This window comes from Engystomops pustulosus, chromosome 2, assembly GCF_040894005.1.
Source record: "Engystomops pustulosus chromosome 2, aEngPut4.maternal, whole genome shotgun sequence".
NCBI classification, from domain to species: domain Eukaryota; kingdom Metazoa; phylum Chordata; class Amphibia; order Anura; family Leptodactylidae; genus Engystomops; species Engystomops pustulosus.
Window position 1 is genome coordinate 58,733,835 of NC_092412.1, and position 253,307 is coordinate 58,987,141.

The following is a 253,307-nucleotide window of genomic DNA, read 5'->3' on the forward strand; positions in this document are numbered from 1 at the left end:
CAAGAAGGGTCCCTTTATCATGGACCGTAGCCCGCGTACCACAGGTTGTCTTCACTACCATGAGTTAGACCAACCTTCATGTTCTTTCACTCAACCCAGGAACTATTTACAGTAATAGTTCACAGGCGAAACCATTGTGTTCGTACCCTTATACACAAACAAATCAATTCTTCCAACACAACATCACACATACATCATTCAGAGTACGACTCATGGGTAGGTTTCTCATACACTCCTCCCTTTGTGTCTGATCTCATAAGAATTCCCAGAGTCAGGGGCCGTGTGGCACCTCGGACAAGCCATTTGGAAACCTCCCGGTATTTACACTGAGATTAATTCTTGTGCTTGAGTTCAGAACACAAAAGAATTTGCATAACAGATAAAAACATAACTTACTGACATAACTACAGTTCACCCATGAGGTGCTAAAGCACAGATTCCACTCCAGGTCCAGGTTGAGGAAGATTTTCCTGCTAACCCCCTGTACAATAAGTAGTGGAGTCCAAACTGCCTCAGCATCACAGGGAGGCCCATTCTAATGAAGACAATGTCCTCCACCCGTTTCTATAACATTGAGGGGCCACTCAATTGAAAGGAGCAGTCGGACCAAAGCCACAGACGGTTGTCTTCATCCTGTAATTCAGTCATCATAGCAATTCCAACATCTCAATGTTTTCAAGTAGAATATTTACCATTAGATCTAAGTGCTAAGTATTAGTATACAGCATGCCACCATATAGTATAAAATTCATACAGCATGCCGCCATATGGTATAAAATACATACAGCGTGACACCATATAGTATAAAATACATACAGCATATCACAATATAGTATAAAATACATACAGCATACCACGATACAGTATATAATACATACAGAATACCGCCATATTGTATGAAATACATACAGTATGCCACCCTATAGTATAAAATACATACAGTATGCCACCATATAGTATAAAATACATACAGCATGCTGCCATATAGTATTAAATACATACAGCATACTGCCATATAGTTTAAAATACATACGGTGTGCAGCGCTATAGTACAAAATGCATACAGCGCGCCACCATATACTATGTAATACATACAACATGCCACCTTATAGTATAAAATACATACAGTGTGCCACCATATAGTATGTAATACATACAGCATGCCACCATATAGCATAAAATACATACAGCATACCATTATATAGTATAAAATACATACAGGGTGCCACCATATAGTATAAAATACACCATATAGTATAAAATACATACAGCATGCCGCCATATGGTATAAAATACAATCAGCATGCCTTCTTATAGTATAAAATACATACAGCATGCCACCATATAGTATAAAATACATTTAGCATGCCCCCATATAGTATAAAATACATACAGCATACCCCCTTATAGTATAAAATACCTACAGCGTGCCACCATATAGTATAAAATACAAACAGCATTCCGCCATATAGTATAAAATACAAACAGCATGCCGCCAAATGGTATAAAATACATACAACATGCGGAAAAATAGTATAAAATACATACAGCATGCCGCCATATAGTATAAAATACATACAGCATACCATTATATAGTATAAAATACATACAGTTTGCCACCATATAGTATTAAATACATACAGTTTGCTGCCCTATTGTATAAAATACATACAGCGTGCCACCATATAGTATAAAATACATACAGCGTGCCGCCATAAAGTATAACATACATACATCATATCACCATATAGTACAAAATACATACAGCATGCCGCCATATAGTATAAAATACATAGAGCATACCATTATATAGTATAAAATACATACAGTATGCCACCATAAAGTATAAAATACACATAGCATGCTGCCCTATTGTATAAAATACATACAGCATATCACCATATAGTATAAAATACATACAACGTGCTGCCATATAGTATAAAATACATACAGTGTGCTGCCATATAGTATTAAAAAAAATCAGGTTTTTATTTTGGACCATGTCTTTAACTTTAATTGTCTGAATTTTGCCTGAATCTCCAGTTCCGTACCTTACAAAATCACAAGTCTGGTAAAATTACTTTCTTTATTATGATGCCAAAAGCAAAATCTGAAGATACCTTCCACTTCAACCTCTAAAACTGACTAAAATCAGTGTAATCCTCAGCACTTTTCACCTCAATTGCACATGAGTTTGGAGGTGATTTTTAATAGATATTTTGGTGAGATTTATCATAAAAGAGGGAATTCTACAAAGCAAATTTCATATCCTTCTTGAGGCGACTAATAGTTTATTGGGGTAAAACAGTGTCCCTTTCAGCATAAAAAAGTACAGTATAAAAAAGAAAATAAAGTTATAAATATAACATATATATATAATTATAACATTTTAGACATTTATATAAAATTCCTATACATTTCTGGGAGAAATGAGGTTACAGGAATTTATTCCCCCATAGGTAACCTCGCTATGCCAGGCAGTGTCAGATAGGGATAGGCAGGCAGTGTACAATTAGTAATATCACTTTAGCTAGTAGATAGGTAGGTACTTGCACTTATCACAAGGTCTGGGCTTGCTGAGGGTTGAAACTTCAAACTTCTGGTATTTGACACGGGTGTAGAAGGTCCCTCTCTGTGCACTGTACGGGGGTCACACTCATGGATAAGGTCTTGTTTGTGTTTTCCTTGACTCGTCCTCTTCAATCTCTAAGACTCTAGAACTTAGATTTAGAATGTTCCAGGCTCTGGACCCATTGTGATGTCATAGAGTCTTATGTGATGTCATAGAATCTTATGTGATGTGTATAATGTCATCTAATGTGTGCAATGTCATGTGATGTGTATAATGCCATGTAATGTGTATAATGTCATGCATATCATTATGGCTGCTACTGCTGTAGTTTAGTACCACAAATAAGAGGAAACAAAAACCAAATGTAGAAAGTATAAAATAACACTTTATTAGATGAACTAAAACAAATCCATTTACAAAGACAAAATACACTGAAAAGGTCCACCAATGGTCAAATAACTAAATATACATAACACATAGATCCCTGCAGCCTGTATAGAGGTATAGAAGGTCTAGTCCTCAGAGCAAGTCAAGGGATTTGCTTACTAACTATTGCACATTACCCACAGGAATAACAGAGGACAGGTGGACACCACCAGACATGTGTTTCTCCTTGCTTCATCAGACCCCTGACCCCTGTATGTATATACAGGGGTCAGGGTGTATGTGTCCCTTGTCCTCTGTTATTCCTCTTGGTAATGTGCAATACCTGTAGTATATAGACTGCCACCCCCTGTAGTGTATAGCCATCCAGCACCTCTAGTATATAGCCGGCCAGCTCCCTGTAGCATATAGCCTGCCAGCCCCCACTAGTATATAGCCTTGGTATATAGCCTTGCAGCCCCCTTTAGTATATAGCCTGCCAGCCACTGAAGTATATAGCCTGCCCATAAAAAAAAAAATACACTCCTTACTAAGCATTCCGACGGCAGCTCCTCTTTTATCTTCATGTTCGCGGCAGTTCCACGACAGCTCCGTAGGCAGAGTCTCTTCTTTCTTTATGCCGTTGCCAGGTCTGTGACAGCTCCGTGCGCACAGCCTGGCCGGCGCATAACTGTGATGTCAGCCGCTGCTATTAAGATAGAATAGGAGCTGCCCGGGCCATCAGAATGGTGAGTACTCTGTTTATTTTTTTTTATATACCCGAGTATTGTGTTCAAAAATTCAGCTTATATTTGAGTATATACAGTACTTAGGCCATATATAGTCAGATGTACATTATGAGGAACAGAGAACAGCAAATCATTTTACTACTCAGTCCATGGACTGTAAGCAGGGATATATACAGGGAAACCACATTGGTGGCTCAGGAGTCAGGGCATGGCACGCACAATATAGAAGAGCTATAAATCTTACTACAGGAAGTTATCCCACCATAGGTAACCCCGTTATGCCTGGCTGTATCAGATAGGGATAGGCAGGCAGTGTACAATTAGTAAACCAACCTTTGCTAGTAGCATACCTCCCAACATTTCTGAAAAAGGGACAAAATCGCGGTAATCCCCCCTAAGCTTTACCCCCAATCACGTCCACAAATTTTTACCATAATATCATAATAATAATCATCTTCTCAAAAATATTAAATAAATTTATACACAGGCTGAGATTTGAACCCAGATCCTGCACACTCCACCTGCCATAGAGACACAGCACAGAGACTCTATCCACTAGTACAGTGGTGGCGAACCTATGGCACTGGTGCCAGAGTCGGCACTCAGAGCCCTCTCTGTGGGCACCCAGGACATCACCCCAGAATAAAGTTCACCAGACAGAACTCAAAGAATCTTCCTACAGAATCTTCCTACAATGATAGATGAATTTGCCCTCCTCCTTTCAACTGCGTCGGTGTCCTTGGGAGGCTAAAGGATTGAAAGTTGTCAATGAACAAGGAGAAATGCATTACTTCTTAAATTGCTGCGCAGGCACCTTGCAATAAATAAGTGGCTTTTGGTTGAGGTTTGGGCACTGAGGCTCAAAAAGGTTCGCCATCATTGCACTAGGATATGAGCTTAGTGGTTTTCTATCAGTGGATTTTTTGTAACTAAGAGCTGTTAACCATAAGTGTTACACTGAGACAGACTTAATGCATTGGTATATAGAGAGGGATCTTCTCAGAGATTATTATTGTAATTATTGAGAGTATATACTAGGCAGGACCTGGAAGGAATATCCGGGACAATCTCCCAGTTGCCCGTGACGGCGGGACAGAGGTGAAAAATCGGGACTGTCCTGTCAAATCTGGGACGGTTGGGAGCTTTGTGTAACTATAATCCTGGGAGTTCACGTCCCTACCATGTACAATCCAGGAGGGTCTTATGGTCTACATTTAACAGAATAATTACATACAGTGGGTATGGAAAGTGTTCACACCTGTTTAAATTGTTCAATCTATGTTTAATTGCAACCAATCGGTAAGATCCAGTTATTCTGACAGAAAAAATCTGTTAAACAAGAAAAGCTGATATTATAAGTAATCGATGTCATAAGTATTCAGCCCCTCTGTATTGAGTAGAAGCACATTTTGAGCTAGTACAGCCATGAGTCTTCATGGGAATGATCACACCTGGATTTGGGGATCCTCTGATTCTTCCTTGCAGATATTCTCCACTTCCCTCAGGTTGAAAAGTGAACATTGGTGGACATCCATTTTCAAGTCTCTTCTGAGATGCTCAATTGGGGTAAGGTCCGGCCTCCGGCAGGGCCAGTCAGGAATGGTGACAGAGATGTTCTGAAGCCACTGTTTTGTTATTTTTGCTGTGTGCTTAGGGTCATTGTCTTGTTGGAAGTTGAATCTTCGTCCCATTCTGAGGTCCAACACACTCTGGAAGAGGTTTTCATCCAGGATATCTCTGTACTTGGCCGCATTTATCTTTCCTTCAATTACAACCAGTAACCCTGTCCCTGCAGCTGAAAAAACACCCCCATAGCATGATGCGCCCACCACCATGTCTCACTGTATTTGGCAGGTGATGAGCAGTGCCTTGTTTTCTCCACACATATTGCTTTAGATTTAAGACCAAAAATTCAATCTTCAGCTCATCATACCAGATAATTATATTTCTCATAGTCTGGGAGTCCTTTGTGAGTTTTTTTGTATGCAGTTTTTTTATATGCATCACCTTGACTGGTGGAGGGCTGCAGTAATAATTGACTTTGTGGAACTTTCTCCCATCCCCGTACTTCATCCCTGGAGCTCATCCATAGTGATCTTGGGGTTCTTCTTTACCTCTCTCACCAAGGTTCTTCTCCCATGATTGCTTAGTTTGGCTGGAGGGCAAGGTTGAGGAAGAGTTGTGGTCTTCCCAAACTTCCTCCAATTAAGGATTATGGAGGCCACTGTGCTCTTAGTAAATTTGAATACAGCAGAAATTCTTTTGTAACCTCAGCCAGATCTGTGCCTTGCCGCAATTCTGTCTCTGAGTTCTTTGTGCAGTTCCTTAGTCCTCATGATTCTCTGTGCTCTGACATGTGCAACACCCTCGCCGATGCAATGGCGAGTGGGTGCTTGCGAATAAGCCCCATAACATGTCACCACATCACACAGCGGAAATTGCAGTGGTTAATCCTGCCTGGCAAGGCAGAAGTTAATTTGTGATGTAATAATGTCAACCAATGTCTGTGTTACATCCTGTCTCTGTGAACTGAGAGGTAATTGGAGGAGCAGCCACCACCTGACCAAAGGGAGGTAATAAAACCCCCTGGCCAGGAATGTTCTGGGTTCTTAGAGAGAAATCTCTCTCAGGAGAGAGACCGGTCCTAGTCAGGCCCTCTGGGTCTGCAGGACACAAGCAGTGAGTAGTTCGCTGAGCAGTAGCTTAGAGTCTCTAGCATACCAGACCAGTGCAGGAAGAGCCTAGCCCCTGCCTGAAGTGGAGCAATAAGACTAGAGTTAGTGTAGCGAGGAAAGGGGTATCATCCTACCTTCAAGGGTGATACCTGAAGAGATCCAGGACCGAGCTGAAGCATCCTCTAGGACACAGCTGCCTCCCAGCCTGCTCTTACATCCAGGCTGGTGATCTACATCCTGTGGCTCCCTCCAAATACCTCTCCAGTACTCCACCTGTTAAAGGCACGTTTTCTGCAGTTCCTGCCGGTTGCAATAAACGAACTGTAAGTTGTTTCCTTCAACTTCTGCCTCCGTCTGGTCCCTGCTACTACCCCTGCCTGCATCACCGGGCACCCTGTCCATCACCCAGAGACTCACACTCGGGACATTAAGGGGTTGCCCCAGGGAGATCCGCTATAGCAGCCTCTCCCTCATCTTTTCTTGTCAACACCACCCTGCTAGAGACCTGCCAGGCTGTAGGACAGCCCTCCGGTTACCCCGTACCAAGCACCGTGACCATAGCGTGCTTAGGCCGCAACCGCCAGCCACTCCGGTACAGCGGGCCCCGGCTGTCTCCAGGCCTCACCTCAAGGGCTAGGCCCCGGTGGGGGATGTTGCAAGTGGCATCACGAACAGGATTGATACTTCTGTGCCTTATTACGGCATTAAAGACTTTCCTTTATTAAAAAGACTGTGCTGCCTAACCCTGCTGCCATCCGGGTTTAGGCCCAAGGACTTGTGTGTTTCTGGAATGAACTGTGTTATACTGCTGCCACGTGCTGTCGAGCGCCGCTCCCGCACTCCAGAGGTTAATCCTGGCAAGAACTGTACCAGCTCTGCTACATCCGGCGCTGCCGCGCCTGAAGATTTTTACCTCCGAAACTGTGGCGCAGCAAATAATTCAAGCCCGCCAAAACCTTCACTGGCGGGAAACCCAGATGACGCATCAAGCTCCACCCACGCGCGAAGGGCGCGAACCCCGCCTCCTGTGGCGCAGGAAAAATTAGAGCCCGCCACAGCTCTTGGCGGGAAGGACTTGGACTCCTCCCACTGGCTAGGGGCGGACTTCCTGCCCTGCCTCAGAGAAGGGCCAGAACTTGAGTGGACTTTGGACAGCGAGGACAACGCCATGTGGGGTCCTCCGCCTTTCCCTCCTGTGGAGCGTCCGGAGTTTTATGAGGTCCTAGAGACTATGGTGGTGGTCTCTGCGCAGCCCGTCCGAAGACCCTCCGCTGGACATCGGCTGCACCGAGGATTGACTCGGGCCTTCGTCACCAGGACATGTTACCAAACGGTGACGCAATACCAAATCCCACCCGGGCGGTTCCTCGTCCCTATCCCGGCTACCATCCCGGTACCGCGGGTCCACGTGGAGGCGCCACGTGGGGAGGCCCGGACTCCTGCTGAGCCAACGCCTGGGCCTAGTGTTGCCGCTCCACCTGCTTCGAGGCCTACTACTCCTGCTGCGCGGCCTGCTAGCCCCGCTGTGGTGGTTCCTGACCCTCCGGTGGTTCCTGCTCCTGTTCCGGCACCTACCTGTCGTCCAAGGAGATCCGAGCCTGAACCGGAACCACGAGCCCCAGCACCGAAACCTCCGCAGCCTCAAGGCCGAGGTGAGGCCGCCCGCCGGCGACTCCGAGACGCTGTCTCGGACCAGCGACGCCGAGAGAAGGAGGCCCAGCGGTATATGGCCGGCCGATCTACAGCTGGAGCTTGGGTCGAGAAGAACCGCACCACCGGCATGGTCCGGTTCTTCGACAAGCGGAAGGGCTATGGCTTCGCCACCCAGGACTACACCGGACGGGAAGTATTTATACCCCGCCGGTCCGTCAAGAGGCCTGATCTGCCAGAGAGCCTGCACAACCTGAAGCCGGGAGAGTGCATCGAGTTCTCCCTGCAGGAAGGACCTCGAGGACCCTGGGCGGCTGGCGTGATCCGGATCCCCGACTCCGACGAGGACCGTTACTTCCCGCAGGACGACTGGTATGAGGACGACAAGTGGCCGGAGTCTCCGAACACCTCTTCCTCCTCGGCTGCAAGTCCCCGGGCGGTGACCCACGTGAATGCCCCATCCACAGTAATTGTGAGTACGGGTCCCATTGCTATCCATGGGCCGGGCATGATACAGGGCGCCACCCCCACCGGCTCCCCTGCCGGGAGCATTGCCAGGTCCCGCGGCTCTTCGGTGGGAGAAGACATCCCGGCTAGCGAACCTTGTCCGGAGGTTCCGTCTAGTCCCGCATCTCCCCTTGCCGGTTACCAGTGGGGTGACAACCCGGCCCCGGAAGAACCGGAGCTGGAAGGAGCCGCGGCTCGGCCGCTGGGCTCTGTTTATTTCTTCTTGGACCCCTCCGTGGTCCCTGGCTCAGTTGAGCCCCCCGGCTGGAACAGCCGACACCCCGGGCGACAGCGCTCCTCCCCCTGAAGGTCCGGAGGATGTTGCTGCACCTGCAGTACCCACTGCTGCCACCGGGTGTCCCCAGCCGGCACCTATTCCCGCTGAGGATGCACAGGATTCCCTGCAGGAGCTGGACCCTGTCTTTGCTGAACCCAGCGATACTGACTAATCCTTGAAGGGCTGTAGCCCTCTCCAGGTACTATGTCCTTTGTACATATTGTGTGTATTTATCCCCATATCCCTATAGAGCCAGAGACGTTCCTGAGACTCTTACCCTTATTTATCTCAGTCAAGAGACTCTCCTTGAACTGCCTACTGTCATGTGCTATGATAGCACCCTTCCTCTGCCACAGCAGGGATTTCTTTGAAGGACTCTGTCCCTCTCCAAAGAGAGGAGACCCTTTGTTTCTTCAGTGCACTTTTCCCCACCTCAAGGGCTGTACCCAGAAGATGGACTTTGTCAGTAGAGACCTTCTGAGAGACTTTTGCCAATCTCCAGGAAAAGTTGCTATGGCTATTGACTATTATTTTGCACTTAATGCCTTCCTTTCTAGGTATGGACATTCTGCTTGCACTTCTTTATGCCTTTTCTTTTCAGGAAAAGAGACATTTATTCTGCTACCCTGAGTAGCCTATCTATCTGTAACGTTATGTTATAAGATGTGTACCCATTGGGCTCCTAAGCCAATGTGATTTTGCCAAATATTTGCACACTGTCATATCTGCCAGTAGTCTGCATTAACCCTTTCATAGGCTTTTCAGGTTGTAGTGTGGCTGTGTCGGACCGTCTTTTTGTGTAAAACACTGACCGCTACCTGATCCCTCAAACTGAGGTTTGCACATGGGGGTAGTCCGTAAACTGCGGGTCTTTAGGGGACCGGGGGTGTTACACAGCTAGCACCTGGATGCCACTCATACATGGGTAAGGTTGTCAGTCAGGAGGTACTCGTGTCGCATATGCTCATGCAATGCAGATAGACACCATATAATTGCCGCCAGGGAAGAAGCGTTGATCAAACAAATATACAGGCCTTGGTGCAAGGAGTGGATTACAGGACATGACACCACACCTTTCCTACTGTACAGTTCGGTTTAATGGCGTCAGCGACCAACTGTCATACAGCTACATGTTTTTGTCTTAGTCCGACACCAACCCAGGTGCCTGTCTCCAGGACCATGGGCGGTTTGTCCCTACACCTCACATAGCCTGCACTTCCCAGAAGTGCCCTTAGCCCCCTCTGTGCCCAAACCATCGGTAGTCGAGCCGAGGGCGGCTCTTTCAATTGCCCCCGGGGTATGCAACACCCTCGCCGATGCAATGGCGAGTGGGTGCTTGCGAATAAGCCCCATAACATGTCACCACATCACACAGCGGAAATTGCAGTGGTTAATCCTGCCTGGCAAGGCAGAAGTTAATTTGTGATGTAATAATGTCAACCAATGTCTGTGTTACATCCTGTCTCTGTGAACTGAGAGGTAATTGGAGGAGCAGCCACCACCTGACCAAAGGGAGGTAATAAAACCCCCTGGCCAGGAATGTTCTGGGTTCTTAGAGAGAAATCTCTCTCAGGAGAGAGACCGGTCCTAGTCAGGCCCTCTGGGTCTGCAGGACACAAGCAGTGAGTAGTTCGCTGAGCAGTAGCTTAGAGTCTCTAGCATACCAGACCAGTGCAGGAAGAGCCTAGCCCCTGCCTGAAGTGGAGCAATAAGACTAGAGTTAGTGTAGCGAGGAAAGGGGTATCATCCTACCTTCAAGGGTGATACCTGAAGAGATCCAGGACCGAGCTGAAGCATCCTCTAGGACACAGCTGCCTCCCAGCCTGCTCTTACATCCAGGCTGGTGATCTACATCCTGTGGCTCCCTCCAAATACCTCTCCAGTACTCCACCTGTTAAAGGCACGTTTTCTGCAGTTCCTGCCGGTTGCAATAAACGAACTGTAAGTTGTTTCCTTCAACTTCTGCCTCCGTCTGGTCCCTGCTACTACCCCTGCCTGCATCACCGGGCACCCTGTCCATCACCCAGAGACTCACACTCGGGACATTAAGGGGTTGCCCCAGGGAGATCCGCTATAGCAGCCTCTCCCTCATCTTTTCTTGTCAACACCACCCTGCTAGAGACCTGCCAGGCTGTAGGACAGCCCTCCGGTTACCCCGTACCAAGCACCGTGACCATAGCGTGCTTAGGCCGCAACCGCCAGCCACTCCGGTACAGCGGGCCCCGGCTGTCTCCAGGCCTCACCTCAAGGGCTAGGCCCCGGTGGGGGATGTTGCACATGCAGTATGAGCTGTGAGGTCTTATATAGATGTGCGGTCTTATGTAGACAGGTGTGTGCCTTTCCTAATTAAGTTCACTCAGTTTAATTATACACAGTTGTACTCCATAGAAGGTGTAGAATCATCTCAAGGAGGATTAGAAAGAAATGGACAACATGAGTTGATTTGGAAAACTTTGGAACATTTATAATTGTATATATAATTTGTATATTCCAGTCTTAAAGGGGTTGACTATTCATAAGAAACTATACCAGAGTAAGTACAAGATCCTATTAGGGTCGCCCAAATCCTACCCTGGTAAAGTTTCTTTCTAGCCAGTAGTAGCTACAGGTCACGGGACCCAATGGCAGCATGACTTGGGACTTCTTGTGATACACCTTGTCCTGGTGGCTTCTGGCAGATGAAAGGGGCTGAGCAGTCATTACAGCCATGCCCTGAGTCTTGCTACCAGCGGATCATGTAACATGTGTTTCCCATCTGCGAGAGAGAAATTTTACCAAGGTAAGTGCAATATGAGTGTCCCTATTAGGGTCTTATACAGTGGTAAACTTTCTTAAAGGGACCAACCCTACAGGGACCAATTTGTGGTTTATGTTGACTTAGTTTTTCAGTGTTACTTAAGCTAGTTTTCTGTGATTAACTGGCACAATTTTGGCACATTACTGGTAAGCTCAAAAAACTAGCCTTTAATGTTGACGGTGGACTGTAGCTTTTATAAGTAAAACCGTGAAAGGAATATGAAAACCAGCAGGACATGGTACATCACAGTGAGCTTCAAGTCGTGACCCGTGACTACCATTGGCAAGAGAGAGACTTTATCAGGAGAAGTACAATATGGATGACCCTATTAGGTTCTTGTACTTACTCTGGTACAGTTTCTTATTAGTAGCCAACCTCTTTAAGACAAGAATATAAAATTATAAATGTTCCCTAAAGTATTAAAATTCAGCTTTTACAACCGGAGATAATGAAGAGACATTGCATATGTGCAAACTGTACATCCACAAACCTATATATCGGTCTGCTACGCTTCTCCTGCTCTATAACATGCTGGCTGAAGAGTGGACTGTATTTTCATGGTACAGTCCCCTCCTGGAGTGGTCTTACCTAGAGCTTAGTTTGTGCAGTGTTAATCCATTTTCCAGAACTGTACACTGCCAGGACCTGAACTCCCAGTGTCTTACAGTAGGTTAGCAGTGGAAGCCAATCATTTTATGTTTTATACTATTCTGAAGCTCAGGTAGAGGCAAGTATAAAATTCTGTATAGAAAAGGTTCCTTGAAAATCCAAAGGCCAGACAGTAACTGATATGGAAAATCAAAATGTGTCAATATTACCAGCATCTAAAGCCGATAATTTGCTTTCAACGGCCAATGATGTTATTTACTATAGATTAGCAGATTGCTCATCCAGTCTCCCACTTACTGTACATCCAGCATTATCTGCTGCATTTCCTGACAGTCTATCTGACTAGAATCCAACGCTTCCATAAATCAAAAATGAACTTTACATTGACACTAAGTCCAGGAAAAGATTTGATGTATCAAAGTCAACTCTTAAGTGCTGACTGGAGACTCGGAGCCTTGAATACCATGAAAAATGTGTAGTAGACAGAATAAATAGAATGGATTTCTTGAAACTTTTTGAGAACACAAAAGATCATTTGCTTAGCAGAAACAGAGCAAAAGTTGTTCCTTGTAAAACTTTTCCACATACATTAAATTATCTGAGGTTGAAAATCTTTTATTTCTTCAAAGTGAGGAAATATATTTGTTGTCTTACCCTTTGTAGATTATCATCAGGTCATTTATCACATTTTGCTTTTGTTTTGTTGCGATTTGCGGCCTTTTCTTGCCTCTTATTTTGTGCCCTATTTTTCTTTATAGTCTCAGATCTTTGTCACATGCAGGTTATTTTGGAGACGTTTTAGGTGCAAATTTAAAAAAATGGCTAAATTTTTTGTGCAACTCATACCATTGTCTTTCTTATGCATGATCGGGACTGGAGTGTTTTTCTGCAATTATTTTGGCCCTTTTAGTTGCAAACATTAGGAACCAGGAGAAATACAAAGACAAATTAGGCGCAATCCAGGATTACTGCTGTCATGGGTGTCTTCTGCGGCCCCCAGCTCCCCCCGCATGTCCTTTCCTCACCAGGCTCCTGCTACTCCCAGAGCCGGATCATCATTGGCGCTATTGGAGCGCTAGCGCCGGGCCCCCGGATCCGGATTTGTTGTTTGGGGGCCCCCGGCCTGGCGCTCCAATAGCGCCAATGTTCAGTCTCCTGCTGGGCCTACCGACGGGCCCCGACCCTGTATTCGGCAGTCGGGCAGGGGCCTCCGTCCGTCCGGACAGGAAGCTCCTGCCCATCCCTGTATAGTGCTCGATGCGGCCGTTTCCGGCCGCTCGAGCACTATTACTGGAGCGATGTGGCCGGAAGAACAACCCCGGCGCACATCGCTCCATGAACTAGGCTGCGCGGCCGCGTGATGACGTCATCACGCGGCCGCGCACACCTTCCTGCCCGGACGCGGCAAGAAGATAGAAGCTGCGGAGCCAGAGGTGAGTATAAGTTTTTTGTTTTGTTTTTTAAATCAAACAGCAGTAAAAACATGGTGGGGGCTTATCGTATAAAAGCATTCATTTGGGGTTTGGTGGTCGGTGGGAAGAACATGAAATCATTTATTGTGGGAGGGCAGCATATCATATAATTCATTGGGGGGGGAGCATATCATATAATTCATTGGGGGGGAGCATATCATATAATTCATTGTGTGGGGGGCAGCATAGTATATAATTCATTGTGTGGGGCAGCATATTATATAATTCATTGTGTGTGGGGGGGCAGCATATCATATAATTCATTGTGGGGGGGGAGCATATCATTTAATTCATTGTGTGGGGGGGCAGCATATCATATAATTCATTGTGTGGGGGGCAGCATATCATATAATTCATTGTGGGGGGGCAGCATATCATATAATTCATTGTGGGGGGGGAGCATATCATTTAATTCATTGTGTGGGGGGGCAGCATATCATATAATTCATTGTGTGGGGGGCAGCATATCATATAATTCATTGTGGGGGGGCAGCATATCATATAATTCATTGTGTGGGGGGGGGGGGAGCATATCATATAATTCATTGTGGGGGGCAGCATATCATATAATTCATTGGGGGGGGCAGCATATCATATAATTCATTGTGTGGGGTGGCAGCATATCATATAATTCATTGTGGGGGGGCAGCATATCATATAATTCATTGTGGGGGGGCAGCATATCATATAAATCATTGTGGGGGGGCAGCATATCATATAATTCATTGTGGGGGGGCAGCATATCATATAATTCATTGTGGGGGGCAGCATATCATATAATTCATTGTGGGGGGGCAGCATATCATATAATTCATTGTGGGGGGGCAGCATATCATATAATTCATTGTGGGGGGGAAGCATATCATATAATTCATTGTGGGGGGCAGTATATCATATAATTCATTGTGGGGGGGCAGCATATCATATAATTCATTGTGGGGGGCAGTATATCATATAATTCATTGTGGGGGGGCAGCATATCATATAATTCATTGTGGGGGGGAGCATATCATAATTTATTGTGGGGGGGCAGCATATCATATAATTCATTGTGGGGGGGCAGCATATCATATAATTTATTGTGGGGGGGGCAGCATATCATATAATTCATTGTGGGGGGCAGCATATCATATAATTCATTGTGGGGGGCAGTATATCATATAATTCATTGTGGGGGGGCAGCATATCATATAATTCATTGTGGGGGGCAGTATATCATATAATTCATTGTGGGGGGGCAGCATATCATATAATTCATTGTGGGGGGGAGCATATCATAATTTATTGTGGGGGGGCAGCATATCATATAATTCATTGTGGGGGGGCAGCATATCATATAATTTATTGTGGGGGGGGGCAGCATATCATATAATTCATTGTGGGGGGGGACATATCAAATAATTTAGTATTATTATTCCAGTATTCATTCTAGTATATTAGATTCTTAGCGCTCCGTGCTGTACCATTACGGCATGGAGCTGTTAAGCATTTATCAAGAGGGATCACAAATAGTTCACAAGGCGAGGGGGGGGGCAGTATATTAGATAATTCATTGATGGGGGCAGTACATTAAGTAAATGTATTTTAAATAATTACTTGAGGTGACCAGCATCTAAAAATCATGGGGCACCACTGTATAATAGAGAGGGCTATAAATAGGTAAATTAATTAATTAAAGGGGGCAATAAAAATTAAGTCATTAATTGGGGGGGCAACATATATACCGTATATACTCATGTATAAGCCGAGTTTTTCCAGCACAAAAAAATGTGCTGAAAAACCTCACCTCGGCTTATACACAAGTCAATTAAAAGAAATAAACGTAATACTCACCTTCCAGCGCCCAGATCCTTGGCGCAGCTCCTGATCCTCAGCGCGGCTCCTCTTCTTTCTTCTGTATCCATCAGAGTCGCGACCATGCGACCTGCCGGCTGGCGCAAACTATGATGCGGCAGTGTCGCTGCATCATAGTGTGCACCGGCCAGCAGATCGCATGGACACGACTCTGACGACTGTTACAGCAAATAGAAGAAAAAAGAGGAGCCGCACCAAGGATTGGGAGTGAGTGAGTATCGCCGGATGGTGAGAATTAAGTTTTTTTTAATGTGCTTGGCATACAGGGGGCTGGCTGTATACTATATGGGGCTTGCTGGCTGTATACTACATGGGGCTGGCTGTATACTACATGGCGCAGGCTGTATACTACAGGGGGCTGGCTGGCTGTATACTACAGGGGGCTGGCTGTATACTACAGGGGGCTGGCTGTATACTACAGGGGGCTGGCTGGATGTATACTACTGGGGGCTGGCTGTATACTATATACTGTATATATGATATATGTGGGGGGCACAGTGTGGTCAGTTGTGATGTGAGGGTTATATATGATATATGTGGGGGGCACAGTGTGATCAGTTGTGGTGTGAGGGGTATATATGATATATGTGGGGGTACAGTGTGATCAGTTGTGGTGTGAGGGGTATATATGATATATGTGGGGGTACAGTGTGATCAGTTGTGGTGTGAGGGGTATATATGATATATGTGGGGGTACAGTGTGGTCAGTTGTGGTGTGAGGGGTATATATGATATATGTGGGGGTACAGTGTGATCAGTTGTGGTGTGAGGGGTATATATGATATATGTGGGGGCACAGTGTGGTCAGTTGTGGTGTGAGGCGTATATATGATATAGGTAGGGGCACAGTGTGGTCAGTTATGATGTGAGGGGTATATATGATATATGTGGGGGTACAGTGTGATCAGTTGTGGTGTGAGGGGTATATATGATATATGTGGGGGCACAGTGTGGTCAGTTGTGATGTGAGGGGTATATATGATATATGTGGGGGCACAGTGTGGTCAGTTGTGATGTGAGGGGTATGATTTATGTGGGGGTACAGTGTGGTCAGTTGTGATGTGAGGGGTATATATGATATATGTGGGGGCACAGTGTGGTCAGTTGTGGTGTGAGGGGTATATATGATATATGTAGGGGCACAGTGTGGTCAGTTGTGATGTGAGGGGTATATATGATATATATGTGAGGGCACAGTGTGGTCAGTTGTGATGTGAGGGGTATGATTTATGTGGGGGTACATTGTGGTCAGTTGTGATGTGAGGGGTATATATGATATATGTGGGAGCACAGTGTGGTCAGTTGTGGTGTGAGGGGTATATATGATATATGTGGGGGTACAGTGTGGTCAGTTGTGGTGTGAGGGGTATATATGATATATGTGGGGGTACAGTGTGGTCAGTTGTGGTGTGAGGGGTATATATGATATATGTGGGGGTACAGTGTGGTCAGTTGTGGTGTGAGGGGTTTATATGATATATGTGGGGGCACAGTGTGGTCAGTTGTGGTGTGAGGGGTATATATGATATATGTGAGGGTACAGTGTGATCAGTTGTGGTGTGAGGGGTATATATGATATATGTGGGGCACAGTGTGATCAGTTGTGGTGTGAGGGGTATATATGATATATGTGAGGGCACAGTGTGGTCAGTTGTGGTGTGAGGGGTATATATGATATATATGGCAGCACAGTGTGGTCAGTTGTAGTATGAGGGGTATATATGATATATGTGGGGGTACAGTGTGGTCAGTTGTGGTGTGAGGGGTATATATGATATATGTGGGGGCACAGTGTGGTCAGTTGTGGTGTGAGGGGTATATATGATATATGTGGGGGCACAGTGTGGTCAGTTGTGGTGTGAGGGACATATATGATATATGTGAGGGCACAGTGTGGTCAGTTGTGGTGTGAGGGGTATATATGATATATGTGGGGGCACAGTGTGGTCAGTTGTGGTGTGAGGGGTATATATGATATATGTGGGGGTACAGTGTGGTCATTTTTGTATTTGAGGGTCAGGTGTAAGGAGTATATAGGATGATGCCAACCATGTCTGTTTTATAAACCTGCAGAGATGAGTCATGGATGGAAGAAGTCTCCTGGAAGATCAGAAAGAAGGGAAGAGACAACATGAGGGACGTCACCTGTAAGTCATTGGATGACACTGCGGCCTCTGTACAGGACTGGTATATCCTACTATATGGTCACTATATGCTGGTAGATACTGGTCTGTGTGTGTAGGTTACTATATATTATTGCAGTATTATTCGGTTATTATGTAGTGGTGATAATCAGGATGTAATGTTATTATTTGGGCTTGTACAAAGGTGTCATTAGTGATATTGTTCTCTGCTCAGTGGTGTTTGTATAATAACAATATGGCTGCAAAGATCATCAGTAAATGGAGTTTCTATGTGGTAAATTATTGGTAATACCGGTCTGTGTATAGAGTCTTGTGCTCATTATCAGGATGTTGGTATTTTCTTTATGTTGTGGTGATGCTGTGGGTCGCAGTTTGGAGCGATTATTTGGATATTGTAGCGCTATTGTTTGGAATACTGGTCTTATGGTACTTTTAATTGGTAACAGTATGGTGGTATCATTATTTTATAATAGTATTTTTTGGTTTCTAATATCTCTAGAGCTTTGAAACAGTATAACTATGTGGTATCTTTTTACTTATATCGTTGTGGTAGGGGGCCCCACGTCGGCTGCAGAGCTGGGGGGGCCCCATCCTAAATGAGGTGCTCCATACCACTGAGACCCTTAATCTGGCCCTGGCTACTCCTGCCACCCAGGGCATGCCTGTGCCGGCGCTTGAAGATTTAAAGGTCCAGCGCACCGCTTATTGGTTCTGGCCATGTCCAGGAATTACCAGCCGGATCTTTGTGCTTCGTGCCTCAGAGAAAGCTTGTTTCATTGCCTTGTGCCTGATTTCCCGTTGTGACCCCAGTTACGTTCGTGACTTTGACTCCTTGCTGGCTGCCTTGACCGCCTGCTTTGTTCCTGATGTTGATCCGGTGCTGCCTGACTTGACCTCTTGCCTGTCCCCGACCACGATTCTGCCTCATGACTGTACCACGCCTTGGTTGCCACCGCCTGTGGAGCGATCTGGTGGTACCCTGCCGCATCAAGTCCATCCCGCTTTGCGGCGGGCTCTGGTGAAAACCAGGTGCCACTTAGACTCCACTCCCAGGTGTCGGCATACGCCTTCACATGCGGTGGTACAGAGGATCCACTACCTCAGATCCTGACAACTGCTACACGGTGAACTCCAGCACACTGCTTGAAAAGGTGCAAAAATTTGAGCAAACAACCCAATGGGGGTCATTTACTAAGGGCCAGATTTGCGTTTTCCCGACGTGTTACCCGAATATTTCTGATTTGCGCCGATTTTTCCCTGTATTGCCCCGGGATTTTGGCGCACGTGATCGGATTTTGGCGCATCGGCGCTGGCATGCACGCGACGGAAATCGGGAGGCGTGGCTGAGCGAAAACCCGACGGATTCGGAAAAACCGCCGCATTTAAAACAAAAAAAGTGTCGCTTGGGACGCGCTTACCTTCACTTGGTCCGGCCCGGTGAATTCCAGTGCGGAACGATGCTTTTCAGCGCAGCAGCGCAACCTGGTGAACGGCGGAGGAACTACCTTAGTGAATCCCGGCCGGACCCGAATCCACCGCAGAGAACGCGCCGCTGGATCGCGAACAGAACGGGTAAGTAAATCTGCCCCAATGTGTCCATAAAGTCAGTAAAATACAGCCAAAAAAATGCATCAGACTAATATAAGATGGGGTCACTGATGCAAGTAGTGGGGAGAGCCTGGACACTTCTTCATCTGCGACTGTGTCAAAGGAAGAGAGCGAACAGGGTGAGGTACAGGAGGGTCGGGGATGAATGGAGTTAGTGGATTAGGAAATTATTTCCCGGCAAATGCGGTCAATTTTGTCTTTAAAGTAGGTGGCCAGATCTTCATCCCCAAGGTCCGTGACGGATGGCTGCACCTTTGGTGTTAGTAAGGAATGAAAAGTATCGATGATCCTTTAAGGATTATAAGAGAAAGAGGATATTAGTTAAGGGAAATAGACATGTTTTGCGAGAAGGCATAAATTTGAAGTGCAGAAAGTCTGCACATGTGTACGATTTGTTGCACAGATGTGTGTGTGTGTCAATGCTGGCGATGTCTGTGTTGAAATGTTCCATAGCCTCCTTCCTTCTAAAATTTATGCCAATGAGCCAGAAGAGCTCCACCACAGCGATAGCTTTACAGGTTGTTACAATGTTCTCCCTTGCTCCCTCAGCACCTGCCTCCACCCCCACCTACTGTAGTTACACACAGTGGAAGGGGAAAGTGCTATTGTACATTGTAAAAGCCTGTGAAGCTACAGTTTTTCTGGCTTGAAAGCATCATTTTAAAAGTTGATTTTAGAAGGAAGAAGGTCATGAATAACAAATCCAAAAAGATAAAAACAGTGTCTGGATCTATAATAAGTGTCCCTGGATTATCACGCTAGCTTTTGATGGTAGATTTTTTTTAACAAACTATACGTAGGTACCTTGTTGGATTTGCATCAGAGGTTTGTGTTGGTGGCTTTGCTTTAGGAGCCTGGAAGCTTTGTGTAATTGTTTATTAGGGCATTCCTGCCCTGTGAAACTCTCAGATAATATTCCATCAATGTAGAGCTTGTGTTTTATTCTCCCATATTGGTCACAGGAGATTTGATAGCTTTCAGTAATGAGTTATTATGGATGTTGATGCTGATGGTGGCTACTCTGACGTCTTTGTATGATTACTTTGTATGTAATCGTTTCCAGCTCTAAATGTTGGCCCTTATGTATATATCAACATTTGGCTTATTCCCAAGCTTCTATCACTTCAGTAACAATTCTACGTTACACATATACGTCAGCAGCCATACATTTCTGAGATCGGGCATTTATCAACATCTGCTTGTTCTCAAGGCATAACCATTTCCAGATATAAGTATTGGTGATTTTGCATACATCAATATGTATTTATTCTCAAGCCTATATAACGTTAGAAGCCGTCCTCTCACAGGGGGATGCGCTTCATATGCATCATTACTATTGTCCGCTCTAACATATTTCCAGTTTTCCATAGTATGTAAAACTCTTTGAAACTGTGTAAAAAACAATAAATTAAGGGGCAAAAGTGTAGAAAACATCCCTGGAACATCCAAGAATTGCTAATACGCAATAGGCAAGTGTTTAGTTTATTGAGAACTACTTACAGAATAGTTCATAGGATGAGTGTAGCATCTTTACCCACGGATCACGAGGAAATGGGTCCATTATACATCTGTTGTACCCGCATGATCAAAAAATTGATAGAGAAGTCAGTCACCCATGCTCCCTGCCATATAATGCAGCCCCTGGAATAAAATGCCCCTTTTCCTGCAGGAAAATGGAGGCTGATAGTGCCCCTTTTTCTGTTGGCTTTATAAGAAGGGGGCTATAACCCCATACACCTGAAATGTCCCTCTGTCTTTGGCCTTTTCACTATGAGGAAAACATTTACATATCGTATATCCCTGAGTATAAGCAAAGACATCTCATTATACCACAAAAAAACCTGGGAAAATGTATTGACTAGTGTATAAGCCTTGGGTGGGAAATGCAGCCGCTACCTTTTAAAATGTAATACCCACAGCAGATCCCACCTTCAATAAAATATCAACAGCAGAGCCCCCTAATGTCCACAGCAGATGGTGTCACGGGCGCGTGACAACATAGTGAGCGCGCAGGCTGTGAAGAAGATGGTGCGGCGGTGAGAAGAAGCCGCAGGTAAGTAAAGAATTGTTTTTTAAAAACTTTAAATTCTTTGGCCGTAGCTTGGGAACCGGTGTTCCACAGTCCATTCTTGGGTCACGGCCAGTCTGAGTTTTATCAATGAGGCCCCAAGATGCCGCTCCATGTAATCCAGTAGGGAGTGCCGCTATTGGGTGGTGGGTCCTGTGAACCCCAAATGAACAGAGCAGCTGGTCACACATGTGTCCTCTCTATAGCACTAAAGAGGTTGGGAGATATGATTCAAGGCCATATCTCTGGTAAATCTGAATGTAAGGCATATTATTAGGAAGGGGTGAACCTCTACTGTACGCAGATGCTTAAAGGGTGTTATCCATGGCACATGCAGCCTACCCCTAGTCTTGAGAATCTGAGTACAGTTAGACTGGTGGTAATGGGTAATTGATTGAATTGATGGACTCTTCTGCTAACAGGAAATTAATTCATGATCCCTTTAATGTATATCTAAATTGTATTTTTTATAGAGATTAATTAGAGGGGCAATGCTCAATGTGTATTTAAGGCTAATATGTGTTACTAATACGATTTTCTGGCAGATACAGCTCAGTGTTTTTCTGTTTGTACACTGTTGGCACTAGTTCCACAGAAGTGTAGCTACAAATTAAGGAGACTAATGATCTGTTGTGCAGGCTACAGCGATCATCCCAGGATATGCCACCAAGCTGCTAATTCCACAACTGCTTGTTCTAACAGTTCTGCAACGATAATCATTCACATTTCATCGAAATAATTGTCTTGTGGTTGTGTCTTATTTATTGTCATATTTATTATACAACAACAATAACAACAAAAGTTTTCCTATATGTGCTGTTAAAAAAAATGAAAAAAATCGCTTATGCTTAGAAATAGGATCAATATTCACTGGTGCCTCTGGGTAAACACATAGGGGCTTCTTATTTACTAAAGGTCTGCAGACGCTCTTTTGTTGGACTTTCCGGTGTTTTGGGGTTTTGCGCAACTGTGATAGGTATTTAAAAGGGGATTGTGTCGCACGCAATTTGATTGTAGCGACTGCGCTGGCTTTCATGCGACAGAAGTCTTTGGGCCGTCGAACGATCTGACTGGTTCAAACTGAGTGCGGGATTTAACGTCGAAATTGTGTCACAAGACAATGCACTTACATGCACCAGGAAGAAGAAGGTGAACTCTGTCGGACCTGAGCGGGGAAGCGACACATGCAGGATAACGTGTGCACAATCTTAGCGAATCGTGGCACAGTGCATGATTGTCGCACAATGCACTTTCTGTGAACTCCTCCGGACAGGTAACTAAATGTGCCCCATTGTCAGTAAATCTGTGACAGTACATCTTGGTATTAATGTAAGAATGTCAGTGGTCCAGTGCTCAGTGAAGATGGTATTATGTACTTTCTGTGAACTGGGTATGAACTGCAAGCATTCATCATTGTACATTCATCATGGCACCTGCTGTGCCAAACACCAGGGTTCCCAATGATCAGATAGTGGGGCTTATTTACTAAGGGTCATGCGGACCTCACTTTAGTCAGATATTCTGACGTTTTCGGATTTGCGCCGCTAGGACAGGCATTTAGAAGGGGATTTTGGCGCACGCGATCAGATTTTGGCACAGCGGCACCGTCTTTCAGGTGACAGGAATGGGGGGGGTGGGCCATCAAACGATCGGACTTATTCGGACAAACCGCGGGATTTAACTTTAAATTGTGTCGCAAGACATGCACTTACATACACCGGGAGGAAGATGGTGAACTCCGGTGGGCCTGAGCGGGGAAGGGACACCTACAGGATATTGGGTGCACAATCTTAGTGAATCGCGGCACAGTACATTATCGTCTGACAATGCACTTTCGGGATCTCCTCCAGACCGGGTAAGTAAATGTGCCCCATTGTTTCCCAAAGCTGGGGAGCTTTGGGCAAGGAATGCTTATCTTTTGTACTACAACTCCTCTAAGATAAATTGTCTGAAAATGTTGCTGCTGTGAGCAACCCAAAACCAACCTTCTAACAGAAAAGATCCACCTCATATTGGGTGCAGAAAATCATGTGAAAGGCAGAGGTTTAAGAAAAATATGGCAATCACTCCAGAATCAGAAGAAAGTGACACCTATTTAATGATGTGATGAGTTGGTGGGTCCTCTTTAAAGTGTACTTCAACAAACTTCAGAAATCAGTCTGAAAGTGAGCAATAACGCCGTTTCTAGCATTACATAATGTGTAATCTTTCTTCTCTGCAGTCATTTGAAGATGGGTAGTAGTGACCTAGCTGTTGTAACTCACCGTTCACCCTTCCATTGATTTATTATATAATCTGATAGGTCAATGAGCTTCTGTACTCTGAAAATCAGCATAAGAGATACAGGAAAATCATTCTCTCATTATATATGGTATTGCCACATTTAAGAAGCTACTGAAGTTGCCATAGTGATAAAGCAATTATAAGTGACTGAGATGTACTTTACACAAAACCTGAGAAAACATAACTGGAGATTATATTGAATGAGATAATGGTGATTGTGTTTGTCAATGTGGCACTGTGTTATGCAGTGTATAGTTATAATGAGATCACACTTGTATGTCTCTTAGTTGCAGAAGGATGGTAAACAAGGCAAAGTAAATGACCCTTTCTATGTAACCTAATGGGGCACTGTTTATTGTAGAACTCCAAATTAATACTGAGGTATATGAGAGGTTACCTGCTATTACTGCTATCATGCAATTGTCCAAATTTCTATTTTGCGAGTCACTAGATATTATTATTTATCTATAAAGCACCATTAATTCCATGGTACTGAACAATCAGTAAGGGTTTCACATACATTACATTAAGACAAGAACAACTGCAAATACTAAACTACAGTGATCAGGAGACAAGTAGAAGAAGGACCCTGCATGTGAGGGCTCACAATCTATACAGGAGAGTAGATGGAGACATAAGGTGAGGGAGCAGAGCAGTTACTGTGTATTGTGATCCTAAAAAGGTGGGTTTTCAGATTATGTTTGGAGAGTGGGGGACAGTCTGACACATTTTGGTAGAGAGTTCCAGAGTATGGAGATGCACGGGAGAAGTCAGTGAGAGAGCAGATGGTAAAAGAGTGGAGATGAATGTGACAGGTTGTGGACGGCTTTGTAAGTCATGGTTAGTATTTTAAATTGAATTCGCTGTACAATGGGAAAGCAGTGGAGAGACTGGGGAGAGGAGAGGCAGAGGAGAAGCGAGGAGATAGATGGATTAGCCGGAAGAGTTTAGGATAGAATGGAGGGGCGTTAAAGCTGGGAGAACACAGAGAAGAAGGTTGCAGTAGTCCCAGTGGGAGATGATGAGAGCATGGACTAGTAATTTTTAGATCCTGGATTGAGAAATGGTTAAATGCAAGATAAGTTCTTGAGATGGAGCCGGCAGGTTGTAGTAAGGACCTGTATTTGAGGCATGAAGGTTAGGGCAAAGACAAAGATGATTCCAAGGCAGCGTACTTATACTGAACTGATGACTTCCCTGATTGAAATATCTGCCCTGCACAATAACTGGAATTGAAAATAGGAAATTTTAAATAAACAATGGGGCACATACACTTACCCGGTCCTGTCGTGATCCAGCGCCGCGTTCTCCGTTCAGGATTTGGGTCTTCCAGCGATTCACTAAGGTAGTGCGCCCGATGTCCACCAGGTGTCGCTGCTGCGCAGAGGTCAGCCGGAGTTCACCATCCTATCCTGGGTGCATGTAAGTGTGTGTCAAGCGACACATTTTTTTAAAAAAAATACCTCGTTTTTCAAAATCCTTCGGGTTTTCCGACGGCCACGCTCCCGGTTTCTGTCGCATGCATGCGCCACAATCCGATCGCGTGCGCCAAAAACCCGGGGCAATTCACCGCAAACCGGTAATTTTCGGGAAACCCGACGAAAAAGAGCGATTTGGGCCCTTAGTAAATAACCCCCAATTTGTTTGGTCTAATGCCAGAAAATCTGCGCATACTGCATGTGAAATATGTTTGTGTCAATTATATTATAATAAAATAAAATAGTATATATAACTTACATTATGGTTAGTACATTAAGCTTTAATGTCAATTCGTAAGAGTGTTTTTCCATTTTCTGATGAAGATGTCGTTTTTGGAATGGCATGACTGTAGTTTTTGATATGACTATTGTTTTCTTCATGGCATGATTGTTCTTGTGTACATTAAATGGACAGAAGCATATCCGCCCGTATACTCATCCACACGTTCAGCTCCTCCTCTCTGAAAGTGGGAGGAGTGAACATAGGCAGCAGCCAGAGTTTTACTGTCGCCAATGTTCAGGATGTCTCCCCAGTGATATAACTGTCCTTATATAAACAGCTACTTCACCAGGGAAACGCTCACAGCATTTGCTCAACAGAGGCCATGGATGGATGCCATACAGTGGTATCCATCTAGTTTCTTATTGCCTCCACTGAGGATACACTGGATTTTCCAACAGGAAACAGGATGGAAAAGTGCAGATTGCTGTGGATTTTTATCCCCGCCTTAGGAGACAGAGGCAAAAGTATACCTGTCTACCAGTATAAGCCTATACACTTGTACAGTGTATATACACATTTGACATCAAAATTAAAGAACATTGTACGATCAATTGATTTTTTCCAAAAATAATGTAATCTAAATTGATCAACATTCAATGGATTTTTTGAAAGTACACCATGCCCCTAGAACAGTGTTTTACAAAATAACTAAAGTAAATCAACATAAAACCTTTGTTTTGCAAAACATGTGATGAACATAATTAGACAACATCAATGACTGTAGCACAGAGAATGCAGGGTACCCCCGACTGAATATGGAGGGTGCCCTCTGACTGGGGGTGTCCAGGAGTTGCACTCAAGTGTTTAGTGTGTGTTTGCACTTTAAGGGGGTGTAGGGCTCAATTGTTGGGATTCTCCTCCCCCTCCCTGTGGTTGCCCCTCCCCTTGGGTTTATAAGCTGGTGCCTGGGGCGTGCTGCTTCCTCTTGCCCGCGCCACCGGTGAAGCTGTCCCTCCCTCCCTCCCTCCCTACTGTTATTGTTTGGTGTTTTTGATGTCTCTTTTGTGTTCCATACGGTGAAGTCACAGCTGGCGGAAAAATGGAAGAGATTGGTGGAGATTTGAGATTTGGAACGAGATTTGCCCGGAAGACGCAGTGTTGGCCGGGAGTCCGGCCGAGCAAACCGCTTCGGGCAGCTGCGGTTTTTTGGCACAAAGAAGGAACATCATAATAGTGCCGTTTAATTTTGGAGTTTTGTTAAATTGTTAATAAATAGCTGTGACCTTTTTTACACCCAACAGGAAGCCTCATTGCCTTTATTTGGTGGGGATGTTTGTTAGAGTTTATAACTCTGTTTAATATTACGGGTCTGTTTTAAAGTGCCTTATTGGGGAAAAAAATTGGTGTTTAAGTTTACTACCTCCCAGTCAGATTATAACAAAATTTTCTCAAGGTTATAACAGTCATCAATTAGTAGGAAGTGTACAGGCCTTTGCTATGAATGACCTCAGTGCATGTGTGACCACAGGACATCACTAGTCTCTGGCACCGCTCTGCTGTGATTTTGATCCGTTCTTACAATCTCTTCCACAGTTCAGTGACTGTTGTAGGTTTAGTCACCTTTGTCACCAAGGATATTCAAGAGTTTTTTTTACTAGATTAGGACTCTGGGCTGGACATTTCATTGTTTCAATGTTTTCTGTTTCAAAGAACTACTTTACCTGTTTTGCTGTGAACAAGGGGTATTGTCCTGCATGAAAATTGCTAGCTGATTGAGTGAAGAATACAAGGGAGAAAGCACATATCTTTCAAGAATGTTTTGATACACACTTGCATTCACTTTGCAATATAGCCCATCACAGCACTAAAGCCCATCACACCTGCAGTGCACATCTGCCTAAGTGCTTTCTCTAAGCCGTTTGCATTACTATATAATAGTGTGACTCATCTATGCTGCAGACTCCTCAGCTCTCAACCCCCACCTTTGTGCTCCTGTACAGCTCCTCCCTCTCCCACTGATGTCAACTCACCAGGCTGTGAACTCTGTGAAGGAGCAGGAGAGAGGAGCTGTACAGGAGCACAAAGGTGGGGGCTGAGGGCTGATGAGTCTACAGCACAGACAAGTCTCGTGTTGTTTTTTGAAATGCATCCAAACCAAAGCCCAACCCCTGTAACTACACAGAGGATTCTGTCAATGTGCAAGGTAAGTTATGACACACAATTGTATTGTAATGCAAAGGCTTAGAGAAAGCAGAAAGACATATTTACACTGCAGATGTGATGGGCTTCTGCAACCTGTCTTTTGTGAAAATGAGGTTACTGGTGACAGGTTCCCTTTAAATAAACTAGTACCATCTGCCAGAGTAACACCTATAATTTACACCAATAAAATAACTAATTTTGATCAGTATTCTTTTTCATCTATCTCATTTACATTTTTAAATAAGCTTAAAATACTATATTTTACTATGTAAGCATATATTTACATTGACCTTGACATTTAAGAAATTGTCTCTTCTATAATTATAATCTCCAGTGTACAGTGCCCGGGTTTGTAATGGCCCCAATGCTATGCTGGATCCTCCTAGACATTGTTGAGGTGTCGCCACGTCTTGCTGCTCTCCAGAAGGGAGGGTAAGGTGAGGTACACCCCAATGGGAAATAAGTCCAGAGAGTCATGCAACACAAACAATAACAAAACAATCTCCTATAGAGTTATATTGAGTCTCCATAATATTCTATGACAATGACACAGAAAATTTCTAAAGAGGCAAACAAGTTTCCAGGCAGCACCTGTCAATATCAAGGTCAGGTTGTCTGGCCTTGTAGTAAACAAGTCAGCTTTCTCAAAAACATGTTCTGCTATAACCTTAACCATTTAATTACCGGGCAATTTTCCAGTTTTGCAATTCTTTTTTTTTACTTCCCTCTTTCCACAAGCCATATCTTTTTTATTTTCCATTTACAGAGACATAGGAGGGCTTGTATTTTTAGTGGCATCATTTTTTATTTTGTTCATTGTACAGGGAAGCTAGAAAAAAAACCCAAATGTGGTAGAATTGCCAAAAAAACACATGTGTACCATATTCCTATAGGCTTATTTTTACATCTTTTCCTGTGCGGTCCAAATAACACCTCACCTTTATTTGTTGGGTTGGTATGATCACAGTGATACCAAATTTATATAGGTTTTATTATGTTTTAATAATAAAAAAAAATGTAAATCTTTTGTGAAAAAAAAAATTCTTAGTTTTGTCATATTCGGACAGCAATAACTTTTTCATACTATGATGTACAGTCTTGTGTAAGGTGTCATTTTTTGCGGAAAAAGCCGGCGTTTTCATTAATACTATTTGGGGACTGTACAACCTTTTGATCACTTTTAACTAAAATTTTTACGTGTTGCAAAATGGCAAAAAAGGGTAAATTTAGGTATTTGGAAGCCATTTTCCGGTAAGTGGTTCACCGTCAGGAATAATTGTTTTTATATTATGATAGATTGGAGATTTTGGGACACGGCGATACCGATTATATTGCAGTATATAGTGAATATACTGCTTCTGTATTAGAGTCTGTCTCTGACAGACTGTAATACAGGTCAATGAATGACAGCTATGGAAGCCTTAAACAGGCTCATGGCAACCAATCGGCAATCCAAGATGGCAGTGCCCATTGGAAGAACTTTTAGGTGTTGCTTTATCTATCCCGCTGCAGTTACTCGCTGAACAATACAGTGGACACTGGTGCGTACGGAGAGGAATCAGCCCGTGAGACCTCTGCATACTCCCCTTATATATATAGTCGCACAGCCATAAGCAACTAGTTTAGGGGTCTTTCACATTGGCATTGTTTTTCACACCCATGGTTCATGGTTTCCACAGATGCCACACTGAGTCATCCATTTCTCTGTGTGTTATCACATGGGCTTTTTTTTTAATGCTCTGTGGCCCGTGGAAATTTTTTTTAAACCAGTTCATTATTTATCACTAAAGGCAATAGAAATCCATGTTAGAAATAATAATAATAATAATAATAATAATAATATAAATCTATAAAAATTGTTGACAGGTCAGTGTTTTTGCAAATGGGCATTTTTGGTACATCATGGGCTAAATCATATGGTCCTGTGCACCCTCTCATGCCAGATTTCATTGCCCATTTCTTGGTTGGCAGTGCCCCACTCCTTGTATTTAAGTGGGTAAGAGGGAGTGCATCGGACCTGGGGGGCATACAATATATGGAGTCATTTCTAAGCATGCAGTAGGATGCTTCTAGTGCTGAGCTACATCTTTGAGCATGCATGTTCAGGCAAATAGATAATATATCTCTGCATAAAACATTTTGTTTGCATTTCTGCTTGTATTTAATATTATGACATTTCAGCTGTGACAGATGAGGAAACTCATTTCGATTTGTCACACTGTCACCAGCAATGGCAATCACATCCCTCCGAGGAGTTTCTATTTCAACCTAGAATTCATAATTTCAAGGACAGTAAACCTTGTCCTGGGGAAATAAATGTATGTGTTGCTGCTTCTACCGGAGTCATTATTCATGTAGAAAAGCTCATTTAGCTCCGGTATGTGTTACAGATATACCCTACATTTGTTTAATGAAAAATGAAACCAATGGAAGTGTGGCTGATGGATTCATTTTGGCAGAAATTAGGATAGTTATTTGTCCAGTAGTGCAGACTCTGATAATTCCTAATTCATTCATTGTACAGAAGTAGTCAGGTAGATGAATTCTAAAAGGGAATGACAAAGTCCTGACACAATCTAAAATATTATACTCGAATTCAGACAACCATTGGTTGTATATAGGATATACAACCCCATAGATGATTATTGGCTCGAGGCAGCAGTATCATACTTTTCCACGTACCATGCACAGGGAAAAGATACAGCATGCTCAATATTCCTCAGTGTTTAAGGCCATGCGGCGCCATTTTCCTTCTCCTCCCCAACGCGCTGCTGTGTGCTAGCGCGGGCTACGGAAGGGCGAGCACTTATCAGTGTGAAAGGAGCCTTAGGAAGAGCCAGCCTTTGTCCATGAGCCAGTTTGATCCATGAAATTAGCTCTGCGCACTTGTGGGATTTACTGGACTTAACCTAGAATCGCTGAACTGAGTGGATATTTTGAGTTCAGTTCAGTGATTCTAGGTTCAGTCCAGTTTCTCGGAACAAATTAGGTTGTGGACAATGGGCATAAAGGGACCCCTTAAGTAAATTTAACATGATGTAGGGCATATCATATCACATGAAATCACATGGTCAGATATGTGCATGGGGTACAGTTTGCTAATATTAAGAGGCTAAATGACCTGTGATGATGTCACCCATGTCACATGACATAAGGCCATGCTTCCGTCGATCCCTAGATACCAGGCAAGTTTATAACTATGATTTTATGTAGATGTAAGGATATCCATTTTTACCTAAAAGAAGGGTGTCAGGGAGTTACTAGGGGTCTAAAGGAACCTGCCACTAGCTGTATTTGTAAAAAATGTGGTGACAGGTTCCCTTTCAGAATTAGTTCTACAAAAGTTTATAAATGAGAGCTCATTCCAGGGTTCTGGGTCAGTTCATCTCAGTGTCCTCCTACCTTTGTGTCTGCATCTCTGTGTACTAATACCATGGAGACTGCCATCTTGCTGCCCAAGCAGCAGAACTAATCCAGGCTTAACCAGACTAGGGTTAAGGAACTTGACTAAACTATGGATCCACAGCCCACCAATCCACCACCTTGTGTGCCTGCAGGAAGAAAAGTTTACACCCTGTTACCTGCTGCTTCTTTGGACTTTTTTTCATTTAAAAGACTGTACTCTATTGTTTCTATGTTCAATTGTGATTTGTGATGTGTAGCTTACACCACTGGCCTCCTCTTCATCATTTGGTCAGGGATCTATTACCCCACACATTATCCCTTCACTATACCAAAACCTCCCTCTCTTCTTGCATCTCCCTGCTCACCCTGCCGGGCGTGGTCGAGGCCTGTTCTAATGGACCAAGCCACCTATGACAGATTTCTGATACTAGGCCGCAACTACAGCCAGCCACTCTGGTCCCAGGGAATTCAGCGGTGGTAACCTTGTACTATCAATGCCTACCCTGTGCCTTCCCTCCTACATCTATGTATTTCTTCTACTAGCTGAAATCAAGCTGCACATGTTGCCGAGTCAGTTCGTCATGAACAAACCTACTGGTTACGTGCCAGCTGAAAGGCTTCTTGCAGGATTACAACAGGGAAGCCATGCACTTCAGCTTCATTTGCATATTTAGTCAATTGAAATTTATGGAAGGAAAGAGCTAGCAGTTAAAGAAAACAAGGTATTTGCGGACTGTGTGCAATGAGCCCTACCTTTGAATACTTTGAATACTTCCATAGATTTCCTTCAAAGTGTTCCTCCAATAAACTTTTTATTACCGAGATCTGTAGGGCACATATATGATTCATGTAATTCATGAGTAAGAACATTTGATGCATTTGAAACATGCTGAATTTGTGTTGTGCTGTATTATGGACGACTAAATAAAAAAGCTGGAACATTTGCAACCTATTTTTCGCCACTACCACCTGGAGGTTAGATCTGTACACTTGAAAATAGGATTTCCACGTGGGTGAGCTGGCTTTCACTTTAAGCCTACAGGTGTATATTCTTGGGCATTAAAAAGCATTCAGCTCATACACAGTTTTTACTAGTCATCTTTTGCTATTCCGTGCCCTTTTGGCCCTGAGAGGTGTTCGTCACCTAGGGCACTGCATACCATATTTTTCGGACTATAAATCAAAAGGTGCGCCTTATATATAAACCGTACTTACAGACAACAGCTGCCTTGTACTGTGCACAGGTCAATCATTCATCCTTATAATCAGGTGCGCCTTATATATGAACCTAGATGTTTTAGCAGGCATTTATTAATGGTGCGCCTTATAATCCAGTGTGCCTTATAGTCTGAAAAACACGGTACTTACTATAATACATTAAATTTGCAGGTATAAACTGAAGTAGATTTGGCTTATTTGCCACCACCCAGATATGGAGAGGGCTCACGGCTGTAGCCCTCTCCAAACAGGGTGGGTGTTTGCTGCATAAAACACTTGCAGATGGTGTAAACTATTTAAATGCCCCTGCTAACACATCTGGAATTGGATCGTCGTGCCCCTCCCATTCCTTCCCCCGTGTGAGTTCATTGAAGGGGGGCAATCAGTTGCTATTACAGCTGGTAGTCAGGGCCGATTCTAGCATTTTTGCTGCCTGAAAATGCTGCCCCCTGCATGTTAGATTATGCTACCTCACACATTAGTAGTCAGTCAATGACACAGACATTAGTGACATCTAGTATCTAGTACCTTGCAGGCAACAATCTACTCTATCAGGAAGAGGACTTCTTTACGATTTCTCCCGGCCATGGTGTATCTCTACTGAATTCACAGTCAAATGTCTTCAGCTCCGTGCAGCACAACTCCACACGATGCCCCTAAAAAAGCCACAGTCACTTACAATATAATGTAGTGTGTTTTTAAATAGAAAACATGACTGAACACACTATTCCCACATAAAACATCCTTTATAAAGTCCCCCAAATTATTTATTGTATCTACAGCACCCACAATTATATTATTATTATATCTGCCAGACCCCCTGAACTACAGCACCCAACTAATTTATATACACAATCATTTTATTTATATTATTTATAACAGCCCATTTATACATACTCCCAAATTAAATGATATACAGTACTCCATATATGGCCACCCATTTTAATTAAAATCCAGCCTCTGTAGTAGTACACAGCCTCTCCCAGTAGAACACAGCCCCCCCACCCAGGTAGCACACAGCCTCCCCCTGTAATGCACAGCCTCCCCTAGTATACTCAACCTCCCCCAATATAAACAGCCCCCCTGTAATACACAGCCCCCCCAGTATACACAGCCTGCCTAGTAATACACAGCCTCCACCAGTATATACAACCCCCAGTATACACAGCCTTCCCATAATACACAGCCCCCCAGTAGTACACAGCCTCCCCGCAGTATACACAGCCCTCCCCAGTATAAATACCCTCCCTCCAATTTAAACAGCCTCCCCCCATTTGTAGTAAATACAGCTATAACACCCACAAAAGTAATAAACCTTCTACTTACCTCCAGCCTCAGTGCTCCCCACGCCTTTAAAGCGCCGATGTAATTGATTTTTCGTGTAGTATGGACTTGCCAGCGTTTGGCGAGTCTGTACTACTGACGGTGATCTTCCACCCCAAAAAGGTCCGCAATCTGCCACCTGAGGAGGGATAAAGCTGATGGGCCCTGCTGGGAGACCTGAGTGAAGTTGGCCCCCCCACCTTGTTCAAATCAAACAAAATTGGTGTCAAGCGTTTGTGCTATGTTTGTGCTGGTTTGTGCAGCAGAAATTTTTGTTTGTGCCGCCATAGTTTTCGAGATTTTAATGAAAGTTTCCAGAGGTCATCAGAGGTCAGCCACCCCCCCCCACCCCACATTGCCCAAATCCAACAAAACTGGTGCCGAACAATTCTGCTACATTTGTGCTGGTTTGTGCTGCGCAAATTTTTGTTTGTGCTGCTTTTGTTTTGAATATATGAACAAAAAAATAAAGTTCAAAAGTTCAAGCAGCCCCCCCACATTAACCGAATCAAACAAAACTGGTGTCAAACGTTTGTGCCGCTATAATTTTTAAGGTATGTTCAGGTGTTTGAGGTGTTTAGGATGTACTGGTAAAAAACAAACCTTGTGACAATTCCCTGGTTTGATCACCAGGGGGAGCTAGCAAACACATTGGGGGTCATTTACTAAGGGCCCGATTCACGTTTTCCCGACGTGTTACCCGAATATTTCCGATTTGCGCCTATTGCACCTGAATTGCCCCGGGATTTTGGCGCACGCGATCGGATTGTGGTGCATCAGCGCTAGCATGCACGCGACGGAAATCGGGGGGCGTGACAGAACGAAAACCCGACAGATTCGGAAAAAAACGCTGCATTTAAGACAAAAAATGTGTCGCGAAAATGACACTTACCTTCACCAGGTATAGGCCGGTGAATTTCAGGGCATTCCAGCGCGCCTCCGGGAAACTTCAGCGCAGCAGCGCCACCTGGTGGACGGCGGAGGAACTACCTTAGTGAATCCCGGCCGGACCCGAATCCAGAGCAGAGAACGCGCTGCTGGATCACGAACGGACCGGGTAAGTAAATCTGCCCCATTGTACTTTGGAAGAAATGAACTCTGATGACCTCTGCAAAAAAGTATGAATATATTAAAAATGATAGCGGCACAAACGAAAATTTTTGCTGCACAAACCAGCACAAACGTAGCACTAGTAGTTCAAAATTTTGTTTGATTTGAACAAAGTGGGGAGGCCAACTTCACTCAGGTTGCTGGGAGTCTATGCTACCCACCCAGGTCTGTCATTCAACCTAAAAGTGATAAAATAAACAAAAAATAATCATGAACATGTTAGGTTTCCCTGTGTCTCAAAAAGTCCAGATCTATCAAAATATAAAAACGGTTATTCCCGGCAGTGAACCCCGCAACTGAATATAACGCCCAAGTGTCTGAACAATACAGTCCGAAAAACACACATTCTGTTGATTCAACTCTCTGAAGCAGGGAAGACGCAAGGGTCTGTATGTGGGCTGCTGCTGTTGGCTGCAATCTTCTTTGGGTCAGTCTGAGCAAGGAGTTTTGCATAATATTTTACATTAAAATATTGCACATATTATTGCTGTGAATACATTTTGTCATTCCATCCGGGACCTTTCCAATGGCCAGCGTCCACGTACACCATCAACTATTTCCTACATCAAAGAACCCCATTGTTAGTCCCTGGATTCTGCCGACAAGGAGCGGCATCCATATTCATCCCGGTAATTTAACCCTGTGTGCTGGGTAATGTTCCTGCTTCTTCCTAAATGAGGTCAGTGCACGATTAGGAGTTCTTCTCCATCCTTACACAAGACATTGTAGAGCTCCATAGCAAAGCTCTGTGCAAAAAAGGGTAAAGGCTCTTGCGGAGCTCAATGGAAACTGCAGACATCTGTGTGCAGTGCCCCCTGGTGACAGCGAGAAAGGAACACACTCTTATACTGCCACTGAATGACACTGTGAACGGAAGACGCTAAAATAGATGAGTGCTGGGTCCTCTTTTAATTTCTTCAGAGATCAGCCCAATATACCGTATATCACAGATCAGAAGCCAAACCAGTTCCCTACACTGTACTGAAGAGATGCAAGCAGGTCCAAACAGTGCTGTCTACAGTTGGGAATCTGCTCCTTCTGTAATAGATGTTGTGTTTTGGTTTTAATCCGGCATAATGTCATTAGGATTTTTGAAATTCATATATCATGTTAAAAGGGTTGCCTTTACACACATGCATTTCAGATCCATCAGAGTCTGATCAGGGTGCGATCAGGGTTTGGTCAGTGAAAAACTGACATTTTTAAACAAACTTCAATCAATTTTCAGTGAGAGTTTGTTCAGTGTCTCAGTTTTTCATGCGTGTTTTCAGTGCAATTTCAATGCGTTTTTCACAATGCGTTGTTTCTGTTGGAATAGATATACTGGTTTGGCTTAATCCCACACCATATCTTTAGACCTCTTGTAGGTCATACTTGGTGCTAAGGGGGCGGCCTTTCAAGGTAGCAAAAGGAGGCATTGTTTTCCATTTAACACCTTGGAAAACTTATTTGCATACTTCACAGTCATAGCTGAGCAGATAAATCGTGGCAAATGATGAAATAATAATTTATTAACAAAGTCCAGTGGAGATTTTCATCAATATGCACAAAGAGATAGTGGTCAGACCTGAGAAGCATCTACCACCGAAAGCAGGAATGAGTAGGAATTTTAATTAAAAATAAGATTTATTGAATTGATAAAACTCACTTTACATAAGTCTGTACAGTTTCCTTCTCTATACTAAGAAGGCTGCTGACAGGTTCTCATTACAGGGAATATGCCAGCAAAGCTGCAGAAAGTGTTCTGTATTAGCCTGAAGATCGGTGTAACCACATGTATGTTGTTCATAATAGCAAACAGTGGCCTCATGTTTCTGTAGAAAAGTTATTTTAGTGCAGAGTTACACAATGTAAAATGTGTGGCAAGATTCGGACAGTGAATTGTTTAAAATTTTAAAGGAAATCTGCCATCATGATCTACCAGCATATTAAAACAGAGGCACTTAATTATAGATCTAGGCACTGTCACTGTGGCAATCCTGTTATATATCTTGTTATCCATGGCCTCCTTTTTTCTAAAATCAACGTTTACAATTATGTTAATGAGCCAGAAGGGCTCTGGGGGGTGTTTCCAGAGCCCATACATGCTGCAACTTCTGCTCTCTCAGTTCTCCCCCTCTCCCTGCTTGATAAAAATCTCACAGCAGAAGAAAAAGTTTTAGGACATTGGAAGGGGGAAGTGCTCAGTAAAGCCTCAGTTTACTCGATGTGCCCAGCAAGATGTCCAAGAAATTCCCCCTCAGTTGCTGCTCCCGCTGGAAATACTGCTTGGCAAAAGTCACATATTTGAGAGGTCAGTGCAACATCTGAGTTGACATCAAAGCGTTGGCCGAATGGACAGTCTTCTGACAGACAGCCTGGACTCCATGAAGACTGAAAAGAAAGGATTGACATAAATGTTAGAGATCTATAAGCATGTTATAGATAACCAAGATAGATATGAGATGGGCAGACATGTTTTATGTATGTATATATATACTACTCAAATAAAAGGAACACTAAAATACCACAACTTTCTTTCTCAATTCTTTATTAATTACATATTGGAGTGCGTTGATAGCAATAAAACATAAAACTGTTTTAAATGAATATCACATGGAGGTCTGGATTTGGAAATGTTACTCAAAATCAAAGTGAAAAATCACATTTCAGACTGATCCAACTTCAGTGGAAATGCCTAAAGACAAGAAAATGAGGTCCAGTAGTGTGTGGCCTCCAGGTGCCTGTATGACCTCCCTACACTACCTGGGCATGCACCTGATGAGGGATGTTCTCCTGAGGGATCTCCTCCCAGACCTGGATTAAAACATCAGTCAACTCCTGGACAGTCTGTGGATGGTAAAAGACATGGGGGCGGCTCACTTTTGTCAGACTTTGCACCGTTTTCGCGGTTGGACGGCTTTCACAGGTATTTAACCCCATAGCGCAATAAGACGTACCCTTACGTCTTACTGCGCATGGGGGAGTATGAAGAGGGCTCACGGGCTGAGCCCTCTTCATACTCACCGGGCATTTGCTTCATAATGAAGCAAACGCCCGTCGCTAATCCTTTATGCCGGCGGCATTAAAGAGCCGGCGGCGCGTGGGCGCCGCCATCTTGGCTCCGATCGTCACTCCCCGTGACGTCACCGGGGAGCGGCGATCCATTGCCATGACAGCGTGGGATCACACAAAGATCCGAGGCTGTCATGAACGAGGCTATCTATTACAATGTGCGATGTACACATTGTAATAGATGGTATGCAAAATCCCCATATACTGCCATACTGTAGTATGGCAGTATATGGTAGGATCAATCAGACAACCTAGGGTTAAAGTACCCTAGGGAGTCTGAAAAATAGTAAAAAAAATAAATAAAAAAAAGTAAAAAAAAAAAAATGATATTAAAAAAACATAAAAATTCAAATCACCCCCCTTTCCCTAGAACTGATATAAATATAAATAAACCGTAAAAATCATAAACACATTAGGTATCGCCGCGTCCGAAAATGCCCGATCTATCAAAATATAATAACCGTTTTTCACTGCGTTTAACCCCCTAGCGGAAAATAGCGCCCGAAGTCGCAAATGGCATTTTTTTACCATTTTGAAAAATAGAAAAAATTCTATAAAAAGTGATCAAAAGGTCGCACAGTCCTAAAAATAGAAGCATTGAAAACGTCATCAGAAGTCGCAAAAAATGACACCACTCACAGCTCCATACACCAAAGTATGAAAAAGTTATTAGCGCAAGAACACGGCAAAATGAAGAATTTTTTTTCTGTACAGGAGGTTTTAATTTTTGTAAATGTATGAAAACATTATAAAACCTATACAAATTTGGTATCCCCGTGATCGTATTGACCCAATGAATGAAATAGACCTGTCATTTGGGGCGCACAGTGAAAGCTGTAAAAACCAAGCCCACAAGAAATGGCGCAAATGTGTTTTTTCATCATTTTCACTGCATTTAGAATTTTTTTCCCACTTCCCAGTACACGGCATGGAATATTTAATACCATCACTATGAAGTGCAATTTGTTACGCAGAAAATAAGCCATCACAAAGCTCTGTACACGGAAAAATAAAAAAGTTATAAATTTTTGAAGGTGGGGAGTGAAAAATAAAAACGCAAAAACGAAAAAGGGCCTGGTCCTTAAGGGGTTAACAGGAGTTTGCGCTCACCTCCTCCTCCTCTCCCCGTACACTGCCGTTGCCCGCTACGGTACGGTACGGGCGGGCAACGGCAGTGTGAATATAGCCTTACATGCACCACGAAGAAGGTGAACTCCGGCGGACCTGAGTGGGGAAGCGACACATGCAGAATATCGGGCGCACGATCTTAGTGACAGCGGCATAGTGCATTATCGGCGGACAATGCACTTTCTGTGAACTCCAAGAAACAGATAAGTAAATGTGCCCCATGATGTTCCAGATGTGCAGGATTGGATTCAGGCCTGGGGCGGGTCAGGCGGGTTAGTCCATAGCAGGGGCGTTGCTAGGGTGGTAAAAGATCCGGGGCACGGGCCCCAATGCATGTGTATTGCACTTTCAGTAATGCCCCTCCTGCACATAACCCCCTCACATGTGGCTGTGCCAATAACAAGGTTACTTCTAGTATATACAGCTACAGACAACACAGGAGAAATCCCCATCACCACATCTTATGTTCCTCATTGTCCCTACATCTTTGTTCCCGGGCAGTGTTATCCTGCTGCCGCCCCTAACAATCTCCCCAAATACTGAAAGGCTGCGTCACACGTTTGTCTTGCATTTAAACAAAACCAGGAGCGTGTTACCCATCACATGTGTATTACTGGAAAATATATGTGATCAAACCAAGACCTGTGCTAGTGCCATGTGTGAACACGCCCCAAGAAATGTCCCCCACACAGCCCCCCAGTAAGTAATGTGCCTCACACAGCCCCCCAGTAAGTAATGTGCCTCACACAGCCCCCCAGTAAATAATGTGCCTCACACAGCCCCCCAGTAAGTAATGTGCCCACACAGACCCCCAGTAAGTAATGTGCCTCACACAGACCCCCAGTAAGTAATGTGCCTCACACACAGCCCCCCACTAAGTAATGTGCCTCACACAGCCCCCCAGTAAGTAATGAGCCTCACACAGTCCCCCAGTAAGTAATGTGCCTCACACACAGCCCCCAGTAAGTAATGTGCCTCACACACAGCCCCCCAGTAAGTAATGTGCCTCACACAGCCCCCCAGTAAGTAATGTGCCTCACACAGTCCCCCAGTAAGTAATGTGCCTCACACACAGCCCCCCAGTAAGTAATGTGTCCCACACAGCCCCCCAGTAAGTAATGTGCCTCACACAGTCCCCCAGTAAGTAATGTGTCCCACACAGCCCCCCCAGTAAGTAATGTGCCTCACAAAGCCCCCCAGTAAGTAATGTGCCTCACACAGCTCCCCAGTAAGTAATGTGCCTCACACACAGCCCCCCAATAAGTAATGTGCCCCCACACAGCCCCCCCAGTAAGTAATGTGCCTCACAAAGCCCCCCAGTAAGTAATGTGCCTCACACAGCTCCCCAGTAAGTAATGTGCCCACACAGCCCCCCAGTAAGTAATGTGCCTCACACAGCCCCCAGTAAGTAATGTGCCTCACAAAGCCCCCCAGTAAGTAATGTGCCTCACACAGCTCCCCAGTAAGTAATGTGCCTCACACACAGCCCCCCAATAAGTAATGTGCCCCCACACAGCCCCCCCAGTATGTAATGTGCCTCACAAAGCCCCCCAGTAAGTAATGTGCCTCACACAGCTCCCCAGTAAGTAATGTGCCCACACAGCCCCCCAGTAAGTAATGTGCCCACACAGTCCCCCAGTAAATAATGTGCCTCACACAGTCCCCCCAGTAAATAATGTGCCTCACACAGCCCCCCAGTAAATAATGTGCCTCACACAGTCCTCCCAGTAAATAATGTGCCTCACACAGCCCCCCAGTAAATAATGTGCCTCACACAGCCCCCAATAAGTAATGTGCCCCACACAGCCCCCAGGAAATAATGTGCCTCACACAGACCCCCAGTAAATAATGTGCCTCACACAGTCCCCCCAGTAAATAATGTGCCTCACACAGCCCCCCAGTAAATAATGTGCCTCACACAGCCCCCAATAAGTAATGTGCCCCACACAGCCCCCAGTAAATAATGTGCCTCACACAGTCCCCCCAGTAAATAATGTGCCTCACACAGTCCCCCAGTAAATAATGTGCCTCACACAGTCCCCAATAAGTAATGTGCCCCACACAGCCCCCAGGAAATAATGTGCCTCACACAGCCCCCCAGTAAATAATGTGCCTCACACAGTCCCCAATAAGTAATGTGCCCCACACAGCCCCCAGGAAATAATGTGCCTCACACAGCCCCCCAGTAAATAATGTGCCTCACACTGCCCTCCAATAAGTAATGTGCCTCACACAGCCCCCCAATAAGTAATGTGCCTCACACAACCCCCAGGAAATAATGTGCCTCACACAGCCCCCCAGTAATGTGCCTACACAGCCCCCCAGTAAATAATGTGCCTCACACAGCCAACCAGTAAATAATGTGCCTCACACAGTCCCCCCAGTTAATAATGTGCCTCACACAGCCCCCCAGGAAATAATGTGCCTCACACAGCCCCCCAGTAATGTGCCCACACAGCCCCCCAGTAAATAATGTGCCTCACATAGCCACCCAATAAATAATGTGCCTCACACAGCCCCCAGTAAATAATGTGCCTCACACAGTCCCCCCAGTAAATAATGTGCCTCACACAGCCCCCCAGTAAATAATGTGCCTCACACAGCCCCCTAGTAAAAATGTGCCTCACACAGTCCCACCAGTAAGTAATGTGCCTCACACAGCCCCCCCAGTAAATAATGTGCCTCACACAGTCCCCCCAGGAAATAATGTGCCTCACACAGCCCCCCAGTAAATAATGTGCCTCACACAGTCCCCCCAGTAAATAATGTGCCTCACACAGTCCCCCCCAGTAAATAATGTGCCTCACACAGCCCCCCAGGAAATAATGTGCCTCACACAGTCCCCCCAGTAAATAATGTGCCTCACACAGCCCCCCCAGTAAATAATGTGCCTCACACAGCCCCTCAGTAAATAATGTGCCTCACACAGCCCCCCAGGAAATAATGTGCCTCACACAGTCCCCCCAGTAAATAATGTGCCTCACACAGTCCCCCCAGTAAATAATGTGCCTCACACAGTCCCCCCAGTAAATAATGTGCCTCACACAGCCCCCCAGTAAATAATGTGCCTCACACAGCCCCCCCATAAGTAATGTCCTCACACAGCTTCCCAGTAAGTAATGTGCCTCTCACAGTCCCCCAGTAAATAATGTGCCTCACACAGCCCCCCAGTAAATAATGTGCCTCACACAGTCCCCCCAGTAAGTAATGTGCCCCACACAGCCCCCAGTAAGTAATGTGCCTCACACAGTCCCCCCAGTAAATAATGTGCCTCTCACAGTCCCCCAGTAAATAATGTGCCTCACACAGCCCCCCAGTAAATAATGTGCCTCACACAGTCCCCCCAGTAAGTAATGTGCCCCACACAGCCCCCAGTAAGTAATGTGCCTCACACAGTCCCCCCAGTAAATAATGTGCCTCACACAGTCCCCCAGTAAATAATGTGCCCCACACAGTCCCCCCAGTAAATAATGTGCCTCACACAGTCCCCCCAGTAAATAATGTGCCTCACACAGCCCCCCCAGTAAATAATGTGCCTCACACAGCCCCTCAGTAAATAATGTGCCTCACACAGCCCCCCAGGAAATAATGTGCCTCACACAGTCCCCCCAGTAAATAATGTGCCTCACACAGTCCCCCCAGTAAATAATGTGCCTCACACAGTCCCCCCAGTAAATAATGTGCCTCACACAGCCCCCCAGTAAATAATGTGCCTCACACAGCCCCCCCATAAGTAATGTCCTCACACAGCTTCCCAGTAAGTAATGTGCCTCTCACAGTCCCCCAGTAAATAATGTGCCTCACACAGCCCCCCAGTAAATAATGTGCCTCAAACAGTCCCCCCAGTAAGTAATGTGCCCCACACAGCCCCCAGTAAGTAATGTGCCTCACACAGTCCCCCCAGTAAATAATGTGCCTCACACAGTCCCCAGTAAATAATGTGCCCCACACAGTCCCCCCAGTAAATAATGTGCCTCACACAGTCCCCCCAGTAAATAATGTGCCTCACACAGCCCCCCAGTAAATAATGTGCCTCACACAGCCCCCAATAAGTAATGTGCCCCACACAGCCCCCAGGAAATAATGTGCCTCACACAGCCCCCCAGTAAATAATGTGCCTCACACTGCCCTCCAATAAGTAATGTGCCTCACACACAGCCCCCCACTAAGTAATGTGCCTCACACAGCCCCCCAGTAAGTAATGTGCCTCACACAGCCCCCCAGTAAATAATGTGCCTCACACAGCCCCCCAGTAAGTAATGTGCCTCACACAGTCCCCCCAGTAAATAATGTGCCTCACACAGCCCCCCAGTAAGTAATGTGCCTCACACAGTCCCCCCAGGAAATAATGTGCCTCACACAGCCCCCCTAGTAAATAATGTGCCTCACACAGCCCCCCTAGTAAATAATGTGCCTCACACAGCCCCCCAGTAAGTAATGTGCCTCACACAGCCCCCAGTAAATAATGTGCCTCACACAGCTCCCCAGGAAATAATGTGCCCACACAGCCCCCCCAGTAAGTAATGTGCCCACACACAGCCCCCCAGTAAATAATGTGCCTCACACAGTCCCCCCAGTAAATAATGTGTCCACACAGACCCCCCCAGTAAATTATGTGCCTCACACAGCCCCCCAGGAAATAATGTGCCTCACACAGTCCCCCCAGTAAATAATGTGCCTCACACAGTCCCCCCAGTAAATAATGTGCCTCACACAGCCCCCCAGTAAATAATGTGCCTCACACAGCCCCCCCATAAGTAATGTCCTCACACAGCTTCCCAGTAAGTAATGTGCCTCACACAGTCCCCCAGTAAATAATGTGCCTCAAACAGCCCCCCAGTAAATAATGTGCCTCACACAGTCCCCCCAGTAAGTAATGTGCTCCACACAGCCCCCAGTAAGTAATGTGCCTCACACAGTCCCCTCAGTAAATAATGTGCCTCACACAGTCCCCCAGTAAATAATGTGCCCCACACAGTCCCCCCAGTAAATAATGTGCCTCACACAGTCCCCCCAGTAAATAATGTGCCTCACACAGCCCCCCAGTAAATAATGTGCCTCACACAACCCCCCAGGAAATAATGTGCCTCACACAGTCCCCCCAGGAAATAATGTGCCTCACACAGCCCCCCAGGAAATAATGTGCCTCACACAGCCCCCAATAAGTAATGTGCCCCACACAGCCCCCAGGAAATAATGTTCCTCACACAGCCCCCAATAAGTAATGTGCCCCACACAGCCCCCAGGAAATAATGTGCCTCACACAGCCCCCCAGTAAATAATGTGCCTCACACTGCCCTCCAATAAGTAATGTGCCTCACACACAGCCCCCCACTAAGTAATGTGCCTCACACAGCCCCCCAGTAAGTAATGTGCCTCACACAGCCCCCCAGTAAATAATGTGCCTCACGCAGCCCCCCAGTAAGTAATGTGCCTCACACAGTCCCCCCAGTAAATAATGTGCCTCACACAGCCGCCCAGGAAATAATGTGCCTCACACAGTCCCCCCAGTAAATAATGTGCCTCACACAGCCCCCCTAGTAAATAATGTGCCTCACACAGCCCCCCAGTAAATAATGTGCCTCACACAGCTCCCCAGGAAATAATGTGCCCACACAGCCCCCCCAGTAAGTAATGTGCCCACACACAGCCCCCCAGTAAATAATGCGCCTCACACAGTCCCCCCAGTAATGTGCCCACACAGCCCCCCAGTAAATAATGTGCCTCACACAGCCCCCCTAGTAAATAATGTGCCTCACACAGCCCCCCAGTAAATAATGTGCCTCACACAGCTCCCCAGGAAATAATGTGCCCACACAGCCCCCCCAGTAAGTAATGTGCCCACACACAGCCCCCCAGCAAATAATGTGCCTCACACAGTCCCCCCAGTAATGTGCCCACACAGCCCCCCAGTAAATAATGCGCCTCACACAGTCCCCCCAGTAATGTGCCCACACAGCCCCCCAGTAAATAATGTGCCCACACAGCCCCCCAGTAAATAATGTGCCTTACACAGTCCCCCCAATAAATAATGTGCCTTACACAGTCCCCCCAGGAAATAATGTGCCTCACACAGTCCCCCCAGGAAATAATGTGCCTCACACAGCCCCCCAGGAAATAATGTGCCCCACAATGTTCTCCCTCTTCCCTAGTCCCTATCATGTTTCTCACCTCACAGATGCAGCTCTCTCTCTCTCTTTCTGTGCGCTGCTTTCCCCTGCAGGTCATGTGATCATGACATCATCACAGGTCCTTCAGCCTCTGGAACTCCCGGAGGTAAGGTCCTTGCAGGGGAAAGCAGCTGAGGACACAGATCGTGATGAGAACGAGAGGGAAGGAATCTCCCGGGCAGCGGGGCAGATGATCTGCTGACCCGAGGAGATTCGGGGCACTGGCCAAAAGATCCGGGGCACGAGCCCCGGATCTTTTGACCTAGCGACGCCCCTGGTCCATAGTCAATACCTTCCTCATACAGGAACTGCTGAGGCACTAGAGCCACATGAGGCCTAGCATTGTCATGCTTCAGAAGTAATCTAGGGACTACTGCAGCTGTATGTGGTCTCAATGGGGCACATTTACTTACCCCGGTCCCTGCGCAATCCCCCATCCGGAATGTCCGACTAGGATGAACTCTGCCGCGATTCACTAAGATCGTGCGCCTGATATCCTGCATGTGTCGCTCCCCGTTCAGGTCTGACGGAGTTCACCTTCTTCTTCTCGTGTATGTAAGTGCTTGGCTTGCCACACAATTCAAATGTTAAATCCTGCGCTCAGTCCGAATCCGTTGGATAGTCCGACGGCCACCCCCAATTTGTGTCTCATGAAACCTGGCACTAATGCGCCAAAATCCGATCACATGCGTCACAATACCCTTTTAAATGCGCCGCAAATTGGTAATCGTTGGAATATCTGATGTTTGTGCGGTCTGCGGACCCTTAGTAAAGGAACCCCAAGGTGTCCCATCCTGGGTGTGTAACCCTTCATAGAAATGCCTTCCCACACAGATAGACAGGTTGTGCTCAGACGACTCGATTTTCATCGCAAACCCTAGTTGACGCTGTTTAAAGGGAACCCGTCACCACTATTTTCACAAATACAGGTAGTGGCAGGTTCCTATAGAGCTCTAATAACTATCTGACACCCTGCTTGTAGCTAAAAATTATGCCCCTGAGATTCCCATATATTCAACTTTATAGTTTTATCTGGTAACTAAGCATGGCTACATGTAGTCCAGGTGGGCGTGGCCTCCTCGGGCTGAATCCAGCAGCTCCTCCCCATCCCTATCTCTGTATGCTGCTATAATGTCATGTGACCAGGGTGACATCATCGCAGGTCCTATAGCTTTTGTAGCATTAGGAACTGTACACTAAGCATATATGTCATGAAATCACAGCATATTTTATCACATGAAATCACAGCAGCCTGCATGGAGAGGAGTGGAAGTCCATGGAGGCTGCTGTGATGGTTTTATGTGGTCAGATATGTACATGGGGTATAGTTTTCATATTAAGTAGCTCAAGGACCTTTGATGATGTCACCCTGGTCACATGACATTAGGCAACGCCCCCGTGGACTCGCTCCAAAGCTGCATAGTTACCAGGCAAGATTATAACTCTGATTTTATGGGGATCTGAGGGGAACAATTTTTAGCTAAAAGCAGGGTGTCAGATAGTTACTAGAGCTCTATAGGAACCTGCCACTACCTGTATTTGTGAAAATAGTGGTGACGGGTTCCCTTTAAGGAACATCTGTCCAGTGAACCTTATCTTCATACTGAGGTAAGCACCTCCCTCTTTTTTCATATGGTCCAGTATATGTCACATGATAATGAGTATTTGATACATTTAAATTAACCTAACAGCGATACTGACCAATTGACCTGTTTTGTAACTGTGGCCATTCTTTATATTGATGGTTTGCATTTTTCATCATAAGATAATTTATTTTTCTTTTTTGACTTTGTACTAGTTTAGAATTATAGGAGGTTGATTTATCATAGACCAGTGCATTGTGTGCCAGAATATGATGTAAACCACCTCTCCTCTTGCTTTGCTGGATCTATTGGGAGGCCCCGAAGGCTGCTTTGCCAGACATTTCTACGGATGGTCATCAGGCCTGGACAGAATTGAGCAGCAATACAGCTAGTGTGCAGGAGCGGGGCAAGATGCCTTTCACATCCCCCTTTATGCCTCTCCACACCCACTTAGTGTAGAGGTGGCATGAGGCAGAAAATAATCTAAATTTTTGGCAGGCACAAAGAATTGCGATTATTAAAAGGCCAGGGAACAGGAGTACGAGCTTTGATAAATGTCCTCCATTTAGACCGTGCCCAGATTGCTTACACCCCTGGGTACTGCTTGAACTATGCACTGTGATAGACAGACCATTATTTTTAATAAATTCCTTGAGGGCTGTTTCTGTTCCACACAACTGGTACATAGCAAATGTGGATCAAAAAAAACGATCCTGGAAACTACAGACCTGTGAATCTAACTTCTGTTGTGGGGAAAATATTTGAGGAGTTTGTTAGATATGCTATCCTGGCTTATCTCATAATATTTCCTTTCCAATCCTGGCTATTATTTCAAGACAGTGGCAGGGTAAGCAGCTGTGGTGGTGCTTAAAATCCGGCAAAGTATCAGTGCAAACAAAAAATAACCCCTGAAGTTGGATGGCACTCGCCCATCTATAGCTAATTGGTTCAAATATAAGTTGCTTTATTTGTCTTCTGAAGGATACATTTCAGGGGAGAGTGAAAGAAACACACGCAACCGGTGATTCTTCCGGCTTATTTCACAAGCCAGATGAGAACGGCCATTGTTTTGTTTGTGTATTCTTGCGAAGACAAACAAAGCAACTTATATTTGAATCAAACAGCTATGGATGGGCGAGTGCCTTCCTACTTTAATGGTTACTTATAGCCATAGAGATGTGGCCTGGTGGAAAGAGCTGCCTAAAAAATAAACATGTACTTACCTCCTCGGCCCCTCCCGGTTTCCCACGTTGAGATCTCTCTTTGCCATGCCCATGTTTACAAGGGCATGGAATCTCCACCCAGACAGGCATGCCCACCTATCCACTGTCCAAGTGCTCTATTCAGTGCTGGGATATGGTGAGGGGTGGTCGTGCCATCTGGAAGCTGTACAGAGGTGGAAAGTACAAGTTTGTTTTTTTTGCAGTCCCCCCCCCCCCACTCAGCCACAATCCCTTTAAAGCATTAGACTGAGTTCACACATAGAAGTTGCTTGTCATATGACCAATCACCATGTATCAAGATCAGCTCAGTTTTGGGATGCATCCACTTTAGCAGCAATTCATACTAAAAAGTGTTTTATCATGTAGTTACTGGCCATGAATCTCACTAAACCCAGGATAAAATCACACAATGTCAATCAAGGTCAACAAGGTGTCAAAGAAGGTCAATCACATTTTTTTATATTTAACATTAACTGTGAGAATATGGATTTCTTTTTATTCTAGAAGAACCTTAATGGACCTAGAGCTTATAGCTAAAATCATGATGCTCCTATTTAATCCTTCAAATAAACCTAAATCCCAGATGTTAGTCATACTGGATACTGTATAGTGTGTGGATGAGTGTTTGGAGAATAGGCAAAGGATCATAATCACATCCATTTATCCTCTGTGAAGGGCCATGGTGTCCACCGGTTCAAAGAGGATCACTGACTTTAAGCTGCATTTTGACCCTTGAGTCACAAATATTAATAATCCAACAGATGTTGACTTGTGTCCCATATGTTAGTACTGACTATATAATGTAAACATAAGGGGGGGGATTCATCATTACAATGATTCTTTGATTTGGTTGTCTGCCTTCAATTCCATTTGTGTTTTATCTGTTTTCATTAAGTGAGTCTATGAATGTTGTTGTATTTGTTTTTTTTTCTTTTGGGTTGTCTTATAATATTGTTTTTTTTTTTGCTTTTTGTTGCAAAATGTTGTTTTTTTTACGCACATGTCCCTTGATGTCTTGATAAATTTGGTAGTGTTTTTTCTCCTATTTCTACACCGGGGAGGGGGGGTGACTAGAGTCATTTTGTGCCAAAACTTGTCCCTAAACTTTGAGCCAAATCGCAAATCATGAATTCAGCTCAGTTTTGTGAAAAACAGCCTATGCAATTAATGAATTTTAAAGGGACACTGCACCGTCCTATGTTCATTTGGCGCAATGGAGTTGCAAAACAGCATTTGTACCACAACTGCGCCAAAACAACGACAGACATAAAATATACATAAAAAAGACAATGATGAATTCCCCCCATGGAATATATATCAGGCAGAATATTCATTTTAAATATAGGATTATGTAACTTGTATAGTAGAGCTGTAGCAAAAAACATATCACAATTGAAGAACATGACTCTTTATATATCATGGGAAGGGACAACATATGCAGCACATAATAGCAAACCAATCCAGAGCAGCGCAGTGACTGTATTCAGGGTCATGAAAATGTGGAATAGGATACATACAACTTTACTGATCCCTGGGGGGAAATCCTTTTATACACAGTGCTCAGGCATATTGTTACAAACTGATAGGGATACAGATCCAGTTACATATACGTTACAAGACAACAAACTATGATTCATTTACTTGTTTCTTGATTAAATGTTCTTGGTTACAAAGTTACTTACACATAAAATAGACATAAACAATAGTAAGACAATATGTACAACTTGCTTTGCAGCGTTCTAAGGTACCGTAGGAGGGGACACTGTCCATTGCTGCTGGGGCGATAGCTGCCTGGCTGACAACTCTGAATTCTGGATAGTGTATCCCCTCACGTCTAGCGCTGGTGCACCGAGGGTGGAAGTGTTACAGGGCTTTTGGGGGGTGGGGGTGGGGTGTAGGTTAGATGGTTAGATGTTTATCATTAATTGCCCTAGTAACTGTAGCTGTAAGCCACATAGGTGTAATCTACCATGTCTATATTCGTTACCTATTGGAATAAATTTAGAAGTATAAAAACCCAGGATAGATTTGAATTTCTCCCATTTAACATTAGTATCATCATGTGACAGAATCTGATCCCAGTCTATATCCTGTAGTGCAGCCCTTAATTTCGGGAAATTAGCCTTCTTGAAATTCAATGTTTTTGATTTTCCCACCAGTTTCTGCTTTTTACAGGAAAATAATTATGTTATGATCGCTGTTCCCAAGAGTTTCCCGGACTCTGACATTTTGGAGAATCACAAGGTCCAACAATGCGTCACCTCTTGTGGGATCTTCTACAAGCTGCACCATAAAATTATCCTGAAGAGTGTTCATAAAATGTCTCCCCTTCACAGATGAAGAGGAGTCTTGAGCCCAATTTATATTTGGAAAGTTAAAGTCTCCCATTATCACTACGGTCCCCTCCTGTGCAGCCCGCTCCATCTGTTTATTTAGGTGACCCTCTATTTCCTCAGGGATGTTAGGGGGTCTATAAATTAGACCAAAAATAATTTTCTCAAAGCTCCCCTGGTTATGAATTTCAACCCACAAAGTTCCATCCTACTCACATTCTTCATTGACCACAGTCTCATTCACACTCGCTTTTAAGTCTCTTCTGACATACAGACATACACCACCTCCCCTCCTATTTGCCCTATCTTTCCAAAAGAGTGTAAAACCTTGAATATTAACACCCCAATTATGTGCGGCATCGAGCCATGTCTCCACTACAACTATTCTGGCATATGTTCCAATATGGACACGACATCTGGGTCATCCCCAGCCCCTCCCAGTAATTTATCCACCCTTTCCACCCCATGCCGAACCCTGGCACCAGGGAGACAGTAAACCATTCAGTTAGGGCGGTCTTGGCCACAAATTATTCTATCCGCTTTCCTGATTATAGAGACCCCTACAACCACTAGCTGCATCCCATCCACCCTACTACTAGCTGGTCTGCTACCCTGGCTGTTAAGGAAGGGCAGGTTCCGCTAGGGCTGCCATTTCTGACACTGACGTCCTTACATCATTGCACAAATTAGCAATTTTGCTCAGATGTTCAGAGTCAGAACATCTGACCCCTTTCTACCCCCTCTACCTACCTGGTCCTCTTGACTTTGACTTCCTGCCATTGACATTCATCTCATATGAATCTGCCTTTACATACCCTCCACCATCTACACATTTGTGAAATTGTAATCCTGAATCAAATCTTTTAAAAACCAGATTGGACATGAATCATTGATCATGGAGAGGAATTGTGTTGTAGGGCTGTCAGAGCTAGAGATTACTACTCTTCACGAACAGAGATAGAATGACTTACAAAAAATACAGGTTCAAAATGTCACATCAGAGTACCAGTGGATCTTTTGGTAGACCCCTATTTAACTAGTGCCCCAGAGGTTTTCCAGAGGATAACCTTAGTGGTTTAGGATGTAAAGTCTATTTCTCATAGATTGCTTCAAAACTAGCGATTATATGTGTCTACATGTTCTCAATACAGGCAGTCTCCAGGTTACGTACAAGATAGGGTCTGTAGGTTTATTCTTAAGTTATTTGTATGTAAGTTGGAACTGTATATTTTATAATTGTAGCCCCAGACAATTTTTTTTGGTCTCTGTGACAATTGGATTTTAAAAATGTTGGGTTGTCATAAGAATCAGGATTAACAATAAAGCTTCATTACAGACACCTTTGAAAACGGATACAGCTGATCATCGTAGCCTAAGGCTAAAGTACAGTATACCAACATCCAGAGGTCTGTTTGTAACCAGGGGTGGTCTGTAAGTGCGCTGTTCTTAAGTAGGGGACCGCTTGTAGTTGTAAGGATTGACCCCAGAGATATTTCCTCTGATTTTCAAAGAAGCACCAGTTTTATGCTGTCTAAGGATACAACATGAATAGAAAAAAAATGATTTCCTTACCTTAGCCGGTCCCCTTACTCCATTAGAAACCTTTTGTGGTTCCAAAAATGCTTCAAACGATATGTCATAAGACTGCAGGAAGCTTATATCTTCTTCATACACGTTCAATAATCTTACACTACCATCAATATTCAAAGGAGTCAAAAAGTCACTATAGAATTTTTCGGAGCTTTTTTTATCTTCAACGTTGTCCATATCCAAAAATTTTGAAGAGTAGTCTTTGATAAGCATAGCAAAGTTAGCGTTTACTCCTGCTGGGGGGATGTCTGCACATGACATACCTACGGCAGCCTCTTCTTTGTCAGTCACAGTGGTCGGGATATTGTATGGTGGGAACTGTACAGCTAAATCAGATAACCGACTACAGTTTTCTTTGGATTCTGCAGGTACTAGCAGGTTATCGGCCATTGTCTTAGAAGTTTCGATACATTGATCTTCTTTACCTTTCAACCTGAAGAATGGACTTTCGGAGCACACATCTCCTTTGTCAGTGCACTGGATTGGTTTCGAAACAGGCATCTCTGCAATATGAGACAATATGTTACCAGCATCCAACCCTATAATGACTTATAATGTCTATTTTGGGGTTTTCTGTACTAAAAATATTAATAAATTATTGTATCCTTAGACTGGGTACTAAACAACAGATTGCTAGGGGTCCAACACCCATCTCCTCAACAAATCAGCTCCCCTGTTGTGATAAACTGAGGATGAGATAGCAAGTAGAGAGCTCCAGTCTTTATGTAGTGGTCCGAATAGGTTATTACCGCTATCAGCTCACATTAGCCATTTCACAGGAGCCGTTTGCTTCCTGTTCCATTCCTAAAATCAATCTATTTTAATTTGTGTCAATTATTAGCCTTGAAAACCTGTTAACTCTTTCACTGAAGTTTATCATAGACATATGTAGATTATGTAGACGTAACATTAAATATTTATCTTTAAAAGGTATGTATCAAATCACATGTGAAAAACAGTAAAAATCGTAAAATACGAACAATCCTGGATGATTATTTTAGTCTACACCCAGATGTGCCTCAAGTTGCTTGGTATCTTTTTCCACTCTATTGCCAAAATGAGTGCATGCTGCCACCTGGTGGTTGCATCTGAGTGCTACAGACCACTGCCCCACATATTGTTCCTGCCTATAGTAACCTTCTCATATAGTCTACATTCACATGGCTTGACCTATGTTCAGTTACCAGGAGATACAGTGTCATTACTCTCTACCTAAGTAACACCTTCTGTAACTTGGCCCTTTGAAGGTATCCGTTTGGGGACAGGGACTCTTCGCAAGCTCTGTGCAGCGCTGTATAAATAAAAGAATTATTATTCATGTATCCATACAGGTGAACTGCTGACTACCTGACTATACATTATAGCTACAGGAATCACATCTGAGGCTAAAGCTGCTTGTTTGAACACAACCCTATGCAGCGTTGCATCTAATTCTGAGACTCATTAGAGTCTGATGATATTCCTAGGTCCATGCATCGGCTTTGAACCATTGTTAACACATTATTGGGGCAGATTTACTTACCCGGTCCATTCGCGATCCAGCGGCGCGTTCTCTGCGGTGAATTCTGGTCTGGCTGGGATTCATTAAGGTAGTTCCTCCGCCGTCCACCAGGTGGCACTGCTGCACTGAAGAGCATCGGAACGCACTAAAGTACACCGGCCTATTCCTAGTGAAGGTAAGTGCAAGCTCCGCGGCAAATTTTTTTATTTTAAATGCGGCGGTTTTTCTGAATCCGTCGGGTTTTCGTTCGGCCACGCCCCCCGATTTCCGTTGTGTGCATTCCAGCGCCAATGCGCCACAATCCGATCGCGAGCGCCAAAATCCCGGGGCAATTCAGGGAGAATCGGCGCAAATCGGAAATATTCGGGTAACACGTCGGGAAAACGAGAATCGGGCCCTTAGTAAATGACCCCCATTGTATGTGACGTGCTTCTAGCATTGATATTAGCCATGATGGCTATTATAATAATAATTTTTAATTTTTATAGCGCACACAGATTACACAGCGCTGCACAGCGCTTGTCAAATTGGTCCCTGTCCCCCTGAGGCTCACAATCTAATCAACCTACCAGTATGTTTTGGAGTGTGGGAGGAAACCGGAGGAACCGGAGGAAACCTACACAAACATGGAGAGAACATTCAAACCTACACAAACATGGAGAGAACTCAGCCATATCAAACTAATTGCTGAAAAACAGGAAAGATGAACTTGAGTGCTCTACACACGCTCTTACTTGTACAGTCTTTAGACTCCCTTTAATTCTCATGTAGCACTACTTATTTATAAGAAATAAAGAATAAAAATAACAAAATATCATTATCTCTTACCGCTAGCACATTCTTTTTTAGAGAGCAGCTTGTGCAGAAGTTCGCCCTGTTTTGAGCAGATCATTTGCAACTTTTTAAATTCTTTGTACAGATCCAGAAAAGCATCTTCCATCTTCCATTACCTACCAAAGGAGATAAGGCAACATAACAAGTAGCTATATGTCCTTTTGTATTGTCTTCTACAAAACACTGATGAGCATGTTTCTGTTATGTACCGAAAATAGGACAGTGGGGCACATATACTAAGGGCGTGTGCCAGTTTTCTGGCAAACTTTGTACATTCTTTCATGTGCAAACTGCTTGCTCAGGTATTTCATAAGTGTGTGCCCCTTTTGTGGTACGACTTCACTATTCATCATGCAACACAAATTTCTGCACTGAAGGGTCGTTCCAGTGCTCAGTTGGACCATGCACCAGAGTTATCATGCAAAGTTTCACAGAAGTGTGTTGCATGTCCCATGTTAAAGGTGAACCAAAAACAGAGTGGCGCCCTCCATCAGGGCAGTGCAGGGAGCACCGTATTCATGAAGAACGTGCATCAGAAATCCTTAATCTGGCGCACACTACACAGGCAGTGGTACAATTAACAATCCCAGTATTTATGATCAAAAAGCAACATTTTTATTTAAAGACCAGACTCTGAATTTCATTTCTCTTAGAACTATTGGACCCAATCTCTCATGTTTAGCCCTTTGCTTATATGAGCACTTCTTGTAGAACTGTAGAACTGCCACTAGGTCTTATTTTCAGGGGATGTCTTCTCTCTGAGCTTGAAAAAAATTTCACTAGGCCTTATTATTATAATTTATAGAATGATTTTTTCTATATGTGCAGTAGATAAAACACAGAAATGTTTCATTGCCAACTACAATTGGAAGATGCGCTCTGGGTCCACTTCCAATCTGGTAGACCTATGATGAACAACATCTTTTTTCAACCAAAGATGAATACTTTCACATTATGCAGTTGAATATATTGAAAATCTCGCCTCAGGCGGCAGATTGTGGAGCCCCTTGGAGAGCGGCAAAATTTGCAGCTCTAAAGTGGGTGATTTGGGCGCTCGTTGTCATCTGAATCACCCAACAGATAAATAAATCGCACCTGTCTCTATAAAACACAAGTGCGATTTACATGCAGAGAGACGCAGCGCCTTTCCGGCTGCTAGGATCGATCCGTACTATGCAGTGACACAGGCGGTGGATGATGACGTCGCGCAGCCGGTGTCTCTGAGCAGAGCCATGGCTCACAGAAGAGCCACAAGAAGACGGTAGCCGCACGGCATGGGAGCACCCTGCCTGCTGGTAAGTAGCTGTTTTTTTTTATTTTTCATGGACAAGGGGCCTAATACTGATATAAGGGATAGGGGGTGTGGGCTTCTATATATCTATATGGCCTTTTTACGCCGGGGAGGGTCTATATATATTTAAATGGGGATGGATACTGTATATACTAGGGGGGTCTGCATATATTTATATGGGGCTGGATTCTGTATATACTGAGGGGGGTCTATATACATTTATATTGGGCCAGATATTGTTTATACAGGGAAGGGGGGGGGGGGCTCTCTATATATATTTATATGGGGCTGCATTCTGTTTATACTGGGACCGGGGTGGCGTCTATATGCATTTATATGGGGCCAGATACGGTTTATACTGTGGTGGTGGTGGTGGTGGGGTGTCTGTATATATTCATATGGGGCCGGATACTGATCTACTAGGGGTGTCTGTGTATATTCATATTGGGCCAGATACTTTTTATTCTGTGGAGGAGGGGGGACTGTATGTAACTAACCTAAACATATATAGCTATATATAGTATAAATAAACTGGAGTGGTTATATGTGAGGCTGTATATAAATGAACTTGAGGGCTTCTTAATATAATAGAATGGGAGGGATCTACCATATATATGGGATAAGTTAATGCTGTTAAGGCTGTATATAGTCAAACTGAGGTGGATCTAAATATGGGAGAACCTATATAAGTAGCATGTATATGTAGCATTTTAATATACGCCTCATGCACCAAACATGATAGAATCAGCTGCCCCTAAAAGGAGAAAATAACAGAGGAGTCAAAGCACAGAGGAGATGCTCCCGAATTGTGAGCTCATGGGTAATACCAGAACTTACTGTAAATCTGGTTTCTAACAGTTGATATTTTTTATTGGAAGATTGCTCTTTTATTTTCTTTTTTCTATCTGGCTGCAACCTCATCTTCTTCCAGCCATAACTCATTTCTGCAGATTAATACAAACTTACTATTACTATTATACCCCCACAGTATCCAACATAGTAACTTTTCCCCTAGAGTAGCCAATATATTAAGTGTCTCCCCACACACTAGCCAATTGACACAGTGCACCCATAGTAGCCAGTAGTCACATTGCTCCCCAGTATCCAAGCCAGAGTGTCCCCCATGTGGTCACAGTAGCGGGGTCACAGCACCCACATCGTAGCCAGGTCACAGCGCCCCCAAAGTAGCCAGGTCACAGTGTTCCCACAGAAGCTAAATCACACTGCCCGGGACAGATGGACTGAGTCCATAAAGGTTAGGAGATATGTATTACCAGTACAATAATTGTTAAGCGGGGATGTAATAACAGGAATCTGGGGCCAGGTTTCCACTACTTGCCAGGCTGTGATTCAAAAAATTCTAAATTGCTTTAAAGGTTTAGTTATGCGTTGATATGGGTCCTTTCCATGTACTTTGCTATGGCTGAAGAATTAACTAATTAGTATCAACGTATTTCATGATATTACATCATCTTACTCCTAATGGTTTAATAAGCTTGTACAGTGAGACAATACATGCTTTGTGTGTGCATGTTAGGAAGTGCATTTGTATACTTTGTGTTCTAAAGTCAACATCAGTACGGCACAAGATGTAAATTGCTATGTAAATAGCTCACAGCCACGTATTGCACTTTGTTCCTGGAGGATAATTACTGTGAGAGAGTCAAATAAAACTGGGTGTTACGTAGAAGTCTAATGGTTCTCTCGAAACAGTATTCCTAGGTTTTCCATAAGCAGCACATATATGCCCTAAAATAAGGCCTCCCCTGAAAATAAGACCTAGCGGCAGCCATTGCGGCGGCTACCCCCAGACCATACAACAGTACTAGTAAATCTTTTAGATGCTGCAGAAGGTTGTGACATGGGGAACAATTCATGGAATTAAATCACTGACTGTTGTGCTGCAAATGTGATACCAGCAGCTGCCAGGATAAGAAGGGTCATTAATGGGAAGTGCTTTTACTAAACATGAAATTATTCTAATAGAAATGGAGTCACAAGAAATACAGCATGAAATTCGGAGTTTAGAGAGTCATAAGGATGTTAGAGAAGTAGATTTTTTGTTCAATAATAAATGTTCATGGAAAAATAAGACATCCCCTGAAAATAAGACACCTAGACCTCTTTAGGATAAGACACTGGGGCACATTTACTAAGGGTCCGCCGGACGCATTTCCATCGGGTTTAGTGATTTTTTCAGATTTTTTGCCCAGAATTGCACCAGGTTTTTGGCGCACGCAATCGGATTGTGGCACATCGGCACAGGCTTGCATGCGACACAAATCGGGGGAAGTGGACGTCAGACAACCCGACTGCTTCGGACAAACCGCGGAATTTAAAAACCAAATTGTGTCGCAAAATCTGCACTCACATGCACCGGGAAGAAGAAGGTGAACTCCGGCGGACACATGCAGGAATTTGGACCCACGATCTTAGTGAATCGCGGCAGTTCCAAATCCTCGTCAGACGTTACGCATTGGCGGTGTCAGTGGAACGGGTCTTATTTTTGGGGAAACAGGGTAGTATGCACCTTGGGCTGTGTTTTAACCCGTTCATCAGTTTCTAGTTGAGAACAGCTGCAGGGCCATCGAGCACCGACATATGATAAATAACCCCCACTGGCCGCAAAAATGGACAGAAGATCTATGATTTGTGGGCAGAGAAACATTAGTATGCAAGGTACCACAGTTTCTGATCCAAAATTCCTCTGCTCAAAGGAAAGTTAAAGGGGTTGTAAAATCTGCTTAAAGCCATCAATGTGTCAATGTAAGTAAAAGCCATAAACCTACATGACCCTTCCATTCCAGCACCAGCCATCCAATTGTAGCTGCTCCAACTGGTCAATTCTGAAGCCAATCCTAGTCTTTCCAGAGACCTCTACACATTGAGAGGTCACCGTTCAAGCCAGTGATTGGTTGGAGTGGTGACCTGGACTTGAGCACTACATGAGCTGACAAGTCTAGAACAGGAGATGCAGCAGCTCAAAATAAGCACACAGTGCTGAAAGGGAGGGGTCTTGTATGTTTTCCACTGTTTTCATTAAGTATTTTTGCAATCACATCTATAGGGCTCATTTACTAAGGGTCAACGGAGGGCATTTTTAACAGGGGTTTTTGGCGCATGCTATCGGAGTTTGGCACATCAGCGCCGTCTTTCACGCGACACAAATCGGGGGACAATCCGACGGATTCGGCAACGCGCAGGATTTAACATCATAAATTGTATCGCAAGACACACACTTACAAGCGCCGGGAAGAAGAAGGTCAACTCCGGCGGACCTCGGCGGGGAAGCGACAGATGCAGCATCTCGGGCACACGATTTTGGCATGTAGACATGGTCAAGACAATCTCCTGCAGTTCAAACCGAGCATCAGTATGGGGAAGAAAGGTGATTTGAGTGCCTTTGTACGTGGCATGGTTGTTGGTGCCAGAAGGGCTGGTCTGAGTATTTCAGAAACTGCTGATCTACTGGGATTTTCACGCACAACCATCTCTAGGGTTTACAGAGAATGGTCCGAAAAAGAAAAAACATCCAGTGAGTGGCAGTTCTGTGGGCGGAAATGCCTTGTTGATGCCAGAGGTCAGAGCAGAATGGGCAGACTGGTTCGAGCTGATAGAAAGGCAACAGTGACTCAAATCTCCACCCCTTACAACCAAGTTGGCAGAAGAGCATCTCTGAACGCACAGTACTTCGAACTTTGAGGCAGATGGGCTACAGCAGCAGAAGACCACACCGGGTGCCACTCCTTTCAGCTAAGAACAGGAAACTGAGGCTACAATTTGCACAAGCTAATCGAAATTGGACAGTAGAAGATTGGAAAAACGTTGCCTGGTCTGATGAGTCTCGATTTCTGCTGCGACATTCAGATGGTAGGGTCAGAATTTGGCGTCAACAACATGAAAGCATGGATCCATTCTGCCTTGTATCAACGGTTCAGGCTGGTGGTGGTGGTGTCATGGTGTGGGGAATATTTTCTTGGCACTCTTTGGGCCCCTTGGTACCAATTGAGCATCGTTGCAACGCCACAGCCTACCTGAGTATTGGTGCTGACCATGTCCATCCCTTTATGACCACAATGTACCCAACATCTGATGGCTACTTTCAGCAGGATAATGCGCCATGTCATAAAGCTGGAATTATCTCAGACTGGTTTCTTGAACATGACAGTGAGTTCACTGTACTCAAATGGCCTCCACAGTCACCAGATCTCAATCCAATAGAGCATCTTTGGGATGTGGTGGAACGGGAGATTCGCATCATGGATGTGCAGCCGACAAATCTGCAGCAACTGTGTGATGCCATCATGTCAATATGGACCAAAATCTCTGAGGAATGCTTCCAGCACCTTGTTGAATCTATGCCACGAAGAATTGAGGCAGTTCTGAAGGCAAAAGGGGGCCAACCCGTTACTAGCATGGTGTACCTAATAAAGTGGCCGGTGAGTGTATAAGCTCTTGATCGGGTATAAGGGCCCGATTCGCGTTTTCCCGACATGTTACCCGAATATTTCCGATTTGCGCCGATTTTCCCTGTATTGCCCCGGGATTTTGGCACACGCGATCGGCGCCGGCATGCACGTGACGGAAATCGGGGGGCGTGGCTGAACGAAAACCCGACGGATTCGGAAAAAACACCGCATTTTTTTAAAAAAATGTGTCGTGAAAATTGCACCTTCACCAATTATAGGCCGGTGAATTTCAGGGCGTTGGAGCGGACCTCGGTGGACTTCAGCGCAGCAGCGACATCTGGTGGACGACGGAGGAACTGCCTTAGTGAATCCCGGCCGGACCCGAATCCAACGCAGAGAACACGCCGCTGGATCGCGAATGGGCCGGGTAAGTAAATCTGCCCCACTGAGTGTTGTTCTGATGCTGTATTAATATATATGATTCTAGTCCTTTGTATACCACGAGACTGGTCCTGGTGCTGTATTTGTGTGCAGAGCTTCATTCTGTTGCTGAATTTATGTACTGAGCTCAATTTTAGACCTTTATTTATATACTGAGCTTGATTTTGGTGCTTTGTTTATTTACTGAATATGGTTCTGGTATTAATATTTATGTACTGACCATGGTTCTTAACCCCTAGGCGCACCAGGACGTTATAGTACGTCCCCGGGGCTAGATTCTTAGCGCACAGGGACGTTCTATAACGTCCTGCTTCTGGCACCGGCTCACGAATGGAGCCGGCACCAGAAGCAGCGGCTGTCAGCTGTCTATCACAGCTGACAGCCTGCGCTAACACCCGCGATCGGCTGGCTCCGATCGTGGGTGTTAACCCCTTACACGCCGCGGTCAAGCATGACCGCGGCGTGTAAGGGTGTTTGCGCTGCGCTGTGGATCGGATCCCCCGTGCCGCTTACCGGAGGATCCGATCCACTTCTGGGCAGCTCCGAGGACTGGCATGTGCCCCGGAGCTGCCCGGTCTCCCTGGCAGTCAGACCCCTTCCGGGTCTGACTGCAAACTGTCTGAGCATGCGCAAGCATGCCAGACAGATTACACTGCTCTACAATAAAATAGTATTGTAGAGCAGTGTATTGGACTTAAACCAGTGATCAGAGCATCACTGGTTTAAGTTCAAGTATGTATAAAAATATGCAAAAACAGTACACATTATGATAAATAAAAAATACATAAAAATATAAGCCCCTAACATGTCACTTTCCTATAAAAACACTTAATAAAGTATAAAAAACACAAAAACACAAAAAAACCCGCATATTTGGTATTGCCGCGTCTGTAACAATCTGTATAATAAAACAGAATCGTTACTGGACCCGCACGGTACACGCCGTAGAAAAAAAATGCAAAAACGTTCCGAAAAAATATAATTTTTAATTAATACCCTATAAAAAATGCTCTAAAAAGTGATTTAAAAAATGTTATGCACTCTAAAATAAGACCACTAAAAACAACAATCCTTCTCGCAAAAAATAAGCCCTTAAACAGATTTTTATTCAGTAAAAATGGGAAAAAATAAAAAATCTATATAAATGAGGTCTTTTTGTAATCGTGGCGACCCATAGAATAAAAATAATATACTATTTTTATGGTATGGTAAACGGCCAAGAAAAAAAACAACATAAAAATCTTCCTAAAAAGTGATGATTTTCATTTCCTCCACCAACAAAGAGTTAATAAAATCTCACCAATTAGCCTATAGATTCCCCAAAATTACGTACCAGAAAAGTGCATCTCATGTGGCAAAAGAAATAAGCCCCTATAGGTCCACATTAAAAGAAGAAAAAAATTATAGCCTGTACAATATGACATAGCAAATCTGATCCGGATGGCGCCTCCTTCCCTCCTATGCCCGGCCGTGCGCCCATACAGCAGGTTACCACCACATATGGGGTATCCGTGTACTCAGGAGAGATTGGGTAACAAACTTTGTGGAGCCTTTTTTCATTTAATTCATTGTATCCGGGTACTCCGGTTTCCTCCCACACTCCAAAACATACTGTTAGGTTGTTTAGATTGTGAGCCCCATGGGGACAGTTTGACATGCTTGTGCAGCGCTGCGTAATCTGTGTGCGCTATATAAATAAAGAATTATTATTATTATTATTATTATTTGTAAATGTTTAATTTTCCACCCAAAATGAATATATTGTGAAAAAATATTACAATTTGCAGACTGCACCTCCATTTTGTTTTAACCCCTATAAAACACCTAAAGGGTTAACAAACTTCTTAAAAGTGGTTTTTCTTACATTGAGGGGTGTAGTTTCCATAATGGGGTAATTTATGAGTCTCGATATTATTTAGGCCTCTCAGTGTCAATTAGAATTTGAGCAGGTCCATCTAAATACAGGTTTTGGTGATTTTACAAAAAATTTGAAAAATGATACCTAAATTCTGAGCCTTCTAACATTCTAGTAAAATATGTGGAATCTTAAAAAACCTTTCCAACATAAAGCAGACATTTGGGAAATGTAAGTTATGAATTTATTTGGGTGCTATGACTATCTGCATCAAAGGTAGAGAATTTAGAATGTTGAGAATAAAGAATTTTTCCAAATTTTGGTTTTTTTCATAACTAAACGCAAAAGATTTCATCCAAAATTTGAAGTACAATGTGTCACGAGAAAACAATCTCAAAATCCACTGGATATCTCATAGCGTTCCAAAGCTATAACCACTTATAGTGACACAGGTCAGATTTGAAAAATGGGGCCGCGTCCTTAAGGCCAAAAGAGTCCCATAGGGGTTAATGTATCTATGTACAACATGATAGCGGCCATATCTTTATAAACAAAATAAAACCTTGGTTGGAGATTCTAGAATAAGGGGCTGTGTTTTCTTTGTAAGAATCAATTCCCTTCAAACAATGGAAACATTTTTAGAGGATGAGCCACTCAAGCTCTACTAAAGTGCTCAGACGAAATGTAGCCATAGGATCCCAACAGTGGACAAAATAGTTTCTACATTTCAGGTATACACCAGTATAGGAAACCACTTTTGGCCACCACAAAATATATATGCTGTGCTGTCTACTTTTTTGTTTTCCTTTAACATTGTGGACCTTGATTGCTATTTGTTCTTTAGTGTGCTTGTTGTTCTTTTATTATTGCCTGTATACTAACTACATAAAACATGGGGAATGTCTTATCTATGTAACTGAGAGACAATTTACTGTAAAACTGTTCATTGTGCAGTTTCAGTTCCTTTTCAATCACATGAGGGATGGTGGATTAAGTGTAGGAGACTGTAGTTTTTAGCACAGAAAGACAAAGAGGAAGCAATGTGAAATATTCTATAATTGCTTCAGTGCAATATTATAACTCTGAAGAATGCAAACAGGTCTATAGGAGTGAAAACTCCAAACGACAGCCGACTATGGAAGAGAAAATATTCTTTATAACCTTGGTGCAGAATACAATTTTTTCAACTATTATAGTAAAACTTCTCTACATTAAATTTTCTTGAATGCTTTGACCATTAGTGACTGTATAGTTAATTCTGAGAGCTATAAACCCAGATGTAGAACACATTTCATTTACTAAGGGTCCGCAGACCGCACTGTCGTCGGATATTCCGACGATTTCCAATTTGCGCCGCATTTAGAAGAGTTTTTTGTTGCACCCGATCAGATTTTGGCGCCAGCTTTCATGTGACACAAATCAGGGGGGGGGGGGGGGGGGCGGAGGGTCGGCGGCCCGCCTGATTCGTACTAAGCGCAGGATTTAACAATTAAATTGTGTCGCAAGAAATGCACTTACAAGCACCAGGAAGAAGAAGGTGAACTCCGGCGGAACTGAGCAGGGAAGCAACACATGCAGGATATCGGGCGCATCGGATCGGGGATAGCGCTCAGGACGGGTAAGTAAATGTGCCCCATAGAGGCCAGTCAGCCATAAAGACGGGGCAGGGAATGACAATATCATACTTTAGGTGAAATTTACCAATACAATGGCCCCAAAGGTTGGCCACTTTACCTCATGTTTTTGTAATGCATGTGTAAGTGTGGGGGGCAGGATATTAGGTAATTTAAAAATATACATCTATTAAAAGGTTTTGCTCCACTTTCTTGATATGTGAAGTGAGAAGAATGGGCAAGCGGTGGAAGGCCAAGGTCATCAGTTTATGAGTAAAGACTTGTTAACGTTCAACTGACTTACCAACTATTCTAGGACTAAAGGAAGCAATAATGGAAAGCAATGTGTATAAACCATAATACAGCTATAAAGATGTGTTACTGCAGTACTAAAATGATGTAGCGGCGCTTCTCGACTTAAGAATATCCCACTTACAGGCGACCCCTAGTTACAAACAGCCCTCTGGCTATTGGTAATTTACTGCACTTTAGCCTTAGGTACAATGATCAACTATAACAGTTATCACAGGTGTCTGCTATTAAGCTTCATTTTTAATCCTGGGTCTGACATTCCAAAAGTTTTAAAATCCAATTGTCACAGAGACCAAAAAATTTTTGGCTGGGGCTACAATTATAAAATATACATTTCTGACTTGCATACAAATTCAATTTAAGAACAAACCTACAGAACCTCTTCTTTTACCTTGCAGTTACACAAAAAGATGAATAAAAGATTTATCCCACAAAATATAAGCCCTCATTTGAATATATTGATAAGTAAAACAAGTTATAGTGTGTTTAATCATTTTTAATTAAAAAAATCTTGAATTACCCCAAAATTAGCTACAGTAAACTGATCAACCTTTTCTTATTCCCCAAAAATGACCAATGATTTTGCACCTGATAGGGACCCCATAACATATGGGCCCCATGGGAGCGGCTATGGCTGCTACAACTATACTTACGGCATACTAGGTGTACACAGGGTTACAGGTTGAGACAAGATGAGAACCCATGGATCTATAGAACTTTGATAATTAAATCACACTTACCTCAAAGATCACCCAATGTCAGAAATGTTAGTTTCTTACATGTCTTGCAAAAATTTTGAAAGAAGAAATTGAGGGGAAATTCTCTGTGAAGATGTCACCAGGAGCAGCTGGGCGATAAAAAGATTTGCATTAATTCATATAGGCAGAGTGTTACGTGCAGTGCAGCTCTGTCTGTAAACCTGCTGTAAATCTGCTGCTTCTCTAGAATCTGTTCAGTGATCAGTCCACGGCACCCGGGGAAATTCCCAGCTTCTTTACACTGAACATGAAACCTGCAACCCCCACAAAAACAGGAAACTTGAACATATTCTTGATAACATTACTAGTAAAATGGATTCACTCGAGTCTTCATAAGAACAGTGGGAAAGTGGACATAAGAAAAACATTGAAAAAATCCATTCTAATAAATTGACCAAATAGGCAATTAAAGGGGAACTCCACTGGCAAGAAAGAGATTTATGATTGTGACAATTAAATGTTACCAGTCCGTTTCTGCATTTCAGTGAACGGCCAAAAATACAGAAGGTTTCTGTAATATCTAAGTTCAGTACATATACACTGGAAGGAATTCTTTTGCTGAAGACTGTTGTGTTTACAACACCTGTGCCATTTTAATACACCTGAGTAGAGATTAGCGAATCATTCAAGATTCAAGCTTTGCCAATTTTTTTTTAAATATTAAATAAAATCTACCATTTGATTTGATGCATTATGAACCAAACATACCTTGAGAATGATGTAGCTACACTGATGCAGAAACATATCTTGTTTAATCCCCAAGCTTAGTGGTTGTGCTCGAAAAACGATTATAAAATGTTGATTTGATGCATTATGAACCAAACATACCTTGAGAATGATGTAGCTACACTGATGCAGAAACATATCTTGTTTAATCCCCAAGCTGAGTGGTTGTGCTCGAAAAACGATTATAAAATGATGATAATGAGGCTCTGTTGCTCCTTTGCGTGGCCTGACACTTTTCCCCTTACATTAAGTATGCAATGCTCCAGAGAATGACGTAATCACTTTGTTATGCCTGACAGACAGAAGTAATCAATTGCTGCATCATCCCACAGCTGCTGTGTATGAGTCCAGCTCAGGTTGATTAGTCCTGTCTGGACAGTTTAGGAAACTCCGTTTTAATATGCAGGCTGAAGGCAATCCAGCTTTACCAAGATCCTGAATGTTATAATTGTTTTTTCAGCAAAACCCCTCAGCTCAGGGATTAAACAAGATATGTTTTTGCATCAATGTAGCTACAGCATTTTCAAGGTATGTTTGGGTCATAATGCATTAAATCAAATGGTAGATTTTCTTTAAGTTTGAATCAAATTGCTCCAGTTGTTCTAGAGATTGGCATATAACCCCTTCTAGACTTCTAAAACACAGATTTTTTTTTTGTATGAAAAGGTCATATCGCGTTTCGTTAATTTTTACTATTTTTTGGGTTGACATTAAACCTATCCCTTATGATATAATTTGTAGAAAATGAATGAATTGAGATAGGACTTTTTTTATAAAAAAAAAAATTTAAATCTGTATTTTGGGAGACCAGAGGGGGTTATATACCAATTTCCACAACAATTGAAGCAACATTGGTTGGTCCAAAGCGAATACGAAAAGATTTTCATTCTATTTGGTGCTAGAAAAATTAACAAATTGATCTGCCTGTCTACAGTCCTCTACAGGGGTGAGATTGTGATGGTTTTTGCGGATCTCAGTTTATAAATCTAAATTAAGAATCTAACCACGACCACTTCCATACCAACATTTTTAAAACTCTTGGTGTAAAGATTAAAAAAGTTTTTGTTTAGAGCAGATGAGCCCAAAATATCACAAATGCCTTTCTTCATACAGAATTCTGGAGGGATGAAATAAAACACCCCCTGCCCCATATGTTTGCTGTAGACATCATTAAAGGGTTCGTGACCACCTTTTGAGCTCCTTAACTATGGACAGGTTCTCATAGCAAACTAATACTCATCCTTTTTTTTTACCAAAAAATCTATAATTTCTATAAGTATTAAATAACTTTTATTCTTACTTTATCTTAACAACCAGAAGGAGAAGAGAGTCATAGAGAGTGGTTCTTTTTCCTCCGAATCAAAGCACCCCTCCCATTCTCACTCCTAGCTTCTCCTCCCCTACTCCACTGTCATCCAGGTCTCCTGCTGAATTCTCGCACCCACGCAAAAAACTTACCGCATCTGTCATGCAAAGGATGCGATGCTCACTGACAATTTATGTGCAGGTATGAGAAGTTAGGAGAAGACCTGGATCACTGAGCATGGGAGGAGTAGCTAAGATGGGAGGGACACTTTGACTTGGAGAAAAAGGAACCCCTCCTCCTGACTTGCTGCTCGTTCTGGCAAGCTGCCAGGTAAGATTAAAAAGTGATTTAATGTGTAAAGGTAGGACACAGCCCTGGTACTGAGACCCCCAATCTGTCCCTACCTACTCATTGGTTACCCCCCTGGGTAACAATACAGACAAACAAACACAATAAAGCGAGGTATACAATCCGAGGCGGCAACAGCGGGGAATAACAATAACCAAATCACAATGCAAATAGAGAAGTCGAGACACAGGCAAGAGATCAGAAACCATAAATCAGAGAATGCAAGAGAAGCTAGTGACACAGCAAGATAGCAGTTTCACCAGCAAGGAGTCAAAGCTAAACTGGACACTTATAGGGAACCTAGGCCCTGCCACAGGTGGAAGGAGCAAGCAATTACAGGTCCACAGTGTTAACTCTTGCAAGACAGAATTAGAGAAGGGTGTGGCAGACATCGAGTCAGACAGCCATGGAACCTAGTTCAGACTGTCTGCAGGATGACGAAAAACTCAGTGTCTCCTAATCCTACCAGCATGGATACAGGAGACAGCAGGCGCAGGCGTGACATACTGTTTATAGAAAGAGCTGATTTTTTTTAGGTAAGAAAATGGTGGACATAAGTTTATACAGTGCTATGGGAACCTATTAGTACAGTAAAAAGCTCAAAAGATGGGGATATGTTCCCTTTAAGGATAATACAGTTGTCTGGAATAAAAATGGAATCATAAACCGCACTATTGGGTTTTTGGCCACATACACATCTTCTCCATTCCATGGGACTTGCCATGAGAGAAGTGATTTGCAGAACTGATGTTGTGCTGATGACTGGTGCAAACAATAATTGATATAGAGCAGTTTTATGTAAGATTAAATGCTTTATATACAAGTTATAAAGAAATTCATATGATGTGGCTATTTTTAGTAAAGGGGTTGGCTGTGAATTATTAGGTTTCTGCTGTGTGCAAGTGCCTAACCCCAAAAAGCATATATAGGTTATACTGTACTAATACTACTTCCCCTGCATTATCCTTATGACAACCAAGCAGCTCATGGCACTTTTTCACTTTCAGATATGAGCAGTTCCAACATATCGCCAAACTCCCCAGAGAAATCTAAAAAATGCAGAAACCTATTTGCAAACTGGAAAATCACAGTAATTAATTGATAAGATATACCAGACAGTCCCCGGGTTACATACAAGATAGGGTCTGTAGGTTTGTTCCTAAGTTGAGTTTGTATGTAAGTCGGAACTGTATATTTTATCATTGTAACCCCAGCCAGAACTTTTTTGGTCTCTGTGACAATTGGATTTTAAAAATGTTGGGTTGTCATAAGAATCAGGATTAACACTAAAGCTTCATTACAGACACCTGTGATAACTGTTATAGCTGTTTATTGTAGCCTAAGGCTAAAGTACAGTAAATTACCAATATCCAGAGGTCCGTTTGTAACTAGGGGTCATATGTAAGTCGAGTGTTCTTAAGTAGGGGACCGCCTGTATATATGTACTGTACATATACTGTGTATATACAGGAAGTCCCCAGGTTTTGTACAAGAAAGGGTCTGTAGATTTGTTCTTAAGTTGAATTTGTATGTAAGTCAGAACTGTGTATTTTATAATTGTAGCCCCAGACAGAATTTTTTTGGTCTCTGTAACATTTGGATTTTAAAATTGTTGGGTTGTCATAAGAATCAGGATTAACAATAAAGCTTCATTACAGATACCTGTGATAACTGTTACAGCTGATCATTGTAGCCTAGGGCTAAAGTACAATAAATTACCAATATCCAGAGGTCCGTTTGTAACTAGGGGTTGTCTGTAAGTCGGGTGTTCTTAAGTAGGGGACTGCCTGTATATTATATATATGAATTATATATAAATATATAATATTAGCAGCAGACAGATTGCTGACATTACTACTTATCACCACCAGAGGGAAATATTAAGCCGTCTTGAGGCACAACATGTAGCATAATACATTCTATTAAACTAAAATAGAAAGGTTCACTCAGGGGGGAAATGTTTTTTGTCTTTTTTGGATTCTTTTTAGCATATGCTCTAGCGGCCTTTAGTGTTTGCACACCTGATGGGTATGGTTGGGAGTGCTAAATGGAAAGCCTGTTTCATACCAAAATCACATGAAATAATACTGTAGGCTAGGATGGTGCAGGATGCTGTTCTGTAGTCCAGCTCAAGTAGCAGAGAGGACGGGTTCATCTCAGAGAAAATAAAATAAATGAAAGTAAGTACACGTCTTGTTTTGTCCCTTTGCATACAAACACATGCATATCAGGGGCCTCAAACAGTGCTCTTTGGGGCCACCATGTGTGTCATCAGCCTGGGAGGTCCTCTCATGCACCATTGATAATAGAAATAGACTGCCCAACCCAAAATGTGTTGAGGTATAAGGCTAACCCTGAGTTTTCTGTCTCATGAAAAAGTTTTCTGAGGCATGAATCCATAGAAATAGTTGAGGGTGTGTTCTTGCTACTGAAAAATGTCTAGCACATGCCAAAAACAGAGGGGTATTTATCAGGGCTCAAATACAAAGACAAATGCACCACGGGCACAGCCAGAATGGCCGTCGGACAGCCAGCGGTAAGCAGGAGCAATGGATGGGTAGATGCGGAGGTATGTGCTGTCTCACTGTGGTTGTGCTCTAACTCCCGAAAAATGACAAGTCTTGGGAATGACACTGCCTTGAGAAAGCGCCGGCTGGCGCGAAACGGCCCATCAGCTCAGCGGCACTGCGTGCCCCCCTGTGTACTCGCTGTATGAACACATGAATAAAGAAGACTGCTTTCATGACTGGTGAGTGCCACTCCGCCTCTTCATTCATTTTTGCATTTATCAGGACTTATGTGCCAGTGAGCGTATAAGCCCTGTAATAAATGCAACTTCTGGTTTATAGATAGCACTTGCAATTATTCTCCCCTTTCCATCACCTCCACGCCAGGCCGCCGACCTATGATAAATAAACCCCTGCACCTCCCTCTCCGATGCTCCTAGGGAGGTGGCTAGGGCATGCATAATTAGCAGCCCAGAACGCCAGACATCTTTTCCCTGTGCTCCGTGCTAATTACAAGTCTTTGTGTCAACTCTAAAGAAGACCAGCGCCAGGATCGGAATGTAGAGGAGCGCAGGTGAGTATGTCTGGTTTGTTTTGTGTTATTCTTAAAGCTTGTTTTCCTTTCAGCATAGAAGAGAGTTGCTTCTGGCAACCCTGTACTGTCATGAATATTAAACTTGAGGCTAGGACTTGCATCCCCTTGGTCTGGTAATTTTGGAGCTTTGAAGCAGTCTGACCACTGCACAGACCCGTCCCCCCCCCCCCTCCCTCCTCTCAATAAAAGATTTCATTCCTATCCTTATTAAAAAATAAAACCCCTTTAAGGCTGAAGTCAAGAAAGCAGAAGGCTTTGGAAGAACATCAGTTATCACATGTTCTAGTCATGTTAACTTTGTTAGGCCACATTATAAAAAGCGAAACCCCATCTTGTCCATTGTTTAAAGATTCTAGTAGTAAATTGCATAATGAACAATGTGATAACCGTAATAATTACCTTTACAAGCAGGAGTAATGTGCAGGAGCTGTCAGCAGTACACAGGCTCTATATGTGACAGCTGACGCTCTGTTTATAGCCGGTAAATGAGGCTGTCATGATGAGCATTAGCTCTTAATTACTTTGTGCCATTGACGGTTTATAACCAATTATTCCCATGAACCCGGCTGCCCTTCCCTTCACTCACTGGTTTGATAGAAATGTTGCAAAACTGGTTTCACAGTCTATTAAAGCTAATGTAATTCATATCCTAATCTAGATTACGGTGTCGGAAATAGGCTACATCATTCTACGTGTCTCAGTAGACAGGTTTTGTGTCGTACCCTGTTCTGCCTGCAGGGAATGGGAAAGGTTCTCGAGCTGAATCATCAGAGGTTGTGGCAGTCATGACTGTTCGAGAAGTCTTAAGAAATAAAAATGGAATAAATACACTTGGCTAGAATACAGGTTACATTTAGAGATGAGCGAACACTAAAATGCTCGGGTACTCGTTATTCGAGACGAACTTTTCCCGATGCTCGAGTGCTCGTCTCGAATAACGAACCCCATTGAAGTCAATGGGAGACTCGAGCATTTTTCAAGGGGACCAAGGCTCTGCACAGGGAAGCTTGGCCAAACACCTGGGAACCTCAGAAAAGGATGGAAACACCACGGAAATGGACAGGAAACAGCAGGGGCAGCATGCATGGATGCCTCTGAGGCTGCTTAATCGCACCATTATGCTGAAATTATGGGCAACAGCATGGCCATGACAGAGTGACAGAATGAAGCTAGATAGCATGTAAAACATCCAATAATTGACCCTGACACTATAGGGGACGGCATGCAGAGGCAGAGGCAGCGGCAGCAGGCTAGAGAGTGGCATGGCGACATACCCTAATTGGACTCAGGCTTCAAACCAATGGGTGTCAGAGAGGAACCAAAGGAGGTGAGCAAGAAGCGCTCAAATAATATCGGTACATGATAAAAGTTTGCCAGTATATTTTGTGGATTACACAGCAGGGTGGCGACAAAGTTAACATGGAAGCCATGAAAACAACCCAAAATTCTGCCTGACACAGCTCGTTTGATAAGGGGACCATGTATGCTTACAGTTCATGCCAGTCGCTGCACTGGCTGCCAGTCTCCTTTCGAATACAGTTTAAAATAATAATAACCCTCATCCATAAAGCTCTGTATAATGCTGCACCCCCCTACCTCTCCTCTCTTATCTCAGTCTATCGCCCAACCCGTGCTCTTAGATCCGCCAGTGATCTTAGATTAACCTCTACCCTAGTGCGGACCTCCCACTCGCGTCTCCAAGACTTCTCTAGAGCTGCACCAATTCTATGGAATGCTCTGCCCTGGACTATCAGACTAATACCTAACCTCCAAAGTTTCAAACGTGCTCTTAAAACCCATTTCTTTAGGCAAGCCTATAACACTCATTAACTGCATGAAGTTTTAACTCTTCTACTAACCCGTCCTGTGTCGTCCTCCCATCTGTTATCCAGCAACCAACAGGCACCAGACTTCTCTGCAGTCCCATTCACCCTGGACCTGGTATATAAGATGACGGCTGAGTGGTTCAAGCGACAGCAATTCCATTTATTATATTTTGTTCTATTCCCTAAGAAGAATGGCTTGACCGTTAAATATTCTTTTACCTCGTGTTACCCCATCATCTTCATAAACCGTAAGCTCTGGCGAGCAGGGACCTCACTCCTGTTGTTCCATACAAATGTTGTGCTCTGTTACAATACATTTGTATTTGTTTCCTATGATTTGTAAAGCGCTACGGAATATGATGGCGCTACATAAATAAAGATTATTATTATTATTATTATGGAGGCAGTGAACTAGTAGTAGATTAAAGGTGCTGCAACTATGTTAGTTGGATCTTGGGATGGAGCTGGCGCTCTGCAGCCAGGCGAGCTTTTGCCAATCCAAGCCCCTGTCTCTAGGCTACTCCCCAAACAGCACTTCTAAGAACCTTTTGTATAAGATCAAGTGTAGTAGCGTTCTTATAAGTTTAGGATATGGCGGGTGAGGGGAATGTAAACAGATGCGCAAGAAGCGCTGAAATAATATCCCTAAATGGTAAAAGTTTGCAAGTATATTTTGTGGATTACACAGCAGGGTGGCGACAAAGTTAACAACTTTGATGTGGAATGCCCTGTAATAGCTCTTGGGCGGTGTGCCTTTTATCGCCTAGGCTCAGCAGTTTCAGCACCGCCTGCTGTCGCTTAGCGACGGCACTGCTGCTGTGCCTAGAGCTACCGACTGATGGCGCCATGCCCACGGATGGTAATTCGGAGGAGGAGGAGGTGGAGGAGGGGTGGGAGGAGGTATAGTAGGCCTTTGAGACCTGGACCGAGGTAGGCCCCGCAATTCTCTGCGTCGGCAGTATATGACCAGCCCCAGGGTCAGACTCGGTCCCAGCCTGCACCAAGTTAAGTGTAGTAGCGTTCTTATAAGTTTGGGATATGGCGGGTGAGGGGAATGTAAACAGATGCGCAAGAAGCGCATGATGCGCATGGAGCTGGCGCTCCACTGCCAGGCGAGCTTTCGCCAATTCAAGCCCCTGTCTCTAGGCTACTCCCCAAACAGCACTTCTAAGAACCTTTTGTATAAGATCAAGTGTAGTAGCGTTCTTATAAGTTTAGGATATGGTGGGTGAGGGGAATGTAAACAGATGCGCAAGAAGCGCATGATGCGCATGGAGCTGGCGCTCCGCTGCCAGGCGAGCTTTCGCCAATTCAAGCCCCTGTCTCTAGGCTACTCCCCAAACAGCACTTCTAAGAACCTTTTGTATAAGATCAAGTGTAGTAGCGTTCTTATAAGTTTAGGATATGCCGGGTGAGGGGAATGTAAACAGATGCGCAAGAAGCGCATGATGCGCATGGAGCTGGCGCTCCGCTGCCAGGCGAGCTTTCGCCAATTCAAGCCCCTGTCTCTAGGCTACTCCCCAAACAGCACTTCTAAGAACCTTTTGTATAAGATCAAGTGTAGTAGCGTTCTTATAAGTTTAGGATATGCCGGGTGAGGGGAATGTAAACAGATGCGCAAGAAGCGCTGAAATAATATCCCTAAATGGTAAAAGTTTGCCAGTATATTTTGTGGATAACACAGCAGGGTGGCGACAAAGTTAACAACTTTGATGTGGAATCCATGAAAACAACCCAAATTTCTGCCTGACACACCTCGTTTGATAAAGGGACGATGTATGGAGGCAGCTATATGGACGACTTTTGGAGGTAGCAATGGAGACAACGTGTGGAGGCTGCTATGGAGACAATTTAATTTGGATAGTGCCTGTATGTGGCAGTCCCAAACATTTTTCAAACCAGAGGAGCAGGTAGGTGGCCCTCCAGTAAAATGGAATAGATTGAGTGCCTGTATGTGGCAGTCCCAAAAATGTTTCAAACCAGAGGAGCAGGTAGGTGGCCCTGCAGTAAAATGGAATAGATTGAGTGCCTGTATGTGGCACTCACAAAAATTGTTTCAAACAGAGGACCGGGTAGGTGGCCCTCCAGAAAAATTAAATGCATGAAGTACTATAGCAAGAGCCAGTGGGCCCTGTCAAAAAATAGCCATTTTCCTCTGCTTTACTGTACAAAGAGGAGGAGAAGGAGGAAAATGAGGAGGAGGAGGAGTGGATCAATTATTCAGGTTGAGCTTCCTTCACCTGGTGGAGATTGGAAATTCTGAGAAATCCAGCCTTTATTCATTTTAATAAGCGTCAGCCTGTCAGCGCTGTCAGTCGACAGGCGTGTACGCTTATCGGTGATGATGCCACCAGCTGCACTGAAAACCCGCTCGGACAAGACGCTAGCGGCAGGGCAGGCAAGAACCTCCAAGGCGTACAGCGCCAGTTCGTGCCACATGTCCAGCTTTGAAACCCAGTAGTTGTAGGGAGCTGTGTGATCATTTAGGACGATGGTATGGTCAGCTACGTACTCCCTCACCATCTTTCTGTAAAGATCAGCCCTACTCTGCCGAGACTGGGGACAGGTGACAGTGTCTTGCTGGGGTGACATAAAGCTGGCAAAAGCCTTGTAAAGCGTACCCTTGCCAGTGCTGGACAAGCTGCCTGCTCGCCTACTCTCCCTCGCTACTTGTCCCGCAGAACTACGCACTCTGCCGCTAGCGCTGTCAGAAGGGAAATACTGTTTCAGCTTGTGCACCAGGGCCTGCTGGTATTCATGCATTCTCACACTCCTTTCCTCTGCAGGGATGAGAGTGGAAAGATTTTGCTTGTACCGTGGGTCCAGGAGAGTGAACACCCAGTAATCGGTGCTGGAATAAATTCTTTGAACGCGAGGGTCACGGGATAGGCAGCCTAGCATGAAATCTGCCATATGCGCCAGAGTACCAACGCGTAAGAATTCACTCCCCTCACTGGCCTGACTGTCCATTTCCTCCTCCTCCAACTCCTCCAACTCCTCTTCTTCTGCCCATACACGCTGAACAGTAAAGGACTCAACAATGGTCCCCTCTTGTGTCTCACCAACATTCTCCTCCTCTTCCTCCTCATCCTCCTCCACCTCCACCTCCTCCGATATGCGCTGAGAAACAGACCTGAGGGTGCTTTGGCTATCAACAAGGGAATATTCTTCCCCTGTCTCTTGTGACGAGCGCAAAGCTTCCGACTTCATGCTGACCAGAGAGTTTTTCAACAGGCCAAGCAGCGGGATGGTGAGGCTGATGATGGCGGCATCGCCACTGACCATCTGTGTTGACTCCTCAAAGTTACTCAGCACCTGACAGATATCAGACATCCACGTCCACTCCTCATTGTAGACTTGAGGAAGCTGACTGACCTGACTACCAGTTCTGGTGGAAGTTGACATCTGGCAGTCTACAATCGCTCTGCGCTGCTGGTAAACTCTGGATAACATGGTCAGTGTTGAATTCCACCTCGTGGGCACGTCGCACAACAGTCGGTGAGCGGGCAGTTGGAGGCGGCGCTGCGCTGCCCTGAGAGTGGCAGCATCTGGGCTGGACTTCCTGAAATGCGCACAGATGCGGCGCACCTTCGTGAGCAAATCAGACAGATTGGGGTATGTCTTGAGGAAACGCTGAACTATCAGATTTAACACATGGGCCAGGCATGGCACATGTGTCAGTCTGCCGAGTTGCAGAGCCGCCACCAGGTTACGGCCGTTGTCACACACAACCATTCCCGGCTTGAGGTTCAGCGGTGCCAGCCACAGATCAGTCTGCGCCGTGATGCCCTGTAATAGCTCTTGGGCGGTGTGCCTTTTGTCGCCTAGGCTCAGCAGTTTGAGCACCGCCTGCTGTCGCTTAGCGACGGCACTGCTGCTGTGCCTAGAGCTACCGACTGATGGCGCCGTGCCCACGGATGGTAGTTCGGAGGAGGAGGTGGAGGAGGGGTGGGAGGAGGAGGAGGCATAGTAGGCCTGAAACACCTGGACCGAGGTAGGCCCCGCAATCCTCGGCGTCGGCAGTATATGAGCAGCCCCAGTGTCAGACTCGGTCCCAGCCTCCACCAAGTTAACCCAATGTGCCGTCAGCGATATATAGTGGCCCTGCCCGGCAGCACTCGTCCACGTGTCCGTGGTCAGGTGGACCTTGTCAGAAACGGCGTTGGTCAGGGCACGGATGATGTTGTCTGACACGTGCTGGTGCAGGGCTGGGACGGCACATCGGGAAAAGTAGTGGCGGCTGGGGACCGAATACCGAGGGGCGGCCGCCGCCATGAGGTTGCGAAAGGCCTCGGTCTCTACTAGCCTATAGGGCAGCATCTCCAGGCTAAGCAATCTGGAGATGTGCACATTAAGGGCTTGGGCGTGCGGGTGGGTTGCACTATATTTGCGTTTCCGCTCCAGCGTCTGGGGTATGGAGAGCTGAACGCTGGTGGATGCTGTGGAGGATCGTGGAGGCGACGATGGGGTTTTTGTGGCAGGGTCCTGGGCAGGGGGCTGACTAGCAGCTGACACAGGGGAAGGAGCAGTGGTGTGCACGGCCGGAGGTGAACGGGCTTGTTGCCACTGAGTGGGGTGTTTAGCATTCATATGCCTGCGCATACTGGTGGTAGTTAAGCTAGTAGTGGTGGAACCCCTGCTGAGCCTGGTTTGGCAAATGTTGCACACCACAGTCCGTCGGTCATCCGGTGTTTCCTTAAAGAACCTCCAGACTTCTGAAGATCTAGCCCTCGCCGCAGGAGCCCTCGCCACGGGAGCTTCACTAGTTGACACATTTGGCGCTGATGCACCAGCTCTGGCCCTGCCTCTCCGTCTGGCCCCACCACTGCCTCTTCCAACCTGTTCTGGTCGAGGACTCTCCTCCGTCTCAGAAGCACTGTGTTCACCCGGCCTCTCAACCCAGCTTGGGTCTGTCACCTCATCATCCTCCGATCCCTCAGTCTGCTCCCCCCTCGGACTTCCTGCCCTGACAACAACTTCCCCACTGTCTGACAACCGTGTCTCCTCATCGTCGGACACCTCTTTACACACTTCTTCCACTACGTCAACAAGGTCATCATCACCCACAGACTGTGACTGTTGGAAAACCTGGGCATCGGAAAATTGCTCAGCAGCAACCGGACAAGTGGTTTGTGACTGTGGGAAGGGTCCAGAAAACAGTTCCTCAGAGTATGCCGGTTCAAATGCCAAATTTTCCTGGGAGGGGGAAGACTGGGGGGGAGGAGGCTGAGGTGCAGGAGCTGGAGGAGTGGCGATTTCGGTGACATGGGTGGACTGCGTGGAAGACTGACTGGTGGTGGACAAATTGCTCGAAGCATTGTCAGCAATCCACGACATCACCTGTTCGCACTGTTCTGGCCTCAACAGTGCTCTACCACGAGTCCCAGTAACTTCAGACATGAACCTAGGGAGTGTAGCTCTGCGGCGTTCCCCTGCTCCCTCATCAGCAGGTGGTGTCTCACCCCGCCCAGGACCACGGCCTCTGACCCCTGCAGTAGTTGGACGCCCACGTCCCCGCCCTCGTCCTCTACCCCTAGCCCTCGGGTTAAACATTTTTAAAATGAGAGTTATAACTTTATTTTTTTTTTTACTTTTTTTTGTTTTTTTTTGTGTTTTTTGTTTTTTTTTGTGTTTTTTGTTTTTTTTTTAGTTTTTAAAACCAAACAATGCTATCCTATTGCTATGGCTATTTTCTAGCCAAGTATCAAAGCACACTACTATGCCAGATGAGATGACACTGAGTTAGTGCCTAATTGAAATCCAACCCCTACTAAATTTTCCCACTTCGGTCTTTGCTATGGATATGTGCGTCACTAAGCGCAGAACACAGCGGTCGCAAGTCTCACTACAAATTGCTCAGAATTGGCTAGTACATGCACTGCAGAAAGTACAGCCACCAGCAGATCAACCAGAAATCAAATATATAGAACGCTACTGTATGCGTAAGTAAGCTCTTTGTATTCTCCTATGGCTATTTTCTAGCCAAGTATCAAAGCACACTACTATGCCAGATGAGATGACACTGAGTTAGTGCCTAATTGAAATCCAACCCCTACTAAATTTTCCCACTTCGGTCTTTGCTATGGATATGTGCGTCACTAAGCGCAGAACACAGCGGTCGCAAGTCTCACTACAAATTGCTCAGAATTGGCTAGTACATGCACTGCAGAAAGTACAGCCACCAGCAGATCAACCAGAAATCAAATATATAGAACGCTACTGTATGCGTAAGTAAGCTCTTTATATTCTCCTATGGCTATTTTCTAGCCAAGTATCAAAGCACACTACTATGCCAGATGAGATGACACTGAGTTAGTGCCTAATTGAAATCCAACCCCTACTAAATTTTCCCACTTTGGTCTTTGCTATGGATATGTGCGTCACTAAGCGCAGAACACAGCGGTCGCAAGTCTCACTACAAATTGCTCAGAATTGGCTAGTACATGCACTGCAGAAAGTACAGCCACCAGCAGATCAACCAGAAATCAAATATATAGAACGCTACTGTATGCGTAAGTAAGCTCTTTGTATTCTCCTATGGCTATTTTCTAGCCAAGTATCAAAGCACACTACTATGCCAGATGAGATGACACTGAGTTAGTGCCTAATTGAAATCCAACCCCTACTAAATTTTCCCACTTCGGTCTTTGCTATGGATATGTGTGCCACTAAGAGCTAAACACAACGGTAGCAAGTCCCCCTGCTAATTCCTCACAAAATGGTACTAGATGCAAATTAAAATAAAAAAAGTAGAACGTTATTGTAGCCCTAAGAAGGGCTGTTGGGTTCTTTGAGAATCACTCCTGCCTAACAGTAAGCTAATAGAACACCCTAACGCTTTCCCTGACCAGCAGCAGCTCTCTCCCTAGCGGCATCCAGACACAGAATGATCCGAGCAGCGCGGGCAGCGGCTAGTCTATCCCAGGGTCACCTGATCTGGCCAGCCAACCACTGCTATCGACGTGTAAGGGTACCACGTCATGCTGGGTGGAGTGCAGAGTCTCCTGGCTTGTGATTGGCTCTGTTTCTGGCCGCCAAATAGCAAAACGGCGGGAGCTGCCATTTTCTCGAGCGGGCGAAGTATTCGTCCGAGCAACGAGCAGTTTCGAGTACCCTAATGCTCGACCGAGCATCAAGCTCGGACGAGCATGTTCGCTCATCTCTAGTTACATTGTATTTTACGTGACTCACAACTAAAATATTTTCTGTATTTAGAAACCTAATGGGAGCGTTCACAAGGACCAAGCCAGGTGCCACCAGTTTTTTTTTAATATATGAAACCCCATTTCCTTCCATTTAGGGTTAAAAAAAACCTGTTATCATAACTAAGTACAGAGTGATATTTGTCTCATTTTTGGTTTCCAACCAATCAATCAATCAATCAATCAATCTTGAAAAGAGAGCTGAATGGTGAATGGTTAAAAGGTATGAAGTTTACATGCCTGACCAAGGCTCCATTACATCTGTGGGATTTTTAGACTGCTTTCTCCCACAGTGATAGAAATGCTGGACTCTGTAACACCACCTGGCCATGACTGCTGTGCCATGCACCTGCCTCTGTCTCTGCCCACTGCACTAGTCTGCATTTTTTGGGCACTGCGCTTTAGCCCTTGCTTTTGCCTGCCCTTTAACCTATTCTGCAGCTTATCCTGCGCCTATTTAAAGCAGCCTCTCCCACAGAAGGCTTCCAGAACAACAAGTTTCCGATCTTGTCTAGTCTAGACTTCTCTAGTCCTAACATTTCACTCCTTCACTACATTTCTATTTCTATATTCCTACTCTGCCTGCCCTGACCATGAACTGTCCCTGACCATTCTCTTGCCTCTGTAGCAGGTCAGAATAACCCCGTCCCAGCATACAACATACTGGTTATGGTTAATTAGGTCAATTTCTGATGACAGGTTCCCTAACTTCACCCTTAACCCAACCCACCTGTGATTCCACACAATATAATAACTGCCACATGTACCCCCATACCATGTAATCCGCCCTTAGTGGAGAAACACAGTTTAAAGCCCCACGATTAGTCCCCCCCCCCTCCCTTAGTACACCTAAAAGATATAATGACACCTTGTAACCCCTACACTACATAATGCTCCTTCTTCTGTCCTGCTCTAATACTCTAACCACATCTTCATTACATGGGCACATAAAGTGTCATTCCAACAAGTTTGAGAAATTTTTTGGGCAATGTGTGTTTTTGCACAGTCACCACTAGGCAGAGCAGACGCTCTCTAAGTGACTGATGTTTACCACTGTGGGACACACGCTGTGGAATTACTGACACTCAGAATTACAAGTGAGTGGAGTTCCTGCCAGACGTGTCATAATACTTATAAAAACAGAATAAATGATAGCTCTCGCAGGGATGACGGTAATATTAGTCTGGTAGTGAGGAGTTTCCGCAGACCTTCACCTCAGTATCCATGTTACAAAGCTTCATACAAGGACACTGCTAGGTTATAGATGAACAGCTACTGCCTTTAAAATCCTCTTGTATCTGCAGGGCAAAAAAAGGACATCTGTAACCATGAAAATACTGTGTAATCTGCAGACGGTATGTTATACATAGTGTCATATCTGCATCAGTATGTAATGGAGAAGGAAAAGCTGGGCACATTGTATGTAGGGTCATATCTACAGATAGCATATTATAGAGCAGAAGTAGATTGTACAAAATTTCCTATCTGTGGCCAGCGTGTTATAGAACAGAGGGAGCTGAGCAGATTGTATATAGGGTCCTATCTACAGATAGCATATTATAGAACAGAAGGAGCTGGGTAGATTGTATAAAGTGTCCTATCTGCGGGCAGCGTGTTATAGAACAGAGGGAGCTGAGCAGATTGTATATAGGGTCCAATCTACAGATAGCATATTATAGAACAGAAGGAGCTGGGTAGATTGTATAAAGTGTTTTATCTACAGGCAGCGTGTTATAGAACAGGAGGAGCTGAGCATATTATACTTAGTTCTCTTATCTGCAGGCAGCTTGTTACAGAGCAGGTGGAGCTAGGCAGGTTGTATATACTTTAGTATGGCAGTATATGGCAGGATCAATCAGACAACCTAGGTTTAAAGTACCCCAGGGTCTGAAAAAAAGTAAAATAAATAAAAGTTAAAAATATATATAAAATTTCAATCACCCCCCTTTCACTGGAAGTTATATAAATAAACCAAAAAAATCATAAACTAGATAGGTATCGCTGCATCCCAAAATGCCCAATCTATCAAAATATAATGGTTTTTCACTGCGTAATGGAAAATAGCCCCCAAAGTCGGCAAAAATTGGCAAAAAAGAACACATTGCAGATGTTTCCATACATCTGCTAACTTATCAGAAGACATTAGTGCAGAAAGGTGTCACTGTTCTTCACTGTGTTTTCTTGAGTAAAAGCTCGATCTTGAGCAGGCGAAATATTCGTCCAAACAACGAGCCATTTCGAGTACGCTAATACTTGAAGCTCAGACGAGTATGCTCGCTCATCTCTAATAGAGATTCACAGATAGGGGAGATTTATCAGAAATGTCTGAAGTAAAACTGTTCCAGTTGCCCATGGAAACCAATCAGAGATCAGCTGTAATTTTATAAACAGCTGTGGGAAAATGAAACTTGAGCCCTCATTGGTTGCCATGGGCAACCAAACAGTTCTGCTCTCAGACACTTCTGATAAATCCCTTTAAACAAAGTGACAGAGAGAGACAAACATTCAGAGACAAATACAGAGATGTTCATAGACAGAAAGACAGAGACAGACAGACAGAGAAAACTGTAGTCAGAGACAGTCAGAGATAGAAACAGAGACAGTCAGATACATAGGCAGTCAGAGAAAGCCAGAGACAGAGACAGTCAGAGACAGAAAGACACAGACAGAGACCATCAGAGACCGTCGGATACAGAAATGGTCAGAGACAGAGACACAATCAGGGACTGTCAGAGAGAGAGAGAGAGAGAGAGAGACAGTCAGAGAGAGAGAGAGATACATCTAAAATATTTTTTGTTTACCCATTCTTTTTTGTTATAGCTAAGGCTATATTCACACTGCCGTTGCCCGCCCGTACAGTACCGTAGCGGGCAACGGCAGTGTACGGGGAGAGGAGGAGGAGGTGAGCGCAGCTCACCACGCTCCTCTCTATAGGAAGTAATGGCGCACGGCGCCGTATTACGGAAAAAGATAGGACAGGTCCTATCTTTTTCCGGGTACGGAGCGGTACGGTGCCGCACGTTTTCTGCACCGTACCGCTCCCATAGGGCGCGGTGCGCCCATTGCCGTCTATGGAAGACGTATATAGGCCGTATATACGTCCTCCATACGGCAGTGTGAATGTAGCCTAAGAGCAGTTTTAAAAATATATATGTATATTACACATGAAAAATGTGTATTTGCCTACGTTTTTGACTTTCAGATACACCATAAGTTAAAATCTATGATGAGTTTGCCCAGACACTCATTAATATGAAACTTCACACAAGTTCTGTTGTAGGGGTATGTGCAACAGTTACCAATTAACTACAGACAATAGGCAATTGTTTGTATTGATTTATATCTGTAGAAGAAACTACCTGCATGTCTTGTGTGGTAAAGCTGTTACGTACAATGTTACACACTCATTTTTGCCCCTACTGATACTAATAGATTAGTAATATTCTGTTAATATTCCATACTGTTATTTATAAGGGGACACCTTTCCTGGAATGTCTGTGTAAGTATATAAAGTATATGTATTCCATATGAAATAACAATTCATTATTATGATGTCCACATAGTATAATGTTATGATGTTACATGATAAAATACACAGTTATGGGGTTTCTTCTTCTGCCAGAGATAAAACTATGTATAATGTAGGCAGTGTATACCGTGTTAGCCAACTTCCATGGTTATAATCACATGACATAACTTTTTTTTTATGAATAAAGTTATATGGAGAACAGATATACATAAAGGAGTCATCTACTTCTCATCCCTTAAACAAATCCCATACACAAGGAATATCTATAATGTCATAAATCCGGGTGCAGAACAATGAATAGGGACCCATATGATGGTCGGATCCCAGAGACTGAACACATTGCATAGGATAGGAGTCTTTGCATCATACAGAAATATGTAAGACAGAAATCTGGTGTATAAACCTTGAAATAGTCGCAATTACCAGGAAAACTCCAATAAATTGCTATTATCTCGCCCATACCAAGTGGAGGTCAGGGGGGTGGGGTGGCAAAGGGGCGTGGCCTATGGCGGAGTAGGCCTGCACATTAGCAGTATAGAATCAGCATAGAACTGTCCTTTGGTGTAGCCGCTCTACAGATACATTAGGAGGCCGGTGCTTGTGGGATAAATGCCCCCCATAGTGGCAATATCAGTAGTACTCACCTGCAGCAAGCTGTAATTTCCACATGTTCTCTGCTGCCAGCTTCTGTTTTAACCCTAACCCAAATCCCTGCTGAAAGCCCCTGTGGAGTCAAGTCCATTTTTGTACCCTATTCTAAGCAGTAGGCAGCGGAAAACACTTGACCAATTGGGTTCTGGTTTGCAGTAGCCTATAACAAGTGTTAGCATTAAAGGGATATTCCCATTTAATTGTTTGTATTATGAAAAAATATACTATTTTCCAAAATACTTTTTGTATCAATTCTTTGGTTTTCTAGATCTCTGCTTGCTGTCATTCTATAGAAAGATTCTATGTTTACCTTCAGTAGACAGAAATCTGACCGTGATCACACAGGTGCACGGCTCGTTAGTGTCATAGAGAGATGTGTAATAACGAGCCGTGCACCGGTGTGACCATAGTCAGATTCCTGTACACTGAAGTAAATAGAGAAGCTTTCTATAGAAGGATGGCAAGCAGAGATCTAGAAAACCATGAGGAATTGATACAGAAATGTATGGAAACTTGTAGAACTTTTCATTATTCAAACAGTAACATTTATTTGCTGAAATGGGAATGCCCCCTTAACCTTGGCACAAATGACACTTACTGACATTGTGTATGTTACCACCGAGACCTGTGATTGCCTACAGCAGTGACCAGACCCATAAAAAGTGAACTCCTTACACCTGCCAATGAATAATTAAAATAATAAACTGGACAACCCCTTTAAAAAATTTTAAAAAAATTATCTTTTTTTTTCAGGTTTACTCTAAAAAAATTAATTTCTCATTTGAGCTCTGAGCCTTGAGCACATTAGAACTCGTCAATGTGCCTGTCGATCAGATTCTGTACACGTTGTGGATTTTTACGCCCTGTTACATGTTTATTTATACTTGTTAATTAGCTCTAATTATTTGTCATATTAGCTCTACCACTCATCACTTTACTATGCCATGGTATTTCCCTTCTACAGAACTGGAAGTGCCACGACATGTAATATGTGTGCCAGTAACTCAAATCCTTGGATGTGACTCACAAGTTCCATTCAAGACATTCTTGAGGATTATAGAAACACCTATGTCACTTTTACCCTGTGCATCTCATGGGGCAGGATTTTCAGACGATGACACCTTGATTAATTGTCTATTCATATCCTGCTCCATCAAAATACCTGTAACATCTTGTGATCTTGGTAAATGATGACTATTTTTACCTACCTCTGCATCATTTTCTATAGACAAACTTCCTGTTTTATTCAATTGTAAAATTGTAATCATTAAAAAAACTGTGGCATCTTATTGGATTTGTGGATCACAAAACCATAGATACATGAAAATACTATTTACTTTATACTGTTGGATGCTATATATCCGTCAAAGGGAAAAACCAGTTCATCAAGCGGAGCCACAAGGGGAGAAGGTGGGGGGGAGCTGCCCACTTCCTATTCTGAGCCTAAATTGATACATTTAAAATGCCAAAAATCCCCTATTTGCTATGTTGTGCTTATTTTATGTTATATATTTTCAGTTACCGTTTTTTTTTGTTCTTCTGTTTCCACCTTCAAAAATCCCTAACTTTTTTATTTCTCTATGCACTATGGGGTTGTTTACAGCATAACAAAAAAACTTTTAGCGTCAGTTTATAATATTCCATGTACTGTACATAATTGCTGTAAAATTGAGGAAAAATGCATTTAAGCCATTTTCTTGTATGGCTTTCTTGTGTGTTCCGAATTACAACCCCCCCCCCCCCCCCCTCGATCATGGAGATACCGAATGTATATAAGTTTTACCAAAACAAATTCTTCATTTCCACATTAATAACTTTTTTAAACTACGGTATAGCACCTGTGTGGAGTGTCGTTTTTTGCTATCAATTTGGGGACTGTCCAGCCTTTTGATCACTTTTTATTGCTATTTTTATAGCAAAATGGCTAAAAAGTGGCAATTCAGACATTTGGGTACTATTTTCCATTACTGGATTCATCGCTGGCAATAATTTGTTTTTACATTTTGATTGATGGATCATTTTGGGATGTGGGGCTAATTAACCATTTTTTATGTTTTTTTGTTTATTTAGGTTTAAATCAGTCCTACAGAAAGGGAGTGATTTAAACTTATATTAGCAGTGCAATACACATGAGCCCTCTACATACACTTGTCCCGATACTGGACTAAAGTAGAACTGGAATTTGTGCCCGTCTTATTTTGGGGGTTGAGCTTGCTTGATTTATTTGAGAGGTTAATAAATCTGGCACATGAGTTTGTTGGTTTTTGTGACTACTTTTTTTTTTAAAGTTACTGGTGTTTGCGCAACCCCTTCTAAACTATTGCCTATGCCTGCTCGGGGCTGGAGTCTATAAAATTGTGACTTTTCACAGTGATTTCAATTTTTTCAGATGTCCACACCTGGATTCTGAAGATTTATAAAGCGCAACACAGAAAAACTGTAAAGCATGGGAAAAAAACTAATTTTTAGTGCAGTCGGTGTCCCCCCAAAAAAACAGAACAAAACCTGACAGATAAATGCCAGATAAATGCCACCCGTGTGTCTTTTCTGTTAAAATGAAGAGCACGTCCTGTTCTCACTTTATTACACTGACTGAAAGGGGTTGTCCACTTTCAGCATTTCAAGAAATATATGATATGATTTGTATAAGGAAAAGTTATACAATTTTTTAATATGCTTTCTGCATCAATTCCTCACAGTTTTCTAGATCTCTGCTTGCTGTCCGGCTGTAAAAGCTTCTATTTTTACTTCCAGTGGATAGAAATTTGTCTATGTGATGTGATGGAGGTGCAGGTGCACGAGACATTATCATCACACAGCTCCTATTACTCTCTGTGATAATAACGGTGCACCTGCTTGTCCATCACATGGACAGATTTCTATCCACTGGAATTAAACAACATTCTATACTTAACATCCTATAGTAGGACAGCAAGCAGAGATCTAGAAAACTGTGAGGAATCGATACAGAAAGTATATTGGAAACCTGTATAACTTTTCCTTATACAAACCGTATCAAATATTTGCTGAAAGTGGACATCCCCTTTAAGTAGAATGGAAGTCAATGGGTCAGTTGAATAAAATGGATGGCAACGTCTGTGAAAGTGAATGGTTGCTGCCTAAAACCCCGTTGTGAAAGCTAGCCTGTCAAAGCTACATAGAACAAAGAAAGGTGCGCCAGGATGCTCTACAAGGAGGATGCGCAACCAGCGATACGTTTCTGTTCGTCCAGCAGTGAAAGTCTTCAGAATGATCCATCATCAGGATGAGATGAGCTTAAGATGTGCACTGATAACAATGTCTCCAGCATGAAAACCTCAATTACTGGGCGGTATTAAAGGCTTTCGTTGCTCTGTGATATAATTAGCTGCAGACCATAGTAATTTCCCTGATATGTACTGTACTTAAGTAAAGGCCAGGATTATGTTATTATATACGCAGACATCCAGAGCTGCTGGAGACATCTGTACATTATTGGATAAAGAGGGATTTTTACTGCGTTTCACAAATTTTCCAACTCATGGAGTGGAGGTCTGTTATGTACATGTCATGATATTTTCTAAAGTTATTCATATAACATTAAAATATAATGGGCTTTGCCCATAAAAGAAAGTCTGCACATTTTAAGCCGCTAGTGATTTTAATCTCCCCAATGGGGCCCCGGTACTTGCCCGGGTCAGCCGGGTACTGAAGCTGGCCCTGCTTGTATCCAATGCAAAAAAAAAAAAGAAACATACTGTAATTCGATAGTATTGAAGTGATCAGACCCCCAAAGGTTTAATTACCCTAGGGGGCTGAAATAGTATATGAAAAAAAACTTTTAAGAAATTATTTTAAAAAATGTAAAAAAAAAAAAAAACCAAATTTAAATCACTCCCTTTCCCTACAAAACATATAAAAATAAATGAGCAAGTAAAACTAAAAACATGAGTTTTTTTCATAATACGTTTATAACTTATTCCCACAAGTTTTTCCCCTCTTCCTGGCTTAAGTGATTTTCACTAATGCCTCACTGAACCAACCTTTTCAATGTGTATTTTTCCCATTTCTGATTTTTTTTCTACTAAAACAATGTCATTGGTAAAAAAAAAATTTGGATAGGTTCAAAAATTCTTTTCCATTGCCCATTGATCAGTTCCTTCAGCAAGGTATCAGTGAACATCATTAAACCTAGAAAGAGGGAAAAAAAGGAGTGGAAAAGCCAATATGAAGTCTTTGGAATATCACTATTGCATACTGATGTGTGAATAAGCCGTTGTATTGGTAAAAATGTTCTCCCCACTAAATACCAGGGAAGTAAAAAGACTCCTTATGAAGAATTTTCCATTGAAGGTGGTCTCTGCAGGCGCGTGAAGACTCCACTGGGGGATTCTGGGATATATGCAAATACATTTTCCAAGATGTGATGTGCAATGATGCGTCCACCTGCACCAGTTCAAAGGTGCAGCGACCTATGACCCGGAGCTCGTTAACATGTGATGTCTCCACCGTTCACCTGTGCCACAGCTTTAGCAACTGCAGGCTTTTGAAGCATCCTTGTGACTTCTAGCGTCCCACTGGTGTCCCAGTGAGTGCTGGATTGTGGGTCCATGCATGTGACAGATGGTTACTGGGGGCATCCCTATGACTTCTGGCTACAAGAGGGCACCCCTATGGTGCTTGCCATTTGCAGACTCTTTTACAGAAAAAGCAATTGTACAATATACAGCAATACAGAAGTAATGCAGTATATTTTATAGCTAATCAGACCCCTTAGAGTTTAAGTACCCTAGTGGGCCTAATAGTACAGAAAAACAATAATAACTACATTTTTTAAGACCCCCCCATTTCCTATAACGCAATTAAAAATAAATGAACAAACATAATCATAAACATGTTAGTTATCGCTGCATCCCAAAAATCCTGATCAGGCAAAATATAAAAGACATTATTTTGAGCGTGAACAAAATGGCGATTCTAACAGAAAAGTATCCTCAAATGTAAATATCACCACTTTGTCAAAATGTTGCATCACATAATATAAGCAACACAAATTTGAATAAAAGGTGATTAAAAGGTCAGACAGTCCCAAAATTGTAGCAATTCAAATGTCAGCTCGTCCTGCAAAAAAAGCCCCTTTACTTGGGTCCATTCACTATAGTATAAAAAAAGTTATTGGAATATGGTGAAACAAAGAAATATTTTTGGTACAAAAAATAACATAATGAAACCTATATAAATTGGGACAACTGTGTATTCTGTCAATTTTACCACCAGTTTTTTCCACCTTCCCAGTCCATGGCATGTAATATTAAATACCATGTATACTCAAGTATAAGCCGATTTTGGGCTCATTTTTTGTGCTGAAAACCCAAAACTCGGCTTATACTCGAGTATATAAAAAAATTAACTCAATACTCACCTTTTCGACACCCCCACAGGTACTCTTCTTACTTCTAGCAGGTCCGTGCGTGCTGGCCGCACTTACACTTTTATTTCAGCCGCTTGCTGTAATCTAAGTGTGTGCGCCAGCACCGATTTGGTCTGGATGTCAGCCGCTGTTGATATCCAGGGCGGATGTTAGGGGGCGGCAGACTGGGCATTTGTCCAGGGCCCCTGTTCTAAAGAGGCCCCCTGCAAGTGAACTTTTGTGGGCAGAGAATGTATGGCCCCTTTAACGCCCATGGCTGAATGCCCGGTTGAAGATCCTTATCATCTATATCCTGTCTATATATCTATCATCTGTCTAGTTATCTATCTCCTATCATGTGTCTATTTCATATCTATATATCTGTCTGTCTATCTAACCATTTATCTATGTAGCTTATTGTCTATTTATCTATGTATCATCTATCTACCTACCTATCTATCTCTATCAATCGATATTCTATCTCTCTTCTACTGTATCTTTCTTCTATCATCTGGTTATCTATATATAATCTAATTTATATTCATGCATTTATAAATCTATTTATAAACCTATACCATCTTTCATAGTTACCTTCTATCATCATTCTACCTCTCATCTGTCTCTCCTATAAAAAACTCTCCTACAGCCCCATATTACAGATACTTAGCATACTACTGCTTGTAACTACAAATTGTTATTATTCTGCAGGCTAAAGGCAGCATCTTACTGAATGTGATTTTTTCATTTTGGGGTACCACTTTTAGTTTTGGCCAGGGCCCCACATTGTCTAAAACCGGCCCTGTCTATAGTACCTAGTACCTGCTTTTGGTATCTTATTAAAGAAAAGAATTTCATCTTTCAAATTGCATCAGGCTGGTGGTTCAAAGAGCTACAGAACCAAAGATACAGTTAAAGACTGTTGCCTTCACCACCCAGAGCCGTTGACGACTTAAACTTTATTTCTGCAGCAGCTGCATCCATGGATTAGTGAAAAACGGGAGTCAGCTGTTACTTGGATGGGGAATCGCTCAGAAAGTAGATTTCCCATGGTATATTACCTTTAATAGGACACCTACATACTATATAATCAAAGATAGACGTATCCGAAGTGATATTCCCCTGGCAGTCTCTAAACTTGACTCATCTAGAAAGGATATTACATACCTACCTTAGGTGGCTAGTAGTTTAATGGGGTTAAATCTGGTTACTGGTTCCCTTTAATCTTTAGGATACAGGAGTTTATAAGAATGGGTGATGCAATAGTACAGCGTCTAGTGGCAAAGAGGCAGCAGAACAGTCCTCTTGCACCCGCCTTCACTATACAATGACAGTATTATTTTACACAGAGATGGATTATCGGGTGAATTATTGTCCTTCTAGAAATAATTCAATAGATGCTGAAGATGGTCTCACGTCTCTCTGTGCCCTCTATCCCCCTTATCCGCTTCTCCCACCTCCCCTCTCCATAGAATTCATTGTCAACTGATCTGTCTGCGTAGAGACTACTGTATACGTACAGATTCAATGAATTCAGAGAGATAAGGGCAGAGAAAAGAGGAAAGAAATAAAGAATCAGGTGCTTTTTTAATAAAAGATATTTGTTACGTTCACTTTTAGCTTCACTATAATAAAAGTTTTCAAGTTCAGGCTTTCAATGGAGCAGCATGTTGTGCAGAGAGATCTGTTTTACTTGAAATGCTAGGTTTTATGCCTATCCAGTAACTGCATGTATTGTATTATTGCTGCAGTAATACAGAAGTGATGCTAGGGATAGAGTACAGTATCTCAGGCCAAACACTAGGCTCATGTGTTTTATTGGGATCATAATGTGACATCTACAAAATAGAGTCATAAAAAAGGTTCCACAGATATTACTCTACACAAACACAATATACTCTATATTAATAACCCCATATTAAATGACAACATGCATCACTCCCTTATGCTAATAAGGGTAATGGATTCAATGGAACCATAAGGAACCATACCTTATGGTTGTGCAGGACCGGCGCCAGCACTGGGCTTACCTGGGCAAGTGACACAAAAACACACTAATGATGTAGATAGGTATACGTTTCACTAGGATTGCAACAAACAAAAAGAAGGTCCTGCCTGACTGGAAACGTTTAAAAGACGATACTAATTTTATTGATAGAAATCATTAAAACATGTAGGACTAGTCCTATGTAAACAATTATACTTTTCAGGCATTGGCCAGCAGTGTTGGACTAGTATAGTGGTCCTAACTTCAGGACAGCCCTGTTATGGGAATTGTATTGCACTGTCCCGATTGTGCGAGCCACAAGTGGTCTAATGTAAAGTGCTCGTAGTGGCTAATAGTAGACCTAAGTAAAGGCACTAGTGGTTGACGATGGCCTCATTTATATATACATATTGCTAGTTATACCTAACGCGTTTCTGCATCTCAACATTTGCATTAGGATGCGTCCTCAGAGGTGCTTATTCTTATAGGATGGAATTCTTAGATAATTTGTAACATCCCTAGCATTCCCCCCCCGCGGCATTGGTCGGTCTGTTACAATGCCGCGGGGGGGAATGCTAGGGATGTTCCATCCTATAAGAATAAGCACCTCTGAGGACGCATCCTAATGCAAATGTTGGGATGCAGAAACGCGTTAGGTGTAACTAGCAATATGTATATATAAATGAGGCCATCGTCAACCACTAGTGCCTTTACTTAGGTCTACTATTAGCCACTACGAGCAAGTGACAGAGCCCAGAGCTGCTGGGGCCCACATGAGGCTTTACATAAGGAATTTATAGGGTGTGAGGGGGGCTAAATCTAATGAATCCCTAGGGTGTGAGGGGGCTGTATATAAAATAACCAGGGGCTGTTTGGTAGGATAAACTAGGAAATATTTTAGGGAAAAGGGGACTGTTTTAACACTTGAACCTTGAATGCAGCCACATGAGCTCATTACAAAGGGACCCACTGAGACTCTGTCGCCCAGGGGCCTACTGCAACCTGGAGACGACCCTGCCTCCATGCTCCATCGCAGATATTGCATTTGGATCCAGCAGCTTCAAGTTAGACCTTTGGCAATATATACCCCCTACTACAGTGATGGCTAACCTATGACACACGTGTCAGTGCTGACACGCCTAGCCATTTTCAGTGACACGCGGCCGCCGGAGATTTAAGTTTCATCCTCGGCTCCTACACGGCCAGGTGAAGTAGCCGGGAGGCTGAGAGATTGTCATGCACTGAGCACACAGCACTTCCTCCTCCTCTTCCTCCACCGGTTCGGCCCCTCCCCCTGTGTGAGCTGTGCCTCGTGTCTCCAGTCAGCACAGGTGTCATCCCGGGGCTCAGCAGCAGGAGAGGTGACCCGGACATCAACTCCCGAAACTCCTCTGCAGCTCCTGATAGTTGTGCTGGGGGGAGTTGTTGTAGTAGGTCGCCTCTACACTGACCATCTCCACAGCAGGCATGAGGGAGGACAACCACTCTCATCATACATACAAGACATCATACAGTGAGTAATGTCAGTGTACTGTATGATAGAAGACATCTGGGCTTGTGTGTCAGTTTTGTAACGTACAAGCCCTGAAATAATCACAACGCCTTGCAAACCGCCAGACATTGCGATTATTTTGCTCCTCATGAAGGAGATGCAGACAGCGGCACCTGCGACTCACTATAACCTTTCATGACAAAGTTTGCAGGTTACTAAGCATTTCCACACGTGTCTGATTGTAGCCGATCTATTACAATGTGCGATTTGCACATAGTAATAGATGATGTGGAAAATCCCCATATACTGCCATACTGTAGTATGGCAGTACATGGTAGGATCAATTAGACAACCTAGCGTTAAAGTACCCTAGAAGTTAAATAATTATACATTTTTGTTATTTAAACTATAAATATCACAAAATTATGTTTTTTTTTCTCAAGGTGACACACCACCCGAGTTATGCTCGGTTTTTTGGTGAATTTTGACACACCAAGCTCAAAAGGTTGTCCATCACTGCCCTACTATGTGAAAGACACATAAGTTTCTGGGACAAAAAATTTCATAGTTTCAAGACTGTTTTCCAGCTCTGATTTGTTCATGTTTTCATCTCCCTAACCATCCAGGATGCAAGCCATGAAAGCACCCATTCCCTATCTCCATCTATGATCCTTTCATAGATTCCTCCTCTCCTCGATTCATCCTTTCCCACTCCCTCCACCTCTCCCCAGCTCACTACCCCCCCAACTACATCAGCTACTTGAGGAGATGGGGACTTGGGCCATTGGAGCTGCCACTGTGACTCCCTGCCATGACTCGCTGGATGGTGCAGGCAGGGTTCCAGGTAATGTGTAATATACTTTTATAAAGTACTTAAACTATTCAGTATGTGGCACTGGCATTTTTACACTCATCACTGCAGGGGGTATTGGAACATGTCATCAGCTAAAAATGACATTCCTGGTGACAGGTTCCCTTTAATACCTATATTTCTAAATAAAACAATATGGTCAGGAATTGCTATTTATGCAATTCTCCACAATATTTCTCTGAATGTCTCCAGAAGTTTTAGCAGTGGTCACAAGTTGTAGGAATTTTACAAATCACAAAGAGACATGACCTCAAACACAGACTTATGTGTCATAAGGAGTCATAAGCCTAAATTGCCAGACTTTCCACTGTGTGTGTGTGGAAGTCTGAACATGTTGTGTATCTGGGAATAGGACTGATTTTCTTCCTATTTTGACTATTTTGAATAATAATACTGGATGCCTTTGGTAAATACCCCTAGCTACAGTAGGGCACTTGCCATAGAAATGGCACTGCTTTGTAGAGGTAGAGGGATTTCAGGAAATTTTCAGTTCTGATATTCTGAGCCCGGTGTTTATTTAAAAGGAACCTGTCACCAGGAGACTCATTTTTAGTCCCCACAGAGCATAGTACATACACTGCCAAAGTGTTTTTGTATTAAAAATTGGTTTTACAGAAAAAAAAGATATGTTATATTGTCCCTTTCATTAGCATCTGCTGTGTGACTAGGCAGTTGCCTATTGGGAGGGGCTGGAAAGGAGCAGTTCCCCCCACCCTTGGGAAACAGCTTCTCCATGTGACCTTTTCAAATATATGAAAACACCCATCACTGGGCTTAGCAACGCCCCCTGCTGCTCTACAGCCAATCCCGAGTGAGGGGAGTTATTCATATATTTGAAAAGCTCCTAGTATTTACATTTATACTGAAAGTGTTCATATATACTATTTTCTCTTACATTATATACAGAATACTGTACAACTAACACTTAACTGCTTGTAATAAATATATTGTTGCAAACCCTCAGCTATGAGAAGCCTTCATAGGTTTATCCTGCATCCACAGGACACCCAGCAATCCACGCGCAAAAAGTGCAAGACACACAGGGTAAAATCGCCATGTGTTAGCATCTGTCAAGCTTCTGAAGGACAACCTGCGTAGATTCACTCTGCAGATTTAACTTTGGATTTTAATGTTTGCCAGGGAAACAATCAGCAACAAACCCACCAACTGGGGATTTAAAGAGAACCTGTCAGGTAAAAAAAGATGACTATCTGAATATACTAATGAAATACTCTCTCTAGCCCTTTTCTAATGATATGAAATTTAAAACCCTAATCTTTAGTGTAACATAACTAAAGGCCACTGTGGCACTTAGCGGTTCGATCAACTGAACTTTCTCCTCGGTAGTCCAGGGAATTCATGAGGGTGTTGTCCAAACCCTCCCCTCTCTGCTTCTTGCACTGCCAATTCCACTATCATTAATTCTCAATGCAGGCAATGTCTGCCCCCCGTGTTCAAGCGCAGCTTCCTGTCAGCGGTCGCGTAGTGCTCCTTGTGCTTGCGTGCTGCACCACCTCACCAGGCAGAGGAAGTCGCACCACAGTATGTAAAGAAGCATTATGAGGCGGCACACATGCGCACGGGGGTCAGAGGAAGCTGTGCTTGTGCATATGGGCAGCATGGTGGCTGGGTTCAAGCCCCAGACTCAACATCTGCAAAGAGTTTGTATGTTCTCTCTGTGTTTGCTCCAGGTTCTCCAGTTTCCTCCCACACTCCAAAACATACTGGTAAGTTGATTAGATTGTGAGCTCCATGGGGACAGGGACTGATTTGGCAAGCGCTGTGCAGCGCTGTGTAAACTGTGTGCACAATATAAGTAAAGGAATTATTATTATTGGGGGCAGTCAACGCCAGCATTGAGAATTGATGACAGTGGCAGTGGAGAAGCAAGAAGAAGAGAGGGGAGGGCCTGGACAGCCACCTAATGAATATCCTGGACTGCCGTGGAGACAGTTCCATCAATCGGACCATTAGGTGTCACAATGTGGCAAAGTGTTTAGTTCTCAATTAATTCTAACACTAAAGCTTAGGGTTTTGAAATTCATATCATTAGAAAAGGGCTAGGGAGAGTATTTCATTAGTATGTTCAGGAATTCCTTTTTTTTTTATCTGAAAGTGTCCTTAAAGGGAACCTGTTACCAGGCGAATCTATATAAAACCACAATAAGTACCTTGTAGGGCCGGTTGCCTATGTGCCGGACATGTCTTTATAAATTGAGACCGCAGCCTGCAGCCGGAAAAATTAACTTATATTTGCAACACCCTCGCCGATGCAATGGCGAGGTAGTGCTTGCGAATACGTCCCACCTGTAGGTAACACCACATTACACTACATGGTCCTTGTAGGATCAAGGGGAAATTGCAGTGGTTAATCCTGCCTGGCAAGGCAGATGTTAATGTATGATGTAATTATGTCAACCAATGTCTGTGTTACATCCTGTGCTCTGTAGCTGAGATGTGTTTGGAGGAGCAGCCACCACCTGACCAAAGGAAGGTAATAGGACCTCTGGCCAGGAATGTTCTGGAGAACAGTTTAGTCTGAGCTCAGCTCAGATCAGAACATTAGGTGATTATTCTAGTGTGGAATCCTAGGAGAATCAGTGAGTGAGTGAGAAATCTCTGTCTAGCCCATACCAGAGCAGGAAGAGCTTAGCCCCTGCCTCTGAAGAGTGGAGCATTAGACTAGAGTTAGTGTAGTGAGGAAAAGGGGTATCATCTTACCTTTAAAGGTGATACCTGAAGCCCTACAGGACAAGCTGAAGCTTCCTACCAGGACACAGCTGCCTCCCAGCCTGCCCTCTACATCCAGGCTGGTGAACTTTCTCCTGAGGCTCCCTCCAACTCACATCTCGGCACCCTACCTACCTGTTAAAGGCACGTTTTCTGCAGTTCCTGCCGGTTGCAATAAACTGTAAGTTATTTGCTTCAACTTCTGCCTCCGTCTGGTCCCTGCTAATACGGCTGCCTTCATCACCGGCACCCTGTCCATCACCCAGAGACTCACCCTCGGGTCATTAAGGGGTTGCCCCAGGGAGATCCGCTATAGCAGCCGCTCCCATATCATTTTCTTGCCAACACCACCCTGCTGGAGACCTGCCAGGCTGTAGGACAGCCCTCCGGTTCCCCTGTACCAAGCACCGTGACAACAGCGTGCTTAGGCCGCAACCGCCAGCCACTCCGGTACCGCGGGCCCCGGCTGACTCCAGGCCGCACCGCTAAGGCTAGGCCCCGGTGGGGGATGTTGCAAGTGGCGTCACGAATCACAGGATATTTACTTCTGTGCCTTATCCTGGCACTAAAGACTGTACTTTATTATTAAAAAGACTGTGCTGCCTAACCCTGCTGCCATCCGGGTTTAGGCCCAAGTATTTGTGTGTTTTACATTGAACTTTATACTGCTGCCACGTGCTGTCGAGCGCCGCTCCAGCACTCAAGAGGTTAATTCCTGCAGGAACTGTTTCAGCTCTGCTACATCCGGCGCTGCTGCGCCTGAAGCATTTACCTCAGAGGCGTGTGGCGTAGCAAGTATTTCAAGCCCGCCAAATCTTCACTGGCGGGAACTCCAGAGGCGTCACTAGGCTCCGCCCCCTGCGCGAGTGGCGCGAACTACCGTGGAGGAGGAGCTGGAGTGAGTGCGGCCGGCAACGAAGAGGGTTAATCGGCCATCTTGGATTTCGGCGCAGGCCGCGCCTGAAGCCTGCCAGCAGTGTGCGCCTCATCCGGAGTTCCGGCGCACGTGTCCTGCGACTGGAGGAGAACACCGCTGAGCATCACCGAGCCCCTGCTGCCTGCCGGACATCGGGAACGGAGACCTTCGTGCACCGGAGCTGTCCTGTCACCGCGGCTGATCCTGAGTGAGTACCGCTGGGGAAGTTAAAGGGGGGTAGAGATTGTTTCCGATGCTAGGTTATTGGCTCACCTCCCAGGGAATAGTGACTGTGTCTTAAAGTGCCCACGTCCCATTCTAGCCATCGCCCATAGCAACGGACAGTGTGTAACCCTACAGACTTCCCTCAGCTAGGCCAGTCATGTCCGCCCAGGACGAAGATACGGGACTGGCGCAAGTCCCGTCCCCTGGTCCCTCCTCAGGGTACCGGAGCATGTTAAGTCCTCCAGAGAGTCCTTTCAGCCCTGCTACAACTAGTGTCCCTGGGACTCCCACCATGATGCCTATGACTATGCCCTACTATCCGGGGGCCCCCTGGTTACCCCACTACGAGGGAGAATCACACACTCTCTCTGAATTCAGAGACAAATTGTTAGCCACCTTCGCCCTGTGTCCGTTTACAGAGGAACAGAAAGTGGGCATCCTCATCGGGCAGTTGAAAGGACCCGCTCTCCGGGAAGTCAAGTCTTGGCCCCGAGAACAGTGTCAGAATGTGGTCCAGATTCTTGATAGGCTACGCAATACCTTTGACAAGTGTACTGTCTCCGAGTTGAAGCAGAAATTCTTCGGGAAAAGACAGAAGCCCCAAGAGTCCCTCCGAGACTTTGCCCTCTCCCTACAGGAGACATGGAAGGCCATCACCTGCCTTGAGCCCAAAGACGCCGAAACCTCTGATCAAACCTTAAGGGAACAATTTATTAATGGACTTGTTGATAGAAATCAAAGGTGTCAACTAAAGATCATCTCTTCTCAACATGCCCAGGCCTCCTTCCTTGAGTTTAAGGAAATTGCCATTGACATATTAGGGGACCGACCGCCTACTGGACCGCAGAAAGAGCCTGAATCCGTGGAAATGGAGGAATCTGCTCTAGCTTGCTATCCAACGCAGTTGACACCACCTACTCCTGCGGCTACGGAAGTTGCTGACTTAGCAGGACAGGTCTCTAATCTGGCGGACACCCTGCATAAAATCCTCAATCGGTTGACCCAGTTGGAAGTGACTGTCTCCGCTATGAGGAGGAAACCTCCAGAGAACCCGGTACGGTCAGCTACTCCTCGTGAATCTCCGACTAAACAGCGCCCAAAAGAAGTGAAGTCGTTAAGCACCTGGAGTCAGAAGAAACCCCGTCAGCGGTGCAGCTACTGCCATAAATATGGGCATGAAGAGAATGACTGTCGTCAGTTAAACGACAAACCCTTGGAGCTAAGGGACGACCTCCAAGGGAAGAACTTGTAAGTCCCCGAGATGCTAACTGGATGCCCAGGTTCGTGGGGACTCGCCCCATGGTTCATGTGACCATCAACGGAGTTACCCTACCGGCCTTAATTGATACCGGCTCTCAAGTGACCACCCTCCGGAGTGCTGCCTTCGAGAAATGCCGAGGAAAAGCATCCTTAATCCAGCCTCCCAAGGCTTACTTGAACATTATTGCTACGAACGGAAAACCCGTACCCATCCGCGGCTACTGGGAGCCCACGCTAACCATTGGAGACACTGAGTTAACCAGACAGGGCGTAGTGGTGACACGTGTGCCCGAAAACGGTAACTTCTCCCTGGTACTGGGTACCAATGTCCTCCGCAATTGCTACCCTGAAGTGCTGAAGGCTCTCCACGACTCCCTGCCAACAGTGCCCAACGGTTCCCGGAAGGTAATTCAGGAGACTATGCAGGTTCTAGCGGCGCAACAGAAGTTTGCTGGCCCTAATGGAGAAATCTGCAGAGCCCGGATCAAGGATCCCCAACCGGTCCGCCTTCAACCTGGGACTGAGACGTTAGTATGGTGTCGAGCCTGCATGGGCATCCAAGGTCAAGACTACCAGGCGATAGTAGAACCTCTACCAGCTGATGAAGACCTGCCCATTCTAGCCGCCAGGAGCCTAGTCACTGTATCCCGAGGACAAGTACCCATTCGACTACTAAATGTGGGAGACTCCCCAGTGGATCTGAGAAAGTACCAAGCCGTAGCCACTCTCTTCAGCGTGCATCCTGAAGACTTGGTGGAAACCGCTCTGTCTGCCTCCCAACAGTTGGAAGTGAAGCAAAGTGCTGAAGGTGAGCCTGCCGAGCAATCCTGGTGGCTTGAGCTCAATATTGGAGACGACGATTTTACTCCTGCAGACCAAGTACAAGGTGTCCTGGATGTCGTTATGAAGCACCACCAGGCCTTCAGCAAACACCCACTGGATTTTGGGCAGACTACTCTGATCCAACACACCATCCCTACTGGCTCTCATCCTCCTATCAAGGAACGATATCGGCCCATACCTCCAGCCCGTTACCAAGAGGTGAAGAAGCTGGTACAAGAGATGAAGACAGCCAACGTTATCCGGGAGAGTCACAGCCCATGGGCTGCCCCGTTGGTCCTTGTGAAGAAGAAGGATGGAACCCTTCGATTCTGTGTTGACTATAGGAAAATCAACAATATCACCCACAAGGACGCCTATCCTCTGCCTCGAATCGAGGAATCCCTCGCAGCCCTAGGGTCAGCTGCCTACTTCTCTACCCTGGACCTGACCAGTGGCTACTGGCAAGTGGCCATGGCGCCAGAAGACAGAGAGAAGACGGCTTTCACCACCCCAATGGGCCTGTTCGAGTTCAACAACATGCCGTTTGGGCTATGCAACGCCCCAGGCACATTTCAAAGGCTGATGGAGAGATGTTTGGGTCATCGCAACTTCGAGACCGTCCTGCTATATTTGGACGACATCATCATCTACTCCAAGACTTATGAAGACCACCTCCACCATCTGGCTGAAGTCTTCCAAATCCTGACCCAACATGGGTTGAAGGTCAAGCCATCCAAGTGCCACCTGCTACAACCTAGCGTCAAGTACCTGGGACATGTGGTGAGCGCTCATGGAATTGAGCCAGATCCAGAGAAGATTGCAGCTGTCTACGACTGGCCTACCCCATCCACCGTACGGGACATCAAAAGCTTCCTGGGATTTGCAAGTTATTACAGGCGTTTCATCCCAAAGTTTGCCCAGCTGGCGGCTCCCCTGCAAGAGCTTCTAAGGGGCCTGCCAAAAGAGAGCCAACGTTCCCGAGTATCCATTGAGTGGACGGCCGAACGAGAAGCTGCCTTCCAGATGCTCAAGCAACGGCTGACTGAACCTCCGGTGTTGGGATATCCAGACTATAGTCTGCCTTTCACCCTATACACTGATGCCAGCAAGCAAGGTCTAGGGGCGGTATTATCCCAGCTCCAAAACGGAACTGAAAGGGTCATAGCCTACGCCAGCCGTTCCCTCCGAGAACCGGAGCAAAACGACCAGAACTATAGTTCCTTCAAGTTGGAGTTTCTGGCGTTAGTCTGGGCTGTGACCGAAAAGTTCAAGGACTACCTAGCTGCATCATCTTTCACTGTCTTCACAGACAATAATCCGTTGGCGCATCTGAACACCGCACGTCTTGGAGCACTGGAACAACGGTGGGCCTCCAGACTTGCCAATTTCAGCTTTACCATCAAGTACCGGGCTGGTAAGACCAATGACAACGCCGACGCTCTGTCCCGTCTCCCTGACCAGTGGGAGGGACCCTCCACGGATGCTCAGTGGGAAGATGTGGAGATGCCAGCGTTCTATGCCCGGTTTGTGCGTCAAGATGCCCAGAGAGTTTACTCCCTACCGACAGAGGCAGAGCCAGCTACTCCTCAAGAAGAGTCAGAGCCCCCTGCGGAAAAGGATCTCTGGATGAGTCTTCAGGCTGATAGCCGTGCCATAGGAGAAGTAATGGACTATCTCTCTAGTGGGCGAGTGCCTGAAAGAATCCGGCGCAGAAGAGCTGATGGAGAACTGTCTCAATTGTGGCGCCAGAGAAAGACTCTGAGCATGCACCAAGGTCTGCTCAAGAGAAGAACTCTGGACCCTATCACTTATGATCGGATATACCAGATTCTGATTCCCAGGAGGGACGCCAAGATAGTACTGGAAATGTACCATGACCAGTCTGGACACTTTGGCGCTCAGAAGACTGAAGCCACCCTCCGAAGGCGATTCTTCTGGGTCAACATGAAGTCCGACATTGAAGCCTGGTGTCGAGAATGCCCAGCCTGCGCCATCGCTCGAGGAGAGCGACACAATCAAAGGGCCCCTCTACGTCCCATTGTGAGCCAACGGCCTTTGGAGATCCTGGCATTGGACCACGTGAAGTTGGAGCCCAGCAGATCCGGTCACAGTTATGCTCTTACGATCATCGACCACTATACCAAATTTGTGGTTGCAGTACCTGTCAGAGATCTGTCTGCAAGGACTACCGCAGCGGCCCTGTGGAAGAGCTTCATCCTCCCCTATGGCTGTCCGGACCAGATCCTTACAGACCAAGGAACAGCATTTGAGTCCCAAGTCTTCCAGGAGCTGTGCACTCTATATGGCTGCAAGAAGCTGAGGACCACAGCCTATCATCCCCAAGGCAACGGGCTGTGTGAAAAGATGAATCAGACTCTAATCAATATGCTGAGGACTCTGACCCCTGCAAAAAGGGCTGACTGGCCAAAACTATTGCCTGAATTAGTGTACCTGTACAACAATACCACTCATTGCTCCACAGGGTACACCCCGTACTATCTGATGTTCGGGAGACACGGCCATCTCCCTGCTGATATGACCTGGGACATGGAGTCCCCTGATTCCCAGTCTTTACTCCCCCAGACTGACTGGGTTCACGAACACCAGAGGCGCCTGGCGGATGCCAGAGAAGTTGTGGATCTGCGGTTGGAAGAGGCCCGAGAGAAACAAAAAAGGGACTTCGATCGTAATGCCTGTGCTGAGCCTTTTGCCCCAGGAGATCGAGTGTGGCTGCGCAACAACCATCCTACCAGTAAGCTAGATGGGCGTTGGGAGCGTGAGCCATACCTAGTTAGGGACAGTCTCTCCCCTGAAGTCTACGAGATTTCAAGAGGAGACCGTCCACCACTCCGGGTACATAGGAACCGGCTGAAGAGATGTCTTCGTCCTTTTGCCCCTATGTCTACACCTCTCACCTCGACCCCCAACTTACAGACCTCCTTGTGTTCGCCTACCCCCAGTTTCTTGGAACTTGTGACTGTGCCTCAATTCTGTTTTGTTTCCACTCCAGTAAGAGGTACCTCGCAGAGACCATCATCCCCACCGCAGTCTCCAATACTGCTGCCTGTGGAGGATGATCCGGCTCCACTGTCTGCAACCCCTGAAACATCAGAGCCAGCTGAGACTCCGACTCCAGCGCCTGAATCAGAGGACGACGATGAGGAGATTGTTATCTTCTCCAGGCCGGAACTTCGAAGGTCTCAAAGGGAGACAAAAGGTAAAGCTCCTGCGTACCTGCAGGAGTACCAGCTGGTGACCCGCAGGAGCAGGAGGCAGGTACGTTTTTCTGACACCGAAGTACTTACCACCGAAGAAGATGCAGAGTAACCCCTGAAGGGCTGTAGCCCACTTCAGGTATTGTACTATGTAAATATTGTGTATATCTCCATTTTCCCCAAAGAGCCAGAGACAGTCCTGAGACTCTTACCCTTATTTATCTCAGTCCAGAGATTATGTGCTATGATAGCACCCTTCCTCTGCCACAGCAGAGATGTCATCAAAGGACTCTGTCCCTCTCCAAATAGAGGAGACCCTTTGCTTCTTCATTGCACTTTTCCCCACATCAAGGGCTGTACCCAGAAGATGGACTTTGTCAGTAGAGACCTTCTGAGAGACTTTTGCCAACCTCCAGGAAAAGTTGCAATGTAATTTATTATCATTTTGCACTTAATGCCTTCCTTCTTAGGTACGGACATTCTGTTTGCACTTTTTTTATGCCTTTTCTTTGCAGGAAAGAGACATTTGCTACCGTGCTACTCTGAGTAGCCTATCTACCACTGTAACGTTTGTAACGTTCAAGATGTGTACCCATTGGGCTGCTAAGCCAATGTGAGTTTACAAAAATATTTGCACACTGTCAATATATGCCAGTAGTATGCATTAACCTTTTCATAGGCTTTTCAGGTTGTAGTGTGGCTGTGTCGGACCGTCTTTTATGTAAAACACTGACCGCTACCTGATCCCTCAAACTGAGGTTTGTACATGGGGGTAGTCCGTAAACTGCGGGTCTTTAGGGGACCGGGGGTGTTACACAGATAGCACCTGGATGCCACTCATACATGGGTAAGGTTGTCAGTCAGGAGGTACTCGTGTCGCATATGCTCATGCAATGCAGATAGACACCATATAATTGCCGCCAGGGAAGAAGCGTTGATAAAACAAATATACAGGCCTTGGTGCAAGGAGTGGATTACAGGACATGACACCACACCTTTCCTACTGTACAGTTCGGTTTAATGGCGTCAGCGACCAACTGTCATACAGCTACATATATTTTTGTCTTAGTCCGACACCAACCCAGGTGCCTGTCTCCAGGACCATGGGCGGTTTGTCCCTACACCTCACACAGCCTGCACTTCCCAGAAGTGCCCTTAGCCCCCTCTGTGCCCAAAACATCTATAGTCGAGCCGAGGGCGGCTCTTTCAATTGCCCTCGGGGTATGCAACACCCTCGCCGATGCAATGGCGAGGTAGTGCTTGCGAATACGTCCCACCTGTAGGTAACACCACATTACACTACATGGTCCTTGTAGGATCAAGGGGAAATTGCAGTGGTTAATCCTGCCTGGCAAGGCAGATGTTAATGTATGATGTAATTATGTCAACCAATGTCTGTGTTACATCCTGTGCTCTGTAGCTGAGATGTGTTTGGAGGAGCAGCCACCACCTGACCAAAGGAAGGTAATAGGACCTCTGGCCAGGAATGTTCTGGAGAACAGTTTAGTCTGAGCTCAGCTCAGATCAGAACATTAGGTGATTATTCTAGTGTGGAATCCTAGGAGAATCAGTGAGTGAGTGAGAAATCTCTGTCTAGCCCATACCAGAGCAGGAAGAGCTTAGCCCCTGCCTCTGAAGAGTGGAGCATTAGACTAGAGTTAGTGTAGTGAGGAAAAGGGGTATCATCTTACCTTTAAAGGTGATACCTGAAGCCCTACAGGACAAGCTGAAGCTTCCTACCAGGACACAGCTGCCTCCCAGCCTGCCCTCTACATCCAGGCTGGTGAACTTTCTCCTGAGGCTCCCTCCAACTCACATCTCGGCACCCTACCTACCTGTTAAAGGCACGTTTTCTGCAGTTCCTGCCGGTTGCAATAAACTGTAAGTTATTTGCTTCAACTTCTGCCTCCGTCTGGTCCCTGCTAATACGGCTGCCTTCATCACCGGCACCCTGTCCATCACCCAGAGACTCACCCTCGGGTCATTAAGGGGTTGCCCCAGGGAGATCCGCTATAGCAGCCGCTCCCATATCATTTTCTTGCCAACACCACCCTGCTGGAGACCTGCCAGGCTGTAGGACAGCCCTCCGGTTCCCCTGTACCAAGCACCGTGACAACAGCGTGCTTAGGCCGCAACCGCCAGCCACTCCGGTACCGCGGGCCCCGGCTGACTCCAGGCCGCACCGCAAAGGGCTAGGCCCCGGTGGGGGATGTTGCATATTCATGGTCCACTTTCAGTCAGGGGGGGGGGGGGGTTCTGGGAAAAACAGTCAAGGAGGCACCGGCCCTCACGGCTGCATGTTTACATAACCGCGCCTCTTTATATCTTCATAGCTGCAGCAGGCCCTGCCTCCTAGCTTTTTGTCCTCTCCTTTGCCTGCTGCAGTCCTGTCCCAATTCTCACGCATGCGCAGTGCGCCTTTCTGCTTCCACGTACACGCAGGGTCGGAGCATAGATGACCAGCATGCGCGAGAATTGCGGTGAGATGGAGATTGCAGGGAAATAGAGAGGCGTGGAGACGCTTGAAGGACGGCGTCTCCTTGACTGCTGTGCCCGGAACCCCAGCGCCCTGACTGAAAGCAGACCATGAATATATGTTATTTTTTCCAGCTGCAAGCAGCCGTCTCAATTTGTAAAGACATGTCTGGTGCACGGGCAACCGGCCATACAAGGTTTGTGGTTTTATATTGATTCGCCTGCTGACAGGTTCCCTTAAAACATTGGGGGGGGGGGGATTTATCAATGTGTCCAAGGTTCCTAGTCATTTTTTGTGCCAGACTTATCACTGTGATAATGAATCTGGTGCAGGATAAGACTGTCGGTTTCCAGTTTAGACGTACTTTGAAGTGGCCTAAACTCTGCGTCACAATTTTTGGCGCACGGAACATTCAAATAGGCCACGTTCCCTTTTAGTCCAAACCACGCCCCTTTCCCAAAGGACACACCCCCTCAGTAGGACAAGTCGGAAAATGGCTAAAAACAGGTCTTAAAAGCCTTGATGAATTTGGTGTAAGGCTTTTCACACTGTGTTTTAGTGTGTTAATACATCCCCCCCATTGCCTCTGTGCCACTGGCGGTGCGCAGAGGTCCTGATAAATATTCCCCATTGTGTCTTTGTTTCCGCCATTCTCTACCTGAAAAACACTAGTCTTTTGCTTCGCCAGATTTATCACAGTGATGACAGTGCCTTTATTGTATTTTGGTTCTTGCTGTGAATTCTTGTTTTCCCTCCTGTTTGTGCATGTTATTGCATGTGTTTCAATAAGCAGCCTAAAAATGTCACCATTTAAAAAAACATGCAAGAACTTCGTAAAACACATCGAAAAACTCACTTCACAAACACAATGGACAAAACGTAAAGTTAGGACACTAAATAAATAATTCCAATTGAAATTAAAGGAAACAATGAAAAAATTAGATGCGTCCCATCATAATTTACTATGCTGAGGGAAATCCTGCTCCAGACAATGCATTCAGTCCGTAAAACATGGCCATCGTATTGAGTGCGGCCACAAAAGTAACCCCTTAGGCCCCATTCAGACGCCAGTATTTTATCACTTATTTTTAGAAGTCAAAATTGGAAATGGATCCTAAATATAAGAGATGAATAAATTTGGCTTCTAGTGATCAAAATACTACAGTGTTGCCTTAAAGGGGCTGTACTACTGTGTGTTCTTATATTCATTCTCAACTTACTGCTGCACTCATGGGGGTGCCTTCCCACATGCCGTTTTTGGCATTTTTTTAAACGCATTCAAAACGCAAGTGGGAGGGGGGTTTGCCTGAAATGCATGCATTTCCAATGAAACGCTTGTGCATTTTGGCCAAACCCACTTTAGTTTTGGATGCGTTTGAAAACACGATAAAAACGGCAGAAGTCGGACCCTGACCAATCAGCTTAGGAAATAAATTGTTAACTCAATACAACCCCTTAAGGGTGCCTTTACAAGTGGCATTAAATGCAATGTTGACAGCAATGCAATTTGGCAAATCTCCTTGTCTTAGCTACTCTGAAGCAGAACGCAACGTGTGAACGCAGCCAAGTTGGTCTTGACATGACTGTGTTAGGTCCATGTGTCAGCTGATTGTAACATGGCCCCTTTCACTTACAACATCAATTCTGGGCTACAGGAGTCACAGCCAGAATCGCCATGAAGCCTCAGTTTTGTGATAACAAAACTAAAATGAAAATTATAAACAGGCTAAGTTGATGTGTGAATTGTATGATCTTTTGGTCTTTTTTAAGCTGCACACAATAGAAGGAGAGTAAGACAGAATTATAGAGAGTGTCTATATATAACTGTACTATGGTGACTCTATATATAGACAGCAGCAGAGGTGGAGTGACACATTTCTGGTATTCTCTGATCATCACTACCTGGTGCTGGAGGCTCTAGGACCCGGGGGAGATGTCCTGCCTCCCACAAGGATACACCTGTTTGGCAGCCTCTCCCCTCCCTCCTGTGCAGGTAATGCTTTGTCTGCTGCCTCCTTGTAGTCTCTCCTCTGGTGACTCCTCCTGAGCTGCTGCCTGCTCCCTCCTTCTCACTAGCAGCAGATCATTTCCTGAATGATTTAAGTCTGGCTACAGATCAGCAGCAGTAACTGTCAGCCCACAAGTTGTCTTCTGCTCAGCACATCCTGGGGGCCCCCCTGATCTGCACCCCAGTACAAAAGGTAAGATGACCCCCAGCTGCTGCCCTGTGCCAGGAACATTATGCTTTTGCTTCTTTGGTGACTTTGAACTTAATAGCTTTCTACAATGGGATGCAATACCCATGCATCTCTTAAAGGGCACCAGCAGTGCACATTGTACATTGACTTTCATGTGTCATTTATATAGAATGCAGTTTTTATTAAAGCCCTGTAAAATCTACTGCTTAGCCCATAGGCTCTTCCCTAGCAATTGAGACTTTGCCCATCATGAACTATAGTTGTACAGAAAATGATATACTACGCTGAGCAAAGTTTCCTGACCGTCTTTGCCTGATACATTGTTTCCTTATATTTGATGTAGAGTTTAGTTTTTCTTCCTTTTACTCCTAATGGAAGTACAATTTATTTTATATTTATCACATACTGAAACATCTTAATAGCAATGAAAAGTGATCTTCCAGGGTGGTCTTGTCAAAGGAGATGTTCAGTTTTTGATATGTCTGGGTATAGGGGTGGCCTTTTGGAAAGGTTTCACTTGCATAAAGGAGATGAGAGGTCCATCCTCTTATTAAGATCTGATACAGAATATTCTGCTTTCTGGCTGTTTTCTTTAAGAAGACCAAATCCCAATGTTGCAAAGTGAGGTGGTCATCTCCCAGAAGTTTTATGTGTAGGACTTCCCAATTGTGTATTTATACATATTAATAATTTTCCATTTTCCAAAAGCGTGTTTTGTTTTTTTTTCAGTAAAATCACTATTTGATCTGTAAAGTGTCCTTTCCATTGCTGATACTGTTAACGTGTGTAAATCGGTTTCTTAAGTTTAGTTACTTGAAAGAAATAACAAATGTAAGTCATGTTACATGGTAACTGTAGAAAGGGTGCTACACGTTTCTTCCGTCCACACCCTAATGGGTTTTTTTTCTATGACGTGGAACTTTTTCTATTGCTGTCACCTGTCACAGTAAGTACCAGTTTTTCAAGATTTTCAGCTATACTGATATGGCTGCCCCAGCAAATTCTGCCCAGTTTGTTATACATCCAGTTTTCAGCCCTCTGAATATACGGAAAGTAAATCTCTACATAAAATGATTTGTCCATCTCCAATTCCATATGATTTTAGCAAAGATGGCAATATTGGTCCCAAAGCTATACTAGATCCAGATAAAGCTTAATAGAATGCTACCACTATGGGTGAATATTTAGTGATGTTTTATGGAGCAAGGATTGCATTGAAGGAAACTGTTCTGTAACTACCGCATTCTGTTCATTCCTATCATAGGAAAGTGATTGGTTAATATCAGTTCACACTATTGATTCCATAGCAATGAATGGAGAATGCTGGGTATATGGGAGGCCACTTCTCCATTCATTCTCTGTGGCCAACAACCACCTAACCTCGCTAGTCTGTCCTGTGGATGTGCTCTAAATATCTGATCTAGAAATACCAGTTGTCGCCTCCTCTTTGTAGGTTCAGAGACAATTACTACTATTGAGAAGTTGAAAACAAAAAATATATGAAGACTACTTAAAGGGAACCTGTCATCAGAAATTGGCTTAATAAACCACGACCAGTATGTTGTCAAGCAGTTGAACAGCTTCTAGATCATGTGTCTTTTATGACCTAGCTTAGTGGCGTCATCCAGAAAATCAACTTTGAAGTTACATGTATAAATTCAGGGAGGTAGGAGAATTTAACATTAAAGTCAAGCCTCTGAACACCTCTTCCCATGTGACATCATGTGTCAGATTTCCGGAGATCTGATCAATGATATCCCTGGACGCGGAACCATCAATTACAGTGAAGGGGGCATTTCAAGGCAGGGAAAGCTTGACTTCAGTGTTAAACTCTCCGCCTCCTTAACTTCATAAAACCAATTTACATCTCACTTTATAGTTGATTTTCTGGATGTTGACACCTCATCAGACCTTAGAAGAAACATCATCTAGAAGCTGCTCAGCTGCTTGACAACAGACTGGTAGTGGTTTATGAGGCCATTTTGTAACGACAGGTTCAGCGGCATGTTTTTGTTTTAGGCTTGATTTTTGTGGCGAAAGCAGTTAAATAAACAAGTAAAATTATGTGTAAATAAATCTTCCTGCACTGAAGGGATCTCCTGTACCTCTCATCACAGTCATGAAGTAAGCATCATGTCAATTGATTTCAGTGATGAGACTTTCGGGTCTGGAGATCCCTTCAGCGTATAGAGTGATTTTAACTGACTGCACTTGCTTATGGGCTCTATGTTAATGGTAAAATCGCCTCTCCTCTAGGCGTAGAGGATGCCCCCTTGTCATGGCCACAGGCCTAGGTATAAAAAGATCTTTGGAGAGATCCTTGTACTGTCCGTTCAGGTATTTGTACATTGTAATGAGGTCTCCCCTCAGTTGTCTTTTTTCTAAACTGATTAATCCCAAATTTTTTAATCTGTCATTGTATTCTAGTCCCCCCCATTCCCCTAATAATCTTGGTTGCTCTCCTCTGCACCCGTTCCAGCTCTACTATATCCTTTTTATACACTGGTGCCCAAAACTGTACACAATATTCCATGTGTGGTCTGACAAGGGCAAAACTATGTCTTTATCATGAGAATCTATTCCTCTCTTGATACATCCCATAATTTTATTTGCTTTAGAAGCAACCGCCTGGCTCTGGTCACTAAAATTAAGTTTACCATCCACCAATAGGCCCAAGTCCTTTTCAGCTCCAGTTTTACCAAGTAATTGACCGTTTAGAACATAATTATACTTTTTGTTTCCATGGCCCAAGTGCATAACTTTACAAATCTCTCTGTAATGCTAAACTATCAACCTCAGTATTAATTACTTTACACAGCTTAGTATCATCTGCAAATATTGAAACTTGACTGTGTAAACCCACTACAAGGTCATTATTTAGGGTCAATGGAACCTGGGATTCCCAGCCAGTCTCCATGCTGGTACTTGCAAAGCCCTAAGCTGCATTGCTGCTGCAATATGACGAGAGCAGGCACATTCAGCTCAATGCCACTATAGTTCTTAGAATAAAGATAAGTAAGGGTACCTTCACATATTTAATATTGCGTGCGGATTGGCCTGCCTGTAAATTCACAATGTAAGGCTACTTTCACACTGATGTGTGCTCGCCTGGCCATAGCCTTGGTGAGCACACGGCAGCGCGCTGGAGAGGAGGAGTGGGTGTATGTTATGGGGGAAGATAAACCCAGATGCAACCTCTACTGCTACGGTACGGGTTTCATAGGACCGCTTTCATATGTTAGTGTGAGAGCCGCCAAATACAGTAGCACTGTCATGTATGGCAGTGGTCGCACCCGGCTGCAGCCATGGAATACCCAGCCCCGGGCCACGGCCAACGAAGTTTGTAAAAATAAATAAAAAGCCCAGAAACCTTCCTTTCCCTGATCCCCAAAGCTGCAGTAGTCTTATTCTAGTTTCCTCTTCTCTTTTCTGTGCCATATGATTGATTACATCTCCCGGCTTTAGAGCCAGGTACTAACGCAGAGAGAACAGGATGACAACTGCAGCTACAGAGGAGTGGGGGAAGGTAAGTGTGTATATGTGTACATATTTCTAATTGTCAAAGGTAAGAGGAATGGGTTGGGCTGTTGGGGGGCATAAATGATAACAGACCACAGAAAAGGGGGCAATATAAGGAGGGTGGAGCAGAAAAGAGGGCAGATTCTGGAAAGGGGGCATTTTAAAGAGGGCAGAAAAGTGGGCATTATATGGAGTTAGGGGTAATTGCAGGGCACACAATTTTTTTATTTTATGAACCATTGAGGGGGATTCAAAAAAATATATATTTTGGTGCAGTCCCTGTATACAAAAAGGTTAGGAACCACTGGTGTATGGCATTTATGACAATCCCATACACACAGTGGGGCACATTTACTTACCGTCCCGTCGCGATCCCCGCTGTGCATTTTCCGATGAGGATTCGGATCTGCCGCGATTCACTAAGATTGTACATCCAATTTCCTGCATGTGTTGCTTCCCCCGCTGAGGTCCGCCGCAGTTCAGCTTCTTCTTCCAGGTGCATGTGAGTGCTGAACTTGCGACAAAAATTCGTTTTTAAATTCCGCGGTTTCTCTGACGTCCACGCCCCCGTCGGGCAATTCAGGGCAAAACAGTAAAAAGTTGGGAAACCCGACGAAAATGCATCTGACGGACCCTTAGTGAATGTGCCCCAATATAAATAACATTTGCAGTGAAAATTTTGCCTTTCCACTGCAGATTTTTGATCTTCTGAAAATAACATGTCACTTATTGCTGGAGATGAGGGTATAGAAATCAACCATTGAAATGCAAAAGTTGAGCTCTGCCTCCTGATCACGGTGAAACTGCAAAATTAAACACTTAGGAAACCAGACAATTTTGGCAGTAAACCGCCTGAACAACATTCCAGTAAAAAAACACTAGCAGGGTCAAGCAAGGCCGGTTGTACACATGAAACTTTGCTGCACAAAACTTGCTCCGGTTTTCGGTGGGATTTACCGAACTGAACATAGAACTGCTGAACTTAACTAGCATGCGGAGTTCTGTTCCATCATTCTACATCTGTTTCAATAAAGATCCACGCACAGTGAGCTTACAGGCATCCTAAGGAATTTTAATTGGAAATGCCCTGTATTAAAGCCCCTTGTAGGAGTTTTATCTAGCAGCAAAATCAAATTAAACAGGGGTAAAACCTTTCCCATCTGCCATTGTTTTAAACTGTATTGACATCCCACCAACTGTAGCATTGGGCTTTCAATTGTCTGGACTTTATGGATAAACATAACCCTTTTTATGTTAGTCTGTAGTTTTTGATATTACGTACTATAACATATTGGTAAACAAGCCTAAAAATGGTCCATCAAAATTGAGAGAGCCCTTTAAGAAAAGCACTTATTAAAAATAATATTGCTATCAGACAATGCTGTACTTGGTAGAGTTTCTAGGTCATATATGCCTGTGATATCTAGTGACCATACCTGGCTGCAGGGCCATTATGAGATGCCTATAATACCACAAGTAGACAGCCATCACATACATAAGATCATGGCTTTCCAGTCACTAAGTGCTATAAACACCATAGTAGGAGCTTATGTCAGCCTCTCTATGCCAACATTTACTAGATCAAATGTCCTTTTTGTTATACACTCCCTGATTATAGAATGTTCTACTCTAAACTCTACAGTATTGACTTTGGCAGCTAAACCTGTTACCTGTATCTCTTGTCATGGCTTATTTGTAACTTTCTTAATATGCTTGTCTATGCCAAAAAAAGTTAGACTCCTTACAAAATGCACATCGAGCTCTAGAATCAAAGATGAGCTTTCTCGAGGGTAATCTAACTTGTATTTGGTCACCTTAACTGTTCTATCAGGTTGCCACGTCATCTACATAGAGCAAATATCATAGAACAAAGAATTCCCAGAGGCTAAAAGACATTCTGCAGCCTTATAATAGCCCATAGGAAAGGTAAACCTACGAGTACATACTAATTTTTTTTTTTTTTTCCATTCAATTTACTGATTATTTTCATTTTGTAACGTCACCCAATGAACTCCATTAAATTCATGATATCTGTTCTGCTTGTTGATTGGATTCATTGACCCAAACTCATTGTTGCCATGGTCTACATGAATTGCATTATGCACTATACCCTTATGGCTTTTCAATGGTTCTCTCGGATCTTGCATTTGCATGAAGGTCTACATTTGCATGAAATCTATATGTTCTCTCATTGTTTTGCATGGACTTTTTAGGTACTCTGGTATTCTCACTTGCTCTATAACGTAGTGATATAAATTTTAAGCTCCCTACACAGAAACCCTTTTTTTTGTCTGTTTGCTATCAGTTGATTCAATCCCTAGCTCACGATTATATGGGCTCGCGCGCACACACAGCTGTGATTTCCATTGCCTTGTATGTGAGCGGAATGCTAGTATTTAGAGTAGGTCCTATTCCTGCCCAAGTTTGGACTTTTGGACTTCTTTTCTACTGACCTCAGCATGTGAATGGACCCATTGTTGGTGTTCCAATAATACACATGCTCCGGACTTGTTTAGGAGGAACATCTAATATGTGCAGGAACATCTAATATAGCTGCCAGAACATTACACAAAACTTTGGTTTGGTCTTCGCTGTTGATATAATCTGGCTACACCAGCTTTCAAAACTTCAAATTGTATTTTTGGTAAATGCACTTGGGGTTTCTTCATCTTGACATTTGAATGGAAGATATATTAGAGTTCTAGGGTGGTTGAGGTCCTCTAACTATAATTTAGTGTATGTGTTACAGTTGTAATGTTTGCATACGCCTAAAGACTAAATTGTAAGTTGGTTATTTGGTGACAATACCAGCAATTACAATTTTTTGTAGTTTTGCCCGACGCCTGTTAGCAGGGCTAATATTTTACTTTGGCAGATGTCTACTTTACCACATTGCATCTGCATATTATAATGTTAGACTATCAACTACTCCGTCAGAACAACATTTTGCCACATCCTGCCAGAACAGTATGATGAGGTTTAGTAGAGAGGTGACGGAAGTAGGGAGTTTTTTTTAAAGCTTTTTCCTACATTTCATCTGAGAAATTGAATTTAATAAATCATTGTCAGTTATGGGCTGTACAACCCCCATTGTAACTTATACTTCCTCTTGAAATAAGGGTCAAATAATTCACAAAATTAGCAACCTAAAGCTGTGTTCACATGTATGCTATTATAGTATTTCTGTTGTTCTGTGGACCTTATTACTATAATGGGGTTTCAAAAATTTTTCTGGATTACTTGCTGGAGTATTTTGTCTAGTTTAGTTGTTGGAATCCGTGGCAGAGGTTCATTTACACAGCCCTGTGAGAATTTTAATCACCAAATTTTATAGTAGATATTTAGTGTAATTACCTTGTACTATAATGAAGCCCAATATTTTATTGCAACAATGCATCAACAATGAATAATAAGCTACTTTGTGCACAGTATTAATGGATTTCTTAATCATTTTTGCCTATTCCTGCTATGCAAGTCTATGCATCTCCCTGGTATCAGACAACAAATTTAGAAGTCTGATCTTTCATTTGCTTCATTTTAGTTGTTCTTACGATCTGTATATATAGCATGTGTATGTTAGGAGGAAGTAATGGTGTTGGAAGTATTACTGCAGGGTCAGCAGTCGTAGACAATATTGAAAAAAAAAAAAAGTTGAAAATTTGCTATTTCTTTTATTTGGAACACAAGTCTATAGAAGGATTTTGCCAACTGAGCCAATGAAGTGTGGCACTCTAATTTGAGGCCTCCATTTACTACTTTACTGCTTTTGGGGGTGGTAGAGCCTCAGGAATAGATCAGGAGGATACATCAATATAATGAGAAAGTAATTAAATTTTAGCGTAAAGTTTTGAAGGATCTAGACAAAAGCAACATCAATAGGAAATTTAAGGTCCATTTATTACAATGTAGACCGTTGTATGTACATCATTGTACAACTGATGTTTGTAAGAGTCATTGCAAGATTTTGCACATTAGCGTACGCTTCTGTGTGTGTATAAAACCTAAAATTGTATCGCCCATTTACACTCACCAGCCACTTTATTAGGTACACCATGCTAGTAACGAGTTGGACCCCCTTTTGCCTTCAGAACTGCCTCAATTCTTCGTGGCATAGATTCAACAAGGTGCTGGAAGCATTCCTCAGAGATTTTGGTCCATATTGACATGATGGCATCACACAGTTGCCGCAGATTTGTCGGCTGCACATCCATGATGCGAATCTCCCGTTCCACCACATCCCAAAGATGCTCTATTGGATTGAGATCTGGTGACTGTGGAGGCCATTTGAGTACAGTGAACTCATTGTCATGTTCAAGAAACCAGTCTGGGATGATTCCAGCTTTATGACATGGCGCATTATCCTGCTGAAAGTAGCCATCAGATGTTGGGTACATTGTGGTCATAAAGGGATGGACATGGTCAGCAACAATACTCAGGTAGGCTGTGGCGTTGCAACCATGCTCAATTGGTACCAAGGGGCCCAAAGAGTGCCAAGAAAATATTCCCCACACCATGACGCCACCACCACCAGCCTGAACCGTTGATACAAGGCAGGATGGATCCATGCTTTCATGTTGTTGACGCCAAATTCTGACCCTACCATCCGAATGTCACAGCAGAAATCGAGACTCATCAGACCAGGCAACGTGTTTCCAATCTTCTACTGTCCAATTTCAATGAGCGTGTGCAAATTGTAGCCTCAGTTTCCTGTTCTTAGCTGAAAGGAGTGGCACCCGGTGTGGTCTTCTGCTGCTGTAGCCCATCTGCCTCAAAGTTCGACGTACTGTGCGTTCAGAGATGCTATTTGAGTCCTGTTGCCTTTCTATCAGCTCGAACCAGTCTGCCCATTCTCCTCTGACCTCTGGCATCAACAAGGCATTTCCGCCCACAGAACTGCCGCTCACTGGATGTTTTTTCTTTTTCGGACCATTCTGTGTAAACCCTAGAGATGGTTGTGCGTGAAAATCCCAGTAGATCAGCAGTTTCCGAAATACTCGGACCAGCCCTTCTGGCACCAACAACCATGCCACGTTCAAAGGCACTCAAATCACCTTTCTTCCCCATACTGATGCTCGGTTTGAACTGCAGGAGATTGTCTTGACCATGTCTACATGCCTAAATGCACTGAGTTGCCGCCATGTGATTGGCTGATTAGAAATTAAGTGTTAAAGAGCAGTTTGACAGGTGTACCTAATAAAGTGGCCGGTGAGTGTACACTCTGGATAAATGAGGAAAGACTGGGACACATTAGCTTGTCTTACCTGTTCTATTGCAGGGCATATCTTATAAGAACAGTCATAAACCCCAGTGAGTTCTGGGAACCTTTGATCCGTATCTTGAAGGAAACCTACCATGAGGAATCTACTATCAGAAGTAGATCTAATGGTAGATACATCCTGCCTGCCTCTGCCCTAATCTGCATATTTTGGTAATATGTAAATTAACTGCAGAGGCTACTGGGGCGTGGAGTAGCCTTGGCAACCAGTGTTCGGCCAGGTTGGTACACGCCTCAGTAGCCTCTGTCTAATTTACATATTACAAAAAATAAGTTTTTAACAATTTAGCTAATTTACAGATTAGTGCAGAGGCAGGCAAGAGCAATCTGCCATCAGATCTATTTCTAATAGTAGATTTCCTTTAAGCATATACTGTACATGGTAAGTGACTCCACAAGTTACAAAATCCACAAAGCAATGACAAGATTGACCCCCCCCCCCCCTTAAATTGTGGTAGTTTTAAGCAGGCTCAGATTGGCCCACAGGTGTATCCTCCATTGGACCACAGTTCCCTTACAGTATATCATACAGATATTACAAAGCACAATAAAATATATAATTATATATGTGTGTATGTATATATAGTATATAATTCACCAAGCTCCCCAGTTTATTATTAGATATTATAGATGCGTTGGATGACTGAGATGGTATATAAATATGTCTTACCAACCAGTATCCTTCCTCCCTGGGTCTACCTTTCTATCATGCTGTGGAGCCCAATCACATGGCAGCATATTTCTATGGCTGTGTGGTCATGTATTCCTGGGTCACAGAGCTAAGGAGAACTAAGTTAAAGGGCATCTACCACCAGTATGAAGGACTGTATGCAAATGAGCCTAAGGGGCTCCAGGCTCCACAGGTGTTAATGGAGCTTGCAAATGAGCCTAAGGGGCTCCATATTGTCTTTAATCCTTTCAGTAGATGTCCTATAAAGGCAAAGGCCATTCCACAGGTTATTAGCAGGGCTCCTAGGATCATACCAGTCCAAGGCAAAGGTTAAAAGGCAAGTTGGCTATGTTTTATGAATTTGCAATTGAATATTAGGTAATATTTGCATGTAGCTGTACAGTGATGGGCCCCCTGAAAAGAATTTACAGGTAAGCCCTCCAGTCAGACTCTAGTGTTAAATAGCTTAAGCCAAAATACACAACACAATAAACCACAGTGACGGATGTTCATTCATATACTGCTATGAATGTCTACAATGCTGTATCCAGAAAGGGACAGTATTTGTTTATTGCAGTGTCCCAGGGTCATTGTAATTCTTAAGCACACAGAGAACACAAGTAAAATTAATTATGGCAGAAGAAAAATAAGAAAATCCCCTTGTTAATTGGATGTAAAGTCAATATTAGTCTTTTCCCTTCTCATATTAATTTGACTTCAGTATTTATTGTAAATGAAGTTTATGAATTGTGTAGCTAGGTTCACATCTGGGTTAGGAACCTCGTTCACAGGTTCCGTTTAATATGCCAGTTAGAAAACCTTTTGATTGGTAAAATAATCCAACAGAAGTCAATGGGGGAATTTATTAAGACTGGTGTTTTTACAACATTCAGGCGGGATGGAGAGATTTCCATGCCTAATAAATCTTCCCCCAACTCGTTTGTTTAGCACTTTTGGGTGACCATTTTGGTTATGGTAACTTCGGAAGGGGATCGGGTGGGTGTCAATTTTTAACAGAAGCAACGGAAGCGCTTGGCAAAGAAGTTTTTCTTATGAGTTTTGTCTTGTCCTCCATCAATAAAAAATGCTGTACCATCAGCAAGAAGGACCACCTTTTATTTCCATTTTCAGTATCCCTTAAGGTAAAAGTATACACTCACCGGCCACTTTATTAGGTACACCTGTCCAACTGCTCGTTAACACTTAATGTCTAATCAGCCAATCACATGGCGGCAACTCAGTGCATTTAGGCATGTAGACATGGTAGAGACAATCTCCTGCAGTTCAAACCGAGCATCAGTATGGGGAAGAAAGGTGATTTGAGTGCCTTTGAATATGGCATGGTTGTTGGTGCCAGAAGGGCTGGTCTGAGTATTTCAGAAACTGCTGATCTACTGGGATTTTCACACACAACCATCTCTAGGGTTTACAGAGAATGGTTCGAAAAAGAAAAAACATCCAGTGAGCGGCAGTTCTGTGGGCGGAAATGCCTTGTTGATTCCAGAGGTCAGAGGAGAATGGGCAGACTGGTTCGAGCTGATAGAAAGGCAACAGTGACTCAAATCGCCACCCGTTACAACCAAGGTAGGCAGAAGAGCATCTCTGAACGCACAGTACGACGCACTTTGAGGCAGATGGGCTACAGCAGCAGAAGCCCACACCGGGTGCCACTCCTTTCAGCTAAGAACAGGAAACTGAGGCTACAATTTGCACAAGCTCATCGAAATTGGACAGCAGAAGATTTGAAAAAAACGTTGCCTGGTCTGATGAGTCTCGATTTCTGCTGCGACATTCGGATGGTAGGGTCAGAATTTGGCGTCAACAACATGAAAGCATGGATCCATCCTGCCTTGTATCAATGGTTCAGGCTGGTGGTGGTGGTGTCATGGTGTGGGGAATATTTTCTTGGCACTCTTTGGGCCCCTTGGTACCAATTGAGCATGGTTGCAACGCCACAGCCTACCTGAGTATTGTTGCTGACCATGTCCATCCCTTTATGACCACAATGTACCCAACATCTGATGGCTACTTTCAGCAGGATAATGCGCCATGTCATAAAGCTGGAATCCTCTCAGACTGGTTTCTTGAACACGACAATGAGTTCACTGTACTCAAATGGCCTCCACAGTCACCAGATCTCAATCCAATAGAGCATCTTTGGGATGTGGTGGAACGGGAGATTTGCATCATGGATGTGCAGCCGACAAATCTGCGGCAACTGTGTGATGCCATCATGTCAATATGGAACAAAATCTCTGAGGAATGCTTCCAGCACCTTGTTGAATCTATGCCACGAAGAATTGAGGCAGTTCTGAAGGCAAAAGGGGGTCCAACCTGTTACTAGCATGGTGTACCTAATAAAGTGGCCGGTGAGTGTATATCTTCCAGTTCCAATGATATGGCCACAAGGAGTTCATATGTTAATGAGTTCATGCTACCCAATGGGGCAGTAAACTTTTATATTCATGGTGTATGGAGATGCACCTCCAGATACAATAAGAAGTTACAGCCTCCTTGGCTAGCAAGAGGTTACTCTCATATAAACGTAAGGGGGCCATGTCTTTTGGACAGATGAACAAAATTGATCTGGTGCACATCAGTGATCTATGAGGTACGTCGTTTAACATTTTCTACTTATCAAAAGGTCATCTTTTTATTATATTATGTGCGTGCATAGGTATTCTCATATAATGTATTGTTTTTATGAACCTGCCTTCTATGTAGCACATGGAAATGGAAAAGTGATCTCGAAAGGGGATAAAATGCTGTTCATATTTTGGCCTTTGTACGTTCCTCTGATTACAGGGAGGGTGCGGTGGAATTCTTACAACTGGTTAGCATTTTATAGGCAGACCTTTGAGCTGTGTGTCATTTTGACTTTACATGTAATCCTCTTTCATGTTAAATATTCTTTTTACAATGATGAGTCTTGAATCATATGTTGTAGAACAAGGCTGCTGTGTGTATAGTAATCGGCATGAACTCATGGACAAGTCTTCAAATCCTAGGGCAATCCTAAAATACAATAAGTAGTTGTGTTTGAATAAGTTAGGACTGATAAAGGAAATGCTTAGCAAAATATATACATAAGACCTGAAGGAGGAGTTTCAATTTTGGTTTTTAACTGATGTACACACATTTAAAATATAATATTTAGCTTTGAGTTACTCTGTTAATTTTTCCTGCATCAAATGTACTTATTCCATGTTTAATCTATATTTGATTATGCACAACATCTCAAGTCCGCTCCGATAACGTGTACTCTTCAAGATGGTAGCTTACGTTAGCTGTCATCACAGCGACACCACAAGGAAGGTCCTGCCACAATGTTCTTGTCAAAATCTCCCTATCCCTTCTCTATCCATGGTGTGCATGTAATTGAGGTTTTACGCTGTGCAGTTTTCACTATTATGCTTCAGTCCAGTATTATAAAGGATGGGCTGACAGGAACAGGATGCTCAGGCAGTTACATCCTGGTGACACGTTGTTGGTGGCCATTGAGTTGGAAAATAAACTTGCCTGGGATAAATGTTCGTTCTTTTGTCAGTGACTGGAGAGTATGAGCTTGTAATCAGGTCAGTTCCACACCCAGCTGTCTCCAGAAGAGATCTACTACATGAAGCTGTACCTATAGTGTGAACAGTAATCGAAATAGCACAAAAATTAATGTAGATACTTTTTTTTTCTTTTTTTCTAAAACAAATCTGATTTTGGTAAGCTTTTTCCAGCACCAAGGTGTATCAATATAAGGGGATCTGTCAGCAGAAAATAACCTAATCAACCATCAAATATCAAACCATTTATGGTATAAAAAAAATAAAATTAGAAGTGATATTCAAATAAGTTGAATGAATTCAAAACTTAAGCCAAGCTCTCCCTTCCCTAGAATGCCGCCGCAGAAGTGATTGCCATTCCTATGTCATGTATTAGTAGTCAAAGCTGAATTTTCTACTACATTTAACGTGGTAGAGGAGTGATACATTTTATAATATGACTTTTTTTATAGATTATGCCACCAAACTGGGCCAGAAAAGGAACATGATATGTTTTAATCTGCCGTTTATTAGGCTCTTGTGGTTATTGTCTAATGGTCCCCTCTAAAATCAGAATTTCTATGGGGGAACACTTTTATATTCAACATATTTTCTTTACGGCGTTTCTTGGAAAATAAGAAACTGGGTGTGTGCAGTTGGACAATCCGACTAATTCGGACCGAGCGCAGGATTTAACTTTTAAATTGTGTCGCAAGTACTTAGATGCACCACTAAGAAGATGGTAAACTCTGTTGGACCTGAATGGGAAAGCAACACATGCAGGATATCGGGCGCACAATCTTAGTGAATCGCCGGATGGTGCATTATAGGACAATGTACTTTCTGTGAGCTCCGTTGAACCTGTAAGTAAATGTGCCCCATTGTTTTTCTAGGTGATATACATACACACACATTTAAAGTCAGGAATAGAAAATGTTTGAAAATTACACACCCCATTTTATTAGTAGATATCTCGGTTTCTGTGACCCACAGAAACAATCCTTGCCATGGTTCAGAAGATACACAGCCATCTTTTTGGCTTATTTTCAGGGTAGCGCTTATATGCAGATGCACCACAATTTTGGTGCAGTTTTCTAGTGTAAATGAAGCCAACTAATAGGAGGTGTTATGTACGACAAGCAATTTTTAAAATTTCACCAAATCATCAGACTAACATTCTGCACCAGATTTATCAATGATTAAGAGTTTCTAGTGTAGCTTTGAGACTCTTTCAATAAATCTGCCCTAACAGCCATATTTTTTTTTTTATTTTAGAAGTGCTATTTCCAGTTACGCAGTTTGTACCATGTTTTGCACTTATAAGGTGTAAGAGTCATCCGGTCTGCAGTAAAGAAGGATTTTATGAGAAAATATGAGGAGCAGAAATATAATATGAACTCTCTCGCAGTTGACCAGTTTTTTATTAGATATTATGATGAAAATGGGATTACCTTGCACTCTTTGTTAACCCTATTAAGTCAAGATAATAAGGTCTCATTCTATCTACCCTGTATCCCATCTGCATTTGAAAATGGCTCAGACAAAGCCTGAAAGTGGAATTGGACACCATTACTTAATTCTAGCCTTCCTGGCATGCTCCCTATGAAAAGGGAACCACTTGGCCCCATCTACTGGAGCTAGAGAATCTCGTCTTTGTTTTGCTAAACCTGTAGGTCACTCCTTTTAAAAGTACAAGATGCTGCACTGGATGGGGATCAGCCGAACAAACCACTTGCTGTAGGCGAGTTAACCTTTTTATCTTTCAAGGACAACATTGTTCCCGATAAGATTGTCTTGGGACTGGTAATTTGCAGGCAGTTAGTGCTTCTGTAACATTAGGATGAAAAGCAGGGCCTCTAGTTAGGTTGAACACCATAATGTGACCTGCCAAACCTAAATTGACGTCTTTTTTTTTCCCCCAGCTGCACTGGGTAAATCTTATCAGTTGCTAACCTGAATTTCATTTGCATGGTTAATTTGTTGCTGGAAAAATGACTGTTCTCAAAAAGTTAGGCGTGGGGGGAAAGTGAACATGCTTTGCATAATGTGATTCCGTTTTCAGGGATGCTGTGGGATGTATTCTGAATTATATATATCCTATCATTCTAGTTGTCTACGTTACTTAGTGTGGTCTAATTATTGTTGTATTAAAGGGATCTTCTGGCAGTTAAGTATTGAACTACATGTTGCATAAGTAATCTTTATTGGATAAGTGGTGGACCAGCAGCTGGTGGCCCCAATAGTGAACAGTACTCTGCTGCCTTCAAGTTCTCACATAAGCAAGAAGGATCCATTCATTGTGTAATGAACCATGCTTATGTATTGCATCTTAGAGGTAAGTTGCAGTACTCCACCACAGACACTACAAAATGGATGGTGCCGTCTGCTTCTGATAGAAATTCCTTGTCTTGGAAATGAATGGTTGCTGAGCTGTGGTAACATTGCTCAATCCAATTTATGCTTAGTAATGCAATCTGCTTCTGACTCCATTGCCTGAATAGTTTCAGGTGCTAGAGGCAGACTGGAACAGCTGATGGATGTGGAGTCAATGTTAAAGAGTAACTGTAAAGGTTTTTTTATCCCACAATAAATAGCTCTTGGTATATAAAACAACTTTTCCTATTATCTTTGTTACATATATGCATCAGTTTCTTGGCTATCCCCCTCAGATAACCTCACTGCTGCAGTAGCTGCTTCCTCTCCATGTGCTGATAAGCCCTATGAATCCGTTCTTTGTTTACACTTTGTTTGTCAGTCGGTTTCATGGGAGGGGAGGAGCTGCTGCTCCCTGCTTACAGGGTAGGAGGTCATGTGACAGTGAATTTGGCAGAGTTGGATGTGTCCAATATAGTGAATGCAGATGTTTCCTGCACATAATAGTGAGGTACAAGATCTCCCTGTTCCAGTCTGTGATTCTACAGAACTTTCTCTGCCTCTCTCTGCACCTCATGCTGCTCCCTCTTCCACCTTTTCAGCAGCAGTATTCGCTCTGTGAAGATAAGCTATTAACCCTTTGTGTTCACACAGCACTGGCTATAGACTTCATGTACTAATGATTTCTACCACTTTATTACATGTTCCATGCTCCTCCATGTGATGGAAGCTGCCAGGGTAGTCACCATATATTATGATTTAATGCTAAATTACTTTGAGAGAGAACACAAGGCATCGAAGGATCTGTGGGCAACCAAGCTGGCCTCAGCCTGAGGGCATAGACTGACAGATATTAGTCTCTGCCCACTTCACCTCTGGCGAGAAAGATTTTTGTCAAACACTTTCAGAACAGAAAATACCAGAACTTTAGAAAGAAAAGGAAGAGCAGCACAAAAGTAGCCATCGTTATATTTGTTTTCAAAGGTGGAATCACATATAATAATTTGGTAAAATCGCTATATCTTTACAGTTGCGCTTTAAGGACCTCCTACAAAACTAAAACTGATGTGAAATTCCTCAGTATAGGTAATCAAATGTGAGTGGGAGGACATTGAACAACACTGCTCTCGCCCTCCCACACTGACCTTGCTTTGCATCTTTGGTTCCTTTTTGCTAGAGAGATCGGGCAATTCTTTTAGAACTTAACACGAAACAAAAAGTTTGACATTTCTTTATTCATTTGTAAACTTTGCCACCTTTTTCAGTACTGTTCTTGAAACAAGAAATGCAAAAAACATCTGAAATTTCTAGTAGTTTTTTAAATTTGCCAATGTGACTTATACACAAATTTATGGATTCCACAGTAGTGATTACTGACCGCCCATACACAGCAGTGCTCATTGCCCACTGACTTGTTAGCTACACTTGTTCTACACCAGAGAATATTTCCTAGGGCTGTAATTTTGCAACACAACCCCAACTATTGAATTAAAATTTGCTGATGTGTATCAGGACTGCCCAAAACAATGGCAGGTTGTGTCTGTTGTAATATTAACCTGTGCTGGTGAGAGACATTGTATATCTTGCGTAGGTATCGCATTGAAATCTTGTAAGATGAAGATGGAATCGTGGGGAACCTTTTAAATGAAAAGCATTGCTTTTGTAGAAATGTATATTCCTATATAGTTGTTTTTTGTTTTTTTTGTTTTTTTTTAATTGAAATAATTTTTCTCCGAGGGCTTAATCTTAAAAAAGAAAAGCCCAATCAATAACCTTTGTAGAGAATGAGACGCCATAAATAAGTTGCCTATAGTTTTGTAAGCACATTATTTTCTCCAGTAAATGTAACATTTTACAGTGTTTTACTGTAAGGGTTTCCTAAAACTGTTACACTTCACACATGTGGGTGGAAGCGGTTAAACTGGGTATTTCTGTAAATTCTCAGTCTGTTTTACATGAGTATTAAACAAAATTGCAGCTCCTCCCTTAGCCTTTGTGCAGCTATTTCCGCCTGCTACAACATTGCTCTGAATGTGTGCCTTATTGCTTTGTGCCTTTAGCTCTTCTGGGAACTTGTAGTCTTCAGTTTGTCTATTTTTCACAGTTTTGAAAGTAATCATTTCACATGCACATAAAAATAAATTTATATGTATTTTACTTTCTATTCTTTTTGCGTTTGTTTTCATTCAGTGAATACTCCACTAATGTAAATGCTATTAGAGCATATAAAAGTATATTTGCATATGTTGGTCATGTTCCTGTGGACATAAAAATATTTTTTTTACATCTTTTCAACATCAGTAGGAGGATAGTTTCATCTTGGCTTTATTGTGCCTAGAGGGGTCTGCCCATGAAAGAATGTTCCCAAATTATAATGCCCCTAATGATGTGTATACAGTAAAGATCATTTTTAACTCCCTTACTTTACAAATTTACTCAGTTTTATTGCAGTTTTAGCTCCTACAACTCAGTGATGGTCAGTGTAAAAGTGTGGGCGGGGACTTGCTGAGAAGACACTTCTTGATTCTGCTGTGCTATGATTACCAGGGTGCTGGTTTATATACACTTTTATTTAGCTTCTGAACATTCTTCAGAGTCTGCTCTGCTATATGCCTCCCTCAGATAAAGACCTTATCTTGTCTTATGGAGTAAATCTTTGCACACTGCTGCTTGCCATCAGGAAGTGCCTGTCTGAGATGGTCTTGTAATGCAGGTGGGAGGGGCAGAAGGCAGAGAGCACTGCAGTGTGCAGATAAGAGAAGTTATTCATGAGAAGAATCCGACCATATTCAGAAAATTTACTTTCAGATCCAGGGGCAATCAAATTGTAAACAGCAGGACTTTTAGTGCCAGGTATAGCTGTGAAATGCTGTATTTTTGTTAATAACCATGAATTGAAGAATATGTTATTTTGTTATACTAAGTATACTTGGGATAGAATTCTTGTCTTCATGGGAATACCCCTTTAAACTTCACGGGTGCCATATGAAGCTAGCTATTCCTGTTAGGCTACACTAAAATTACAAAATCTCTGGCATGAAAATTTTTTAACGTTTTCTTATCATTTTCACGGCTGACTTGCATCAGTTAGGCAACCGTTTTTCATAGTTCTTCATTAACTGTAGTCTACAAATTATCCCTGAAAATCTGTTCTGTCTAGAACATGCTATACTTTTTAACAAATCAGTCGCAATTCCTAAATATATGAGCAGTGGGAACTGAACCATTAAAAAGTATTGTATTTTAGTGCAACCTAAACCATCCATTCATTCAAAAAATGGATGGCGAATTGGCCGATTTCATGCCTTTAGGCTTTGTTGACAAGGAATAGGCTTAGAATTTTTATAAGACATGATGGTGATTTCACTGTTCATTAGGAATGCAATGAGTAGCTTGGAAACATCTGCAATTATGTAAACAGCCTAGATTTTACTGGAGAAATGTAATCATTACACATAAAATTGCTGTGGAAAAAAATTGCTAACATTTTCAAGAGATTTTTAATGTTTCTATGTGGAGGAAAAAGTTTGGGATAAGATGAAACCAATTCTTTATAAGTTGTAGTGTTGAAATTGTAATATAAGACTTTTTCTTAATTTTTTTTGTAGGCTCCTGTCTGAAGATTTTAACTAATGGAATAACACAAGAATCCTGTTGCCTTACTCCAAAATTCCCAACTGGACTGAAAGTTATTTAAACATTTTCCAAAATGAGGTTGTTGCGAAGACACTATGGGCCCCTAAAACTTGCTATGGTGGGCATCATGTTTGTGATATTTGTATTCATTATGCACAAAGACGTTGGTAACGGCAGCAAAGATGATCCTTGGCTAAGGAACATAGTAGAGAGAAAGGATCAGGTGCTTGATATGATGATGGGAGCAGTGAACAATATAAGGGACTCTATGCCAAAACTTCAAATCAATGCCCCTGTACAGCAAGAGGAACCAGAACAAAAAGTGAAATCATGTCTTCCTGGGTATTACACCCCAGCGGAACTGAAGTCATTTATGGAAAGACCGCCACAAGATCCTAACAGCCCTGGTGCTGATGGAAAAGCCTTTAAAAAGGACAAGTGGTCTCCAGAAGAGAACAAGCAAAAAGAAAGTGGCTATACTAAACACTGCTTCAATGCCTATGCAAGTGAAAAAATCTCTCTCCACAGATCCCTGGGACCTGACACTCGACCTCCAGAGTAAGTACTGTATAATTGCTATAAGAAAATGTTTAAATCTTTGGAAAGTCTAGCATTCATGCATATTAAAATAAGTCATCACGCCCAAATAGTTTCAAGGATTATTTAACATCGCAACAATTTTTGCAGTAATTAAAGATGACCTAAAATTAACATTGATTCAATCTAACCGTTGCACACAACTGGTTTATCCACTTCCTTCATCGTGTTTTCTATTGTTGCCCATCTACATGGCTCACTCATTTGGTCATGACTTCTGAAGTGCTGATACCAATGTGAATCTATTGTTGGAGAGCACCCACTGTTGTTCCATTCACCCACCATTTAAGATCTAATAGGTTACTTTTAATGACCCCAGTTCACTGGAATTGTTTTGGTCAGAATCTAGGCCCAACAGACGGTCCTTTAGTTTTACTGTTGCTTCAGTCCGATTTTGGGCTTATCGGCATTTCATTTATCATTTCATTTCAGTTGTCTACAATTAATAATTAAGTAGTGTGTTTAACAAAATATAACCATGTAGCATTAAATGGAAATGTTAAGTCAAAGGCCGTTTAAATTTGCTGTTTTATGTTAACAGCAGTCGGCATCAAAAGCAGAAGACAGTGATTCCTCTCTGACTTGCAGGCATTTAATATTGCAATTATATGGTTGCATTTCAGTAACCAATCATGTCCTAAGCCTGAACACCACGCACTTGGATACATTGGTTGATTGCGTGTATACAGGTGTATATATTATGTGCTGTTTGTGGGACACAAACAGTGGTCCATGTGCTGTTGTCTACAGCCTATAGTTTCATTAAAAAGTGTCTGGCTGTGCCAACAATTTGTGCAGGATTAAGAACCCCTCTATAAGTTGTGGTGCAGTGAGAAACGTTGTATATACCATGCCTCACTGCACCACGACTGTGCAAAAGTCAAGTGGGGGCTGTGAATTGGCCACCATTTTTGCGTTTACACAAATTACACAGATTTCAGAAAATATTTCTCATCATAAATCTTTCCCTGGGAAGCAGCATATTACTAGAGTAGACCCAGAGACCTATACTGGACAGAGAGAAAATGATGACAATGGCATGACAATGGAGCAATAAGAGGTCATGCTGACCTTCTCTCTTCCAGCAATGACTGCTGAACAATGGATTACAACCTTCCAAATAGGTGCCAGGCACGTATATCAGTGGTCCTTATTGTGCTAGACTGGACCACAGTAAAGAGCTAATTTGTAGACCCACAAGAGCACCGTGATTGTTTCCTGCAGCCAATCAGTGGGGTAGCCAGGTGTTAGACGTCTGCCTATCTGAAAATGATTACCTATTGTAAGGAGAGCCCATTTGTAAAGCATGGTACCCCCCTTTTTTAATAGCTGCTGCCAAACAATGGATCCTGTTGATTAAAGAATCAGTAAGACCATGATTGGGGCTCCCATAGAGTCCAAACTATTTCAATTTCAAGAATTATTGGTAAAATTGTGTTGTAAAATCCGGAGAACAAGTTTGGGACAGTAATTACTCTTCTTTATGTTTGAACACATCCCTTTTTTTTTTTTCTTTTTTTTTTCTTTCTTCAGATTTCACTACTAATAAGCATTTAAGATACTTCCAGAAAAGTACCACAAAACTACTTCAATCGTACTAGCCTCAGCAGAAAAACATTTATTTTACCAGTAGGCAGACATTTTGGAGAACTGAGGTTAATTTCATTGAAATTATTCTATGTGCACTTCCCTTTCTGTAACCGAAGTATATTTTTAGACCAGTCCAGACATAAAATTGGTCTAGGTCTGACTTCTTGGAACCAGAAGCTTACAATGAGGGGTCCAGTTTCTGATGTAAGCATTGACCACATTTGAAGTTATTGCCTGGGAAAATCAATGAGTCTACATAAAACATTCTTTTACAGACGTCACATAGTATATTTTTGGTGTAGAAGTCTAATTCCGTGATGAAAAAAAAAATCCAGGAGAGGTTTTAGTTGTGATGGTTTTTTTTTACCGATGTAACCAAGGGGTCAGCTAAGGCATTTTTGCACACTTGATCAACTACAGACCCTTATACACGTCAATCATGCCACTGTTTCTGCTCAGTTGGCGTTACTGTTAAACATGGCTGGACTCCTGTTGAAACTAGCCCAACCTTATTCTCTGTGGAATCTAAGTAATTGAAGAAAAGAAAGGTGTTCCCTTTGTCCTCCCTTCACACCCATAATGTGGTGACTGGGGAATAAATTAATGGTCCTATACCTAACCCTTAGTCAGGTGGTTATTGCACTCTTAATTGGTCGCTATTATGTGCATCTTCAAATAAAGGCCTTTCCTATGGTACCTCTTGCTAAGCCTCCTATTGATGTAAAATTATAAGAATTTAAAAACCGAATTGCCTTAACCGTCTCATGTGGTATAGAGCAACTTTATATAGTCGACCAGTCATTTTGCTAAATCGGGAGGGCATGAAACTCATGTTAGATGGTAAGAGACAATCCCATATCACAGGCAGTAAAAATGCATGGGTTGATCTAAGGTTTTAAGTTTTCTGTCTCCTAAATTTTGGTTCCCTTGAACGCCATCTTTTACAGTGGCGTGAAAGATATGCCAATTTCCAGGCCAGCATACAAATATGACCTGTACACAAGAGCTCCCATTAACCCAGGATTATTACTTGGCCCCCTTAACCTTAACAGTATCCAAAGACTTCTTCCACCTAAGCAATTCTGCATCATTGTAGTTGTTTTATTAGAAAACAGAGTTGATTTTAATTGCTGCTCTTTCTATTCTATACCTTGCACTTTAAAAGGAACCTTTCATCAGGATTTGGCTTACAGTTTTCTCCCCCTTTTGGTTCTGTGGGACTTTCAAAGACTATGATAAACATTTCCTTGTTTCTTTCCTCTTGTGGCTGAGTTTTCAGTTTAAACTCTTTATTCTGTCCTTTAAAAATCCAAATAAATGTTTAGTAAATTGTGTGAATATGACGAATTGTGGACATTAGATGTCTTGTGATTCAGATTTTCTGGCAAGTTTCCTTCTATGCTGTTCCATTCTGTAATTTACTGTTGGCTCTGATCTAATGGGTGGAAACCTGTTAGTTTGTCTCGCTCCAACCTCCTCTCCTCTGTACAGAAATCTTAGTAAGCATAATCCCACCTAATAATCTCACGTTATATATCCCACTAGCAAGATGGAATTCAGCAGAGATTTTATTGGGAAGGGAAAGAGCATGAGAGTAACCAAGTTGGAAAGTTCACTTATACTTTTCTTTACAAAGCTATTGACCGTTGATGTATCATGTATGGCCAACATCTTGATTCCTGATTTTTCACTTTTATTTGTATACAAATTGGCTTTTTGCTTCACCATGAGTTTGGCACTTTCTGTCACAGTTCTACAAGTCATCCAAGAATAATTGAGAGACACTGGGTGATGAAACTGGACAGTAGAGGGTCCCCAAATTGTGTACATTGGGTCATTGTTTAATTATCCAATATGTGTATAGTTCCTTCTTTATATATATTTTTTTTTAATCCGCTCAAATTTGAAAATTTATTTTGGCTTGATAAGTTGAACCTTTAGATGCCATAAAGTATTGTAACTTGAGTGTTATTTTCAAGTGGCATTGCAACCTGTTGAAGTCTCTATGTTGATTGGTGTATTGAGATTGCCTTGATTTCAGTGTAATACTGCAGTTTGGAAAGAGTACAGTACCACTCGTAGCATCTTGTGAATACCCTCAACCCCTCTTTGTATTGCACTGAGATAGTCGTGCTTGGAATATTAAACAGGAATGCATTGACTATGGCCTGGCATCACCATCTCCTGTAAATGCCCGGAGTTAGCTTGCCACCCGGCTTTCACTTGGATCTTATAACTGCACTTTTACATGCTACAGTGGGTCATCAGGCTGCATTTAACAATTGCTTTATCTGTGGGAGCTTTTCTCCAGTAGCTGAAAGATTGGGAAAGCTCATATTCCACAGCGGGTGTCTGTCCTTGCCATGGCAGGTGTGTCTGTGACAATGGAGGCAAAAAGTAAGATCCCTGCGGGTGCAAGAATGCCTTTCAATAAAGCAAATGAGAGAAGAAAAGGCCTAAACCAATTTAAATTGACGTGGGGAAGTCACCCCCTCTTTAGCAATTTCCCTTTCGAAAAGTGGGGGAAAAAAATCTCAAAACTGTAACAGCTGTCTCCATGGCTGGTCAGCAAGCGGAATAAAAAAAGCATCATTGTTCCTGTTGAAGGCAGCAGGAAAACCTGAGCTCTCATGTGGAACTTTTCCCTTGTTTGAAGTTAGGATTGAGGTATGTGGCCTGTAAAAGAATCATTCACTCTGGTGTTGAAAAGCTAGGAACAAGTGCGGGCAGTGTAGCCACCCCACAGAGGACAGTACAAGCCCTTCATTGGGATTTTCTTTTCCTATAATGTTTCAAGAGGTATCCTATGTACCTGACACAATTTCAAGTATCTTGAGGTATAAATGATCAACTGGAACCTAATAAATATTTTAACAAATTGCCTTTTTTTTTTTTCAGATGCATTGAACAGAAATTCAAGCGCTGCCCTCCCCTGCCAACCACCAGTGTAATTATAGTATTCCATAATGAGGCCTGGTCCACCCTCCTGCGAACAGTATACAGCGTATTACACTCTTCACCTGCCATTCTACTAAAAGAAGTCATTCTTGTAGATGACGCCAGTACTGATGGTAAGCGAGGTCCCTACGATCCACTCTGATCCATAACCTTTTATTATGGAGGCATATAGGAGCTTTATTTTGCATATCCCATATGTATCTGTTATCTTGGAAATTGCTGGATAGTACTTGTGTATTACAATCCTCTAAGGACATTATTAATTACAATTTGTTTCCTTTTTTCATTTTTCCAATCTAGATAAAATGAAAACCAGTTCCCTACTGGTCTCATCAGCAATTCCTGCAATTGGCTGCACTGGTCACATGTACCTACTGTATGTCATTGTAGTAGTAGTAGTAGTAGTAGTAGTAATAAACCTAAACCAGATGGGAACACCCTGCTATTATAAATCTTATCAGCTCCAACTCTTTGTTTCTACTTCCTCATATGGTTTCCTAGGAACCCAGTGTATATCTTTTTTGCCTATTAATCCATTTGTGGTTATGGCTTAAAGGGAAACTGTCACCACATTTGCACATATACAGCCAGTGATGGGTTCCTATAGAGTTCTAATAACTGACTGACGCCCTTCTTTTTGCTAAAAATTGTTTCACTTACATCCACATAAATCGCCTTTTACCTTTATATTACCTGGTATCGGATGAGACGTTTCCTGCTTGGCCATCCCCTCGCATTTAATCCTTCCCATGCCTTATGTCTCCTTACTGGTCATAGTTCATGTCATGTGACCAGACTGACATCATCTCAGGTGCTTTTAGACTCTTAACAATAGCAAACTGTACCCTATGCATGTATCTGACCACATGAAGTCACAGCAGCCTCCATGGACTTCTACTCATCCTCCTCATCCTCCATGGAGGCTGCTGTTATTTCATGTAATCACATACATGTGTACAGTTTGCTATTCTTAGAAGGCTATAAGGACCTGCGATGAGGTCTCTCTGGTCACCTGTCATAAAAGTAACAAAATGCATTGTGTAAAAAAAACTGACACAATAATTTCCATCTGTACATAGAGCTTTATATGTCTGTGGTTAGCAGACAGTCCCTTAGTACAAGGAGGCAGAGCAGTGATTTGAAGAGACACAGAGCTGTCAGCCAGAATAACAGTGTGTAGTTCACTGCCAGGCTGAGAGAGAAGAGTCACAAAATCTAATTTGCATATCAGAAAAGCGTCTGTAATTAAGATACACTGCTCCACTGGCAGCTAATTTTAGGTGATATTGGGAGGACTTGTAACCCTTTACCAGCAGGCATTGTTACTCAAGGTGGTCAAAATCTGGTGACACGTCCGCTTTAAGGGTAATGTTTAACTCCACATATTTTTTGACTTATTCAATATCTCACCAAATGATGTCTCAAAGTGACTCATCAATCCACTTGCAAGGTTGTGCATCCCTTTCTTCAGGGGGATTTCTAACCATAAGCTGATAATAAAGTAACTTCTGTGAACTTCAAGGATCAGTTGTTCGACACAAAATCTGCCATTGAAACATTTAGCAAGGAACACAAAATTGTTTTGCTAACGTTTATTAACCACCATTTTGGAAAAGCTACCACTGATCAGTCTGGTCAGCCTACCTGAAAACAACTTAGAATATCATCATTTTAATCAGAGTTAACCAAATATGCCTTGAAAGTTACAATTTGCTCTAGATGGCAACAAAAAAGGCCCTTGGTTGTAGATTTGAAATTCAAAGCACTACTTAAAATGTAAGAGAATGTAATCTTTATTGTACTTGAATAATGAAGATTTTTTTTTCAATTTATTGTGCATCATTTATTCCATGGTGCTATACACAAATGCTGGTTCCCATATACTGCAGTAAAACAACTATAAAAAGTACAAATGACAAAATAAAAAATGAAAACAATATGCAAGGGAGTGTAGCAGTGGGGTTATTATATGTTTTAGGCCAGTGGTGGTGAACCTATGGCACGGGTGCCAGTGATGGCACTCGGAGCCCTCTTTGTGCTAAGTGGATTGCTTGAGTGCCCACAGAGTTTAGCAGACAGGACTCAAAGAATCATCCTGCAGTCACAGACAACTCAAGAATTGCTGCTCTCAGTGCCATTGTAAAGCAACACATTCTTGGTTGCTTAGGACCACAGGAAGAGGTAGAACATATGGGAAGGGGCAGATTATCTTTAGAACTCCTGATGGCCCCACCGTTTCTTCCTGTACAGGGGCCATGGTGAGTCTATGGTCCAAATTTGCCCCCCATTTTTCAACTGTATTGCTGAAAAAGGCCAATATGATTGAAAGTTGTGGTAGAACAGGTAGCAATAAATTACTACTTAAATTGCTGTGCTGGCACTGTGCTATAAATAAGTGGGTTTTGGTTGTGGTTTGGGCACTCAGACTGTAAAAGGTTCCCGGTCACTGTTTTAGGAAAATCGGAACAGGTGGGCTTTGGGGTTAAATCCCTAATGTCTACCCTTTACATCGCTCCTGTTGTCCTGTGCCCCCCCCCCACTTCCCGAGAAAAGCACACCCACCTGTCCACTGCCGCACGCCAGCTACAGAATTGAATCTAATGCTGTAGCAGGTGAGTGGAAGAGATTGGACAGCAGTGCTTAGACATCATGATGTATCTGTCAACCATTCTGGCTGAAGGACAAAATTACACCAGGTCCGACTTGACGTAGTTTTCATTAAAAATCAAAGAATGTTCCCTGATTTTTAAATAATTGCGCATGGCACACCAGTGCACAAGAATTTGGTTTTAGATCGGTGCTTCCACGCCAAAGCACTGGCGTACAAGCAATGATAAATCTCCCCTAGGTGTGGAACAGGTGATGCGTGAAGATGTATCTGGAGTGGACAGCTTTGTAAGTCATGGTTGATATTTTAAAGGACACCTGTCATCAGGTCTCTGCCACTAGTCTTGTCACTACTACCTGTTGGAGCAGCTCACAAGGATCCCATCCCAACCTTTATCTAGTCATTTCATACATTATTCATTGTAAAATCATCTATTTTTTATCATGTAAATGAGGATGGTCACATGGTCAGAGGCAGTGATGTCACCCCTGTTCCCCCTCCCCTCTCCTCCCCCTGCTCATGTCTGTGTGTAATGTATAGTAAAGCATGGCTAGTGTGTGCGCTGCATCTGCTGACATGCTGCATCCTCCTAATACACATGTGAGAGACACAGAGATCAGCTACACATGAATCTGACATGTTCTGCTGTAACATGGCTGCATCCTGGAGCTGCTGTATCTTTCACATACACACACACATGCACACACAGGCTGCAGGGGGCGTGGCCACCAGTACCAGGAAGCACATCATTATACAGCCTCACATCATTATACAGGCTGTCAGTCATGCACTGGGGGTGTGGCTGTGCCTCCCACTCATGAATAGAGTGGACAGCTTGAATATGCTAATGCTTCATTGGACATTTCACAGGTCATTTGCATACAGCTTTAGGACCTCATTGCTTAGGTTTACAGGCATGTAGAGGGACAATGAAGGGATAGAGGCAATGGCAGTTTATGAAAATATATTTAGTTTAGGGGGGTTATTTTGCATGACGGGTTCTCTTTAAACTCAATTAATTTAGCAATGTATTACCAATGGAGTGATTGCCAGGGAAGAAATGAGAGATGGGTCAGACAGGCAGCAGAGTTATGGTTGAATTGGAATGTTTTTAGCTTTGATCTACCGTATATACTCGAGTATAAGCCGACCCGAGTATAAGCTGAGACCCCTAATTTTACCACCAAAAACTGGGAAAACCTATTGACTCGAGTATAAGCCGAGGTTGGGAAATGCATTTGTCACAGACCCCCCCCCCCAGTATATAGCCAGCACTGCCCCCAGAAGTATACAGCACTGCCCCCAGTAGTATACAGCCTGCCCCAGCCTGCATTGGTCACAGACCCCCCCCAGTATATAGCCAGCACTGCCCCCAGAAGTATACAGCACTGCCCCCAGAAGTATACAGCCGTGCCCCCAGTAGTATACAGCACAGCCCAGAATAAAAAAATAAACTTATATACTCACCCTCCGGTGGCACTGATGCGCAGCGCTGCTCCCCCGATGTCATCGCGGCTCCTCTTCTGGCTTCCCGGCTCCTCTTCTGGCTTCCCGGCTCCTCTTCTGGCTTCCCGGCTGCTCTTCTTGCTTCAGCGTGCTGGGCGCCGCCATTGTTCTTTCCCGGGCGGCGCCTAGTATGACCGCGGCTGACGTCATACTAGGCGCCGCCCGCGAGAAGAACATGGCGGCGCCCAGCACGCTGATGCAAGAAGAGCAGCCTGGAAGCCAGAAGAGGAGCCGCGATGACATCGGGGGAGCAGCGCTGCGCATCGGGGCCACAGGAGGGTGAGTATATAAGTTTATTATTTTTTTAGTCCATTTTTAATAAATTTTTGGTAGTATTGACTCGTGTATAAGCCGAGGGGATGTTTTTCAGCACATTTTTTGTGCTGAAAAACTCGGCTTATACACGAGTATATATATTTATTGGCAAAATTATGGCAGAGCTTTGGCTCTTCTGATGGCAGATGGTCAATCAATTGGTTAGTGCCAGATTCTGGATTTTGGCCAACTTAATACAACATTATTCCAGAAGGAACCATTGATTGTACCGCTCTTGTTTTTTGTGAACTACTTCTATCAGGACCTGAAGTACCTGGATGGTGACATAAATTTGGGGTATATTTATCGGACATGCAATATGTTAATAATATAAATATATGTGTGTGTTTATTATATATGTGTGTGTTTAGCATCGGTTATTGGGAGCCAAAACCAGTTGACAAACGGAACAGGTGCAAATTCTATATTCTACCTTATGTTTGTGTAGTCTCCACACCTGGTTTTGTGTTGCAATAACTTAAGGAAAAAACTGAAATGAAATAACTGAGATGTGAATTGGTCCTTGGGTGCTGCATTAGTACAATGTTTAGTAAAACCTTAGTAAACCTATAGTAAAACCTTAACATTCAGAAGTCAGTGAGAGATATGGTTATCTCCCATGTGTAATGAAGTGAATGACTCCGCTAGGTCTGCCAGGGTCTCTCTGACAAGCCTAGTTTATCTAGCGGCCAATGTACCTGAGATGATTAAAGGGATTGTATTTCCAGAACTGGATAGCAACAAAAGACTTCATTTTCTAATTTTGCTTCTCCCTCTAATGCAATGAACAAAAGTATTTTGTCTCCAGGTGGATTTAATTGTATTTCCTTCTTACATTTGTAAATTCCATTGAGTGGTAGATAATACCAAAGGTTTTCACCCAGTATTTTTTTCTATGCTTGAGTTGCAGTATGTTTTTACAAATGGCAAAATATTGGTAATTCACTTTAAAACTCATCACTTACGTTATTGGGTTGAAGATGCCTAGATACAGAAATAACATGTGGGCACTATAGATAAGGTGCAATGCATGACATAGATACAGTTTATTTTTACCTAGCCACAAACTAATAATTATGAACTCTTTGATCATCTTATTGCATTACAGAATACTAATATTTTATAATATAAATATATTTAATAGGCAAGTGTGCTGGATTGGACCAGTAAGTGACATGTTCATAGCCATGAGTTATATGAAATGTTTTAAAACTATGTCTGCTTTTTTCACATTTACAGAATATTTAAAGGAGGAGCTGGATACCTATGTGAAGTCTTTACAGATTGTAAAAGTTGTGCGGCAGCAGGAGAGGAAGGGTCTCATCACTGCACGGTTGTTGGGTGCCAGTGTTGCTACTGGTGAGGTGCTGACCTTCCTGGATGCCCACTGTAAGTAACTTTTGTCAGTTTCTAATACTTGTTTATAATCTATTAATTTTCCTACATGACTTTTATGCCACCAAAATTCAGGCAAAATAAACCAGGGGCACTTATTCATAGATCCAGGCACTGTGACTGTGTTACATCTTCTTAAATATGTTATCTGTGGCCTCCTTTCTTCTGAATTCAACTTTCAGAAGTGGAGGGTAATACTGAGACCTGCTGCTGCATAGTGTAACAACTGTTTGTAAAGCCAGAGCACAAAGGGGCTAGGGTAGCCCTTCTGGCTCATTAGCATAATTTTAAAAGTTGATTTTAAAAGGAAGGAGGCCATGTGAGTAGGGCAGTGGCTTAGAATGTGCACCATTATGGGGTAATATGAGCTCTTGTGAACCGAAGATGCTATCCCATGCTCATTATGGCACTGTCCCTGGCATACAGTGAAAAACAGCAGTGCTTATGCCACATCCCGTTTTTCTTCCCCTCTGTTGTACATACATGTCTAGAGGACTCCGGACATGTCCATACAACAATGTATCGCACTACTTAGTTATACTGTATTCTTATTCGTGAGGAAACATCCTCCTATTCAGCCCCTTCTCCCTGAAAGTGGAAGGAGGGGTGAACATCAGCAGCAGGCAGTGATTTGCTGCTGCTGATGGACCGTTACATCACTGTGGGAACACCTACAGTGTACACTCAGCAGAGACTGGGAGATTGATGCCATACATTGTCATCCATCTCCTATAGGCTATTATAGTCTCCTCTGATCATATACTATTTTTACAGCAGGATGAAAATTTCCAGTTTACTATGTTTCTTCATCCTGTTTCCTGGGAAATGTGCCATATACTGAGCAGACAGGGGCCCCTGGTCCCTCCCTGCCTGCCAGTATATGGCTGTAGACATTCGGCATTTATATCAGGAGCTTTCTTGGTCCCTAATATAATCTGTCATCAACTGGTTTTCCACATAATCGCTATTGCAGAGTACCTTTGTTTTTCTTTATTTTTGGCAACTATTATACAATAGGACGCCCTTAGGGCTCACATCAATCTATTGTTGACTTGAAAGGAACATGTATGTTGTTTAATATGTCGTCAGAAGGTCTAATGGTGATTAAGAGTCAATATTAGTCTGAAGGTGCGCACCACACTATTCCACATATTTGTTGAAGGGCGGGGGAGGGAATCCTTTCATCAATTGCTTTAGGACATGGAATAGCTGTGTGCATACGTAGGATAGTGGAACCTGTTTTCCTTGCATTGCATTTCCTCATTCTTTGTTGCCTAACAACGCAGGATGAGTTTAATCACCTAAGATCTGTCTCACGTATTTGCAGTAAAACATGTGAATTGCTGTTTGGTTAGACAATAGACAATGAAGGGAAAGAATGAAAATGCCCAGTTAACGTATAATGACCCTAACTCAGGACCACTCCCTGATCTCCAGTGACAACTTATGTCAGTGACAGTGTCATGATCTTTAGGAAAGGGTAAAGTACAATAATTGATACTTCACAAAAACACTTGTAATTTTTTTTTAGTAGTGTTTGACTTGGGCAAGGTAGTGTTTGTATTAAAGCTCTATAGGATGGCACAGCAGCTACGTGCACGTAGGTTTCCTACACCTCGCACGTTCCTGTCCTTCTTCACTAGATGGACTAGCCACATTGAGGGCTTATTACTTATCTGAAGTACCTTCTATTATAGGCAAGTCGAATTATTATGAAGTAGTGAAAAAGTGCAATATTTATGTAAAACTTTTGCAATAAACTGGCATATGCAAAATACAAGGTGGAAAAGTGATCATAATCGCAATAATTGCCCCTCCACCGGTTGTGTTGATCGTATAAGCTGCATAAAGCATACAACCAACCAATGAAAATATGATGGTTGGCTGATCTGCAAGAAACGTACCCATTCAGTTGTTGGGGGCAAATAATAATTGTATTTGTTCTGTTTAATGGGCTTTTAAATTAGTCATTGGTACTAATCTGTTTGGACAAGGAAAAAATATAACATTACAGTCTGTGAAGGACTTCCTTGGACCTACCAGGAAGTGTGGGTCCAAGGAAGTCTGGGAGCCCATCCTCCATCATCCTTTTAGAAATATACCATACTAATTGCACAGTGCTGGTTCACAGCAGCTTCTCTGACACTGACTGCTGCTGATTGAACAGTGTCAGAAAAATAAGCATAACATACTGAACTCTAGCACTACCAGTGGAGAGGAATGCCCTTTTCAGACAGTGGGATTAATATCTCTGCAATCATGATGGCTAGAAAGCACATTTAAAGTACCCCTGGATCTGTGTAGCGACCACTTTGGAAGGGTCCTCTAACCATACTATTCAAAGGACCGAAGTGAAACATGTACATCCAGATTTGACTCATTACAGCAAATTTAGGAAACTGCATTACAAGTTCTCTCCCCGTGTGTAATGCTGGGTGTGACTGATTTATTAAGATCGTGTGCCATAAATCATAAATAAATAAATCTGTTGCTTCCCTACACTGGCCCGAGAGTTGGCCAACTTTTTTATGGTGCACCTTTAACATAGAGCGTGCAACAGACTTTGCACAGACATGGTCACCAGTGCACGGTCTGAGTGAGCGTCAGAACGCCCCCTAATTTGTGCTGCATGGTGGCTAGTGCAGCTGTACCACAAGAGTCATGAGCGACACATTTGTGCTGCAGACACTTCTTTTAATACCTGTACAAGCAGTTTAGACCTAAAAGAACGTGCAAAGTCCAACAATAAACTGGCGCAGGGCCTTTAGTAATTGTGCCGCTTTGATGTTTTATTCCTACACAAGTCTGTGCTCTTGTCCAATCTATTTTCATACCTATTTGCCTTTACAGGCACACATATTGCTCTGGCTAAGGTATTGGTTGCTGGAATAGATAAAAGGAACAGAAATTGATGTCTCTGAAAGAGTTAAAGGATTGATGGGTACAAGTTATTATATGTTTGAAAAACATGCATGGATTCCGTGAGTAAACTAGGCTCCATGGCGGATACTGTATCAATGTTATACAATACAATTTAAACTGAATCAGTTTACCTATATATTAAACACTACATAAGACTGTCACATAGCAGTACCAACCACTCTGTGATTCCAGATTATTGGCAGACTCAGAGATATAAAGAGAAATCAAGAAATAGAGTTCTATAGAACTACCATCACCAAATGTATTAGACTTGTAGTCATTTTATTGATTGTGTTACTAATTTTTGTCAATTGTGATTGGAATATTAAATGTATCATATTTTTATCATATTATTTGCTTCCCTACCATTCTTGTATGATCATGTGAGGAATAGACTTCTAAGTGGTGCTTTAGATAACATTGATAAGAGTCCCTTTACATTTTCTTCTTGTGATATCCAAGAAAATCTATGAGCACACCAGTCTAGCGAAATATCCTCTAACAGGGGCACTGGTGATGTCCCTAAATTAACATTATTGCTTTTAACATTTAATATCTAAAACTATCCTTTCCTTTACTGTTGGACAGGTGAATGTTTCCATGGTTGGCTGGAGCCTTTGTTATCACGCATTGCTGAGGACCACACTGCGGTGGTGAGCCCTGATATTACAACTATTGACCTCAATACTTTTGAATTTTCCAAACCTGTGCAGTATGGAAAGCACCACAGTCGTGGCAACTTTGACTGGAGCTTGACCTTTGGTTGGGAAGCCATCCCAGCTCACGAGAAAGAAAGAAGAAAGGATGAAACTTACCCCATTAAGTAAGTGTTAATAAGAATTATTGGTATTAAAGGAACACTGCAAAAAAAAGAACTCTAGGTTGACTCAAAGTTCTAAGAATTTAATGACTCCACGTTCTAGCAAGATTCTAGGAATACAGTACAATTAAAATGAGTCATGTTCCTTCCTTCAGATTCTGCACCATATATTATTCAATGAATTAGTCCTTTAATGTATTTCAAATGAAAAGTAATGTGCACTGATTATGCAAAACATATATGGTTTTTATTTTTGACCATGGTAGGCCTCTGAAAAATGGACCATGTGCTGCCCAGATTTCAGACTGAGCACAGTTCAGGGGATGGAACTCGTAGTGATATATGATGTAAGGAGTCATCACTTCATCACTGCTGTAATAGTCATCATGATTATGCAGGTAATCCGTGACTCCTTGATGATTATCAAACATCCATGATTATCAAATATCCATATAGTCTACAAAGTTCCATTCTCTGCACTGTGGTTGGTCTCTGAATTGTTCGGTTTTCACGGACCGACACCCCATGAAGATTTATTCTCATATATGCTGTATGCACAAAATATGTCATGCATTTCTGACAGATGTGGTGTCGAGTACAGGCAGTCCCCGGGTTACGTACAAGATAGGGTCCGGAGGTTTGTTCTTAAGTTGAATTTGTATGTAAGTCGAAACTGTATATTTTATAATTGTAGATCCAGACAAAAACATTTTTTACCCCAGTGACAATTGGAGTTTAAACATTTTTTGCTGTAATGGGACCAAGGATTATCAATAAAGCTTCATTACAGACACCTTACAGCTGATCATTGCAGCCTGGGACCATAGTAAAGCATTCAGAAAGCTTCATCAGAGGTCAGAGGGGTCTGTCTGTAACTATGAGTTGTCTGTAAGTCGGGTGTCCTTAAGTAGGGGACCGCCTGTAATGAGAAATAAAATCTTTGTCACTTTTATGAATTCTATTTCTAGGAATATATCTTTTCCACTTTATCATGTGAATCCAGATCTAGTAGATAGATTTATGATGTGTGACTTTTTGAAAAGCTGTACATTTAGTTGCAAATCCACTCCACTCCAGTCCCTCAATGGGGTAAAAAAAAACTTAGGAACTTATTGTGAAAAATCTGCAACTTTTTTTTTTTTTCAACTATAAAGTCACATATCCACTGCAGACAGTAACACCTCATGTGTCACATTTATCATGCTGTCTAAGACACTTTTTAGATGTCTTTTCTATGCCCCATCTATCAAAGAGCTCCTAAGATACCCTAAAAAATTGGAGTAAGATCCTTCCTAATAATAAACCTGCCCTAGTATCTCCATAGCTATAAAACCTCTAGACAATAATTGCATACTTCATTAAAACCTTATCTAGCTTCCCCAGCTGCCAAGGTGGTGACGCTCCTTTCAACACTCCTTTACTATGGCAATTGGTGAACAAGTTTACATAAGATTAGCCTCACTCCGTACGTTACCCTTGCTTCATCTAAGAATTTTATACATAAAATTATGAAATATTTTCAGTCCTCTTAATCATCAATACACACAAGCCAAGCGGTCAAAAGGACAGGGGATGTGGGGAGCATCATTGTTTGGTTGAAAATTGTTGTTTAATAATGATAATTTCATCATTTTTATAATGCCACACTGCAATTTACACATAGATAGGTTATGAGGTCATGGTATGGTGCATTAAGTGATATCACAAAAATAGTATAACCAGGTCCTCAAGTTATTTGCATCTGTATGTAAGCCATACTCTACATCTACTCTACATCTACTTTTACTTCTGCAGGTCAACATGTTCTTAGGAAACGTGGCACTCACCCCCTCAGTTACTTCTAAAAGACTTTTAACATTGTGTAGCCATATAATCTTGGTGCTTATCTATAGCTGGGTGTTGAAGCGGTACATGGGTCATCTGAGATGATCTATTACGTGTGCTGTAAGTGAAGTGACAGAGGGTGGTTCCAGCTATGATGACGTAGCCACTTGCACTGCCAACTAGCTGACTTATCTTGGCTAATTGGCGCACATGTTGATTCATTAGCGACACACCCTTGCCTGGTTAGTACATCGCTATGGCACTCTTACTTCCTAAGTCTATAAATACTGTTGCCGCTTATTAGAAATGAGGAACTAAAACAGTTTAGACTGAGTTCACTTGGAGCCACTGCAAGCTCTGACATAGTTAGAACATATAAAAGTATAGCACTAGTTATTTTTTTGACAGCACATTGATTAAAAACATGACATACCAGTCAATAATTAGGGTAATGTAATAAGGCAATATCAGAGCATTTCACTATTTCATAATTATTTGTATATGAGCCATTGTAGCATATAGTACAAATAGTTAAAGCAAGGTTTGGCTGAAGTCGATGTGATACATGAAGTGTGCAATATGATATCCAAAACTGACAAGTTATTGCTGATGGAACAAGTGGGAGAGATGCATAAGGAGGCATCCATTGTGCCTCAATACTAATTATCCACTTGGTGTAAATTTTAGATATAGTCGTTAAAGTTTTAGTTGTTTGTGTTCTCTATTATTATTTTATTTTCATATTCTATTACCCTGTCTATGGGGAGACTGCTGTGAATATGGCACATTCTGGTCCTGTCTTAAAACCTTTTGTTGTATTATTACTTCCTGTACTCAATTTATGCCTCATTTTTCTGGAATAGGGGCTGAGCTGCAGTGACACAGTTGAGCCACTACACAGAAAATGGAGCTATAATTCCAGTTTTGTTCTCTGTGCTGGTTCTGGGGGCATTTGCATACAGCTTATCAGTTGGGTGCTGCATGTCAGACCCCCCCAAATCTTATGCTAAGCCCAGAAACCCCTTTTAAGGCTCTGTATTTTCAATCCATATCTGTTCTTTTAAAGACACTTAACATAATAACTGCTGATATTTCTTTTTTGATTTTTATTCTTTCTCTTCTAGGTCACCGACTTTTGCAGGAGGTCTGTTTTCTATTTCCAAGGCTTATTTTGAACACATTGGATCATATGATGATCAGATGGAAATCTGGGGTGGCGAGAATGTAGAAATGTCTTTTAGGGTAGGTACTCCAAAATGTATTTTTTTTTTTTTTGCTTTATTTTCATTGTGTCATCTAGTGGAGCATCTTGTGTTCCACATATCCTTGTTTTGTTTTTTGTTGTTTACTGAAAGTGACAGGCTCTGTATTGCAACCCAATGGATCTAATATAACAGCTTGGTATACAGACCCATAACCACATTGGTCGGGGCTTATAGGAACAAACCATTAAAAGGAAAAAATATATAATATCTATATACCATCACAATATGTTATTGTAGCATTGAACAGTGACCATGTCATCAACGGCTCCAAGCCAGTAATGGAGTTTGCCATATGAATGCCAGTCTTAAAGTTCTACCTGCTGGTGCTCCGGAGCCCGTATCCCCCTAAGAGGCTGCAGCCCTTTTAATGGATACGAGTGCCAAAGTGGCGTGTGGGTTGATGGAGCCTAAAAACTGGTGAGAAGGGGGAGAGTCTCTGCAAGTAAAATTAATACTCTCCTACATGCGCTGGGCTCTCCTCGCTCCCACACTTCTTAGGGCACCAGCGGATGCCAGCATTCACTATTCTCTGACTCGGAAGCCACCGCCGTCGCTGCTTAGGAGTGTTCATATAACATAAATCCCAAAATGCATCTACAATATATACAGTATGTAGCCCTGTACATGCTCAGACAAGGAGGCAGGCAGTGGTGAGTCAGACTGCAGCACAGGCCCCATCTAGTGGCTGGTCTTGGGACGGCAATTCGACGTTTCCCCCTATGATGGTGGCCGTGTATGTTGGTATATTTTCTATAAGGACCGTTATCATGGCAGCTCAGGCTTCATTCAGGGGCTCTAGTTCAGAAAATTATTAAAAGTATTTTTTTGTATGGAGCATTTCCCGGTAAACAAAAAAAAATGGAAAATACTAGAGATTTGCTTAATTCTTTAAGTTAAAGATAATTTATTAACATAAACCTTTTGTCCTGTATTTAATAATAATAGCCTCTTCGGTAGAGGATTGTTTTCTATATATGTCTGTGTGCATATATCATAAAAGGATCACAGGATCCTAAGAGACATTTATGAAACAGGGGCTTTACTTTACATATCGGGAAAGCAGGGCGGAACGTGTAATAGATGTGTATTGGTAATTACCTAACCCTTTTAAGTAGTTGAAGACTTGGCTTTCTTTGATACAATTGTCATTACATTATCATTGTAGGTCTGGCAATGTGGGGGACAGCTAGAGATCATACCTTGCTCAGTTGTTGGCCATGTGTTCCGCACAAAAAGCCCTCATTCCTTCCCCAAAGGTACCCAGGTGATTACTAGAAACCAGGTACGTCTAGCTGAAGTCTGGATGGATGATTATAAAGAGATTTACTACCGAAGGAACCAGCAAGCTGCTAAAATGGTAAAAGAGGTAAGCTGCAGAGGTTTCTATATTCCAAGGAGTCATATGATGAGAATCTGTATAAGTTCAGTTTAGTTAATTATCCCAATTATTTATGATGCATTTCTTAAGGAATCACTTGGGATTGCAGTTTAGTTTCTTATATCAATTTCTTAAATTTCTTCTGATTGTTTCTAACCTTCATAAATGATCAGTTAAAAGAAAACAAGGCTTAGTGGAGATATTACTATCTATATGTAATGGGGGAGATTTATTATGCTTTGTCAGAGAAGATATGTAAATCTTCCAATTCCTGACAGTTCAGAGTTCTTCCTCCACGCCACTTAAGACATGTTCAGGAGGAGGTGGGCAAAGCATCTGTGGAGACTATAGCCAAGATCTCAGAAAGGTCAGACCTGGTCTAAACAAGAGATTGCTTCCAGATGTACTAAGAGGCCCGAGCCTATATGTAGAGTAGATGGGGGATGCTGGGGGGAATATTTAAAATGCAATGTTTAAAACGCCAGTCTTACTAAATTCCCCCTAATGTGTGCGTGTATATATGTTATAAAAGACTTCCCTCAGTATAATCGCCTACCTGTGGTGCCAGTGTTGGATTGGGGCTTCTTGGGCCCACCAGATAAAAAAAGAAAATCTTTTGAGGGCCAAACCTCCAACAACCCCTAGTAAATAGACCATTATAGCCTCCAAATTAAAGGGAAATTCCCATTTCAGCAAATTTAATGTTCTTGTTTGTATGATGAAAAGTTATACCATTTTCCAATATCCTTTCTTTATCAATTCCTTAATTTTCTAGATCTCTGCTTGCTGTCATTTTATAGGAAGCTTCTATGTTTACTTCCAGTGGACAGAAATCTGACCATGGTCATGACATGTGCACGTCTCATTATACACTCACCGGCCACTTTATTAGGTACACCATGCTAGTAATGGGTTGGACCCCCAATTCTTGGTGACATAGATTCAACAAGGTGCTGGAAGCATTCCTCAGAGATTTTGGTCCATATTGACATGATGGCATCACACAGTTGCCGCAGATTTGTCGGCTGCACATCCATGATGTGAATCTCCCGTTCCACCACATCCCAAAGATGCTCTATTGGATTGAGATCTGGTGACTGTGGAGGCCATTTGAGTACAGTGACCTCATTGTCATGTTCAAGAAACCAGTCTGAGATAATTCCAGCTTTATGACATGGCGCATTATCCTGCTGAAAGTAGCCATCAGATGTTGGGTACATTGTGGTCATAAAGGGATGGACATGGTCAGCAACAATACTCAGGTAGGCTGCGGCGTTGCAACGATGCTCAATTGGTACCAAGGGGCCCAAAGAGTGCCAAGAAAATATTCCCCACACCATGACACCACCACCACCAGCCTGAACCGTTGATACAAGGCAGGATGGATCCATGCTTTCATGTTGTTGACGCCAAATTCTGACCCTACCATCCGAATGTCGCAGCAGAAATCGAGACTCATTTGACAAGGCAACGTTTTTCCAATCTTCTACTGTCTAATTTCGATGAGCTTGTGCAAATTGTAGCCTCAGTTTCCTGTTCTTAGCTGAAAGGAGTGGCACCCGGTGTGGTCTTCTGCTGCTGTAGCCCATCTGCCTCAAAGTTCGACGTACTGTGCGTTCAGAGATGCTCTTCTGCCTACCTTGGTTGTAACAGGTGGCGATTTGAGTCACTGTTGCCTTTCTATCAGCTCGAACCAGTCTGCCCATTTTCCTCTGGCATCAACAAGGCATTTCCGCCCACAGAACTGCCGCTCACTGGATGTTTTTTCTTTTTCGGACCATTCTCTGGCACTCAAATCACCTTTCTTCCCCATACTGATGCTCGGTTTGAACTGCAGGAGATTGTCTTGACCATGTCTACATGCCTAAATGCACTGAGTTGCCGCCATGTGATTGGCTGATTAGAAATTAAGTGTTAACGAGCAGTTGGACAGGTGTACCTAATAAAGTGGCCGGTGAGTGTATAACACTGCTCTGATTACTCTCTGTGATACTAACGAGCCGTGCACCTGTCTGATCATGGTCGGATTCTGCCCCTATGGAAAGAAAGCAAGCAGAGATCTAGAAAACTGTGAGGAATTGATACAGAAAGTATATTGGAAAATGGTACAACTTTTCATCATACAAACAATAACTTTAAATTGCTAAAATAGGAATATATAGTATGCGGCTACAGCCCACTGCAGGATTCCCTGATATTCAGGTGAAGCCATTTGGCATTGTGAGGGGGCTGCCTCAGTGAAAGTTTTCATATTTAAAAAAAAATGGCACACTAGTCTCATCCGTTATGAGAAATGTACATTAACTTTTTTTTTTTTTTTTACATTTTTGTGTTTGTATTGATAGAGAAACTTTGGAGATATTTCCCCAAGGATGAAGCTGAAAGAAGACTTGAAGTGTAAGAATTTCTCATGGTACCTGCAGAATATCTACCCTGAGATGTTTATACCAGACCTCTCCCCAACATTTTATGGAGCGGTAAGTGATGTTAAAATAAGATTACAATCCAATTATGAATCCTACAAAGATAATGCAGTGAATTGAATATAGTAAAACCTGATTTGCGATTGCCCCATGTTTTATGCATACTGACTGGCTTTCTATTTTGCGATGGCCAATTTCCTTCAAAAGACCCCTTTTAATTGCACAGGCAGTCCTGACTTACGAATATTGGACTTACAGACGATCCTTAGTTACACATTGACATCTCTTCCCACTGTGACTTCTCGGGATGCTGTAAATGTACTGTACTTTAGACCCAGGGTGCAGTGATCAACTGTAAGGTGTCTGCAATGAACCTTTTATTGTTAAATCTTGTTCCCTTGTAAACCCAACATTTTTATAATCCAATGGTACAGGGATCAAAAAATACACTTGGTTAGAAGTAGGGAAACAAATTCAACTTAAAGGGAATCTGTTACCAGAATGTCTATAGCAACCGGTCCCCTGATAAAAATAGCAAAGTACTGTGCATGTAAAAAAAAAGTCTTTTATGTGTTAAAATAAAGTATGTGAAACACTTACTGGCTGCCTGATGAGTGCTTCCGCTTGAGTCCAACAGTGGTAGATTTTAAATGACAGCTTCTGTCTGCTCTATAATATGTTCACTGCTCTCCAGGCTCCAGCCCCCTCCCCGATCCTCTTCTAACATGCCGAGAGATTTGCTCACATTTATGAAAGTGTTTGCATCAGTTTTCTGTCTGACTTTGCACTAGAATGAATTTGCAAACTGCTTGCACAAGTATTTATAAAGGGTCTGCACCAGTTTTGCGTCGAGTCTGCTCTGTGTTCAACAAGACAGAAAAAATGTGCACCTAAAGGGGTGTGTAAGTGCTTGGTCAGAGTTTACGCCACATGAACAAAGTGCACCACACCAAAAAATGGTGCATTCTGCCAGAGCAGTACCGGGGGCGCCAGATTCATGAAGACCGTGTGACACATTTCATGAATCTGTTGAACACTCTATAGGCAAACCTTACATCATGCAGTTTGCACTATTTTTGATAAATGTGGGCCATTGTCTGCAGAGACCTGACACGTCATGAGGGAGGGGGAGATACAGTACTTTGCCTATAGCAACCTGACCCCTGACAGGTCTGGCGACAGGTTCTATGGCTTTGTTCTTAAAGGGAACCTATCTTTTACATAACCTGGGGACTGCCTGTAAATGTATCATTGTAAACGACCCCTTGTGTATTGTCTTTTTTTTCTGCGATCTTGGACTTTGTGTCTAGAGGCTAAGTATCAATCATCCAGCACACATAATGTACCTTCTGCTAACTGTATCATCTTTCTTTCAGATTAAAAATGAAGGATCTCAGAGCTGCTTAGATGTTGGAGAAAACAACCATGGAGGAAAACCCTTGATCATGTACCCTTGCCATGGAATGGGAGGAAACCAGGTACTCACTGGAAACCAGTTGGGACAATGGACCAGAATTGGTCGTTATTTATGTTTTATTTTTTAATGTATCAATTTTCTGTCAGTCTAGCAGACACTTGTGACCAGTGTCGGACTGGCCCACCAGAGTACCAGAGGATCCTCCGGTGGGCCCTCGCTCAACCCAATACTGAACCCTAGAGGTCCATCAGAAAAAGACACAATTTGGAGGTTGCTAGAGTATATTTCCTGGGGAATAATGAAGAGTGGGCCCCCAAATTTATTTTCTCTGGTGGGCCTAAGAAAACCCAGTCCGACACTTGTGACTACAGACAGTTACATACAAGATAGGTTCCCTTTAAAACAAAAACCTGTCAAGCACATGTAGCCCCTCTCCCCCCCCCCCAAAATTAAGGTCTTGCCTCATTTATGGTAGGCAGTTGATCTGCATAATATTGAAGCGAGTCTGCAGCTCCTGTGAATTATAAAATGAACCCCACCTGCCTGACTCAATTCACAGGATTACAATGCAGCCGTGTGTTCCTGAGCTGTCCTAAATCAGGCTGCAACACTCCCTGCCGCCTCTGCTAAGGTGCAGCACAGAAAGGGGTCTTTAGTTTGGGGGACTAGATGTGCACGATGGGTTCTCTTTTTTAAGTTGAATCTTTATGTAAGTCGGAACAGCTATATTTAGTAAGTGTAACTCCAGCCAAATTATTTTTTTTCTTCCCTGTGACAATTGTATTTGAAAAATTTTGGCTTGACAAAGGAACAAGGATTAAAGGGGTTGTCCGTTTTACCTCATATTAGTGTAATGTGTGGGAGCAGGATAATCGGTAATTTACCAATATACAACTATTAAAAGTTCTGCACCGCTTTATTGATATGTAAATGAAGCCTCTTGTTTTGATAATATCATGAGGGCCTGGCAGGGCGATTGCTCATAGACCCTCCATTTTATGGACAGGAATGTCTGGCTGATGAGGTAAAAGACAGGAAGCTTCACTTTACATATCAAGAAAGTCGAGCAGAACTTTTACTAGCTGTATATTGGTAAATTACCGATTTATCTTGCTCCCCCACACATAATAAAAAACATGAGGTAAAGTGGCCAACCCCATTAATCCTTGTTCTTTGTGAAACCAAAATTTTCCAAATATAATTGGCAATATGGTTTTATTGTTGGACACCTTACAGATGATAGTTGCAGCCTGGGACTAAAGTAAATTACCAGCATCTAGAGAGCTTCACCATAGGTCACAGTGAGCAAAATGGTCCGTCTGTAACTAGGAGTAGTCTGTAAATCAGATGTTCTTAAAGGACATCTACCACCCGGATAAAAGACTGTATGCAAATGGCTCCAGGCCCCATTAACAACTATGGAGCCTGGAGCCCCTCAGGCTTATTTGCAGTCCTTCATCCTGGTGGTAGATGCCCTTTTTTAAGTCGGAGACTGCCTGTATTGCCTATTAATCTAGGTTTTTTTACAATGCTTCAATGTTTCATAGCAACATCGCCATCTACAGGCGATTAACATGTAATATGCATCACTTTATTATAACTATAATAAATAGACCTATGCATTAATTATTTAAATTTCATTGAATTGTAAATCTATTGTTCATGTTTTGCAGTACATGGAATATACCTCACAAAAGGAACTGCGCCATAATATAGGGAAACAACTCTGCCTATGCTCCAAGTACGGCCCGGGCCAGGTAGAGCTCAGAGAGTGCCAGTACAAGGGCAAAGGGACAAGTGTACCGGGCAATGAAGAATGGGAGTTTACAAAGGTACAGCATGGTTCATCTTCTACATCAGAACTCGTTTTCTCCAAAAAATGTTAAAGGAAACCTACCACTTCGGATAGGGCTTCTAAGCCACACATGCCGCCGCTTATCTCCATTATGCTTTTAAACTGTTTTAAAGCGTTTTAACACTTTATTAATGTTTATATCCGAACTAGCTTCCCCGCACAGAGGTCCGCACTCGGCACACCATGTGCGCGACTGTGTGCGCGCCTGAATAGGAAGTGGTTGCGCGCATGGTGCCCCGAGCACGGACCTCGGTGCAGGGAAGCTAGTTCGGATATAAACGTTAATAAAGTGTTAAAACACTTTAAAACTATTTAAAAACATAACTGAGATAAGCGCCGGCACCAGCTCACCATGAGCTGGTGCACGGCATGTGCTGTTTAGAAGCCCTATACGAAGTGGTAGGTTTACTTTAAATGGTTAAAATTCATACAAGAAAAGCAAAGCTCGACAACATCAAAAAGTTACAAAATTATCCATTTGTTTATTGTATAATTTTGGAAAGTTCACGGTCATGCATGTGCGTGTATCTATGCGTGACTGTGTGTTTATGTATATGACAATTCCAACAATATTTTCTTTACAGTACTTTTTTTTCTTTTATTTAACAGGAAAGATTACTGAAAAACACTGGTTCAAATTTGTGTTTAACATCCCGAGGAGAGCATCCAGCCACCACAGAATGCAACCCTGGAGATATACATCAACGATGGGGCTTCAGCTAATCTTCATAGATATTGGCTACAAGTGGGGGTTCCATTCTTATAGTGCCTTTCATTCCACTGGATCCCGCTGAAGAAATCTAAAGATAAAAGTTACCAAAGAATCAAGAAAACCTGGAACTTTTATCTTCCATTGACACGTTTACATTTTAGAACTGTGCCTTGAAGGAAGAGACAATAACCAAAAGAACAGCATTACCATAAAAATGCATTCCTAAAGCTAAACTCTGAAATAAGTCAGATGTTTCAGAACACCGTGGGTGCCCCTTTAACTTGACACTTGGTTTTTATGAACAAGGTTGATTTGCACTAGATGCTCTTTTATACACTACAAGAGTGCGAGATACAAGTTTTGATCATATTCTTGTCTTGGAGTCTTGATGAGGTTCCTCTGTGAAGTGACAAGCTGCTCTTCTTTACTTGTAGCAAAAAACCTAGGACTCCTAGTCTAGAGCAGGTTTAAGGAGACTCTGGACTTCCATCTGCTGTGAATCCACAAGACTTATTAACATTCACAGCAGCTGGAAATCCAGAGGATAACTCTAGAGCGTATCAAGGTGTCCTTCATGAATGTATGGTCAAGCTGAAGGTTCTCTACACTGGATTACTCTATATAGACATTTTACATACAATCCTGCTCGGGTGTGTATACATTTTTGTCCTACCGGTCCATGATTCTTTCTGCAGGAGATAAATAAAATTGATTTCATTGACTCAAACCTTAACCTAGGAGGAGCTGTGAGGATCCCGGCTACAACTACCACCTCAAATGCACTTGCCCTTTTATTTTCTTTTGTCTACAGCCTGTATGGCACTTCAGAATATCTAAAGAGCCTAGCCTAGAGTAATTTATTTAACATTAAAACCTAAAAAAAAATTTTCCTTGTTTTTATTTACAAAGGGGCTGAAATATTTTGTAGCTGAGGGCCATTCAATACTTCTTTCAATTTTTAAAGGCAATGAAGTGTGTTTATGTGAAGACCACCTCTACACACTGGAGACAATAAGAATTATGTAGCAGTTATGCTGGTTCCAAAGACAGAGGATACTTTGAGTGAGTTTGTTGTAGTATGTAATTGCTAATGGCAATCCAGGCGGAATGTATACTTGCAATGATGTGGATGGGTTTTAAAACTTGCCCACTTTGCCTACTACCTAATGGATTTGCCGCTCTGTATTGCTGTGCACTAAGTTTAATGCAGTAGTGCAGTGTATTGGATTGACAAACCCAAACACACTTTAATGTAAAAAATCTAATTTAGGATCAGGAAGCGGAAATCAACGTTTGCAATGCAAAGGTTAAGCTCCACCCACCTACCACGGCAAAATCGTGGCATAAAAATGCTTTAGAAACCAGCTGATTTTAGGGTAATCTCGCAGTCATTATGTAACTTGGAAAGGTACCTCTCCACATAATGCAGCTGTGTGTTTTTCTGCAGATTTTTTCTGTGTAATGACAGAAGTTCAACCTTCGCAGAGTTCAACCTTTGCAGTGCAAAAATTTTTGCCACCAAAATAAACCAAGATCCATTTCAGGTGTGTTTTTTTTTTTTTTTTTTTGTCTAGTCTTTCTGCAGTCCATTATAAAAGCTCCTTTAAATATTGTTAATGTGAACAGCAACTTACACAGCTAAGCCTACTCTACCTTAGAATGTGTATGTACTTGGGCTGCAATGGACTCATGCTCTGTTGTTTGTGGCCTATGTCTCATCAATATGTCAGGTCCACTCATGTGCCAATGACAGTAGAAAGGACCGCTCAAGCCCCAAATATGATTTTGTGGCTAGAGGAGTTGACTCACACAAAGTGCTGTGGAAAGTACTGTATTGTCTGTGAGACCACATGATGTTGGTGTCGGCACTGCCAGCAGACAAGGACTCCTTGCATCATATCACTATGATGCAAGGACTCTTGTCAACTGCACTGTACTTGATCCCCAGGATGTGCCCAGAACATGATCCATGGACAACACATTCATGTGCAGCCTTGAATAGTCTGTCTGTTGGAAAATGAAAAAAAATGTCTCCTTTGCCGGTGCTTCTTAAAGTTTAGTTGAAGTTGGATGACCTTGATATTTCTCACCTGTCTTTAAAATACCTGATAAATCAGGATTGCAGCTTATTTTGCATCATGCACCCAGTTTTAACTTGTCCTGTTTTTATTTTTTTATTGTTAAATGTCTATTAGGATGAAGGGTTATTTTCTTTTTGTTTTCCTCTTTAGGGAGGGTTATGGAAATATGAGGCTGAATCACTGTGACTCTTATGATCAGATAATTGGACAGTAAGGACTATGCCTAAATTAGGCTTCCTACGATAGAGCAGAATGTTATGAATGATTCTTTGTATTTATAATTGTGAAATCAGTGTGTATAAAATGTTAACAGCGTTGTGGCAATTTGGTTACAGCTCCACTCTGTTAGTTAAAATAAAATGCTATTTTTCATTGTGTGATGAGAAAAATATTTGTTTGTGTTTTTTATAGGATGCAAAATTGTTATAATAATGCATCTTTATTTCTATAGAGCAGTGGTGGCAAACATATGGCATGGGTGCCAGCAGTGGCTCTCGGAGCCCTCTATGTGGGCACCCTTGCCATCACCCCGGGCAGGGTTTGCCAGACAGGACTCGAGGCCTCTTGCAGTCCCACACAGCCCAGGACCCTAGAAGGAAGCTACAATGATAATCCAAACTTCTTCTCCTTCCTTCTACTGTATTAGTGTCCTTGGGTGCCTATACAATTTAAACCTCTGAAAGTTCAGGGAGTCATAAGTTACTGCCTAAATTGTCGCATTTTGAAAAATATGTGGTTGTAGTTTGGGAACTTGGTGTCTTAAAGGTTTGCCATCACTGCTATAGAGCAATCATATTCTGCAGCTCATTACAGATCATGGGGGTAATATACAAATAAAGGAAGAGCATCACAGAGCAATAAGATGGTCACATGAAACAGGAATAGGGGGCGACAGAGGAGGTAGAAGAACTTGTACAATGTTCCATCCATCCATCTAGCTATAAGCTGGTGTAAAGTAAGTTGCCATAAGCTTTTACAAAAGATCAAGCAAGTGAGACCCCTCATAATCATGGGTGGGCTCTACTAGACACCCCGGACGACAAACAACAACTGTTTAGCAATGTCTTTTCTAGGCAGCTCAATTCTTTTTTGGTGGGTTAGGTAGCATGGGTCTTCTAGGGCCCATATAGCAAAACACCCATTTATAATCTGCTATTTTCCAGAGCAGATGCAAGAATTGTGTATGGGATTAACCCAATAGCCACCATGTCACAAGGACAACAAGTAGGGGTGTTCCCAGATATTATAGGACCCAATAGGAACTTCTGTGCCCTGTCATGTTTCTATTAATGTGAATACAAATCTTGTGTCGGCTTATTATTGGGACACTGTCTCCTGAGTTTACACCACTAAACTAGTATCCCCCCCAGGTAGGGTATAAAAAAATGTCATTTCTAGCATTTCCCTCTTTTTAAAACTCACCCATTTTACTTTTAAAAATTGCCTCCAAAATCCTATTCAAATAAGCTTTTTGTTTAAGATGAGTCTCTTTCAGAAGCTAAAGGAGCATTATTTTGGACACCCCTGTCTTATATTCATTGTAAAATGGGCCCCGACACTTGCCCAGATATGTATAGTGCTGGCACCGGCCCTGGTTGGCCGTATTGCCCATTAAAGTGAATGTGGCCGTTTGCTACCTGTTCCAAAACTGTACGATATGGGTAGCACATTGCCATATTAAAATGTTTATCTTAAAGGGGCCAAATAGGGTAAAATTTAGAGATGGTCCTATATAGGTTGCTTTCATACACAGCATTTGAAATGTGATTTAACAGTAGTTTAATATGTATTTAACACAAGTAATGAAAACAATCAGTTCTCCAAATGGCAACATAAGCACCATGTGTTTCCATACTGAGAATGGATCTAATACTGATAAAACGCTTGGACATCACATCAAATGTTCAACAAAGGGATTCATTTCTGAATTTCTTCTACTCTTTGATCCTGCAGGTGTTGCATTAGACTAATTTAATCACAAATATCTTGGCTACAGTAGTTGGTGGCCTTGACTCTATGATGTAAAAACAGCAGGTGATTTATCGCACAGTTGTTTACTGGATTTCACACGTCAGCAAATAATTTTATGGTCTTAAAGGGTATAGGTATAATGCCTCAGAAAGTATACCCATACCTACCCACTGAAGGTGCATTAATATGTAGTGTTTGCAATGCATTTAGAAAAGCATTTCAAATGCAAGTGGGCGGGGCTCGTCCCAATCCCATATGCCATTCCATTGAAACGCATGCAATCGGTAGGTAGCACCCAGTGTTTTGCATTGTGTGCTATGGTCAAGGTTCCATGAACCGTAAACCCTGCATGCTAACCCACAGTGGTTTACTGTACCATTCTAGGGGGTGTCATTGAAACAAATCCCATCCACTTGCTCAAAACTGATGGAAACTGATTTCTAGTGTGGGGTTGGAATCTGCAGCATGTTAACTATTGCTCCGGATCTAAGGTAAGGATTTCAATGTTTACACTTTCTGCTTCCAGCTGCGGTCATCCGCTGCAGTCTTGTTACAGCAATTCCGTACTGTCCCAAACCTCAAGATATATATGGGAAGGGGAGCATATTTCAAGTAAAATGGCAACATTTTTGCAAGTATAAACCCAGGAAAAGTGGGCATGGCTTATTCCCCAAATAGTTCATGGACAGATTTATGAACTTTGCCTTTTTAAAATTGTGGTATTTGCTTAATGTCGCCACTACTAGCATCACTTGACTATCATGTGAAGGATAGCGGCACCTGTGAAAATCCAGCCACCAAAAACCTGTGGCACATGAAAAACAGAAGTGTAAAAAAAAAAAAAAAAAAACGTGCAAATAATACATACACCTCCCTGCCCCCAAAAATGCTTGCTTGCTTCTTTAAATTTACTCCTGGTTTATGTTTTGTAAAAACGAAGCAAAACCTGTGTCAAAAGGAAAAGGAAACTAAACATATATAAATATAAAACAGCTATTATCAAGAAGCACATTTATCCCTATATTGTTCTCTCCCATTCCTGTAATGTTCTGCCATTCGTTTGTAAGGTTTACTCTGCATCTATGCATATTTAATTCAGTTTACAAGAAATTTACAGATATGGGGAGGAACAAAATAGGGATAGTTGTACTGCTGTTTAGTAGTGGGTTTCAAAGATATGTTTGGTTAATGTTGGTTAGAAGTTCTTTTCGGAAATTTTCCATTCCTTCTTGGTAGGAATTATGATAGATCTGTGTCGCTCTGGTGGCCTTACACATCCTTTTCCACGTGGAGGAAAATGGAGCATACCTTGCAACTTTTATGACTAATTTGTGGTGCAGGGGCAGCAGCAAATCTGCTCCATGGTAATGAACTTTTCTCTATAGGTTGTTGTTTCTATTTTTGCTGAAGCTAAAAATATACAGTTTGTCCTTCTTTCCTTATATAAGCTTACAAGTTAAAACAAGCAGCTGTCACTTGAAAAATATTTCCCAGTACCTGCTGCCAGGACTATAAAAGAGCTGCTACCTTTGCTACAGGTACTTGGAAATCTCTACAAGCTGGTGAGGATGTTGAGGCTTCTTGTCATTGCTGCTCTGGTCCTTTGCGGTAAGTCTGTCTGTCAATATCTGTAGTAACATAAATGGATATATATAGGGCTAGAAACAAAGACAAAAACAGAGAACCAATATTGAGTTGCAAAATGGTGCCAAACAAATCCAGCAGAACCCCTGCACATGTAATACTACAGAGTGGTACAAGTATATGTATTTATTTCATCTGAATTGGGGCTATAAAACTCATCTTATTCCATAAAGTTATGTTCACTTGTCAACAACAGCAAATATTGAAGCACAGAACATAAATCCCAATTATCACAGTAATATAATATGTCCATTAACATATAAGAATTTCAGTTAGAAAAATCATCAATTTGCTTTTGCTCTCTTCCACATAGGACAGTGCTCTGAGCAGTACTTAGAAGATGTAGATGACAATGCTAGAGTGGTCGGAGGTACAAACTCTGCACCCAATGCTTGGCCATGGCAGGTAAGTAGTGATAATAAATGGCAGATCAACGTACTATAGCCAGATCATATATAGCAAGGAAAAGAAGCATAGAATCATTAGAGGTCCAACTTCTGACAACCCAAGTGATCAAAATGGCAAAAACGTATCTTGGTGTACTCCATATGTAATTAGTATTGTTGCGCATGCTTGATTAGAATACCATACAAGTCTATGGCACAGTGGGAGAAAAAAAGCTGCGGTCAAGAATGTGCACAAACACTCCATTTCAATGGAGCCTGCAGTCAACATTTCCTCATCACTGGGATCCCAGGAGTCAGACCCCACAATCTGTCTTCATATCTCTTTCTGTGGGGAAAGGATAGGTCTACTTAAAGATACAATGAGATGAGCTAAAGGATTCCATTGCTCACATTTAGTAGTGTATTAAAAGGCTAAATTGACATTTGTGTTCTATTACACATTACCTTATTAATAGTCCTTTACTTTTTTACACTATTAATAATGGTATGTGTAATGGAAGATACTATAAAAGTCTATTGGGAACGAAAGGTGACCGGAAATCCTTCTGTTCACCTTCCTATTTTAGTTTTCAATATGCTTCCCTTAAACGGAGAGTGTAACGGAAAGCCTAAATACAGTGTGAATTAGGCCTAAGAGAGACATATTAAAGGGGGCATCATCAACTCAATAATTTCTGACCGCAAGTACATTCGATCAAAAAGTTTTGACGCGTCCCTACTCTTGATTTATGATTGTGCCTTGTTCCAAAGAAGATAAACATATAAACATATAAAAATACATATGAAATTAACATATAATATTCTGGGATAAAACTTTTTTTCTGTTTTTAATTCGTTTTAATTTTGTCCTGGATATGTAGATCTCTCTCCAGTATCAGTCTGGCAGCAGCTGGTACCACACCTGTGGAGGCTCCCTGATCCGTGCTAACCGCGTTCTGACCGCTGCTCACTGCGTCGACAGGTAAAGTATAAAGATGTTCATATATTGGCAGCATATAATGATGAATATATTAAATGTACTAATAGACAAAGGAACCAATAGAAACCAGTTTGAATGTAACTTATTTTTTAACAGGGTTGTCAACTTCCGTGTTGCTCTTGGAGACCATAACCTCAGTATCAATGAAGGTACTGAGCAGATCATTGCTGTGTCCACCATCAGGAAGCATGCTAGCTGGAACCCCAACAGTGTGGCTGCCGGGTAAGAAAAGATGACATTCTTACATATAATCCTCATTATAAACAATATACAGAATAACTTGCTTCCAGGGTAAAGAAAGCCACCTATGACTTGCCCTATGCAGGAGACGGCTACTTTATAGTCTGGGGATTTTTTTTTTTGAGTTAAAAATGATGTATAGTACATAAATGTTGGAAAACTTTCCTTGTTGTACAAAAAAGGTGCAGCAATCAGATGCAAAGCAGGGAAGTAGATACATCAGGATATAACATCCTCAGGAGCAGATTAAGACTGCGACGGGCCCTGGGCTATATGGGAATTGTGCCCCCAAGTCTGCCTACATTTGGTACTAGAAAGGATGGGGGATCCCTTCTGCCAGCTTTCATTTCTAAAATATAAAGGCTTTTGTTGGACCTCTTAGAACCACTCTTGTATACATGTTTATCAAGAGATGAAGTACATGTACAAGGATTACAGGGAAGTAACAAACTTGGTGGGTGGTTTGGGTTTTCAAGATCCCACTAGAATGTTGGGCCTTCCACCCAAATCATCCATGTTATACAAAACATTACCGATTGTAGACTTTGGTGCTGATTTCGTGCATTGACTCCTTTAAAATTCACTTTAAGACAGCCCAACCTACTAGCTTTGATGGTGCAGTTACCTGTATAATAGGTGGCTAAAGGCAGGTTTTAATATAGACTTTACTCCTGCTATAGTCTCAGGACTATCATGGCCACCAATGATCACAATGTAATGGCATATCCTAAAGAATCTTTGTTAGAAATAGTTGAAAAATCACCAAGTCTTCTCTATACACTTACAGATTTGCTTTAAAGGACATCTATCACCAGAACAAGGATTGTAAACCAACCACACTGACATACTGGTGTGTGTTCCCTCTTCTGCTTCTTTTAGATTCAGGTTTTTTTTTTTTTTAAAAGGTTTTTACAATTATGCAAATTAGCCTATGGGGCTCCAGATTCCATAGGAGTACACGGTGCCCAGTGCCCCTTAGGCTCATTTGCATAATCTTTTAAACCCTTTTTCTTAAAAACAAGGGCATAAAAGGCTAAAAGAACAGCAGATCCTGCCAGAGGGGGCACACACCAGTATGTCAGTGCACTTGGTTTACAAACCTTGATCTGGTGATAGATGTCCTTTAAATATACGATGATTACTTGGACTACACATATGATGCAGATTCTCTGAACTTCTTATCGTGTTTTTCCTTTCAGTTATGATATTGCCATCCTCTTCTTGGCTTCAAGCGCCACTATTAACAGCTATGTAAAACTTGCAGCACTCCCCGCTGATGGCACTGTCCTGGCCCATAACTATGCTTGCACCATTACCGGATGGGGAAGAACCACAAGTACGTTCAGTCTGGTAGTAGAAATTGGAGAGGGAATTAAAGAAACACTCCAGGGGTTATTTATTTTACTATGTTATACCTACTGCAAGGTCTGAGTGGAGGAGCATTGCAAATAATACATATACATTAAATAATGTATAGTCTAGCTGCGCAATTGATATTTGTTGGTTGAGATTATGCCAGAAAATTTTTGTTTTTTGATAGTTTTTTTTAAATAATTTTTGTCACTTCTTTTTCCACTTAGCCAAGCCCCTCTTGTTGCACTCAGAAAGTGTCATCAAATGTTTGTTTATTGGTTAATGTTAAAATGCACTTCATTTGGTTCCAGCTTCTAGAAGAACTATCTCATTTTTCTATTTCGAGCAAACAGTCTATAATCTAACAGACTAGTGTTACTTGGCATAGTGTTAACTATAATATAGGACATATCCTTGACTTTAAGCAGGATTATTCCATAAAAGTTATTGCATTGAATAAAACAGTTCAAGGAATAACATTTGCCATATTCTTTCTAGCTGGTGGCTCCCTGCCATCCATCCTCCAGCAGGCTCCTCTACCCGTCGTTGCCCACTCTACCTGCTCCACCAGCTCCTACTGGGGCAGCACTGTGAAGACCACCATGGTGTGCGCTGGTGGTAATGGACAGCAGGCTGGATGCAATGTAAGCACTTTTCTATGTTTTCTATGTTTTTTTTCCAAACAACTTATTTCAGATTTACATTTAGTTGGAATATGACCTAATTTGAGCAATGAATAAAGAGACGAAATATCATTTTAAGAATTTATAAACTTTTGCATGTATTCCTCAAAGGAAATGTGATAAGGAAGTTATGGGGTGTCTGGACGCATATATTAGGAAGTTCATTGGTATCAATGAAATTATTTTTTATTTTACTGTTAGTTTGACCATATTTACCTATTTCCCTGTACAATGTATAGGGTGTGTATTCTATAAAATGACGGTATACATCTAGTACTTTGAACCTGCCGATGACTTCTTCGCAGGGGTATGCGGAGGTAGCAGTTCTACCCTGATACATGAGAAGCCTAAAGTTATACCATAAAGTTATGATTTTTAAATAGGAGTCAAAAGATTCAGGTGACACTTTTGAGCCGGTCTAATAATTGGTAACTTGTATAAAATAAAAAATAACCCAACTGATATTGTAAATTAAATACCATATTAGAAATTTAATTCTTTGACTGTACACACCATAATTAACACCAATACACAGCCAACGGGGATTTTAAGGGTTATTATTGATATTGAAGATTCATTGTTGTTTAGGTCATGCGTAACAAATTTTTAATGGCGCAATACCTGGTGCCCCAGTTTAACTAAATATGGATAGGTCATCTATGTCAATAACCCTGTTAACAAAGCTAGTGCCTAAAAACGATTAATCGCAGGAGCTGTCAGACACAGACCGAAACCCTAGGGAGAAGGCAGGAGTTGTTTATTATCGCTTCTGCCTTCTCCTTTCTTCACTGCATAGCTCTGTGCAGTGAATGCAAGAGTTGTCTCTGGCGCTGTCTCTATAGACCAAGCAGACAAGTGATCGTTGGGTCTGCGGGGATTAATCAAAATTGCTGGGTCTAATCAGACTTCAGCCCCCACAGGGGGTTGTTTTCCCCTGTAACTGGGGCTCCTGTAGATTCCACATTTACAGGGTTAAAACTTGAAAGTGGGATACCCAGATTTCTACAGGGCGAACTTGGCTATCAACAGCAAAAGAGTACAAACTTGAACCAACAACGCTTTAACTCACTCTGGAAAGATTCAACATATATGCCAACATTTGTCGTGATTTTGTGTATATGTGTATCTGTATGTTTACAAAATTAATAAAAAGTTTATTTAAAAAACTTGAAAGTGAAAAAAAAAGTTAATTAGAAAACTTTCTGTAGAATATTCTTTTAAGGCATGGTCAGAAAGGGGATTAAAGGATGTATGCATTCAATATTTATGGTGAAAATCATTTCAAGGGAAAAGTAAAATCCATTTTTGGATTGTCTATTTAAAAAAAAAAAACAAAAAACTAAATGTCTACTATCAACTTTTCTTTTTAGGGTGACTCTGGTGGACCTCTGAACTGTGCCGTCAGTGGTGTCTACCAGGTCCATGGTATTGCTAGCTTTGTGTCCTCTCTGGGATGCAATGCTTACCAGAAGCCCACCGTTTTCACCAGAGTGTCTGCTTACATCTCCTGGATCAACAACGTAAGTGCATACCAAAAAACCTCCAGCACATTTTTAAAGGAATTGATGAATAGTTCACCAGCCAACTAATTTTAGCACGCATCTCCCATTATTTATAGCAAATTTTATATCCTGCAGTATTGTACAAAGTTCAGACTTATTGGCCCCACACATACAGAGGTTGATTTCGCCATAATACAATCCATAATATTTGCTTTTGGGCCCCGGAGATCAGGGGGTGTAATAATCGGCTGCTGAGGGTTTAATTCATTTACCCTTTTCTTTTGCTTATAGAACATCTAAATGGCTCAATGTTGGACGATGTGAAAAAAGAGATCCTGCACCATCTGATCAGAGTCACAGCGGAACAACAGTGATATTGTCTTTCTATCAAATTCAATTAAAAGACTCCTTTTTCACATTTTTTGTCTTTAATGTCAATATGTTCACTTTATTTCACTTTCACTTTATTTTCACTTAAGTTCCAGCATTGTCACTTGAAAATATTATAATTAGTAAGATTGCAAATTTCTTAAAGATGTACTGCTCAGGAAACCACCACAATGTAAGGAGGGGAATAGTGATTCTGTGTGTTATAGAAATAGAGATACAGGCAGTTAAATACATAGAGGTTTATTTATCAGGGCTTCAATGCCATTAAAGTGGCATTTGCAATTACCAGTGAACCATGAGCAAATGCTTTCCTAAGTGAAAGTTTGTGCAACATCCCTCGCCAGGCTTAGCCTTTTTTTTGGCTGGTGAAGCGGGAGCCCTAGGTACCTAGTGGCTGGCTTAGCCCTAGCGCTTGTTGTGGTCACGGTGCTTGGTACTAGGGGATGGAGGCCTCATCACAGCCTGGCAGGTTTTCGACAGGTGGAATGTACAAGAAAATGGAGGGAGTCGCTGAAGGTGTTGGTTTTCTCCTGCGGCAACCTTGAGGTGTAGATAGGGATCCCTGATGATGCAGGATGGGGCAAACAGCCTGCACAGCGATCACTCAGAGGTAACATTGGTAAAACATTCGACTTACAGTCCTTTATTGGAACTTGGCAATGGCCACAACAGTAGTAACTTCAGCTGAATAGAGATGGCTGGTTGGATAGGGTTCCACAGGGGTGCTCTCAGCCTGGGAAGGTAGCTTCAGGCTGGAGGGAATAGTTGGCTGCTTCAGGTAGGGCAGACACCTAAGGGTGGAGGACCTGGTAAAGAAATAAACGCTACTCAGACTCGCCGCTGGGTACATCACCTTTAACTGCCTGTATGACAGCAGTGATGCTCATCTGTACAATAACACTAGAACCATGATAGGGGCCTCTGAAGTAAAATTCTTTTTTTGTTGTTTTTTGTTTTTTTTTATCAGAGCTACAAATCAATTGCTTCCCTTTGTCTACTGCAGTGGTTCTCTACCTTTCTAATGCTGTGACCCCGCAATACAGTTCCTTATGTTGCGGTGACCCCAAACCATGTACAAGACTATAACGACTATAATACTGCCCCCTATGTACAGGAATATAACTACTATAATACTGCCCCCTATGTACAAGAATGTAACTACTATAATACCGCCCCCTATGTACAAGAATATAACTACTATAATACTGCCCCCTATGTACAAGAATATAACTACTATAATACTGCTCCCCATGTACAAGCATATAACTACTATAAGACTTCTTCCTATGTACAAGAATATAACTACTATAATACTGCCCCCTATGTACAAGAATATAACTCCTATAATACTGCCCCCTATGTACAAGAATATAACTCCTATAATACTGCCCCCTATGTACAGGAATATAAATACTATAATACTGCCCCCCTATGTACAAGAATATAAATACTATAATACTGCCCCTTTGTAAAAAAATATAACTACTATAATACTGCCCCCTATGTACAGGAATATAAATACTATAATACTGCCCCCCTATGTACAAGAATATAACTACTATAATACTGCACCCTATGTACAAGAATATAACTACTATAAGACTTCTTCCTATGTACAAGAATATAACTACTATAATACTGCCCCCTGTGTACAAGAATATAACTACTATAATACTGCCCCCTATGTACAAGAATATAACTACTATAATACTGCTCCCCATGTACAAGCATATAACTACTATAAGACTTCTTCCTATGTACAAGAATATAACTACTATAATACTGCCCCCTGTGTACAGGAGTATAACTACTATAATACTGCCCCCTATGTACAAGAATATAACTACTGTAATACTGCCCCCTTGCTGGGAGGTTGTGTGTGAGCTGAGCTCCTGAAGTCTCCTGATGTCTGGAGCTAGCCCAGGGCGGGGCCACCCTGGGTGGGGAACTTCCCCAAGCAAGGCCCAGGCTTCCAGGCCTACACCGGGAGAAAACTCCCTTACAACTTCTGATGGGGATGTAAATCCCAGAGTGAGCTGCCAGCAGAGCAGCAGTCAGTTTGTGAGTGACCTCAGTGTAATGAAGAAAGAAGAAAAGAAAGAGAGTGAAAGTGAAGCCAGATCCCAGCCCGGACAGCATGGAGTACAGATAATGAAGCAGCTGAGTACAGGTCAGGCAGCAGGTGCACAGCCCCCCACTCCTGCACCCAGACAGCGGAGAAGATCCCTGGAAAGACAGACCCTGCAAGAAAACCTGCAGCAGAGAGAGGTTGTGTCCAGCATGGCCTGCACAGGCCGCACCAGGTCAGCAGCAAAGCCGCTAAGTGTCTCTGCACAGAGTGATCCAGCCTTAGTCTCAGGCCCGGCCATTACAGGCAGCAAACCTGAGAAGCCAAGCCAGGAGATGGTTACACCCAGGCAGCCTGGAGGACTACAGCGACCAGCACGGCAGCTGAAGGAGACTACCCGAGCGCCTGAGCTGAAGATGGCGGAGGAGATCCCGGCACTGGTAAGGAGGATGGGGGAGCTGAGTCACCACAAGCAGATGCTGCAAATGCAGATAGACTGTATGTATAGCCTGAGGACTGCGCACCCTGAGAGCAGCGCCCTGTACAATAGTAAGCTGCAGGCGCTAAGTAAGGAACTTGCTGTGGTGGTGAGGGACATGGACTGTGTTCTGGAGAGGATGGGACCCCTGGCCGAGTCCTATAAGAACAGGGAGCGCTTTGCCCAGCAGAAGCAGAGCTGTAACCCTGGACCCCGGGCCCCTGCAGCACAAGCTGGACCCATCCCCCCAGGTGCACCCCACAAAGTGTCACCCCAAGTATTGAAACCTGCAAGCTTCTCTTTCCAGAAGGGACAGACACAAGAACAGCCGCAGACCCCCGCAGCAGAGGAAAATGCTGTAGTACCACAGGTCCCAGCAGAGACTGTGCAGCAGGATAGTGGACTTTCATCCATGCGTCATGGTGATGCGGTGACCCAGAATTGTGCTGTAGTGACAGAGACTGGGGACATTGCTAAACATCTTGATGTGGCTGAGGGGTCGGGGGATGGAGGGGACTCTCAGTCTATCTGGGAGGTGCAGCTACCGGTGGATGGGGGGCAGGGGGTTGTACAGGATGATGTGTGTGATTTCCCCCCTCTAACATCCAGCCCCCCAGATGAGTCAGGTCCCTCTACTTCAGACCCTCCCCCCAATACACAGAGTGAGCCCCGTCAGGAGCCTCCTAAAAACGCCTGGAGCCGCGGCGCTCCCTCCTTCACCTCCGGCGCACAGTACTCAGGGCAGGCGTTTAAGAGGAGGAACGTGGTGCGCTTTAAGAATAGAGGCGCTAAGGAAGATCTCCCAGATAGGAGGTTTGTGGTGCGGGATCTCCTGTGCCGCCAGATGGGGTTCACGCCTGATGATATCCTGGCGGTCATCAACCTTCCAGACAGACAGGGCTATGATGTCAGCTTTAAGCTCATGTCTAGTCTGGATAGGTTCTGGGATAAACTCCCCCGGTTCAGGGATGTTGACGGCTGGAATAAGTTTACGTTTGTCCCCATTTCCAGGCCAGGTACTGTAGTGGTGAATGTCATCTTCTGGAACGAGTCTGTTCCTCCTCAGGATATTCTGGTGTGGCTCAGGCGCCATTGTGATCTGGTGTCTGACCTCACCAAGAACCGAGACGCCGACGGTATCTGGACTGGAGGGTGGAAGGTTCTAGTAAAACTGAGGCAATTTAACAACATCACCCTACACCTCCCTAACTCCTTCTTCATTGGTAGAGAGAAAGGCGTCTGTTTCTACCCAGGGCAACCACGGAAGTGCTTCAGATGTGGTAAGATCGGGCATGTGGCTAAAATATGCACAGTAATAAAATGCAACCTGTGTGGGGAGGTCGGCCATCTCAGTGCCAGCTGTGAGAATGTCAAGTGTAATCTGTGCGGTGAGATGGGCCACCCGCACAAGGATTGCCCGGAGGCCTGGCACAACATTGCTAGAGACTTCTCAGATGATGAGATAGTACAGGAGGCAGATGCCTTAGAGGAGGAGGCCATGCTGTCAGGACAAATTCTGACTAGGCGGGAAGTACAACAGGGCTCAGGTAAAACTGCTCAAGAACCTCAGCGGTCAGGAAGCACTCAGGGGAGTATGGAGGTTGTCACCCAGGAGCAGCCTCAGACAGCCACCTCTGCAGCACCTGGTGATTACGAGGAGGTAAAGAAGAAAAAAAGAAAGAAAAAAGATAAATCTTCCCGTAAGCCTGAGGAAGAGAGCAATTTAGGCCTGAAAACAATGAGGAAAGCCAGTGGTGATACTGGGGTCATGGTCCTTGGCAACCGGTTTGATGCTCTGTCAGAGTCAGATGGGGATTATGAGCGAGAGCTGGAACGTATTGATAATGAGTGTGAGGTGGACATAGGGGACCCCCCAACTAAAAAGAAGCCCCCTCCTGAAGATACCGCTGTAGAGTCAGACATGGAGACAGGTGGAAGACAGGGGGACATTGACTCTGACATATGATGATGGGGGTCACTGCTCTGCTCTTTATCATTGTGATGGCTGGGTTTTCTCTAAAAATTGCTTCCAGCAACGTCAACAGCATTAAAGTAAGAAGGACCAGACACGCCGTGTATGACCACCTGAGATATCTGGACGCCGATGTCATCTTCCTGCAGGAGACCCGTCTGACCACCTTAGGGCATCTCCGTGAGGCTGAGCGTGAGTGGCGGTCTGGTCCTTCTTACTGGTCACTGGCTGTGGAGCCGTACGCCGGGGTCGCCATACTGTTTAACACCACAGACGTGATGGTGCACAGGCTGACGGAGGTCGTTATGGGGAGGTGCCTGGTGCTAGAAGTGACCATCCATGGTAGGCGGCTCCGGCTGATCAACATCTATGGCCCACAGACAGTGACAGAGAGAATCCAGCTGTTCAATGAGGTGCAGCAATATCTTTTCACCTCAATCCCTGTGATAATGGCGGGCGACTTTAATGTTACCATGACATCGGGTGACAGATCCTCGGGCAGAGCAGTGGTCAGAGACTCCAAAGTCCTAAAGAGCATTATATCACAGGCCCATATGTGTGATGTATTCACCCTGGGTGGTAGGACACCTAAGTACACCTACTCCTGTGCTGACAGGCACAGCAGAATTGATATGGCTTTTGTGAGTCCCTCAGAGAATGTTAGTGGGATGAGTGAGAGAGTCGTCCCATATTCTGATCACCTGGCCTTATTGTTTTGCATAGGAGCTACTAACCGCTCTGATATTGGTCGGGGGCTATGGAGGCTTAACTCCAGCATCCTGGATGATGTCTATGTCCAGAATTGTATCCACTCCCTTTTTCAGGACCAGCTCCAGAGAGTAGACTTCTATGAAAACATATCTGACTGGTGGGAGAACGTCAAGGAGGAGATCGGGTCCCTCTTAAGGAGACTGTCAGTGAAGAAGGGTAAGAGTAAGTACAGCCAGTATCTCAAGCTGCGTAAAGAATTGGAGTCACTGTATTCGGCGGGAGGGGGGGACAAACAAAAGATTGACCGACTGAAGTCTGAAATAAAGCAGTATCAGTACAGTCGCTACACGTCCCTGGTGATCGAGAGAGATTACGGAAAACTGGGCGTTCCCGATCCGTATGAAAATTGCCGGGAACGTGTGGCCAAGAAATCGATCACAGGTCTCACTGACTCCCAGGGAGTTTTGCAGGAATCTCGGGAGGGTATCCTGGGGGTGGTGAGATCGTACTATGCTGAATTATTTCAGAAGAAAGTTTTGGATAAAGAGAAAATGGCTCAATTCTTGGAGGCAACTCCAGGTCCTGACACTAAAGATTTGGACTTTTCTCCTTTGACAGCAGAAATAACAGAGGAGGAGGTTAAAGAGGCCATTGATAAGTTACATCTGAAGAAGGCACCAGGTCCAGATGGAATAACATGTGAATTCTATAAGAAGTTCAGAGACCTCTTAGCCCCGATCCTTGTGGATGTATTTACAAATTGTCTAGAAAATCACCTGATGCCTCCATCCATGAGGGTCTCATCGCTAATTCTGCTGTCCAAAGGGAAAGAGCCTAGTGACATCAAGAACTGGAGGCCGATCGCCCTCTTGAATGTCGACAGGAAGATTTTGGCAAAAATTCTGTTTTCTAGGTTAGTCTGTTTGTCCCCGGCACTGTTGGCAGGCTCTCAGTACGGCACAGTGAAAGGGCGGAACATCTCTGGAGCAGTCATCTCGATTAGAGAGATGTTTGAGAGATGTAAAGCTCTGAGGTGTGGGAGATATGTTGTAGGTCTGGACCAGGCTAAAGCCTTTGACAGGGTTGATCATGATTATCTATGGGCCACTTTGTCAAAGTACGGTATTCCGGGACAATTTATAGATTGGCTGAGAACTTTGTACAGAGAGGCGAAGAGCTTTCCTCTGATCAATGGTTGGCAAGGGGACACTTTCAGGGTAGAGGCCGGGGTGCGACAAGGCTGCCCCCTGAGTCCACTGCTGTATGTGTTTGCTATCGATCCATTCCTGAGATCACTGCAGCGGTGTGATTTTCAGGGGGTGCCGGTCCCCCATTGCTTGCCCCTGGATGTTGTTGCCTACGCGGATGATGTGACTATGGTGATATCTGAACCTCGTGAGGTGGAGATGTTATCTGCAGCCATCAGAAGTTACTCAGAGGCCTCCGGGTCTCTGGTTAACCTTGAGAAGAGTCAAGCTTTCTGGACATTGGATACTGCTCCTGGCTTTGATCTGCCACAGTTCGCCAAGGCCTCCACCCATATTAAGATCCTTGGAGTTAAATTCGGGAGGGAAGATAATGCCAAACTAAATTGGGAAGAGAAATTGGAAACCGGAAATGCAAAGGTTCAGCGATGGAAGAACTGGAGGCTGACCTATAGAGAAAGGGTTACTCTGATGAAGACTTACCTGGTCCCTGTCTTCCTCTACGTCTCTGTCGTCTTTCCTTTGCCAGAATCTTTCTCCGCTAGGCTCTTTAGCCTGTTCTTCCAGCTTTTGTGGGGGAACAGGCTGAACCCAGTAAAAAGAGGGATCACCTACCTGCAGAGGAGAGAGGGTGGGCTGGATATGTTAAATCCAAGGGTATTTTTTGACTCCTTGTTTCTGAAAGTAAATTTCAGTTGCCTGGACTCAAATAATGGTCTCCTGTGGGTAAGTAGTGTCAGGGACTGGATATTGCCTTTTTCAGAGTCTTGGGTGCGAGGCGGCAGTCTCAAGAGGGGCCGATGGACTCCTGGCTTCCTCCCCCAGTATCTGGAGTATGGTCTCAGGTGTTTGAAAAAGTGGAGGCTAGACAAGACATTTTTAGAGAGTAGGACCAGGAAGGAGCTTTATACCAATATCTGTAGGACCTTCTATACAGTACAGCCAGCTCTGAGGGACTGCACAATGGCCACCATGCAGGAGAGTCTGAGGTTCCTTAATGGACCGAGGCTTCCAGCCAAATTCTTTGACATCGCCTGGTTGTCTCTGCATGGGAGACTATTTGTCAGAGGAAATTTAAAATTCCTGAGCGTCTCTGACCGTATGTGTCCCCTAGGATGTCAACAAGAGGAGACCATGGAGCACTTTACCACCGAGTGCCAGGGTGGGAGGCAAATATGGGAGAAGGTGTCCCACAGACTGAAAATACCACGTCTACAGTCTCTTAGATACCCAGATATAATCTATGGGGTAACACCACATATAATGGACATTGACCGGGGGACCATGTACCTCATTATCACCATCATTAAGTATTACCACTGGCACAACAGGACCCGAGTCTCCATCCACAATGAGACCTTCCAGCACATGACCGCAGTCACACTTATAATGTCTGAGCTCAGATGGATCAGATACATAGAGATTGGGAAAAAGGAGGAGTATAGAAAGTTATGGAGGAATTTATGTCTGGACTAATGGATCATGTAATTATGTTAAATCCTTTTCCCTTTAACCAATGATGGACATTTAAGTTACTTATTATACATTTATTTATTAATTTCAATGTATGATTTCTGTTAAATTCTGATTAGAATGTACCATGTATTTTGTTTGTTTCTACTAATAAAAATTGCCCCCTATGTACAAGAATATAACTACTATAATACTGCTCCCCATGTACAGGAATATAACTACTATAATACTGCCCCCTATGTACAAGAATATAACTACTATAATACTGCTCCCTATGTACAAGAATATAACTACTATAATACTGCTCCCTATGTACAAGAATATAACTACTATAATACTGCTCCCTATGTACAAGAATATAACTACTATAATACTGCCCCCTATGTACAAGAATATAACTACTATAATACTGCCCCCTATGTACAGGAATATAAATACTATAATACTGCCCCCCTATGTACAAGAATATAAATACTATAATACTGCCCCTTTGTACAAAAATATAACTACTATAATACTGCCCCCTATGTACATGAATATAAATACTATAATACTGCCGCCCTATGTACAAGAATATAACTACTATAATACTGCCCCCTATGTACAAGAATATAACTACTATAATACTGCCCCCTATGTACAAGAATGTAACTACTATAATACTGCCCCCTATGTACAAGAATATAACTACTATAATACTGTATCCTATGTACAAGAATATAACTACTATAATACTGCCCCTATGTACAAGAATATAACTACTATAATACTGCCCCCTATGTACAGGAATATAACTACTATAATACTGCCCCCTATGTACAAGAATATAACTACTATAATACTGCTCCCTATGTACAAGAATATAACTACTATAATACTGCTCCCTATGTACAAGAATATAACTACTATAATACTGCTCCCTATGTACAAGAATATAACTACTATAATACTGCCCCCTATGTACAAGAATATAACTACTATAATACTGCCCCCTATGTACAAGAATATAAATACTATAATACTGCCCCTTTGTACAAAAATATAACTACTATAATACTGCCCCCTATGTACAGGAATATAAATACTATAATACTGCCCCCCTATGTACAAGAATATAACTACTATAATACTGCCCCCTATGTACAAGAATATAACTACTATAATACTGCCCCCTATGTACAGGAATATAACTACTATAATACTGCCCCTTATGTACAAGAATATAACTACTATAATACTGCCCCATATGTACAAGAATATAACTACTATAATACTGCCCCATATGTACAAGAATATAACTACTATAATACTGCCCCATATGTACAAGAATAAAACTACTATAATACTGCCCCCTATGTACAAGAATATAACTACTATAATACTGTCCCCCCTCCCCCATTTTTGGTTCCTCCATTTGCTGCCCCAGTTGTAGTGCCCCTCCCCTCCTGCCCCCAATTCTAGCCCCCCCTCCTGTTTCCAGTTTTGCCCCTTCTCCTGCCCCCAGTTCTAGTGCTTCCCCTCTTGCCCCCAGTTTTGGTGTCCCCCCCCCTGCTGCCTCCAGTTTTACCCCTTCTCCTGCCCCCAGTTCTAGTGCTTCCCCTCCTGCCCCCAATTTTGGTGTCCCCCTCCTGCTGCCTCCAGTCTTGCCCCTTCTCCTGCCCCCAGATTTAGTGTTTCCCCTCCTGCCCCCAGTTTTGGTGCCCCCCCCCCCTCCTGTCTCCAGTTTTGCCCCTTCTCCTGCCCCCAGTTTTGGTGATCCCCTCCTGCTGCTTCAGGTTCTACTCACTGTGAGCAGAGCAGTCTGTTCCGCGAGAGTCTGTATAGAGGAGGAGCCAGAGGGTCATGTGATGATGACATCACCACAGGTCCTCAAGCTTCCCCTGTATACAGCAGGAAGGTCCTCAAGCAGTGAGTTATCACACATGTTATACTCCGTTTTTGCCGCGAATCGGATCATGACCCCTGTATTTTGGTCGTTCGACCCCCTCTGGGGTCGCGACCCACAGGTTGAGAAACGCTGATCTAGTGATATTGTAGCATACAAAGACTATGGGGCACATTTACTAAGGGCCATGCGCCAGTTTTGTGGCGGACTTTGCACATTCATATCTGCAAACTGCTTGCACAGGTATTTAGGAAATGTCCGTGCCCACAAATGTGGCGAACGCGACCCTTTGGGGTCTTAGCTGCACTATACTTCACGTGACACAAATCTTGTGACTGAATTGGGAGTTCTGGTGCACCGTCAGACAGTGCACCACATTTAACATGCAAAGTCCAAAAGAAACGTCTTGCACGTCTCATGTTAAATGTGCACCAAAAAAAGTGGTGTAATCTGTCGGAGCAGTGCAGGGAGCACTGTATTTGCGATCCATAGAACTGTTTGCTTTTGACACCTTTGTATGCAGACTTCTGCAACGGTTAACAAGGTTGAAGCCGTTTGGACCCTTCAGTGGTTCTAAAATCTATAAATTTTGTACAGTCCCATAGACGACCCTTAGTTACAAACAGACATACCGACATACATAACAGACCTTACCGTTTTCATGCAAGTATTGTCCATTTGTCCATACCAAGAAGTAAAAAAGTATAGAATGTGTCTTATTTTCTCCAGTATGTCTATGCTGTATGCCCCAAGGAAGTTTATGGGAAGGTTTAGAATACATGTTGCATATGTGCTGCAACTGGATATGTGCAGTATCCAGGGTGACCAGAACCGGTTGGAGATGCATTCTGTCAGTCACTAGTCCATCAGCTCGCCCACCATATACGGATGCAGTGACATACGTGGACGTACGGATGAAAATTGTGACTGGAGGACTGGAGAAATCATACGTTCATGCAAAAAGGTCGTCTTCTGACAGCTCACTTAATTTACCCATCACAAGATGTTTCTTGTGTGACACCCTAGTAATGCAAGGCCATTAGTTAAACCATCTGATATTTTTTATTAAAGGAAATCTAGCTTCTGTTTTTATGCCTTAAGAACCAAACATAAATTGAGATTGCTGCAGCTACTCTGATGCAGAAACATATCTTGTTTAATCCCTGAACTGAGTGGTTTTGTTCCAAAAATAAATATAAAATTATGATAATGAGACTCTGTTGCTCCTGTTACTGGTTCGGTGCTTCTCCTCTTACCCTAATTATGACTGCTCTGGAGAATGCTGTATTCACTGTGTTGTCCCTGACAGGCAGAATTAATCAACCACTGTACTATCCCCCAGCTGCTGTGTACGAGTGATCCAGCTCAGGTTGATTTGTCCTATCTGGACAGTTCAGGAAGCGCAGTGAAACACACAACCTTGGGAAAGCTGGGTGCATACTGGCACAGACATCTGGGAATGTGGGAATAATTGAACAAAGGCAATGATTAGGTTTCTTCCAAAGACACAGATGGATGCCCAGGCCAAAATAGTGAGTTGTTTAGTTCTAGGAATGAATTTTGTCCACTTTGTTGCCAAGTGGCATAACTTGAAGCTGATGGGTCCCCGTGCAAAGCCTGTGCCAGGCCCCTAATTATGATGTATGGTTTAAAGTACTAGTTTTATCATATGGGAAAGTAACCCCTAATTGGCCCCCTAAGCCTCTTAAGCCCAGTTGCAAGCACATCCTCTGCACTAACTCAAGATTTGCCCCAATTTTTGCCTGTGAAATCATCTACAATAAATAAGGTTCGGTTCATATAGGTCACATAATGGTGAACCTGTATTGAAGTTGATTTACTTGATTACTTGTGAGCAGTATATATAAATCTGCATCAGTTAGAAATTACTTCACAAAATAATTTATTCCATACAATGTAAGACAAGCCAATACTGACAATTGGTTATAAGGTTATTTGTTCAACAATCCATTTTAAGATTGAGATAACAGGTCAGTTTGTGTTATTGATACTTGCAGAAGGGACCTCTCTCGCCCATTGGGAGACCATTTATGACTTTGCAACAAAGCAGAAATTAATAAGCAATAACACTGTCTCTAGTAATGGGTGGTCTTCATTTTCCAACAGCTCTCTTTTAAGTACATAAAGGGAAACCTGTCACCAGGAGACCCATTTTTGGCATTCACCCAGTCCCCACAGAGCATAGTACATACACTGCCAAAGAGTTTTCATATAAAAAAAATTGGTTTTACAATAAAAAATGTTATGTAGCACCTTTCAGTACCATGTTCTCTGTGACTAGGCTCTTGTCCCCTGGGAATGGCTATAGAGGAGCTGCCCCCCACCCTTGGGTAACCGCTCCTCCATGTGTCCTTTTCAAATACTGTATATACTCGAGTATAAGCCGACCCGAGTATAAGCCGAAACCCCTAATTTCAACACAAAAAACTGGGAAAACCTATTGACTCGAGTATAAGCCGAGGGTGGGAAATGCATTGGTTACAGCCTCCCAGTATTTAGTCTGCCAGCCCCTTTAGCATACAGCCTGCTCAACCCCTGTAGTAGGAAAAAAAATAACACTGTACTCATCTTTCCGACGTCCCCCATAGGTCCTCTTCTGTCTCAGACTGTCTCAGACAGAAGAGGACCTATGATGTCAGATGATGTCAGAAAGTTGAGTTTTGACTTTATTTTTTAGTTGACTCGAGTATAAGCCGAGTTAGGGTTTATGAGCACAAATTTTGTGTTGAAAAACTAGGCTTATACTCGAGTATATAAGGTATATGAATAACTCCCACTTGGGATTGGCTATAGAGGAGCAGGGGGTGTCCCTAAGCTGGGTGATGGGCGTTTTCATATATTTGAAAAGGACACATGGAGGAGCGGTTTCCCAAGGGTGGAGGGGGGGGGGTTGCTCATCTATAGCCACTCCCAGGGGACATGTGCCTAGTCACAGAGCACATTGCATTGAAAGGTACTATATAACATATCTTTTTTCTGTAAAATCAATTTTTTTGACAACTGTTTGACAGTGTATGTACTATGCTCTGTGGGGACTGGTTAAGTGCTAAAAATGGGTCTCCTAGTGACAGGTTCCCTTAAATCTTTTAAGTACTTTTAATGTATAGATGGAAATTTAGCCACTATGACACCCTGCTTCTTATCCCCTAGTATAGAGTTTCTGTGTAATCCAGCATTTTAGTGAACGTCAATCCTTCTGGCTAACCAGACTTAAGCAAAAATTTCAGAGGGAAAAGAACACACAATAAGTAAAGAAAGAGGCACTTTGCCTTAATAGATACAGAAAATTAGAAACCTTTTTAATATATTTCCTATTGTCCGCAACTCCTCCTTCCGAGTCTCCAAAATCCCACTTAGTGTGACCTCCTCAACTGTACCCCTTTATGCCAGAAAAGTACTAGTCTGATATACTGTATTTATGATCTATGTTTTAATTTTATTTATATTACGGAACATTACACGATGTAAAAGATGTAAAATACACATCTGTTTCATCATGAGAAAACAACACATGACATATCAGTACATTCCAAGTACATTCCACCCATCTACTTTTGGTTTATTTATGGTAAAGGAAATTTTTAGGTCCATCAGATTCCTGGGATCATGTGTTAATGCACAGTTAAACTGTTGCAACCAAAAATGTACAGAGTAATAGATTCCTAGAATTTACGTGTGTGCCATAAGCTGCTTACTCAGTCATTCCGCATATCCTTGACGATAATAGAATACCAGATAAACGTATGGCTAATATTGGCAATATAACATCTGACAATGTTCCCACCAAATAAAGGCTATGGCTATAGGTAATATAAATGAGAGTGCAGACACACTTCGCTCTAGACAGCAAACTACTGATCCAAGATGTTAACGTTCCTTCTTCTTGCTGCATTTGTCCTTGGTGGTAAGAAAGAACTTCAACGTATTTGTGTCTATACTGCACTCTACTTAGGGACCTTAGATCCTTGGAGGCTGTACCATCCTCCTGTTTTTATTAAAGCAATTTACACCATTTAATTAAAGGGGTTTTCACAAAAATCATAGCACAGAGCTAAGATATCCCAACACTGTCTGATCTAGCTACAGGGTTTGACCATTGGGGTTTGGGTTTTATGGCCACAGGCAAGGATCCTACTGTGCAAGGAAGGACGACACCTACCAATTTATTAGGTCTCCTATATCAGTGATTTTCAACCTGTGTGCCGCGGCACACTAGTGTGCCGCGACACATGGTTGAGTGTGCCGCGGGGAAAGTTCCCCGAACCATGGTGCCCCTGTGTAGTGCTGCCGCCGCGCCCCCATGTTTCTGCCCCCATATTAGTAAAGGGGGGCCTTTTAATTAGTAAAGGGGGGCCTCTAGGGCCTTTTAATTAGTAAAGGGGGGCCTCTAGGGCCTTTTAATTAGTAAAGGGAGGCCGCTAGGTCCTTTTAATTAGTAAAGGGAGACCTCGAGGGCCTTTTAATTAGTAAAGGGGGGCTCTAGGGCCTTTTAATTAGTAAAGGGGGCCTCTAGGGCCTTTTAATTAGTAAAGGGAGGCCTCTAGGGCCTTTAAATTAGTAAAGGAAGGCCGCTAGGGTCTTTTAATTAGTAAAGGGAGGCCCCTAGGGTCTTTAAATTAGTAAAGGGAGGCCCCTAGGGTCTTTTAATTAGTAAAGGGAGGCCGCTAGGGCCTTTTAATTAGTAAAGGGAGGCCTCTAGGGCCTTTTAATTAGTAAAGGGAGGCCGCTAGGGGCACTTAATTAGTAAAGGGAGGCCGCTAGGGGCTCTTAATTAGTAAAGGGAGGCCGCTAGGGGCTCTTAATTAGTAAAGGGAGGCCGCTAGGGGCTCTTAATTAGTAAAGGGGGGCCTCTAGGGCCTTTAAATTAGTAAAGGGAGGCCGCTAGGGTCTTTTAATTAGTAAAGGGAGGCCGCTAGGGCCTTTTAATTAGTGAAGGGAGGCCGCTAGGGCCTTTTAATTAGTAAAGGGAGGCCTTTTATGAGGGCCTTTTAATTAGTAAAGGGGGGCTCTAGGGCCTTTTAATTAGTAAAGGGGGCCTCTAGGGCCTTTTAATTAGTAAAGGGAGGCCTCTAGGGCCTTTAAATTAGTAAAGGGAGGCCGCTAGGGTCTTTTAATTAGTAAAGGGAGGCCCCTAGGGTCTTTAAATTAGTAAAGGGAGGCCCCTAGGGTCTTTTAATTAGTAAAGGGAGGCCGCTAGGGGCACTTAATTAGTAAAGGGAGGCTGCTAGGGGCTCTTAATTAGTAAAGGGAGGCCGCTAGGGGCTCTTAATTAGTAAAGGGAGGCCTTTTATGACCGTTTTAGTGTCATTTTGTGCTATTTTGGTTGGTGGTGTGCCCCAGGATGCCCAAGTATAAAAAGTGTGCCGCGGCTCAAAAAAGGTTGAAAATCACTGTCCTATATGGTTATTATGTCACCAAAAAAAATTATCTTCCCCCCCTCCTTAAGGACATTGCGATGATAATCTACGCTACGTTGAGGACAATTCACGTGTAGTAGGAGGAACAAACTCAGCCAAAAATGCCTGGCCATGGCAGGTAAGTGATGTGCAAAATAGTTTGGGTTTTATATTGTTTCTGCATATGATAAAAAGGTTATTATAAGAACGAATCTAGAACTAGGGGGGGTCAATGTATATACAATTGGTATTATGTTTAATAGGAAAGATATAAAGTCCTAAATAGTGTAGTGTGCTGTATATAGTGGCAGCTGTGGAAGTCAGAATTTTATATTGTTACCTAAAATCAATGGGGTTTAAAAGATTTGGATCTTGCTTCCAGAAAACCAAACCTCAATCCTTGTAAAGAATTTTAAAGCTGTTTAAAAAGTGAAATCATATACAGGCGATCCCCTACTTAATAGTCTGTACATAGTTACAGACAGACCCCTGTGACCTCTGGTGAAGCTTTCTGAATGCTTTACTATAGTCCCAGATTGCAATAATAATATGTAAAGTGTCTGTAATGAAGCTTTATTGATAATCCTCGGTCCCCTATCTTGTATGTAACCTGGGGACTGCCTGTATACAATATAACGTGTCTGATCATAAATTATATTTTATCAGAATTATTGTCATACAAGGATAAACCCTATGTGGATATTTAAGTAGCCCAACAAAGAAAAAAAACACAAGGAGAAATGTATGACTGGTCATTAGTCACCACTGAACAACACGTTCATATAGGAATTGACCAATAGGAAGTGACCAATGTTGATAAAACCTGTCTCCAAGGTTACAGACTACAAACTGTGTGTAGTCTTATATGACATAGTTACAGAATACTTATTTACAGTAAATCCAAACCCTCTACTTGTAGGAAAAACCTTCCAGTTTTTTACTGCAAGGTCTCTAAGTAAGGGTACATTCACACAGCGGTATGCCCACCGTGCTGGCATACCGCCGTGTGCTGGAGAGGAGGCGGCCCCTCCTCCCTCCATAGAGAATAGCGGCACACGGCCGCACACACGCCGAAAGATAGAGCATGCTCTATCTTTTTGCGGTGTGCGGCCCAGATCTGCGCTGCGCCGCTTTTGCCGTCTATGGGGACGTACATGCGGCCGCATGTACGTCCCCGCAGACGGCCATGTGAATGTGCCCTAAGAGTATGGTAGGAGTGAGGTGTATTAAAGGGAACCTGTCACCACATTTTCACAAATACAGCAATTGGCAGGTTCCTATAGATCCCTACTAACTAAAAGACACCCTACTTTTAGCTAAAAACTGTTTCCCTCAGATGCCCATAAATTATCTTTATAATTTTGTCTGGTCTCCTGGGATATCTACAGCATGTTGAGTGGGTGTTTGGCATCCGCGTGTTGAATACTGCAGCTCATCCCCATGCTTTCTCGCCATGCATCAGTAATGTCATGTAACCAGGGGGGCATCATCACAGGTTCTTTAGCCTCCTAACATTAGCAAACTGTACACCATGCATATAGCTGAGCCCATGAAATGACAGCAGCCTGCAGGGAGACTTGGGAAGAAGTAAAAGTCCATGCAGATTATATGGGGATCAGAGGGAAACAATTTTTAGCTAAAAGAAGGGGGTCAGTTAGTGAATGGGTTATGGGAACATGCCACTAGCTGTAATTGTGAAAAATGTTGCCACATGTTTCCTTTAATATAAATTTTACCTTATCTTTATTAATATTGCATAATCTTATAACAGATTTACTTTTTAACTGGTTCCACCTGCTCAGTAATAATACTATTCATATTCTTGATCAGAGCTTGTTTCTGTGATAATACTTATAAAACTGCGGCCATTGTGTGTTATCTTGTAGATTACTCTCCAGTATCAGTCTGGCGGCAGCTGGTACCACACCTGTGGAGGCTCCCTGATCCGTGCTAACCGCGTTCTGACCGCTGCTCACTGTGTGGACAGGTAATACTCACTATGGAGAACTACTGCATGGGGTGTTTAGCATAGATTACCTGTGCTGGTAACTTCTATTGAAGTTACTTACTAAGCATCACTTTTTATGCAAGTAGCTTTTCTCTTTATATTACAAGATCCGTGTATAGATTTATAAAATCATACATTTTATATAAAAGTTATATCCCTTAAATTTACATCTTTCTCATCACCTATTTACTAGGCCCAACACATTCCGTGTTGTCTTGGGAGATCACAACCTGAGCTTGAATGATGGTACTGAGCAATATATCTCAGTGTCAGGAATCCGTATCCATGCTCAGTGGAACACCAACAATGTTGCTGCTGGGTATGTATCTAATGAACCTTATGAGACAAGGGGAATTCACTTAAGCAGAAAGGCTGATACAATCATCTCCATTTTCTTACTGCAAGAGTTTGATTATTAGAATATTATTCTTATTGTATGCTTGATGTCAACAGAAAAAAGATGTGTTCTTAATTTCAACCATAAGAATGCATGTCTACTGAGAAAAGAAAAAATAGTCTATGTTCATTCAAAATACCATAAAAATCAAGGGACACTTACTCCAGCATCCAGGAACTGTAACTGTGGTGATCTTCTTATACTATTATCCTTGGCCTCCTTCCTTCTAATATCAAGTTGCATAATAATGCCAATAAGCCATGACTGTAGGCCATATGTGCACTGACTTTACAAACTAACAAACGGAGTATTGTCTCCGCTGAAACAATGGATGGACAAGTGGAGGAAATGTCTTGATTAAGGAAAAGTCTTCAGTATGGAGTCTTCAGTGGTAATTGATTTGATGACATATAACAGTACCAGCGTTACGATGAGAGTTGAAGTAGAGAAGATAAGAGCTCCAGCATAGAACACTGGTCATTCCCATCTAGAGCGAGTGTATCCCGCGCCGGCAGTGCAACACTGAGAGTAGTCCCTCCAGTTATTGAATTCAATCTCCAAAGGTTCCGCTTTCTGGGTTACTTAATTCCAGAGGACGCCCACTCAAAATGAGAAAAACAACACTAGTGCACCACCATTTGTATCCGAGTTAGTAAAAAGTATTTATTTTATACATAAGACGTAAAACCTTTTAAAACATATAAAACCTCCTTCGTCAATCTCACAGTTTCGGCTTCATCTGGGGCTTTACAAACTGTTGTTACACTGTGCAGCAACATGTCTCCCCCTCCCCCTGTTACCTCAGCAGCAGTGGGCACACAGTGGAAGGGGAAAGTGCTCCTTCGCTTTAACAGCATGTGCAGCTTAAACATGGAGTAGCTGGTAGCACCTTCTGGGTTATTAGCATCATTTTAAAAGTTGATTTTAGAAGGAAGGTGGCCATGGATAAAACATATAAGAAGATTATCAAAGTCATGGTGCCTGGATACAGGAGTTGGTGTCCTTTGTTTATCCATGCTTGATTTTGATTTTCCTTAAAGCATAAACCCCTAAAAGGAACATGATTTTTGTCCCCACAAGACAATCAATGTGATGAATATTAAATCTTGTGGTGTTAAGAATACACATAAGGATAATATATTATCTTTTTCAGCTATGATATTGCTGTCCTCCATCTGGCAGCCAGCGCTACTTTGAACAGCTATGTAAAACTGGCCTCACTGCCATCTGATGGCGCCATCCTTGCAAACAACTACAACTGTATCATTACAGGATGGGGAAGAACAGTCAGTAAGTAATGCCATATTTTTTTTTAAAAAAAAGCTATTACCTAAAAATTCATCAAATTTTAATCTGAAGAGCAAAAACACACCACTGGCCCATAAGTAGCAGTCTAATCTAAATCTTCATATTGTCACTTGCCATATACAGGAGACAGAGGTACCTGGGATCCCATAGTACCCACAAAAGAGCCACATAAATACCTACCCAGAAATACCAAGCAACCAGCAAAGCTTTCTTGCCTCCGCTGCACTCTGCAGTCTCAAGACTTCCACTTAAAAGCAGTCTCTCTATATCCCTGTTGAGCTTAGCCCCGTACCAGCATCGGGCCGTGGGGCCTGTGGGCAGCTACACTCAGCTGTATATATCTTTAGATGTATGTTTGTGTTTGTGTATATATATATATATATATATATATATATATATATATATATACATTGTATATATATATGTGTGTGTATATATACTATGTATGTATATGTATATATGTGTATATGTGTGTATATACTATGTGTACAGTGTCTGACTGGCCCACCAGAGTACCAGAGGATCCTCCAGTGGGCCATGGCTCAACCCAATACTGAGCCCCAGAGGTCCATCAGAAAACACCACAATTTGAAGGCTGCTAGAGTATATTTCCTGGGGGATAATGAAGAGTGGGTCCCCAAATTGATTTTCTCTGGTGGGCCTAAGGAAACTCAGTCCGACACTGTATGTGTACATGTGATACTATCAGTTGGTATATATTGTATGTATGAGTGTATAAATGTATATATACAAGTACATTTTTATGTACTTAAGAGTGTGTAAATGTGTATAAGAGTGTATGTGTGTATAAATGAGTGTCTAAACGTGTGTGTACCAAATATGTCTATATTTTTTTATGGGGCGGGGGCCCAGCTTCTCCAAGTTATGCCCCTGATCGTCATGTAACCATGGGGATGTCACCAGTGCTTCATTCTTTCTAGTACAGAAACTGCATTTATGGTGCAGAACTGTCCAGGGTTTCAAAACAAAAGATTCACTAGGTAAAGAGATATAAGAATGATGTATTTCATTACAGCTGGCGGCTCGCTGCCATCCATCCTCCAGCAGGCCCCTCTGCCCGTCGTTGCCCACTCTACCTGCTCCTCCGGCTCCTACTGGGGCAGCACTGTGAAGACCACCATGGTGTGCGCTGGTGGTAATGGACAACAGGCTGGCTGCCAGGTAACATTTACAGAGTTTTTTATATATCTACATAGACAGATATAGCAATAGCAATGCTACCAACATCACTTTTTACAAAAAATGTGGCACAATAGTTGCTGTTACTTACCAAAAATCATTTTACAGGGAGATTCTGGTGGACCTCTGAACTGTGCCGTCAATGGTGTCTACCAAGTCCATGGTGTGACCAGCTTTGTGTCTTCCTCTGGATGTAATGCTTACCTGAAACCCACCGTGTTCACCAGAGTGTCTGCTTACATCTCCTGGATCAACAGCGTAAGTTCAGAGTTATACATAGTTACTTAACAGTTGAAACCATCAATTTGTTTCCAAATCTGCATAATGTTTAAATATTTTTTTGCTAAACCAGTTACATTATCTTTTTCATTGTCTTTCTATTGATTGCCATTAAGCTTTAGAAAAAACTTTATATTGCCCATGCGAAATTTATCAATGGGCCAAGATCTCAGAGTGGTACAAATATAATGTAATATTTGAATCTAAAGAATGTATAAATGTAACAAAATGCACCAACATGGACAGTTAGTACAAGCAAATATTGTTATTTAAGTATCATTCATAACTCAGGTATATAGCATGATTTGCTGCAGTATTTTTAATGAGAATTGTAGATAGCTACTTAATTCATGTTTTTATATTTTGGTTTTCAGAATCTGTAAATACAAGATACTGAAGACGTAAGAATGCTAACACTTCAACCACTGCAATCTTCAATTCACATGTCACAAAGAAAATAAAACAACGTCTCTCTCTAAAACCTTTGTTTGATGACTTTATTTAGTTTATTAGTGAAACATGAATTGGATTTATAAATTATCTTCAAAACAGCCTCAAAACTCACCATGTATCTCAGTTTCTTTATATGGTTTAAAACACTCATTTCAGCTAAAAATGCAATCTTTACAAAATAAATTACCCAAAAAGGTGAACTTAGCATTTGAACATATTCAAAATGTTTCTAATCTTGAAAGTACTACAGTAATTTGAAGGGCTCCCAGGGTCAGTACTATACAGTCAAAAACTTCCTTAAGAAGTTCTGTGAAGTACTAAAACCTGATTTAGTTAAGTACCAAGTCTTCAAAATAAAAACATAACTTTTGTAATGAACCACCTAATTCTTCAAAGCATAAAGAGGGGCAAAAGGACCAAAGAACACATCCTCTCTGCTGCCTGACTGTAGAAGCCCCCCTCTCCCCCCCGCTATCCAATAGTTATATATATTATGTTTCGTGCAAATAATATGCTGTGGTACCCAGTTAACCCCCTGCGTCCAAAACCCTTTTCCATTTTTTTCACTCTCCACCTTCCAAAAACCAGAACTTTTTATTTTTTTAATTTTCTGAGCTTGGGCTTGTTATCTGCAGGGCAACTTGTACTTAAACTGTCAGTATTAAATATTCCTTTTAATGTACTGGAAAATGCTGTATAATTGACAAAAAATGCAAAAAAAGTTTTTTTCCAAACTTTATTACAAATTTTTACACATAGATATAAAATAAGAAAAAGTATCACAAGACATTATGACATAACCGGGCAAAAGATCGAATTTACATGGCCATAGATAGTAAACATGTTCAAGTTACAAAAAATCTATTAGGTCCAATTCAACATAATAACCACTCTACCCTTCACCGTTTGTCATACTACACCGGCAGTGGATGGAACCTAATTTATTGCAAATTAATTTTACATACAAAGTAAATCAGGAATATACATTATATAACAAGCAAACATAGCGTCCCCCTAAACTGCCCCACTTGGAGACATAACGAATAATGACATCTAGGGAGAGAAAACTGCTTGCAACACTTTCCTTCCAAAAGCTAGCTCCCTACTATTGTGAATACCCAGCCTATAATGTTTGGCTAATGTCAGCTGGCTAGACCATGTAGCTTCCCTACATATTTCATTAATTGAGGCCCCTTTCTTTTCAGCCCAGTAGACTGCCATTGCTCTGGTTGAATGAGCCCTAACTATCCCTGGGTCCTGAGATGCGTAAGCTTCCTTGATTGCTGTCTTTATCCATCTTGCGGGCGTTACTGTCCCCACGCCAACGCACTCACCGCTGCAGCGGCTGGGTTGTGCACTGGTGTATGATAAATATCCCCCTTTAGATGCTTTTCTGCTTCCCACTAAATTGCATCAGAAATTCTTCTAAAAAGAAGAAAAGAATTCTTCTGACATCCAATAAGTGCCACTTTTCTTCCTCAGTAGACCTTGGATTCCAATTTTTTCCCAAATACAAGAGTAAATGGAGAAAGTAACTGGTTTATGACTTCAATTAGCACCACCAAAAAGAGGAAACAAAAACCCAAATGTAGAAAGCATAAAATGACACTTTATTAGAATAATTAAAACAAATCCATTTAAAAAGACAACATACACGGAAAAAGTCCACTAATGGTTAAATAACTAAATCTACATGATAAATAGATCACAGTAGCCTGTATAGATTTATGGAAGGTACAGTCCTCAGAACCAGTCAAGGTATTTGCTTACAAACAAGTATTAAACATTACCCAGAGGAGAAGAGACACATACACATCTAAAGACCAAGGGTGGACCCACCCAACACGTGTTTCACCTTGCTTCATCAGGAATACACTGATATCTGCCTGATAAGAGCATTAAAAATCTATATCTTTATTAGGTAATGATAAAAACATGCTAGAAAAATAGCAAAAATAACTTCTTTCAGGCTTTTCGAGGTGCATTTCCAGGGGCAGTCTAACCACGTCTATGCCAACTGAAGTTCAGTGACACTTTTGTGACACCTTAACTCTCAAGTTGTAAACTATCTGCCTTTCTCAAGTATTTCCCCGTGCCTGATGCGTTTCTGCATCGGTCCTACCACCCGATGTGTCATCAGAGGCACAATGGAGCTTGTGTACGCATATAACAATCACAGCAGATGAGTGACTGTGACAGAGTACGTTGGTAACAGAGTCACAGCTATCTGCACACACATCCGACACTGTTGCGGCCGCATGCTCACGCCAGCTATTTCTCCACAATGCCACGCCTCTTTGGGGCGTCACTGTCACAAGCCTTCCAATCATCGATGTCACTATTCCTAGTGACACATCAAGGGGCTTGTCCCTAATCCACCAGTGGGAGCACTCCTATGTGTCATAACAAGTATCAATCAACCGTGTATATGTCCCTGGACATGCATTTGCGCATATACATATCAAAATGGCACGTAACTGCATTTAAAAAGGGTCTTTATTCGGGGTCATTAAATTTTACAATGAAAATGGGGCTATGGATCAAGTACAAACAACAAAAATCCAACAATCAGTCCTGATCCCAGTTCCCTGGTGCCAAAATGTAATGCAGTATGATGATACATCCATGTACAAAGAAAAACTATAAACTCATAAAACATGCATATTTTATGGAGTCATTGAATCCTTGCGGACTTCCAGTGGCCTTCATACATATTCACTTAGACTCCCTCTGAGTGACAAGGCAATCAAAATCACCCCCTCTGTTTTGTGGCGTCAATTGTTCAATGCCCTGAAATTTCATACACATTGGATTTCCTTGATGTTTCTTCCAAATGTGACAAGATATTACAGTATAATCTTTCTTCTCCACATCTCTAAAGTGTTCCCTGATGCGTACACAAAACTCCCTGATGGTTTTACCCACATATTGGACCAAGCAAGCACATGTCATCAGGTACACTACCCCAACTCTTTACCGATAATAATTTGTTGGTTCCTGTACAAACAACCTGTCAAATGACTGGTGTATGTCTTGCTTTGTAAAATCGATTTACAGGCTTTGCATGAGCCACATTTGAATGTTCCATGTTGGGGTTTTGGTAGCAATGTTTTCAGGACCTCTGGTTCAAGACGGCTATGAACCAATCTGTCCCTATGGTTTCTCTCCCTCCGGTATGTAATCACTGGGGAGTCACCAACTAAATGTCCCACTCTAACCTCTTTAAAACGTCCATCATAACTCTCATATACGACGGGAGGGTTTGGACAAAAGGATGCAGTATCTGGTCAACATAGAGGCTGATATTTTAGGTGACACTATCTGTCCCCGAGACTATTGGGTGTCCCTTTAATGGACTGGTCCCTTTATGAATTTTGGGGAGCCCATAGAACATGGTCACCCTAGGAAATTTAGGTGTCAAGAATTCAAATTTGACTAACATGGACTAACCAATTTTTCCATTTTGGCTTGCAATAGAATCTCAGTGAGAGAATTAAGGAAATTTTGTTTCGGGTTCTCTTCCAGGATTTTATAACAATTCCTATTCCTCAAGATATTATGACACATACAGACATATTGGTCCCTATTCATAATCACCAAGACATGTTAATACATTGTCCCTCATTTGTAGTAATGTTCTGTCGCAGGGTTAATTTCAAGAGACCGAAGTTTGTCAGTCACTAGGCTCCAAACATGTCCAAAGATGTGTCACGGATGTGCTTTAATTGTTATATGCCTACAAAAACTCCATTGTGCCTCTGATGACACATCGGGTGTTAGGACCGATGCAGAAATGCGTCGGCAGAGGCAAATAAGGCAGATAGTTTACAACTTGAGAGTTAAGGTGTCACAATGGGGAGGCAACTCCTGCTCCTGTCACTATACCTGTTTGTTCTTGGTGCAATCCACTGAACTTCCGTTGGCATAGACGTGGTTAGACTGCCACCTGGAAATGCAACTTGAAAAGGCAGATATCTTTATTCAATTATAACCTTGTATTCAACATAAACCTTGTATTAGATAAACCCTGAATTGTCAAGGGTATACTCAAGAAAGACTGCTGAGAGGTAAATACCCCTTGCCAACACACCCCTAAGTTAAATAACCTATCAGGTGTCTTCACAAGTGCTAACCTGGCCCTAGGTGTTAGAATCAAGCCAAAACTGGAAGTGGAATCACCCATCACTACATCACTCAGCACCATCTTAGAAACTGGCAATAGTATACAATTTATGTAAAAAACGTGCCATAGGGTCACCTTGTGCAAACAAGGTTAAAAGTGCATGTGACATGCAAAAAGTAAAAACAGCAAGACAGTGAATTCAATATACAAACACAATGCGTAAATACATAATAAAATGAAAACTAAAGTTAAATACATAGTAAAATACATTGTAAAAATAACATTATCTGAGCAAAGTGTAAATGTACATGTCTGAGGAAGGAGGAACTCCCTGTGAAACGCCACGACACTCGGGGCGTTCGGCGTCTCAGTGGGAGCCATTTCTGCTTATGTGTGGACTTTTAAAATGGACTATGGCAATGTTTGCTGAAGTATGGTGATGCCCAGTTGCCTTTATGTCTTTTTATAAGTGATATATAAAGAAGAATTGAATAGACTAATGGTCTTATTGGTATCTTTAATATGCTACATGTTCACAAACCTGGCATCTCCATTTCTGTGATGTTGGGCCTACGTAGATAAGACCACAAGGGCAGGTAGCATAATCAATCACTCCAAGCGTGGTATAACAGTATTTTTAAATTTCTTGGTACCAGAGGAATCATAAAAACTCGTTGTTACCACATTCAGGCAACCACACAGGAACCACAAGATTTGCACCACCAAAGATGGCCCTTAGACCCAAATATGCGGCCTGGTGCCGTACCTGGATAGTAGCTCTTAACCAAATTGGACCGTTGGTAGATTAGAGGTGGTTGCACAGGTAAGTACTTCTTCAGTGTAGTGTCTGCTGTAAGGATGTCCCTGTGCTTCGATAGATACATATCACATATCTTTTGAGCTTGAGCATTGAATGCTGTGATAAATCGAAAACACATTTTTACTCCCCATTTGTGGTAGTTTGTCTCTTAATATATCATCCAGTGACGTTTTTTCTGCTGTATAGTAACCTTGACAAATGGACTATCAATTATATCCATGTTGTTGAAAACAATTTTAACCCTTTAAGGTTGATGTCACTTTATCTGATAATTCTTAGGCTCTTAGCAACTCCCTCTCAGGATCCATGCTAATAGCTAGAGAGCCTAGGATCTTGGATAGAAGACTGGACTCAGGAACAGAAGGTCTAGATGAGCTGGATGAGAAGGAAGGAATACTGGTTCCTCCAAAGCCATCTTCTTCAGTGACTGAAACCATATCTTTTTTGCCATGATGGAACTATAAGAATTACTGTTGTCCATTTGTATCTTTTGGACAATTTTTGTCCACAAAATGTTACATGATGACTGTGATGCAATAGCCCTGTTAGCCAACAATCAATTTGTTTGATGGCCTTCAGGACCTTGGTTGACATCACTTCCCTTCCCTTGCTGTCAGTCCACATAGCTGGATTGTATTCACGGGCACCAGAATTCTTTCAGTGGGGCTATCCATTCTGCAGACCACTAGAAATACTTTTTTTTGGCCACAATTGTCCAGATGGCCCTATGTTGTACGGGCATGTTTTTCAGAGGGCCCAATGTTATAAGAGCCACTAATGTATTTATAAGATGTTGTACACTGGAAATTATCAACAGCTTGGTAAATGCATAAACTGGACTTTGATAAAAGCCTGACAATCTATGTTTATTATGTCTATTTCTGATACTAAACTTATATAAGTCCTTGAGGAGAACTGAACTTTTATTTACCACTGGTTATAACTACAACACCTGGAAATATTCTCACTAGGAATGATCACATCATTAATGGTATATAAAGAGGAGGCACTGAACAGGTTGTGTAGAGGATTTCGCAGGGAATCGGATCACAATGTTCAGGCTTCTAGTAGTCGCTGCTCTTGTCCTCTGCGGTAAGTTTCCAGATATTTGCAGAATGATACCTGTTCTTTGTGCCACATTACTGCAGATGGCAGTATTCACTGTGTGTACAGTCCCTGGCAGTGGGCTCAGTGATCCAGTACTTTACTACAGTGTACATTGACGCATCAAGAGACTCCCTCCCATACCCCTGCACCCATGCTTAGGGCACCCTTTTCCAGAGGGTTCCTATGAAGGCATGCATCTGCTATTGTGTTTCCTGATTACTTGGGGTTTAATCTTGACTTGTTTATATGACGTTGATTTGTTCTTCCTGCCATCTTTGTATATTGGAGTAAATGCACTGTGTCTGTCCTGACCTCTGCTTCTGCACTGATCACATCTCTGACAGCCCCTTAGTTCATTTGTGTATTTTGACCTAAAACATTAGCTATAAACAATGGGAGATTAATCTAAGCAATAGAAGATACCGTAATACATTCGAGTACAAGCCGAGTTTTTCAGCACAATTTTTGTGCTGAAAAAGCCCCACTTGGCTTACACTCAAGTTATATAAAAAAAATAAAGTTAGTACTCACCCTCAAGCGCTGTCCCCCAGCGTCCTCTCCTTCCTGCAGCACGTCTTCAGTTCTGCTGATGCCCTCTTCTCCTGGCCAGGCCGGTAGATGCATGTCTATGCGATCTGCTGGCAGAGAAACTAAGACGCTGCAATGTCGCCGCCTGCTGACCTCATAGCTCTGTGTAGACATACATCTGCCAGCCCGGCCAGGAACCCGAGGACATGCTGCGGGGATAAGAGGACATTTTATTAATGGGGGGGCACTCTACTGTGGACACTTTATTGATGGGCTCACTGTATCCTTTTTATACACTAGTGCACAAAACTGTACACAACATTCCATGTGTGGTCTGACCAGTGATTTGTGTAAGGGCAAAACTACGGGGGAGAACGCATTCCCTTTAAGCATGATACTAATTTATTACTAGTGCAATGATAACGCCATATCTTCATATGAACCAGCGGCATTTGTGTTTGGAAAAGACATTTTTTGTTGAATCAAAAGTATGTTTTGCATTCAATTCACAGAGTTTGAAGTTCTGCGATTTATTATATATATGGGGGAGAACTATTCTAGTTGTCTATGACAACCAATCAGAGCTCAGCTTTCATTTCCCCACAACTGTTAATAAAGTTAAAGCTGCGCTCTGATTGGTTTCCATGGGCGAAGTTTCTAAGTAGAACAGTTTTACCCCAGACACTTGTGATAAATCTCCATATCATGAGAATCTATGCCTCTCTTGATATATCCTATAATCTTGTTTAAAACATATAATGCAATAGGATGACAGGATAAGACAGTAAAATAATAAATTTGATGCTTCCCATGGCTGGAGGTCATGTGTTCTGAGACAGTTTTATTTTATAGGCTGTAAAAGTGGATACAGGAAAATAAAGTTTTGTGAGCACAGTTTCTATATATAAGTCCTATGAATAAACAGGCCAAAAAAAGTAATGAAACTCAAAGCCAAGTCTACTACACTTAAATGTACACTATACAATAACAATTCAACTTCTCACCTTTATATCCGAGGAAACTTTGTACTGTAACTTTGCAGCACAAATCTAAAATTGAGGAGCTGTGGACATATTTTCAGTAGGAGGCAACACATTGGGGCAGATTTACTAAGGGTCCGTCAGACGCATTTCCGTCGGAAATTTTTTCAGATTTGCCCTGAATTGCCCCGGGTTTTTGGCGCACGCGATTGGATTGTGGCGCATTGGCGCTGGCTTGCAAATCGGGGGGCGTGGATGTCTAACAACCCGACTTATTTGGATAAACCGCTGAATTTAAAAACCAAATTGTGTCGCAAGACAATGCACTCACATGCACCGGAAAGAAGAAGGTGAACTCCGTCGGACCTCGGCAGGGGGAAGCGACACATGCAGGAAATTGGACGCACGATCTTAGTGAATCGAGGAAGCTCCGAATCCTCGTCAGACATTCCGGATTGGCGGCGTCAACGGGCGGGTAACTAAATGTGCGCCATTGACTTTTTTATGAAATTTTTTTTTTTTAAAAACCAATATCTTTTTAAGCAATGTAAATGAATGTAATCAGAAGTAATTTTTTTCATAAAGCAAACAAACAAACCCTACAAAAAAAATTATGGTTGACTTATATATTTTGACCAACAATAATAATGCGGGACCTTCTAAGATGTTTTTTTTGCTTGATATTTGTTTGAAGTGATGTGTCAGTAAAATCATCTGTATTTTATATGGTTCTTTATACAATTGTGTTTTTATCCCTTCATCTACCATCCTGTGTTTTTGAGTTGGTTAGGTGAGTGAGGAATACCTAATAATAAGTAATAATTTATGTCTTTCTGGCCATAGGACAATGTCATGATAATGAAATCCGCTTTATTGAAGACATTGAAAATGATAATGGACGCGTGGTAGGAGGAACTAATGCTGCAAAGAACGCCTGGCCCTGGCAGGTCAGTATTTTTTTAGGTGCTTTAAAGGGCATCTACCACCAGGATGAAGGACTGTATGGAAATGAGCCTAAGGGGATCCAGGCCTCTTTTTTTACTTTACATGTCCCCAATGAAGTCATAAATGATCCCTCACAGTTTGTTTTAATTTTTTACATTTTTTTTTCTTTTACAAGTTTTCTTCTGTAACTGGAGCTTCTATAAGAGACACAGTTACAGGGGGAAATCTCCCTGTGAGGGCTGATGTTGATCAGAGCTGTACTGAAAAACCCCTTTAGTAATTCAGCTCTGAATTACCCATTTAGATTACCCATTTAGTGGTCACATGACCACCGAGTCTATAGAGCTGATGGCAGCACCGGCTCTGCTCCTCTCTCTCTACCGGCTCCGCTACTTCAGCATGATGCTGTGAGGAGTGATGAAGGGAGAAGCAGTAATAACCCACATCTCCCTTCCCCCTTGGGTCTCTGGGTGTGAAAGAAGTATAAACATTCAACCTGCAGAGAGGTTGTTCCAAACATCTACGTCTCAGGTGGGCAGTAGTCATGTTCAATTCCTGCAAAATGTATTCCTAGATTTATGAGGGAACCAAATTAACACTTCCAGGGGTCCTTAGTCTTCCTTATCCTGCAGATAGTTCTCAATGATATTAGCTGTATGCTTGTGTTTTTTGTTGTACTGCAGAATACCTTATTAGGACTCGCAGTAACACTTCTATTTTTTAAAGCATTTTTACTTTGCTGCATTTTTCCATATCTAAAACCTATGTACAGTACTGCAGATATTTTGTACTGTAACCTTCTATGTTGATCGTTCCTATAACAATGTGCATTTATTATATTATAGTAAACTGTTATTGGAACATGAACATAGTGAGTGCTAATTTTCAATGTTTGTGCTATTATTAGCAAATTTGTCATAAAACTGAAATTTGGAAACTCATATTCCTTTATTATAAATAATGGGGCAGATTTATTAAGCTGTCTAAAAGTAAGAATGTTCTTAGTTGCCCATGGCAACCAATTACAGCCCCCCCCTGAGCACTGGTAAAATGAAAGCTGAGCTGTAATTGGTTGCCATGGGAAAATAAGAACAATCTTACTTTTATACAGCTTGATAAATATGCCCCAATGCCCTTTTAAGAGGACTTGAAAAGAGAACTATCTTTGTGACAGGTTCCTTTACAATATTTTCAATTATTGGTTTCCTCTAGGTATCCCTCCAGTATCAGTCTGGCAGCAGCTGGTACCACACCTGTGGAGCTTCCCTCATTCGTGCTAACCGTGTTCTGACTGCTGCTCACTGTGTGGACAGGTAATCCTTTTTTTTCATCAAATGAGCTTGGTAGGGCTTATTTTTTACATGGCAACCACTAGTTTTTATTAGTATTATTTTGAATGCATTTCAATTTTGTTGCCTTTTTAATTTTTTTTTACAGGAGGGTGACAAGATAAACAAATAAAGTTGGTATTTTTTATTTTCTTTACAGTCTTATTTTTATGGATTAGTTACCCATTTTTAATAGTTTGGACTTTTACTTTTGATTTATTTTTAGTGAGGTCATTAAGCGGATCAGTTTTTTCTTTAAAAATGGATGCAAACAGAGAAACAAACTTTTGACCACAATACATTTTCTGATTTATTTTTACTTTTTGAGAATGGTAAAGAATTGTAGACTATACTTTTGGACGGCGACAGTGATGTAAAGTAGCCAAGTGCATGTTTTTTTATGAAAATAGAATTGCTGGAAGATAAGTCTGCTGTTTTGTAATTTTATAGAATAAATAAGAAACCATGCAATTAACACTTGCTTCGTGTTGCTGTGAAAAAAATTCAAAATAAACAGCCATCACATATGTCCTTGTCTTTCCCATACAGATCTGTTTCCTTCCGTGTGGCCCTTGGAGAGCACAGTCTTAGCGCTAATGATGGCACCGAACAGATCATTTCTGTCTCCTCCAAAAGGATCCATGCTAGCTGGAACACTAACAATGTTGGTGCTGGGTAAGAGAATGACTTAAAGGGGTTCGCCAACGAAAGAAAGTTCACAAATCTTACTCCCCTCATCATCCTAACATGCTTAAGATGACTTTTAACCACTAACTTTGCAATTTTGCTCAGTTATTGCTGCATTTGCTTCTATCCCAAAATCAGCCAGCTCAGTATAAGATTCTGATATGTGGGCGTGGCCTTGCTGAACTTCCTGTTTCCTCTCACTCAAGGACTGGTGCATATATTTTGTTGCATATATTATGTTGAAAAGTTAGTCACAAAAATTTCAGCAATAAAAACTAATAGGTTGCAGTGCCCACCATCGGCACAGTACATGATAAGTACAGCAGTAAAAGGCTCACACTGCTACTCTACTGCCAAAGAGATGGGGCAAATAAACATGTCAGCAGCAGCACATCTGAGAATGGTACTTCACAGTGCGGCTGCTCCGGTGTCAAGGGCATTGTGGCTGCTCACACTGTGCTGGAACCTCAGCAGTGACCAGGAGAATGTCTGCAATGTTCTTCAGAGACTCCTGTTCACTCACAGAGCCAGGAACCGGAGAGGGCTTGCTCTTAAAACATTTTACTTGTTGAATGAAAATTAATTTTGGTCAAATATACTGTCCAGATGTTTTGATCAGATTTAAAATTTTTTTTATAACTTTCCATGATGTACAGGAAAATATTTGTATAATTGTGCCCTTCAGATATGATATCGCCATCCTGTGGCTGGCCTCCAGTGCTACCCTGAACACTGCTGTGAAACTCGCCACCCTGCCCGCTAGTGGAGTTACCCTGGCCCATGGTCACAACTGTATTGTTACCGGATGGGGTAGAACAAGCAGTAAGTGTTTTGGATCCTGCATTTTCACAGAAATTTTAGAAATGAAAAGAGTGGTTTAAACCCTTGGAACTTTTAAGCGTAACTTATAATAATTTTTAGAAAATTGTCAAATGTGATTTCCTCTTAAACACCTTAATGACTTTTAACGTATTAGATCATCAAATGTCTGTTAGCCCATTAAGGGAGTGTGGATTGGGCTCACAGGCTGAGCCCTCTACATACAAGCTTGGTGTTTGGTGCATATTGCAGTAAATACCAATAAGTAACACCCAATAATGCCATCAGTCAAAAAATGGTGGAGCGTGGGTGCCTCCATATTGGCTTTGATAGTCACTCGTGATTATGTCATCGGTGACGACGGTCAGTTGCCATGATAGCCTGGAGTCTTTATAAGACTCCAGGAACTGTCATGGATGCAGATCTTTAGTCTTACATCAGTTGGATAATTGTTGAAAGTTACAATAGAAAACCAGTGGTTAATATTGCTATTATTACAGTGATTTTAATCAAAGAATATAATTTACTACACAGCTGGAGGATCTCTTGCCACTATCCTGCAGCAAGCCAGTCAGCCCGTTGTTGCCCATGCTACCTGCTCTCTGAGCTCCTGGTGGGGCAGCACTGTGAAGACCACCATGATCTGCGCTGGTGGAGATGGAGTAAAGTCTGCTTGCAATGTAAGTTGCATCTTTTTGCAGTTTTTTTCCCTCTTTATAATACTACAGGACAGATTTTACAAACTAAAAAAAATATTTTTATTACCTAAATGATATACTCCTCTTTTTAGGGTGACTCTGGTGGACCCCTCAACTGCGCTGTCAACGGTGTGTACGAGGTCCACGGTATTGTCAGCTTTGGATCCTCTCTTGGATGCAACTATTACCAGAAGCCAGCAGTGTTCACCAAAGTCTCCTCTTACACCTCCTGGATTAGCAGCGTAAGTGATCTATATGAACGTATGGATAATTATATCGCTATAATATATGTCATATTGTCATTTATACACATGTTACTTATACCACTAAAATAAGTTTCTTTTTTATGTGTCTGTGTTTCTAAAGTCATCACTAATATTATAACTATTATCTTTCCATTTCATAGTATCACATTATATAAGGCTGGAAAAAAACACAAGGCCAACCTTTAAGGATTAAACAATTGTTTTCCCCATAATCCGTCGTATGTTTGCTCTTGACATATTGGAGAAAATAATTCATCAGTGCCTGGCTTAGACCCTCTACATTTAATTTATACCCATAAAGGGCTTGGTCACTTACAGTATAAGAAACTTAACCAAAGTCAGTATAATACCCTAATATTATACTTACCCTGGTAAAGTTTTGAGGTAGTCTGAGTGGTTGGAGGGGTGTGCCAAAAACATCCGCACACCCTTAAATCCATTGTAACAGGTTATCATCTGCCAGAAGCCAACAGTACACTGAGAGCTCCTGTGGTCTGCGGAGAAACTTTACCAGGGTACTGTATTTTTCTGACTATAAGGCGCACTAAAAATTCTTTGATTTTCTCAGAAATCAAAGATGCGCCTTATAGTCCAGTGCACCTTATATATGAACCGTACTTACAGACAACAGCTGCCTTGAACTGTGCACAGGTCTGCCACCTGCTGGTCATTCATCCTTATAATCAGGTGCGCCTTATACTCCGGTGCGCCTTTTTTATGAACCTAGACATTTTAGCAGGCATTTATTGATGGTGCACCTTATGCTCCGGTGCGCCTTATAGTCCGAAAAATACTGTAAGTATGATAGGGTCTTATACTTACCCGGTAACGTTTCTTAGGCAGCAATGCTAGTTCATGTATGCCAGCATAACTGTACACCACTGATGTATGGATCAGTACACTTATTTATAGCTAACCTTTCTAGACCTTTTTTGTAAAAAAATTATGTCTTTAATATGATTGGCAAACATTATTGTTTGAATGTATTTATACACTGTATATACAAGGGAGAGCATTTACACCAGTACAAGCCTTGATAACATTACAATTCCTGGAACAACCACATTTCCCCATTTTCGCCACCTCCTTGCACTGCACGATACCAGGAAGGGTACGTTAAGCGCTGGCACATTGTGCGATAAATCCCTCCAAGATGTCAATGTAAGACCTGATGTTACCTCTAATTATAGACTTATTTCAGGACAATATTACTGAGCAGGATTTAGCTCTGACGCCTAATGAATTCTTTCTTGTAAAATAACCAAACTATAAGGTTTTCTTCAATATCGAGCATGTAAATGGAAAACTTACATTAAAATGTTTTCTTTTGCAGAATATCTAAATGGATGACTCCGTTGGTCCTAGAGGGAATATTGATAGCATCCTACTTGTGTTATTTTATGCAAGAAAAACTTATCAATAAAGGACTTTCCTTCAGTAAATGATTCTTGTTTCTTTATTTCTTCATTACATGTGATGGTATAAAATTAAACATTAGACATCTTACTTAAAGGGACATTGTCACCAGATGTTACCCCATTTCATTCACTAACTACACCCTCAAGTAGGGTATGAAATGTCCTTTTTAGAATTCTCTCTTTTATGTGAAATCTCGTTGGTATATATAGACAGTTAAATAGGCAGAAACAGGATCTTCATCTGCAGATTACATTTTAGACTTTACTGGTCTGTGTCTCTGGATATGAAGCTCACAGAACCACAAACCTGATGAGATCTGAAATATAAGATTCTTATTTTTAATAAGAATAAAATCCAAAGATATGGGAGGCTGAAGTGACACTCCCCTGCAGACTCTAAAGTTGTCTCATCTCAGGCAAAATATTAGTTTTCTGTGCTCATTCTAACATGACTTTGGATGAGAATTTTTCTATAGATAAACAGGAGATATTTCACAGAAAAAGAGGAAAATCTAAAAAGATACTTTTATATGCTACCTGAGGGGGCTAGTAGTTTAGTGTGTTTAAATCTGGTAAGAATGTCCCTCTAACACTATAGAAATGTAGATCATTCACAGCCTCAGTCAGTGGTGCCCAGTCCAATGATTTATGTCCTCGGGCCCTGGTCACATGTGGCATGTTTACCCTGTCCTATTGTCCACTGGTTTGTTTACTTCAGAACCTACACTTCAGAAATCATATGCTTCTAATTTATGGTCCCTAGCAGTATTTGCCACAAAATGATTCATCAAGTCTAGGACTGCCTTGTTATTTCTTATGATAACTGCCAATAATTGTGCCATGAGAGCACCCTGGCATAAGTCGTGCAGTGTTGTACAGGTTGCTAATTTGCAATATAAAGATATGTTGACCTGTTCATATGATATGTGGTTGCATTCTCACTACTTAAGCTACTAAGTAAAACACAATGTAAGCAGGGTATGAGAACAAACACAGACAGTGAGCCCTAATTCTGTATCCATCAGACTGGCCTTATGTACTGACTAGAAGCCACATTAAACAGTGGGTGGTAACTGGGCTTTGTTCCCTCCTGCTGCAATGTGCACACACGGACACACAAACATCACAATACAAACAGAAATGGATGGTCGCCAGGGCTGGGTCACAACAGAGAGAACTTACCAACTAAGAGCTATGCACTTTCACACTAGGAACAGAAGCTTCTATAGGTGTGTCCTGGTGTTCCCAGTCCTGCTCACAGAGAATTCTGAGCAGGTGTACCACAGGGGTGTGAGGTATTGGCGTGGATAACAGTTATGAAGAATTTAAAGTTGGGCAGGCCTAAGTCAGCATCTGGCTCCTGACAGAGTGTACAGGAATATTGACTTGCCCCATCTGGGCCAACCTCACAGGGGTAGTATATGCCTGGTGCAAAGTTCAGGCTGCAATCATAAAGATATAAAATTGTAAACTTTTTTGGTGAAGAATTAACAACAAGTGGGACACAATTGTGAAGTGGAAGGAAATTTATTAGATATTTAAAGCTTTTGTAAAAAATAATAAACTGAAAAGAGGGACGTGCAATATTATTCATCCCTTTAACTTTCAGTGCAGCAAACTCTCTCCAGAAGTTCATTGAGGATCTCTGAATGATCCAATGTTGTCCTAAATGACTGATGATAAATATAATCCACATGTGTGTAATCATGTCTCCATATAAATCCACCTGCTCTGTGATAGTCTCAGGGTTCTGCATCATGAGGACCAAGGAACACCAGGCAGGTGGAAAAAGAAAATCCAAAATCCAGCGTTGTCGGGAAACACTTGTATTCTTTATTTAGGCACAAATAGTAATTCCATTGCAGAGAGTCTTGGCCAACGCGTTTCGAACATACTAGCCGTTCTTAGTCATGGCTAACTTGCAAAGATTTTTACAGACTTTTAAACATATATGACAATAGACACACCCTCTTTTTCCTGACGTGGGTAGGGAGGAAACTTCCGGGATTTTTCCGGGGAGGAGAAGAGGGAGGAGACGGAAGTCTAAAAGAACCGTTCTTTACATATAGGTAAGAAAGTATCTAATCCGGAACATACTGTTATTATCCAATCCGGAACATTGCAATGGGTACACATAACGAGTGAAATTGTGATATACATCAAAATACAAAGAGAGAGATATGTCATGTATTATGTGTCCGTGTTTATAGCCAGCAGTCCGCACGGAGGATAAATGACATATCGGCAGACATAGAACAGTAATTGTTTCACATGGGAGAAAGGGGAGACACTTGTAAAAAAGATGAATAGTTAATAAATAGTTGCGGTTGTCTTCACCTGGTCCCAACGGAAACTGCCGGTAACAATTTTCTGTAAAAACAAGTAAAAATGCTAATTTTTAAGTTAAAATCAAACACTAGAGGATTGAATATAAGAAAGCACAATGGAGCTACTGAGAGAAAAAGAATATGACAACACGGAAGCATGAATGTTCGGGCATGCATAATCAGGAGTAGTTACCTTGTAAGGTGCGGGGCACACAATAGAAATACATTATGTACATTATGCCACGTAATGGTACATGAGTTCTTTTTTAATGTTTAAACCGTGAGGCTGACGGGTTTCTAGATTAAAAATCCAGTAAGCCTCACGGTTACGTAGTAGGATACCGGTGCTCCCTCCTCGCAGTGGCTTCTGAATTTTTCCAATGGCAAACACGCACAAATGTTCAGTTTGGGCATTGTTTACTTGAAGAAAAAGTTTTACATAAAAAAACACATAAATTGTAATTCAAGTAATGTTATTTATGCCATACAATGCACTCAATGTAATCTCATGTATATTGGCCAAACTTCCCGCAAACTGAAAACCAGATTTTTGGAACACCTCAACGACATCAGGAATCCTGATATTCGTAATCTATTAGGTGCTTCCAAACATTTTCTTCAAGTACACAATGCCCAAACTGAACATTTGTGCATGTTTGCCATTGAAAAAATTCAGAAGCCACTGCGAGGAGGGAGCACCGGTATCCTACTACGTAACCGTGAGGCTTACTGGATTTTTAATCTAGAAACCCGTCAGCCTCACGGTTTAAACATTAAAAAAGAACTCATGTACCATTACGTGGCATAATGTACATAATGTATTTCTATTGTGTGCCCCACACCTTACAAGGTAACTACTACTGATTATGCATGCCCGAACATTCATGCTTCCGTGTTGTCATATACTTTTTCTCTCAGTAGCTCCATTGTGCTTTCTTATATTCAATCCTCTAGTGTTTGATTTTAACTTAAAAATTAGCATTTTTACTTGTTTTTACAGAAAATTGTTACAGGCAGTTTCCGTTGGGACCAGGGGAAGACAACCGCAACTATTTATTAACTATTCATCTTTTTTACAAGTGTCTCCCCTTTCTCCCATGTTAAACAATTACTGTTCTATGTCTGCCGATATGTCATTTATCCTCCGTGCGGACTGCTGGCTATAAACACGGACACATAATACATGACATATCTCTCTCTTTGTATTTTGATGTATATCACAATTTCACTCGTTATGTGTACCCATTGCAATGTTCCGGATTGGATAATAACAGTATGTTCCGGATTAGATACTTTCTTACCTATATGTAAAGAACGGTTCTTTTAGACGTCCGTCTCCTCCCTCTTCTCCTCCCCGGAAAAATCCCGGAAGTTTCCTCCCTACCCACGTCAGGAAAAAGAGGGTGTGTCTATTGTCATATATGTTTAAAAGTCTGTAAAAATCTTTGCAAGTTAGCCATGACTAAGAACGGCTAGTACGTTTGAAACGCGTTGGCCAAGACTCTCTGCAATGGAATTACTATTTGAGCCTAAATAAAGAATACAAGTGTTTCCCGACAACGCTGGATTTTGGATTTTCTTTTTCCGTGTGCATGGCCCGAGCAGAAGGGCGTTCCACGCCATACTGGGACACTTACAGGGCTGGAGGGTGAGCTGAACTTTCATTTCTATAACACCAGGCAGGTCCCTGATATTGTTGTGGAGAAGGTTAAAGCTGTTATGCCCTACACACAGGGTAGGGCCCAACTTGCTGATCAGTGGGGGTCTCAGAGCTGAGACCCCTACAGATCACGAAAACGAGGGGTCCGACCGACACCTCGCCATCCCTCAGCCGACTGGAGCCTGACGGAAATTGCCAATGAGCCGTGTGCAAGCGCGTGCAAAACTTTGGGAGGAATTTAACAACGTGCCTCATGTTCCACCAATCTCTAGCTGGAAAATACTAGCTTCACTAGATTTATCACTGGTTTGGTTGGTGTAAACTGTGCACCAGAATTTTGGGAGCATGGACGATTTCCTGCAAACCACACCACTTTTTCCAAAAGCCACACCTCCTTAATCAGACAAGTTGGAAACGTGCCAAAAATAGGTCTAAATATGGTGCAAGGCATCTTAGACAGGTTTTTTTGTGGTGCAAGGGTGTTAATATATTCCCCCTTTATGTCTTACACTCTTTATACAGTATGTTTGCCTGATTATCTGCAAATCTCCTTCGGCATTATAAAAGGAAAATGAGGCATGTACAATTCAGTATAACATTACCCTACCTGAGCTAATACTGATTTATCCTATTACAGAAACAAAAAGTATACAGACACCGGAACCCTAATGCAAAACCTACACCCCAATGCAAAATCTGTTACAATAATAATAATCTTTATTTTTATGGCGTCATTAAATTCTGTAGTGCTTTACAAATCAAAATCTGTAAGCATATGCTAATGCCAATGTAAAGGATAGGTAGGTATTGCAAAATTGTAGAGTGAGCCTGCTCAACTCACTCAGAAGCTACTGCCCTGGTAAACTTTGTAGCAAGTCCAGTGTGCAGCTCCTGCAGAGCTGCCATCCAGACACACCACCAGGAAGCAGAGGTGTCTCAGGCCTGATGCCTGACACCTTGGGGCAGACAAGACACTATGCCCCATAGCAGAGGTCCTCTGTCTGAACTAGACTTCATCTTTACCAGCTCAGCCTGAAGTTACTACCAGGCTGTGAGCAACCCTTCCTATTGACCAGCTATCTTCTACCAGATTTTGCACCAACGTGCCTCCATGAGATCCCTGGATTAGGCTGCTTCACCATCACAGGCACCCCATCCTCCATCACCCAGGGATCCCTAAATACACCTCATGGGTTGCCCTAGGGAGAAACCTCTTCAATCAGCCTCTTCCTCCATTTTCTTGCACAAACCACCTGCTGGAGACCTGCCAGGCTGTAGACCCGTCCTCCAGTCCCAATACTGAGCGCTGTGACCACAGCGCGGCCAAGGCTGCATAAGCCAGCCACTCCGGTATTCTGGGCCTCAGCTGTCTACAACCCCAGAAGAAAAGTTCAGGCCCCGGTGGGGGATGTTGCACATACCTTTTTAACTATCATATGTGATTTAAAAAAAATAAAAAGAAAGATCTTTTGTTTGCTTAGCTTTGTTCACTGCACCCTTGCATCCAGAACATTACAAAGGACTATATTCCAAAAATCTCTGGAATACATCCTATCTTGAGTTTATTATTGATAATTAAATTATTCAATTGCCCTTGACGGAAATAAAAAAAACAGATCAAACATATGACAAAATTCTCACCGTATGAAGCTGGGGGGAGGGGGTGCAACCAATATAAGAGGAATTAGAACCAATTTTGTGCTGCACACCAGACTACAACTAATCCACGATGTTAGCATTCATTCTACTTGCTGCATTCGTCCTTGGTGGTAAGAAGCAGGAATATAGTATACTCTGTTTATGTGTAGTGCACATGATTTATGCTCCCGTCTTTTAGATGGGGTGGAGACACTGCATGCATTGGTTGGGTCTGCATCAGCTTTAGTAAATGTTGCAATTACAATGGCAGTGTACAGCCGCTATAGGGACTCAGAGTCAACTTATTCCAGCACAATGGCCTGTGTCTACATGGCACCATACAATAGGTCAGTGCAGAGGGCTTTCATTGGTCCTTCACGGTCAAGTATTCATGACCTATCCTTGGGCAAACCAGTTTAAAACCTCCTTATTGTGCCATAACATCTTCAAGATGCTTGACAGTATATGCATAGTGTGTGTGAATGTGTAGATGTGTTTTTTGTGTGTATGTGTCTGTGTGTCACAGTTTATAGACATGTTTAAAAATATATATGTGTACCATTGTATTGATGTGTGCGTCACATTTTATGCCTTTTTGTGTTTATCAGTGTATATGTGTATATGGATGTCTATCACAGTTTATAGATTTACGGATCTGGATGTATCAGCTTTTTGTTTGCATGTTTGTATTACTGTAGACATTGGCCCATATTTATCAAAATTAGGAGAAACTGTACTATTTGCAGTTTGCCTGTGAAGTGTGCAGAGTGCACCAGATTACAACTGGTGCAGGGTCTTCATTAATCTGGAGCCCCCTGCACTGCTCTGGAAGTATGCACCACTTTTTGGTGTACCTTGTTCATGCTGCAGAACTGTGGCGCAGATAGTATTGTGGCGCACATCAGTAATAAATGTGGCCAAACTCATACTAAGCAGTAACGCGACCCTTTTGGTGCACATTTTTTCTGCCTTGTCGGACACAGTGCCGCCGCGACACAAAAATGGCGCAGACACTTTATAAATACATGTGCAAGCAGTTTGCACATTCTTTTCAGTGCAAAGTCACACAGATAACTGCTGCAAACACTGCCAATAGCACCAGTGCCCCGGATTTATCAATAGTGATGCAAACTGTACTAGGTGCAGTTTTCCTCACTAATGTGCAGTGTGCACCAGATTATTGAATACTGGTGCACAGTTTTCAATTATCTGGCGCACCCTGCACTGCTTGGGAAGTGTGCACCATCTTTTTTTTGATGCACTTTTAACACAATTCTGACGATTTGTTGGAATAAAATGTGATGCACTGTCTGAATCTGCACTGGAACGGCCCTTTAGGTGCAGTATTTTTTGGTGCAGCGGTGAAGATCATGGTGCAGGGTACTGAAGAAACAGGCCTCGTTCACAGTCTGGCAGGTCTCCAACAAGAAAGGAGGGAGAGGCTGCAGGTGTAGGATAGTTTTCCCTGGGGCAACCACAATGTAGGTGTAGGGTTCCCTGGGTGATGGTAAATGGGGGCACCCTTGATCTTATCAGCCTTATGCAGGGTCACCTGGAGACAATGGATGTCACCCTTAAGACATAGTTTGTTTATTTAGGAACACGGCAAAGGCCCCAACAGCAGGAACAATCAACTAGTTCAAGGTTGCTGGTTGGATGGTGTTTGGCAGAAGTTGATCACAGCCTGGTATAAGTAGCTTCAGGCTGGAGATAGGGAACTGCATCAGAAGCAGGGTTCAGAGGCAGGCCCTGGTATAGCTCAGGGTCCTGCAGCAACAGGTCTGCTCTGCAGTCTGTGTGAAAAGATGTGTACTGTTCCTCAGCACTCCCAGAAAAGAAGACCCCAGCACATTCCATCCCAAGGGTTATATAACCGCAATCAGCACCTCAATATAGGAAGAATAATGCGTATGATTGGTTACAATATTAACATTCCTTCTCAGAAAGATATTAAGCAGCGGATTACCATTTCCAGATGCTGGAGACCTCCTTGAGTTGATCAGGCTCAGAGATCCCTATTAAATGTTTAGTTTCACAATACACTGCATAGGCAGGGGTGTTGCACAGTTACACCAAAAAACTTGTTCATAACACTCCATAAATACACCTTTGCATGTTCTTTCCAGTGCAAAGTCTGGCGCACACTCTTCAATAAATGTGGGCCAATCTTAGTTTTTGCTAATGATATATATGTGTGTTTGTTGTTAGTAGCAGCTTGACTATGAAGAATACATTTGTATTTCAGTATTGCAGCTGAACTTAGTGAACTCTATGTGTGAAATCCCCAAGCACAGTTCCTCCTCTTATAGTCCATGCTTCTGGTTAGATATTACAGCAGAAAGCGGACGAGGGAGCAGTTTAAAGCAGGTGACCAAGCTTTTATTTCACATGGCTCTAATTATTCTCTGTGATAATAACGAGCCTTGCACCTGTGTGACATCACATGACCAGGGACAGATTTCTATCTACTGGAAGTAAACACATAAGCTTCATATAGCAGGACAGCAAGCAGAGATCTAGAAAACCGTAAGGAATTGATACAAAAGTATATTGGAAAATTATTTGCTGAAAGTGGACAACCCCTTTAATTTACTAAATATAATACAAGAGCTAATCCTAATAAACATATATTTTTGGTTATGTTGCCAGCTGCATTAATGCAAAGTAAACATGAAATCTCATGGTAGACTTCTTCTTAAAGTGAAGAGAAGAGCAGCATTGCCCATTCAATACATATGCTACAATATATATATTTTTTATACCCCATCCAAGGACATTGCAAAGATAATGTTCGCTACCTTGAAGACAATGCACGTGTGGTAGGAGGAACAAGCGCAGCCAGAAATGCCTGGCCATGGCAGGTGAGTGACATATAACTTCATGCATGATACATGATCACTTATTTGTTATATGGTATATGAGCTCCTTCTAGTGGCAGCTGCAGGAAACAGAATATTATCACGTTATTTATTGCTTTGTGAAGACATTTAGAACATTTAGAAGGTGTATGGGTATCATTGAAGGCTGAGACACTAACAAATAACATCTGCTCTTGTAGACCCAGAGTGTCCTGGTTCTAAATAATCATTGGGGAATTTGCAAAAGTAGAATAGAGATTTCCTTGTTCATTGACCATATAGTGGTTTTATCTTTTAGGTATCCCTCCAGTATCAGTCTGGCGGCAGCTGGTACCACACCTGTGGAGGCTCCCTGATACGAGCCAATCGTGTCATGACTGCTGCTCACTGTGTGGACAGGTAATGCTCAGTCCTTGTCTTTCATTATGACTACTACTACCGTGCTTCCCCCAAATAAGAGAGTGTCTTAAATTTATTGCTCCAAAAGAGACCTGAGGTCTTATTTTTAGGGGATGTCTTATTTTTCCATGAGCAAGAATTCACATTTAATGATGAACAAAAAAAAATCTATTTCTCGAACATCCTTATAACTCTCCAAACTTATTTCATGCTGAATTTCATGTGACTCCATTTCTATTAGAATCATTGGCCCCAATCTCTCATGTTTGGCAATAGCACTTTCCTTCAATGGGCCCTTCTTGTCAGCACATTATGCCCTGGTAGTTTCTTATATCCCATTTGTAACAGTCAGTAATTTTATCCCATGATTACTCCACTCATGTCACAACCTTTCCAGGATCTAAATGATCTACTAATGCTACCATATGGTGTGGGGGCAGATGTAGCATTGACTGCCGCTAAGTCTTATTTTCAGGGGAGGCCTTATATTTCTAAGCTTGAACGAAATTGTACTAAGTCTTATTTTCGGGGAATGTGCTATTTTAGGGAAAACAGAAATGACTTTTTATTTGTAAATTCCAAACTATGTATCTCTATAAGAATGACTCTGTGGCACTGATTTTAGTTGTATCCTCCATATAGAGACTTTGATCTATTTTTCACTTATCCATTTCTTTTAATTAGAACCAACACCTACCGGGTAGTCCTGGGAGAGCACAACCTGAGTCAGAATGATGGTACTGAACAGGCCATCTCCGTGTCAGGAATTCGTATCCATGCATATTGGAATACAAACAGTGTAGCTTCTGGGTATGTATCTGATGGATCACTGAGGTGAACATTGTACATCCAACTTATGAATGTAAGAAATTAACAGATCCGATGTATGATTATTATAACGTTTGTATTTATTTATGTATCCATCCTTTTTACACATACAAGAAGATGATAGTACTGCATTAATACATGAGAATTAGGTAACTTATGTTGAGGAGAACAGAAACTTATTCTTCTTCTTCTCATGTGTTGTCTTTTGCAGTTATGACATTGCTATCCTCCATCTGGCAGCCAGCGCTACTTTGAACAGCTATGTGAAACTGGCCTCACTGCCATCTGACGGCGCCATCCTTGCAAACAACTACAACTGCATCATTTCAGGATGGGGACGAACTGTCAGTAAGTTATCATGAATTAAATTGATATATCTGGAAATTAATTATAAAAATCTACAGTTGTAAAATGTAATATATCTAATTAAATAATTATGAATCCTCCATAGCAGGAGTATATATATTGTTGTTTAAGGGGTTCAACCTTTTGATGTTCTCACCATATAGCCTTCTGCATAAATACACAGCTTCCTCTCTCACTGATTCAGCCTGTGCTCATGGCGTTTCCCACTGTATCTCTCTCTGTACTGTCCACCCTCACTGACAGACACAGAAAGAGGGGGGGGGGGTGGAGCAGGAGAAGTCATATCTCTTCTGCTGCAGCCTCTCCTATTCAACAGTGCTCATGCATGTAAACCAAGAATCACAGAGAATCTGCAGACAGGACAAAAGTAAGTATCAAGAATGCTGAATCAGGCCGAATCACTTAATTAACATTCAGGAATTGTTATTAAGGCAATAAAGGCACATGGGCAACTTATGAGTGACCAACTAACTACTTTAACACAGAAGTCTAGTGAGACGAGAGAGGGAAGGAATTATTTGCTACTAGCTAGTGATTAAATCCTGCATTTTGAACAGTGGTAGAACATTATCTTACTAGATATAGCTGTGTAAAACTAAATAAACCATGGTTTAGAAACTAAAGTTTATGTGTGTTTCTATAAACAGTCCCCTATCCCCTTTTCGCTCCATAGACTTCTAAGTTAAAACCAAGAAAGAGCATATCATGCTGAAAAAAAAAACTGATATAGCTCCATAGACTTCTAAGTTAAAACCAAGAAAGAACATATCATGCTGAAAAAAAGAAACCCATATTTTTGGTCTATAAGACACTCCTTACTATAAGACGCTCCCCAAATTTAGTCTTCCAAAATAGGAAAAATATATTTTACACAAATTAAAATATCCCTTGTTGGTCACACAAAAGCACAGCACACACAGCACTACTACATCCATACATTTACACACATAGCACTGCTACCATCCATACATTTACACACACTGCTCAGCTATACACACACACGAACAGAAAAGGAACACACTCTGCCATTCTATACATACACACTTTCACTGCTACATACACTGTGCACACACACTGACTGGGCACTGCTTTACACAGAAACACATACAGCTCTGCTATATACACCCACATAAGGAACACACTGGACATTGCTATACACAGAAACACACACATTTCTCTGCTATATACACACACAAGGAGCACACTATGCAATACTATACACAAAAACATACACACAGCACTGCTATACATACACAAGGGAAACACTGGGCACTGCTATATACAGAAACACACACATCTCTGCTATACACACATAAGGAACAAACTGAGCACTGCTATACACATATACACATACAGAACCTCTCCCCTCCAGCCCCCCCAACCCTCCCCCGCTTCTTCTTATGCTGTCCCAGTGCTCAACTTCTTCTCTGGCCCATCCTCGGCATCATGAGGACCTTTAGTCATGTAGGAAGTATGTGATCAGTCATATGCTTATGACATCACTCCAGGTCCTGTAGGCAGTGATTTTGTCAAGATCCCCGAGAGAGAAGGGAGCAGGGCTGAGGTTCTCCTCTCTGGGAGATCGTGTGAAGCGCTCTCAGCATCTCACCTGATCTCCAGTGCAGTGGTCAAGAGGGTTTGACAGTGCTGGATCCTCCTGACCTTTGAACTATAAGATGCAGGCACTTTTTAGCAAGATTTTTTCTTGCTAAAAAGTGCTTCTTATAGTCCGAAAAATATGGTAAGCATTTTTTTTTTACTAAGATATATCTAATATTCCTAGATAGACATGTAAAAACTATATTTTTTTAGAATTGAAAGCCTTCATCTAAAAAGCATTTTTTATGAAAAATGACGTTCTAGTGCAAGGTAAAAGTGCAAAAATCTGACAAACTTCAAATTTTTTTTAAAGACTGTTTGACACACAAAAGAATTATATTGATTTGCTCTTTTTGGTTTTTATGGGAAACTGCTCCACTTTTAAATAATGCGTTGCATATTGCACATTAGTGAGGCAAAATGTATTAAGATTGCCCCAGTTTTCATATATCTGGGCCACTTTTTTATTATAGCTGGCGGCTCGCTGCCATCCGTCCTCCAGCAGGCCCCTTTGCCCGTCGTTGCCCACTCTACCTGCTCCTCCGGCTCCTACTGGGGCAGCACTGTGAAGTCTACCATGGTGTGCGCTGGTGGTAATGGACAACAGGCTGGCTGCCAGGTAAGTTTGTCCTATTTCTAAATGTATTTTTATTTATGTTTTAATATTTAAAGATATCCAAAACCCCATAAAATGTATGGAGATTAATGCAGAATTAATAATTTACTTAATATTTGGAATGTTAATATTAAAACTCTATTACTATTGTTACAAATATCAAATGACATGATAATGATCATTGAAAACCACTTATTATGTTTTAGGGAGATTCTGGTGGACCTTTGAACTGTGCAGTCAATGGTGTCTACCAAGTCCATGGTGTGACCAGCTTTGTGTCTTCCTCTGGATGTAATGCTTACCTGAAACCCACCGTGTTCACCAGAGTGTCTGCTTACATCTCCTGGATCAACAGCGTAAGTTCAGAGTTATACATAGTTACTTAACAGTTGAAACCATCAATTTGTTTCCAAATCTGCATAATGTTTAAATATTTTTTTGCTAAAACCAGTTACACTATCTTTTTCATTGTCTTTCTATTGATTGTCAATAAGCTTTAGAAAATACTTTCTATTGCCTATGCGAAATTTATAAATGGGCCAAGATCTCAGAGTGGTACAAATATAATGTAATATTTGAATCTAAGTTCCCACTCATGGTTATGCATAATAGCTCCTTACTTGCTACAGAAAAAAACATCTCCTTTAATGGTCCATTGTAATGGTGAGAAAACTGGTGAAAATGTAATATTTTACCCATAATGAATATTCATATGGTCATATGGATTGTTATAGCCAACCAGGGTTAGGTACATCATCATTGTCTGGTGAGCCCTATGAAGCCCTGTGAGCCCTAGGGATATGCAATCATGTAATGGAATTTTTTTCCATATCTTACTATAAAAATCTTCCATTTCCATTGTCACTGAGTGGCGTATTAATAGTTTCAACCACCAAATTTAGGGACGGCTACAATGCTAAAAAGTGCAATGCAAATACATTGTGGGAAAATGTTTTGCGATATTTTGATTGTAGTTATATTCTGTCAGTACGTAACCTATTGCTAATTATGGAGATAGTAGATATATGTAATGAGGGACAGGGACCAGACAGTGAGCCCTGATTCTGACGCCCCCCCAAAACTCCCTTGCTTCAACAACATGAAGGCAGTGCAAAACTGCAAACATGTAACAGGACAAACATCACAGACAGGGCAGAATAGTCGACAAGCCAGGTCACCACAGAGATAGCAATGAAGTACAAAAAACACACAAGCAGAAGAGTAGTGTGAACAGGAGCTGAGATCAAAATAACAGAAATATACCAGAAATATAACAGAGTCTCACATCAAGGTATGGTGCAGGTCAAGATAAACTTTAACTGGCAGTGAACTGACTATGAATAGAACAGTTTTGGAAAAACCAGACCCTCTTCTCCAGGGCTGATTGGAGCGGAGCTCTGTCAGTTGCTGGACAAAGCAAACTGCAGGAGGAGAAAGGTGTGGTTCAATCTACTCCTAAACAGCCAGCAAGCTAGGAGTAGCTTGCACACATACAAAAACTATGAATTGCAGAAACAAAATTAGCATCCCCTCACTGACACACGTTTTCCAATATCTAAGGATTGCACTGCATTTATTCATACATTAATACAATTTTATGCCAACAAAAACCAAAGTAGTATATATACATATATATGTGTGTGTGTGTAAATTTAAGAATATTTCTGAGACTATTCTGTCCCTTTTGATTAGGTGACTTAATATATGCGATTTATTATTACAGAACCTGTAAACATCTTACTGAAGACATAAGTGGCACCTACGTCATCAATATCTCTAGAACTTAAATAAAACATTGTCACTCTCTGAAATCTTGGATCGCTTTATTTAGATTTTTTCTTTGTATCATTATTAAAGGGAACCAGTCACCTGCTTTTATACCAGCACTCTTAGGTAGTGTATGAAATATCTTAGAATTCTTTTTAAGGTTAAAAACTAGAGATGAGTGAGTATACTCGTCCGAGCTTGATGCTCGTTCGAGTATAAGCGTACTTGAAACTGCTCGTTGTTCGGATGAGTATTTCGCCTGCTCGATAATGAGTTTTCACTTAAGGAAACAAAGTGAAGAACAGTCAAGAACACAGTGAAACCAGTGAACAAAGGATCATTTAAGTGAAGAACACAGTGAAGAACACATTGCAGATGTTTCCGTACATCTGCTAACTTATCAGAAGAAATTAGTGCCGAACAGTGTTCTTCACAATAGTATGTAAAGAACAATATGTGTGAAGAACACATTGCAGATGTACGGAAACATCTGCAATGTGTTCTTCAGTATGAAGTATGAAAAACACCTTGCACATGTTTAACATGGGTCATTCTCCTTTTTGAAGTTCCACAAATATTCCATTGAATAAAAAAAATGAAGAAACAGGACTGACTTCCTTATTTCTCAATAAAATGACACATTTTATTGCAGAGCCTTGGTCCCCTTGAAAAATGCTCGAGTCTCCCATTGACTTCAATGGGGTTCGTTATTCGAAACGAGCACTCGAGCATCGGGAAAAGTTCGACTTGAGTAACGAGCACTCAAGCATTTTAGTGCTCGCTCATCTGTATTAAAAACCTATATGAAATCAAAAGTCAAATACAAATGAACCGAAAAGAGACATTTTTTGCTGGATGGGAGCATCACTTCATTCCTTGGGCTCTATCTAGAAGCTATGCCTCTGCTTCCTGAGCCTCCTGCTCAAAGTGGTGGCACAGCGGTAAAAGAAATTCCAGGAGGTTAATAAGACTTAGTTTGTTATGTTTTCATGTCCAAACCAATGACAAAATGTTTTTCAAGAGTGGGATTTTCAAGAGTGGGATTGAATCGCAGAAATGTGCTGTTGTACCCACTTTGGATTAACCCCTTAAGGACGCAGCCTGTTTGCAGGTTAAGGCTCGCAACTTTTTTTTGAAATTTGACCAGTGTCTCTTCCTGTGGTTATAACTTTTGAACACTGTTACTTATCAAAGCGATTCTGAGATAGTTTTTTCCCCACATGTTGTACTTCATTTTAGTGGTAAATTTTGGCAGATAAGTTTTGCGTTTATTTAAAAAAAAAATGAAAAAATGATGAATTTTTAGAAAAATTTGCCATTTTCGAAATTCAAAATCACCGCGTTTTCAGGCAGATAGATTTACCACCTAAATAACTTGCAGAATAACATTTCCCATTTGTCTACTTTACATTTTCATAATTTTTGAAATGTTTGGATAATTTATTTTGACGTCACGCGGCCTACAAATCGAATAGCGATTTTCCGTATTTTCGGAATTGACTATTTTGGGGATAAATACTGTTTGAAATCAAATTTTACATATTTAGCAACAAAACCCCCTATATAACCAACCCATTTTCAAATCTGCACCCCTCAAGCTATCAGAAACAGCATTTACAAAGATTGTTAACCCCTTGAGATCTTAATTGAATCAAAATGGCGGTGAAATTTAGAATGGTCAAATTTTGTCAGTTATACGTTCATTTAGCCCTAAAATTTACACATTTCCAAAAGATAAAAAGAGAAAACTCACCATAAAATTTGTTCTACAATTTCTCCTGAGTGCAGTGACCCCCCACATGTGGACATTACTTGTGTTATGGGGGCACAGCGAGGCGCAGAAGGGAAGGAGCGTCCTGCAGCTGCCAGGATTTTCGTTTTCTCGTTGCCCCCTTTTGAAGGCTATAAAATTTTCGCTTTTCCGTTATTTGGGCCATGTGATGGCCTTGTTTTTTTTGCGGGACGAGATGCTTTTTCCAGTGTTACCATTTTGGGGTTGGTATCACCTATTGTTGAAAATTTTGGAACTTTTTTTGAGGTCATGAGTAGAAAAGCATCAATTCTGTACTGGATGTTTTACTTTTTTTTTTTTTCGTGATCACTGTATAGCCTAATAATCCTGGTATCTTTATTCTATGGGTCGATACGATTACGGGGATACCAGACATGAATATTTTTTCTTATGTTTTACTAAATTTGCCAAATAAAACCCTAATGTGGGGAAAAATCTATCATTTTTGCATCGCTGTCTTCCAAGTGGCATAACATTGTTACGTTTTTGGCTACAGAGCTGGTTGATAGCTTGTTTTTTGCGGGACATGTTGTTCTTTGCAACAATATCATTATGGAGTACATATGTTTTGTTGATCACTTTTTATTGCATTTTTAGTGGGATATAATAGGTAAAAATCATAATTTTTGGCTGGTTTTTGACGTTTTCTTTTTACGGCGTTCATCATATGGGTTCAATAGTTATTTAGTTTTATTCTATGGATTGTTACGGACGCGGGGATACTATATATGTGGGGTTTGTGTTATGATTTAGACTTTTTTGAGCGTTATATGTCTCTTTATATGTTTTGGGGCTTATGGGCATTTTAAGTGATTTATAAAGTAATTTTTTATTGAAAAACATTATTTTGTAAATTTTTTACATGATCCACCATGGGATATGAACAAGCAATCATCTGATTGCTTGTTCTTGATAATACTTTGCATTACTAATGTATTGCAGGGTATTATCAGTGCCAGCCTATGCAGATGCATAGGCTGACACTTTGCCTTTAAGATGACGTCACAGACGTCAAAACAGCCAAACAGCCAAAACAGCGATCGCCCCCCCCCCCCGAAAACGGTGCGTTGACCGCGGCATTTAACGGGTTAAACACCCGCGATCGGAGCCCACTCCGACCGCGGGTGTTAGCCGGGGATGTCAGCGGTAAATTACCGCTTAAATCCCGCGGCTAACGATGCCGGTTCGGCTGCTATGCATCGCTGAACCGGCATCGGCTCTGCGCAGTAGCTGTACTGCGCTGAGCGCTAATCGCGGGACTCAGCGCAGTACAGCTACGGCGCAGAGCGCTAAGGGGTTAAAACACTGAGAAAAACCATTTATGTTTGTATGTCTGAAATTAGAGTCCTGTCTTCTAATTTTATATGAGTGATAATAAAAGTTATATTTTAGAGTCCATTGAAAATACCTCCACCTACAGTGAGATTGAGATAATTCAGGAGTTATTATTTGAACGACCCACCGCGATCCCCCTTCAGTGACAAATAGTTGTAATTTTAGTCAAACAGAACACAGGAATGGCAGGCTTCTTGGATGTCAATGTCAATAATGACAGATGACTAGATGAGGCAAAAGAGGTGTTTTCTGAAGGCACAGTATCATTCCAAATTGAATCTCCCTCAATAGTGTTCAATGAATTAACCGCACTTTACAAAGAACACATATGCTCCTGGTGGGAACTTAAGGTCTTGAGACCTATATAGCCAACAAGTTCGTCCCTAGAGGGTTAAGGATACCCCTACTCCCAGCAATCCAAGTTAAGATAGCAAATATTAACGAGAGGTGGGAGAAGGAGGCAACCAAAAGTTCTCTCAGACTGATGTAAATCCTAGATGAAGAAGAGAGAATCCAGCTAGACTTTTACTACAGCTTAACGCTGCTATTGAGAAAGTAAGGAGCTTTGCTTCAGACCCTAGTTTTGAAAAAAGAGAAAAAATTTCAGAAGCCACTATGACCAAATGCACTGCCCACATTAAAGAATGTAAACACGTGCAGTATATAAGGGACACTCAAGACTTCAGAGATAAAAAAGTGAAGTCTTACAAAAAAGACCTATAAAAACATTTGACAGGGACATCACGTCATCTGAGGCAGAGGCTGCGGATATAGAAGGCAGTGCTATATCTAGTGGAAGAGGTCAAAATAGACAAAGAGGAGGAAGAAACAGAGGCAGAAGTCAAAGAGGGAATTTTTTAGATCGTCCCCTTGGCCCACCCCCATATCCCCTGAAAGGCAGACAGACTCAGAGTCAGGAAGAACAGACAACCTCCCAAGTGATAAACCTAGCATCCCATATTTTAACTAAGCAGGAGATGAATGTCCTTGCAAGGGGTTTGTCATTTGTCCCAGATGTCCAGACTAACATCTTTGAATGGACAAAGGACATCAATCTCTTTGCAAGAAAGCTCAAGTAGCGGAAATATTATCAAATTCAGAACAGGAAAAGCTGTATTGAACACGGCTTAGAAGAAGCTGACATTGAGGGTTTTTTAAATCTGGAATCTCTGTCTGCCAAGGCAAGCAGAGAAGAAGGAAAGGGTCCTTACACAGAGCTCAAGTTAAAAAGTACTAAAGCCCCCCCCCCCCAATAGGAGACTATACAGAGATTGATTTATTTCTTTATCTAGTGACAAAGAATTTGAAAAAGCTCAATCCTAAGAATTACCAACACAGGAATTTCAGTAAAGAGGATACTGAAGCTTTGAACTCCCTACGTGATGATCCCAACCCTATTTATATTAAAACATTAGACAAGGGTGGGAACATAGTATGTATGCATAGGGATATGTATGAAAATATGTGCCTATGTATTCTTGGTGATGCCCAATGCTATCAAAAATTGGACAAAAATCCAACAAAGACATTTAAAGACGATCTTAAAATTATCTTGAACTCAGCTCTGGCACGAGAACTTTCTGAGACGGAATACAAGTTTATTCTGCCTAAGCATCCTCAAATGGCAGTCTTTTATTCAATCCCAAAAGTACAGGGGTACCCGCCCCTAAAAGGCAGACCCATAGTCTCAGGTATGAACAATTTAACACAAAATGCAAGCTGCTATCTAGATAATCTGTTGAGGCCTTTTGTACTGTCCTTTCCATCCTACGTGAGAGACACCATGGAGGTTCTTAAGAAATTGGAAGGACTCCAGGTTGACGCTAGTCACTTTCTGGCAAGTTTAGACGTCGAAGCCTTATATTCTTCGATCCCCCACGAGAAGGGGATTGAGGCAGTGCGTTTTTTCCTACAGGCAAGGGAAGTGCAGTACTATCAGCACAATAAGTTCCTTGTAGATCTCCTTACATATGTCCTCAGCCTTAACTATTTCCTCTTCGGGGACACCTTCTTCCACCAATGCCGAGGTACAGCGATGGCACCAAAAGAAAGAGACAGTAGTTCTGAACAAGCAACACGAATCATTGGCACATATGATGGTAACAATAAGGAGATCAGGGGTATCATCAGCAAGCATTGGGACATCCTCTTGCACGATAAAGAAATAGCTCAAATGATTCCCCCCAAACAATAAGCTATAGAAGGGGAAGAAATCTGAAGGACCTATTAGTCCATAGCTATCTACCACTATCTAAACCCAGTGAGACATGGCTCGAAAGAAGACCTAAAGGAACTTTTCGCTGTGGACACTGCTCTGCGTGCAGATGGATAACACCCTGTAAATATGTAACAAGTGCATCCACATCGGAAAAATTTGAGATACGGGACTTAATTAACTATTCCACATCAGGAGTGGTGTACATAGCCACCTGCACGTGTCCAAGCATATGTGGAGATACCATCAGGGTAACCAAAAAGCAATATCATTTAGAGGTATTGAGGAAGTGAGACCATCAGCTAGAGGAGGGGATTGGGACAGAATGATCCTTAGGAAGGAAGCTCAATGGACATTCAGAATTAACTCCATCAAACTGCATGGAATAAATGACTTTATTTCTTATGCAAGTTTTATTGAATAAAAGATGAGATGGACACCCTGAGCAGAGGAGATGAACATCCTAGGAGAAGATGTCCAACGATACTGTATCTGACTCTATATTCTATACTTATTTTTAAATCAAATATATGTTATAATTCATATATTTTGTTTAATCAAAGACATGAACGTATACCTCATAAAATAGTGTCCAGGCAACCATAAAATCTGGCCAACCTCCGACTCACAAAGAGTCATCCCACAGCACTCAGGAGAGGAAAAACCACACCAGGGGACCATACCTGTGATGGTTACCCATCCACACCAGGGGACCATACCATAATGGTCACCCCTCCATACCAGGGGACCATACCCGTGATGGTTACCCCCCCACACCAGGGGACCATACCCATGATGGTTACCCCTCCACACCAGGGGGCCATACCATAATGGTCACCCCTCCATACCAGGGTACCATACCAGTGATGGTTACCCCTCCACACCAGGGGACCATACCAGTGATGGTTACCCCCCCACACCGGGGGACCATACCTGTGATGGTTACCACTCCACACCAGGAGGCCATACCGTGGGTCGCCCCTCCACACCAGGAGGCCATACCGTGGGTCGCCCCTCCACACCAGGGGGACATAGCCACGATGGTTACCCCTCCACACCAGGGGGCCATACTCATGATTTTTTTTTTTTTGGTGAAATCATTAGAAACTTCAAGGATCCATAAAACAATTTTTTTTGTGGTTATATAAATATTTTTCAGTATGTATGTAGTATATATCAAAATCTTACTCCTGTCTACATCCTTTCATAATATATCAGTCAAGCAAATTGCAAGAATAACCTTTTAACTTGATTGTACCAAATCGCAAAATACATCAGAGGCCCCACTTTAAATGCCAGATTACAGGATATAACCATTAACCCTTTAACGACCTGGCCCTTTTAGTTTTTTCACTTCCATTTTTCACTCACCACATTCAAAAATCTATAACTTTTTTTTTTCCACATAAAGAGCTCAGTGATGGCTTGTTTTCTGTGTAACAGATTGCATTTCATAGTGACTGTATTTAATATTCCATGCCGTGTACTGGGAAGCGGGAAAAAATCCAAATGCAGAGAAAATGGTGAAAAAACACATTTGCGACATTTTCTCGTGGACTTGGATTTTACAGCTTTCACTGTGCGCCCCAAATGACATGTTTACTTTATTCTTTGGGTCGGTATGCTTACAGGGATACCAAATTTGTATAGGTTTTAGAATGTTTTCATACGTTTACAAAAATTAAAACTTCCTGTACAAAAATATTTTTTTTTATTTTGCCATCTTCTGGAGCCAATAACTTTTTCATACTTTGGTGTACGGAGCGGTGGGTGGTGTCATTATTTGCGACTTTTGATGGCGTTTTCATTGCTATAATTTTTAGGACTGTGTGACTTTTTGATCACTTTTTATTGTTTTTTTTAATTTTTCAAAATGGCAAAAAAGTGACATTTTCGACTTTGGGGGCTATTTTCCATTACGGTGTTAAACGCAATGAAAAACCGTTATTATAGTTTGAGTTTATGATTTTTACTGTTTATTAATATTTATATCAGTTCTAGGGAAAGCGGGGTGATCTGCATTTTTAGGTTTTTGTTATAATTTTTTAAAATCTTTTTTTATTTTTACTTTTACTATTTTTCAGACTCCCTAGGGTACTTTAACCCTAGGTTGTCTTATCGATCCTATCATATACTGCCATACTACTGCAATTAGCACATTATAATGAATGGGTTAAAACGTGACAGCCTCGGGTATTCGGAAGACCCAAGGCTGTCATGTGATGGATCGCTGCTCCCCGATGACGTCACGCATGGGCGCCGCCATCTTTTTTTAATCCGTCGGCGGCGATTGATGGGAGAACACCCACGACTGGTGCTGGCACCGATCGCAGGTGTTACTGGTAAGCCTTTGCTGCAATATGCGGCAAAGACCTACCGAGCCCTCTCCGAGACCCGGACGGCGCGCATCGGGAAGGTGTTAATGAGCAAGGTCTTATAACATAATGTAATAATAGAATATAATGCCCACCTGTTCTTATATACCCAACCGCCATAAGAAATATTTGTTTCCGGATCTGTGTTTAACTTATAAAACATACTGGTTGGTTGACCAGACTGTGAGCCCCATGGGGACGGGGACCAACCTGGCAAGCCCTGTACGCTATACAAATAAAGAATTATCATTATTATAATTTCAAATTTAAGTTAGATAGGAAGGTCTGCAACATAGCCCAAGCCAAAAACGTACTGACTTGAGAGGTGACAACTAAATGGGGAGCCATACTTAAAATATAAACAAAAATATATATACATTTACATAGGTAGATGGTCCTCGAGGCCACAAAAGGTCAGGCACACAAAACAAGGAAAATATGTTCCATTACCTCCAGCCGCAAGTGCCAGCCGCCATTAGGTGGTTACTCTCATCTCCCGGGCTCCCCATACCACCGGACACCACCCTGTGAGAGCCCCGCAACCATGTGCGTCTTGACCATAAATAAACCAGCCCAAATTTTGAGGTGTGTCACTCCCCTCCGACTCCACCTCCCAGTAGGAATAAGATCATGGGAGTTTCCAGGCCATGGACCCAAATTCTCTATGTTTTGTTCCCTGAGCCATTTAGTTATCACCTTTGCTTTATGGCAAGGTGCTCCATCATGCTGAAAAAGGCATTGTTCATCACCAAACTGCTCTTGGACGGTTGGGAGAAGTTGTTCTTGGAGGACATTCTGGTACCATTCTTTATTAATGGATGTGTTTTTAGGCAAGACTGTGAGGGTGCCGATTCCCTTGGCTGAGAAGCTGCCCCACACATGAATGGTTGCAGGATGCTTTACAGTTGGCATGAGACAAGACTGGTGGTATCGCTCACCTTGTCTTCTCTGAACAAGCTGTTTTCCAGATGTCCCAAACAATCGGAAAGGGGATTCATCAGAGAAAATGACTTTACCCCAGTCCTCGGCAGTCCACTCCCTGTACCTTTTGCAGAATATCAGTCTGTCCCTGATGTTTTTTCTGGAGAGAAGTGGCTTCTTTGCAGCCCTCCTTGACACCAGGCCTTGTTCCAAGGGTCTCCTCCTCACAGTGCGTGCAGATGCACTCACACCTGCCTGCTGCCATTCCTGGGCAAGCTCTGTACTGCTGGCAGCCCAATTCCGAAGCTGAAACACTTTTAAGAGACGGTCCTGGCGCTTGCAGGTCCTTCTTGGGCACCTGGAGCCTTTTTGGCAACAATGGAACCTCTCTCCTTGAATTCCTTGATGATGTGATAGATTGTTGACCGAGGTGCAATCTTTCTAGCTGCGATAGTCTTCCCTGTTAGGCCAGTTTTGTGCAGTGCAATGATGACTGCATGTGTTTCTTTAGCGATAACCATGGTTAACAGAAGAGAAACAATGATGCCAAGCACCAGCCTCCTTTTAAAGTGTCCAGTGGTGTGATTCTTACTTAATCATGACAGATTGATCTCCAGCACTGTCCTCATCAACACATCAAACATGTGTTTTGGAGGAAAAAGTTCATTTTCTAGGCAAATATTGACTTTGCAATTAATTGCTGTTCACTCTCTATAACATTCTGGAGTATATGCAAATTGCCATTATAAAACCTGATGCAGGAGACTTAATTTAATGCGAAACACTGGCGGCTTATTCCCGATCGTAGGCGTTTCCATAGAAACGCCGATGCGATCAGGCCGCGGCCTGCCCCGGTGGGTGCGGCTTTGTCTGCATTCGCGTTTTCAAACGCAGACAAAGAGGTGTGTGTGGCACCAGCCTAAGGCTAAATGTACTCCCCACTACTGTCCCATCCACCTCCTATGTAATATATACATGAGCACATGTAGTCTTATACTACAGAGCTTTTTTTGATAATATCAACTAAGGCTGCATGTACCCCCTCAGTGGTAAAAATAACTTGGTGGCAGCAGCAGTGAGAAGGAAGTTATATACATAACACTAGACCCAATACACAGGGAGGGGCAATAACCTGCATCCCTCATGGTCAGTGACTAAGATGGAGGCCACATACACAGCCATGTCTGCTGTAATATGTGATGTATCACCCATGTCTGCTGTAATATGTGATGTATCAGCCATGGCTTCTGTAATATGTGATGTATCAGCCATGTCTGCTGTAATATCTGATGTATCACCCATGTCTGCTGTAATATCTGATGTCTCAGCCATGGCTGCTGTAATATCTGATGTATCAGCCATGTCTGCTGTAATATGTGATGTATCACCCATGTCTGCTGTAATATCTGATGTATCAGCCATGGCTTCTGTAATATGTGATGTATCAGCCATGTCTGCTGTAATATCTGATGTATCACCCATGTCTGCTGTAATATCTGATGTCTCAGCCATGGCTGCTGTAATATCTGATGTATCAGCCATGTCTGCTGTAATATCTGACATATCAGCCATGGCTGCTGTAATATGTGATGTATCAGCCATGTCTGCTGTAATTTCTGATGTGTCAGCCATGTCTGCTGTAATATCTGACATATCAGCCATGGCTGCTGTAATATGTGATGTATCAGCCATGTCTGCTGTAATTTCTGATGTGTCAGCCATGTCTGCTGTAATATCTGACATATCAGCCATGGCTGCTGTAATATGTGATGTATCAGCCATGTCTGCTGTAATATGTGATGTATCAGCCATGGCTGCTGTAATATGTGATGTATCACCCATGTCTGCTGTAATATGTGATGTATCAGCCATGTCTGCTGTCATTTCTGATGTGTCAGCCATGTCTGCTGTAATATCTGACATATCAGCCATGGCTGCTGTAATATGTGATGTATCAGCCATGTCTGCTGTAATATCTGATGTATCAGCCATGTCTGCTGTAATATCTGATGTATCAGCCATGTCTGCTGTAATATCTGATGTATCAGCCATGTCTGCTGTAATATGTGATGTATCAGCCATGGCTGCTGTAATATGTGATGTATCAGCCATGGCTGCTGTAATATGTGATGTATCACCCATGTCTGCTGTAATATGCGATGTATCAGCCATGTCTGCTGTAATATCTGATGTATCAGCCATGTCTGCTGTAATATCTGATGTATCAGCCATGTCTGCTATAATATCATAGTATCATAGTATATAAGGCTGGAAGGAGATGCAAGTCCATCAAGTCCAACCTTTAAGAATTAAATAAATGTTTTATCCCCATAACCCGTGATATTTTTTCTCTCCAGAAAGTCATCCAGGCCTCTCTTGAACATGTACATAGAGTCGGCCATAACAACCTCCTGCGGCAGAGAGTTCCATAGTCTCACTGCTCTTACAGTAAAGAACCTTTGTCTATGGTGATGGTAGAATCGCCTCTCCTCTAGGCGTAGAGGATGCCCCCTTGTCCTGGTCACAGGCCGAGGTATAAAAAGATCTTTGGAGAAATCCTTGTACTGTCCGTTCAGGTATTTGTACATTGTAATGAGGTCTCCCCTCAGTCGTCTTTTTTCTAAACTGAATAATCCCAAATTTTTTAATCTGTCAGTGTATTCTAGTTCCCCCATTCCCCTAATAATCCTGGTTGCTCTCCCCTGCACCCGTTCCAGCTCTACTTTATCCTTTTTATACACTGGTGCCCAAAACTGTACACAATATTCCATGTGTGGTCTGACCAGGGATTTGTATAAGGGCAGAACTATGTCTTTATCATGAGAATCTATTCCTCTCTTGATACATCCCATTATTTTATTTGCTTTAGCAGCAGCCGCCTGGCTCTGGTCACTAAAATTAAGTTTACCATCCACCAATACCCCCAAGTCCTTTTCAGCTCCAGTTTTACTAAGTAATTGACCGTTTAGAACATAATTATACTTTTTGTTTCCATGGCCCAAGTGCATAACTTTACATTTATCTACATTAAACCTCATCAACCATTTCTCTGCCCATCCCTCAAGCTTCCACAAATCCCTCTGTAATGCTAAACTATCGACCTCAGTATTTATTACTTTACACAGCTTAGTATCATCTGCAAATATTGAAACTTGACTGTGTAAACCCACTACAAGGTCATTAATAAAAATATTAAAAAGAAGTGGCCCCAATACTGACCCCTGTGGCACTCCACTGGTAACATCAACCCAATCTGAGAATGTGCCATAAATGACCACCCTCTGTTTTCTATCACTAAGCCAATTACTTACCCAAATACACAGATTTTCTCCTATTCCCAGCAGTCTATGTAATGTATCGACCATGTCTGCTGTAATATGTGATGTATCAGCCATGTCTGCTGTAATATGTGATGTATCACCCATGTCTGCTGTAATTTCTGATGTGTCAGCCATGTCTGCTGTAATATGTGATGTATCAGCCATGTCTGCTGTAATATCTGATGTATCAGCCATGTCTGCTGTAATATGTGATGTATCAGCCATGTCTGCTGTAATATCTGATGTATCAGCCATGTCTGCTGTAATATATGATGTATCAGCCATGTCTGCTGTAATATCTGACGTATCAGCCATGTCTGCTGTAATATCTGATGTATCAGCCATGTCTGCTATAATATGTGATGTATCAGCCGTGTCTGCTGTAATATGTGATGTATCAGCCATGGCTGCTGTAATATCTGACGTATCAGTCATGTCTGCTGTAATATCTGATGTATCAGCCATGTCTGCTGTAATATGTGATGTATCAGCCATGGCTGCTGTAATATGTGATGTATCAGCCATGTCTGCTGTAATATCTGATGTATCAGCCATGGCTGCTGTAATATGTGATGTATCAGCCATGTCTGCTGTAATATGTGATGTATCACCCATGTCTGCTGTAATATGTGATGTATCAGCCATGTCTGCTGTAATATCTGATGTATCAGCCATGGCTGCTGTAATATGTGATGTATCAGCCATGTCTGCTGTAATATCTGATGTATCAGCCATGTCTGCTGTAACATGTGCTGTATCAGCCATGTCTGCTGTAATATCTGATGTATCACCCATGTCTGCTGTAATATCTGATGTATCAGCCATGGCTGCTGTAATATCTGATGTATCAGCCATGTCTGCTGTAATATGTGATGTTTCAGCCATGTCTGCTGTAATATGTGATGTATCAGCCATGTCTGCTGTAATATGTGATGTATCAGCCATGGCTGCTGTAATATGTGATGTATCAGCCATGTCTGCTGTAATATCTGACGTATCAGCCATGTCTGCTGTAATATCTGATGTATCATCCATGTCTGCTGTAATATGTGATGTATCAGCCATGGCTGCTGTAATATGTGATGTATCAGCCATGTCTGCTGTAATATGTGATGTATCAGCCATGTCTGCTGTAATATGTGATGTATCAGCCATGTCTGCTGTAATATCTGATGTTTTAGCCATGTCTGCTGTAATATATGATGTATCAGCCATGTCTGCTGTAATATCTGACGTATCAGCCATGTCTGCTGTAATATCTGATGTATCAGCCATGTCTGCTATAATATGTGATGTATCAGCCGTGTCTGCTGTAATATGTGATGTATCAGCCATGGCTGCTGTAATATCTGACGTATCAGTCATGTCTGCTGTAATATCTGATGTATCAGCCATGTCTGCTGTAATATGTGATGTATCAGCCATGGCTGCTGTAATATGTGATGTATCAGCCATGTCTGCTGTAATATCTGATGTATCAGCCATGGCTGCTGTAATATGTGATGTATCAGCCATGTCTGCTGTAATATGTGATGTATCACCCATGTCTGCTGTAATATGTGATGTATCAGCCATGTCTGCTGTAATATCTGATGTATCAGCCATGGCTGCTGTAATATGTGATGTATCAGCCATGTCTGCTGTAATATCTGATGTATCAGCCATGTCTGCTGTAACATGTGCTGTATCAGCCATGTCTGCTGTAATATCTGATGTATCACCCATGTCTGCTGTAATATCTGATGTATCAGCGTATCAGCCATGGCTGCTGTAATATCTGATGTATCAGCCATGTCTGCTGTAATATCTGATGTATCAGCCATGGCTGCTGTAATATCTGATGTATCAGCCATGTCTGCTGTAATATCTGATGTTTCAGCCATGTCTGCTGTAATATGTGATGTATCAGCCATGTCTGCTGTAATATGTGATGTATCAGCCATGGCTGCTGTAATATGTGATGTATCAGCCATGTCTGCTGTAATATCTGACGTATCAGCCATGTCTGCTGTAATATCTGATGTATCATCCATGTCTGCTGTAATATCTGATGTATCAGCCATGGCTGCTGTAATATGTGATGTATCAGCCATGTCTGCTGTAATATGTGATGTATCAGCCATGTCTGCTGTAATATGTGATGTATCAGCCATGTCTGCTGTAATATGTGATGTATCAGCCATGTCTGCTGTAATATCTGATGTTTCAGCCATGTCTGCTGTAATATCTGATGTATCAGCCATGTCTTCTGTAAGAGCACACAGGAGCAGCAGAAAGCTCCCATGCAATAGAAAAACATCAATATCAACTCTGTGTGAGGTAATAAAACACCCATAGCAATCCCTGTGTGAAGCAGGTACCTCCACAGCCATATCTGCACTATGTGAGGTATCTGGGAGCAGGTCACCCCTGCAGCATGTTCACATAATATTATAAAATATTTCTCCCCAGTAACATTAAGCAGCCATATCCACAGTGTATGAGGTAATAAGCCGATATACAGTCATGTCTGCCATCAGGGCCGGATTAAAGGAGGGGCTCATGGGGCTCGAGCCCCGGGGCCCCGAACACTTTCACTTTTTAAGGGGCCCCCACCAGTCTCCAACAGAGTTGCTGAGTCGCTGACTGTCCCTGTGTGCAACGCACAACGGCCCGTGGCCGCCCGCAACTCACATAGGGGTCTAGTGAGACACAGCTGCCTTCGCTGGGGGAGATCGCCGAGAACACCATTGGAAATTATGATTTCTGAGGTAATAATCATCTCAAATATAATATAGAAGATGATTCTACACTAGAACATGATGTGTGAGGTGTATGTGGTCACTACAGTGTGATATAACCCTAGGATTATACTCCCCCAGGCAGCAGACATGTTTCTTCTGGTGAGAGAAAGAAGAATAGAGAAACAGGACAGGAAGTGACATCCACCCCTCGCACATTACCTCACTTGAAATTACGTACTTTGTCCCTTATAGACCTGCACCACAAACCACATATTTGGTCCCCTTAAAGCAGATCAACACCTGTTAATACAATACAACTACATTAACAATGCAGACGTTCTAGGTCCCCCCATACCAAAGTCATGTCCCCCTCCCCCCACACCTATCATCAACTTATTACATATCCTGTGGATATGTCGTAAATGATTAATCTGGGAATACCCCTTTACTTATCCTACTTACATTTCATCATTGCAGGTGGTATTAATGCATTTATAGGGCACGTTATAAGCTTTCTAGACATAGCTTTATAGTTCGGCAGTGATTTTTCACTATAGAAAAAATTCTAGTTTTATATTAATGCAAATCAGCTTCTCAGTGCACAAGAGGCATGTAGTGTGACCTTGAATGGAGTACAAACCAACCATTTCCTCAGTTACTTCAAAGTTAGTGGCTCCTCAACTCACAGTTCAAATCCAAGGTCAGGTTATATTCACCACTCCATTGCTTACTGGTACTCATCACTACCACACCCCATGCCAATGCTCTGCTCACAACAGTCCACAGTTCACTAATACATTCAAGCCAAGGCCAGGTTTAGGTCACCATAGCTCATCATTCCTGCTCCTCACCTAAGGGTACATTTACACAACCATATGCCCGCCCAGCTACCACTGTGCGCTCGAGAGGAGGAGGAGGCAACCCCACCATGGGAAACAGCGACACACGGTCGCACACATGGGGAAAGATAGAGCATGCTCTATCTTCCCCCCGTGTATGGGGCAGAATATTGCCACGTGTGTGTGGACCGTACTGCCACTGGGCCGCCATTGCCGTCTATGGGGACGTATATTTGCGGCCGCATATACATCCCCCCAGACGGCAATGTGAATGAACCCTTACACAGCATTCTTTGTAGTCCACAATAAGTGGCTTCTGTTCAAGCCAATACCAGATTTACTTGTCTGTGTATTGTCAATCAGCAATGCAGCTATTTTCAGTCACTGCATAGTTTTTTTACATGATGACTATGGTGCAACGTCCCTGTAGCCCACCAATCAACTTATTTGCTGGCCTAGAGGTACTTCGCTGACATCACAGTCCTGTGAATGTTTGCTTACGACACACCTTTCCCTCGCTGTCCATCCACATAGACGGATTGTGTACACAGGCACCAGAATTCCTTCAGTGGGGCTATCCATTCTACAGACCAATACAAATACTTTTGTGGGCCAGAATCGACCCAATGAACCTATGTCGATCAGATCTGTTTTTCATAGACATTGACAACGTGACAAGAGCCACTAATGTATTTATAAGATGTTACACACTGGAAATTATCAACAGCTTGGTAAATGCATAAACTGGACTTTGATAAAAGCCTGACAATCTATGTTTATTATGTCTATTTCTGCTACTAAACTTATATAAGTCCTTGAGGAGAACTGGACTTTTATTTACCACTGGTTATAACTACAACACCTGGAAATATTCTCACTAGGAATGATCACATCATTAATGGTATATAAAGAGGAGGCACTGAACAGGTTGTGTAGAGGATTTCTCAGCGGATCGGATCACGATGTTCAGGTTTCTAGTAATAGCTGCTCTTGTCATCTGCGGTAAGTTTCCAGATTTTTGCAGAATGATACCTGTCCTTTGTGCCAGATAACTGGAGATGCAAGTATCCACTGTGTGTACAGTCCCTGGCAGTGGGCTCAGTGATCCGGTACTTTACTATAGTGTACATTGGTTTTGGGTTATTTTGTCAGATAGTTAAGGAACCTGTACTGTGGTCCTTCCGCTAAACTAAAAATGGCCAACACCAGCTTTTGCATTATTTACTTTTTGTTGGTATAATTCTCAGAGCTACCCTTTATCTATATGTGATTCTTCTTTTACAATATTGTTAAATATATATTTTTTTAAATGCCCCGTTTGGATTAAACCCACCACATTTGAGTTTTTTTGTGCATGATGTCCCTTCAGGCAGAGTTCAAAATACAATTTCTATACCAGTTCTGGATAAGATCTCATGAAGCATTGTAATTTCCTATAATGTTTAACTATTTCCTATAATGTATAAATATTCACATTTTTCAAATCATGACTTTTATTTTACTCCAAACCTTTTAGTAAATATAATATAAAAAGGACAACATTTGCCCAAAATAGGGATTTAGGTCACTGATATTGAAATACTGTTTATTCTAACATTTCTTTTCTGAAAGTATTTTACATAAACTGACATAAATTTTCCCTTGTAGAAGGGAAAATATTCTTAGTTACTTAAATTACAGTTTTATTGTGGTTTAGCCTCACAAAATAGAACTAAATTAAAAAGATCAAAAATTATCAAAATTTTGCACATCCCTCAAATTGGTATCAATAAAAACAATATGTGATGTATCAGCCATGTCTGCTGTAATATCTGATGTATCAGCCATGTCTTCTGTAAGAGCACATAGGAGCAGCAGAAAGCTCCCATGCAATAGAAAAACATCAATATCAACTCTGTGTGAGGTAATAAAACACCCATAGCAATCCCTGTGTGAAGCAGGTACCTCCACAGCCATGTCTGCACTATGTGAGGTATCTGGGAGCAGGTCACCCCTGCAGCATGTTCACATAATATTATAAAATATTTCTCCCCAGTAACATTAAGCAGCCATATCCACAGTGTATGAGGTAATAAGCCGATATACAGTCATGTCTGCCATCAGGGCCGGATTAAAGGAGGGGCTCATGGGGCTCGAGCCCCGGGGCCCCGAACACTTTCACTTTTTAAGGGGCCCCCACCAGTCTCCAACAGAGTTGCTGAGTCGCTGACTGTCCCTGTGTGCAACGCACAACGGCCCGTGGCCGCCCGCAACTCACATAGGGGTCTAGTGAGACACAGCTGCCTTCGCTGGGGGAGATCGCCGAGAACACCATTGGAAATTATGATTTCTGAGGTAATAATCATCTCAAATATAATATAGAAGATGATTCTACACTAGAACATGATGTGTGAGGTGTATGTGGTCACTACAGTGTGATATAACCCTAGGATTATACTCCCCCAGGCAGCAGACATGTTTCTTCTGGTGAGAGAAAGAAGAATAGAGAAACAGGACAGGAAGTGACATCCACCCCTCGCACATTACCTCACTTGAAATTACGTACTTTGTCCCTTATAGACCTGCACCACAAACCACATATTTGGTCCCCTTAAAGCAGATCAACACCTGTTAATACAATACAACTACATTAACAATGCAGACGTTCTAGGTCCCCCCATACCAAAGTCATGTCCCCCTCCCCCCACACCTATCATCAACTTATTACATATCCTGTGGATATGTCGTAAATGATTAATCTGGGAATACCCCTTTACTTATCCTACTTACATTTCATCATTGCAGGTGGTATTAATGCATTTATAGGGCACGTTATAAGCTTTCTAGACATAGCTTTATAGTTCGGCAGTGATTTGTCTTCGTCCCTCGTCCTGGTCCCTCGTCCTGGTCCCCCGGCATCTGCGCAGAACGCTGGGGACTAGGACGAGGGCACGCAGCTACGAGGAGCTGCGCGCCAAAGATTACCTGGTAGGCGGAGTAAAGTGGCTACTGGGGCGTGGAGTAGCCGCGCTGTGTAGCCTCATGTCCGGCTACTCCACGCCCCAGTAGCCGCATAAAAAAATTTACATATGCCTCCAATAAAGTTTTGTAAAAGACACCCGGGACGTGAGGATTAGCCCAAAAAAGGGCTATCCTCACGTCCCATTTATCCACCTACCACCCCTTCTACCTTTATAGGTAGAATCGGGGTGGTAGGGTCCCTTTAACTCTTCTTCTCTCCATTGAATAGATGTATCCTCACCCAGCCGTAGCCTAGCATATGGCTGTATCAAAGTGGCCTTACTCATAGATCCAGGCACTGTAACTATAGTAAACTTCTTATATTTGTTATATATGGCTTTTTGTTCTAAAATCAACTTTGAAAATGAGCCTGAAGGGCTTTGGTGGTTGTTTCCTAAGCCTCAGTGATATTTTAAACCAATACCTAATAATAAGTAATAACCTTTCTGTCTTTCTGCCCATAGGACAATGTCTTGATGACATCCGCTATATTGAAGACATTGAAAATGATAATGGACGCGTGGTAGGAGGAACTAATGCCGCTAAGAACGCCTGGCCCTGGCAGGTCAGTATTTATTGTATGTACTTTTAAATGCAATACTCTAAACAAATAAATGGGTTTGTTTATTAAACGGGGTAAACTTATGCCCACGTTTATAAAGTTGCACTTCATAAATCTGTCTACCATCTGGATTCACATGACAATTCTGGAGTAAACTGGCCAAAGTGTAAAGTAGTTTGGTAAAAAATAACACATTTGAGACATTTTAAAGACAAAATACTTACATTTAAGCCATAATAATAAAGTTAGGAAATTCATGTTCCTTTAATAAAAATAAATTCACATTAAGGAAGACTGAAAAAGAAAACTGTTTTAATAAATGGAAGTTTAATTTATAATATTTTCAATTATCAACTTCCTCCAGGTATCCCTCCAGTATCTCTCTGGCAGCAGCTGGTACCACACCTGTGGAGCTTCCCTCATCCGTGCTAACCGTGTTCTGACTGCTGCTCACTGTGTGGACAGGTAATCCTGAGTTGTAACTATGTATTATTTTATGAGGCCCATAACTTTTTTCCATCAATGGAGCTCAGAAGGACTTATTGTATAAGGGAAGATGGGAAACAGAGAGAGGGGCATAGACTGTGAGCCCTAAAACTAAACCTGCCAGACAGTACCTACTTACTGTCTCAAGACGACTCTAACAACAGACAAACAAGACAAAGGGACAAAACAAACAAATAAGAAAGGTCATCAGACCTGAGTCAGAACCTAGAGGGTAATGAAGTACCAAATCGATAAACAATAGGAATACCCAGGAAGTTTAGCCAAGGGGTCAGGAGATGCCAGATATAAGCAGACAAAATACACGTAAGTTTGGTCAAGTGAGAACTATAACAAACACTAAGTATAGGTTCCCAGGATGTCAGAATCCTGGTACAAGCACAGATTAATTCACACTAATAAAGACAGAACAATGTTTATCTGAGCATCCTCAGTCGTACCTTGTTGACCGAGGATGATGTAAACACAAATATTACACATAGTTTGTGCTGGGCAATATCTAGTTTTTATTATTATCATTTTAGACACATTTAGATTTTTTGTTTTTTCTTCTGTTTTTTTTAAGAAAGGAGACAGATTAACCAAATGTAGCTATTCTTTTATTTTTCCTTAGAGTATTCATTAGTTTGAACATTTACTTTTTTTTGAGACAGATTTATGCGGATGCAAATAAAAAGCGACCATAATACAGACTATGCTTCAGGACAGTTGATGTAAAACCTCAAAAGTGGAAGCAAAATGGAGACATTTTATTTATGAAAAAAGAATTTCTGTAAAAAATGTGCTCTTTTGTAATTTTATAGCATGAATAAGAAACCGTGCAACTTATACCTACTTCAAACTGCTTTGAAAAATACTAAATACATGGACATTACATATTTTCATGTCTCTCCCCAAATAGATCTGTTTCCTTCCGTGTGGCCCTTGGAGAGCACAGTCTTAGCGCTAATGATGGCACCGAACAGATCATTTCTGTCTCCTCCAAAAGGATCCACGCTAGCTGGAACACCAACAATGTGGCTGCTGGGTAAGAAACTGGCTTGCCTGCCAATAGATTTTATTATGAAAGCAAAATCACATTATATAATTCACTCAAATAACTTACATTAATGGCAACTTTGAAAAAGATTTTCCTGTAGTGCACACTATTACTTAGGCCTCATGCACACTACCAAATGCATAGGCTGTGAGTTAGCCACACAAACTTTGACTAACTCACAGCTCCATTGCCTTCTATTGGGCACAATCACAGGAATGTGCAAACTGCCTACAACATAATGCTGTCATTTTACTGTCATATTACTGTCCATTTTTGCCCCCGGACAGTCAATTCCTATAGACATTGGTGGGGTGAGATGCGTTCACCTGCTCAAATCAGATGGACCACAAGGCCCATTGCTTGCAGACCACAAAATGCAGTTGTTACATAATAAAGATACTTTAATTTTTATTCTTTGTACAGTGGTCAAGTATGGCGAGTAATGTTGCAGTATGTTGCAGAAATGTAATAATTTTCGGACTATAAGGAGCACTGGATTATAAGGCGCACCATCAATAAATGCCTGCTAAAAGGTCTAGGTTCATACAGGGGCGTAACTAAGAGAGGCTGGGCCCCATAGCAGATTTCTGCATGGGGCCCCCTTCCCCATAAAAAAATATATAAATATTTAGGCGGCATTCACATAAACATATGCCCACCTGGCTACAGCCTGGCAGGCACATGTCTGGAGTGCTGGAGAGGTGATCGCGGCTCACCCCTCCACTCTCCATAGAGAATAGAGCCGCATGGTCGTTGTTACGGCCATAGATAGATCAGGCTCCATCTCTTTTGCGGACATGGCTCAAAACAGTGGGTACTCGTTGTGCTCACTGTACCGAAGCACTATAGATGCCTGTGAGGGATGTATATCCAGCAGCAAATTTGCAGCCAGAAATACGTCGCTCACACGTACTTGTGAATGTACCCTTATACATGTTTATACAACTACACACATTTATACACTCCTATATACATACAATTATATACACACATATAAATTTCTACACTCGTATATTCACACCTATATACATACATACAAGTATACACACACACATTTATGCACTCTGTTACACTGTGTATCCAAACTCATAAAGTATATACACACATACTGAATATAAACATCACATATACTGCATACACATTATATACTATATATATGTTAAACACACTTACTGTATACACTGACCATATATACACATACATGCAGCATAAAAACTCCATGTGCACACATGCTACATATACATACAGCATATACAAACACATACGGGAAATACACACACAGATTCAGTACATAGATCATTTACATACATACCATATACATAGCAAAAACACACATACATCATATATGTGCATATATTTAAATGCTTATATAAATATGTGCATGTATAAATACAGTAGATGCATATGTACACATATACACTGCATATACTCAAGGAAAATACAAACACCACACAAAAGTAGAGAATAGCGGGTGCAAGCTCAATAGGACCAGGCCCTAGGGCTTTCAATATATAATCACGAAAATAGGCAGCACTCCAAGACGTCTAGCATTAGGTGAAAAAAATGTTCTTCTTTATTCCATGTTTGAAAAAGGCTCCTAGCGAGCCGAAATGTGGCTGTACTTTGTTGTACTTTTTAAACATGGAATAAAGAAGAACATTTTTTTCACCTAATATATACAGTATATACACAGTATATACACAGTATATACACAGTATATACGCATATATACACAGTATATACACAGTATATACGCATATATACACAGTATATACACAGTATATACATATATACACAGTATATACGCATATATACACAGTATATACACAGTATATACATATATACACAGTATATACGCATATATACACAGTATATACACAGTATATACATATATACACAGTATATACGCATATATACACAGTATATACACAGTATATACGCATATATACACAGTATATACACATATACACAGTATATACACAGTATATACACATATACACAGTAGATACATATATACACAGTATATACACAGTAGATACATATATACACAGTATATACACAGTAGATACATATATACACAGTATATACACAGTAGATACATATATACACAGTATATACACAGTATATACGTATATACACAGAATATACGTATATACGTATATACACAGTATATACACAGTATATACACAGTATATACACAGCATATATACATATATATACACAGTATATACACAGTATATACACAGTATATACATATATACACAGTATATACACAGTATATACATATATACACAGTATATACACAGTATATACATATATACACAGTATATACATATATACACAGATATATACATATATACATATATACACAGATATATACACATATATACACAAAGATAAATACATAAGTATATACTTACCTTATCAGACGCTTTGGGGCTGTATGGGTGATGACCGGGCCGTGGCTTCAGGCTGGTGTTCAGGTGGGTAGGTGGGTGATCAGATGGGTGCTTGTTTGTCCGTGGGGGGGTCGTGGTGGTTTGGGCAGGTGCCGGGTGCTTGTTCAGCCGCCGGGGGGGCCGTGGTCGTTCGGGCAGGTGCCGGGTGCTTGTTCAGCCGCCGGGGGGGTCGTGGTGGTTTGGGCAGGTGCCGGGTGCTTGTTCAGCCGCCGGGGGGCCGTGGTCGTTCGGGCAGGTGCCGTGTGCTTGTTCAGCCGCGGGGGGGGGGGGGGCGGTTTGTCACACTGGGGGAGTCAGGCGGTTGCCTATTATGCTGCGCTGGGGGTGGGAGGAGTGCAGGAGTCGGCGGGTACTTGTTAGCCCATGCGGGCTGTAGAGTGAGGAGGAGGGGCATCAGTCCGCTCTGTCAGTCCGCTCTGTCTCGGCCGCCTGTGCCAGCATGCAGCGGGATAGGCAGGCGGTCACCTGGGGTCGGGGGGGGGAGGGGCTTGGTAGTCACCTTCGGTCTCCCTGTGCAGGGGGCGGGCGGCTCACGGAGGGGGCGGGCGGCTCACGGAGGGGACGGGCGGCTCACGGAGGGGGCGGGTTTAGGAGCGGACACAGAGGTAGGGGCCCGGGGGCATGATCCGACACTGAAGGGACACTGAATGGAGTCCGTGCATCCCCGGGCCCCTTAACCTCACGGGCCCCGTAGCAACCGCTACGGCTGCTACGGCGGTTGTTACGCCACTGGGTTCATATATAAGGTTCACCAGATTATAAGGTGCACCTGATTATGAGGATGAATGACCAGCAGGTGGCAGACCTGTGCACAGTTCAAGGCAGCTGCTGTTCCAGGCAAATGTGCCTCCAGTGCACAGAGCTTGTGTCAGAGGTATGGACTGTTAGGGATTAGTGTTGCAAGGGTAATGCTGCAGGGGTTAAGATGTCTCCCTCTGCCCCTTCTTCTTCCCTCCTCAGGCAGGGTGTTAGTCCTGTGGGGTTCCCTGTGGCTCCCTCTCTTTCCCCTGTTACAGGGCTGGCAGGTATAGGGGTAAAATTGCTTACTCAGGCAGTCGATGAGGATTGCTGCGTGGTCAGCACTATGGCGCTGGTGGTACTGCCGGCCCTGCCAGTGTGGGGTATTGCGCCCAGTGTACAATATGGGCTGGTGCAGGATATTGCTGGCGTGGAGATCTTAAATACTCTTAAAAATTATACAGTATGTGTTGCCTGTAAGTGCGGTTCATATATAAGGCGCACTGGAATATACAGCGCATTTCTGAGAAAATCAAAGGATTTTTTGTGTGCCCTATTATACAGTATACCTAAAAACATTTCATTCATAGAATGAGAATTAAATTAAATTTGGCCTACAATTCAGTCTGGATGTTTTGACCATATTTACATTTTTATTTAAACTTTCCTTGATGTACAGGAAAATATTTGTATTATTTTCCCCTGTAGATATGATATTGCCATCCTGTGGCTGGCCTCCAGTGCTACCCTGAACACTGCTGTGAAAGTGGCCACTCTGCCAGCAAGTGGAGCTACTCTGGCCCATGGTCACAACTGCGTTGTTACTGGATGGGGTAGAACAAGTAGTAAGTATTTTGTATTATGCATTTTCACAGAAATTTTAGAAAATCAATATGGTTGTTTAGCCACTTTTAAAGCGTAACTCCGTTTTCAAAATGATTTTTTACCAAATCATTATATGCGATTCCCCCTTTAAAAACAGAACAAAGCCAAAATTGTGCTGCTTGTCCTTTTCTTTCCAGAGTTATTGCAATTTATGTTCTGGTGCTACTTGTCAAAAATCTTCCTCAGAAGCAGTGAAGTGGACAGACTAACCTCTTCCTGTTTCTGCCCTGTAGCTGAGTCAAAATTAGGCTGCCATCACTTACCATGATGTCTTGTGTTTTCTCATTAAGCAACTTAGCAGTAAAACCAGTGAGATTCTTATAAGTAAATTAACTGAACATTGCATATTGTAATGGACCATAGAGTATGTAACTACTTGTAGAAACCAGCAGGAGACTTTGGCATCCACACAGCAGCACTGTAACATGAACCCCTTTCCTCCCTCTGAGTGAGCAGGGAGCAGCAGCCCCTCCCCTCTGTAAAACCATACTGTATACAAACTCTATGGAATCACATGAGAAATCAACACAGCCAGCAGACACAGCTACTGCAGGAGTAGGCTAAACTGAGGAGAATAACAAAGAAGCCGCTGCAAATAAGTTTTGTTCTTTTGTTCCGTATATATGTCCCTGATACACATGTGTGAATGTAGCCTTAGTTAGAGTTCTATCAAACAGTAAGAACCCCCAGTAGTATGTTTATTCTAACATCAGTTTGATAATTGTTGAAAGTCACAAGAGCAAACAAGTAATAATGCACATATTACATTGATCTTAATCAAAGACTATAATTTCCCACACAGCTGGAGGATCTCTTGCCACTATCCTACAGCAAGCCACTCTGCCCGTTGTTGCCCATGCTACCTGCTCTCTGAGCTCCTGGTGGGGAAGCACTGTGAAGACCACCATGGTCTGCGCTGGTGGAGATGGAGTCAAGTCTTCTTGCAATGTAAGTTTCATCTTTTTGCTGTGTTTTTCTATTTAAACAAAATAAAATGAAATGTATTTATATAACCTAAACAATATGCTTCTCTTTTTTAAACTTTACATTAGGGTGACTCTGGTGGACCCCTCAACTGCGCTGTTAATGGTCAATACCAGGTCCATGGTATTGTCAGCTTTGGATCCTCTCTTGGATGCAACTATTACCAGAAACCTTCCGTCTTTACCAAAGTCTCCTCTTACACCTCCTGGATTACCAGCGTAAGTGTTTTATATGCAGATAATTATCATTCTGCAGTATATGTCGTGTATTATTCATAGTATATGTGTAGTGTATGTCATTTTTTCTTTTTAATACTTTTGTATCTTTAAAAGTCACACTAATAATACTCCTGTGTTTCTCTGAAAAAAGACCAGGTCTTATAGTATTTTTTGCTGCAAAAATGATTAGAGCTTCTTTTTTCCTATGAACAAAAATCCACATTTATTCTTAAACAAAGAAATTGACATTTATTCAAATATAATAATATCCTCATCTTCCGGAACATCACGATACCTTTCCAGTCCTGAATTCCTCTTTTGCCTTCAGAATTATTGGACCCAATTCTTGTATGGTAACAGCACTTTCCTAACATGAGCTTCTATATTTCATGCAGCTGCTTGTAACCATTCCATCTCCCTCCTCCATTCTGCTTTCAGCAGAAAGGCTTAAGGTGTCAGGTATCTTTTGAACCATGGCACCCATAACACAGTTCTAGTGTCATTCTAAAGAGGAAAATCTCCCCTTTAATACGGCATAAGGATTGTATTTATAAGCGCTACAGGCACAGAGATATCCGCAGTTAAATTTACTGTCCGGAGTAAGAGCTGGATATGAAAATGAAATTCTTGACTGTAACTTCAAAAAATGACACACATGCATGCACCCAATGTGCAGGAACTTTGTGCATCAGTTTGCACATGTATTTATATGCAGTCTATGCCATAATTCTGGTGGAGACTGCTTAGTAACTGTGCCCCAGTATTTTATTTTCTCTCGAAGATGTCTTCAATGAGTCCCTGCTTTAGACCTTGAATACAGAACTTTAACCCTTAACTAAGCAGCAGCACAAGTCCAGGTATGGCAGGTTAAATTAAGATTAATGGATCAGTCCATGTAGTTATGGCCACACTACCTACCTTTCCATACCTTTTTCCAAAATTATATCTGTAATATGATTGACAAACACCATTGTCATGGTATTCTATGTGTATTTACAAGATGTGTGTCAATGTGAATCTTGTTTTAAATCCGAGCAACTTGTAGTAGACTTTCATCACAATTTTACTAAGCGGATTTAGATTTAAGGCTTAATGCTTGTAAATTACCCAGACTACAAAAGACTCCCTGCAGTATCTAGTGTATGCAAATCCAAAACTTACATGCAAATATGTTTTCTTTTGCAGAATATCTAAATGGATTACTTCTTGCGTCCGAGAGGGAATATTAATAACATCCTACTTGTGCTGTTTTATGTAAGAACAACTTGTCAATAAAGAACTTTCCTTCAATACATTATTCTTGATTGTTTATTTCTTTATTATAGATACTTGTATGGATTTATACATTAGACATCTCATTTAGAGGGACACCATTAACGGATTCTACCCCAATTGAACTAGCAGCCCCCTCAAGAAACTAGAAGTTAGAAGCATCCTTTCAAGAATTCCCTCCTTTATGTGAAATCTCACCGGAGATTCAGACAGTTAAATAAATTGATGGGAACTGGATCTTTATCTGCAGCTCACATTCCCAACTACATCATGTGCTTGTCTGCTCATTTTCAAATGACTTTTTTTAAGTAAACTGGTGAGATTTCACATAAAAGATTGGATTCCAAAAAGGACATTTTATGCGCTACCCAAGGGGGCCAGAAGTTTAATGGGTTAGATTTAAATCATCTGGTGCTCTGTCTCTTTTGATCAAAGGCAATTAAAGGGGCCTATTATCGCAGAAAACCTTGAAGCTGTCATTTGGACCATACCAAAAGATGAGAAACCTTCAATCAAACCAGAAAGCTACAGGGGGATCGTATTATTAAAATATATAACAAAATATACAAAATATTGGCTCTACATTTACAAAATCAAGATGAGGTGGGGGTTTGTAACAGGAAGACATACAAGGGATGGAACTTGGAGAATGTTAGCTCAAATCCAGGTGGCAGAAACTTCTGTAAAACCCTAGTGCATTCTTGTCTTTGGAAGCTGGGAAATCTTTTGACAGGGCTTATCTTAAGGCCGTGCTCACCAAATCTGGATTTAACAGTAAGATAAAAGCATCAATTTTGGCCCTGTATGTGGAGTATGCCCGGCAGGTTTGTTTCTCTGCAAAAGTGAATAGTAATACCCCTGTGTCACCAGATATATTTACACAGCTTATGGAACCTTTTGAAGAAGGTATAATGTCAAATAGCAATATTGAAGATAGTTATAGGAAAATTCTTCCATCGGATTGGTCTGACTATGTTATTATCTGCTTCATGAACCCAGAAAAATCTCTACCATCAATCATGAATACTATAAATGTCAAACAGAAAGGTGGAATGGCACCACTTGGTGTAACTAGGTTTCCATTCTATAATTGTCAGACTTGTGTACAGGATAAGTCAAACTTAGTGGATAAGCCGGGTGGTGCTCTTATTCAAAAAGGCAGTGATCTTGTTTAAATGGAAAACACAGTAGAATGGCACTCACCACAGTTCTTCCTTTTTCATTCCGGTTTATTAGTGATTCTCACAAAACCATGACGTGTCAAAACATTCAAAGTGAGGGATAGGCGCAGAGACTGACTTGCCTAATAAACCGGAATGAAAAAGCATGAACTGTGGTGAGTGCCATTCTACAGTTTTTTTCCATTTAATCATGAATACTATAACTGCATTTTCTAAAGTATCCTATTACAAGCTCAACACATCTAAAAACTGGGTTCTCCTGATTTACCACCTTAGGAATATGTATCCTTTTATTTGGAGTACTGAAGGATTAACATACTTGAGGCCTGATCGTCCATGTAAGAAGACGTGCGCTCCGGAGCTCCTGCAAAGGATCCGGCAATTATCCTGCCTTCACCGCCGCCGACACTCAGCAAACACTGCAAGTGACATCCTAAGGTGCCGGAGCAGCAGGGGAGAGGCTGCCATGACTCGGGGGAGCAGAACGGCAAGGGAGAAGGACGGCGGAAGAAGCGGGCTAGTCACGACGCAAAAGAGAAATGGCGGCGCGAATCCAGTCAGGGTGCAGGACGTGGCGGCCCGCCTTGAAAAGTATGCCAGGTCAGCTGCAGGCCCGAGGGCAATGCATAATGAGGCACCCGGGCCCCAGTGTCCCCCAGATGGTGAGAATAATCATGCCTTGATTATGGATCTCCCTGCGGCAGTGACAGAACGTCAGGGGATGGATCAGGAAGCCTCCATAGCAGGCAAGCAGCCATATATCCCCAGAGGGCCTCTCACATGCAGCCAGGATATGGCCCTGCAATGCCTGCAAAATACCCCTGAAGAGCCTACCTTAAAAGATCTATTTTCTGCTATATCTCATTGTGGCTCTGCTTTACTTTCAATGAACTCCAACTTTGGTAGCTTAACGGAGGACATTTCAATTTTTCGCCATGATATCCGGAGAGTGAATTATAGAGTACACGCTGTGGAGGATCGGGTTAGTGAGATAGAAGACCAACTAACCCCAGTGAAGCATGGCCTACAGAAAATGAGAAATAATGTATCTATGCTTTTGAATAAATCAGAGGATATTGAGAATAGATTGTGGCGAAATAATCTCCATTTGGTGGGGGTGCCCGAAAGAGCGGAAGGCAACCGGCCAGTGGATTTCTTTGAAGCCTGGATAAAAGAGAAGTTTCCTGACGTTGTACTATCCCATCTATTTGCAATAGAAAGAGCACATAGGGTGCCAGCACGACCACCTCCCCCGGGGGCACCTCCGCGTCCAATCCTGATTAAAATTCTACATTTCCGTGATCGGGACAATATATTGCGGAAGGCAAGAGATCATGAAGAGCTCAACATGGAGGGAATTTTTCCAGATTTTTCCGCAGGTGTGCAGAAACGACGTGCTCATTTCCTTGATATGCCTGTTCGGCGGTTGAATGAAGGATGGTATTTAGGTTTTTTTTTTCTTTTTTCCTATACGTTGCAGGAAGCGTGGAACACTTCGCCTAGATTACTGCTTTACTTGTTTAATTACTGTGAATGGTCAGGGGCGGTTTTTGTTTTGCCCTTACTTCTCACCAGAGAAGAATGTTGTTCATAGTCTTTATGCTTGTTATTATTTGTACCAGGGGTTTGAATGGTTGGGGGGTGGGCCAGTCCGGTGTCTTCTAGTGGGGATCATTATACAGCCGCAGGGGATAATGGGTGAAACATACTTCAATCCATTTGTTTATGTAGATTATGGATGAGCAATTAAATGTTATTGCATGGAATATCAGAGGACTGGGGGATGCAAACAAAAGATTTGCATTGCTGGCTGAAGCCAAGAGTCATAGACCAGCAATTATTGGGCTGCTTGAGACACACCTCAAAGGTCATCTCTGGGTTAATTGATGAGGACCAGTCTGGCTTTATGCCAAATAAATCGACTGCAATTAATATAAGGAGGTTATACTTGAATTTGCAGGCTCAGGTGGCTAGGAAGGGGGGGGGGTGCAGTTCTCTCGCTCTCGTTACATGACTGCTTTTACCTACCCGTGTGCTTAGAGTCAGCCATTTATTGTGCCACACATGGTTTTTAACTCATTGTAGTTCTTCCATTGTCTGCCTTTATTGTTAACTTTATGTATATGATTAATAAAGATTGAACTTTATATACATTTATTAGTTGTGAGTGTTATATCACTTATGTTCAAATTGTTGGTTTTGCTTTAAACCCGATCAGGGCTGCTCCTTTTCGGGTTAATCATTTTCGTGTTAAAATACAAAACTGTTAATAAAGATGTTTTAATTTAAAAAAAAAACATACTTGAGGATTAAAGTTATATATTATGTTATGTAAACTCCTAAAATTAATGTAGAATAATTTTTTTTAAAGAAAACCGCCACAATTAGAATTGCGCTTCTGGTGCTATACGACAGAAAGGTGGAATGGGAGTGCCTAATCTCGATATGTATTGTAGGGCATCCAATGTGGTCACAATAAAGGCAAGATTGCAGAATAACTCAGACCATCGCTGTGTGCACTTAAAATATGTGGTTCAACCCGACTCCTGCTAGAGGCAGAACTATTAACATCACATACAGTAAGCCACCACTATTATCAATGCAAATATCTTTGAATATCTGGAGGGAAGATGGATTACAGTTAAGTATACCTTGGAAAAATATATCAATCCACCACTGGAAATATCATATTAATTTTTAGCAAATAACAGTCGCAGACCTTTTTCATTAGGTCCTCTGAGCAAATGACGGCTATGAGACTCACGCACTCTGCATGTTTTCACTACTTACAAGTTTTTGTTATCCTTCCCTTAAAATCATGGGAATACTATCAAAGTTAGACCTTTTTGTATGCAGAGCTGTGTCCCCAGTCCCATGGGAGTGGCCAGTGAGGAGTGGGCAGACGTTTATGACGTCCTGAGGGGGGAAGCGACAGGGGGAGGATACATGGGGGACATAGGAGGTTTTTTTTCATTTCCAAATTTATGCTTGATGGAGTGGTTTCCTGAGGGGGGAGGGGGTTAGGGGCACTCCTGACTGGCCACTCCCAGGGGACTAGGCACGAATCTGCATACAGAATGGTAAACTTTCATCTAACTTTTCTTTTTTTCAGAAAGGCAGTTTTACTATAAAAACTCTTTGGCAATGTGTAGACCAGTGGTTCTCAACCTTTCTAATGCTGTGACCCCTCAATACAGTTCCTCATGCTGTGGTGACCCAAACCATGCAACTCGCAGTAAAAACACAATAAAATTGTGGCTACGATGGCCTTAGGCGACCCCCGGTTTTGGTCGTTCGACCCCCGCTGGGGTCCCGACCCACAGGTTGAGAACCACTGGTGTAGACTATTCTCTATGGGGAGATGGGGGAGCCAGAAAAGGGGCTCCTGATGACTGGTTCCCTTTAATGTAGCCTAGGGGGCCTAAAATAATAGTAAAAAAATATTTAAAAAAGATTTAAAAATGTAAAAGTTGAAATCACCCTCTTTTTCCCAAAACACATATAGAAAAATAAACAGTAAAAATCATAAACATGTTAGATATTGCCACTTCCCATACTGCCCGTCCTATCGAAATATAAAAACGGGTTCCCGGCCAAGAACACAGAGGTAGAAAAAAATTCCACCTTACACAGGTCCATTTTTTCAGTTTTCCAGTACACTGCATGGAATATCAAATGGTGCCTCTAAAAAGTTACTTGTTCTGCAAGCCCTCATACAGCTCTGTAAACAGAACAATAAAAAAGTTAAGACTTTTGCCACCCCTGTTCTATAACGTCCTGCTTCTGGCACCGGCTCACGAACGGAGCCGCCACCAGAAGCAGCGTCTGTCAGCTGTATATTACAGCTGACACCGCGCTCTAACACCCCCGATTGGAGCCGACTCTGATTGCGAGTGTTAAACCCTTACACGCCGCGGTCAAGTATGACCACTTAATGGGGATCCGATCCTCTTCTTGACAGCCTCGAGGTCTGCCAAGTGCTCCTGGGCTGCCCGATGTTCTTGGCAGTCAGACCCGGAAGGGGTCTGACTGTAAGCTGCCTGCGCAGGCGTCTGCATGCTTAGGCAGTTTACACCGCTCTACAATGAATAAGTATTGTAGAGCAGTGTATTGGACTTGGATCAGAGCATTGCTGGTTCAAGTTCAAGTTTGTAGAGGTAAAAAAAGTTGAAAATACAAAAGTTTAAATTTAAAATTAAATAAATAATATAAGCCCCTAAAATGTAATTTCCCCATAAAAACACGTAATAAAGTATAAAAAACAGAAACACACAAATAACACCAACATATTTGGTATTTCCGCATCCATTACAATCTGTATAATAATACAGAATTGTTACTGGACCTGCACGGTAAACGCCAAATAAGTTTCATGTGGCAAAAAAGTAAGCCCCTATAGGTCCACATTAAAAAAAGAAAAAAAATTATAGCCTGTACAATGTGACAATGCAAATCTTCTTTGGATGGCGCCTCTTTCCATTCTATGCCGGTTTGTGTGCCCATACAGCAGGTTACCACCACTCGGGAGAAATTGGTAATGCTCTTTGTGGAGCATTTTTTCATTTAATCCATTGCAAATGTTTAATTTTCCACACAAAATGAATGTATTGTCAAAAAATATTATAATTTCTAGACCGCCATTTAGTTTTAACCCCTATAAAACACCTGAAGGGTTAACAAACTTCTTAAAAGTGGTTTTTCATACGTTGAGGGGTGTAGTTTCCATAATGGGGTAATTTACGAGTCTCACTATTATTTAGGCCTCAATTACAAGTTGAGCAGGTCCATCTAAATACGGGTTTTGGTGATTTTCCAAAGCATTTGAAAAAAGAAACCTAAATATTGAGCCTTCAATATTCTAGTAAAATATGTGGAATCTTAAAAAACCTTTCCAACATAAAGCAGACATTTGGGAAATGTAAGTTATGAATTTATTTGGCTGCTATGACTATCTGCATCAAAAGTAGAGAATTTAGAACTTTGAAGATAAAGAATTTTTCCAAATTTTTGCCAAATTTATGTTTTATTCATAACTAAACACAAAAGATATCATCCAAATTTTGAAGTACAATGTGTCACGAGGAAAGCAATCTCAAAATCCTCTGGATATCTTATATCGTTCCAAAGCTATAAGCACTTATAGTGACACATGGCGGATTTGAAAAATAGGGGTTAAAAATATAAATACTACTTAAAATATCATTAATATTGCCAGAACACATGTAACAGATAAAATATGTAATTTGAATGTTTGGAGAATATCAAAGCCTAAAAGATGCCATGTATTATAATGTTTGTCTGTCTTTGAATGTGGGGGAGATTTATCAGTGCATCTATTTCTGGCATAAAAGCACTGAAATAATCACAAATTCTTGTGTACAGCAAGAATTTGCGATTATTATTGCGACTGCACCACTCGACACCACATGGTGGGGGTGTAGCTGGGCGTGGCTTCCAGCAGAGTAAAAGGGGATGGGCCTGCATACTTTGTAAAAACCTGCATTTATTTGCAGGTTTTTATGAAAAACTAGTTTTGCCAGGTGGCTAAACAACTCGAGCTGTGTAACGTGTCATATTGTCAGGCTCCAGGGGTAGTGGACCCACTGGACCACTGCGGATGATGACATAAGCCGTCACCTGGGACCGGAGTCTAAGTGGTACCCGGTTTTTATCAGAGGCCGCCGCAAAGCAGGTTGGACTTGTTGCGGCTTGGTACCACCAGGTCATTCCACAGGCACGACTTTGTCCGTGGTGGTGGCTAAGGCGAGGTACAGAGGCATTGAGCAGAATGGTAGTCAGGGACAGGCAGGAGGTCCGGACAGGTAGCACATGACCGGAGTGCGGGACGCAGCAGAAGGTTAGGACAGGCGTCATGGGATCAAAGTCAATAACGGAACTGGGGTCACAACAGGAAATCGCAATATCAGCACAGGGCATAGGAACAAAGCTTTCTCTAGGGCACTAGGCACGAAGATCCTGTGGGATGTGCAGGAAAAGGCTGGCTTATGAAAGATTCTGGGCACGGAAAGCGGTAATCAATAGTATGTTGGCCCTTTAAACTTCAGGGAGCCGGTGCATGCACGCCCTAGGAGGCGGGGACGTGTGCCAATGATGGCCCGGAGCACAGACAGGAACGCCAACAGGTAAGGAAGATGGCGGGGGTTCTGGCCAGCAGAGAGCGGCATGGGTCGCAGGAGCATCCGTGACACATATTTTGAGAGGCAAGCTGAAATTTTCAAAGCTACCATTTTCGGGACTGTTTATTTATGTGCTGCGAAATTGCAAAACATATGGGCCCAATTTTCCATTTCGGAGTTCACTTTGATAGATTGGACATTTTGAAATATCTAACATACTATAATTTTATTTGTTTTTTATGTGTTCTAGGGAAAGAGGGGTGATTTTAATCTTGAATTTGTATTTAAAATAAAGTTTTAAAAATATTCTTTACTATTATTTCAGGCCCTATAGGGTACTTTAACCCAGCAGATTGTAATATAGATTGCCTAATGATAGCTATGGGAGACTTTTAAAGGGCCCCGACTGTCATGGCAAGTGATCAGTGCCCTGCCATAAGTTATGTCTAAAATATAAGCATATATGACAACTATAAGAATAATCATAAATAGAATAGTATTTGCACATGAGTGTTTTTCCCATGAGCATCACTGAGCAATATGAGTCAGTATCAGAAGGTCGGTGTCAAGGTTCAAAAAAGAGAATGTGCTAAAATTATCCACTACACAGGCAGTAGGCAGCTATGTGAGTTCACAATTGCTTGTATTTCATCAGTATTTCAGCAGTCCAAAAAAATAGATGATATGGAATACCTACACATTACTCATACTGCACTTTCTTTAACCGGTTAAGGACCGGGCCCTTTCCTGTTTTTTCATTTTCATTTTTCACTCCCCACCTTCAAAAATCTATAACTTTTTTATTTTTACACATAAAGAGCTGTGTGATGGCTTGTTTCCTGCGTAAGAAATTGCACTTCATAGTGATGGTATTGAATATTCCATGCCGTGTACTGGGAAGTGGGGAAAAATTCCAAATGCAATGAAAATGGTGAAAAACCGCATTTGCGCCATTTTCTTGTGGGCTTGGATATTACGTCTTTCACTGAGCGCCCCAAATGACATGTGTACTTTATTCTTTGGGTTGGTACGATTATGGGGATACTAAATTTGTATAGGTTTTATAATGTTTTCATACATTTACAAAAATTAAAACCTCCTGTACAAATTTTCTTTTTTTATTTTGCCATCTTCTGGCGCTAATAACTTTGTTCCTTGACTCCAGTTTAAGCCGAGTTAGGGTTTTTCAGCACATTTTTTGTGCTGAAAAACTAGGCTTATACTCGAGTATATATGGTAATAATAATAATGGAGAGACTCCAGAGAAAAAGTAGAAATTTAAACCCCAAAGAAAGAGCACGGTAATAATGGAGAGACCCATTGCTAATATTGGAGACCCCCAGACAAGACTAATGCTGGAAACCCCAGAGCAGGCAAAAAATTAAATATTTATATACCCCTCTTGTTGCTCCTATTCTGCTCCACGCTGCTTTGTTGTCTGATGCTGGTTGTAGGAGAGGGTCAGTTACAGAACATCTGACTTGCACTCACCGTTCTCAGGTCCTCTTCTGTCCTGGTCACTGTCCTGACATATACATCTAGCGTCAGGAGTCAGGACACAGAGCAGAACGCCAGGAGAAAGTGGTGAGTATAGGTCAAATGTTCTCAATGCCACCCAGCCTCCTACACATCAGTGATGGAAGTGCTCATTGGACTCAGCAGGAGAGCAGGATGTGGACCACAAATCACCCCTGCTATAAGTCATTGCCACTTTCAATAATACCACTAACAGATAATAATGTGAAATATATAATAGAAAAAAATTATCATGAATTGACTTGAAACAGTAGTATCCTGTTACAATATCACACTCAAATTCAGTATCTACAGAGGGAGCCATTCTTTCATACATATTTATAAAGACAGATTGCATGGATAGGTGCTGGGTTTTATATACTGGTAATGGAAATTAATATTACACCTGAATTGAAAGATTACGATGAGTTTGCAAATACTTAAATCCCATATAGTGCACAAATGAAATGTAACAAGATTCCCAACAAAAAAACATACTATCAGAGGGTGCACATGTTACCTGCCCATGTGTGAATGAGCATACAAGATGAACTGTATCTGTATAATGGAGCAGCTCTCTGTGAAGGCGGCAGCACCCACTGAACGCTTTTTGTTGATTTATGTAGGCGTGGGTTGGCATTCGGTCCAACATCACCTTGTGCTTGCGCTCAGATTAATCACAGTCTGTGTAATGATAGAACTGGTAATATAAATCCTTCATGCTTAATTCTATGTTCCAAAAGTAGAAACATCTAAGAACAGGTTTTGTTGCTGATTTGGCAGCCATGGTTCCAGTTTCAGGCATATAGAAATCTGGGATAGTGCTTTTTTTTGCTCTTTGCTACATTCTCTCTTTTCTCTTATTTTCCTGTTTTCTCCATTCTATAACTTTGCCATTTATTCCCTTATTGATCCCTCTTCGGTTTGCATTCCTCTTCTATTTTCTTGTAATTTTACCTTTGCAGCGGGTCCTGTTGACCCTTCTGTTTTTCTTGTAATGACGTCTGCTGCCTGGCAGGCTGCAGGCCAATTCCATCCCCTGCTCACTTGTATAAGCTGAGTGGGGCTTTTTCAGGATATAAGTAGTGCTTAAAAATTTGCCTTATACTCAAGTATATACGGTAGGTTAAAAATAAGAAGGCAAAATCATTGGATATTCCAGGAATAAGCATAATTTGTATTTAAATGAGTGATTAAAATATAAGTTAATATGTAATTAGTTGTTTTTTAAAAAATTTGCTTCCCTTATCAGAACATTGTTGTGGACATACAATATAATGAAGAATTAAAATGCTACTGGCCCTTTAATCATTCTTGTGACTTTGTCCCTGTGGAGGAGACACAGGACAGAAAATGGCAGCTGGGCACGTGTCCACATGACATGTCCTGCACCTGCCTGGGCAGGTCATGTGATAATTGCTATATTTGGCTGTAATCGGTTGGTTGCAGTGCATCCAGTATGGCCGGCGTTGTGGTGAGATGTCATCTCAGTGAGGTAATGTGCAGTGATGGCAGTTACACATCATTACTATGGTAACACAGCAGGACAGTCTGTTACATGATCACTGTGAGCAGAGCATAAGAGGGCATTATGAGTTTTTGTCTAAGACGTTCATATTCCCGGAATACCCCTGCTGTTTCAGAGAATACTGACGAGAGGTTCCATTACTGTCCTATTTCAGCTACCTCAAAAGAGGCTGCTATTGTTATAGAGAGTTTTGTAGTTCCAGGAGAATTCAGTTGCTGTCACTATTAAGAAAGAGACTATTGCAATAGGTAGTTAACCTTTGGTGTTGAGAATCAATCATAAGAATTAGAAAACCCACCCTCTTCAATACTTCAAGGTATGAACAACCAGGTTGCCATGGATGTAAGGTTTGACTTTACTGCCAATGAGCAGTCTGAATTGGATACGTGGTGATAGTTTGTTAAGATATTGGGAGGATATATATTTGCTCCGTGAAGTTGGTAGGAGTATATGTAATGGATTAAGTTCTAGTTCTAAGATGAGCACAGATATTATTTTCCATTTCATTTTTCTTCTTATATGTAGCAAAGGAGCTTGTACATAAAGTGCATCCCACATTCATCTCAACTAAAAGTCTGGAACAGAGGTGCACAACCTGCTTCTGATAGGCCAAATGTGGCCTGGCAAGCCTCAAGTTGACAGTCAAGAGTTCAGTGAAAACTTTGATAACTGATGGAAGTGTTCTCTGTGCAGGAGGTTGAGTAGCAGTGAATGCAGCTGAGAAGCTCTCCCCAGTATTATCATTACCTTCTCTGAGTGTCTCCAACATATATTATTGTCTACTCTGGGGTCTTTCCATTATTATCGTTGTTTGCTCTAGGGTCTCTCCATTATTATTGTTGTCTGCTCTGGGGTCTCCAGTATCATTGTTATCTACTCTAGTGTCTTTACTTTTATTCTCTACTCTGGTTGCTCGGGTGGTATTTATTGCTGTACTGTGCTACTTATAATTTTCGTGGTGGCATTTTGTTTTGTTTTAAAACTGTTTTTAATGGGTACAATGAAAATACAAGTCTACTATAGTATTTGAAAAGGATACATTGTACCATTTTTACATAATAAGGTAACAGATGTATAATCACAGAAGGTAAGAGCTGTATAATCACAAAATGTATAATAACCTGTAAAAATTAAGTTGAGGGTTAAGTTAAGGGTACGGTACTTAGCGGAACTTCAGAATAGATTGGTAGCACGAATAAACTATGGTGATATAAGACGGGCATCGATTCTACAACATTATAAGATGGAGGATCATCCTAAAGCTCTAATCCTAAATCTGTAGTGGCATTTTGTGCTGTGCTTGTTCATAGTTTATACAGTTGATAAAAAGACAAAGGGATTTAGGGGAAACAATTCTATATAACATAACTGCCAATGTTATTTAGGTGTAAAAAGGAATTTAGGTCCTTCTTGAAGGTCTCTGCTTTCCTTTCTGTGACCAGCGCCTGAGGCAGGCTATTCCACAGATTGACACATGTCATAGTAAAAAAGCCCTGTCGCCTCCGGTGATTAAAGCTTGTTTTTCTCCAGGCGGACATAGTGCCCCTTGTTTATTGATTTGATTTAACCTGGAACAACTTTTGACATTTTTTATGGACCATTCATATATTCATATAAATTAATCATGTCCCCTCTTAGTCGTCTCTTTTCCAGACTATATAAATCTAGTTGTTTTAACTGAGATCCTCCATACCCCTTATCATTATTGCAGTTATTCGTTGTACCGTCTACAGCGCCAGGGTATCCTTTTTATGGACTGGTGCCCAGAACTGGACAGCATATTACAGGTGAGGCCGAACCAATGCCTTGTATAGTGGTAATATTACATCCCTATCACGAGAGTCCATACCACTTCTGGAACATAACAAGATCCTACTGGCTTTATTTAAGCTCCCCCATGGATGTATGTTGCATGTGGATTATTAGCCCCCAGGTGCGTAACCTTACTTTTACCCACACTGAACCTAATTTGCCCAGTGGAAGACCAAACACTCAGTATGTCCAAGTCACCCTGCAGCCTATGAACATCCTCCATAGACTGTATTACACTACGCAGCTTGGTGTCATCTTCAAAAACATACACAGTGCTATTAATTCCTACCTCTGTATCATTAATAAATATATTAAATAGTAGTGGGCCAAGCACAGAGCCCTGGGATATACCACTTATAACTGGTGACTATTCTGAGTAGGAATCATTGACCACAACTCTCTGGATACGATCCTTCAGCCAGTTTTCAATCCAATGATTTCTGCCAAACCAATGGACCTTATTTTACACATTAGACGTCCAAGAACACAATGGGGCAGATTTATCAAGCTGTCTGAAAGTCAGAATATTTCTAGTTGCCCATGGCGACTAATCACAGCTCCACTTTAAAATATTCATGTGTACTGTTAAAATGAAAGCTGAGCTGTGATTGGTATGCCATGGGCAACTAGAAATATTCTGACTTTCAGACAGCTTGATGAATCTGCCCAAATATCCACAGCAGCTCCTCTGTCCAGGCATCTGCTCACCACTTCATAGAAGCAGCAGCAGACAACTTCTATCCTTAGTAAACCCATGCTGGCAGTCACTTATTATACTATTTGATGTCACATACATATGTAGTCTTTTAGTAACCCTTCCAATATTTTCCCCACAATGGAAGTTAAGCTTACAGGCTTGTAATTGCCTGGCGAAGTTCTGGGGCCCTTTTTATATATTGGCACCACATTCACCTTGTGTTAGTCACTTGGCACCACACCAGTGTTGGTTGTTAAAGTTGAGTAGTATGACAATGTGGCCCTAGTACCAGTAAAGTTTGTTCTCCCATGCTGCTTGCTTGCTTGTTCAAATACAAATCTATGTGTTATCTAATGTAAAATCAATACTTTCAACCCCTGATGAGAGTTGTTGATAACTAGAAACGCGTTGGGTCATTTAGGTTATCTTATTGTGTACTAGTGTGTGATAGGGCTTAAGGTTAGCCTTTCTAGGTTAGACTAGCATAGTGACTTATGCAGTCATTTGTGGGACCTAGAGCAAGTATTAGCCATCTAACAATCTCCTGTTACACACCTAGTTATCTTGGTTTGGAACTATACCAGTATCTTTGACCAGAACATATTGGACCTAAACTTTGATAGTTGCTTTTATCTGGCGAGGGAAAGACACATCACACTTACATTAAACTGTGAATAAAAGTTAGATTTTAGTACTCACAGCTATACCTCTTTAATAATATTCAGTTAACTCTAGAGATGGGTGAGCACTAAAATGCTTGGGTGCTCGTTATTCGAGACAAACTTTTCCTGATGCTCGAGTGCTCGTCTCGAATAACGAGCCCCATTGATGTCAATGGGAGACTCTAGCATTTTTCAAAGGGACCATGGTTCGGGAATAAAATGTGTTATTTAATTGAAAAAGAAAGTCTTCTGATAAGTTAGCAGATGTATACAAACATCTGCAATCTATTCTTCACTGTTCCGCTCGTATATTATCTCCTGACAAGTTAGCAGATGTGAAGAACAGTGAAGAATAGAATAAAAACAGTGAACACAGTGAAAAACGCAGTGAAAAACACAGTGAAGAATAGATTGCAGATGTTCGGCACATTTGCTTAATTGTCGGGAGATACGCTGTCCCGGGATCCGCCCCTCTTCTTCCACTCAAGTCTCCCCGATCTCTCTGCGCTGCTCCCCGATGCCTCTGCGCTGCTCCCCAATGCCTCTGCGCTGCTCCCCGATGCCTCTGCGCTGCTTCCCGATGCCTCTGCGCTGCTCCCCAATGCCTCTGCGCTGCTCCCCATTGCCTCTGCGCTGCTCCCCGATGCCTCTGCGCTGCTCCCCGATGCCTCTGCGTTGCTCCCCGATGCCTTTGCGCTGCTCCCCGATGCCTTTGCGCTGCTCCCCGATGCCTCTGCGCTGCTCCCCGATGCCTCTGCGCTGCTCCCCGATGTCTCTGCGCTGCTCCCCGATGTCTCTGTGCTGCTCCCCGATGTCTCTGTGCTGCTCCCCGATGTCTCTGTCCTGCTCCCCGATGTCTCTGTCCTGCTCCCCGGTGTCTCTGTCCTGTTCCCCGATGTCTCTGTCCTGTTCCCCGATGTCTCTGTCCTGCTCACCGTGTTCTTTAATCTGTTCTTCACACATATATATTGTTCTTCACATACTATTTTGTTCGCACCGTTTCGCGCGTATCTTCCGACAAGTAAGCAGATGTGCCGAACATCTGTAATCTATTCTTCACTGTGTTCTTCACTGTGTTTTTCACTTAAATGATCCTGTGTTCACTGTGTTCACTGTTTTTATTCTATTCTTCATTGTTCTTCACTGTGTTTTTTTAATTAAATGCTTGATCT

General features: G+C 42.3%; 6 protein-coding genes and 1 long non-coding RNA gene across 12 annotated transcripts; 5 read left to right on the top strand and 2 right to left on the bottom strand.

The window, feature by feature from the left end:
• Positions 1-36,212: 36,212 nt before the first annotated feature.
• On the bottom strand, positions 36,213-106,809 carry LOC140117746 (TRAF family member-associated NF-kappa-B activator-like). 3 transcript variants are annotated; one of them, XM_072134767.1, is made up of 6 exons: positions 106,655-106,809; positions 64,665-64,771; positions 56,132-56,238; positions 53,998-54,119; positions 51,651-52,171; positions 36,213-36,960 (listed from the first exon to the last, which is right to left on the bottom strand). In XM_072134767.1, exons 4-6 carry the CDS (start codon positions 54,107-54,109, stop codon positions 36,787-36,789), a joined length of 807 nt encoding a protein of 268 aa, XP_071990868.1. In that variant the 5' UTR covers positions 54,110-54,119; positions 56,132-56,238; positions 64,665-64,771; positions 106,655-106,809; the 3' UTR covers positions 36,213-36,786. The 3 variants fall into 3 exon arrangements, with proteins under 3 accessions (XP_071990868.1, XP_071990867.1, XP_071990869.1); XM_072134766.1 differs by lacking the exon at positions 56,132-56,238; XM_072134768.1 differs by lacking the exons at positions 56,132-56,238; positions 64,665-64,771.
• On the top strand, positions 106,650-154,011 carry GALNT6 (polypeptide N-acetylgalactosaminyltransferase 6). Of its 2 annotated transcripts, none has more exons than XM_072134764.1 (11): positions 106,650-106,745; positions 125,929-126,514; positions 131,042-131,214; positions 136,770-136,919; positions 140,436-140,670; positions 143,616-143,733; positions 144,922-145,122; positions 147,480-147,611; positions 148,934-149,035; positions 150,648-150,806; positions 151,439-154,011. In XM_072134764.1, exons 2-11 carry the CDS (start codon positions 126,030-126,032, stop codon positions 151,550-151,552), a joined length of 1,869 nt encoding a protein of 622 aa, XP_071990865.1. In that variant the 5' UTR covers positions 106,650-106,745; positions 125,929-126,029; the 3' UTR covers positions 151,553-154,011. The 2 variants fall into 2 exon arrangements, with proteins under 2 accessions (XP_071990865.1, XP_071990864.1); XM_072134763.1 differs by lacking the exon at positions 106,650-106,745 and adding an exon at positions 106,752-106,953.
• A 3,046-nt stretch (positions 154,012-157,057) lies between these two features.
• Positions 157,058-162,819, top strand: LOC140117747 (chymotrypsin-like elastase family member 1). The gene is made up of 8 exons (XM_072134769.1): positions 157,058-157,201; positions 157,551-157,642; positions 158,505-158,605; positions 158,720-158,845; positions 160,063-160,199; positions 160,715-160,860; positions 162,270-162,419; positions 162,693-162,819. The coding sequence occupies exons 1-8, from the start codon at positions 157,162-157,164 to the stop codon at positions 162,699-162,701; spliced, it is 801 nt and encodes a 266-aa protein (XP_071990870.1). The 5' UTR covers positions 157,058-157,161; the 3' UTR covers positions 162,702-162,819.
• Positions 162,281-172,527, bottom strand: LOC140117748 (uncharacterized). The gene is made up of 2 exons (XR_011853076.1): positions 172,485-172,527; positions 162,281-163,597 (listed from the first exon to the last, which is right to left on the bottom strand). It is a non-coding gene; the product is annotated as an uncharacterized lncRNA (long non-coding RNA).
• Positions 172,528-176,426: 3,899 nt separating this feature from the next.
• LOC140117754 (chymotrypsin-like elastase family member 1) lies at positions 176,427-211,466 on the top strand. 3 transcript variants are annotated; one of them, XM_072134779.1, is made up of 8 exons: positions 176,427-176,508; positions 178,051-178,139; positions 179,887-179,987; positions 180,202-180,327; positions 181,559-181,695; positions 182,750-182,895; positions 183,022-183,171; positions 183,567-183,673. In XM_072134779.1, exons 1-8 carry the CDS (start codon positions 176,469-176,471, stop codon positions 183,573-183,575), a joined length of 798 nt encoding a protein of 265 aa, XP_071990880.1. In that variant the 5' UTR covers positions 176,427-176,468; the 3' UTR covers positions 183,576-183,673. The 3 variants fall into 3 exon arrangements, with proteins under 3 accessions (XP_071990880.1, XP_071990879.1, XP_071990878.1); XM_072134778.1 differs by lacking the exons at positions 178,051-178,139; positions 179,887-179,987; positions 180,202-180,327; ... (2 more) ...; positions 183,022-183,171; positions 183,567-183,673 and adding exons at positions 205,762-205,850; positions 206,146-206,246; positions 206,931-207,056; ... (2 more) ...; positions 209,862-210,011; positions 211,379-211,466 and having other exon boundaries at positions 176,464-176,508; XM_072134777.1 differs by lacking the exons at positions 176,427-176,508; positions 178,051-178,139; positions 179,887-179,987; ... (3 more) ...; positions 183,022-183,171; positions 183,567-183,673 and adding exons at positions 203,015-203,120; positions 205,762-205,850; positions 206,146-206,246; ... (3 more) ...; positions 209,862-210,011; positions 211,379-211,466.
• LOC140117749 (chymotrypsin-like elastase family member 1) lies at positions 189,555-197,388 on the top strand. Its single transcript, XM_072134770.1, has 8 exons — positions 189,555-189,680; positions 192,047-192,150; positions 193,361-193,461; positions 194,026-194,151; positions 194,849-194,985; positions 195,517-195,662; positions 195,773-195,922; positions 197,280-197,388. The coding sequence occupies exons 1-8, from the start codon at positions 189,641-189,643 to the stop codon at positions 197,286-197,288; spliced, it is 813 nt and encodes a 270-aa protein (XP_071990871.1). The 5' UTR covers positions 189,555-189,640; the 3' UTR covers positions 197,289-197,388.
• Positions 211,467-227,858: 16,392 nt separating the features above from the next.
• Positions 227,859-238,625, top strand: LOC140117752 (chymotrypsin-like elastase family member 1). Its single transcript, XM_072134775.1, has 8 exons — positions 227,859-227,944; positions 230,407-230,507; positions 230,869-230,969; positions 231,910-232,035; positions 235,953-236,089; positions 236,932-237,077; positions 237,182-237,331; positions 238,517-238,625. The coding sequence occupies exons 1-8, from the start codon at positions 227,905-227,907 to the stop codon at positions 238,523-238,525; spliced, it is 810 nt and encodes a 269-aa protein (XP_071990876.1). The 5' UTR covers positions 227,859-227,904; the 3' UTR covers positions 238,526-238,625.
• Positions 238,626-253,307: the final 14,682 nt, after the last annotated feature.

Bases quoted from the DNA above. Each gene is read 5' to 3' on its own strand.
- LOC140117746 (XM_072134768.1), bottom strand. From the start codon at position 54,109: ATGGAAGATGCTTTTCTGGATCTGTACAAAGAATTTAAAAAGTTGCAA. The intron at 52,172-53,997 runs GTAAGAGATAAT...CTCATATTGCAG, and splicing joins TAAAAAAGAATGTGCTAGCG to AGATGCCTGTTTCGAAACCA. The intron at 36,961-51,650 runs GTAAGGAAATCA...CTTTCTTTTCAG, and splicing joins GAGTAAGGGGACCGGCTAAG to TCTTCATGGAGTCCAGGCTG.
- GALNT6 (XM_072134764.1), top strand. From the start codon at position 126,030: ATGAGGTTGTTGCGAAGACACTATGGGCCCCTAAAACTTGCTATGGTG. The intron at 147,612-148,933 runs GTAAGTGATGTT...TCTTTCTTTCAG, and splicing joins CCCCAACATTTTATGGAGCG to ATTAAAAATGAAGGATCTCA. The intron at 149,036-150,647 runs GTACTCACTGGA...CATGTTTTGCAG, and splicing joins ATGGAATGGGAGGAAACCAG to TACATGGAATATACCTCACA.
- LOC140117747 (XM_072134769.1), top strand. From the start codon at position 157,162: ATGTTGAGGCTTCTTGTCATTGCTGCTCTGGTCCTTTGCG. The intron at 160,200-160,714 runs GTACGTTCAGTC...TATTCTTTCTAG, and splicing joins CGGATGGGGAAGAACCACAA to CTGGTGGCTCCCTGCCATCC. The intron at 160,861-162,269 runs GTAAGCACTTTT...TTTTCTTTTTAG, and splicing joins GACAGCAGGCTGGATGCAAT to GGTGACTCTGGTGGACCTCT.
- LOC140117754 (XM_072134779.1), top strand. From the start codon at position 176,469: ATGTTAACGTTCCTTCTTCTTGCTGCATTTGTCCTTGGTG. The intron at 180,328-181,558 runs GTATGTATCTAA...TATCTTTTTCAG, and splicing joins ACCAACAATGTTGCTGCTGG to CTATGATATTGCTGTCCTCC. The intron at 182,896-183,021 runs GTAACATTTACA...ATCATTTTACAG, and splicing joins GACAACAGGCTGGCTGCCAG to GGAGATTCTGGTGGACCTCT.
- LOC140117749 (XM_072134770.1), top strand. From the start codon at position 189,641: ATGTTCAGGCTTCTAGTAGTCGCTGCTCTTGTCCTCTGCG. The intron at 194,152-194,848 runs GTAAGAGAATGA...TGTGCCCTTCAG, and splicing joins ACTAACAATGTTGGTGCTGG to ATATGATATCGCCATCCTGT. The intron at 194,986-195,516 runs GTAAGTGTTTTG...TTTACTACACAG, and splicing joins CGGATGGGGTAGAACAAGCA to CTGGAGGATCTCTTGCCACT.
- LOC140117752 (XM_072134775.1), top strand. From the start codon at position 227,905: ATGTTCAGGTTTCTAGTAATAGCTGCTCTTGTCATCTGCG. The intron at 230,970-231,909 runs GTAATCCTGAGT...CTCCCCAAATAG, and splicing joins GCTGCTCACTGTGTGGACAG to ATCTGTTTCCTTCCGTGTGG. The intron at 232,036-235,952 runs GTAAGAAACTGG...TTTCCCCTGTAG, and splicing joins ACCAACAATGTGGCTGCTGG to ATATGATATTGCCATCCTGT.